The sequence below is a fragment of the Myotis myotis genome, unplaced genomic scaffold (genome assembly GCF_014108235.1).
Source record: "Myotis myotis isolate mMyoMyo1 unplaced genomic scaffold, mMyoMyo1.p scaffold_m19_p_1, whole genome shotgun sequence".
NCBI classification, from domain to species: Eukaryota; Metazoa; Chordata; class Mammalia; order Chiroptera; family Vespertilionidae; genus Myotis; species Myotis myotis.
Window position 1 is genome coordinate 86,155,802 of NW_023416313.1, and position 284,173 is coordinate 86,439,974.

The 284,173-nt window shown below is 42.6% G+C and overlaps 3 protein-coding genes and 1 long non-coding RNA gene across 15 annotated transcripts; all 4 read right to left on the minus strand.

Moving 5' to 3' along the window:
- Window positions 1-3,984: 3,984 nt before the first annotated feature.
- Window positions 3,985-61,398, minus strand: HADH (hydroxyacyl-CoA dehydrogenase). The gene is made up of 8 exons (XM_036343698.1): window positions 61,172-61,398; window positions 34,991-35,119; window positions 31,721-31,878; window positions 27,810-27,936; window positions 24,776-24,865; window positions 11,215-11,287; window positions 5,747-5,863; window positions 3,985-4,805 (listed from the first exon to the last, which is right to left on the minus strand). Exons 1-8 carry the CDS (start codon window positions 61,301-61,303, stop codon window positions 4,687-4,689), a joined length of 945 nt encoding a protein of 314 aa, XP_036199591.1. The 5' UTR covers window positions 61,304-61,398; the 3' UTR covers window positions 3,985-4,686.
- On the minus strand, window positions 55,683-57,565 carry LOC118673168. The gene is made up of 2 exons (XR_004973327.1): window positions 56,508-57,565; window positions 55,683-56,036 (listed from the first exon to the last, which is right to left on the minus strand). It is a non-coding gene; the product is annotated as an uncharacterized LOC118673168 (long non-coding RNA).
- A 15,785-nt stretch (window positions 61,399-77,183) lies between the features above and the next one.
- LOC118673153 (cytochrome P450 2U1) lies at window positions 77,184-102,374 on the minus strand. Of its 2 annotated transcripts, XR_004973321.1 has the most exons (6): window positions 101,795-102,374; window positions 84,972-85,607; window positions 82,903-83,064; window positions 80,101-80,268; window positions 79,692-79,885; window positions 79,249-79,389 (listed from the first exon to the last, which is right to left on the minus strand). XR_004973321.1 is itself a non-coding variant. In XM_036343681.1 (5 exons), the coding sequence occupies exons 1-5, from the start codon at window positions 102,279-102,281 to the stop codon at window positions 79,211-79,213; spliced, it is 1,632 nt and encodes a 543-aa protein (XP_036199574.1). In that variant the 5' UTR covers window positions 102,282-102,372; the 3' UTR covers window positions 77,184-79,210. The 2 variants fall into 2 exon arrangements, 1 of the variants encoding a protein (XP_036199574.1); XM_036343681.1 differs by lacking the exon at window positions 79,692-79,885 and having other exon boundaries at window positions 77,184-79,389; window positions 101,795-102,372.
- Window positions 102,375-123,995: 21,621 nt separating this feature from the next.
- Window positions 123,996-214,705, minus strand: SGMS2 (sphingomyelin synthase 2). 11 transcript variants are annotated; one of them, XM_036343763.1, is made up of 8 exons: window positions 214,219-214,705; window positions 182,662-182,770; window positions 180,453-180,555; window positions 141,419-142,106; window positions 137,222-137,339; window positions 131,690-131,843; window positions 130,415-130,581; window positions 123,996-128,885 (listed from the first exon to the last, which is right to left on the minus strand). In XM_036343763.1, the coding sequence occupies exons 4-8, from the start codon at window positions 141,871-141,873 to the stop codon at window positions 128,682-128,684; spliced, it is 1,098 nt and encodes a 365-aa protein (XP_036199656.1). In that variant the 5' UTR covers window positions 141,874-142,106; window positions 180,453-180,555; window positions 182,662-182,770; window positions 214,219-214,705; the 3' UTR covers window positions 123,996-128,681. The 11 variants fall into 11 exon arrangements, with proteins under 11 accessions (XP_036199656.1, XP_036199640.1, XP_036199617.1 ...); XM_036343747.1 differs by lacking the exons at window positions 180,453-180,555; window positions 214,219-214,705 and adding exons at window positions 146,273-146,412; window positions 213,832-214,150; XM_036343724.1 differs by lacking the exon at window positions 214,219-214,705 and adding an exon at window positions 213,832-214,150.
- Window positions 214,706-284,173: the final 69,468 nt, after the last annotated feature.

The window sequence follows — 284,173 nt, forward strand, 5'->3', positions numbered from 1 at the left end:
TTCAGAGAGAAAGGGAGAAATAGAAACATCAATGATAAGAGAGAATCATGGATCAGCTACTTCCTGCACACCCCACACTGGGGATGGAGCCTGCAACCCAGGCATATGCCCTGACCGGGAATCAAACTGTGACCTCCTGGTTCATAGGTGGACACTCAACCACTGAGCCACACGCTGGCTGGGCTCATGAGCTTTCAATGCCAATGCAACCCTCTTCATATGTGGCCACTCCAACTTTTACTGAAGCTTTTGGATGCCTGTCTCTATTCTACTCTTCAGTCTTTGCCCCCTCGTACCTTACGGAAGGGGAATTTCAAGTGGTGATCAGAAATCCTGGAGTGCAGAGTCCCACCAAGGCTGTGGTCCCTGGGGAGGGATGGGCTGCAAACCGCAGGTCGGGGAGTGAGATGTGCTGTCCCTGACCGCCCACCATTAGACAGAGCTGTAATTTTAGTAAAAGGATGCTATCAAGTAGTTCTCTCCTAGCAAGAGAACCCCGACACACAGGAGACTGAACAGGAAAGGCAGGACAGCAGAGAAAAATCAAAACATAAGCGTTAATAACTACCATAGGCCTAGGACGGAAGGACGTCATGCCAGCCATTGGCAGAGCCCACAAGAGAGGGGAGTGCTGAAGGGGCAGTTGGTCTCAGGCCAGGATGCGCTTGGGTAACTCAGCTCCTGACCACTTCCCTCCCTCGTGCACCACCCTCCACCTGACACCAGTCAACAAGAGCTGCTCACCTGGGAGCAGTCTGAGGGCGGCTGTCTCTTCCCCGGGGCTCGAACCGGATTGCAGACGCAGCAGAGCAAGACAGCGGTGGTCCCGCCACAAATCCACGTGATGGTTCCATCCCCCTTCCTAAACTGGAGCATTGAGGCTCAAAAGCTCTAGGAACCTACCTTCCCAGATGTGCCTCCAAACCTCCACACGGCCCCAGAAAGAGGCATTTAGGGGTCAGTCCTTCAAACCACCCCAAACGGAAACCTTAGTCCAAGCATGTCTTCCTCCCCATGCTGGTTCTGGCTCCTCAGTTCCCGCCTTCTGGGCCCTGTCGCCTGAACACTGACTGCATTTCCCTGGTGGGGTATCCCAGGTAGGAGGCTGAGGCATCTTGCTGAGGCATGGAGACCCCCATTCAGACGCCCACCGGCTCCAGCAAGGCCTGCATCATCCCACCACCATGCAGAGGGCTTTGCCTTGACCAACTACATTATGACCAGATGAAAGCCCAACTTTTCTTCTGTTCATATTCCAGCATCACTTCCCCAGCTACCACATTGGGAAAATCTTAGGAACTTCTCTCCTCCACACTTGTTCTTCCGGGGTCTTACATCATCCAGTCTACCACCCACTCACAAAATGTAACTTGCCCAATTGACAGCCACGCCTGCAGCTCCCTGGGAGCTTTCCTGCCGCGCTTCCCTCCCGAGTAGCCAACCAGCCTGACCAGCTTCCCAGGGAGCTCGGGGAAGACCTTGCGGAGGGGCTGTGGGGGGTGACGCTCCACCACTTACCTTCTTACCAGGCGGCCCTGCACTTCACTTCTAAGACTCTCCTTTATAAGACTCGTGGGCCCTTCCCAATAGTCAGCACCCCCCCCCCCCCCCGCCCCAACATGTGAAATACCCAGGCCTCGGTAAGCCTGTGGGCGGTGAAAAACTCTGGCTTCCTTCCAAATTGGGCAGAGGAGTGGGGTGGTCACAATTAGCCTACTACACAGCACCACCCTCAGCCTGGGACAGCCATCATCTTGTTTCACCAACAGCCCTGTGGACGAGGGGCCATGGTTTTGCCCATGTGCCAGGTGCCCCCAGAAGTCAATCCTTGAGGGTGCACAGGCAGAGCGGGCTGAGCACTAGAACCCAAGTCTGTTTCATTCCAAAAATCATGTATTCCGGTTAATTCTGCAGCAGCTGCAGATGGTGATTTTAGATAAAACATTGAATTCATGCCAATGACGGGATTTTTCTGTCTTTCAGGAGTTAACATTTCTGCTGTAGAAATAAAAACTGTGATTACAAAATATTAAGACAGATTTTAAAAATATACTTTACACAAACAAATGGGTTGAGAACAGCAATGCTCCCATTGCTCAAAGCACACTGTAGGTTACTATTTATGTATCACCAGTGCCTGTTTACAAGAAAATTGGTCCCACAAAATTAGCCACACTTGACTTTTGGTAGACTTAATTGGTGAGTTACTTAAGTTGAAATGTTAAAGGGGTTAAATCAAGGTGGGACAAGAAAAACACTTGTTTCAATGTGTGAAAAGTGTAACGTGAAAACCACGAGAGAAAGCAGAGTGTATTGTGTAAGCCGTGACCAACCGATGAGTTCTATCCTCTCCACCAATTAGTGGTTGAGTCTGAAATGAGCTTCTCAAAGTTGACATGTTGACGAGTCAGAAAACTTCCTCTACAACACCCAGTGGGGAATCCGTTATACCCCCAACTGTATACGTTTGCAGATCCAGGATCTGGCCACATCATGCCCCACGCTGCACCACGTAACAGGCCCCGAACTGGAAACATACCTTACCACTGATGTCCAAAGCTAGCCAACCATTTCCCCCGAGAAACTGTTACTAACAGTGAATCTTATGAACATTAAAGGGCCACAGTTTTTATTTTACAAAGACATGTTCATAAGCATTAAAACTATTCTTCAGAGGACGCCCTCGCGCTAAGCCAACTTAGACTGGGTGATGGCTCTGCTCAGAGGCTCCCGGAGAGGCCACCCAGCCCTCTGGTTCCTCCTCAGTCCAGTTTGCAGCGTAGACCTCACTCAGCAAAGGGCAGCAGCTGGTCCTGGCTGCCAGGCCGTCTTCCCCCAGGGAGCTCTTGGTGGGACTGAGATAATCAACTCCTCTTTATAAGAAAATGTTCAACATTCCTTCCTGGTCCCAAACATGATGCATGGAAAATTTTTTTGAAAATGATAAAAATGTTGAGAGGCCACCCTTTTTGACTTGCTAAAAGTGCATATAAAAATCTCAGCCAGAAAAGGATCGCTGTGGCCCTACCCTCACATCCTGGCAGGCTGATGGGTCCCATTGCCGTCCTCTCTCTTCCCTGAATTGAGGGGTCAAGAAAGAGCCCTGCCATTTTCAGGACAAAGGCCCACATCCTGTAGGCACTTGGGTCAGTGAGAAGGAAATGAAGCCCCGCCGAAGGCCAGACGCAGGCCAAAGGCCCAGAGCCAGCCTGAGAGCACAGGGCTCAGGCACGAGGGTGACCCTTAGTGATGGAAACGTGGTGGCACCGCAGGTGCTTCCTTTTTCTCGTTAGGAAATGTTTTATAAGAATAACCTAAAAGTTTCCTAAACCAGGGTCTCTGTGTGGTAGAAATGCATGTTCATATTTATGTTCCTATGATACTATAGTTAGAGTCAAGAAAAAAAATTACTAAGCCCCCTTTATCATGAAGTCGGGGTGGTAATCTCTCAACCATTAGACTTATGCCCCAGGACACCAAACAAGGGTGCCCATTTTGGGGACAGTCCTGTTTGAAAGTCTGGATTTGAAATTCCCAAATGTGCTAGTTTGTATTTATTTTATCATCAAAACTAGTTCTAATCCTGGCTCTGCTACAAAACTTCTGGTGACCTTGGGCGCATAACTCAGGGTCTTTGTTAATGAGGTCACTGGACCTCAGGGTTTCTGATGTCCTTCCAGCTTCAAAATTCTATCTTGGAAGACACTTTCTCAAGCCAATGATTAAAGAAGCTTATGTCACATTATTTCCCTTTGTTGGCAAAGAAGCAGATGTTCCTTCAAAATTGTTTTCTGTGCCCTTAGTGTGATTTTATTGGCAAGAAACCTGGAGTGACGGCTACAGTCAGGTCCCCACAAACACCTCCACATGAACACCTCCTCCTCGCCACTGCCGCTTTAAACAGCAATAGACCGAAGGCGGTGGGGCACGGCTCTCAGCTAAATCACCAACCTTTACTTTTGTAATCACTTAAGCATGTTACCATTTAAAATTATACATGTTTATTTCAATTCAAATTTTTACAGATTAAAAGATTGTATTTTAGTAGAGTCAATTTGTAGGCAGTTTGCAGTAATGATTTCTCATGAAAAAAAAAAAAAGAGAGAGAGAGAGACCAAACTCATCCAGATTTCAGATGTGAATGGAACCTCTTCCTGCAAACCAAGCGCATGGCGATGTTCCTGCCAGTCCAGCAGATGATGAGTGGGATAGAAACAGGACACTAGTTGTGCCCAGGATGTGCGGAGAGGCTCAAAGCTGCAGGTAGCAGACCTCACAAAGGTGAGATGCAACGCTGCTCCCTACAGCGCGCCACAGACACATCACGGTCTCGCCAACGCCTCCAAGTGGCAGCGATGACCCCTAAACGCTCTCAGAGGAAGTGTGTGAATTCAGGCAATGCTTTTTCAAAGTGACGAGGTTTAAAAGAAATGTTTGCTCCAAGGCACCAAGGGTGTAAAGCTTTTTAGAAAATACACAGAAATGAACAGACTAAAAAAAGGAATTCATTCTCAATAGAGAACCCTGCTACGTGTAAATAATTACTTCAGACAGATTACAATCAAATTGCACATCTCAGACTGTGCTGCATGGGAGCAGGTCCAACCCCAGGACATTCCCGCGGGCACTTGGGGCGGCTGCTGGTGGAACTTACAGGGCTCGTCCCGGAGCTGGAGCACCTGTGCATCATTTGTATTTATAAAACCCTTCTCCCGTCTTCTTGCCAAGCTTTTTCTCTGCTACCATCTTGTTCACGGACGGGCTGGGCTGAAACAGGGGGTTCTGTGTATCCATCTCATGCCACCCTATTGAGAGGAGGGAAGAGGGCTCAGATGAAGTGCTGGGCTTATTTTCACATCTCAGCATTCCCAGGGCAAGACTAAAGGTCCCACTTTGATGTGGGAGAGCCCCTTGGGTGTGGTGCCCCTCAGGCCAACATGGCAGAGAGAGGCTGAGCTGGTGCAGCCCCAGGGCCCCAAAGGAGATGAGCTGCCTGCCTTCCCCCCACCCCACGCTGCTTGAGGCCTGGCTCCTGTTTATCCAACCCTTCCTGAAATCATTGGTTTAACTGCGGTTGAACCCTTCACAGTCAAACAACTTTCAGAACATGTGAAAAATCTGAATTTGCTGCTGCTGGTATTTTACATCCTCTTAAAATTCCAAAGTGCATGCTTCAGGTAGAACCTTCCTCACTCCTCCCGAACATGTAAGTGTTCTTTGTGAAACCTGGTAGTATGAGCTACCTGCAACCTCAGCAGTCCCACTGTAATAATTATTTTTCCTGTTTCAGAGCCTTCACAGTAAAGTGGACACATTAAAGAAAATGGCTGGGTATCCTGACTGCAGTGCGGTCACACAAATCAGAATGTGTGCGAGAAGGACACAATGCGTCAGTGCCGCTTCATGGTTTCACACTGTGCTGTGGTTTTGTGATGGAACTGCGGGGTGATACTGGGAAAGGGTAAATAGGACTGTCTGTTTTATATGTGAAACTTCCTGTGAATCTATAATTATTTCAAAGTGCAAAGTTAAAAATAAAAAAGGTACCCGGTGAAGAGATGCTAGGGAGCCAGCACATTTTTCCTTCCTCTACCACCTAGTAACTTGAGTTGTTAAGCCATGTGGGCAGGACTTCGGGGAGTCTAAGACCCCTTAGAATTTCTGTTTTAAACAGGCCTGTAAGTCACAATTGAGAGAAACTACCTCAACTCAATGAAGAAAGACAACAGAGAATCCCAAGTCGTACCGTCCATGATGAACTTCGTTGTGTCCAGCCCAACGTAATCAAGAAGCTCAAACGGGCCCATGGGGTACCCAGCTCCTAGCTTCATAGCGATGTCGATGTCTTCCTTGGACGCGTCACCTAGGGAGAAGGGGAGCCTGTTACTGTCTTCCCACAGTTCTCCTTGCCAGGTCGCTAGTTCCAGAACTACTAGAGTTCTGCATATCTGCACATTCAAAAAATATCGGGAGTCGGGATTTCTGGCTTAAGTCAGAGACACATGCTAAACAGGTCACAAGACTTTCAAAGCTGTTTTGTAGGTGAGTTCTGCACATGGACAGAGAAAGCCCCCGTGACCCTGATTCCAACATTAGTTACTTTCTAACGGGTTGGAAATTTCCAAGTCTGGAATAATTTACTAAAATATCATTTAGAGATTTTAGAATCTAAAGCAGATTTCTGATTGATAAATGGACTTTTCTTTATAAAAGAACTAAGTTTTATACTTTTGTATTTATTGTATATATATTTTTCTTTTCCAGCTTTCTTGGTTTTGCAAGTAATGAGTATCACAGTCACATAAACACTTCAGTCAAAATAACGTTTGAAGAAAAGCCCAAACCTGCTTTAAAACTGCTATGAAAGCTTGAACATGTGCTGAGAAGACTAAGACAAGGGCCAATATGCTTCTTCCTAGGAGTTGCATCCTTAGCATCCTGTCCTTGGGCCACAGGAGGCCTTGACAGAGAACAGCCTGTCCCTTTCTCCGAAATCGGGAGCGGGAAGAGTCTATAGTAGGTGGCTATCTAGAATTTTGTTCCAAAGCATAAAGAAAGGGACAATTATACCAAAATGTTAAAAATGCTCAGAGAAGATTTCATACCTAAGTATTTTGGATTTTGGGGCATGAGAAACAGGAACTATTTAAAGATCTATAAAGATGATTTTTTAAAGCAAATTAAGTACTGAAGTAATGCCAAAGATTTCAAGGCAGTCCAAGGCGATTAAAATACCAGGCAATTATTTCATAAGGGTGACATTATTAGTACTCCCCTAATTAGTTAACCAGAGGGTCCTGAGGGTCATGATTTAAATTCAGGTCATAAGAAAGCAAAGAGAGCAAAATGAGCATACACACTAGCCTTATCAGGTGTCCTCATTCATTCATTCATTCATTCAACTTGCATTCATATCTGTCATGTACCAGGCACCCAGACTTAGAATGAGACAAAGAAAATCAAGAAGAGCACTTGAGTATGAGTACTCAAGATATAATGGGAGAAGTCAGATGTGTAAACCAAAAATTTCACCATTAACAAGAGCTCAAGACTCACACAGCTGTGTGGGCAAAGATGGGGTGGTTTACTCACACTACCATGACTTCACCAAAACTACCACCAGGCCCAGGTCCTAAATGTCCCAAAGAGAAACCCCAAGGGAAGAGCAGGCAGCGGAGGCGATCTCAGGCAGCAGGAACAGCATGTGCAAAGCCAGGGATGAGAAAGAACATGGCAGCTGAAAGGCGGAGTCTGCTCAAAGAATGTCATTAAACCCCATGGCTTCCATGCTGTCAGAGCCAGAATGCTGGAATGACAGCCTCGCACATTCCTCCGGCTCAGCACCTGCCACTCCCTGTGCCGGGTGCCCAATGTCCTCGGACTCCTGACATCTGTAGGCCTCTGCTCACTACCCTCCCTCTCCATGCATGTGAACTAAGCACTCGGGGCTGGGACTCCTGCCATCCTCTTACTTTATCTTTCTCAGAGGTTACTGGTCTCAACCTAACGTGCTGGTTATTTACTAGCACTAGGGGCTCTCTCATCTCATAAGAATATAGGCTACCTAGGGACAGAAATCTCCTGGCATAATGGTTCCAACTCACCTAATGCCATTTAATCAAATCTACATTCAAGGACAGGCAATGAACCCTAGAGGAAAGACTGTAATTCCAGACTCAGAGACTCACATACTTCAAAAACTAATATGATGACAGCATATCACTAAACAAAACAAAACCTAAACAGTTTTACAGCACAACTCTAAAAATTCTATTTGGAATTAAAACAGAGCCAAAGACGCAAAAAAGAGAGAAATAAAACACACACGTATAGATTGGTGTGCTCTGTGGGAGTTAAATGTGGTGGGGTGTTTTAGACCAATAATTCCTAACTTACTTTATGGTGAAGCACTTCACTGAGAAGCTGATGCCCTCTACAAAGAAAACGTTACATACATGCAAAATTTTGCATGAACCTTAGGGGGTTCTTGGAACCCTCCTCCCCAGATAAGAGCCCTTAACTCTAGACAACAAGGAAAAGCCTCCTCAGTGAACTCCCAGATCTCCTGCAGCCTGCGAACCTGGGAGCGCCCCAACAGGGTTCTTTTGCTGGCTCATCAGCACCACCTACCAGCCACGCTTGGCATTACCACCACCCAGGGTCACAGCCACAAGGAGCAGAACCTCTCTGCAAGCCACCATTCCTTTATTCAGCAATAGTGACCTCAATGCCTGTCCTGAACCGGCACACTAAGGATATGAAGATAAGACCTGGATACCGCCACAGGAAAGGAAAGGGAAGGGAAGGAGAAAGACACTTGCCCTGCCGCAGGAACTGAGTGGCAGCCAGACAACGAAGAACCAGAGCATAAAGACACTGGCAACACAGATCAGGTCCGGCCTGCAGCCCTGAGGACACATGGTGGAGTTGTGAGAAAGGTAGGGTGAGGGAAAAGGCCCTCTGGCAAGGACACTGTCCTTGATGACAACAGAACCTCTGAATATAAAGAGTGACAGTGTGAGCAGGACATCACAGTGACTGGAGGCCAGTGACTGTGGCCCCATCACCCTGCCAGAGCCTACCGTGGCCTGTCAGAGTGGCACCTGATGGGGGCAGCTGTCTGCTACCGGGCACCAGCCTGCTCAAAGGTGTGGAGAGTGAGCTCTGACCACAGGGATGAGGATGACTGGCTCCACCAATCAGGCCTTAACGACGGTGGGGATGAATGAGAGCGACAGAAAGAGGACAGAAGCTGAAGGACGCAGGGACGCTCGAAGCTCAGAGGCAGAGGGGAGAGCGGTGGAGTGCCTGGATACCATGGGGAGTTGGTGCAGCCTGTGGCTTTCTGCAAGCTGTTCAGCTGCCAGGAGGCCTGAGTGGATGATGACTGGGATGAGCCCCTGCTGTAATGCCCCAGCCCCTTCTGCTGAGCCTGCACCTCAAAGCAGCAGTGTGCCAGCCGTGTGTGGAACACTCACCCCACAGGTGTATCAGCAGTGTGTGTATGGACTGAACGTTTGTGTCCCCCAATTCCTATGTTGAAACCCTCCCCTCCCCCAATGAAATGGTATAAAAAGGCAGGGCCTTTGGGAAGTGATCAGGATCAGATGAGGTCATGAGGGTGGAGCCCCCATGAGTGGGATGAGAGCCCCTCAAAGAGCCAGTTTCCTCTCTGAAATCTCCACGTGAGGACAGTGTGAGGACACAGCGAGAAGTCAGCAGCCCGCAGCAGGCCCTCACCAGAACCCAACCTTGCCATCACCTTGACCCTGGACTTCCAGCCTCCAGATTGGTGAGATATAAACTTGTTAGTTACAGGCTACCCAGTCTGTGGTATTCTTGTGACAGCAGCTCGAGCTGCCCAAGGCAGTGTTGTACAGAGCTTTCCTCAAGAGTTCAGAAAAGGCCGGGAGAAAGAGTCAGTGTACGCCTTCGCTGTATGACTCTGCTGCTGGGCCCTGGGCCCCCCCGCCATGGGGCAGACACAGCATGCACTGTGTTCTCACCCCCCAGGACAGCACGAGACTGTCCAAACATGGCAGAGACAGTTACAGTTAGGAAGAGATGTGAGGTGGCGTGAACACCTTTGCTGCTTCAAGGAGCCCCGCTGAGGCAGGGCTAGCACAGGGGAGCTGGGATGACAGGGAGGAATCAACAGTGACAAATGAACAGATGTGACAGGCAACAGAGGATCCAGAATGGGTTCAGGTTTCAAAGTAGAATAGATGCTGGCAGGTCAGCACAGACAATGGAAATGGGTGGCGGGTGTGTATCTCAACACCTCTGTGTGGGCTGAAGGAGGGCAGAACCTTGAGGGCAGCAGCAGGGACATGGTAAGGAGCCTGAGGTTGACATGAGGAGTCCAGACCACAGTGGGCTTGCTGGGAGAAAGCCCCGCCCCTGACATGACCCCCAGCTGTTCTAGAAGAACAGGCGCTGGCTCCCAGGCCCTGAGAAGCAGTCAGTGGGGAGGCAAAGGGACAGAATGACAGGTGCTGAGGGCAACGTCAAAGGCAAACTAAGGGTCAGATTCCCCTTCCAGCTTCACCTCACCAGCCACTGGTGATGGTGAGGCTCAAAGGGAATGCATCTGTTCAGAAAGAGAACACTGCCGGGGACTGGGGACAGAAGACAAGAAAATGACTTTCAACTTACAATCTGGTAAATGGTCCATCTGCAAATATGTCAAAGTGACAATATGTTGCAGTGAGAAAAACACTATCAGGAGGGGAATCACCCACATGCTCTATTCTAACACATTACATTACAAAAACCAACCCTGCCTTGCAAGGTTGGGCAAAACATTTCCCGCTTCCTCTGAGCTGTAATTAGGCGTATTTGTTGATAGATAAACACAGAAGTGTTGGTTTGATCTTGGAGCAAAAGTGAGGCAAATGCTCTCCTGAAACACAGAGAAAAGTTTTAATATTTAAAGCAGATTTTGAGGAAGCAAATGTGCTTTCATCTCTCTGGAAGAGCTGGTAGAAACGTTTTGTTTCGAAATGAAATGCTCAGGAGCAAGCATTTGTGAAGTAATTGAAAACAATTACACTTGCTTTTTATCCATCCTATTAAGGCTCTTTGCCTTTGAAGCTGACATGATAGTTACCTTTCCAGAAATGTGGTGGGGAAGGCAGGCAGGAGGCTACATGACATTTTATAATCTGGACCGGGTCCCAGGTCTTATACGTCTATCAACAAGTACTGAGGAGACATTTTAGACTATTCTTAAGGTTAAAAACCCAATCTGCACCGTGGCATCATCAGCAAGGCCGGACAGGGCTGTCAGAAGAGGTCCTTAGCGCATGCCAGCCTTGTTACTTACTTTCTATCACAGTCACAATTTAGAGCTTTAAGGAAAACTGAAGGTTACCTAGCCCAGTAATTTTCACATTACTACTATTATTTTAAGCAATAAACCCTTTAACCAAAAGCAGAGATCCAGGATATAAAGCCGTGCTGGCCGTGCAATTGCTCTGGCCAGGACTACAGTGGAGGGTCCCAGAGCCACACCTCAGAGGCCTCCCAGGGAACCCAGGGGGCCCTGGCAACACACCAACAGAGGTACCAGGGCCCAGGGTGAGGCCAACTCACCCGGCTAGAAAATGGATGCTCCTTCCCTGCTCTGTAAGGCCCGCCCTTCCTGCAGCCCCTGCCTGAGGACATCCAGGCCTGCAGCTCCCGCCTGGCCCAGGACAGCCACCTCGTTCGTACCTCGTTCGTACAGCCGGACTGCTTCCATGAGGTAGGGCACCAGCAGGCGGTTCACAATAAACCCGGGCGTGTCCTGTTTTAGGAGACAGAGAAAGAAAAGACACGTGAGTTTTCATTGAACTCTATCTTTTGTGAAGTTACCAGGCTGCCCCTATGTTACCCATATTTATGAAGCTATACATTTTCAAAACTTGTATTATAGTAGCAGCACAGCCTTACTTCCGCTTTACATGACAATTTATCCAACAACTATAGTACTTAACAAAACGCCAGATGCCCCCACTGCCTGATCCTGAAATAAAGGCAGGTTAAGGAAGGGGGTTGTCAGAAGAGCATGGCTTTGGGGGCAGGCATATCTGGGCTCAAATTCTAACACTCTCTGACCTTGCATCATCCTGAAGTCCAGTTTTATGATTTGTGAAATGGAGTCATCATTTCTATGTGATGTGCAGACACATCAGAAAACAGTTTTGCTGTGCACATTGCCCGGCACTCAATGGCAGCCCCTCTGCTCCTCTCCTTTCCTCTCCTCTCCCACACCCCTGTCAGGGATCTAGAAAAAGCAACACTCCATCTCAAACCCCCACAGCAGCACTTCTTCTGGGCTCCTCAGAGCCATTCCTGGGCCCCTCAGGATTTTCTCCTGCTTCGGTGCACAGTGGAGGCGGTCGAGCTGGGAACAGGTTTCGGGACAATCGACGTGAGGCCAATCACTGGCCTTTCACACACGCCACTTAGGACCCACCACTCTGGGCAACTCCTTCCACTCTTTCCCTCGCATCGAAACCTTCCCCATCTCCCCTGGAGACCTAGTGTGGGATGTGGGTTCACCTACTGATCTCTTTTGGGGGCTAATAGGGCGGTAATTTTTGGTGTATTTATGTGAAGCTGATTCCATTAAGTAAATGGCCCCTCTCTTTGAAAAAAAAAAAAAAAGGCTGTGATCTCCCTGCAGGCAGAATTCTCACCCTGGCCTGGGGTTCCATTTCTCACACACTAGGCAATCCGTACACACTGAATTAAAGATGGCCCACCCTGCACTGCTCTTACAGCTAGCCTGACTGCACGGGACACACTGGGCAGCCAAGCCACAGGGCTTATACCTCCTTTCAAACATCCCCTACCCCTAGCTACCAGGAATACAGACATGCATACAAGAGCTGTATCCGTTTCACCAAGGTTGTATTAATGAAATGATGACGACTTTATAACCAGGGGGAAAATGCTTTTCAAATTTAAAAGGTTTATTAGAGAAACTCAAATGAGGCACACCATATACAAGGTTAGAAGTCAGAAAGCAGCCTGGGAAAAATATCTGCTCTACTTACAATATACAGCGTTTTAAAATAGAGTTTATATTGTCTACATAAAGAGCCTGAAAAGTGCTAAAACTCACAAAGTATTTAAACACGCTACAAAAAATTTTCATTGGAGATGAGGAAGAAGATGGCGGCGATAGGCAGACGTGTCCCAGGCCGTGTCCCGGAGCAAATGGAGTGAGCAGCTGAAACTAATAACACCCACCCCGAATTGGCGAAATTACTCAGCTGGTGAGACGGTTTGCAGCCGGGAAGGGCAGAACTCCCCTGGAAAGGTAAAAAAAACAGGGATTTGGGCAGGAAAGTTTGCCAGACCTCTGAGCCCAGAGGGTCAGAGGGAGACCGCGTGGCAGACAGCCGTGTCCCTTGGGACAGGCACGGCCCCTGACTGGGGAAAGGAGATCCGCGGGATTCCTGGCACCGCCGGGGAATTTGAGATCTGGGTTCTGTGATCACGGAGGACTGAGCCTAAAGGGGGCAGCCTGAAAAGCTGACCAGACCATGTAGTGCCGGTAAGAGAAGAGCTTACAGAGACTCAGCCTTCCCTGTTTCCGCGGCCGGCGTTTGTTTGTTTGTTTTCACTGAATCCTGTTCATAAGACATTTTGGATACAGACACCCACCTGTGCTGAAGAGAGGGAGAAGGTGCGGACGAGTGGAATCTGGGGAGAGACTGAGGAGAGAGGGGGGGCCGGGAGAGGTGGCAGTGAATTGAGTGCTGAGACACCCCTGGGCCCAGGATCCCGGCAGCCATTCTTTCCGGAGGGTGGGACTCCTCCACCTAGCCCCCAGGCAAGGAGCACAGCCACACCCAGATTCCACCCTGAACGAGATCAAGGATTAAAATAATCTGATCAGTCCCTGGGAGTTAACAGGGTCTGGCCTATAGAGGGATTTTCAATCCCAGCAACAACACAGAGCAGGTAACTATTAAGGAACCAGCTCTGGGCAGTGGACTTCCCCAAACCAGTTTTAAGTGCAATAGAGACGATAAACCCAAGCTTCTGGACAGAGAGGCCCTATAGCCTCAGAGGCCAACCCAAAAACACTGCCACCCAGAAGCTGAGCCACAAACTGACTCTTAGCTAAATACAAATTAAGGCAGTCTGGGACACAAATACGGCCTGCTTTAAAATCAGGACTGTGGTTTACAACACGGAGGAACAGTGTATCGCAGGGAAATTCAGCACTCTCCTGAATACCTGACAGACTGACGAGTAGAAGAACCGAAGGACCTTCACTACTGCAAATTTTTTTTTCTTCTTTTTTCTTTTTTCACCTTTTAACTAAGAAACCAATTTTTTTTTCTTCTTTTTCCATCACCTGATTTTACCCTTTTAATTACTACATTTTTATTTTTAACCAGTATTATTACTGCTACCATTTTACCATTTTTTAAAGTGCCATTTTATTTTCTCTTTATTTTATTTTGGGATTAGTGTTCTCCATTCTATTTTCATCGTTCCTTTAGCATCAATTTTCCCTACCTCAATTTTACCTCTATGCTAAAACCCTCTCCCTCACTTTTCCCGTTTTGTTGTCCTGTTTCTCTTACCCTATTCCTGCTTTAGATTTTCCCTATTCCTTCTGTTTACCTCCTGTCAAAATTTCACCCTACTTATATATCCTATTTCCAATCCACTGCTCTAAATCCTTATACACATATCCCTTATCTTTCTTCACTATCCAAAATATTTTTTTCTTCTTTTATCTTTCTATTGTTTTGTTGCTATTTGCTTGATTGTTGAGTATATTGTTTTTTTGTTGTTGTTGTTGTTTGTGTCTGTGTGTGCGTGTGTGTGTGTTTTAGGACTGGTTGTGAGGCTGTTTTTCTTTTTTTTTTTCTGCTGGTTTTTCCCCTCCCTCCACCCCCCCTCCCCCCCCCCCCCCCGCCTGGTTATTTTTGTGCTTCTGTTTTCCCTTGACTCTCTTAATATTATTGGTTGTTTCTAGTTTGCATTCATCTCCAGGGAGCTGTTGCTGGAATTTGTTGGGATTAGTGGAGGTTCTATCAGAGTTTTCTCCTCATTTAAATGGTCTCTTCCCCTCTTCTACTTCATTCTCTCTTTTCGCTTTTTTTTTCCGCTTTTTTTTCCTCTTTTCTTTCCCCCTCCTTTTTCCCAATTTCATTTTTGCACTCCTTTTTTTTCTTCCCTACTTTTCTTTTCTTTTCTTTTTTCTCTTTTATCTTTTTCTCTTCTTTCTTCCTTATCCCCTAATTCTCTTAATTCAGGTGGTCACCTTTATTTGGGGTTATTAATATCGTGAATATATTTGTGTTTAGTGCCTGGTACGTAGTGCCTTGTTGTGTTGTATTTTGTGCCTTTAAATCAATGCAGCAGATCCAAGCAACAGCAGCCTCCTGAGCACCACACCCTCTGTCTGAGGGACAGCAGCTGTATGTGAAGCCTCCCCCCACCAGCCAGAAGAGCCACCACAGCTGTGAACAGCACCCACCAGAGGAGCTGCTGCCAACTGAGGAGCAGCTGCTACCGCAACGGCCCGAGGAGCAACCACAGCCCAAGGAGCCACTGCCACCCAGGGAGCAGCCACTGAACGACTCAACATCTAGATATGTCAGTGAGATCAAACATGGGTAGACAAAGAAACCCCCAAAGGAAAGAGAAGGAGGACTCTCCAGAAAAGCAGCTAAGTAATACAGAGGCATGCAACATGACAGAAAAAGAATTCAGAATAAGGGACCGAGAGTGCATAAACCGGATGGAGGAAAAAATCAACAACTTCTGCAAGAAGCAAGAAGAAACAGATGAAAAAGTCAACTACCTATGCAAGAAGCAAGAAGAAACAGATGAAAAAATCAATAACATATGGAAGAAGCTAGAAGAAACAGATGAAAAAATCAACAACTTAAGTAAGACCCAAGAAGAAATGAAGAGTGATATAGCTGCAATAAAAAACACCATTGAAAGTATCAACAGTAGACTAGGAGAAGGGGAGGAGCGAATTAGTGAATTAGAAGACAAGGAAGCAAAACACACCCAAAATGTACTGCAATTGGAGAAAAAAATTAAAAGACAGGAGGAGAGCCTAAGGGAGCTTTGGGACAACATGAAACGAAACAACATACGAATAATAGGGGTGCCAGAACAACAGAAAGATGAACAAGGATTAGAAAACCTATTCGAAGAAATAATATCAGAAAACTTCCCTGAGGTGGGGAAGAAAAAAGTCACACAAGCCCAGAGAGTCCCAAACAAGCTGAACCCAAAAAGACCCACACCAAGACACATCATAATTACCATGGCAAATGTTCAGGACAAAGAGAGAATCTTACAGGCTGCAAGAGAGAGACAGAAAGTTACATACAAGGGATCTCCCATTAGATTATCAAATGATTTCTCAACAGAAACACATCAGGCCAGAAAAGAATGGACGGAAATTTACAAAGTGATGCAAAGCAAAGGACTGAATCCAAGAATACTCTATCCAGCAAGGCTATCATTCAAACTTGAAGGGGAAATAAGAAGCTTCACAGACAAAAAAAGGCTAAGGGAGTTTATCACCACCAAGCCAGCAATGCAAGAAATGCTAAAAGGACTGGTGTAAAAAGAAGAAATAAAAAGCTCAGAAAGAAAACAGCCACACACAAAAAGAAATGGCTACAAACAAGTACCTTTCAATAATAACATTAAACGTAAATGGACTAAATGCTCCAACCAAAAGACATCGAGTGGCTGAATGGATAAAAAAAAATGACCCATACATCTGCTGTCTACAAGAGACCCACCTCATTAGAAGGGACTCACACAGACTGAAAGTGAAAGGATGGAAAAATATCTTTCAGGCAAACGGAAAGGAAAAGAAAGCTGGGGTAGCAATACTTATATCGGACAAAATAGACCTCAAAGTGAAGGCCATAACAAGAGATAAGGAAGGCCACTTCATAATACTAAAGGGATCAATACAACAAGAAGATATAACCCTCGTAAACATATATGCACCCAATGCTGGAGCACCCAAATTCATAAAAAAACTCCTGGAAGATATCAAAGGAGAGATCGACAACAATACAATCATAGTAGGGGACTTTACTACACCACTGACAGCACTGGATAAGTCCTCTAGACAAACAATCAGCAAAGAAACAGCAATCCTAAATGACTCACTAGAACAGATGGACTTAATAGACATCTTCAGAACACTTCACCCCAAAGCCACGGAATATACATTCTACTCAAGTGCTCATAAGACATATCCAAAAATAGACCACATATTGGGTCACAAGCAAAGTATCCACAAATTCAAGAAGATTGAAATCATAAAAAGCATCTTCTCAGACCACGATGGCATATTACAAATAAACTACAATAAAAACAACCCAAAATACTCAAATACCTGGAAGCTGAATAGCATGTTATTAAATATTGACTGGGTTACCAATGAGATCAAAGAAGAAATTAAAAACATCCTGGAAACTAATGACAATGAAAACACAACAATCCAAAACCTATGGGACACAATGAAAGCAGTCCTGAGGGGGAAGTTTATAGCTCTACAGGCCTGTTTCAAAAAAACAAGAAAAAATGGTAGTAAATCATCTAACTCTATAACTCAAAGAATTAGAAAGAGCAACAAGAAAACCCCAGAGTGAGCAGAAGGAAGGAGATAATAAAGATTAGAGCAGAAATAAATGACATAGAGACCAAAAAAAGAATACAGAAAATCAATGAAACCAAGAGCTGGCTCTTTGAAAGGATAAACAAGATTGACAAACCTCTAGCCAGACTCACCAAGAAGCAAAGAGAGAGGACCCAAATAAACAAAATCAGAAACAATAGAGGCGAAATAACAACAGACCCCACAGAAATACAAATGATTGTTAAAAAATACTATGGACAGCTCTACTCCAACAAACTAGACAACCTGGAGGAAATGGACAAATTCCTAGAAAAATACAACATTCCAAAACTCAATCAGGAAGAATCTAAAAATCTCAACAGGCCAATAACTATGGAAGAAATTGAAGCAGTCATCAAAAGCTTCCATCAAACAAAAGCCCAGGACCAGACGGCTTCACAGGGGAGTTTTACCAAACATTCAAGGAAGAACTAAAACCTATCCTCCTCAGACTACTACAAAAAATTCAAGAGGAAGGAACACTTCCAAGCTCATTCTATGAAGCCAGCATCACCCTAATACCAAAACCAGGTAAAGACAACACAATCAAAGAGAATTACAGGCCAATATCCCTCATGAACATAGATGCCAAAATCCTCAACAAAATCTTAGCAAATCGGATCCAGCAGTACATCAGAAAGATCATACACCATGACCAAGTAGGATTTATCCCAGGGATGCAAGGATGGTACGATATCCGCAAATCAATAAACGTGATACATCACATAAACAAATTGAAAGAAAAAAACCACATGGTCATATCAATTGATGCAGAAAAAGCATTTGACAAAATTCAACACCCATTTTTGATAAAAACTCTCAGTAAGGCGGGAGTAGAAGGATCATACCTCAACATAATAAAAGCCATATATGACAGGCCCACAGCCAACATCATACTCAATGGACAAAAACTAACACCATTTCCCCTAAGAACAGGAACAAGACAGGGATGCCCACTCTCACCACTCCTGTTCAACATAGTATTGGAAGTGTTAGACATTGCAATTAGGCAAGAAGAAGAAATAAAAGGCATCCAAATAGGAAAAGAGGAAGTAAAACTGTCCTTATTTGCAGACGACATGATATTATACATACAAAACCCTAGAGACTCCATCAAAAAGCTACTAGACTTAATACATGAATTTGGCAATGTAGCAGGATTCAAAATTAACCCCAAGAAATCTGAGGCATTTCTATACACCAGTAGTGAACTTTCAGAAAGAGAGATTATAAAAACAATCCCATTTACCATCGCACCAAAAAAATTAAGCTACCTAGGAATAAATTTAACTAAAGAGGTAAAAGACCTCTACTCAGAAAACTACAGGATGTTGAAAAAAGATATAGAGGAAGACATAAACAGATGGAAGAACATACCGTGTTCATGGATTGGTAGAATCATCATCATTAAAATGTCCATACTACCCAAAGCAATCTATAAATTCAACGCACTTCCCATTAAAATACCAATGGCATACTTCACAGATCTAGAATGAACTCTCCAAAAATTCATCTGGAATAAAAAAAGACCCCGAATAGCTGCAGCAATCCTGAAAAAGAACAAAGTAGGTGGGATCTCAATACCAGATATCAAGCTGTATTACAAAGCCACTGTTCTCAAAACTGCCTGGTACTGGCATAAGAACAGACAGATAGATCAATGGAATAGAATAGAGAGCCCAGAAATCGGCCCGAACCAATATGCTCAATTAATATTTGACAAAGGAGGCAAGAACATACAATGGAGCCAAGATAGTCTCTTCAATAAATGGTGTTGGGAAAACTGGACAGATATATGCAAGAAAATGAAACTAGACCACCAACTTACACCATACTCAAAATGGATAAAGGACTTAAATGTACGACAGGAAACCATAAAAATTCTAGAAGAATCCAAAGGCAACAAAATCTCAGACATATGCCGAAGCAATTTCTTCACTGATACAGCTCCTAGGGCACTTGAAACTAAAGAGAAAATGAACAAATGGGACTACATCAAAATAAAAAGCTTCTGCACAGCAAAAGAAACCATCAACAAAACAATGAGAAAGCCCACTGTGTGGGAAAACTTATTTGCCAATGTCATATCTGATAAGGGCCTAATCTCCAAAATTTATAGGGAACTCATACAACTTAACAAAAGGAAGATAAACAATCCAATCAAAAAATGGGCAAAGGACCTAAATAGACACCTTTCAAAAGAGGACATTCAGAAAGCCAAGAGACATATGAAAACATGCTCAAAGTCACTAATCATCTAAGAAATGCAAATCAAAACAACAACGGGGTACCATCTCACACCTGTCAGACTGGCTATCATCAACAAATCAACTAACGACAAGTGCTGGAGAGGATGTGGAGAAAAAGGAACACTCGTGCACTGCTGGTGGGAATGCAGACTGGTGCAGCCACTATGGAAGACAGTATGGAGTTTCCTCAAAAAGTTAAAAATGGGAGAACCAAGATGGCGGCATAGGTTAACGCTGGAGTTTGCTGCTTTGAACAACTACTTCAAAACTGAAACTAAAAGACAGAACGGACATCACCAAGAACCACAGGAACGCTGGCTGAGTGGAAGTCCTACAACTAGGAGGAAAGAGAAACGCATACGGACACTCAGAGGAGGCGCAGTGCTGAAGTCAAATTCTGAGGTGCGGAGTGCGCGAGCGGGCTGGCGGCGGAGGGCGCGGTTGGCGTTTTCAATCGGGAGGGAGTCGCAGACTCTGAGCTCCAGATACCGGCGAGTCTCTAGGGACCCTGACTCAAACGGGAGAAACGGGACTGTCTGGCTTCGGTCAGAGTGAGTGCAGCTTTCTCTCCGAGCTTTGCAGCGGGTGCTGGGACTCAGAGAGGCAGAGCCCCTGGGGACAGGACTGAGAGCCGCCATAACTGCTCTCTCCGGCCCACCCTGTTGATCCTGTGCGACCCGCCCCGCCCAAGCCCTGCACACAGGCATTTGCCGGATAGCCTCAGGCAAACACCAGATTAGCACCTCCCTAGAGGACAGAAGTTCTCTCACTGCTGACACAGCTGATTCTCATAGCCAATTGGCCTGGAGGTCAAACCCTCCCTGGTATTAGCTACAACAAGGTTTAACTATAAGACTGCGCACAAAGACCACGAGGGGGTGCACCAAGGAAGCATAACAAAATGCGGAGACAAAGAAACAGGACAAAATTGTCAATGGAAGATATAGAGTTCAGAACCACACTTTTAAGGTCTCTCAAGAACTGTTTAGAAGCCGCCGATAAACTTAATGAGATCTACAAGCAAACGAATGAGACCCTCGATGTTATATTGGGGAACCAACTAGAAATTAAGCATACACTGACTGAAATAAAGAATATTATACAGACTCCCGACAGCAGACCAGAGGAGCGCAAGAATCAAGTCAATGATTTGAAATGCGAGGAAGCAAAAAACACCCAACCGGAAAAGCAAAATGAAAAAAGAATCCAAAAATGCGAGAATAGTGTAAGGAGCCTCTGGGACAGCTTCAAGCGAACCAACATCAGAATTATAGGGGTGCCAGAAGATGAGAGAGAGCAAGATATTGGAAACCTATTTGAAGAAATAATGACAGAAAACTTCCCCCACCTGGTGAAAGAAATGGACTTACAGGTCCAAGAAGCTCGTAGAACCCCAAACAAAAGGAATCCAAAGAGGACCACACCAAGACACATCATAATTAAAATGCCAAGAGCAAAAGATAAAGAGAGACTCTTAAAAACAGCAAGAGAAACTCAGTTACCTACAAGGGAATACCCATATGACTGTCAGCTGATTTCTCAACAGAAACTTTGCAGGCCAGAAGGGAGTGGCAAGAAATATTCAAAGTGATGAATACCAAGAACCTACAACCAAGATTACTTTATCCAGCAAAGCTATCATTCAGAATTGAAGGTCAGATAAAGAGCTTCACAGATAAGGAAAAGCTAAAGGAGTTCATCACCACCAAACCAGGATTATATGAAATGCTGAAAGGTATCCTTTAAGAAGAGGAAGAGGAAGAAAAAGGTAAAGATACAAATTATGAACAACAAATACACATCCATCAACAAGTGAATCTAAAAATCAAGTGAATAAATAATCTGATGATCAGAATAAACTGGTGATTATAATAGAATCAGGGGCATAGAACGGGAGTGGACTGACTATTCTTGGGAGGAGGGGGAAAGGGGTGTGGGGGATGCGGGAAGAGACTGGACAAAAATCGTGCACCTATGGATGAGGACAGTGGGTGGGGAGTGAGGGCGGAGGGTGGGGTGGGAACCGGGAGGAGGGGAGTTATGGGGGGGAAAAAAGAGGAACAAATGTAATAATCTGAACAATAAAGATTTAATTAAAATTAAAAAAAAAAAAAGTTAAAAATGGAACTCCCATTTGACCCTGTGATCCCACTTCTAGGAATATATCCCAAGAAACCAGAAACACCAATCAGAAAGGATATATGCACCCCTATGTTCATAGCAGCACAATTCACCATAGCTAAGATCTGGAAACAGCCTAAGTGCCCATCAATAGATGAATGGATTAGAAAACTGTGGTACATCTACAGGATGGAATACTATGCTGCTCTAAAAAGGAAGGAACTCTTACCATTTGCAACGTCATGGATGGAACTGGAGAGCATTATGCTAAGTGAAATAATCCAGTCAATGAAGGAAAAATACCACATGATCTCACTCATTCATGGATAATAGAGACCATTATACACTTTTGAACAATAATAGATACAGAGGCAGAACTGCCTCAAACAGATTGTCAAACTGCAGCGGGAAGGCCGGGGAGGGTTGGGGGGCAGGAGGGAGGGGGGTAAGAGATCAACCAAAGGACTTGTATGCATGCATATAAGCATAACCAATGGACATAAGACACTGGGGGGTAGGGGACGCCAGGGGATTGTCAAGGGCGGGGGGGGGGGGGGGGGGAAGGACACATATGTAATACCCTTTGTAATACTTTAAGCAATAAAAAGAAAAAAAAAATTTCATTGGAACAAAACTGGCATTTGCCAGTAAGATTACTGGGAACAAGTTTTTCCCCATTAAAATATTCAGTGTTTTTGAGGATGTTGAGACAGATACTCTCATAATGTTAGTGGCATGTAAAGAGACATCATCCTTGAATAAAGCAATTTAATTTTATGAAATTGTACAGCTTACATTGTCCATGCATTTTTATCAATTTATTAAATATACTTTATTGCACTTACTATGTGCCTGGTATTGTTCTAAGTACTTTACAAATATTAATTCAGGCCCTGGCCGGGTGGCTCAATTGGTTGAAGAACTGTCCCATACACCAAAAAAGGTTGTGGGTTCCATTCCTGGTCAGGGCACATACCTAGATTATGGGTTTGATCGAGGTGTGTACAGGAGGCAGCCAATTGATGTTTCTCTCTCTCTCTCTTTCCCTCCCTCACCCCCCCTCCCTAAAAATCAATAAAAACATATCCTCAGTTGAGGATTACAAATGTGTGTGTATATATATAAAATTTATTCCTCATACTAACCCTGTGAGGTAAGTACTGTTATTACCTATCTGTACAGTAAAGGACACTGAGCCACAGAAAGGCTAACTTGTCCAAGGTTACACAGCTAGTAAGTGCCAGAGCTAAGAGGTGAACCCAGTCTGGCTGGCTCCAGAGTTCATGGCCTTAACCTTTTTACCTCACACTCTCCTTCCCTGTGAATTCTCACTATGAAAAGAAACACTGCAGGCACATGAATGCCACTCTTCTATGTCAGGTGTTGGCAATTACCGATGCCATCCTGTAGTCCAAATCCAGCCCCCCCCCAGCCCGTTTTTAAATAAAGTTTATTGGCACACGGCCACATTCATCTCAGCATGTGCTGTCTCTGCTGCCTTCCCGCTACAACAGCAGGATTGAGAGGCTGCAGCAGAAACCACGTGCCCTAAAATATTCACTCTGGCCCTATCCATGAGAGCGTGCAGACCCCTGTCCTATGTGGGTGCCGTATATCGTCAGGATGCCTCTCCAAGAGCCTGAATAACTGACCCAGAAAGCCTCCCAGGAAGCACTACGGTCTAGTCTGGAGAAAGTGTTCTGGATGATACAACAGGTACTTTTGTGAGACCAAGAGTTCCCATCCCTGCGCCTGGCGTGGCTCCCCCGTGGAGGAACAGCCCTTGCTCTCAGGAAGTATTGATTGTGCTGCTGAGCTTGACCACTGGGTCGGCCCTGCATCCCCACTTTTACAGCCAGCCTCTGATTTGCTACACATTGTTCTTTCTAGCATATTACTACTACCTGCCACTCACACAGCATAAACTGGTAAGAAAGTCCAATCATAACATCTGGCTAGTAACATGATTTTTAAAAAATCCAGACAATTTAAAATCACAAAACTAAACAAATAAAAAACCAGTGTTAGGAAAGTGAGACTCCCTAAGAGCCTACACTCCTGGGCTAGGGACTGGCATGTGCTGCTCTGCTCTTTCTGGTGCCCGGGGTCCACATCCACAGGCGACTGACTCGGCTGATTCGTGAACAACCCGAGTCTTCATGGGCTAATACAATACTGTGAGTTCAAACTCAAGAATCTTAGAGCCCTGACTGGTTTGGCTCAGTGGATAGAGCGTTGGCCTGCGGACTGGGGGGGGGGGGGGGGGGGGGGTGTCCCAGGTTTGATTCCAGTCGGGGGCAGGTGCCTTGGTTGCGGGCATGTCCCCAGTTGGGGGTGTGCAGGAGGCAGCTGATCGATGTTTCTCTCTCATCGATGTTTCTGGCTCTCTATTCCTCTCCCTTCCTCTCTGTAAAAAATCAATAAAATATATATTTTTTTAAAAAAGGAATCTTTTAGAAAGCAAAAGTAGGCTATGAAAAGAACAACAATGATACAGAAAATTATGGTAAAAAAAAAAAGTTGAGATAGTTATAAAAATTTTTAATGGCATTTTGTGACACAACTGCCCCTTTAGAAAAGCTGCCAAGTCATGCAGAAGTGTGGCCCTTACATTTCGGGAGAACCAGTGAGTAACTAAACAAATGTAGAGACTGAGGTAACCAACACGAAGCAGTGGAGGGCCAGGGGTGACCTTACAGCTCATAACTGGGGACCCTAAGGGGAAAGGTCGAGGCATGCTTTCCATTTGACCGCACTTCTCACTGAAAACAAAACACACAAACAACAACGCAGCATTCCACTGAGAAGCAGCTTTCCTAGCATGACCTGGGGCAGGGCGGGCTGCTCTTCTCTCATCACCTCCCGACTATGCGTGCTGCTCCTGCCAACAGCAAAGGCCCAGTGTTCTGTTTGGGATGCACGGGTCCGTCAGGCTGTGCCGGACACACAGGGTGGTTCTGGCTCCTGAGGCCCAGAAGCTAAAGCTGATGGAGTAACAAAATCCATCTGTGGAAACACAGCCACTCTTCAACAGTCTGCTGCGCCCCTTTGGATCTCAGACTCCCCATGATGGCCCTGGCGAGCTAGAAAGGAGGCGCAGCTCACTCTTCCCAACCCATGGACAAGCCTGCAGTACAAGTGCCCTATCTCCTGCATCGTTCTCCTCACAAGAATTCCACCTGGAGCAAGTCAGGTGCCGGGAAAATCAGCCCTTCCCATGCTACTCAGACTCCACCTTGCAGGTAACAGGATGCTTTCCCAGGGCTTTGCTGAAGTCTAGCAGAGATTCAAACGTCTTCTGGCTGGTCATCGGCGTTTTAATGACCTGGAAATGCAAAGTGGAGAAGAATTATGACCCAGATCAGCACACAATTTTAACAGAACAGTTCAAGAAACATTGACCAAAAGCACCCACATGGGCAGCAAAAATAGCTTTCGTTTCAGAATAGAAGGATCTCAGCCAGAAACAAAATGTTTACCAAAACGCCCACTTTAAGACACTAAAGTACTGCAGAATACACAAAATCAAGGCCTAAAATACAAGGGTGAGGGTTCGTGTAGGAGAGTTTTACAGGCTTTGTTGTGAGACAGACCTGGGCTCAAATCCCAATTGCACCACCTCCTGGCCCACAACTCGGCATGTTTTGTGAGACTAAAATGACACTGAAATCACTCTACCTGTCTCAAGGAACTGAGGCGAGACTGTGAGGCAGGGCAGGATTGCAGCCCTAGCAGGCAGGAACTGCTCCCTAGGTGCCAGCTTTTGCTGGTGTTTTACCTGCTCCTGTTTATCACTGCAGGGAGGTAACTGGAGGAGCCTAAAGGCTCTCTTTGCTTCTGAACAGGCCAACCACAGAGGAAGGCTTTCACTTCCTGCAAACAGGGGCTCAGGGCTGGGGCTGGCCTGCCAGGCACCTTGGGAAGGTGCCCCAGTCCTCGTACCTCCTACGAGGTACAGTGCAAGGGTCTAGTGGGCCACTGGGATCCACAGGCGACGGCACAAGCACCATGCCTCGCAGCCAGCCCTCAGGAAACATTGACTTTACATGTCAAGAGTTAGATTCTGGCAAAAGGAGTGAGAGCCAGGTGAATTCATACTTTAAAAAAACCAAAGGATATATACACACACACACACACACACACACACACACACACACACACACACACACACATAATGTAAATGCCACTTAAGGACTTCACCGAAAGTCAAAACAAACAGGCGGGGCTTCTCTGTCAGACGCTGTCTATGAGCTTAGGCAGGCCAGACCAACCCTGCGTGCCTCTCTCCTGTGACATGGGATGAGGACACCCGATACGTCTGCCCTACTTGAGGGCGCCGTGCGCCTTAATGAGCCAGTACCTGTGCAAGATGAAAGGTGCAGCTAAGTGAAGAGATTCTCACTGTGTTTTAATGTGAGCACAGCCTGGGGTGTGGTGGAGTGCCAGGACACTAAGGGAAGTCAGTAAGTGGAAGCAGAAAGAAGCGCCAGGAAGATGGGGACGAGGCTGGGAAGAACCAGGCCAGACACTGCTCTGTGGCATCACCCATCGGAGAGCAACCCGAGAGCTGATTTAAGGAGGCGCCGCACATCCCATCAGAGCTACAAAGATGGAGTAGGGCACAGGCCGCGCAGTATGGAGTTTTAAAAATAATGTGTTAAAGAAGTCAATGGTAAAGGCTTTCAACGGGAGGGCTGCATATTCATTCACTTAACCAAGAGCAACATGCTACACATAATCTGCTTATAGCTCCAGCAGGGTCTGAAGAGAAGATATATATATAACCAATTCCAAGTAAAAGGCAAGAGCCACTCAGCCACATGTGAAAGCTAAAGAATAAACACTGAATAGAGAAGAGCTCTTTTTTAGAAAATATTTTCTAGAGAATGCTAACATTTGCTAATAAGTATTAGCTGTTAACAACCAATGTGCAACATTTTCAAAGACACAGATGGACCCAATCCAATAAATGCAGTTGAAAACAACATTATTAGAGTTTGAAGTAAATCTATAAAATGTGTCTTTATCTCCAAAACACATATGCACATGATATGTGGTTTACACAAGAAAGTAATTAGTTGCTAAGTACAGAAATGTTAAAAATCCCATTCCACTTCTTTTGCTCTTTTCTGCATAAAAGAGGATAAATGTGGTTTTCTCTATCCCCTCTTCATTCTTCAACTTCTTCAAAAACCGCCATAGGGAATGGGGTAAATTGGAAGAAGCTGAGGAGCAATGTTAGTAGAACAGACAGATTCCTATCGAAAGCTGGTCAGAGCTGTCACTCGACAGAAAACTATAGGAAAACAGTCCTCATTAACCTCACGTTCACGCTGCTGCGGGATGGGGTGGGGTGGGGAGGGCAGGGATAAAGGAAGGAACAAGGCCTGGAGAAGGCAGCAGTGGGGAAAACAAGTCCCGAAACACTCGGGCTCCACATCCCCCACACTTCGCACGGCAATAAATCTCCAACCTCACAACAAATGCTACTTTAATAGCGGCTGCTCCTCACACCCCGTCATTAGTCCACTGTAAAAGGCAAGTTGCCACATTTCAGGTACCAATTGTCTACTGTGACTCCATCTTCCTCATCCCCAAGTCTCCAAGCAAACCGAAGCAGCAACCAGGAAGGCTGGGGCAGCTCTCCCAGGCCACTCCCTTCCACCTGCGGGTTTGTGGTCAGGAAGTTCAAGGTTATCAGGAGCTCTTTAAATAGCTCTGATCACAACACCCAAAAGATGTGCCTCACCCTCGCACAATACTGAGGCCCTATTAAATGGGGCCAAATTCATCCCAGGAGCAGTGGACGAGGAGGTGATAGTGGCTCTTGTGTAAAACCAGGCTGTCTAATAAGAATTCCATCTACAGCCTGGAGCAAACTGGCCTCACCGAGACCAAACATGTGTGGCTCTCCCCTGGTCGCATCAAGTCAGTGATCTTTAGTGCTGCCTCCAGTCAGATGCCTCTCTCTGCACTGCCCACCAGCTTTGGAACAAACAAGTAACTAACATTCCACAAAGTTAACTGCCCTCCTGGACATCACGGGTCAGAACACAGGGCTGTGGAGAAACGAAGCACAGGGGCCTTCCTTTGGCTCTGAAAGGATAGGCTATCCCAGAAAAACACAGCACAAGGACAACCTACCCCCCCCCCCCACCCACCCACTTAGAATCCTTCCGGTGCAATGCCCCGTGGCAGGGCGGGTGCGAATCAGAGGAGCAGGACAGAGTTGCAAAGCAAGCAGACAGGCACAGCAGGGGCCCACTGACCTCCACGAGCTTCATCATGGGCACCGGGTTGAAGAAGTGCAGCCCGGCGAAGCGGTCCTGTCTGGTGGTGGCATTGGCTATGTTCGTGATCTGCAGAGAGGAAGTGTTGCTGGCAAAGATTGTGTGTCTGTGGAGAGAAAGATGGTAGGTTATCGGAATGAATCCCATCTTTGGGAACAGTCAGGACTATTCTCAGATGCAATGCATGAGGCAACACTTCCTGCCCAGATCTGCTGTCCTGACCCCCGGAGGAAGCCAGAGAAAAGACTTCTTCATATACGAAACTGAAGTCAAGGGACCTGGTTCACTTAATTTTAAAATTTTATATTAAGTAATTTAAAAGTTATTTGTTCCAAAGGCGTACTTATTAATCTTTGCCAATCGTTCCTTAATTTTAGGGAGCAAAATTTCTCCTCTCCACTTGTATTAATTTTCATGGTATGAGGGAAAAAAGGAGGCAGCTACTTAACCAACCTCAGCCACAAAATAAAACTCTAAGTGATCAAAGACCAATGAAAGAAAGGATGCATCCAGACACTCAAACAAAAATTGTAAAGAAACACCTGGATTCTCAACTAGAACCATCAGGTAAGAAACATGAATGAAGATCTTTTCCCCAGTGAAAAGCTTTACTTCTCCACTGAATGGGAATTCAAATGAAAAGAGAAGAAAACCACCTGGTCCAAAAGCAGTTTTAAGGTTCCACAAGTTGAACTGGGAAAGAAAACATACATGTTTATACATGATAAATGTAGTTCAAGGTATTGTGCTCCTAAAAAGACAGTGCCGTCTTCTTTTGTGCATATAAAATATTGTGAAATTTAAAAAAAAATACTGACTTAAACCAAATTTAATTTTTAAGGCCACAATAAAGTGGGGTGCCAAATGAACAACAGGCAAATCTTTTTTTTTTTTTTTTAAACAGGCAAATCTTTAAATAGGCAAGACTTACAAGCTTTCCTATGGCACCACCTTGTGGATGAGTAGATACAAAACACCCTAATGCTAATTAGAACCACAAAGGCCTGGTCACAATACAGCAGGAAGGAGAGCAGTCCCTTACTGAGGATTTGTGGTTCCTGCTTACCAAAACATCAGGGGCAAGTGGGAGGAGGGGCAGAAGGCTGAGAGGAGAAACACGTGGATTTGGAAAGAGGAGAGAAGACTGAGGTGAAAGGAGAAGCCAGTGTGGCTGGGTGGCTGGTCAAGCCCCCAGGAAAGATCCTCCGGATCTTCTACTCAGGAGAGCGCTCACTTTTAAGGCACCACAGCACCCAGCTTTCTCAACAACTTCCAAGTTAGCCAATTTAAAAGCCAGGTAGAGGGGCTTTTTCTTTTTTAAATTTTAAAGTTTTAAAATTCTAGTTTTCAAAGCTGCTTGCTTTTTGGTCAATGGAGGAAATAAACTACCTCCCCATACAGAAGGCAATGAGAAAAGATCCTCTGCAATAACAACGAGTGTGGTTGCCACACACCACACACCCTGAGCCATAGCAGCAGGGGCAGTTGAAGGGCATTTACCGGACATCTGAAGGGCAACCCACTTGCAAAAAGGGGAAATGAAGCACTGATTGCAGAGCATGTTTTGTGAAAGGATGAAGTCACAACAGAGCCTCGTCCCAAGTGTCCCCAGCCTAGGACACTCCCAGCACACGTTTTACCAGAAGGGGAAATGTCTCCTCCCACTGCTCCTACCAGCATCTCATGTCTTCTTCCAACACAAACACAATGTGCTGCATAATGAGTATACAGGGTTGTCTTATCTTCCACAAAAGTATGCCCTCACATTTTCCCTTTCTTGGACCATCTTTTGTTTTTCCCTTTCTGACAGTCAGTTACAAAAAAAGCTATTTTTCTCTTAAATGTACTAAGAAAAAATCGACAGTGCTAGCCTAATGATCACTGGCAATGCCTGCAGGCCTGAGTGTGGAGAAGGCAAGAGGGGGTGGTGGGGACTGCGGTGGGTCAGAGTCCAAGAGTGTCGGCAGGGGAGAGCCAGGACGCAGCTGACTAGGGGCCTTAGCCAAGCTTTCATCTGCAGTTCTTACACGAGAGAAGTCATGTCCTCCTCCATCTGGAATGCTATCACTGAAACATATTTTCATCTCCTGTTACAGGACCTAACTGTAAAGCACTGCAGTAAAGTATATCTTACTCAAGCTACTTAAAATGAAAACAAGTGTGTAGAGAAGGACAGCTGATGGCCAGAAGCACAGTCACATCTGTGGTGGGCACCACTCCCCCTATTTTACAGATTGCTAGGGAAGTTAGTCTTAGAGTTAGAATTGGGATGGTCTTTGAAATTATTTACCCCTAACCCAACTCAAATTACAGATGATACAACTCAGAGCCAGAAAGGTTTGCTGGCAGTCCACAACCAGAGGGAAGTGGTGGGGCTGGCCCCAGAACCCTCACTTTCCCTACAGTCCTCCCATTACTGGATGCTGACATAGAGGGCAGTCACACCTGTCACTGTCACCAGGGAATGACCAACATTGCAATACCAGAAGCCTGGTGCACAAGATTCGTTCACTTGGCAGTGGGGGGAAGAGGGGGTTCCCTCAGCCCAGCCTGTGCCCTCTCGCAGTCCGAGAGCCCTCGGGGGCATGTCCAACTGACGGCGTAAGAGCAGGCCTAAGTGGCAGTCAGACACCCTTAGTGCTGCCACAGAAGCGGGAGAGGTCCTGCCACCGCCGCCGCACTCGCCAGCCATGAGCCCGGCTTCTGGCTGAGCAGTGCTCCCCCTGCGGGAGCGCACTAACCACCAGGGGCAGCTCCTGAGTTGAGCTTCTGCCCCCTGGTGGTCAGTGTGCATCATAGCAACTGGTCATTCTGCCATTTGGTCAATTTGTATATTAGCCTTTTATTATATAGGACAGGCCAAACTACTCGGTTATACTCCCTTTCCCGGGGCAAGTGTCTGCTTATCTTAGAGGGCTTCCTGCCGACTTTGGAGTCAACCAAGAAAGCCCTCGGTTTCTGTTAGGTGCTTCTGCAGCCCCTACATGCCAGTGTACAGAGCATGAGCATGCAGACTGGCAGTGATAGACAGGTGACAGAAAGATAAGTCTCTTCTCTTTGCTGGGGCAGGGCCTCTCCTGAACCCAGGCCATAGAGCTCTGAGGGTTGACATTCCAGCAGGCTGGTATGCAAGGGTCTCTCTGTAGCCACTGCTCACTAGTGGCTGCCTAAGAATTACTTGTATCATATAATCTTATTCTGACCAAGAAGGGTGAGTGCAGTCAAATGAAACAGAAGGGGAGCATGAATGAGTCAGTCAGGTGTCACCGTCACCAAAAGCCAGAGTCAAGCACAACAGAAGGCTCCAGACTCTGAGAACATGAGCTGCACGTGCACAAGCGTGCTGACCGTGCACAGTCCTGAGTCCCAGGCACCTGCATGCCTAACCTTCATGGGGCTGGCTATCCTCCCCACCCTTCGCCAGAACTTAATGCTCCTTTAATGCTCATAAGACCGTTACGACTTAATACAGATAAAGCTTAGAACAGGAGAGCCCTGGGAAAACATTGTGCAGACAGAGGCACCCCTTCTCTTACACCATTCTGTTAGTTCCACCCAAATAAGGGGACATGGGAAACTGCTCTGAGGGTCCTCAGCAGACACTGAAGGACATGCCCTCCTCCACCCTCTGGCCTGCGAGGGCCCCTGACCCAGATGCTGCGAGAGGCAAAGGCCTGGCCCAGATGGACCCTCCATTTACCATGGGAAATTCCACCTTTGCTTGGGGACCAGAATCAGATCAGGGCAGCCGGATCCTCAGGAAGCAAACTGGGAATGGTGAATGGAGACCCAGGGAACTAGCTGTGGGCGACACGGGGAGTGGGCTTACAGCCAGAAGCCACATTCCGGGGAGAAAGCCCTCAGACCCAAGGACGCCAGGGTCCACGTACTCGGAGGCAAACTTGTCCAGCCTCTTGAAGAGCTCGTTCTTCACCTTCAGGTTCTCCACGATGGCCTCCACCACCAGGTCCACGCTGTGGACGACAGATGCCGCGTCTGTGTTGGTCGATACGTTGCTCAGGGTCTTCTCCACAAACTCACTGCCTGCCTGTTGCCGGGAAAGGAAGGAGACATTCACTGAGCTCACTGGAAAATGGAGTGTGATTGACTGTTAAGGGGAAGGAAAGAGGAGGGTGAGACTAGGCCCACACACCTGACACAACCTGAATGCACCTCGAGATTCTGAGAAATAAAACTCCCTATGTTCCTGCTTAGGGACAGCGGCATCTCCATGTATGTTAGATACCGAGGCAAGAATTCGGCCTGTGGACAAGCCCAGCTGCTGGTCAACTATCACTGTCAGCTATAGGTTGTAATCTTCCAGGCTTCTGGCCAGCTCTGCTCTGGTTACTAAACCGTCTGTTAACAGCGCCTGTACTGGCCTGCTGACATCTGTCCCCAGAGTGACAGGCTGCCAGGTTCTGGTCCAGGAAGCCTATAATTTGCCCTTCCGGGGAAGGGTGAAAGCTTAGCTCAGGACCATCCGTCAGTCTGGGAGGTGGTGCTGACTATTGCCCTCTCACAGGAGGTAGGGAAGAGCTGAGTAAGAGCAACAGAGAGGGTAAGAAAGACAAACTCAGCATTCCCCAGACAATACTCTCCCATCACAGGCCAGCAACTGGTGTTTCAAGAACATGCCAGGCACAGCCTCTGCTCTCACAAGCTTCAAGTCCCATCTTTCCTCATCGTGACTCCAGGTCTCCACAAACAGACCTCAGGGCAGGAACAGACAGTTCTGCCATTTGATTTCAAAATGTAATTTGCCCACGGACATCGAAATGGTCATAATCAGCCAAGGCTCCCAAATCATCACTGAACAGCCAACTCTCAGAGCTGTTCAAAAGAAACATGAAGTGAGAGGACAGGTCACTTTTAAATTTCCATTGGCTGCATTTTATAAAGTGAAAACAGGTAAAATTTTTATTGAACCCAATATATCGAAGATATCATTTCAAAATTAACCAATATTATAAAATTTTAGGTGCTTGATATTAGGTTAATACAGTACATCAACCAGACAGGCTGAAGATGACACGTCCCTCTCAGAGGATGTTTCTGGCAGAGATGAGAAATGTCAGGAGACTGGATTCCTATGGAGTGACTCTCTGGAGCTCAGCGACCTGGGCACAGGGGCGTTTATTTACACGCGGGACGGGGCTAGTCTCTGCCCACTGAGGACAGTCTGCAGGGTAAACAAGGAAGATATGCAGGTGATCGATCTTGGTTCAAACTCACTCTGAAAACTAGATCCACCCTGTCCCTCTGATTTTTAAAAGGTGATTAGATATTAAGAAAATGCAAACTCAAAAGACGAGACACCACTTTCACACCTCCTATGATGGCTTTTATGAAAAAAAGGAAGGAAGGAAGGAAGGAAGGAAGGAAGGAAGGAAGGAAGGAAGGAAGGAAGGAAGGAAGGAAGGAAGGAAGGAAGGAGGGAAGGAGGGAAGGAGGGAAGGAGGGAGGGAGGGAGGGAGGAAGGAAAGAAGGAAGGAAGGAAGGAAGGAAGGAAGGAAGGAAGGAAGGAAGGAAGGAAGGAAGGAAGGAAGGAAATAACAAGTGTTGGCCAGGATGTAGAGTATCTGAAACTTCCGTACACTGTTGGTGGGAATGTAAAACAGTGCAGCCATTATGGAAACCGGATTGGTGATTCCTCAGAAAAACAACAGGATTGCCATATAACCCAGCAATTCCATTTCTAGGTACATAACTGAAAGAACTGAAAGAGGGACTTGAACAGATAGTATACTGATGTTTAGTGTAGCGTTATTCATAATAGCCAAAAGGTAAAAAACAAACAAACAATCAAGTATCCACTCACAAGTGAATGGATAAACAAAATGTGGTATATACATAAAATGGAATATTATTCAGTCATAAAAAGGAATGAATTTCATAGATGGGCCTTGAAGAATTATACCAAATGAAAGACAAATATGGTATGATTTCACTTACTGAGTTTTCTATAATAGGTAAATTCAGACAGACAGAAAGACTGGAGGTTAAGAGAGACTGGGGAAGAAGGGAATGGGGAATTATTGTTTAATGGGTACAGTCTTTGGAGAGATGAAAAAGTTTTACAAACAGTGGTAATGGTTGTATAACAGTGTGAATTAATTAAAGTCACTGAGTTAAAATGGCAAATTTTTTCTTATATGGATTTATCACAATAAAATTTTTTTTCTTTTAATCCTCACCCAAGGATTTTTTTTTATTATTATTGATTTGAGACAGAGAAAGAGAGAGAGAAACATGGACGTGAAACATAAACGTTTATTAGTTGCCTCCCAACTAAGGATCGAGCCTGCAGCCTAGGTATGTGTCCTGACTAGAAATCGAACTCACCACCTTTTTTGGTGTATGGGATGACGCTCCAACCAACTGACCCACCTGGCCAGGGCAATAAAAAGATTTTTAAAGGGACCTAGACACATCCTTATGGATACCTCAGATGAAAAAGAACAAAATCCCCACCGGCACTCTTCTTTGCCTGTATATGGAGAATTTCCATTCAAGCCCCAAGGAAACCAACCCTACGTAACTTTAACAAGGTGACAAAGGTACGCAAAGACTCACTGGGGTGACTTTTGCAGTATTTCTAATTACTTGTGAAGGTCCATTGAAAAGGAGTCAGTGAACCAGAGTCCTGGCCTTCCAGGCCTTCCTCAAGTTCTCGTACCTCTGCTGCTGCTGGAAGTGACAATGACTCTGTATTTTCCTCTCTCACAAGTACATCAATAACAGGCATTACATGTTACCTAAGCAACCGAAAGTTTCTATCAAAACAATATTTATGGTCTCACTCTCTTTTTAACTTACAAGTATGAGAATTATCTTTCTGTTTTTCTCTCGTGCATCCTTATAACAAAATAGGTGTCATTCAATCCTAAACTCTGTGGACAGAATGAGTTCACTACCTGCAGAACTTTCTCCTCAACCTCAAATCCCACCCACAATGTGGTTATTTAATTCTCCTGTTTTTTAACCAGTCTCCTCTGTATGTTTAGTGACTATGTTATTATATTGGTCTAAAGTTTTGGAGAAATGTGTTTTACATAAACAAACTGAAAAAGTAAGCAAAGGCCAGCACCTCACCCTTCCTCCAAGAATGTGAAGTGGTCAGAGGACTGGTCTTGAGGATGCTGAGAATAAGAAATTACCTGGGGGTTTTCTGCAAACTTCTTCTTGGCTATTTTCTTAAGGCTTTCCTCAATTCCCTTTTTGGATTTTGCCAGGATGTCCTCTGCCTGGTCCACCAACACTACTGTGTGGCCAGTTGCTGCAGCAACCTAAAGCAAAAAATAATAATAATAATAATAATAATAATAATTTTGTTTAGAAAAGAAAATATAAAAGCTAAATACAGAGTTTCATATTCCACATTCTAGTCAAAATACTAAGTCAGCATAAGAAGGCCAACACTATCTAGACACAGTTTTTGCTAAAAACACAGCTCTCGCCAGGCACTGTTCTAAACCCTTTATGTGAATGACAAATGCTCAAAACCTGCCGTCTAAATCAAAGTTCCAAAGGTCACACTACAATTGCCTCCTGCACTGCCCTATACAACACCAAAGCCATGAGCGACATGTAGCTACTGAAATTAATTGAAATTAAGTAAAATTAAAGATCTAATTCTTCTGTAAAGTATATGATTGTCTAACTACTGTGTTATACATCTGAAACTAATACAAAATAATGAATGTAAACTGTAATTGAAAAAAATGTATTTTAATTTCAGTTCCTCAGCTGCACTAGCCATATCTAGCCATGTTCTAATGCTCAATGGTCCCCCACACCCGTCCTCAGAGCCGGCATGCTCTGCACAGCTCTACGCCTGGGCTCTGCTCTTCTGCAGTCCTTGCATCACCAAGAGGTAAGACTTAAACTCTAGTAATGGTGCAAAAAGACTCTTGTCCCCAAGGGTTGTTTAGTGACAAGACTCCCATTTAGGAGGGCAATCCCCCTCCCTTCCCCATGCCCACTGTAGCTGAATCCTGAGGGGACTTTAGTGAAATTGCCACAAGTTTGAAAGCAACCAGCTTAGTTCAGCCACAGTCCCTATGTCATCAGTTTGCCCATAGCTTTGGCCAAGACTGTGGAATGGTTGGTGTGGCTAAAAATAGATCTGGTCACATTAGAGGCAGGTGTTGTAAGTGAATGAGTTCAAGCCATAAGTAACAGGGCACATGTGACCTGATGCAAACATAAGAGGCCTCACACTGAGATGCCTTCTCTGGGTGTGAGAAGCCTTGCAGAGCCATTGCTTGGGAGCTTCTGAGGCATCAAGGCTGCGTAGGAGAGAGGCAGGTCAGCGAGAATGAACCTGCCCGGAGATGACAGAAAACAGAACAGCTGACCCTTGAACAACATGGGTTTAAACTTCACTGGTCCACTTACGCATGGATTTCCCCCCATAAATACTGCAAATGTATTTTCTCTTCCTTATGATTTTCTTAACATTTTCTTTTCTCTATTTATTGCAAGGTCACAGTATATAACACACATAACATACAAAATATATGTTAATCGACTGTTTATGTTATTGGTAAGGCTGCCAGTGGGCTATTAAGATTAGTTAAGATTTGGGGAGTCAAAAGTTATACATGAATCTTTGACTGCACTTCTAATCACCACATTGTACAAGGGTCAACTGTATGTAATTCTAAACTCCCGTCAGATGTGAGATTTGTGAAACCAGGCAGCTAAAACTCAAAGGAAAAAAGCAAAAAGGAAAAAAAAGAAGAAACAGAAGAACAAAACTCAAAGGCACAGAGGTGCAAATCCCAAAGACAGATTTCCAAAGAATACTTTTAAAAATGGCAAGACAGGTTTTAAATGGGCGTTAATTACAATTCTCCCCGACCCCGCTTCTCCCCAGAAAGCTGCAAGTCCGTGCCTGTGGAGCTGGGAGACAGTATCCAAGCCCACCTAGGAACCAAGAGAAGGAAGTCTACTAGGACCAAACAGTCTGATAAGCCCAGCAGGGCAAAGGGCTGAAGGGGGCATGAGTCATCTTAATAACTTGCCCTCTGAGCAGAAGCCCAGGCTGCAAGCAGGCAGGCAGCACCGTCAAAGTAAAACCAGGTCCAGAAAGCAAAACACCCCCTAACCCTGACAATAGTTCCCCCTAATCAATGATAGAACAAGGCCCATCTAGCCAACATCTCAATCACTGGACACAAATGTGAAAGTCCAATTCAATAAATTCAAGGTAAAAAGTGAGAGCAACTTTAGAAACTGTATAAAGGCCACGTAGCAGGCCTGAGACTGTTTACGCCCTTGGCTGCATCAGGAAACTCAGACTCAGGGAGGGTTCCCACCATTCCCTGATAAGAAAGGCTTGCTGCACCTGGACTCTGCAGCGTGGTTTATGCTGAACACCTGCTTTCCTTCTGAGCTAGGAATTCTAGTACTTGCTAGGTAGAGGATGCCTATGTGACCAGCCCTAATAAAAACCCAGGGCTCTGAGTCTCTAAGGCAGCGGTTCTCAACCTGTGGGTCGCGACCCCTTTGGCGGTCGAACGACCCTTTCACAGGGGTCGCCTAAGACCATCCTGCATATCAGATACTTACATTATGATTCATAACAGTAGCAACATTACAGTTATGAAGTAGCAACGAAAATAATTTTATGGTTGGGTCACAACATGAGGAACTGTATTTAAAGGGCCAGAAGGTTGAGAACCACTGCAATGAGTGTGCCTGGTAGACAGCACTTCATACGTGCTGTCACAACTTGGTGCTGGAGGAATTAAGTGTGTCCTATTGATTCCACTGGAAGAGGATTCTGGAGGCTGGGGAATGGTCACTCCAGACTTTACCCCAGTAGCCTTTCCCCTTGCTGATTTATGGCTGTAACAGATTACAGCCATAAGAGACTCTAGTCATCCCTGGGTCTCCAGTATCCATGAGAAGATTCATTCCAGGACCCGCTGTGGCTACCAAAATCCACAGATGCTCAAGTCCCTTATTAAAATGATGTAGCATTTGCATAGAACCTATGCACACCATTCAGTGTACTTTGAATCAGCGGTCGCCAACCTTTCAGACCTCACAGACCACCAGCGGTCCACGGACCACGGGTTGGCAACCGCTGCTTTAAATGATCTCTGGATTACTTATAATGCCGAATGCAATGTAAATGCTATGCAAATAGTTGTTACACTGTATTGTTTAGGGATCAACTTTCTGGAATTTTTTTTCTGAATATTTTTTATCTGAGGTTGGTTAAATCTGAGGATGCATAACCAGCAGATATGGAGGGCAGGCTGTCGGCCCTTGTAGTAAATAACCAAATCTGGGGGGGGGGGGGGGGCGGTGGGGAGGGGGAGCAAAGGGATGTTGGTGGGGAACCCTGACACAGAAACTAAGAAAATAAATCTCAAATTCCAGATGGAGCTGGTGATGAAATCAACCTGCTTTGAGACAGGCACCCCTGGGGAGCAGCTGAAGGGGGGCAGGGTGACTGCCGAATGTACATCCTCTGCAAGGCTGCAGCAAGTAGGGTGCTGGCTGGCGAACCTCCTACTTTTGTTTTGGCTCCTGTGTTCTGACAGTCCCTCTGGAATGACACAAGTGACTTTCACTTTGTTCCTTTAACCTCGAACCTAGATCATCCTAGGAAGGCCAGACATTAGTTCTCCGCTTCCCAGCTGCCTGGTCCCAGCCCATGTCCCTCACTTCCCCTGCAGCATGCATCACTCAGGCGTTTTTGCTCCTCAAGGTGTTGGGGAATAGGGGGAATTCAAGCACATCTGGCACAAGATGAAGCCAACACTGAAGGAAACAGAGGGGGGAAAATGAGGGCAGAGTCCTGTTACTTAGAGACATTGTGATTTCACTTAGAAAATCTGAAAATCAAACTATATGGTTCCAAACACGGATTGTCAAATTTAAAGAGGGAGGCGGAACAAGCAAGAGAGGTGACATCGCACCGTTTTTCTAGAAAGACACTTTCAAGGTTATCATCATCCTGTTTGACTGTGATAGTGACAGACATTTTGTTGTTGTTGTTGTTGTTATTGTTGAGAAGCCATAATACTAGCCTTATGGTTACTGGTTTTAAAGGTGTAAGCAGAACCAAACCTGGAGAGGAAGCACCCTCAAATATTCAAGTAAACCAAGAGACGTTATAGAACAATACAATTCAACCAGGAAAAATCATGGTCGAAAAACATTTCAGTCTAAATGCTGACTTTCCACTCGTATCCAAAGTCTCTCTGATAAACTGCCCCCACCTCCCCACGAGAAGACTGGGCCGTTCAGTCACTACCTGGCTTCACCCGGGGTCTGAATGAGCACACTCCAGATAACACACGTAGGTAGACACTGGCCAAAAAAACAACTATTAATTCAAGGTGACCTTCAAGAGAGCCAAGTGCAAATGTCAGATGACCATGTGAAAGTGACAGATTATGTGAAACATTTGCTAATTTCCCCCTCTCACCCAGAAGAGGTGAAAGCAGGGGCCAAACCTAACAGAGAGGAGGTGGCAGCTTTTCTTTCCCCGTTTCTGCAAAACTTCCTGGAGCCGCACGCACAGTGGAAGAAGCTGCTCTCGTGGAACTCAGCTCAATGTTTCTCCCTACCTCAAGACACTGGAGCACTTTCTACAATTCTGGACTCTCCAAAATGTCTAAACTGGTATTTCTGGTCTAGTGAGAAAGCAACACTTGTATGCTCTAAATAGTTATCCCTGGCAGGTTTTTAAATTTTTTGTAAACCTTTTCTACTTTAGCTTTTCTTTCCTTGGTTTAGGAAAATACAAAGGAAATCTTATGGTGTAGTTATTCCAAGACATAGGGAAAAAGGACATCCCAGTTTCAACCCAAAGTGGATATGGTTGGTCTGAATGATGAAAAGACAGGAGAAAAAGAGATATTGGGCGGGGCGGGGTGGTAGGGGGGTGCGTGAAGGGAGATAGAAGAAGGTATTGGGGGATAAATGGTGATGATGTAAGAAGATTTGAATTGGGGTGATGATCACACAATACAATATGCAGATGTTGTATTATAGAATTGTATACCTGAAACCTATATGATTTTACCAACCAATGTCACTCCAATAAATTCAATAAAAATTTTTTAAAAAGAGAAAATTTAACTCCATCATTTTACGGTGAAGCGCTGTTGTACAGGCCACAATTTATTACATAGCAGTCAACTACCATAATAGCATAACTCAAAGTGATTTCAAGTTAGAGCAGCATTTTCACCCCACCCACCTGCAGAGAGGAACCCAAGCTAATGCTCAAGTTCCTTGCAATCATTTCTTGCAGTCATATCCTGGGGACACAAGGTTGGCAATACCCTGAGGGCAACTTCATCCTTGCAAACCCCAGTGCCAGCCCACAGTGAACACTAAATGCACAGCTGCTGAATGAATCAGTGATGAATGAAGCATATCTAGCTCACTGCCTGGTACACATTAGATACTTAATAAAATATCCATAGGATTATGGGGGCCAATGTTGGGGTTGGTATTCCTCTCCTACTGTGTCTAAATGGCCTATCACAGGATGTACTCAGGATGCAAGCAATCTGTCCCTTCCCCCCACACAATCCATGTCAGCCCTGACAGCTGTGTGACTCTTATCTCAGACTGGCTCAAACAACTGAGGCAGCCTTAAGCATGGCTAGGCATCCACAGGCCACTTAGAGGCCATCTCATTTCTGAAATGTTAATACAGTTTTATTTCTCCCCAAGAACTGGGAGGGCTTATTCTAGTAGAGGCAACAGTCCCTACCTACCCTCCTCTAACAGAAAGAACATAGGCCTTTAAAAAGAAAAAAATCCAGCCTTGGCCGGCATTGCTCAGTGGTTAGACCAGGGATGGGCAAACTTTTTGACTCGAGGGCCACAATGGGTTCTTAAACTGGACCAGAGGGCCGGAACAAAAGCATGGATGGAGTGTTTGTGTGAATTAATATAAATTCAAAGTAAACATCATTACATAAAAGGGTACCGTCTTTTTTTTCAATAGTTTTATTCATTTCAAATGGGCCTGATCCGGCCCGAGGGCCGTAGTTTGCCCACGGCTGGGTTAGACCATCGGCCCGTGCACTGAAGGGTCACAGGTTCAAAATTCCAGGTCAAGGGCACTACCTGGATTGCAGGTTCAATCCCCAGCCTGCTGAGGCAACCAAAAGATGTCTCTCTCACACATAGATATTTCTCTCTCTCTCTTTCTCTCTCTCTCTCTTCACCCACCCCTTCTACTCTCTGAAAATCAACGGAAAAAATATCCGCAGGTGAAGACTAACAAAACAAGAACAAGAAAAAAAGCTAAATGAAACAAAAAGAAAGTGTCCTGTACTGAGGACCTACTGTGGGCTGGGCACATAGTTGTATGTTCCAAGACTATTTCTGATCAATCCAACAACCCTGTTGAAGAAGCATCATCCTCATTTTGCAAACAAAGAAAGAGAATTGGAGAGGTGGGATCACTCACCCAAGGTCACTCAGCTGTGAGGCTGAGCAGCCAGGTTCCAAGAACCTGGCTCCAGAACTTGTCTTCTTGTAACCCAGTTAGAGGAGTACAAGGAATGCTACCTGATTTGTCAAGACAACCAGATTTCAATAGACAATAATAATAAAATGCTACCTTATAGAAATGTCATGGAACTGATTTTTTTGGTGTTCTTTTTCCCCGCCTTACTTAGTAACTATGATAGACTCGGTGATAATAACAATAAAAATTCCTCCTAAATAACCGCATGTCAGTTCCTCCCCAAACTAAAGTCCTACTAATACACCTTTGCAGTCCTTATGAAACTGGCATCATGTTCCATTTTATAGATGAGGAAACTGGGCTTTGAAGAGGTTAAATAACATTTCCAAAGTCCCACGTCTGGTAACACATAAACAGCCTTCGGTTCAATCAAATCACAGTCCTATCCACAGCAAAAATGACCTGACAAATAAGAACACCTATACAGACAAATGACAGTTTCCTTGTGAGCATTAAAAACTCAAAAGAGCCCCTAAACACCCATGGCTCTAGGATAGGGGTTCCCAGTGTGGGTCCTGGACCAGCATCACCACCACCACCTGGGAACTTGTTAGACATGCACATTCTTGTCCTGCAGACGTGGCTCAGTGGTTGAGTGTCCATATAGCCTTTTGGGGAGGCATTGTCACAGCAAACTGAAAGTCTGGACCTGAAGCTAGGGCTGCCTGCTTCCAGAGCCCTCCCATGCTGGCTGTTCCTGGCCCCAAAAAGCACGGCTGGGTCTAAGGGAACAGTCTGAGGCACTTCAGCTGGTTATTTTTATTCTAGGCAGTCCCCTTCCTCCTGCGAGAACCTGAGGCCTAACACTGGATCCAGGTACAGCCTCCTAAAATAATTATTTTATTTTGTTTTTGAGCTTACACCTTTCTGATCCCAAGACTTGTTCTCTTTCTGGTTTCCACTTTCAGGTTTTCCCTCCTATGACGTTCCACTTTCACAAACAGGCTTGGATCGCTCTTCATTTAAAAAAGAAAGAAAAAAGGAGCAGGCGGGGGTGAGGGGTGGGGTGAGCACAAACATCCTTAGCCACCTGAAGCTGGCCTTGCTTTCTGACCAAAGTCCTTCAGTTCCAGAGTGGCACAGGGTGTGGAGCACACGTTCCAGAACCAGACTTCCTAGGCTTAACCCAGGGCTTAGCCACTTACTTCGTGACCTTGAGCAAATGATGCAGCCTCTCTCTATAGTTTCCTGATCCCATCTCACAGGTTTGTTGTGAGGATTGAAGTGCTCAGACCAGTCTGGGCACATGGAAGGTGCACAATGCTTGCTACCTGATGCGCTCCTCACTACATCAGGTGCTCCACTCTCTCCTGAGCCATGCAATTCACAAACTCTAGCAACATGGTTCCTCCACCACCACCGTTGGATGAGATCACAGGTACTTATCAATGATCTTCTGATTGCTAAAGCCAATGCCTGTTTTTGGCTCCACCTTGTGCAGCCTGCACACTGCCAACTAGGACCTCTTTTCTGAAAAGCTCTTCCATTTCTTATCTCTATTTCTTATCTCTGTCTATTCATTTGAGATATATTACGTGACTTTTCTTAATCCTCTCAGCCTCTAAACAGAGGTATCTTTTAAGTTTCTGCTTTCAATATTCTTTTCATCTGTCTCTATATCTTTTCCTTCTGGAATCATCCTCATAATTCCAACTATACTGAAACCAGCATCTTCTGTCCTAAGCTACAGTCATCATCTCGATCCTGAAACCAGTTCTTCTTGACTTTCATTGATGGGTACCACTTTTTTGAGGGGCATAATCTGACTGAACAAAAACGTTTCCTTTAACTTCACCCTTACTGTCCAAAGAAACTCTATTCATTATTCAAGGCCCATTTCAAACGCTACACGCCCCATTGAAGCTTCCCCCCCTCCCCCAACGAATGTACTCTTTCCTCTTTTTGAAACTTCAGAGCTAGATTTTTATTGCTCTTATTATGCTACTTTATACCAAAGTAAACTGGGTCATTTGGATCTTTGTGTAACAATATCTGCTCTTAGATTTAAAATCCTGCAATGGCAGAAATTGATTTGGTCTTTATAGCCCCTAATATGTATCACATGCCTTGCACATGATGGTTGTCTAATAAATAACTACTAACTACCTAACGCTGCAGAGTAGTAACCTGAGCCTGTACTCTTCTCCAGCCACACCAGGCTTCCCCTTCCCTGCTAGTTCATGGCTCCGGGCCCCTGCCTAAGCGACTCCCACCACCAGGAGCTGCCTGGGGACTCCAACTCATCCTTCATATGCCAACGCAGGCTATCTCTGCCTCAGTGAAACCTCTCTTAACCTCTGGGAGAAGATGTCACTTCCTCTTGTGCTTCCACTGATTTACAGATATAGCAGATCTTTCATACAGGCCTTCAAATACTGAAAGAAAATAAATAACAGGGTATGAAGCTGGTGTGAGCCACCAAAGGCCACTCAATTGTGTAATAATGGTGGCCCAACCCCTAGGATGGTAACACAAAAGCTATTTTATGAAAACTCCCAAAAATCTGCCCTGGCCGGTTTTCTCAGTGGTTAGAGCGTTGGCCCACGGACCCAAGGCACATGGGTTCGATTCCTGGCCAAGGGCAAGTGCCTCGGTTGCAGGTTCAATCACTGGCCCAGTCGGTGGGAGTAGGAGGCAACCAATCGATGTGTCTCTTTCACGTCAATGTTTCTCTCTCCCCCACCTCCCTCCCTTCACTCTCTCTAGAAAATCAGTGGAAAAAAATCCTCCGGTGAGGATTTAAAAAAAAATCACAGCAAAGAGGTCACTAACCAACCAGTATGTAGGAGAAATTCCAGGCATTAAGGAGGAAAGATGGAAAAGTTTAGCAACATCAACTTTTGATGATGAACTCAAGATAATACCTGGAGACCTTTCTAAAACAGCTGCTGCATCATCCACTTCAGAGTCTGAAGTTGCTGTTGCCACAAACACCAATGTAGTGTGGTTCTGGCACGCCACTACCTGCAGCCCACCAGAATTTCCAGTAAATATGAACGTCATATACACATATATAGTACAATATATACATACGTCTTTTTGTACATATACTTTTTAAAATATATATTTTTATTCGTTTCAGAGAGGAAGGGAGAGGGAGAGAGATAGAAACATCAATGATGAGAGAGAATCATTGGCTGGCTGTCTCCTGCATGCCCTCTACTGGGGACTGAGCCCACACCCCAGGCATGTGCCCTGACCAGGAATCAACCCATGACTGCCTGGTTCATAGGTTGATGCTCAAACTCTGAGCCACGCCGGCCAGGTTACATATACTTTTTAATCTCCCCTTTTCATTACTATATGTCATAAGTGTTTAAAAGCCTTACCTAAAGTTTTAAACCACCAAAACTTTCATCTGTACCATGTAACATCCCAGATATGACAGGTAGGCAACCTGTGCCTTTATTACAGTCGGTTGGTCATATTTATATTTCTTTCTCTGAACAGTGAGCTCCTCGGGAGCAGCAATCACATTTTACCTGTCACCCAGCCCAGTGTCTAGCACATGGGAGACACTTAATATTCATGAAAAGAATACATGAATAATAGACCTATTTTTTAAAAACTCAATGTGTAAATTATTTTAGGAGTAAGTTCTTAAGGAATCATGACTGGTTTTATTGCTCGAAACTATAACAAATTTTACATACCCTTCAAGTTATTTTAGATTTATGAAAAACCATATTATTAGTTTGAAAGGAAAGAAAAAAGTTAATAACCGAAGTCTTTAGACAATTATGAAGTGTGTGTGGGGGGGGGGGTACAAAAGTCTCTGTTATTTTGGTGAGCAGATTAACCAATTTTTGGCCCAGTTGGTTGAGATGCCAGGCAAAGAGGAAACTGGAGCCAACTACTGAGCAGTATGACCACCCCTGTGTCTTCAAAACCGGACTAATGCTTAGTTCCCTCCAGCATGAGATTATGTCCCAAACCTTTTATCAAAGGGGCTGTGGACAAGGCCAGAGGCATGCTGACCCTGTGTTTGTGTCCCTCTCTCAGGGCACATGTGTGAACCAGGTCATGGAGTAGCCACGGTCACTTAAGTTCACTCCCTCCAACACAGGTTTCTTCTCTCTCACACTGAGGACACTGAGGCACCTTTGATTCTCACCTACTGCAATGTCAGAGATGGGCAACAGCATTTATTGTTCATGTTTATTAGTTACAGATCATCAAAACCATCAACTTTTCCAGCAGGAAGATACCCTAGAGATCATTCAGTGTGGTGGCTTTCCAAACTTTTTTAGCCAGAAAATCCTCTTCATAGGAATGCAAACAGAAAACAACATGTAAAACAGAGATCAGGGAAGGGGAGTTTGGAACCACCAAGGAAATTCATGGAATCCTTAAAGTCCATTAAAACATAGTATAAAAACCTCTGATCTATTCACACCCACTAGGATGGCTATTACAAAAAAATAGGAAATAAGTGTTGGCAAGGATGTGGAAAAAACTGAAACCCTTGTGCACTGCTGATAGAAATGTAAAATGGTGCAGCCACAATGGGATACAGTATAGTAATTCCTCAAAAAATTTAAAAAATTACCATAGGATTCATAAATCCCACTTCTGGGTATATACCGAAAAGTAAGGCCTCTCTGATAGGTATTTGTACACCCATGTTCATAGCAGCATTATTCACAACACCAAAGGTAGAAGCAACCCAAGTATCCATCAGTGATGAATGGCTAAATAAAATGTGGTGTATACATGCAATGAAATATCATTGCATTAAAAACATTCCAATGGAATATTATACCCTAAAAAAGGAACAAAGAGTCCAGTCAGCACGGCTCAGTAGTTCAGCACTGACCCATGCACCAAGAGGTTCGATTCCCGGTCCGGGCACATACTGAGGTTGGGGGCTCAATTCTCATTGGGGGTGTGCAGGAGGCATCTGATCAATGATTCTCTTTCATCATTGATGTTTCTCTCTCTTCCTCTCCCTTCCTTTCTCTCTAAAATCAATATAAAAATATTTTTTTAATAAAGGGAAAAAAATATAAAATTTCAGGATACAAATCAATATACAAAAATTTCTAATCTATACTATTAAAAGGGTAGTATGCTAATTAGACCGGATGTCTTCTGAACGATCTTCTGGACGTCCTTCCTGACAAAGCCAGGCCCGGGCAAAGCCGCCTGCCCTGCGGTCATAGGCACCAGCGCCTGCGGCCTGGGAGACGGAGAAAAGCCTGCTGCCTGGGAGGCGGAGAAAAGCTGCCCACCCCGCGGTCTGGGCACCAGCGCCTTCGGCCCCGGATACAGAGAAAAGCTGCCTGCCCCATGGTCCCGGGCATCTACAGCTGGCCTGGGCAAAGCCGGCCTGGATCCTGGGTGCCTGTGGCCGGCCAGAGGGAGGGAAGCCCGGGTCCCGGGTGCCTGCAGCTGACCGGAGGAGGGAATCCTGGGTCCCGGGTGGGGGTCTGAGGCAGAGGTGGTTAGGGGCGATCAGGCAGGCAGGCGAGCAGTTAGGAGTCAGTAGTCCCAGATTGCTATAGGAATGTCCGACTGCTGGTTTAGGCCCGATCCCTGTGGACATCCCCCAAGGGGTCCCAGAATGGAGAGGGTGCAGGCCATGCTGAGGGACTGCTCCCCTCACCCCCACCCTTGGCACAAATTTCATGCACCGGAAATTAGTATTAGTATACTAATAACAAACTAGCAGGAAGAGAAACTATGAAAACAATTCTACTTATAATTACATCAAAAAGAATAAAATGCCTAGGAATAAACTTAACCAAGGAGGTAAAATTATAAAAAATTATAACTACATATGGTGACAGATATTAACTAGACTTACACTATAAAACATCTTATACGAAAACTCTAAGACATGGTGAGAGAAACTGAAGACGACACAAATAAGTGGAAAGATATTCTCATGGACTGAAAAAATTAATACTGTTAAAATATCCATACTACCCAAAGTTATCTACAGGTTCAAGCAATCCCTATAAAAATTCCAATGGAATTTTTTACAGAAATAGAACAAACAATCCTAAAATTTGGATGGAACCATGAAAGACCTCAAAGAGCCAAACCAATCCTGAGAAAGAACAAAGCTGGAGACATTATGTGCCCTGATTTCAAACTATATTACAAAACTATAGTAATCAAAACAGTATGCTACTGGCAGAAAAACAGAGACAAAGATCAATGGAACAGATATAGAGCCCAAAAATAAACCCACACATATATGGTCAAGTAATTTATGATAAAGCAGCCAAGAATATACAATGGGGAAAGAACAGTCTCTTCAACAAATGGTGTCCAGGAAGCTAGACAGTCGCATACAATAGAATGCAACTGGACCACTATATTACACCGTGCACAAAAGTTAACTCAAATTGGATCAAAAATTTGAATATAAGACCTGAAGTCACTAAACTCCTAGAAATAAACATAGGAGACAAGCTCCTGGACATAGGTCTTAGTGATGATTTTTTTGGATTTGACACCAAAAGCAAAGGCAACAAAAACTAAAATAAACAAGTGGGATTGTATCAAACTAAAACACTTCTGCACAGCCAAGGAAACCAACAAAATGAAAAGGCAACATACTGAATATTTGCAAATCATATATCTGATAAGAGGTTAATATCCAAGACATAAAAAGCACTCATACAACTCAACAGCAAAAATAAGTAAATAAATAAATCTAATTTAAAAATGGGCAGAGGAACTAAATAGTTATTTTTCCAAGTAAGACATACAGGTGGCCAAGAGGTACAAGAAAAGGTCCTCTATATCACTAATCCTTGGGGAAATGCAAATCTAAACAACGAGACAACACCTTAAAAAAAAAAAAGAGTCAAAAAATAAGTGTTGAAGAGGATGTGGAGAAAAGAGAACCCTTATGCACTGGTGAAAGGAATGCAGATTGGTGCAGCTACCATGAAAAACAGTATGACAGTTTCTCAAAAAATTAAAAATAGAACTACTACATAATCCAGCAATTCTACTTTAAAAAAAAATGAGAGCACTAACTCACAAAGATACATGTATCTCTCTGTTCATTGCAGCACCATTTACAATACCCAAGATATGGAAGCTATGGAAGCAACCTCAGTGTCCACTGATGGATGAATGGATAAATGAAATGTGGTGTATATGTATGTGTACACACACACACACAGAGGGAGGGAGAGAGAGAGAGAGAGAGAGAGAGAGAGAGAGAGAGAGAAATATTTTCAGACATAAAAGAGGAGTAAATCTTGCCATTGTAACACTGATGGACCTTGACAGCTTCATTTATACTAAATGAAATAAGTCAGATAAAGAAAGACAAATACCATAAGATCTCACTTATATGTGGAATCTAAAAACAAACAAACTGAGCTCATGGATACAGAGAACAGATTTGTGGATGCCAGAGACAACGGAGTGGGCAACGAAGGGGGTTAAAAAGTACAAACTCCCAGCTATATAGTTAATAATACTATATTGTATATTTGAAAGTTGCTAAGAAAGTAGATTTTAAAAGATTTCATCACAAGAAAAAAATTATAACTACATATGGTGACAGATATTAACTAGACATTATGATGATCACTTCTCAATTTATACAAATATGGAATCACTAGAGGCCTGGTGCACAAAAATTTGTGCACTCGGAGGGGAGAGGGGGTCCCTCAGCCCGGCCTGTGCCCTCTCGCAGTTTGGGACCCCTCGGGAGATAACGACCTGCTGGCTTAGGCCTGCTCCCGGGTGGCAGAGGGCAGGCCCAATCCCTAGGTGCAGCCCCTGGTCGGGCTCAGAGCAGGGCCGATTGGGGAGTTGGGGCGCCGCTCCCTGTCATGCACAGAGCAGGGTGGATCAGGGGGTTGGGGCGCCGCCCTCTATCACCCACAGAGCAGGGCCGATCAGGGGGTTAGGGCGCTGCCCCCTGTCACACTCATCCTGGTGCCGGGAGGCCTCACGGCTCCGCTGATCCCGGTGCTGGGAGGCATATTACCCTTTGACTATATAGGATAGAGGCCTGGTGCATGGGTGGGGCTGGCTGGTTTGCCCTGAAGGGTGTACTGGATCAGGGTGGAGGTCCCCACTGGGGTGCCTGGCCAGCCTGGGTGAGGGGATGATGGCTGTTTGCAGCTGGTCACACACCCTTCAGGGTGGGGGTCCCCACTGGGGTGCCTGGCCAGTCTGGGTGAGGAGCTGAGGGCTGTTTTCAGGCTGACGGGTGACTGAAGCTCCCAACCGCTCCTTTTTTTCTTTTTTTTCTTTTTTTATTCTGGGCCAGCTTTAGCTCTGAGGCCTCGGCTGCTGAAAACAGGTTTCTGGCCTTTGTTTACCATCTGTATTTGATACAATGTTGCGGTCCGGCTGGCTGAAGCCCGGCTGAGTAAAGCAGGTTTCTGGGGTTTTTTTAGCTTCTATATTTGCAACATAGTTGCTTAGAGTTGCAGCTGAGAGGCCGGCAAGTCAGGTGGGGAACGTTGGAGTCCTCTGTCACTGAAGCAAGCAAGCCTCCCTGTTCGCATCAGCTGCCTGGCTGCCGGCCGCCATCTTGGCTGTCAGTTAATTTGCATATCTCCCTGATTAGCCAATGGGAAGGGTAGCAGTCGTACGCCAATTACCATCTTTCTCTTTTATTAGATAGGAGGATTATGTTGAACACCTGTAACTAATATGTTATATTGACAATTATATCTAAATTTTTAAAAAGGAAGGAAATTATTGCTACATGCTACAACACAGATAAACCGTTAGGGTATTAAATTAGGTGAAACAGGTCAGTCAGAAAATACTGTATGATTCCACTTACGTGAAGTACTCAGAAGAGACAAATTCATAGAGACAGAAGGTGAAGCAGTGTTTGCCAGGGACTGGGAGAGGAGAGATAGGGAGTTGTTTAATGGGTATGGAGTTTTGGTTTTGCGAAATGAAGAGAGTTCTGGAGATGGATGATCACGATGGCTTTCCAAGAACGTGCATGTACTTAAATGCCACTGAACTGTATATTTTTAAATGGTTACAATGATAAATTTTATATTATGTATGTATTTTACCACAATCAAAAAACAAAGACCACTGATCTGATTTAACACAATACCTTCATTTTACTAAGGAAAAAAAAAACATAAACTAAGGCAGAAAATTATTAACCTAAGATCACATGCAGGCACTAGTGTGCCACCTAAATGTAATTCTGTAGAAGGTAGTTCTGTCTAGATTGCTTACTCCATCAAACTCTTCATAGGCTCCCTGTGACCACAGAATAAAACTTACGTTCCTACACCTGACGTGCAAGGCCCTCCAGGATGGGGATCCTCCTCCTTTCCAGATACAGTATTCACTGTTGCCTGGCACTCCACCACCACAAGGCCTGTAGCTCCCTGCATCTGCTACGCCTCTCACCTCCAGGCCTTTGCACTGTCTACACCTTCTCCTCAACTTCACCTCATTAAATATGCCTGAGTATCACCCCTAGATACTAAGCTTCCTTACTCCAAGGTCCTCCTAGCCCAGGCTCTGTGTGCCTCATGCTCCTATAATACCCCCACATAACCTTACCACTGCACCCATCATAATGCGTACGATCGCTTGCTTAAGTGCCATCTCCCCTACTCTTTTACTTCAGGCTCCTGACTAAATGTCATTCATCTTGGTCTGCTGAGTACCTAGACCACGCCTGGCAGTGATAGGCCCTCAGGAAATGATGACAACAAATGTATCTGGTGGAAAAGCCAACGTGAGACTAGATCTTTTGACGATCCAGGGCTGTTTTCATCAGAGTAACTGAGGGCCTCCCCTCACAATGTGAACATATTTTCTTTTTTTTTTTTTTTTTTTTTTTTTTTTTAATATATTTTTATTGATTAAGATATTACATATGTGTCCTTGTCCCCACGTTACCCTCTACCCCCCCACGCCCCCCACCCCCGCTCATGCCCTCACCCCCCCGTTGTCCATGTCCATTGGTTAGGCCTATATGCTTGCATATAAGTCCTTTGGTTGATCTTTCCCCCTTACCCCCACCCTCCCCTACCTTCCCTCCAAGTCCCGACAGTCCAATCAATGCCTCTCCGTCTCTGGATCAGTCCTTGTTCATCAGCTTATGTTGTTCATTATATTCCACAAATGAGTGAGATCCTGTGGTATTTATCCGCTCTCAAGTTCCATCCATGCTGTGGCAAATGGTAAGAGTTCCTTTTTCTTCTTCCTCTTCTTAAAGAATACCTTTCAGCATTTCATATAATGCTGGTTTGGTGGTGATGAACTCCTTTAGCTTTTTCTTATCCGTGAAGCTCTTTATCTGACCTTCTATTCTGAATGATAGCTTTGCTGGATAAAGTAATCTTGGTTGCAGGTTCTTGCTATTCATCACTTTGAATATTTCTTGCCACTCTCTTCTGGCCTGCATGGTTTCTGTTGAGAAATCAGCTGACAGTCGTATGGGTACTCCCTTGTAGGTAACTGACTGTCTTTCTCTTGCTGCTTTTAAGATTCTCTCTTTATCTTTTGCTCTTGGCATTTTAATTATGATGTGTCTTGGTGTGGTCCTCCTTGGATTCCTTTTGTTTGGGGTTCTCTGCGCTTCCTGGACTTGTAAGTCCATTTCTTTCACCAGGTAGGGGAAGTTTTCTGTCATTATTTCTTCAAATAGGTTTTCAATATCTTGCCCTCTCTCTCCTTCTGGTACCCCTATAATTCTGATGTTGGTACGCTTGAAGTTGTCCCAGAGGTTCCTTACACTATCTTCATATTTTTGGAATCTCTTTTCTTTTTTCTTTTTCGGTTGGGTATTTTTTGTTTCTTTGTATTTCAAATCTTTGACTTGATTCTTGGGATCCTCTTTTCTGCTGCTGGATCTCTGTAAATTATTCTTTATTTCAGTCAGTGTATGCTTAATTTCTAGTTGGTCCTTTTTCATGTCCTCCATGGTCTCCCTATACTTATTGAGGGATTCATTAAATTTATCGGCGGTTTCCATAAAATTCTTGAAAAACCTTATAACCGTGGCCTTAAACTCTATATCCAATCGTTTGCTTTCCTCCATTTCTGCCATTTGTGACCTGTTTCTTTGTCTCCGCATTTTGGTTGCTTCCCTGTGTTGATAGAGTGGCTTTGTGTGCTAGGTGTCCTGTAGGGCCCAGTAGCTCAGCCTCCCCAGTTACCTGGGGTGGACACTCTTGGTGCACCCCCTCGTGGGCTTTGTGCACAGTCTTGTTGTAGCTATGCCTTGGTTGTTGTAGGATCACTGGGAGGAATTGACCTCCAGGGCAATTGGCAGCGAGAATCAGCTGCCCTGATGATGCTCAGCTGTGTAGCAATGCAAGCCGCTGTGGGGCCTGGGCCTTGTCTTGGAAGCTCTGAGTCTATCTGGCCCGGCTGCGGTTAGGTAATTACAGGTTGCAAATGGCCGGGGCATTCATATGCAAAAGCCTCTGCCGCAGCCTGGGCGGGGTGGGGTCTCAAGGAATCAAAGGGCTGAGAAAGCAGCTATGGCGGAGCCTCAGCCCTGCCCTAAGGAGTCGTGAGTCCCAGTGTCCCGGCAACGGCTGCAAGCACCTCTGAGGAAAAGCTGCTCTCAAGCTCGCCCGCTGCCAGACAGTCCAGTATTTCCCCGTATGAGCCCTGGGTCCCCAGAGACTTCCCGGAACCGGATTTCAGAGCCGTCGGGAGCTTGTGTCTCCCTCCGGATTCAAAAAGACAGCCGCGTCCTCAGGTGCCAGACCCTTTCCGCGCGCGAGCCCCCGTACCTCTGCACGCCACCTCCGCAGCTCCTCCCGCTCGCAGTGTGCTTTTCTCTCCTTCTAGTTGTAGAATTTACACTCAGCCAGCCCTCCTGTAGCGCTGGATGATGTCCACCTTGTGTTTCTGATGCATTTATCGATTGTTGTGGGAAGCAGAAATTTCCCGGTGTTTATCTATGCCGCCATCTTAGTTTTTTCTCTGAACATATTTTCTTGAGGGTTCTTATTTAGGAATGAATTTCATGTGTCCTGGATGCAAGGATTCTGTACTCATTCCTGAATTACGCAACAGTGCCACCTGATTTATTCCAACTTTCCGAGAATGAGAAGGCAGTGGAAGAGAGGACCACAAAAAGTTAACAGGACTCTTTTCCTGGTCCCATAAACATGTTATTTTTACAATAAGTAAGGAAGACTCTTGCTGGCACTTTGAGTGACCATGATTTAAATCAATCCATTGAGAACTCTTGTTCTCTATGATAGTGACCTACACACTGTAAGTCCTCGAGACAAGCAATCCTGCAATGTAAACAATTTTATTTGAAGGTTATGTCCTCAGCTCCATGACTTCTCTAGCCTCGGTGGAAGACATGCTTAGCCAGAGAGAAATATTTTTAGACAAGGGTGCTTCAGAGCTGTAAAAATAGGCCCAGTGAATAGCACACTTGTCAAAGCCAGAGTACTCTAGCCCCAGGGCCAAGTAAACACGCCCAGCAGAAGCAAACATATCACCAGATTGGAAGCAGCTTCTCTGAAGCATAGCCTGAATGGTGAATTTTTAAAAATATATATTTTTATTGATTTCAGAGAGTAAGGGAGAGGGTGATAAAGACAGAAACATCAATGATGTCAGAGAATCACTGATTGGCTGTCTCCTGCATGTCCCACACTGGGGATGAAGCCTGCAACCCAGGCATGTACCCTGATTGGGAATCAAACCGTGACCTCCTGGGTCATAGGTCAACGCTGAACCACTGAGCCATGCGGGCCAGGCTGAATGGTGAATTTGTAAGAACAGTGGAGTTCCAACTGCCTCCTGATCCCCAGAATAAGTACATGTAATCAGTGCTGCCCACGCTGGCTGTGCCCGAGGCTCCTGTGCCTTGCCAACAAGGCCTGGCTTTGGGTTCTCATGATTTAATCTAGGGAGAGAAGCCATAAATCAGGTACATCTCTCAGAGCTGGCAATTCTGGGTTTATAATTATCCCTGTCTGTGTAATACCATGAACTCTGCCATCATCACGAGTTATCTTCACCAACTTGAACAATCAGAAAAAGGCATTCTGTTGAGGCTTTCAACCACCATTTACCACTAGAGCCAGCTAGCTTATTCTTAAAACAGTTGAATTCATTGGCTGGCCTATTTATAAAAACTTAGATTTTTATATTTCAAAAAGTATTTCTAAAAAGCCAAGATAATGTGCCTTGACTGACCGGGACTGGGAATCTGCAACTCAGGAACGTGTCCTTGACCAGGAATCGAACCTATGACCCTCCAGTGCACGGGCCGACACTCCAACCACTGAGCCAAACCAGCCCGGGCTAAATACATATTTTTTCAAAAAATTCAATAAGCATCTGGGTTTGATAAAGTAGAGAAAATAACTTCTCTTCCAGGACTCTCCCACAAATTCTGGAAAAAAAGGGATAATAGGACATGTTGATGGCATCAATCAAGTCTTAGTTATATTTAAGAATATCTGAAAGATGCTGCCATGATGGAAACTTTCTGGGTAGAGAAGAGAGCTGTGAATACAAACTGCTCTCTAGGACGATTAATATGCAATGTTTGTTAGGGTGAGTGGAGTTTTAGTGAAAGGACTAATTAAGAGGCTCCCACAAGAATCCAGGTAACAATGCCTGGTCCAGAAATCACAAAGGAGAGCCCAGGGGAGACCCTCCTCATGGAGGAGAGCCTCACAATCTTTTTCAGTGTGGGTCATAGGTCAACACTCAACCCTATCTGACCACGACCCTATCTTCAGAGTGCATGTGGCTGGAAGAACAACAATGGTACTGATAAGAGGAGGACACTCTCTGGAGAAGTTAGAGGGAACATGATGAACTGAGTTTTGGTAACTGACTTGGAGTCTACTGGCAGAAAGATGGCAGCAGAGCATCCCTGCATCCCCAATGGAGATGACCTAACTTCGAGTCTAGCTGGTATCTGTTGATTCCAGATAGCCACGAAGGATCCCCTTGTCCGCAGAGGCCACATCTCCCCATAAGAAAGCAGAGGCCAGAGGTGCAGGCACAGCTGTGGTTATCTCAGCCTCTGGGATCTCTAGCCCGCAGAACAGGAGTTGAGAGACCAGAGTCCCAGCCCCAGCTCTGCCTCTGACCCTTGACCCCAATACCATCTCTGCAGGAGTGATTATTATAATGGTCACATTACTTTGAATGGAATAAAGTGTTACATTTGTAGAATTTTTAAAGTTCCAGGCTCTGTTGTAAATGCTTTTATGAAGTCACTGTAATACCCAAAAATGTCTATATGGAGCACTAAGATTTTTTCTCGACAATCCACATAGTCTTAAAAACCTTTAGAATTGTTGGATCTCCCCATATCTTCTTATCAAATACCTTCCAAGATAGTTAAAAGAATCTAAAATAAGAGAAGTCAACACCAGATTAGATCTGAGGGAGCTATATAAAAGCATTTATTGAACAATTACCATTGAACACACTAGTATGACTCTGAGCACTTAGCTCATTTAACTGTCATCACATTGTGAAAGCAAGTATATGAATTCCCAGGTGAGGGATAGAGGCAGAGAGGGGTGAAATGACTTGCCCAAGGTTCCCACAGCTAGAAGAGGAAGGGCTGGGATCCACACTCCAGCAGGCACCTCACAGCCTGCTCAGTTTCAAGCACTGGACCACCACTCACCAGCAACTATCCCACCGCATCATTAGCATAACCCAGGGGAGACACAGAACAGAGAGCAGCAGCATTATCTTCCAGGAGAGCTGGGCAGTGAGGGGTGTGCCTAAGGCAGATATGGGAGAGGAGAGAAGGGGGAGGAAAGGTCATTAGAAACTCAAGGACAAGTAACAGTGAGGCTGGATCTAGCACATGGCAGAGAATACCCCAAACCTGACTGAGGTGTCATTTCTGCTCTACAATGTCCAAAGGTATTCCGCGGCATTCTTTTTATGCTTGTCAGCCCCTCCCCAAGTCCAAGAACTAAGACGCTGACAGGAGCTGGTTTACTGTCCCAGTATGTCACCAAGAGCAGAGAACAGCCCAATGAAGACGTGAGCAACAATACAGGAAGTGAGGGAAGAATGTCATGACAAACATATCCCATACCCTTGAGGAGAAGTTAACACCTGGGAATAAAAATATTCCCTCCATAAGAACATTCAAAAGAAGAGATTGTGTCCATCTCCTGTGATCCCAAAACCTCTTCCAGGCCACTGCACTGTTTTCAAGCAAATTTCAACAGAGATGAACTCACTGCAAAACAGACAAAATACAGAACAACTCTGATCCCTCTTCTATTTGGCATCAGAAAATTCAGAGCTGGGGCAGAGAAGAGAACGGTGAACAAATTCAGTGGCTGGGAGAAGCTTTTGGGTCCATCTGAGTCCTCATCAAGCATCACAAATGTCAGGAAAATGTTCCTCTGTAGCTGAGAATGTTCCCCTCTGCCTTCTTTTGTTTAACAGCCTAAGGAGCTCTCCGCAGAAGAAATGTGCACTTTTTGCTTTTTAAGAGGGAACAAAAAAAAAAGAAAGAAAGAAAGAAAAGTTTTGGGTGAGAAGAACCTAGATCCAACCCCCTTCAAGACTTTGCAAACTTTCTCACCTCCTCCAAGAAGTGTGAGCACTAAAAGGAAGTTTGTACTGAGGCCTTGAGAAATCCAGCCTCAGGAATTCCATGCCCAGGGAACTCACCGACTCCTTACCAGTGACTTAATGAAAGCTACAAGCTCTCTGGGCTCCCTATATGAAAAAAGGCAATGTACAAGAAAACCTTACAAAGAACTCATTCTATAAACTGAAGGAAAGCACAGCTAGTACCTTTCTTCCCTTTTTTTCCTCCTTTATAAAGCAAAAAACAACCTGATCCCCACTCAAGGGTCATTTGATGCTGTAAGCTTTGCCAGCCCTAGTATCCAGCTAAAGACAAATTGGCAATCAGAACTAAGTCAGAAGTGTATAATGGGCAAAAACAAGTTAGCCTGACTTAAATATTAACCTGCAGCCTAAGCAAATTTTTAAAATTTAAAACAAACAAACCAAATGACAGGCAAAGTAGACACCCTTGGAGAATACATATGTACAAATGACCTGTGCACTGATCAATTGTAATTAAGCACAGACCTCACTTGTCTTAAATTGCTTAACTGTTCAAGAAATGTGTCAGGCTCCCACAAAATCTGTTTAATTTTTTCCATGCTACTCAGCATAAACTGGAATTATAGAAAAAATGATAAATAAATAAATATTATTGACACAGACAACAGTGTGGTGATTGCTGGAGGGAAGGGTTATGGGGAGGTGGAGGAGGTTATAGAAGGGATAAATGGTGAACGGAGACTTGACTTGGGGTGGTGAACACACAATACATTGTATGATGATGTTACAGAATTGTGCACCTGAAACCTGTGTAATTTTGTTAACCAGTATCACCCCAATGAATTCAATAAAAAGGAAACAAAAAAGATTGTAAACAGAACTACACCTTGATTAAAATTAAAGCTACTTCAGAAAGAGTTCAGGAGAGTGAAGCTCAATGTGACTTAATAGCCTACCTTAAATGCTAGTTTGTGCTTGTGTTTTTTTGTTTGTTAGTTTTTTATTGATTTTAGAGAGGAAGGGAGAGGGAGAGACAGAAACATCGATGATGAGAGAGAATCATTCAACGTCATCCCCTCACACATTGGTGTCTCTCTCTCTTTCTCTCTCTCTCTCTAAGCATATTCTCAGGTGAGAATTAAAAAGAAAAAAAAAGCTGTATGAGGATTAACAATACAATAGGAGAGGACCAAAAGTGCCTTCTCTCTTTTCAGAGGTCCCTGGACAACTGGCATTTGCCATCAAGATTAAGTGAGATGCAACAGATTCACAACCAATATTCTCCATCTAAACATTACAGGCCTATCTTAGCAGCAACTACGTGAGATGGTATGAGGGGAGAAGGACAAAAGGACAAGCAATGAAGATAATAATCATAAAGGCAGCTAAGCTTTTGTGAGCTCTTACTAGGTGCCAGGCACTGTGCTAAGAGCCCAACTTGTGCTAATTCATTCAATCCTCTAGATTCTCCTATGAGGCTAGTGCTAGTATTAGTCCTAGTTTAGAGATTAGTAAGCACAGAGGTTAAGTAACTTTCCCATGTTAAGACAGCCAACGTGAGGCAGAGCCAGCATATAGGCCATCCAATTTCCCATGCTGAACTGGAGCCAATCTCCAGTCAAACACATCAACTACTTTTCTGTGGCACTTAATAAGTAGAACAGATTCACCCTCTACTAAAAGCTGTAGGTCAAGGAGCATGAAGAATGAAGCAATACTGCTTAGAACTGCAAGCCTGAAGGTGGAGTGCAAAATGGATCAGTTAAACTGCTGAAACCAACCAACCTACAGGCTGAGAGTAGCACAGAGATTTCTGCAGGAAAGCATGGTTCCCCTCCACAGGATTAGAGCCTTCATCTAAAGTGACTGAGGCTGTTGTAAACCTTGTTCTGTAAGAACGGAACTCCTTACCCTTAAGGCTGTCCACTATTTCAACTTTTGGAATGACAGTCCATTGTATTTCCAACCTGTGGGATAAACAGCTCTTCCCCCTACCCCCCTTAAATTTCAAAACGCACTCACTCCCCTGGTCCAACTATTCAAGTCTGTGTTCCCATCAATGTCAACCTCCTCCCCGCTTTCTGAGATGAAAGCTCCCATACTGTACCCATAATTTTAGGTGCTACCTCTGGGCATGATTGTGCAGCATAACACCCTTTTCTGGACAATAATGGATACAGCATTCTAAGAGCTGAGCAACCTGAAACAATGCTTTCTACTTAGTTTCTAATCCTCTTCCACTGATGTCTTCAAGTCACCATTAACAACAGTTTCTGGATGTGTTTCCTATATTGGTATTAGAGGCCCAGTGCACAAATTCGTGCACGGGTGGGGTTCCCTGGTCTGGCTGGCAATTGGGGCCAATCGGGGCCTTGTTGCCCAGTCCCCACTGGGGCCAATTGGGGCCAGCCAGCCGGGAGGGACCGAGGGAGGTTGGCTGGCTGCGGGAAGTTAGCTGTGGGAGCGCACTGACCACCAGGGGGCAGCTCCTGTGTTGAGCATCTGCCCTTGGTGGTCAGGGCGTCCTCATAGTGACCAGTTGAGAGGTCAACTGGTCGTAATGGTCACTTAGGCTTTTATAAATATAGACAGATGGTAGGCTTAAGGCCCTAATGTCTTGTTTTTTTGTTTTGTTTTGTTTTGTGTGTTTTTTTAAAATATATTTTTTATTGATTTTTTACAGAGAAGAAGGGAGAGAGATAGAGAGTTAGAAACATCGATGAGAGAGAAACATCGATCAGCTGCCTCCTGCACATCTCCTACTGGGGATGTGCCCGCAACCCAGGTACATGCCCTTGACCGGAATCGAACCTGGGACCTTTCAATCCGCATGCCGACGCTCTATCCACTGAGCCAAACCGGTTTCGGCCCTAATGTCTTGTTTTTAAACAAATACATTATTTTATATCTTCCCATTTTATATCTTCCCACAACAAATCTCACTCTCACAGCTGTGGGAGATTTTTGGTGGAGCAAGGGAATACAAGTGTGCTCAAGCCTGAATATCCTATAATATAGTATGATATTTGTAACATTTAGGTTAAAGGGACTTATTCCTCACATCTCATGTAGAACACAGATTAAGGGGACACCATAACCTAGCAGCCAAGGCATCCACACAATAAAAAGGGAAATGTATGTCCAAACACATTATCTTGGAAGAGAGAAATGGAAAACTTTAAGAAGTTAGAAGGATAAAATGTCAATGAAATACAGATTTTAGGAGACAATGCAATCAAATTAATATGTTGCAAAAACTTTGCAGGGAGAGGAAAATTAAGATACATAATAATAGTCAATGATTTTTAAAGAGCAAGCATGGAAATGTGGACTTGACTGGGAGGACACTGAAAAACAAACTCTTTCATGACTGTAACCACTGCATTTGAGTACTCCACTAAGAAAAATTAGATAATGGTCTCTGCTTCAACAATATAAGGTGCAAAGGGCTGAAATGATAAGAATATATAATCAACTAAGACATGGGAATCAAGGTTCTCCAATATGAGGAATTTACGGGGTTGGGGGGGTGGGGGGAGCAGCAGCAAATATCACAGTATCCAGGTAATCAATTGCACAACTGACCTTGAGCCACAGTTAGGCTGGAACATGGCAGTCTTGAAGATGGACATTGAGACTGGAGGCCCTCATCCCCTCTGTCTTCTCCTCCCACTTTCTCCAGGTCCCTAAAACTTGCAGTTCTCAGCACAGAGGGCACGAGGTCAAAGGTCAAAGTTGCCTTGCATGGCATTTGGTGGACTAACAGGGCCTCCCAAGCTCTTACTAGGTAACTTTACAAAGTGCTACAAAAGTGATGATTATTATTATTCTTTGTAACCCAGCAAGCAAAAGAAACACACGGGAGGTTGAAAGGAGATCCTTTAGGAGAGCAGAAAACTGCTCTTACAAAGACCGTATAATTCTACAAAGTTGCAGGTCTCTGGAAGCAATTCGGGTGTAAGCCAAGCAGCAAGCAAGCAAGTTATGTCTCAACCTTGGGCACCCACAACACTATCTTCTCTCTGCAGGAGCCAGTTCCAAGTGCATTCGCGAGCACGCTCCACCCAGCCCTCTTCGGGTGGAATTTAGAGACGAGGAAACTGAGGCTCGGCCCCAAGACACTGTATCTTTGGGGAATGACCACTCACAGGCCCAGAGGCAAGACGTTTCAACCACACCGGGGAGGAGCCTGGTGGCAATTCCCGGGTCTCCCGCGGACCCCGGCCTCTCCGCGGATCACCCAGCCGAGTCGCGGCCCGCCAGCGCTCTCAGCTCAGATGGGCAGCAAAGGAGTGGGGTGCGCTGCCTGGGGGCGGCTCACCTGGGCGATGCCGGCGCCCATCAGCCCACCGCCGATGACCGCCACGTGCTTGATGACGATCTTCTTCGCCGTGGCTGAGGCCGTGGACGAAGAGGACACACTGCGCACAAACTGCCTGGTTACGAAAGCCATGGTGCTGCGGGCAACACGGAGGCGGCCCCGGCGTCCAGACTCGCAAAGGCGCGACTGCGACGCTCCGACAGCCACCGGACCTCTGGGGGCGGAAACCAGGCGGCCCCGCCTCCCGGCGCTCCCCGGGCGTTATAGTGACGTCACCGGAGGCGGGGCGGGCCCCGCGGCCCGCTCAGCTCATTGGCGGAGGCCGTGGGGACGGTTTCCAGCGCCGGAGCGCGGCGTCCACGTGGTCTGGCGCGGGCCACCGCCTTCCTCCGCGGAGCTGGGGGCTCTCAGCCTCGGAGCCTGGGGTTGGAGCCTGGGGTTGGACCCCGGGTCGCAGCGGGGCAGGGCGGTTAGCGCGCAGGCCATTCCTCGGAAAGCCACGGACGCCTGGTAAGATGGAGGCGTAGTGTTGACTTCTTAAATCATCGCCTTGGATGCTCGTGCAAACCTCAGCGCTGAGTTTATACGGGATCTTTGGTGGTTGGTGATGAAGGGACCCAAAATGAGCAACCTTGATTCATGTCACCTAGTAACCAGCTGTAGGGATTATTTTATTCCGGTGGATAATGAGTGTTGTCTGCTAAAACGGAAAGAAACTAACTGCTCAACAATCGAAATAAATGTCTAAGGGACCATGAGTCCCAATGTAAAGATCACGCCCAGGGAGTTAGTTACCCATTTCAACGTTAGCCATCTGACGGCTTAAGGTCAAAGGGCAACCTTTGGAGAGTCATTGATACCAACTAGGCCCTCGTGTGAGTAATTTCGAGTTACTATAACTTAGTAATAGAGAACGTTATTCATTTATTTTTTTTTTCTTTATTGATTAAGGTATTACATATGTGACTTTTCCCTCACAAACTCACCATCAAATCAAAAGTAGGCCTCCTCCTGTGGGACCTAGCTATCATAAGGAATTCTGTGTTCACCATTCCTTTGCTTTGATCTCATCTAATCCTGTAAAAATATGGGAGAAGCACTTTTGCTGAGGACTGTTGGGCTTGGGGGAGATAGGGTCACATCCAAATAGTGAAGTTCATTAAATGCTAGAATGTAGCAAATGCAAAACTCCATGGGATCAGAAATGGAAAAGGAAAATTACACAGAGAAGCCCAGTAATTTAAAGAATACGTGTATTAGAAAAGAAAGGTTTCAAGCCAGAGGAAGCAGCACATGGCAAAGGTAGAAACAAGAAAATATTGCTTCAGGAGAAGGATGAGGAATTAGGTGTGATAAATTAGGAGGATGCATGGATGATTCTTTAATGGATTTTAACCTTTCACTCTCAGTTACAAGTTGTGTCTAATGCAAGGCCAAACATGTTCTAATGACAGTGTTGTCACTATATTTTTTAATTTAATTTTTTGTTAAGCCTCACCCAAGGATATTTTTTCCATTGATTTTTAGAGAGAGTGAAGTGGGGGGGAGAGAGGAACATCAATGTGAGAGAGACACATTGATTGGTTGCCTTCCCACATGCGCCCTGACCCAGGGGCCCTGGATCAAACCTGCAACCGAGGTACTCGCCCTTGACCCGGAATCAAACCTGAGACCCTCGGGTCCACGGCTGACGCTATAACCAGAGAGCCAAACCGGCCAGGGCAGTGGTCGGCAAACTGCGGCTCACAAGCCACATGCGGGTCTTTGGCCCCTTGAGTGTGGCTCTTCCACAAAATACCGACTTCTGCGCATGGGCCATGAAGTTTCAATTGCACTGTACATGCGCACCCGCACGTGGTATTTTGTGGAAGAGCCACACTCAAGGGGCCAAAGCCCCGCATGTGTCTCTCGAGCCGCAGTTTGCCAACCACTGGGCCAGGGCATCACAGTATATATTCTTTAAATGTGTGTGATGTCAAACAATGCCAAGAATGATGCATTTGCAGATCCATGATTTGTTTTCCTCAGGAAAGAAAGAATAACCAGTGATGTATTTTTTTTTAAATTCTTTTATTGTTTAAAGTATTACAAAGAGTGTTATATATGTCTCCTTTTTTTTCCTCCCCTTGACCTTCCCCTAGCCTCCCATACCCCCCAGTGTCTTGTGTCCATTGGTTATGCTTATATGCATGCATACAAGTCCTTCGGTTGATCTCTTACCCACCCCCCTAACCCTCCCTGGCCTTCCCACTGTAGTTTGACAGTCTGTTCGATGTTGCTCTGCCTCTGTATCTATTTTTGTTCATCAGGTTATAATGGTCTTAATTATCCATAAATGAGTGAGATCATGTGGTATTTTTCCTTCATTGACTATTTATTTCACTTAGCATAATGCTCTCCAGTTCCATCCCTGTTGTTGCAAATGGTAAGAATTCCTTCTTTTTTACAGCAGCGTAGTATTCCATCATGTAGATGTACCAATGTTCTCTAATCCACTTGTCTGCTCTTGAGCACTTAGGTAGTTTTCAGATCTTAGCTATTGTAAATTGTGCTGTTATGAATATAGGGGTGCATATATCCTTTCTGATTGGTGTTTCTGTTTTCCTGGAATATATTCCTAGAAGTGGGATCACAGGGTCAAATGGGAGTTCCATTTTTAACTTTTTGAGGAAACTCCATACTGTCTTCCATAGTGGCTGCACCAGTCTGCATTCCCACCAGCAGTGCACGAGTGTTCCCTTTTCACTGCATCCTCTCCAGCACTTGTCGTTAGTTGATTTGTTGATGATAGCCATTCTGACAGGTGTGAGATGGTACCTCATTGTTGTTTTGATTTGCATTTCTTAGATGATTAGTGACTTTGAGCATGTTTTCATATGTCTCTTGGCTTTCTGAATGTCCTCTTTTGAAAAGTGTCTATTTAGGTCCTCTGTCCATTTTTTTATTGGATTGTTTATCTTCCTTTTGTTAAGTTGTATGAGTTCCCTATAAATGTTGGAGATTAAACCCTTATAGGTGATAACATTGGCAAATATGTTCTCCCATGCAGTGGGCTTCCTTGTTGTTTTGTTGATGGTTTCTTTTGCTGTGCAGAAGCTTTTTTTTTTGATGTAGTCCCTTTTGTTTATTTTCTCTTTAGTTTCCAATGCCCTAGGAGCTGTATCGGTGAAGAAATTGCTTTGGCATATGTCTGAGATTTTGTTGCCTTTGGATTCCTCTAGTATTTTTATGGTTTCCCGTCATACATTTAAGTCCTTTATCCATTTTGACTTAATTTTTGTATGTGGTGTAAGTTGGTGGTCTAGTTTCATTTTTTTTGCATGTATCTGTCCAATTTTCCCAACACCATTTATTGAAGAGACTGTCTTGACTCCATTGTATGTTCTTGCCTCCTTTCTCAAATATTAATTGAGCATATTGGTTCAGGTCGATTTCTGGGCTCTCTATTCTATTCCATTGATCTATATGTCTATTCTTGTGCCAGTACCAGGCAGTTTTGAGAGCAGTGGCTTTGTAATACAGCTTGATATCTGGTATTGAGATCCCACCTACTTTGTTCTTCTTTCTCAGGATCGCTGCAGCTATTTGGGGTCTTTTTTTTATTCCAGTTGAATTTTTGGAGAGTTCGTTCTAGGTCTGTGAAATATGCCGTTGGTATTTTAATGGGAAATGCGTTGAATTTATAGATTGCTTTGGGTAGTATGGACATTTTAATGATGTTGATTCTACCAATCCAGGAACACAGTGCTGTATTTTTGAGTGACTCAAGTCTGAGGCTATCTGTATTATGTAAACATGTGATGTTGAGAAAGGACCACTGAGTGAGAGGAGCCCTGGCTCAGTCCCTGGTGGGCAGTATAGTATGACCATCGTCAGACACCTCCTGGGCTCCAGTGTCTTTGTCTATCAGAAGAAACATTTGAACAGATAACTTTGCAGCTGTTTTATACTGAGAGTCTAACTCCCATTTTCAGTCTTCTGAAGCAAGGGCCACCCTGCCGTAACTGCTGCACAATCCTGATCAGATGACAGTTACAATAGAATCATTCTCCTTTTGCCAGGACTGCTAGTCTTTTCCCAAGTGTGGCCTTGGGCTTTCGGGTGCCCAGTAACGATTTCTGTGGTCCTTGCCTTGCACAGTCACCCTGTTCTTGGGGTCATGCTTCCTTTCTGCAGAATGGAGTGCTAGGAAGTGTGACCTTGGTCATTGAGCAAAGAAAAGGGCTGGCACAGAGAATGGAGTAAGTAATGACTACTTTGTTTTGTCCTATAAATGGACAATTGTAATATTTAAAATATTGATATCAAAGAAGCATTATTTTAAAATATACATGGTGGTGGGCTCTGGGAGTGGCAGAAGCAGGGAGTGCAATTGGCCCTTTCCCTCCAACAAATTGGCGGTAAACAGAAAGTGTCAAAGCCTTTCAGTCATCCTGCTTTGTGAGGTAGTCAGGCAGAGCAGAGCTGACACTGTCTTCACACTGTCATGTGATAGACACAAGGACAGCGGGTGTTAATCAGGAACACTAATGGGCGAGGATTCACCGAGTACATTGGAATTTTCCTTCTATTTGTGGGAAATTAATGATTTCTGGCTTACGGGGGAAACAGTGTTTCATTGAGTGCTTTTTAGATTTCATATGGCAGAACACCAGATTTCATGTGACTACTCAGGATGGCCCAAGAGCAAAGCCCAGAAAGTTCAATCAAAAGCTAACCTACTGCAAAATTAGTTGACATTGCCACACTTGTCAGCAGTGTTTTCAAGGAAATTAGTCATATGATATGCATAAAATATATGGTTAGCTTGAGAAGGGCAGTCATGTATTGCTGTGTCCCACTGAAAGATATTCTCTTATAAAACATATAAGGCAAAATCTCTAATAACACTGAACTATTTTACAAATAATTTTATCTTCTTTAGCTTTTAGAAAAAAATTTATCATGGCAAACTTTAAGCTTTGATCATGTTAGCAGCTCTCTACTTTTACCTTTTCCTCTACTGAGAAAATTCATTAAATCCTCACAATTACACTATTTGATAGGTATTAAAGCTACCCCTCTTTTATAAGGAAACAGGTCCAGAGAGGTTCAGAAACTGGGTCAAGGTCACACAGCTAACCAATGGCACAGGCAGAATTCAAACCCAGAACAGTCTGTTTTCAGGGCTTGTGTTCTTAACCTTTATGCTGTTTTGCCTTTCTTCATAACAGCCCAAAGGCTCCCACTGCTATTCTCCTCTGAAAGTAAAGAAATCAAGGTTCCAAACAATTAAATCATTTATTAAATGTAACCTACCTAATAACTGGCCAGGTTCAGATTTGAACCGACTCTGACCTCAAGGCTACCACTCATTTCATACTTTTTGTACTCCTTAGAAAGTTCCCTTGCTGTTAGACGGAAAAAAAAGGGGGGGGTGGGGGGTGGTTTCTCGTAAATGTTATATGTGTCTGAGTTTGAAACTTAACTGTTTTACTAATATTATAAAGATTAAGCAGATTAATTTACTTAGACATTCGTACAAAGAAACCCCAGAATTGCAACTTTCACACAATGATTCCCAATGTTTACATATATAGACTCTACAAGAGCCATGGGTGGTTTTGTGGGGGTTTTTTAATTACAGTTGACATACAATATTAGTTTCAGGTGTACAATCCCATGATTATACATTTATATAACAAAGTAATCATGCCAATAAGTCTAGCACCATATATAGTTACTAGAGGCCCAGTGCACAAAAATTTGTGCACTCGTGGGGGGGGGGGGTCCCTCAGCCCAGCCTGTGCCCTCTTGCAGTCTGGGACCCCTCGGGGGAGGGGGATGTCCACCTGCTGGCTTAGGCCTGCTCCCTGGGAGACTGGGCCTAAGCTGGCAATCAGACATCCCTCTGGCAGCCTGGGAGCTCTCGGGGGATGTCCACTTGCCAGCGTGGAGCAGGCCTAAGCTGCAGTCGGACATCCTTAGTGCTTCTGAGGAGGCGGGAGAGGCTCCCGCCACCACCGCTGTGCTGGCAGTGGTCAGCTTGGATTGTGGCTGAGCAGAGTTCCCCCTGTGAGAGCGCACTGACCACCAGGGGGCAGCTCCTGCATTGAGCGTCTGCCCCCTGGTGGTCAGTGTGTGTCATAGTGACCAGTCATTCCCAGTCATTCTGCTGTTAGGGTCAATTTGCATATTACTCTTTTATTATATAGGACTAGGGGCCTGGTGCACGAAATTCGTGCACTGGGTGTGTGTGTGGGGGGGGAGTGTCCCTCAGCCCAGCCTGCCCCCTCTCACATACTGGGAGCCCTCAGGCGTTGACCCCCATCACCCTCCAATCGCAGGATTGGCCCCTTGCCCAGGCCTGACGCCTCTGACAGGGCCGCCTTTGCCCTGCCCCCCAGCAATTAGCTCCCCCCTGGGTTTCCGATCACTGTCAGTGGCAGGGGGCTTCTTCCTGCTTTCCCTTTCGCCTCCCTGCATTGTGCCTACATATGCAAATTAGCCGCCATCTTGTTGGCAGTTAACTGCCAATCTTAGTTGGCAGTTAATTTGCATATAGCCCTGATTAGCCCATGAAAAGGGTAGCGCCGTACACCAATTACCATTTTTCTCTTTTATTAGTGTAGATTATTATATAGGATTACAATATTATTGACCATATTCCCTATGCAGTATTTTACATTCTTATGAATATTCTGTAACTACTGATTTATATTTCAAAATGCCTTCATCTTTTTCACCCAACCTCCCAATCCCTCTCCCATCTAGCAACTGTCAAAATGTTATCTGAGTCTGTTTCTGTTCTGCTTGTTTATTTTGTTTTTTAGATTCCACATATAAGTGAAATAATCATTGGCATTTGTCTTTCTCTAATTTATTTCACTTAGCATAATACCCTCTAGGTCCATCCATGTTGTTGCAGATTTCATTCTTTTTTATGGTTGAGTGATATTCCATTGTATATATGCACAACTTCTTTATCCATTCATTTCTTGTTGGACACTTAGGTTGCTTCCATATCTTAGCCATCCTATATAATAAAAGGCTAATATGCAAATTGTCCCCACAGGCAGGTTCCACTGACCAGGAGTTAGATATGTGCTGACCACCAGGAGGTGGTGCAGGACATGGTGGGTATCGGCGACGCAGTCCTGGCAGCGGGCGGCAGTGGAGGTGCTGCCGGCCCCTAATGGGCCCCTATGAGAGCGGGTGGAGCAGGTGAGCAAGGCGGGTGCGAGTGGGGGCCCCAATTGCCCCACCGGTCACCCCACAGATCGGCCCTGATTGCTGACCAGGCCTAGGAACCCTACCTGTGCACGAATTATGTGCACTGGGTCTCTAGTTGTAAATAATGCTGCAATAAACATGTGGGTGTATATGTCTTTCTAATTTAATGTTCTGGGTTTCTTCAGATAAATACCCAAAAGTGGAGTTACTAGGTTCTTCTTTGTCTCTTACTGTAGCTTTTGTTTTAAAGTCTATTTTATCTGTTATAGGTATTGCTCCCTAGCTTTTTCACTTGTTTTAACCCATTTGCATTTAAAGTAATTGTTTATTGCCGGGAGCTGGTCCATCCTTGCTGTTTCAAAGGACCTGGCATATATGGCATACTGTTCTTAAAATGTTTGCTCACCTTCTTGGCACTATGTGTTTTAACCAAGGTCTCTTCTCTGAGAAAGGTTGTTTCCCCAGGTAGGGATTTTTCCCCTGAAGTTAGGGAGGGAAAAAAACCCCTCAACTAAGTGCCAGGCGGGTAATTAATCACTTTAACTACGAACAATCATGCTTAAGCTACATAATCTTTACTCCCTGGATTGGAGATAAGAAACGCCCTAACCTTTGGAATAGAGATTGATAGGATTGAATCAACTGGTATAAATACAGTTGTAACAAGACAACAGCAGACAGAACCGAGAAGACAGAACCAGGAGGCACAGACACTACACAGAACGTTCTCTAGAGACAGAAGAACTTCGCTGGAGAGAACATGGCAAAAGATCCTGGACTGAACCTGACTACAGAAATTGGCAAGAGAACCTGACTAAAACCTGGTGACTGAACCTGGCTGGAGAACCTGGACAGAACCTGGCTGGAGAACCTAGCGAGGGAACTTGGCTACAGAACCTGGCTGGAGAACCTGGAGAACCTGGCTGGAGATCCTAGCAAGAGAACATGGACACAGAACCTGGCTGGAGTTCCTAACCAGAACTTCGCTGGAGATCTGAAGCAGAACCTCTCTGGAGATCCAGACCAGAACTTGGCTGGAGATCCTGGCTGGAGATCCTGGCTAGGCTGCTGATCAACTGAACGCTGTCTCTGCGTCATTCCTTCTTCGCCGACTCCGTCCACACCTTTGGGGACCCCTGGACCCGCTGGGGTTGGACCCCAGCAGTTTATAGATGTGGATTTATTGCCAGTCTGTTTATTATTCATATTTTTTATCTTTTTAAAAAAATATATTTTATTGATTTCAGAAAGGAAGGGAGAGGGAGAAAGAGACTGAAACATCAATGATGAGAGAGAATCATTGATTGGCTGCCGCCTGCACACCCTTACTGGGGCTCAAGCCCACAACCCCGGCATGTGCTCTGACGTGATTTGAACCAAGACCTCCTGCTTCATAGGTTGATGCTCAACCACTGAGCCAGGCTCTTCTTCTTCTTAAAGAAGTCCCTTTAACATTTCTTGTAATATGGTTTGGTGGTAATGAACTCCTTTAGCTTTTTCTTGTCTGGGAAGCTCTTTGTAAGTCTTTCAATTCTAAATGATGGCTTTGTTGGGTAGAGTAATCATGGTTTATGTCCTTGCATTTCATCACTTAGAATATTTCTTGCCAATCCCTTCTGACCTGCAAAGTTTCTGTTGAGAAATCAGCTAACAGTCTTATGGGAGCTCCCTTGTAGATGACTATCTGATTTTCTTTTGCTGTTTTTAAGATTTGTTATCTTTAACCTTTGGCATTTTTATTATGATGTGTCTTGATGTGGGCCTTTTTGGGTTCATCTTGTTTGGGACTCTGCTTCCTGGACTTGTATGTCTATTTCCTTCACCAGGTTAGAATACTTTTCCATTGTTGTTTTTTCAAATAGGTTTTCTTTTCTTTATTTTCTTTTTTTTTTATTGCTTAAAGTATTACAAAGGGTATTACATATGTGTCCTTTCTTTCCCCCCCACCCTTGACAGTCCCCTAGCCTCCCCTATCCCCCAGTGTCTTATGTCCATTGGTTATGCTTATATGCATGCATACAAGTCCTTCGGTTGATCTCTTACCCCCTCCCTCCTGCCCCCCAACCCTCCCCAGCCTTCCCGCTGCAGTTTGACAATCTGTTTGAGGCAGCTCTGCCTCTGTATCTATTATTGTTCAAAAGTGTATAATGGTCTCTATTATCCACGAATGAGTGAGATCATGTGGTATTTTTCCTTCATTGACTGGCTTATTTCACTTAGCATAATACTCTCTAGTTCCATCCATGCCGTTGCAAATGGTAAGAGTTCCTTCCTTTTTACAGCAGCATAGTATTCCATCGTGTAGATGTACCACAGTTTTCTAATCCATTCATCTACTGATGGGCACTTAGGCTGTTTCCAGATCTTAGCTATGGTGAATTGTGCTGCTATGAACATAGGGGTGCATATATCCTTTCTGATTGGTGTTTCTGGTTTCTTGGGATATATTCCTAGAAGTGGGATCACAGGGTCAAATGGGAGTTCCATTTTTAACTTTTTTGAGGAAACTCCATACTGTCTTCATAGTGGCTGCACCAGTCTGCATTCCCACCAGCAGTGCACAAGTATTCCTTTTTCTCCACATCCTCTCCAGCACTTGTCATTTGTTGATTTGTTGATGATAGCCAGTCTGACAGGTGTGAGATAGTACCTCATTGTTGTTTTGATTTGCATCTCTCGGATGGTTAGTGCATCAAATAGGTTTTCAATTTCTTGCTCTCTCACTTCTCCTTCTGAGACCCCCATGATAGACATGTTAATATGCATGAAATTGTCCCAGAGGCTCCTTAAAACTATCCTCATTGTTTTGGATGCTTTTTTTTTTTTTTTTTTTGCTGTTCTGATTGAATATTTTCTGCTTCCTTATATTTTGAATTGCTGATTTGATTCTCAACTTCATCTACTCCACTGTTGACTCCTGTAATTTATTCTTCATTTCAGTTAGTGGATCCCTCATTTCTGTCTGGTTCTTTTTTGTGGTTTGTGTCTTTTTTTTTTTTTTAATGCTGTTGAAGTTCTAAGTTTCTTGAGCATGTTAATAACCATTGTTTTCAATTCTGTATCTGGTAATTTGCTCCATTTCATGTAGTTCTTTTTCTGGAGATTCATCTGGCTCTTTTATTTGAGACCTATTTCTTTGTCTCCTCATTTTGACTTCTTCCCTGTGCTTCCCTCTATGTATTAGTAGAGCTGCCACATCTCCCAGACTTGATAGAGTGCCCTTGTATAGTAAGTGTCCTGTAGGGCCCAGTGGCACAGCCTCCCTAATTACTTGAGCTGGGCACTCCACGTGTGCCTCTATGTGGGCTGCGTGCACTATCCTGTTGTAATTGAGCCTTGATTGCTATTGGTATCACCAGGAAGGATTGATCCCTAGGCTGATTGGCTCCAAAGACTAGCTGCAAGTAAAGTGGAGGAGCTGCTAGGGGCCAACCTGATGGAGTAGGACTTGTGTCAGCAGGGCATTGGCATCCACCAAATCTTCCCCTGAAGTTGTTCATTGGTTTCACTGGCTTTGGGGCCTCCCACAAGGTGTCAGCCACCACCTGTGCCTTGCCTAGGACCATCCAGCATGAGGTACAGAGCAGTCTGTAGATGGCTGCTTCTGTGCTGGGCTTGGAGGTGCCAGGGAGAGGCCAAGCTGTAAACCAAGGCTGGCTGCCTCTACTGTCAGTTCTATGGCCACTTAGCAAGAGGTATGGGGTACATAGAGAGCAGATGGTGCTTGTTTGAGAGATTTTAGTAAAAGTCTGAAGCATGTGCCAAGACAGGCTATTCTTATGGAAAAGCCTCTAGAAACTCCATGTTTATCTATGACCTCAAATTTGGTGGGGTGGGGATCTCAGGGAATCACCAGGGCAGAGTAAACAGTGATAGATATGGCACCCTCCTGCCAGCTCTGTTGTAGGAGGGTTCATCAAAAAAAACAATGGCCTCTGCCAGCACTTTTGTTTGGGAGAAAGCTGCCCCCCCCCCCCCCCCCCGCTTTCTCCCTGATTCCAAACAATTCAGTTCCTCCGCAAATGTCCCTGGTGCCTTTTCAGCTGCTACCCGAGTGCTGGAGCTCAGAGGGAGTGAATCAAAGTAAGTCTGTGTGCGGGCCCTTTAAGAAGAATAGCCTGGTACTCCAGCAAACTCCATCTTTCTCAGCCTCAACCCCCACTGGTTTTTATAGCCAGAAATCATGAGAACTTCTCTTCCCAGTACTGGAACCCTAGGACTGGGGGCCTGCTGTTGGGCTGATACCCCTCACTCCTCTAAAGCCAAGTTATCCCTCCTAATTTTTATCTGTCACACGTGGGTGTTCTGCATCTCTGCCCTTCCTACCAGTCTCGTTGTGGCTTCTTTAAATCCCTAGTTGTAGGACTTCCATTCAGCTAAATTTAGGCAGTTCTGAATGATGGTTGTTCTGTAGTTTTTTTGTTTTGTTTTGTTTTTTATGGTTGTAGTTTAGTTGTAATTTTGATATGGTTGTGGGAGGATGTAAGTACCATGTTTATCTATGCCACCATCTTGACTGGAAGTCTCAGCATTTCCTATAAGGCAGGTCTTGTGGTGGTAAATTCTCTCAGCTTCTGTATATCTGGAAAAGTCTTTATTTCTCCCTCATATCTAAAGCATTACTTTACTGGATATATTATTACTGGATGGTGATTTCTCTCTTTCAATAATTTGAATATTTGATTCCACGGTCTCCTAGTTTGTAGGGTTTCTGCTGGAAAATTTGATGATGATCTAATGGGGTTTCCTTCATATGTTCTCATCTTCTATTCCCTGGCCTTGAGGATTCTTTCTTTGTCATTAATTTTGACAGGTTTAATATATTATGCCTTGGAGAAGGCCTTTATGGATTTAAATAATTAGGTGTTCTATTAGCTTTTTTGATTTGAGGATCCAGTTCTTTCCATAGATTTGTGAAGTTTTTGTTGATTATTTATTTGGATAGGCTCTTTTATTCTTAGCATTTTGTTGAATTTATTTTGGGATAAGATTGGCTGATAAAATTTAATAGGCTATTAGTTCCCTTTTCACACTCTTTCTTCTGGTATATTCATTATTCCTATATTGCTCTATCTAATGGAGTCAGATAGTTCTTGTAGAGTTCTTTTTATTTATTTAATTTTTTACTCTCGATTCTCTTGTATTCCACCTGGGTCATTTCTAAATTTCTGTCTTCTATATCACTAATTCTTTCCTCCATCTGGTCTGCTCAATTTCATATGCTCGCTAGTTCATTCTTGATCTCATTTATTGAGTTCTTTAGCTCCAGAATTTCTGTTTAGTTATTTTTTATAGTTTTAGTCTCTTTGGTAAATACTTTTTTGTCCATTGATTTTATTTTAGAGCTTGTTGAATTATTTTTCTGAGTTTTCTTGTACTCATTAAGGGTTTTTTTAAAACCTCAATCTTGAATTCTTTGTCACTTAAGTCACAGTATTCAATACCTTTGTTTTCTGGAGATTTTTTTAAAATTCCTTTGTTAACTTGGTTATTCATTGTTCTTTGTGGATTACTTCTCTGCCTGAGCATTTGTGGGAATGGAAACTTAGGAAAAAAAAAATTACCACTTCAGTGTTTTGCAAGTTGATAAGTAGAGGTTTTTCTTTTGTTTTCCAGTAGGTGGTGCTAAAGCACAAATTTTTATTCTGGAATCTCTGTGGAGCAGTGTTACCTCAGCCATGAAAAATGCCCCATATTTCTTAAGGAGGTAGACATCCCCTTTACATTGGGTTGCCTCTGTCATTGTATCTGTCACTCCCATAGATTGGGAAATGGTGGGGTATGGGTCTTCTATATGTTCTTGATGCTGCCTTTCTGTAGCCAGAAGCCACCAGCCAGAGCTGCTCAGTCTGAGTGGACCCAGCTGCCTCTACCAGGCTATGCTGATGTGGGTGGGGAAAGGTGGACAGGGGCATACTGGTTCACGTATCTGGGACTCTGTTTCTCTTCAGTGGATTTAGACACAAAAGGTACAGATCATCACATCACCATGCTGTTCACAGACCACATAAGCTAAAAAGTTTTTTTCAGCTCCTTTGTGATCTGCCAAGTAAGGGTTTTACAGCCAGATTAGGCCACAGGTGGGTGGGGTGGGCTGATTCCCATTCTGCTAAATTCTCTGTCTGGTGCTGGTGGGATAAGGAATGCTGCAACCTGTTACACTGCTACTCTGCTCCTTGGCCCAGCCTCAATGTGTGCCAGCCACCTAGGCTCAATTACTGCCTCTGCTGTCGGCTGGGGCCAGAGTAGGCACCAGACTGCACACGGCTTCTGTCTCCATCTTCCCCTCACCCCCTGTCCTGCCTCTGCCATTTGCTCAGATATGCCCACATTCAGGCGTCTCAATGCCTGTTAGCAGGGAATCCTTTGTAGAATTAGAGTTGTCCAACTTGTAACTTCAAGAGGAGAGACTTGGAGGTCCTCTCACATCACCATGCTGTTCACTGTCCTACAGTGATTTTTGATTTACGAAAATATGCAGAGATGGTGTAGAGAGTTCACATATTCCCCTCACCCAGCTTCCCTTGATTGTGACATCTTACATAACCATGGTACCTTTGCCAAAAAATAATAAGAAAATAACATTGGTACAATACTATTCACTAAACTCCAGACTTTATTGTGATTCACTATTGTTGTTTTTCCCTTAATATAGTATTTTGTTCCAGGATCAAGTCTGGTATACCACTCATTTAGAAATAGATACTTTAAGAACCTTTGTGCTTATACTTAAGTGTTATCCAGAAATGTAGTTCCAGTCTATATTGCCACCAATCGTATATCAATTATTTTCCTCTGTAAAATTATCTTTAAATTCCAATGGGTAAAAAATAGTATCTTACTGTTTAGTTGCATTTTTTTAAGAATTTAAATATTATTTCACACATTGGTTATTTGTATTTTCAATTTTTTGTATCTTGTGCCTATTTTTAAAAGTAGGATATTCTACTAATCAAATTATTCACACTTTGTACATTAAGGATATTAAAATTTTGCCAAAGATGATACAATAATTTTTTATGGTTTGCCAATTGTTTTTTGGCAATAGTTTTAAATTTTATATCATTAAATCTGTTCTGCTTTATTTTTATGATTGAGTCCACTACTTTTTTATGCTTAGAAAAGTAGCTCCCCATTCTTATATCAAAAGTCTCATACATAGATATGTACAGATACATTATTATTACTTTTTAGACCTTTGGGGGTTAATTTTGATGTGTGAAAAGTGGGGAAAATGTTACTTTAATTTATAAATAATTAACCAGTTACTCTAGCTCTGTTTTTTAAATATTGTTTTCTGCTCTTTCATAGTGTAATGCCACTTTTATACACTAGAATACATAGGTCTGTGCTTTCTATTTTATTTCATTTGTTAATTATGCTGTTAGTACAAAACAGTTTTATGATTCATTATTCTAAGAGATAGTATTTATCAAGTTGCATATATGGCAGATCATTTTCAACAAGGGTACTAAGATCATTCAATGGGAAAAAGACAATCTTTTCAACAAAGGGTGCTGGGAAAACTGTGTATCCACATGTCAAGGAATGAAGTTAGATCCTTACCTCATGCCATGTGCAAAAACGAACTCAAAATGGATTAAAAACGTCACATAAAAGATAAAACTATAAATCTCTTAGAAGAAAACAGATGGAAAGCTTCATGACATCACTAATCATCAAAGAAATGCAAATTAAAACTAAAATGAGGTATCACCTTACACCTGTCAGAATGGCTATCATCAATAAATCAACAAACAGTGTTGGCGAGGATGTGGAGGAAAGGGAACTTTCATGCATTTTGGTGTTGTCATTGGTGCAGTCACTATGAAAAACAGTATGAGGTTCCTCAAAAAATTAAAAATATAACCACCATGTGACCCAGCAATTCCACTTCCGGATATTTATCTGAAGAAATCCAAAACACGAATTCAAAAAGATACATACACTCCTATGTTTATTGCAGCGTTATTTACAGTGGCCAAGATCTGGAGGCAACTTAAGTGTCCATCAATAGATGAGTAGATAAAGAAAATGTAGAACATAAATAGAATGGAGTATCACTCAACTATAAAAAAGAATGAAATCTTGCCATTTCCAACTACATGGATGGACCTAAAGGATATTATGCTGACTGAAATAGGTCAGACAAAGAAAGACTAATACCATACGATTTTACATATGAAATCTAAAAAGCAAAATAAACAAAACCGAAACTACCTCATGGATAAAGATAAATTGATAGTCACCAGATGGGAGAGGGGTTGGGGCGATGAGTGAAAAAGGTAAAAGGGTTTAAGAAGTACAAATTGTCACTTATAAAAACAGTCACAGGGATGTAAAGTACAGCTTAGGGAATAGAGTCAATACTGTAACTATATGTAGTGTCAGACGGGTACTCGACTTATCGGAGTGATCACATCATAAGATATATAAATGACTAGGCACTATGTTGTATATCTGAAACTAGTATAAAATTGTATATCAACTGTAATTGAAAAATTAATTTTAAAAAATAAATTTAAAAAAATGCTTTGCCACAAGAGCTTGTTTAGGTTCATCCTTTCCTTAAATAATGCTGGACTTCAACTTGGCAAATAAGAAACTTGGGCTGTGATACAGTTGTGAGAGTAAGTGTATTACCCAACTGTCTAAATGCTTATATAATACTGTGTCTATCGCTTTCTTTTTGGAGGTTTACTCCCTCTCCATTTCCTAACTTGACATCTGGTAAAACAGAATTTGGTTTAGCAGTTAAAATAAAACAAGAAACAAACAAAAAAAAACACATGAGACTATCAAAGCGAAACTAAAATGTTTAATAAAAGCATAAAAATTATGCTAAAGATGAAGACTAAAAATTAGATATTAGGAAAATTTATAAAACAAAGTACTACAGTTTTTACATTTCAACAAATCATAAAGTATAAAATCATAAAATGTCAACATGTGCAAGGAAAGCATTACTTGCCTTTTTGGTGACTAGCCATATAAAGCTGTTTTTAAAGTGCTACACTGTGAGATATTATATTTAAGAGTTTAATAAACATCTGATTTCAACATACTCACACATAAAACACTTTTTCCCCTCAAGTAAGCTATGAACTGTTTTGTTAGGAAAGTTGAAATTAAGCATGTATAAAATTAAGGAGTAATAAACTTGTTAATCCCAAATTACTAGTGCAATTCAAAAGCCTAAAAAATTCCAGATCAGGAACAAACTGTCCTGCTCAAGGTGCACTTTAATCCACACATGTATCTTATCTAAAATCCATACCACAGCCTCTCCATCTACTTACAGTTTGTTCCTGGGCACTTCATTTATTAGTTGTGTTTTCTTTTTTAATTAAGAAAAAATCCTCGAGGCACCTAAAGATTAGCCTGTGTTTCATTTGTCCATATTGAAAATGCAGAGGGGTAAACTGCTAGGGATCAAGTGGTGGCAGTACAGAGAAGTGGTTTAGAGAGACTGGCACAAAGACTGGTAAATTTGAAATGAACCTTTTCACTAGGTACCTAAACATCTACGCTTTGGCTTTATCGGCTACAAAATGGCATCCTCTTAATAATCTGTAAGCATTATGTATGCCTACATGTAAAGCATTGAATATGGTACCAGCAGAAGGAAAAGCTAAAAAATAGAGTTGTTTATATTATTATCATGATTACTTCTATGTAAGGAAGGAGTACTATGGATAAATAAAGGAAAAGGCTCACCATTCTTTGGACTGTGTTCTCACTGGGAGCAATACTGGCATACTGGGCAGGACAGTTCTTGTACAGAATTGCTCAGACCTTTGGCATCCAGGCCTTAAGGCAGCAAAAGGCCAGTAGCACCCCCATCGTTGTGATAACCAAAAATACACCCATACATTTCCAAACACCCCCTGAAAGAGACCGTTACCTTTCTTGAGAACTGCTCTTCTTGAGGGGCTTTCTTTATTAAGAAACAATTTAGTTATTTTAATACAAATAAGAATTTCTTACTGTCTTTGATGGTGTTTAAGGATAAGATACATTAGGCCTGGTGGCAGGGAGAATAGGAAAGAATTCACTACAACCGGAATCCTAGTATCAGAATTCCCAAGCTCACTATTTAGGACTCAAGTCAAAAGGTAGAGCTATATCTTTGCAAGTAAACTCAGCAGGAAGGAATTCTGCCATGAAGCCACATCTTCAGCTAGTCTGACTCTTATGTAGTTGAAATGGAAGGTAGACATATAAATTCAGACTATGACCTTTCCTCAGCATTACTGGACCAGGGTCCACTTCCTCCCATGTCTACAAAAAGTAAAAACTAAAATCATAAAAAGATTAACAAGAACAACCCCCACCCCACTCCACCCCTCAACTGGCATAAGATCTGTGGCACAGACTTGTTTCAGACCTTCTAGTCCTAAATTTGTTCTTCAGAACTTAACAGTGTTTTGGTGATGCTAGGAAAGATATAGGGCATTTGACCTTCGTTAGTGCTGAGAGAGAGAAGGCAAGTTTTGTTACCACATGAAATGACTAAGGCACTGAGATGAGAGGAAATGCTCACTGGTAGAAGCCACTGGGAATAAAATCCAAATCTCCTGCTTCCCAATCCAGTCCTCTAGTCCCATTCCCTAAATCACAGACAAGCGTTACTAAAATGGCTGAAGTATCCTGCTGAGGAGCCCCGAGATGAAAGCTTCCATATGTTCTACCCTCTTTTTAGTCTCCAACCTGAGCCTACCCTGGATCCACTAAATTGCTGGATCCGCTGTCAAGTGTAGAAAGAAGAATGTGTTTAGAAAGACATGTATTTACATCCTGTTCACCATCTCCTTTCAGAGATGTTCTTTATCTCTTTGAAATGATTATATTAAATGGATGCGGGGCTAAAGTTAGACCGTATTTCCCCGTCAGAAGGGGCTTCTGGGAATCCTTAGGTAAAGCGAATGTGAAACTTTGCATCAGGCTCACAAACGTCAGGAATAGTTCCATCTTTGCCAGCTGCTCTCCCATACACACCCGCTTCCCTAAAATAAAAGCAGGAAAAAATTAAGCATTATAATACCACCCCTTTTTCTGTCTCTAAAAGGACACATTTATATGCAATAACTAAATTGTCTTAAATACAGATATAGAGTTTTAAAATAAAACTGCCACATATACCACATGACCTCCCACAGTAATGCTGATTAGAATTTTTATATGTGAAGCTCACATTTTAACCCCTACTCATAAAAATCTATCTTCATCCTAGACAGGAACTAGAGACAGATCTGATTCTTGTCTCCTCCTGCTTCTGTACCTACTTGTTTCTTTCCTGTGCTCTTACCTGGATGATTAGGGAGAAAATAAATCAGATTACTACTCTCCGGAGTATTCCTTCCCTAGGAACCTAAAGGGGCGGCTGCCGAGAATAGAGAACTCCTCTCACCCACCAGCCATCAGTCAGTCAGAAGCTGCTCTGAACTCCAGCAGTTCCCTGGCACTCAAACCATCACCAGAGCAGTTCAGAGATGAAGATTCCTAGGCATATTTAAAGATTTAAAATCAAATTGCTTTCCTTTCGTTTTTAAAATCTGAAATGAACATAGCGGAGATGTATTATCTACATGATTTATCTTTTATATTAGCTTGCCCGGAAAGAAACATTTTTAAAACAGTACTATGAAATAATAAAATATTCTTTTGGTTCTACTTCATTTTTAATTATGCCATTAAGAAAATAAAGTTTAACTGACCTATCCCAAAAGGAATAAATGTTTCTCTTTTAATAAGTTGTCCTTGATCATCCAGAAATCGATTAGGGTTGAAATCATCAGGTTTCTCCCAAATGGCTGGATCTCTGTGCACTGCCCACAAGTTGGGTACTATCACTGTGCCTTTAGGAATAGTATACCCTTGGAGCACTAAAACAAACAAACAAAAACCAGTGTCATTCAGCATGCTTTTTACTAATAGTTCTGTAAACATCGCTATCTCAAAAAATACATAGTGACATATCGAGCTCTTAATTTGCTGAGAATAAACCTTGAGGTACTTGCAGGCAGGGGCAAGACCTTACTAATTGGCATCCCTTTCTCCATACCACCCCAGGATCCAGCTTAAGAGTTGTTTCAACTGATGTTGAATTAATGCATTAGATCAAACCATAACAACATTAAAATGAAAAGAAAACACATAGAAATCACAGGGCATACCAGGTAAACTTTCCCAAAGAATAGAAATTCCTAATACTTGTATAAAACTTTATATTTACAGTCTTTTATGTCCACACAATAATACGATGAGAAAGGTAACTAAGGTAAAGGGATATACAGGGAAGTCAGCATTGCCTCTTAATCGGCTAAAAAATCCATGTGCATTTTAAGTGATGCCCAAAAGATATTGCACACGCAGTGAATTTAATTTGTACCAAAGAAACTGTTAAATGATCTAATGCCGTTCATCAGTGATTGCCTCCTACAACAGTTTCATGACTAATTTAAGCCCACTACATCATGAGCTGTCTCCCAGGAGGTGAATTCCTTGTTACGAGGGAATCTGAGTGCCTATACAGGGTGGGCAAAAGCCAGGTTTACTGTTGGAGTTCGTGAAACACAATTTATTCCAATGTTATTGTTTATTAATTGTTGTATTATTTTTCATATGAACAACTGTAAACCTACTTTTTCCCCACCCTGTATATCAAGGGCATAATCAAAAGGACACATTTCACTGTGAGAGGTTGAAACAGGTATCCTTAGAATCAATAGGGCTCTTCTAACTCTTTAATATTTATGCTTCACTTGCAGAATTGTAACAACTGAAGTAGGATAATTCCAAGTTAACACCTTGCTGGCCAGCTATTTGGAGCCAGAACTTGCTCGTGTGGCCAGCTACTTTTAGTAGTTTTGGCAACCCATGGCTCTCCCTCATTGTTCCACAAACTAGTGTTTTGTTCTTCAATAATATAGTTCGGCTGTAGACATGCTATTTTAGTAATTATCTTGGTAAATTTGATGCCAAGAACCAAGGAAAGGCCATAAGACAGATAATATAATCTGTTGTATTTTTTGCCTTCACCCATATATATCTTGAAGTTGCAAATAGAGCCACTCTCACTTTCACAAAGCATCCTTACTAAAATTCCACATTTTATTATTTTTGCCGGATAATACGTCTTGAATCTGATGCATCCTCTCCGTGGAATCGTTGCTTTATTGAGTGATAACTGCTGTTTGGGTACATATAAAGATTTACATTTCGAGATAAAGTGATCCGTGAAGACGGTCTATGTTACATGTTGTTTGTGAATTATCATTCAGACGAAAGAATGTAAGTATTTACTCGAACCTCTTTCTATAAACATAGTTTTTGGAACTATGGGTGATTCAAGTAAAGGATCGGTTGAACAGTAATCTTTTCATTCTGGCTTCTTTGTTTGTCCCATCAATATAATTAAACCAAGAAACTTCTGTATATTCATATAAGTAACATCCATCTATGGTGAAGTTTTAGCAGATATTTTTGTGGTATTTTTCCATGTGCTAATGTATAAATTAGTTTGAGAAGTAATGAGATTGAAAAAATTCTTATCAAAAATAAATTGGTTACTTCACTTATACTTTATGGGTCTTCAGATTGAACAGTTATGCCTGAAATATTTGTATAATTCTCCAGGTAAAATGTCTTTTTCTGCCCATTCTTCTTCAGAATCTCTTTCACTGTTGGATACTATCACGTTTCTTTTGCCTTCATGATGGTCTAATGTTAAACTCATTACTATCTTCTGACAAGGTACTATCTTCCAGCTGACTACCAAAGTCACTCGGCCAATCAGACGCGGTGTCTGCACATCATTCACTCTAACATTCTTCTCTGCCATGACAAGTCTTTTTTAAACCTTTTGCCATAATAAAAGGTGGATGGAAAGAATTTGATGTATTTCTCATCATAACTGGTGAGTTGAGGAAAAGACACGCATAGCAAGGAGGAAAACTAGGCACGGCTGAAATAAGTGCCGAGCAGTGAATTGGCTTGTATCTCCCACCTCTTATAATCTGAGCCTAAACAAACATAACTAAGAAAACAGTCCAGAGTGCTCTTTTAAAATTCTACATTGCTTTCAGACCTTAAAATTACTTCATGTGAGTGGAAACACAAGTATACTCATAACCGGTAAAAAAGGTGGTGTTAAAACCCTTAATTCCATATTTAGACTAGCTCTTCTGACCCCTAAGAAGAGGACGGAGAGGTGGGTGCCTTTGTCAATGCTAGAGTTTATTCTGTCCAGGCAGCCACTGCATATGGCAGCTTAATTTGTTTGTGACCATTGTGGGCATCTGTGCTCTGAAGAGCAAGCCATTTACAAAACAAGCTGTGTAGAATGCCAGTACAACAAATACTGGACCACTGTCTGCTGAAGCATCCCCTGGACATTTGACTGTCCATGATGCAGTGCTAAGCCATTGGGAGGATCAAGGTAGGTGACAGTCACCATACCCTCACCTCAACTTCCCTGGGCTGGGCTTCCCATTCAAAGGTGGAAGTTCTAGACTTGCCTGTTTTCTCCGAGGTCATATGTGGAATGGAAAGCGGCACTACCATAGTCAACCTCTGCACCTCCATGATGGTGGCTTCTGTGTAGGGCATCTGGGCCTTGTCAGTGAAGGAAGGGACTCGGTCAGCACCAATGGCCCTTTCAATTTCCTCGTGGACCTTTTCTATACAAAAAGAGAATAAACCAGAAGACCAGTCACTAGTAAGTTGAGACTTCCCTCCTACGCCACTTACCATCACCTTGTACACACAGCTGGCAATGTAGCAGTACAGGCCTGATTCCGCCTGAGTGAAGTGAAGCACTGATCAGATATTCCAAGTGGAGCCAGCTAGCCCCTGTACACTCTGTGACTCTGAAGGATATCAGAACAGATAGAGGGGCGAAGGAGCAAGCACTCTGTATTCAGGAGTACTCTGAATCATTCTCTCATGTGAACACTGGACTATCTAAGCTTTTACTGGTATATGTGACAATATATGGTAGCCCATCAAAGCTCCTAGTGATCTCCGTGCCTCTTGGTTTACACATTCACTTTTTAAAAATTGATTTTTAGAGAGAGAAACATAGATGTGAGAGCGAAACATCTATTGGCTGCCTCTGGCACATCCCCTACTGAGGATGGAGCCCGCAACCTGGGCTTGTACCCTGACCTGGAATCAAACCAGCAGCCTTTTGGTGCATGGGACAATGCCCAACTAACTGAGCCACACCGGCCAAAGCTTGGTTTACACATTCTTACGCAGTCCCCTCCCACCTTGTACTAAGTTGGTCTGAGTGACCAACAGAGTAAAGGAGGGGTTGACATGTCAGTTCTGAACTTAGGTTATAAAAGACACTGTGGCTCCTGTCTTGGCCATTCACTCTCTCTAGGGTCAAGTCAAGCAGCCCTAGGGGAAGGTCCAAGTGGTAAGACCTGCAACCAATAGTCAAGTGAATGAGCCATCTTGGAAGTGGGTCCTTCATTCCCAGTCAAGTTTATAGATGACTGCAACCCCAGCCAGATTTGACTACATCATGAGAAATCTTAAGCCAGACCATCCAGGCTAAGCCACTCCTGGATTCCTGATCCTCAGAAACTTTGTGAGATATTATTTTAAGATGCTAAATTTTGGGATAATGTATTACTCAGCAATAGATTAACTAATACAGATAGGCACAATCCTGTCTGTAGTAGGCAGAAAAAAAACACAAAAAATCCTCAAAGATGTCTATAAGCTAATCCCCTGAAACCTGTGAACATTCTGCCTCGCCTGGCAAAAGAGACTGCAGATGTGATTAAACTAAGGATCCTGCAGTGGAGAGATTATCCTGGATTTTCTGGGAATGCCCAGTCTAATTACATGGGTTTTTTAATTAGAGAACTTTTCCCAGTTGAATTTGGAGTCAGAAGGAAATGGGACTACAGATGAGTGGTCAGAGAGATGCAATATTTCTGGCTTTGAAGATGGAGAAAGAGGGCCATGAGCCAAGGAACCTAGAAATGGATTCTCCACTAGAGCCTCCAAGAAGGAATGCAGCCCTGTCAGTCTCTTGATTTTAGCCCAGTGAGACATGTGTCAGACTTCTAATGTGCAGAACTAGAAGATAACAAACTCGTGTTGTTTTAAGTTGCTAAGTATATAGTTATTTGTTAAAGGAACAACAGAAAACTAATACACTCTCTTCCCCTGTGTTCTTCCACTATGAACTGCCCCTGGCATTCACTGCCTGTTGCTATTGATGTAGTGGAACTAGCTGTGTGAGCCTGTGAAAGTCACATAACTTCTCTGGGCCTCTGTTCTCCATTTTAAAAACAAGATGAATGGGTTTGGATGATCATTATGATTCCCATCAGCTCTAAATTGTTATTCCTCTCTGAAGTTCTATCTTCATCACAGTTTCCACACAGAATCCGACCTGTAGAGATTTTAAAGCAGGGGCAAGCAAGCATGACATGGTCTAGAAACATGGAGTTTCACCTCTAATACCTCTTCATCGCTTAGTGCTAGGAGCCACAGGATCACCAAAGTTGCTGATCCGAATTTACATAACCTAATTTTTCCATGAATAAAGGAAACACCTATTAATTACCTTGTATGTCAGGGTTCAGTGACATATACAGAATGCACCAAAGCAAAGAGTTACTCGTGGTATCAGTCCCCGCAATGAAGAGATCACTGATGATATAAAGTAAGTAATCTTCATTAAAACTACTATTGCTATTATTTTTCTTCTCTTCATCCACGTGGAGAAGGTACATGTCTATGTAGTCCCGAGGGTTCTCAACGTCCAGAGACTCTCGATGTTCTTTGATGATTCTTTTAAGGAAATTGAGAACATCATTTTCAATTACTCTGAATTCCTTAAATGGTCCAAAGGGAAGGTAATAAAGCCAGGAACATATGTTGACCAGTTGGAGCTGGCTGTTCAGACAGACTTCTAATCCTCGTGATACAAAATTAAGCATTTTCCTAAACTCACTATTGGTGTAATCAAAGCGCCGGCCAAAGCACATGAGGCAAATGATATTGGAGATGGCATTGTGGACAATGGGGAAAGGATCGAAGGGGTCTCCTCCATGTTTTTGCATTTCCTCCTTCACATATTTGAACTCCTCAATAATCTTGGGCTCCAAGCTAAGCTTTCCTAAGCCAAAATGACGAAGAGTTGAATGAGAGAACTTCCTCTGTTGTCTCCAGACTGGGCCATAACGTGCAAATACAACCCCTGCAAAAGGACACACGAGAAAAGACATTGAGAGATAGCAATACTTGATAATACTCACCAGGACATGCCAGGAATATATTCTGTATTTCTCAAGTCACTTGTGCAAAGTTCATATACATATAAAGATTACCAGCCAAGACAAAGGATTAGCAAAATGTAGTTATCAAGATAGTATATGTTTCTAATAACAAAAACCATATGCAATTTGATTAGGAAAAAAATTGCTATACAGCTTATCATTATAGATCCTAACTCAGCGGTGGGCAAACTACGGCCTGCAGGCCGGATCCGGCCCGTTTGAAATGAATAAAACTAAAAAAAAAAAAGACCGTACCCTTTTATGTAATAATGTTTACTTTGAATTTATATTAGTTCACACAAACACTCCATCCATGCTTTTGTTCCGACCCTCCGGTCCAGTGTAAGAACCCATTGTGGCCCTCGAGTCAAAAAGTTTGCCCACCCCTGTTCTAACTCCAGGTAAAGTGAAAAGCAGTGAATTTCAATTTCTAGAGTTAGTGTAAATTTTAAAATCTTATTTTCATAAGAGTGAATCCAGGCTTTGAAAATATTTTATGCTGGATACACCCTTTTCTAAACATTCTGAACAGAAGGATTAGCATGGTAGTAGACTGCAGATGAGGGCAGGGATGATACCTGATTGTGCTCACCATTAAAATCCCAGCTTTGGGTATAGTGCTGGGTATAAAGGAGGAGCTCATTAAATAGGAGCTGAATAAATCAATAGCACAACTGTATTAGAACACTGGCCATCATAGTTTGAATCAAGTAACTGGCAGGTAATCTAAAATATCTGTTGTTGGCAACTGCCCTAATTTAAAAACATCTGAATTCAAGGTCATCCACAACTATATTTTACTTGACTTCACCTATGTTACACATCTTCCACCACCAGAGCCAACAGAATTGCTCTCAGATATTCCTTGTTTCTTGTCACTTTTTTCATCCTCCTACCTTCCATGGTGTGTTTTGTTTCAGCCAGTTCTCTTCCTTTCCCACTTTTTTTTAAATTAAATCTTTATTGTTCAGATTATTACAGTTCTTCCTCCCCCCCCCCCCATAGCTCCCCTGCACCCGGTTCCCCTCCCACCCTCCCCCCTCACTCCCCCCAACACTGTCCTCATTCATAGGTGCACGATTTTTGTCCAGTCTCTTCCCGCATCCCCCACACCCCTTTCCCCCTCCTCCCAAGAATAGTCAGTCCACTCCCGTTCTATGCCCCTGATTCTATTATAATCACCAGATTATTCTGATCATCAGATTATTTATTCACTTGATTTTTAGATTCACTTGTTGATGGATGTGTATTTGTTGTTCATAATTTGTATCTTTACCTTTTTCTTCTTCTTCCTCTTCTTAAAAGATACCTTTCAGCATTTCATATAATACTGGTTTAATGGTGATGAACCCCTTTAGCTTTTCCTTATCTGTGAAGCTCTTTATCTGACCTTCAATTTTGAATGATAGCTTTGCTGGATAAAGTAATCTTGGTTGTAGGTTCTTGGTATTCATCACTTTGAATATTTCTTGCCACTCCCTTCTGGCCTGCAAAGTTTCTGTTGAGAAATCAGCTGACAGTCATATGGGTACTCCCTTGTAGGTAACTGAGTTTCTTTCTCTTGCTGCTTTTAAGATTCTCTCTTTGTCTTTTGCTCTTGGCATTTTAATTATGATGTGTCTTGGTGTGGTCCTCTTTGGATTCCTTTTGTTTGGGGTTCTATGCGCTTCCAGGACTTGTAAGTCTATTTCTTTCACCAGGTAGGGGAAGTTTTCTGTCATTATTTCTTCAAATAGGTTTTCAATATCTTGCTCTCTTTCTTCTTCTGGCACCCCTATAATTCGGATGTTGGTACCCTTGAAGCTGTCCCAGAGGCTCCTTACACTATGTTCGTATTTTTGGATTCTTTTTTCATTTTGCTTTTCCGGTTGGGTGTTTTTTGCTTCTTCATATTTCAAATCTTTGACTTGATTCTTGCAATCCTCTGGTCTGCTGTTGGGAGTCTGTATAATATTCTTTATTTCAGTCAGTGTATGCTTAATTTCTAGTTGGTCCTTTATCACAACATTGAGGGTCTCACTAGATTTCTTGAGGGTCTCATTAAGTTTATTGGCGGTTTCTAGAAAATTCTTGAAAAACCTTAAAAGTGTGGTTTTGAACTCTATATCCAGTAGTTTGCTTTCCTCCATTTCTGTCATTGGTGTCCTGTTTCTTTGTCTCGGCATTTTTTATGCTTCGCTGTGTCGATAGAGTGGCTTTCTGTGCTAAGTGTCCTATAGGGCCCAGTGGCTCAGCCTCCCCAATTACCTGAGGTAGACACTCTTGGTGCACCCCCTTGTGGGCTTTGTGCACAGTCTTGTTGTAGTTAAGCCTTGATTGTTGTAGGTAACACTCAGAGGAATTGACCTCCAGGCCAACTGGCTGTGAGAATCAGCTGTGTCTATGGTGGGAGAACTTCTGTGCTGAAGACACCCTTATGGGGCAAGACCTGCTTCAGTGGGGCTTTGGTGCTCACTGAGTCTGCCCCCTGAGTGTGTCCCTTGTGGAACTGAGGAGTTGTAATTGGATGGTCCCACTCTGACCACTAGGTACACTGGCTCTTGATCTAAGGAGGTGCTAATCTAGCCTCTGCCTGAGGCTACCCAGCAGAAGCCAGCTGTAAAGCAATGCAAGTTGCCCTGGGGCCTTGGGCCAGCTGCAGTTAAGTAATTTTCAGATTACAAAGGGCCGGGCCTTTCATATGCAAAAGCCTCCATGCATGGCTTGGGCGGGGCGGGGTCCCAGGGGATCAACAGGGCGGGCGGAATGATCGGTATGCCTGCTCTCAGTCCTGCCCTCAAAGGCCCTGGCAATCGCTGTGAGCGCCTCTGAGAGAAAGCTGCCCTTGAGTTCCGACCGATGCCAGACAGTCCCGCCTCTCCCACATGAGTCTGGGTCCCCAGAGACTTGCCCGGAACTGGAGCTCAGAGCCTGAGACTCCCTCCCGATTGAAAAAGACAATTGTGTCCTCAGCCGCCAGCACTCTCCACATGCACCTCCGCACCTTTGTATTTTACTTCCACACCACACCTCCTCTGAGTCTCGGTATGCTTTTCTCTTTCCTTCTAGTTGTAGAATTTCCACTCAGCCAGCCTTCCTGTGGTTCTGGATGATGTCCGTTCCGTCTTTTAGTTGTATTTTTGAAGTGGTTGTGCGAGGCAGCAATCTCTGGTGTTTACCTATGCCACCATCTTGGTTTCTCCGTTTCCCACTTTTAATCTACTTTATTTCTGCTACCTTCAAAGGCATGCTTCATTCACTTAACAGATATTTCTGAATGCCTACTATGTGCCAGGAACTGGGATGTAGCACAGTAAAAATAACGACTGTTATTTTATAATAAGGTATATAGAAATTTTATAATTAACCTAATATCTAATGGGGAGAAGTTCCCCTCTCTCCTGCCACCACCTTGTTATTTTTGAAAATTGTTTTTCATTATCCTTGACTCTTTACTCTTTCATAAAACTTTAATCATCTGGTCAAGTTTTTTTTTTTTTTTTTTAAGTGCCTTTGGGACTTTGATTGGATTTGATTTATAGATTAATTTGAACATTGACTTTTTATTCTTTATTGATTAAGGTATGACATATGTGTCCTTATCCCCCTATTGCCCCCCCACACACTCCCCCCACTCATGCCCTCACCCCCCTGTTATCTGTGTCCATTGGTTAGGCTTGTATGCATGCATACAAGTCCTTTGGTTGATCTCTTCCCCTTACCCCCACCCTCCCCTACCTTCCCTCTGAGGTTTGACTGTCTTTTTGATCATTGGACTTGCTTGCAGTCCAAGAATAAATCCAACTTCAGTTATGATGTTTTATGCTTTTTCAAAACATTGTTGGACTTGGTTTTCTTAATTTTTCTAAAAAATAATTCTTTATTGTTGAATTACATATGTCCCTTTTTTCCATTGACCCCCTCCAGCTCCCCCCCCCACACACACACAGCCCAGCCTTCAGCACCCTATTGTCTGTGTCCATAGGTTATACATATATGTATACAAGTTGGACTTGGTTTTCTAATTTTTTTAATTCATTTTCATAAATGATTATACCTATAAATTTTATTTTTTATAATGTACTTGTATGGATATACTGGCCTCCTAAAATGACCCAGAGTGTGTTCTCCCTCTTTGAAAGAATTTATTTAAAATTTGACATGTTTCTCTTTTTTTCTTTGAGTTTATTCTTTTGTTCTTTTTTGGATGTAAAAAGTTGGTCTTCTAACTCATTACATTTCAGACCTTTATCCTAAAAAATGAGTTAAGGATCTGCAATTGGCCTCTGGGTACCACATTAGCTGTAGTTCGTAAGAACTGTATGCATGGCATAAATTTTCATTACAGTTTAAGTTTAAATTTTTTTCTATTATTCTCTTTTACCACCTAGCTCAGTTTGTCTCATACTGATTTTTGACAATGATGAGCTTGCTTTTTAGCCTGGTATGTGATCAATTTTAATAAAACTTCCAGGTAGTTAAGAGGAATTTGTGTTCAAGTTATTGTTGGGGATAGGGTTCTCTATATGTCCGAAAGAGAAGGCTTGATAACTGCAGAAATCAAATCTTCTGTATACTTACCAAATTTTTATCTACCTGATTTATCAACTATTCAAATATGTATGTTAAGATATCCTGCTATAATGGTGTGTTTGTCAATTTCTTTTTGCTGTTCTATAATTTTTATTACATATATCATAGCTAGTAAATAATTATTTATATCTATAGCTCTGTGTATAAGTTATTAGGTATATATATACCTAATATATAAATAAATTATATATTTGAATGTCCCTAGAAATACGTTTCTAGGAACATTCAAATTTAGACAATATTTCTAGGAACATTCAAATTTAAAATTATTATATCTTGTTAAACCCAGCCAGCATTGCATGCCCTGTCAACGTGGCAGGGCGGTTGTCCAGGGCACTGGTTCAGGCTCGCCAGGTCATGGCATCAGGCCCGTGCTGGGGATGTCCGGTCTCAGCACTGGGGCCCTGCATGCCTGACTGGCATCAGGGTGCTGGGCCTCGGCTGTTCCCCACAGCCTCCTTCCAAGGAGAACCCCGAGGATCCTCCAAAATGTCAAGCACTCCACTCTCAATGGGAGAAAAGCGCCTGACCAATCTGCATGAGGCCTCTCAGCTCCTCCACCAGGAGCACCCGAACCGCCCGGAGGTCCTGCACTCACTGAAAGATGCCCTCCACACTCACACCCACACCATCTCTCCCTCCACACTCACACCCACACCATCTCTCCCTCCACACTCACACCCACACCATCTCTCCCTCCACACTCACACCCACACCATCTCTCCCTCCACACTCACACCCACACCATCTCTCCCTCCACACTCACACCCACACCATCTCTCCCTCCACACTCACACCCACACCATCTCTCCCTCCACACTCACACCCACACCATCTCTCCCTCCACACTCACACCCACACCATCTCTCCCTCCACACACACAACCACACCATCTCTCCCTCCACACTCACACCCACACCATCTCTCCCTCCACACTCACACCCACACCATCTCTCCCTCCACACTCACACCCACACCATCTCTCCCTCCACACTCATACCCACACCATCTCTCACATGCTCTCACACACACTCTCACCCTCTCTCAGGTCCTACATGCCCCCATGTTGGTCCTCTGCCTTCCTTATTCTTAATAATTAAGTCTGACAAGGTATATTTTTGTCAAAAATACATCAGCTTTCCCTTTTTCAGGCATTTTCTTACTATAATCTTTTCTTTTACTTTGAATTTGTCAAGACCAAGAGGAATGGAAATGTTTCAATTATTCCCCAAAACAGAACTCTACCTTTGTTTAGTAAAGTTCCATAAACTACTTCCTAGACAAACCCAGCTTAGTCACTCTTCCTGTCTTTAACCAGGGCCAAGTCTTTTGCTGCAGTCAGCATTTACTAAGTATTGTTGAGCCTCCTTTCCTTTTCTTGCAAAAATATGGTCTCACTCCACTTCAGGATTTGATACTAATTCTAACTACCATCTCATCATTTAAGATATTACATATGAGATGTCTGCTTTGTTCTCTTACTCAAGGAATTTTATTCTTCCTTTGTTAGGTCCTCAGTCTGTACTCACCATCTTTTAAATTACACACCTGTATTTCAGAAATACTTTATCCAGCAAAATACCCCTTTTCTATCAGTTTTCCCAGTATTTACTTAGAATCTCCTGAATAAATGAGGCCCCGCATGCTTGCTACTAAGAGAACAAAGATTTAGAAGATACAGTCCCTGTTCTCAAGATGCTTACAGTCCTGTGAGGAACTGGGTAAACCAACAATCCTAATACACTGTTACATGTTGGGTTGTATTGAAGTTGCATCTTGTACTGAATGTTGTCTATTTTAGGTATATCGAGGTTGTAATGTAGACAGAGGATGGAACACCATATCAGCTAAGAGAAGGCAGTGCTTCTCAGAAGAAAGCTCATCTGAGCTGATATTTCATGTGTTAATAAGGATGTGCATGAAGGCACCTCTTAGAAAAATAAATAACTTAGCAGTGTCAAAGAAGTGTTTCAAGAAGAGTTTTTGATGGTGAGCTAACAGGAATGAGGCGCAAGACAGAAGTGACCAAAGTGACAGTGCCCAAAAAATGCCAGAGATGAGAGACATTGACAGAATTAATGGCCTTGGGGTTCCAACTTTACAAAATACCCATGATGTGGAGCCAGAATAACTTAGGGTCTTAGAAGTATTTGGAAGAGATTCTGGCATATCCTATCATCTCCATTATTAGCCACGAAAAGCAATAGTGGTCATGAATCTATTGGTTGGGAATGACAAAAAAACATACCCTCAAGCTAGTTTGGCAAAAAGGTCAATTAGGATGTGGAACCAAAAAATAGGAAGGGCCGAGTGTCACCACCTCATGAAACACTAAATGTCACAGCACTTTTTCTTACTGCACCCAGTTTTCACTTCCTTCTGTCTGACTGACTTCTTTCCTACTGCAGACCAGCTTTTACAAGAATATTAGCTATCTTAAGATGTCTATTCTCCCATTTTTACCACCAGAGAGAAAAGCCCTCTATTCTCCAGCTCCAACCTCAAAAATGCTGGGAAAGGATTTAAATGCTTCAATCAAGTATGTCATAGTGATAAGCAATTTGGGACACCTTACATTCATTTTGTGGCTTGAGGTTTCCAAACTATGCCACAAGTATAAATTCTTACACCCAAACCATGTGAGGATAGATCTCTAGTTATGAATTCTTGAGTTCTGTGCCCAGCTCACAAAGTAGCCAGTGTTACAAAGAAGTGAGATATTCTGATCAGTCCATCTTTGATCAGGGGTCTACCCCTCAACTAGTCATTGTGACCAGGGAAGAGAGTTCTTATAAAGATATGGCATCATTTGGCCCAGCCAAAGTTAATGTCTACAAAAGAATGGAAGGGACAGAGTTCCTCAGACAAAGGGGGTGCTCTTGTCAAAGGAATAGATTCTATAGTTGAAACAAAAATCCACCTCAAACCAAATAAAGGCTAAACTGACTATAAAACATCTTCACAAAGGAATACTGTACCACACTTAAGAACTTCGCAGGAGGACATATTTTTTAAATTTTTCCCCTTTTATTGAATCTATTGGGGTGACACTGACAAAATTATACAGACTTCAGGTGCACAATTCCACAACACAGCTTCTATTGTGTGTTCACCACCCAAGTTAAGTTTCCGTCCATCATCATTTACTAGTACCCCTCTAAACCTCCTCCACCTCCCTGCAGCAATCACCATACTAATTGTCCATGTCCATGAGTACTTTCTCCTTTTTCCTTTTTGCTCAATCCCTCCACGACCTTCCTATCCAGCCCCGCTCCCAACAGGTGTCAGCCTGCTCTCTGTCTATGAGTCTGTCACTACTTTGCTTGTTAGTTCATTTTGTTCATTTGATTCCATATATGAGTGAAATCATATGGTACTTGTCCTTAACTGACTTATTTCACTTAGCATAATGCTCTCCAGGTCCATCCATGCTGGCATAAGGATCAGATTTCCTTTTTTACAGCTGAGAAGTATTCCATTGTGTAAATGTCCCACAGCTTTTTTATCCACTTTTATTGTCCACTGATTATAGAAGTCCACAGGGTCATAGAAGTGTTCCTCTTAGTAGGAATTCATGCTCTCTTACGTAACTATTATAATAACTATTCTACTGCATTTCCGATAAGATTCAAGTTATCTTATTTTTCTCACTCATTTTCAAATTCCCCAGATGAACTTTCATTTCTATCTTCAGTTCTTAACTTCATTTTGCATCTTCTTTCCCTTCATGGTAGTTAATACTGACAATCTATCCTGTACTTTTAAACTTCTTCATAATTTTCTTCGCCTTCCATTTGTATGGCTTTGGCATTTGCCTAGACCCGTGGTCGGCAAACTGCGGCTCGCGAGCCACATGCGGCTTTTTGGCCCCTTGAGTGTGGCTCTTCCTAAGCCTTAGGAGTACCCTAATTAAGTTAATAACAATGTACCTACCTATATAGTTTAAGTTTAAAAAATTTGGCTCTCAAAAGAAATTTCAATCGTTGTCGGCAAAATCATTAGTCAACAGAGCCAAATATCAACAGTTCTTCTTCAAAATAGACTCGCCCAGGCCGAAAACCGACTTCTGCGCATGGGCCACGAAGTTTCAATCGCACTGTACGTGCGCACCCACACGTGTTATTTTGTGGAAGAGCCACACTCAAGGGGCCAAAGAGCTGCATGTGGCTCGCGAGCCGCAGTTTGCCGACCACGGGCCTAGATTCTTGCTCCAAGTCTCTAACAGTGTCTCAAAATTAGAAATGATCTAATTTCTATCAACAGGGAAATAAGTAAATAACAAAAGCTAGAAGTAAAATACTGTAAATATATGATACATAAGTTTTAAAAATACATACCAAATAAAGTTATGTACTGTTTATGAATCTGAAGCAAATCTGAGTGGTAGATAAATGAGTATATATTGTTCTCTGAATCTTCCATTTGAAATAATTTATATTAAAAATAGAGTGCAAAAACCTTTTAGAAGAAATGGGCCACACTTAGAGTAAATCACTTCTTTGGTAGCCTTGCTTCTGAGTTTGTAATTTTATTTTCTATTCCTGCTCAGGAAAAAAATCATATGAATTAATGAGTGTGATGGGTATAGCTGATGTGGTACATCTAATGGCCTGTCTAGCTTATGGGCTTAAAAAGAGCACCAATCTAAGTATGATATTTTGAAAAACTCAAATATAATAAGAAACCTTCCCACATTCTAGATTGTTTTGGCAATGTGTTAACTATTTCCAGCCTCTCTATGCATATCACAGTTTATGAAACATTCCCTGTCTGCTAGTCTTTAGCAGCAAAAGTATTTTTAAATATCTTGTGATAAATATTTAATAATGTTATTGGCCCCTAATTAATAATATCATTTCTCTCCCCTAAAAGTCTGCACATGTTGTATCTGAACAGTTTCACATATCACAGTTTTGCCATTGGAAACCTTTAGCCAAAGTTAGCGTGGCCGCTCCTTAAGTCTGCTCAGCTGAGCCGCTCAGCCTTTTAGCTTCAGTGGCCTCGCTTTTTCATGTGGGTCATGCTGTCCATTTCCTGACCTGTGAGGTCTACTCAGAACTCATCTGCTCTTTCATTCTTTGATAAGCATCTTGAAATAAACTGACATTCTCTCCTTTAATTCTACACTCTTGAAAAAGTTCCAATAAAAAAAACCTCAACTGTCTAAATTTTCCTATCCAGATGATCTGTTCTCTATTCCAAGTTAAGTCCACAAGCATTTTCTTTGCAACATATGGTTCTTCCTCTACTTTTTATAGTCAATCACCTTCACCAGCTACAGAAATTTTTCTCAATTCTTCCACATCCACCAGAATAAGAGCAGCATTGCCTAACACATCCTGTCTCTTAGCGCAGGGGTGGGGAAGCTTTTTTCTGCCCAGGGCCATTTGGATATTTATAACATCATTCACAGGCCATATAAAATTATCAACTTAAAAATTAGCCTGCTACATTTGGTCAAACCTTTAACTAACTCACCCCTAATGCCTGGGCAGGATCAGAACAAATGATTTCCGGGGCCTTGCACAGCCCTCTGGCTGGATGTTCCCCACCCTGTCTTAGAGGAGTGGGTGCTTTAGTTGAGAGGCTGAAGCACCAAGTTTCCCGAGGCTCGCAGTGCTTCTTAAGTAAAGAGGGATCTCATAAAATCTGTGGTCCAACTACTTAGAAACTGACTCATTATAAATTCTTGACCAAACTGTATAGCCACCAAAAAGGACCTCAAAGAAGAAAATCTAATTCCTACCTTTAAAAATCTAGAGGAAAAGACAGACATGCAACACAAAAACTATGATGTGGTAAGTGCATCAACAAATGCTTGTATGCATGCATTCATTTCTTGATTACTTCCTCTGTGCCAATTAGTGGGGACACTGGTTATGAAGATGAACAAAATCTTTGCCCTCACAGAGCTCACATTCCAGTAGTAGATAGACTTGGTGATAGGCTAAATACTTTCCAAGTGTTTATCAAATGAAGTAAGCATGTGATAAAATAAGTTGTGGCACTGGATAGTGTCTAAAATAGGACTAAAAGGCAACATTTGGTCTGAGAGATGACAAGGAGTCAGTCAAGTGCAAAGTTATTCTGGGCCCAAGACAAACCCAGTGGCCTGAGGCAGTCCCAACCTTGGCAGGAATCAGCTTGGTGTGCTTAGAGCAGGTTGAAATATACAAATAAAAGGAGAGTGGGAGGAGATAAAATCAGAAAGGCAGGCAGGGGCCAGATTCTTCAGGGAACAGTGGGTCAAGTATGGAGCTGGAGGCAATTGGTTTCAGCTGGGAAGTGACATGGTTAAATACATGATTTTTAACAAGAAATCCCTTTGGCTGATATAGAGATAAAAGAGTGATGCAGAAGCAAGCAGGCTAGTTATGAGGCTTCTGAGTATCAGGGAAGAAATGATGGCAGTTTGGATGAGGATGCTAACAATGAAGATGGAAAGCAGTGGGTGGATGTAGAACACACATATGCAGTAGGAACTGACAAGAGGTCAAGTGACTGGTAGGGGGTGGGGTAGGGGTTAGAATGAAAGTGATACATACCATCATGGAGGAAAGAATAGAGCACCTCTACCTGGCAGTAGAGAAGTATCTCAGGGACCAGTTTCTCAAAGAGGTGACATTTCAGCAGGTATGGAAAAACAAAATAACAAGTGTTTTGAGGATGTGGAGAAATTGAATCTGTCATTGCTGATGGGAATATAAAATGGTGCAACCACTACGGAAAGCCATTATAGCACCTACTCAAAAAATTAAACAGATTTAAACTATGATCAGGCAATTCCACTTTTGGGTATATACCTAAAGAATTAAAAGCAGGGACGTGAACAAATATATATTTTTTCAACTGAGTAATTATTTATTGAGTGTCTGCTTAGTGGCTCATCAGCAAAAAGACACATGGGAAACACAATTTCAGTCATCAAATGCCCATTTCATGAAAGATACTGTACAAGGGTGGGGAAACAAAGACGGTTAAGAGAAATCACTAGGCGAGGATCCTGGTCTGATGAAGGAGACTGAACAAGGGGTTTGGCCGCACGGTGGGCCTGGCTGTGCGCGCAGATGCACCAAGCACTCCATTCACATTTGGTTACTTGGGAGTGGGTGTGGTATGCTCCAGGGATGGTAAAGAATGAGGCTATGAAACAAGAATGTCTGCTGAGACTCTGGATGACCTGTGACCAGTTTGGTACAGCTATAAGACTAATCACCAAGATAGTCTGAATTTGAGCTGATAATAAAGACCTTCTGCAGTTTTGAGCAGAGGAGACATAATGATTGAGGGCATATATTTTGACACCACACAATCAGGAAGTGGCATTATAATTACAATTTTGAGGGTGAAATACCATTATTCCTGGTTTACATAAAAATTTAAGAAGCTTGCCTAAGTTCATGCAGCTAAAGAGTGACAAAGGCAGGATTTGAACCCACTTCTAAATCCAAACCCAGAGATTTTGAGCATTTTACTGCGGTCTCAGAATCTCTAGGCCAGTGATGGCGAACCTATGACACGCATGTCAGAGGTGACACACGAACTCATTTTTTTGGTTGATTTTTCTTTGTTAAATGGCATTTAAATATATAAAATAAATATCAAAAATATAAGTCTTTGTTTTACTATGGTTGCAAATATCAAAAAATTGCTATATGTGACACGGCACCAGAGTTAAGTTAGGGTTTTTCAAAATGCTGACATGCCGAGCTCAAAAGGTTCGCCATCACTGCTCTAGGCAGTCCACCATCTAGGTTTGTGGTGTTTTTTGTTGTTGTTTTTTAACAGATTTGACATCCTGCACCAGCTCATTTCTATACTTTAAGCTATTTAAAAATGAAAAACTGTTAAACAATGGTGGTTTTTGCAGTGCCACTGATGAAAGAAGGCTTAAAAGGGGAGTTTTTCAATAGGTGATACATAGTAAAATTCAAAGAACACAAGCAAAGAGGCAAGTTCCCCCCAAACTCTATTCCCTTATATAAAGGCAAACACTATCAACCATTTCTTGTGTACAGTAAGGATTTTCTATCCTATCTAATAAAAGAGAAACATGGTAATTAGCCGTACGTCCGCTACCCTTCTCATTGGCTAATCAGGGCGATATGCAAATTAATCACCAGCCAAGATGGTGGTTAATTTGCATATGTAGCCGCAATGCTGGGAGGCGAAAGGGGAAGGACTGAAGAATGGTGATCGGCAACCCAGGCGGCAGGCAAGAGCTGGGGGGTGGGCAAAGGCTGCCTTCAGCCGGTGATCACCATCGGAAAGCTTGTTGGGGTTGCCGGGTGGCCTGCGTGGAGCAACTGCCATGGCGATTGGAGGGCGGGAGGGCCTGCCCCTGCGATCGGAGGGCAGAGGGCCAGGCACAGGCCAGGCCGAAACCCCAGACCCCACGGGGGCCAGGGTTGCCGTCTGGCCTGCGCCCAGCGATCACCATGGCGATCGGAGGGCGGGAGGGCCTGTGCCCGGCTATTAGAGGGCGGGAAGGCCAGGTCGCAGGCCAGGGGGCAACCCCAAACTCCAGGGGCTGGCGGCTGGCCTGCGGCCCGAGATCGCCATGGTGATCGGAGGGCGGGAGGGCCCGGGAGCAGGCCAGGCGGCAACCCCAGGCCCCCCAGAAGCCACCTGCCCGCGCCCATGTGCAGCCACAGAAACAGCCTGCCCGCGCCCGTGTGCAGCCTCTGAAGCCGCCTGCTCACAGCATGTGCAGCCAGGTTTGGTTACTAAACAATAAAGAAAGCAACATTTCTTGCACACCGACTGTGTGGTCTGAGTTTGCTGCTGCCTATAAACTGAGAAAAAGTTGTAAAATGAAGTACTAATCTCTGGAGTTTAGGTCTCTCTAGGGTTTAGGTCAGACCGAGGAGTAGTGCCACTCAGCCAGAAGCTGGCTCATGGCTGGCCAGTGCAGTGATGGTGGCAGGAGCTTCTCCCACCTCCGTGGCAGCACTAAGAATGTCCAACTAACAGTTTAGGCCCGACCCTTGGGGGCCTAAGCCTTTAGTCGGACATCCCCCGAGGGCTCCCTGGCTGCCAGAAGGATGTCTGACTGCAAGCTTAAGCCTGATCCCCCAGGGAGTGGGCCTAAGTCAACAGGTGGATATCCCCAAGGGGTACTGGACTGTGAATGGGCGCAGGCCAGTCTGAGGGACGCACCCCTCCCCCCCCAGAGTGCACAAATTTTGTGCACCGGGCCTCTAGTAAATATATAATCAGCAATGACAGGTGCTTGTGAATTAAAGATGGCCACAAACTCTTATCTCCTGTCCACTCTTCTCATGGACAGTGGAATCTCTCTCCCCTCTACCTGCATCTGGAAGAGCTTTTAACCTATAGACTGCAGAAGTGACTTTTAATATCTGCTTTCATCCACTTGAAACCCAGCTGCGAGAATCCCAACCCATATGAAAAGGCCACATTAAAAGGACCAACGTGCTTCACAACAGCCCCAGCTGAGCTCCTGGGTGACACCAGCGCCAACGGCCCCGCAGAGGAAAGCCCCAGATGGCTGTGGAACGAAAGCACAAGCTGAGCCCAGCCACCACAGCACTTTAGGACTTGTTTGAAATAAGTTTTAAGGCCGCTAGTTACACAGTGGCATGCTAAACAATGTGTTATTTAAAAAGTAAAAAAATAAAATGATTATCCATTGTTCTTATTTTACTTACTTTCTTGGATATCTTCCAGTAAGGCCATTACATGGATGGTACAAAATTCATTCAATGTTCTTTCAATGAAATTTTGGTATTTGCCTATTTTCTACTTGTCTAAGTTCACGCAGCTAAAGAGTGACAAAGGCAGGGTACAAAAAATTCATGGACATATTGCTCCATACATGTAAGAGTAGAGTGGGCCTTGACTTACGAGTGTCCCGACTAACGAGTTTTTTTGAGATACAAGCCGTCTCTCAGCCGATTTTTTGCTTTGAGTTGCAAGCTCAAAAAAATTTGGGTTACGAGCCAGCCTCAGATACCCCACCGCTAGTTGGCGCAGCGAACTGTAAGATTTAAAATTACTGAGTTGGCAAATTTTATATAATGTGTATTTCATCACAATCTAAAAAAACTAAAAGCAGGCAGCTATGAGATTGGAAGAGAATTCCAGGTAGAAGCAGTAGCCTGTGTGAAGGCATGGAGAGGGTGAGGTAGGAATTGTGACTTCAGTTTTTCAATGAGACATTTAGAATATTATGATCACCACTAGAGGCCTGGTGCACGAAATTAATGTACCGGGGGGCGGGGGCGGCGGAGAAGGGGTCTCTCAGCCCAGCCTGCGCCCTCTCGCAGTCCAGGAGCCCTCGGGGGATGTCCGACTGATGGCTTAGGCCTGCTCCTGGACATCCTTAGCACTGCCTGGAGGCAGGAGAGGCTCCCACCCCGGCTGCTGTGCTCGCCAGCCGTGAGCCCAGCTCTGTGCTGAGCATCTGCCCCTGGTGGTCAGTGCACATCATACTGACCGGTTGTTCGGCTGTTTGGTCTATTTGCATATTAGCCTTTTATTAGATAGGATTACTACTATGCATTTAGAATCCTGATGCAAAAGTCTGGCTTCCTCAGATTCTAAAATACCTGTGTCTCTTTATGCCACATTCCAGAGACAGTAAGTAGCAGTTCACTTCCTTAATAAATACTTACTGAGCATTTACTGTGTGCCAGGCACATAGGACTTACCCTGTCCTCCTGGAGGTCAGTTTAGTGGTGAGACCCACAGCCTGGCCCCAGGTCACAAAATTATATAGCCTCAGTTTTGGTAAGTGCAGTAAAGGAAAAATACTTGTACAATGAAATTGTTCTAAAAAGGGAGCTTTATTTTTGGAGAAGCAGTGAGGAAAAAAAGCCTCTTCTGAGGAAACATTTAATATCTATAAAGGAGTGACTCAGAAAAAAAAGTCTGGGACCTGTGTTAGCCAATAGGACAAAGGGAGGGGAAGACTGATGAAGGGCAATAAATAATCAGGGAAATAAATAAATAGGTGGATGGGTGGAGCTAGAGGAAAAGTAAATGTGATATTTTATTGAAACAATGTGTTTCATTTCCTACCCTGGAAAAATTGCCCAAGTTAGACTCCAATAGGCAGGAATCACAGTGCCTACAAACTCAGTGTATTAAGTTTGCCAATAGGCTCCTAAAGTGTTTTTCTGAACTTTCTATTCTTAAACTCCTGCACACAAAACTCAGAAGGTGAAAAGGATCCAAGTTTTTCCCCCAGGACAGGGCCTGAAGAGTGAGGCTTGGTTCTGGGAAGGAGAGAATTCCCCTGGAGAGATGCGGCCAGGCTTCACACTTTGTTGCCATCCCCGTCCCTCCCATTACCCTTCCTCCTGATCTTGAAATATGAACGAGTAATCCATCAGCTACAGTTGAGTGGCATCTTAAAGGCTACGGAAAAGGGAGGCACTGCCGCCCCCTACCCCGCCCGCGACTGGGATGCAGGAGTGCCGCGGCGGGGTGCGTGCGGCTGGCGGGGGCACAGGTCCGCAGCCTCCTGGCTTCACAAGTCCCCGGACACCTGAGGCTCCCGGGCCCAGCTCACCCTTCTCCTTGGTCACTCGGGAGACCAGCGGCATCCGTGGACGGTCGCTGAAGGCCTCGGCCTGCTGCACCAGCGCCTCGCGCACGCTGTGGAAGTCATTGAGGACGACCACCAGGTAGGGGCCCACGAAGAAGCTATAGATGTTGCCATAGACTCGGGCCAGATTGGTCAGCAGCACCTGCGCGGCCGGCGTGGAGGGGTCTAGGTCTGGGATACGCTTCCCGAACTTGACCCAGCTCCTCCCGCGGAGGAAGGGCGGCAGCAGCACGAAGCCGAAGTTGCCCACCACCGGCCAGGGCGTGGGCCCGGGAGGGATGCCCGGTGGCCGGCACCGCCTCACCCAGCTCCACCCGAGCAGCGCGGCCAGGCCGAGCAGCAACAGCGCGCCGCCGGTGGGGTCCAGCCTCAGCAGCCCCAGGGGCGCGGGCAGGAGACTCAGGGGCCAGGGCGAGCCCTCGGGGGGCGGTGGCGGCGCGGCGGCGGCCATGGCCAGTGCAGGGCGGCCTTGGCGTCCTCCCCGCAGCCCCAAGGAGAGCGCGCTCCTCGCCGCTGCCCGCTGGGAGCCGCGGCCTTAACCAGAGCCGGGAGGGCGGAGCGGCGGAGGGCGCCGGGATTGGCCGGCCCCTGGCTCTCTCCCGCCTCCTAAAGGGGACGCCCCGCCTCCCTGCAGGAGACGTCTGCGGACGAGGGGGGGCGCGCAGTCTGCGAGCTTGGTCTCTCATGGCCGTAGCGCCCCTCCTTTGGGCCCGGCTTGGCTGTGGCAGCTCGGGAAAACAAAGATGCTGGCTGCGCGTGCTTGCGCTCTGATTGGCTGCTGGGCCTCCTTAGGCCACCCGTTTGTAGATGGAGTGTATACATCCTGCGGGGACCATAGGCCCCTGAGGAGACTGGGCCTCCACCCGCAGCTCCACCCTGAGCTGGGAGAGGGAGTTTCCGCCCCAGGCCTGGGGGCCAAAAGACTGGGCTACTCTTTAGATCGGGATTTGCAGTCCAAAAGGACCCTTTCCTCTTCCCAGAGACCGGAGGATGACGATGACGCAAACGCAATGTGTTAAATTTGTAGGTGTAGGTGGCCAAGCTACGCGAAAGATAGGTAGTGGGGGGGGGGGGGGGGGGGGCGGGGACGGTCATGGAGTCAAGCTCTTAGAACTTGCCAGGGTCGGGGCCGCCTCTTTTTGCGGAGAGTGAACGCTCAGAGTTCGTTTTAGCCCGTGGCCTGGGTAAAGCACACAACCTCTTTTAGGAACTTGCTTTAAGAAGCTGCTGATATAAAGAGAAAACGACTAGGGTAAGGAAGGGTGACGATATTATTATTGATGTGAGGTGAAGACATTATATGAGAATTGTATAATAATTTTAAGACAAAAGTCCATCTTCTAATCTTCATAATGGCTTCTAGGTACTTTTACCTCTTCTACAGACTCCTCTGGTTTTATTTTATTTTATCTATTGAAAGATCAGTTTCATATGAATCATCTTAACTGATCATCATGAACAAATCTGTTTCCTTTTGTCTGATTGTTGTGTATCCTGCACACTCTGAAAGGCTGAACACCATGCAGCACTTACAAAAGTGCGACCACAGCGTAGTGAGCCTCCTTTATTTGCTCTGCGGCCCTTTCAGTTTTCTATACACAAGTGATGCCAGGAAGCTATGCTAACTTTCGAGTCTACTCTGTTCTAATACTATTTTTGCCATGTTCTTCAGAAGTCATTTGAAGCTTAATAAAAAAAACCAAAAAAAACCCCACTTCATATCTTCTGTAATTAACCATTAATTTTAGATTATTTTTCTCATTTTTTTTGAATTTGGAAAATTTTTAACATTTAAACTATGGTATTTGTTTGCAGATAAGAACTTCAACATGTCATCTGATTCTCTTCATGGCCTTGCTCTCTTAAATAGTAGCCAATAACATCTTTCCTTACAAGCAACTTACATTCACAAATGATTTTAAAATAGTTGAAGATGTGACTAATTTTCATCCCTAACAGACACCCTCTTGTTATAATTGCATTGATAGCATTTTCTTAAATAATCTCTTTTTTTTTTTTCGTTAGATCTGTCATGCAGTTAGGAAGTGTTATAGGCTGAATTATGTGCCCCCCAAAATTTATATGTGGAAGTCCTAAACCACCAGTACCTCAGAATGTGACTGTGTTTGGAGACAGGGTCCTTAGAGAGCTAATTAAGGTAAAATGAGGTCGCATAAGTGGACCTTAATTCAATATAACTGTTGTTCTTATAGCAAGAGATTAGGGCACGTGTTCACAAAAGGAGGGCCATCTGCCAGCCAAGAAGAGGCCTCAGAAGAGACCAACCCTGCCAGCACCTTGCTCTTAGACTTCCAGTCTCCAGACAGTGAAGACACTCATTTCTGTTGAAGCCACCACGTCTGTACTTTGTCACGGCAGCCCTAGCTAACTAATACCGAAAGCTACATTGTGCACAATGCTATTTTAAACGTGAAGCCACTGGCTCATAACAGTGCTCCTTAAGGATGGATTTCTCCAAATTGTGTTCAGGGCTTTCTTATCAGAAAAAAAAGAATACTTTCTTCTCCATTCTTCCTATTTATTTATTTATTTATTTATTTATTTATTTATTTATTGTTAATCCTCACTCGATATTTTTTCCATTGATTTCTAGAGAGAGTGGAAGGGAGGGAGAAAAGGAGGAAGATTGGGAGCGGGGAGGAAGGTTGGGAGGGAGGGAGGAAAGGAGGGGGGGAGAAACATTGATGTGAGAGAGACACATCAATGGGTTAACCTCCCAAACGTGTTCCAACAGGCCAAAGATCGAAGCTGCAACACAGGTACCTGATCTTGACCAGGAATCGAACCCGAGACCCTTCAGTGTGCAGGCTGGCACTGTAACCACTGTGCAACACCAACAGGGCCATCGTTTCTATTTTAAATAGGGCAGTAATATAATAATCAGTAGCAGTAAAGGAAGAGAATACTAAACAATCTTTGGGGTACATAGAGAGGGGAAGGAAGAAAAAAAAGCATTAGGAAAAAATTAATTTTTTATTGAATTCCCAAAGATGACTTTTAAACCACTCACTTTTCCACTGAAATTCATTCTTGCTGTACATGGATTTTGGCCAGAATTGCTGGTAACAGTATATCCACAATATCAAAGTACTTATTATTTTGTTGTGAGGAGTGGTGTTAAATTACTCCATTTGTAAAACTACAATTGTCCAGCTGGTTTATAGTTCCCTGGGAGGTAAATGTCACACGCTATACCCAGTAAGCATGAACAGAGAGGGCTTATGGCTTAAGAAGAGTTTGCAAAATGCTAATGAAAAGAGAAAGTAAAAATGCTATTTATACTATTTAGTTGCACCACTCGCTATTTAAAAACTAACCTCTCCAATTCCTTTAAGTCCCTATGATTTATGCTCCTTTGAATGTCCTCTATATATAATGTTTCTGCACTTTTTTATGTACCCTCTGAATGTCCATATGCTCTACCTCAAGTTGGGATAATAAATGTATCACATCAAGCATAAGGATTAAATGAAATCATTAGCACAATGTCTAGCATTTGTTAAAGGTCAATAAGAAGAAGCTGTAATTATAATTATCATTGGGGCCCTGATAATGCCTTAAACTCTGTAGATTAACACTATTGCTGCTCTCCACCCACGCACACCACTTTTTTTTTTTTTTTTTTTTTTTTTTTTTTTTTTTTTTTTACCCCTTGCAGCTTTACCTGCCCTTTCCAAAATTAGATTGTGAGACTGGCCAAGATATTAACTTGTTTTCTATATTTAGCCTTTATGCTTGTGTGATGAATATGAATATATAAATGTGTCCATCTTCAATATTACCCACTTAATTCCTTTGCAGTTGTATGTATATACTATGATTTTCCTGGAGAAAAGAGCAAGGGAGGGAGGCCTCTGAAAAATATCTAAATATTAGTGGAAGGCAGACTGAAAAGTAACAAAATCCAAATCCCAAAACTTTTTTTTATTTGGACAAAATGATGCCAGGATTGGAACCAACTTTTTGTTTAATGCCCAGACTGGAAACAGTCCAGGTTTCCTTCAACAAAAGGGGTTGGGGATGAAACTGCGGTGTATTTGTAAGATAGACTACTTACTGCTCAGCAATAAAAAAAAAAAAAAGGAGTGTGTTGTACTACCCACCCCGCCCCCCACACACAGCATTATCATTCTCAAAAAATATGCTGAGTGTGAAAGCCAGACACAAAAAATTATATACTGAATAACTGCAGTTATAAGTTCTAGAAAGGGATAACTAACCTATGGTGATAGAAATCAAGATCGAGGGTTAGAGTGACTGTGAAGGGACATAGACATTTTTCTGAGGTGGTGGAAATGTTCTATCTGCTGATCAGAGTGTTGGTTATCTGGGTATATACAATTGTCAGAACTGTGCATGTCAGCTAGGTAAATTAAATCTCAGTAGAACAAATTTTTTAAAATATATTTTTATTGATTTCAGAGAGGAAGGGAGAGGGTGAGGGAAATAGAGATAGAAACATCAATGATGAGAGAGAATCATTGATGGGCTGCCTATTGCATTCCCTCCACTGGGGACTGAGCCCACAACCTGGGCATGTGCCTTGACCCGGAATCAAACCGTGGACTCCTGGTTCATAGGTTGACGCTCCACCACTGAGACACTGTGGTTGGGCTCAGTAGAACAAAATTTTTTTTTTTTTAAATATATATTTTATTGATTTTTTACAGAGAGGAAGGGAGAGAGATAGAGAGTTAGAAACATCGATGAGAGAGAAACATCGATCAGCTGCCTCCTGCACATCTCCCACTGGGGATATGCCCGCAACCCAGGTACATGCCCTTGACCGGAATCGAACCTGGGACCTTTCAGTCCGCAGGCCGACGCTCTATCCACTGAGCCAAACCGGTTTCGGCAGAACAAAATTTTAAAATGAATAAAATCCAATATTTTGGAAGAAAAAGACATGATGAAGAAAGAAGACTTACCTATTATGAAGTGAATGCCCTCAGTAACAGTTACATAATATCCTATACAGACAGTCCTCGGGGTACATCGGACTCGACATATGTCATTTCGTGGTTACGTCGCCATCTCCCATTTATTTATTAAAAGAAAAAAGTTCCATCATTTTGATGTATGTACATATGTGCTTTATGTTTTTTATTATTTATTTACCACAAGTAAAGGTAAGAAATTGTTATCTTTCTTTTAACTTTTTTTTACTGTTTTACTTCATTACTGCTGTGTTTGTGCTCCATGTGAGTGGTGTAGGTGCTTACGTAGGTGGATTCTGACTTAAAGTGGAAATCACATTTAGTCATTCCATAGGAATCTCCCACGTAATCCAAGGACCTACTGTATAATAAAAGCCTAATATACTAAGTGTCCGAACATTCATTCGACCATTTGACCAGTTGCTATGACACACACTGACCACCAGGGGACAGATGCTCTAACTTGGTAGATTAGCTTGCTGCTGGAGTCCGGCCGATTGGGACTGGGCAAGATGGGCTGGGCATGCCCTGGAGCCCTCCTGCAGTCCCTCCCTGGCCCCGATCGTGCACCAGTGGGGTCCCTCAGCCTGGCCTGCTCCCTCTCACAATCCAAGACCCCTCGGGGGATGTCGAAGAGCCAGTTTTGGCCCAATCCCTGCAGGCCAGGCTGAGGGACCCCACCAGTGCACGAATCCATGCACTGGGCCTCTAGTACCCTTTATAATAAAGAGGTAATATGAAAATTGAGCCTCACGCCATAACACCGTTACAAGATGGCTGTGCCCACAGCAAAGGCGGGGTTCCCATAATGAGCCATAACAAGCGATCAGCAGGGACCTGAGGCTGCATAGCACCAGGCCAGGCGGGGGTTGGGGGTACCTGAGGTCGCGCCCCCGCCTTGGCACCAGGCTGGGGAACCTCAGGCCATGCCCCCTGCCTGGCAGGGCTTGACAGGGGACCTCAAGGCATGCCCCCTGCCCTGGCCCAGGCCAGGAGACCTCAGGCTGTGCCCTCCTCGCCCCAGCGCCAGGCCAGGGGACCTCAGGCTGCACCCCCCCCCCCCCCGCCTGGCAGGGCTTGACAGGGGTGCTGAGGCTGTGCCCTCCATCTAGTGCTGGGCTGGGGGACCTGAGGCTGCACCCCCTGCCCAGCACCAGGCCAGGGGACCTGAAGCTGTGTCTCCCGCCTGGCAGGGTCTGACGGGGGGTGGGGCCGGCCGGGTCTAGATCTTGCCCAATGGGGGTGGGGCTGGCCGGGTCTGGGTATCATGTGATTTCAAGGAGCATGTGGGTGGGCGGGGACTTGACTCTGGCTCCTACATAACGTGCCCCAGACTCTTACAGGAGGGAGATTTTCATATACATTTTACTAATTTCCTTTAATCTCTGACACTTCTATTATAGAGAAAGGGCAAATAGCAATATTAAAATATTTCCTCTAATTAATTCCCTTTTAATGTGCATGAATTTCATGCACCGGGCCACTAGTTGTTATAATAACAACAGTGACTAGTAGTCTGGTATGTAAGTAAAGAGGATCAGAAGAGAAAATGAAGAGTAGCATTCCTCTTAAAAATAAACTTACTCGTACTTCAGTTAGCCTGCCCATAATTGTTGCCAACCCCCAATCTTTGATTTTTATGTGAGCTGAAGCCTTTCTGAAATCCCTGTTCCTCTCTTCTGCCTCATTGACTCCATTTATTATGCAGAAGTCAGCATGGAAACCACGTGAAGAGCTCTGCCCAAATCTACCTGGGTTGCCTTGGGCAAGCTGTAAACCTTTCTTTTTCTAAAAAGTTTTTTAAAAAATTAATTAAAATTTTTTTCTCTTTTAAAATTAAATTTATTGGGTTGACATTGATTAATAAGATCATATAGGTTTCAAGTGTACATTATTGCATTGTGTGCCCTCCACCCAGAGTCAGATCATCTTCTATCACCATGTGTTTGGCCCCCTTCATTCTCTACTATTCCCCCACCTTCCCTCTGGTAACTACCATACTGTTTGCGCCTGAGTTTCAGTTTTATATCCTACATATGTGTGAAATCATGTGGTTCTTAGCTTTTTCTGATTGACATTTCACTTAACATAATATTCTCAAGGTCCATCCATGTCGTTGCAAATGGCAGTATTTCATCCCTTCTATGGCTGAGTAATATCCCATTTTGTATATGTACCACACCATCTTTATCCTGTCCTCTATCGCAGGGACACTTGGTGTCTCCATGTCTTGGCTGCTGTGAATAATGCTGCAATGAGCATGGGGGGGCGGGGGGGGGGGGGTGTATATCTTTGTGAGTAAATGTGTTTTTGTTTTTTTAATTTGGGGGGTAGATACCCAGGAGAGGGATTACTGGGTTATATGGTAACTTTATTCTTAATTTCTTGAGGAATCATCAGACTGCTTTCCATAGTAGTTGTACCAGTTCTACATTCCCACCAACAGTGAGTGAGGGTTCCCTTTACTCCACAGCCTAACCAGCGCTGTCATTGTCTGTCTTGTTGATAGTAGCCATTCTAACAAGTGTGAGGTGGTATCTCATGATAGTTTCCATATGCATTTCCCTAATATCTAGTGAAGTTGAATATCTTTTCATATATTTGTTAGTGTTTGTATGTCTTCTTGGGAGTGGTCCTCTGCCTGTTGTTGGTTTTTTAAAAAATGTTTTTATTGATTTTTAGAGAGAGGAAGGGAGAAGGATGGAGAGATAGAAACATTGATGAGCGGGAAACATTACCTATTAATTGCCTCCTGCACACCACGCCCCCTTCTGGGGATTGAGCCAGAAACTCTGGCATGTGCCCTGACTGGGAGTGCAACCATGACCTCTTGGTTCCTGAATTGATGCTCAAACACTAAGCCACAAAAATAAGCCTCTGCCTATTTTTTTTATTGGATTGTTTGTTTGGTGTTGAGTTGTGTGATTTCTTTATATATTTTGTATATTAAACCTTCGTTGGAGTGGTGGTTTGTAACTATCATCTCCCATTTGGTTGGGTTAACTTTTGTTTTGTTGGCCATTTCTTTTGCTGTGCAGAAGCTTTTTAGTTTGATTTAATCTCATTCATTTATTTTTGCCTTTACTTGCCTTGCCTTTTGGGTCAAATTCATAAAATTTATCTATGACCAAGGTCCATAAGTCTAGTACCTATGTTTTTTTCTATGTATGTTATTGTTTCAGATCTTATATTTAGGTCTTTGATTAATTTTGAATTAACTTTTGTACATGGGGAAAAACTGTAATCTAGTTTCATTCTTTTGCTTGTGACTTTCCAATTCTCCCAGGACCATTATTGAAGAGGGTTTCTTTTCTCCAGCGTGTGTTTTTGGCTCTTTTGTCAAAAATTATTTGCCCATATACACATGGTTTTATTTCTGGGCTCTTAATTCTGTTCCATTAGTCTGTGTGTCTGTTTTTCTGTCAGTACCATGCTGATTATTGTAGCTCTGTAGACTAACTTGAAGTCAGGTAGTGTGATATCCCCAGCTTCATTCTTTTTTCTTAGGATTGCTTTGGCTATTCGGGGTCTTTTGTGGTTCCATAGAAATCTGATTTTTTTTTAGTTCTATTTCTTTAAAATATTTCTTTTTGTGATTTTGATGGGGATTGCACTAAATCTGTATATTGCTTTGGGTAATGTGGCCATTTTAACTATGTTGATTCTTCTAATCCACAAACATGGAATATCTTTCCATTTCATTGTGACTTTTTCAATCTTTTGAAATAACACTTTGTAGTTTTCAGAACCTATAGGTGCTTCACATCCTTTGTTAAGACTATTCCTAAGTATTTTATTCTTTTTGTTGCAATTGCAAAAGGAATTGTTTTTTATATTTCTTTTTCTGAAGTTTCATTATTAGTATATAGGAAAGCAGTGTAGTTTTGCACATTGATTTTGTATCCTGCAACTTTACTGTCTTTATAATTTCTTGGTGGAGTTTTTAGGGTTTTCTATATACAGAATCATATCATTTGCAAAAAGTGATATGATTTTACTTTTACTTTTCATTCCCAATTTGGATGCCTTTTATTTCTTTTTCTTGCCTGATTGCTCTGGCTGGGACTTCCAGAACTATGTTGAATGAGGGTGGTGAGAGTGGGCGTCCTTGTCTTATTCCTGATTTTGGAGGAAAAGCTTTTAGTTTTTCACCGTTGAGTATGATGTTGGCTGAGAGCTTGTGTATATTATATATGCATATTTGGCCTTTATTTTATTGAGGTACTTTCCTTCTATACCCATTTTACTTTTTTATTAAAAAAGAATCCAAGGGTCCTTATATTCCTTTTTCTTAAATTTTTATTGATTTCAGAGAGGAAGAAAGTGGGGGAGAGAGAGAAACATCAATGATGAGAGAAACTTGGGATTGAGCCCACAACCTGGACATATTCCATGACTGGGAATCGAGCTGTGACTTCCTAGCTCGTAGGTTGATGCTCAATCACTGAGCTACACCAGCTGGGCTTATAATCATTTTATTGAGTGTTTTAATCATAAATGGATGTTGTATTTTATCAAATGCTTTTTCTGCATATATTGATATGGTCATATGATTTTTATCCTTTGTTCTGTTAATGTGGTGCTTACATTGATCTATTTGCATATGTTGAACCATCCTTTTGCCCGTGGAATAAACCCCACTTTACTGTGATTTATTATTTTTTTTCTGTATTGTCTTATTCAGTTTGTTAGTATTTTGTCTTGGATTCTTGTATCTGTATTCATCGGAGATATTGGCTTGTAGGTTTCTTTCTGTGTGTTTTATACAGCCAGTTTTGGCACCAGGGTTATATTGGCCTCATAAAATGTGTTTAGACAGTATTGCCTCTTCTTCAATTTTTTAGAAAAGTTTGAGGAGGTTGGGTACCAAATTTTCTTTGAATGCTTGGTAGAACTTACTAGTGCAGCCATCTGGTCCCAAACTTTTATTTTGGGGAGGTTTGTGACGGTTGCTTAAATTTCCTCACTGCTGATCAATCTACTTAGGTTTTCTAGTTCTTCATGACCCAGTCTAGAAAGGTTATATATTTCTAGGGACTTATTCATTTACTAGTATTCTAGGTTATTGAATTTGGTGGCATATAATCTTTCATAGTATTCTAGCATGATCCTTTGTATATCTGTGATGTCTATGGTAACTTCTCTTTAATTTCTGATTTTGCTTATATGAATCTTTTCTCTTTTTTTCTTAGTGAGTCTAGTCAGGAGTTTGTCAATTTTATTTAAAAATTTGTTTTAATTAAATCTTTATTGTTCAGACTATTACATTAGTTACTCTTTTTTCCCACCGTAACTCCCCTCCACCCAGTTCCCACCCCACCCTCCGCCCTCACTCCCCACCCACTGTCCTCATCCATAGGTGCATGATTATTGTCCAATCTCTTCCTTCACCCCACACCCCTTCCCTCCCCACCCCCAAGAATAGTCAGTCCATTCCCTTTCTATGTCCCTGATTCTATGGCAATCGCCAGTTCATACTGTTCATCAGATTATTTATTCACTTGATTTTTAGATTCACTTGTTGATGGATGTGTATTTGTTGTTCATAATTTGTATCTTTACCTTTTTCTTCTTCTTCCTCTTCTTAAAAGATACCTTTCAGCATTTCATATAATACTGGTTTAGTGGTGATGAACCCCTTTAGCTTTTCCTTATCTGTGAAGCTCTTTATCTGACCTTCAATTTTGAATGATAGCTTTGCTGGATAAAGTAATCTTGGTTGTAGGTTCTTGGTATTCATCACTTTGAATATTTCCTGCCACTCCCTTCTGGCCTGCAAAGTTTCTGTTGAGAAATCAGCTGACAGTCGTATGGGTACTCCCTTGTAGGTAACTGAGTTTCTTTCTCTTGCTGCTTTTAAGATTCTCTCTTTGTCTTTTGCTCTTGGCATTTTAATTATAATGTGTCTTGGTGTGGTCCTCTTTGGATTACTTTTGTTTGGGGTTCTATGCGCTTCCTGGACTTGGAAGTCTATTTCTTTCACCAGATAGGGGAAGTTGTCTGTCATTATTTCTTAAAATAGGTTTTCAATATCTTGCTCTCTCTCTTTTTCTGGCACCCCTATAATTCGGATGTTGGTACCCTTGAAGCTGTCCCAGAGGCTCCTTACACTATCTTCATATTTTTGGATTCTTTTTTCATTTTGCTTTTCCGGTTGGGTGTTTTTTGCTTCTTCATATTTCAAATCTTTGACTTGATTCTTGCGCTCCTCTGGTCTGCTTTTGGGAGTCTGTATAATGTTCTTTATTTCAGTCAGTGTATGGTTAAATTCTAGTTGGTCCTTTATCATAACATCGAGGGTCTCATTAGATTTCTTGAAGATCTCACTACATTTATCAGCGGTCTCACCAGTCTTTTCGAGGGCCTTATTAAATTTATCAGCGGCTTCTAGACAGTTCTTTAAAGACCTTAAAAGTGTGGTTTTGAACTCTATATCCAGCAGTTTGCTTTCCTCCCATTCTGTCGTTTGTGTCCTGTTTCTTTGTCTCGGCATTTTTTATGCTTTGCTGTGTCGATAGAGTGCCTTTCTGTGCTAAGTGTCCAAATTACCTGAGGTAGACACTCTTGGTGCACCCCCTTGAAGGCTTTGTGCACAGTCTTGTTGTAATTAAGCCTCGATTGTTGTAGTTATCACTGTGAGGAATTGACCTCCAGACCAATTGCCTGTGAGAATCAGCTGTGTCTGCAGTGGGAGAACTTCTGTGCTGGAGACACCCCTCTGGGGCTAGACTTGCTTCGATGGGGCTTTGATGCTCACTGAGTCTGCCCCCTAAGTGTGTCTTTTATGGTTCCACGGAGCTGCAAACTGGATGGTCCCACTCTGACCTCTGGGCTTCCTGGCTCCTGGATCTCTAGGGAGGTGCTAATCTAGCCTTTGCCTGAGGCTATCCAGCACAAGTCTCCCTGCAGGGCTTGGGTGGGGCAGGTCCCACAGGATCCACAGGGCGGGGTTAGCAATTATGGCTGCTCTCAGTCTTGCCCTCAGAGGCTCTGCTTCTCAGTGTCCCAGTAATCACTGCAAGCCCCACAGAGAGAAAGCTGTCCTAGGGTTCTGAGCGATGTCAGACAGTCGCGCTTCTCCCGTATAAGTCTGGGTCCCTAGAGACTCGCCCAGAACTGGAGCTCAGAGTCTGAGACTCCCTCCCGATTGAAAACAACAACCACGCCCTCAGCCACCAGCCCACTCTGCATGCACTCTGCACCTTAGTATTTTACTTCAGCACTGTGCCTCCTCTGAGTCTCGGTCTGCTTTTCTCTTTCCTCCTAGTTGTAGAACTTCCACTCAGCCAGCCTTCCTGTGGTTCTGGATGATGTCCGATCCATTTTTTAGTTGTATTTTTTTTTAATATATTTTATTGATTTTTTACAGAGAGGAAGGGAGAGAGATAGAGAGTTAGAAACATCAATGATAGAGAAACATCGATCAGCTGCCTCCTGCACACCCCCTACTGGGGATGTGCCCACAACCCAGGTACATGCCCTTGATCGGAATCGAACCTGGGACCCTTCAGTCCGCAGGCCGACGCTCTATCCACTGAGCCAAACCGGTTTCGGCATGTATTTTTGAAGTGGTTGTTCAAGGCAGCAAGCTCCAGTGTTTACCTATGCCGCCATCTTGGTTTTCTCAATTTTATTAAAAATTTTTTAAGAACCAGCTCTTTGTTGTATTAATTTTTTGGATAGTCTTTCTGTTTTTTATTTCATTCAGTTATGCTCTAACTTTTACTATTTCCTTTCTTCTGTTGACTTTGTGTTGCTTTCGTTCTTTTTCTCACTCTTTAAGCTGTAATGTTAGGTTGTTTACTTGGGATTTCTCTTGGGAAGAGCAGTCTAGACAGAGGAAACGCTTCTGCCTCCTGTTTTCTTCAGATGGTAAAATGAGGGAGCTGTAACACAAGGGCTGTAATATTCCTCCAAGCCCTTATACTCACCCTCTTAAGTGGATTGTGAGAACTTTGAACTTGGGCCCTGATTAATAACACTTAGTCAATAGAATATGGAAAAAAGTACTTTTACAAAGTAAAGCAAAAGCCAGTTACCTGAACAAAACTACCAGGGTTGTTACTTCTGGTTCAAGTAGGAATGCTTGGCCCTTCTCCTAATAAGGAAGCCTCATTTCTAAGCCTCAGGAAGAATCACATTATAGGAAGGACATTGAAAGTTAACCTACTCTTTCTTTTAAGCAAGAACAGACTCAAAGCAAACCAGGTATTAAGTCGATTTTTCACTTAGATTTTTTAAAATAGTAAGTAATACCTAGTGTTTATAGAAAATTTGAAAATGCAGGAAATTGTAAAGGAGGGAGGGAATAATCACCATTTTACTTTTTCCACTCAGAGGTAATTTGTAGCATTGATGTATGTATCCTTCCACTCTTTTTTAAAAAAACTATATAAATAATATTTTAAGCATTATATTTCCATTTATAACATTCGCATATTTATTAAATATATAATTAACATGTTCCATAATGTTCTCTACAAGTCACTTTTAATTACTTTATTCTAGTCCAAGGGTTCAACAAAGAGTAAGTATTTCAGACTTTGCAGACCACTTGGTCTTTATCACAATTACACAGCTCAGCTGTGGGAGTGGGAAAGGAGCCATAGACAATGTATGTAAATGGGCATGGCTATATTTAAATAAAACTTTATTTATGAAAAGAACACAGCAGCAATTAGACTTAGCATGCAGGCCATTATTTGCTGACTTCTGGGTTTTAAAAAATCTTGTCCATTCTTTAGGAATATTTCAGAATTCATCTAACCAATATCCTGTTGCTGACACATAGGCTAATTTCTTCCTTCCTTTCTTTTTTCCTTTCTTTCTGTCTTCCTTTCGCCTTTTCTTTTCTATTATGAGCAATGCTGTGATATATATGTTTTGATTATTCCAGCAGAATAAACTAAAACATAGAATTTTGGTATTAAGCTATTACTACATAAGACAAAGTACACAGACATACTCACCCAGTCACACAAACAGGCATGCACCTGCTTTTCTACCTCAGAAATGCCTCTATTTACAAGTATGATATAGCTCTGGCTGGTGTTGCTCAGAGGTTAGAGTGTGGCCCACATACCAAAGGGAGTGGGTACGATTCCCAGTCAAGGGCACGTACCTGGGTTGCAGATTCGTTTCCTGGCCCTGATTGGGACACATGACCGATTCAACCAATCAGTGTGTGTCTCTCACACCCATGTTTCTTTCTCTCTCTCTGTCTTCCTCTCTCACCCTCTCCCCTTCTACTCTCTCTAAAAATCAATGGGAAAATATCCTCAGGTGAGGATTAACAACAAAAAAGTATGATGTCTATCCTCTCAGATTTCTTAATGCTGACATAGCTTCCCTCCCTCCCCCACCTGGCCCTCATTCCCTCCAATAGCATGATGCTTTTAGTTCACTAACCTGCTCTTTCTACTTACCAGTGTTTTTTGAGAATCTCGTCTTGTGACTGAGTATTGATCTGCCTCCCTCATCCTGATTAAACATTTGTCTGGTTTTTCATTAAATGGAATCATTCAATAAATATTTACTGAGTGTCATGCGTTGTTCTTGGCACTGAGGATATTATGTGAACATAATAACCCTCCTTAAAATGCATAACAAAGTACTTGTACTTCAAGGAGCTTATTCTCTAGTGAGAGAAGACAGATATCAGATGAACAAATGCATACTGTACCAGTTAGTGATAAGTACTAGGGAGGAAATAAGGCACCTAAAGGGGGTGGCAGAGATTGCTCTGTGTGTGTGTGTGTGTGTGTGTGTGTGTGTGCACGCGCGTGCGCGTGTGTTGTGCTGTCTTTTTTTTTTATATATAAATATATTTTATTGATTTTTTACAGAGAGGAAGGGAGAGGGATAGAGAGTTAGAAACATCGATGAGAGAGAAACATCGATCAGCTGCCTCCTGCACACCCCTCACTGGGGATGTGCCCGCACCAAAGTACATGCCCTTGACCGGAATCGAACCTGGGACCCTTCAGTCCACAGGCCGATGCTCCATCCACTGAGCCAAACCGGTTAGGGCTGTGCTGTCTTATATAAGGTATTCAGGGAAGGCAGGCTTGTGCTGAATAGATGGGTGATCACCTGATGGGAAGCTTGCAGATACCGGGGGTCAGAGGGTGGGTGGGGGAGACCAGTTTAGACAGAGGAAACAGCGAGCGCAGAGGCCCCGAGGCTGTCATGCTGAGTTCTCCAGGAGCAAGTCTCGAGTGAAGAAGGCAAGGCGAGGGGCCGGAAGAGATGAAATCAAAGAGAGCACTGGGAAGAACATGGCTTTTACTCTGAGGAAGATGGTGAACCATAGAAGGGTTTCTGAGAAGGAATACCGACATCTGCCTTAGTTTTAATAGAATCATTGCTGCTTTGTAAAGGGGCAGAGGTGAAACCAAGATCACTAGGAAATCCATGTAAGTATGTCGCAATTTATTAGCAAAATCCTCTGTTAATAATATCTAGGTCACCACCAGTCTCTTTCTATTACAAATAGTGCTGGAATAAGGATAGGTAGGGCTGCTACATCTCAGGACCGGTAGTATGGCCTACTGTGGTAGGTGTCCTATAGGGTCCAGGGCAAGCATGTCAAACTTGCAGCCTGTGGGCTGCATGTGGCCCACAACGAATATTTTTGTGGCCCAGCCAATATAATGGTACATAAGAAACATTTTAATAAAAATGTCATAATTTAATTTTTACAGTGTCCTGTTATACATAATTATTAATAACGAACTACAATGTTCGCTAATGACTGATTATTAATCGTGTTGCATTCGTTTCCCTTACAAGCCTTACACACAGGCGCACCATTTCTCTCCACTGATACTAGCAGTGAATATTTCAGCAGCTGATTGGCACATCATTAATCTTGTACTGACGTGTTTGGTGTGCGCAACAAATATTTTGCTTTCGGAGAACAAGCAAAGTAGGTTTATTTGCATTACACTTACCAATTTGTGCAATTATTCAGTGTCTGGTAAGTCAATGTTCAAGAAAAAAATATTGATTTTTGTTGAAATGTTCTATTATTTTATGTTAATGATTACTCATTTATTTCAGCCCTTTGTATTCAGCATGTCTCTATTGCAATAAACCTACGTTTCTATGAAAATTGAAGCTTTTGTTTTTTTGTGGCCCACATAAACTTAAACCTTGTGTATTTGGCCTGTGTTAGCCTTTGAGTTTGACATGCTTGCTAGTGGCACAGCCTCCTTGGGCGCTAGAGGTGCACCCCCACCCCCATGTGAGCTGTACCCCTCCTATGTAGTTTTAAGTCTTGATTGCTATTGGCACATCAATGGGAGGGATTTACCCAGGCCGATCAGCTGTAAGGACTGGCTGTGACCTTCAGCCACCTTGGAGGGTCCGTTGTGCAGGGAACCACTGCATAGAGCAAGAATCACTTCAGTAGGGTCCTGTAGAGAGCGTCTGGGAAGGCACATTGAACATTTCTTTAATTATTGACAGCTGAGCCCAATGGTGTTGGCAGAGCCACATCCTGGAAAGGCATCATGCCAGAGGCAGGTATGTTGTTAACCTGACCCTTAGCTCAGGTGCCAGGGGGTGGGTTTCATTATCTAAGTTCAGCCAGGCGCAAGGAAGGGACGCAATTATCTGGGCTTAGCCAGGAGTGACTATTACAAAGAAGCCACAAGAAGTATGGCTTGATCTTTAACCATGACTATAGCTTGATCTTTAATCATGATTTCACATAATTTCTTTTGTTTTAAACCTTAGTAAAACTTCCTGGAATTATACTGTATAAAATAAACGTGCTGCATCGGCTCTGGGTCACTGTCTCTCCATCAGAGGGCCAGCTGTCCCACCGGGCCACAGCTTTCTCTACTGTCTCTGTGTCTGTCTCTTTCATTTTCTCAATCCCCCGTTGCCCCTCCTCCAGGACTCCTGTCCGTTCTCTAGCCGTGCTGGGCACAGTAAAGAATGAAATGCTTTATAGGGTTCTGGTACCCACTGAATGTGCCCTTGAGTATGTCACTTGAGGAGGTGCTTTGATGTGGTCTAAAGCTGTCTACTGGATGCACTGGCTCCGGGGCCTCCCAGGAGATGCCAGCCAGGGTTAGCCACTGCCTGTGTTCTGCTCCAGGGCCACCAGGCACAAACTACAAAGTGATTTGCAGATGGCTGCTTCTTGTGTTGGGCTTGTAGGTGCCCAGGTGAGACCAAGCTGTAAACCAAGATTGGCTGCGGCTAGTGTCAGGCCTGGGGCCACTTAAGTATTGGGCTCACTGAGGACAGATGCTGCATGTTTGAGAGATTTTAGGAAGATCTGAAGCATGGGTCAAGACAGGCCATTATGGTAAAGCCACTGGAAATAGCTTGGGTGGGCCAGAAAGTTAGATGGAGTGGGGATCTCAGACTTTTCAATCCACATTTTTTATCAAAACGCATATTATGTGGTAGCTACTGGAACATTGTCAAGTTATAAACATACGATGGTTTGATAAATGCTTCAATTATCTTAAAGCAAACTATTTGGTGGCCTAGTGGACAATTTCCTTTCCATTGAATCTTCATAAATTCTGCTAATAACCCAAATACACAAGGCATTTTAAAATATTCATTCAGTAAATATTTGCTGAATAACCTTTATGTGATAAGAACTTTATTAGACACTGAAATGAACACTAAGACAATCCTCTTTAAAGGAATCTTAATTTGGTATGGAAACAGGATATATTTTTTAAATCTTAAAGTAGTGATTGTAGCTCACCTTTTGGCAATTGTATGTATCTTTTAGGGAGGAATTCAGAGAAGGTAAAGCTTTCAGGAGATAAGACTTCACCTTAACTCTCATGACAGGCAAGATTTGGATGTTAATCATTTCAGGGCTAGAACCATGGTACTAAAGTTTTTGTTAACTGACCTTGGCCAACACTTATTGAATGTGTGTCTTGTAACACCTTTCATTTAGTCCTCCTAACAACTCCATGCGACACTGACTATTATTATTTCTGTCTTCCAGATAAAGAAGCCGAGGCACAGAGAGGTTAGGCAACTTTTTAAGGTCTTCTTTAAAAAGTAGGACTGGAAGAACTGAGATTCAAACCCAGAGAGCACAGGGCCACCGAGTTCTCTCTTGGGAAGACAGGTGATATTCTGAAAGCACATCACAGGGCAGGACTGATGACTGCAGGACAGAGGCAGGGACAGAGCAGCCTGAGCCGGGCAGAGGGTGCTATTGGTTGACAGCAGTGGGAAAGTGCCTTGCATAGTCAGGGCCCTGATTAGGAGGAACCATGAAACCTGCAGAGCTTGAGACTGTACTATAAGCAGTGCACTTTGCTTTAAAAAGATGTGCTTTTTAAAATTAAAAAGCCCAGGTGTTTGTGTGCCCCCAAAATCCATATGTGAAACCCTAACCCCTAATAAGATGTGACCTTTGGGATGTAATTAAGTTTAGATGAGGTTAGGAGGATAGAGGCCCATGATGAGATTTGTGTCCTTTATAAGAGCAAGAGACTAGAGATCTCTCCCCCAGGTGTGAGGAAGTCTGGAAGGGAGCCTACCCGTGCTAGCACCCTGGTCTCAGGCTCCCTTGCCGCCAGGACTGAGAGACATATATGTTCATAGTTTAAGAACATGCCGTTTCCCAAAGACTTCAGGGCATGTCTTTTTCCCAGTGTCAGATATAAACATTGTCTTCAAACCATGAACTAGGAAACTGACCAGATAAAAAATATGTTCACAAGTGCCATCTCTAAGCAAAGCTCTCATTCCTGGAGACGTTGGGTGTGTGCTCTGGGAGTTCAGTCGCCCCTGGGCCCACTACTCCTCTGCCATCGTCTGCCATGGCCTCAGGCAGCTATGTGATGAATGAAGGGAGCAACAGTTTTGCCCCACTCATCACACATCAATTACAAGGCATGAGCATATAAAGAGGAAGAGCACGTATTTATGGGTGATAGGACTAGAGTTCACGTGGAAACAGGAATTCTGCTACATGTGGGCCATGGGATCTCAGAGGGCTCAGTGCCAGCACCCCTTAGCCTTGCTCTCAACACAAAACCTGGTGGTCAAGACTTCCAGAGGAGGTACGTCTTCTCTGTATGCATTCCTGGCACGGGGGTGACTCTTCTGTCACACTGCGCCGTGAGCAAACAATGGGCCTGGGCGTTCTTGGGATCAGCATCTGTGTGCTCCTGGCCCAGCATTCACCTCTCTGTTGGAGTTCCCTCACTTGTGAATGGAGCTTAGGAGGCTCACCTGGCAGGGCTGCTGTGCCTGTCAGGTAAGGGGGAAACCTATTAGCCTCGTGTATGGCAGCTTCTTTTCCTTTTACTCAAATAAATACATAGTTTAAGGAACTTAGAAAGAAAAGGAGATTAGTGCTTGGATCTAGCAACTGAAGTGAAGTGTGCCCTGAAACTTGGCCAGAAGCAAGCACACATATGGGTTTGGACAGATTTTTAGCACAAACTCTCCAGTTCATGCCAGGATCAAACAATCCTACGGCTGCACTTTGGTCCTTTGGGGAGCTCAGAATCAATCAGGACAATACTGACTCCAATTCCATGCCATCCCTCAGAGCTGTGCTGTCCTTTGAAAGCAGGCCATCTATCTCTCCTTTTTTCCATCCCCTTGGGAATAAGTCCTGAGAGTCATCTTCTCTAATAAAGAGGGAATATGCAAATTGACTATCACGCCACAACGGTCAAGATGGCTGCGCCCACAGCGGAGGCCAAGTTCCCGTAATGAGCCTTAACGAGCAATCAGCAGGGACCTGAGGCTGCGCCCCCCGCCTGGTGGAGCTTGACAGGGGACCTCAGGCCACGCCCCCCACCCTGGCACCAGGCTGGGGGACCTCAGGCCGTGCTCCCCACCCTGGCATCAGCTGGGGGACCTCAGGCCGCGCACCTCGCCCCAGGCTGGGGGACCTGAAGTTGCACTCCCCGCCTGGTGGGGCTTGACGGGGGACCTCAGGCCACGCCCCCTGGCTGGGCCAGGGGACCTCAAGGTGTGCTTCCCAGCTCGGGCCAGGCGACCTGAGGCTGCGCCCCCCACTCGGTGGGGCTTGACGGGGGTGGGGCCGGCTGGGTCTAGATCTAGCCCAATGGGGGTGCAGCCCAGCCAGGTCTGGGTCTGGGGTGATTTCGAGACACACGTGGGTGGGCGGGGACTTGACTCTGGTTCCCATGGCACACCCCAGACTCTGACAGGAGGAAGATTTTCATATACATTTACTAATTTTCTTTCATCTCTGACACTTCTATTATAGAGAAAGGGCAAATAGCAGCATTAAAATATTTCCTCCAATTAATTCCCTTTTAATGTGCACAGATTTCATGCACCGGGTCACTAGTTTAGAGATAAAGCCTACGCACTTTTATGCTCCCCATTTAACCTGTGCCAGGCTAAGTGCACAACAGTGTCTATGCTATGAGTGATACTTGCAATTCAAACAAACTTGTGAGTCCAACACTGGGGGTCCTTTTGCCTTCAATGCTGTTTTGCACCAGAAACATTGAATTTCCTCTCCTCTGAAATGTAAACTCTATTTAAATGTAAACTGCAAGTGTAAGAAAAATCAGTAGCATTTGACAAAGAACTTGTTCCAAGGACCAGTCTCCCTCTTAAACAAACTAACTGGTTGAAAAGGGAATCAAGTCCCCTAACAAATAAACAACAGCAGCACCTTTAACAAACTGGGGTGGCAAACCCAGTAATTATGCCAGGGAGACCGCCAAACAGAGAAAACAGAACTCAGGCTCCAAGCTGTGACACTAGGAACTCTTTCATCTCACGGAATGGGGTCACCACTTCTTTGCCTGCCTTGCAGGGTTTTGTGAAGATTAAAGAATGCAGGTGGAACACAGAAACTATAAAATGCTGTGCCTCATCACACGGGCCACGCACAGAGTAACGTGCATCATGTAGACACAGTGCATAAGCTGTGCTGTTCTAACTTGTATCAGTGAATAATCTAGTGTCATGCTTCTGATATTCTCGTGTATTTTACTAGAAGAAAATTAAATGTTAGGTGTCAAGGTTTGTGCAGCAGCACATCAGCTCCTGGTTTAACGTACGCTGGGTAAGGACACTCTTTGGGCCATAGCCAGCAAAATTGGCGTGCAAACGTCTCAAACGGGAGGAGAGACCAGCTTTTCATCTGAGGCCTGGGTGCAGGTGGCAAAAGATTCTCCTGATCTCTACTCTTATCGTTCCCAGATAATCCATAGTAACTGGGACTATATCCAACAAGTTAGCCTTTGAACTCTATTTATCTTACCCTAGTCCAGCGGTTCTCAACCTGTGGGGCGCGACCCCTTTGGCAGTTAACGACCCTTTCACAGGGGTCACCTAAGACCATCCTGTATATCAGATATTTACATTACGATTCATAACAGTAGCAACATTACAGTTATGAAGTAGCAACGAAAATAATTTTATGGTTGGGTCACAACATGAGGAACTGTATTTAAAGGGCCAAAAGGTTGAGAACCACTGCTCTAGTCCCTTCATTCTACTGAACTTGTCTTTGGAAGTCACGCCTTCATCTTTCATCAGAGGGTCCAAGGACAAGTCATCAGTCCACTGTTGCAATGACTATGCTGTCAGGGTTTAGTCGAGGACATTACCCCGGTGCCCGCTCTGTGAAGGGATGAAGATGACATTTCTTTCTGACTGACAGGAAGGACTCTGCTCTCCTCGATGAAGCATGATTTTGTCTCTTTGTGAACAATGAGAATCAGAATCATGGAGCAGGGAACTGGCTTTTCTTCTCCACGAATGACCTTATGTTGTTATGAATTATTATTCTTTAATCCTCACCTGATATGTTTATTGATTTTTAAAGAAAGGACAGGGGGAGAGAAGGAGGGGGGGAGAGAGAGAGAGAGAGAGAGAGAGAGAGAGAGAGAGAGAGAGAGAGAGAGAGAGAAAGCATTGACCAGCTGCCTCCCATACACACCCTGACCAGAGATCAAACCCCACAACCTTTTGGTGCACGGACCAACACGCCAACTAACTGAGCTCTCCGGCCAGGGCTGAGTTATTTTTTTTCATCTTAAATCAAGGGCAGGAAAAATAACACTCAGTTTAAGTTATCCGCTCATTTTAAAAATAGTACTTGAAAAAAATAACCCACTAGTGGTTTTAATAAGCATATAAGACTAAACACATTTTTTAAATCTTTAAAGAAAACATTTTTTTTTAATTGAAAGAAATAGTAGTACTGATTTTGAAAATACTGTTGCTGTCATGGTGGTTTATTGGGTAAATAGGAAGTAGAGGCTCTTGCTTTTTTGTGTGTTTTTTTAAAGCAAAGCCAACGAGATTAGAAACCAAGTACACATTTGTCTTTAGAATAAAAACATAAATTAGTTTTAACTAACAATTAGGCACTTAAAATGTAAATGTAAAATGGCATTTTGAAGTACAAACTATAGTTACACTTCTAAATTCCTCCTGAAATGTTTTTACAAATATAAAAGCACAAGCATGAAAAACATACTTCTAAACAAAGATAATTTCCTCTTTAAAAAAAAGGACCTGAATTCAAACCCCATATGATAGACTAATGATTAAGGTACTGGTGGGTAGGAGAAAAGAGCTTCTGAAAATCACATATTTGATTAAAACATAAGCATTTAATAAAACTATTACAATAACATACAGTATATATCATAATGAAAAATATATATCAGGAAAATAATGCATTCTAGGCTTAAAATTTTACTTTACAACAAGGCACTTAACACATTGAAACAGTACAGTAAATTTCTGAAAGAATACAATAGGCTACACCTCTCAAACCTCATAATAATATTTCTTTTGTGACTATACCATAACATAACCATACATTTTGCAGCATTAATCATTGCATAGGAGTTAAATTAAATAATGAATCCCAACTTGGCAACTAGATCAGCTTACATTTATAGCTTCCTCTTATTCTTTTAAAGGACAATTTTAAATAATTTCAGAATAAAGAACTAGTGTCATTCATCATTCATTCAGAACACAGCATAGTTAAATTAATGAATAACAAAACAAATCCCAACTCATAAGGTGTAAATCTATATAAAAACTTATCTTTGGGCACCTTAGACACAATTTTCAGTGTTTAGGTATTGAAGTCAAGAGCACTTCTTAATAGACAAAATATTTTCAGCAAGTAAGTCAACTGAGTTAAATTATTGCAACACAATGACATTAAACAAAAATGCTAGGAATCTTTATACATACATAACAGAAAAACCTTCAACACATAGCATATTACTTTTAATATGCTTGATTTAAACATGCAAACACATTTATTATGAAATTCCTTCTTACACTTCCTGACACTACAGAAGTGTGCTAAGACCGGCTTAAATTTTTAATCGGTTTTACAGTGCAAAACAAAAATAAACATAAAAAATAATTCAAAAATGTTCAAAATATCCAAGGAACAAGATGTGATAAAAAAAAAAGAAACTGCATGAGTTCTAACATGTAAAATAAAAAAGGCAGCCAACTTGGTGTTTCAAAGTAAACAAAGTGTCGGTAGTTATAAAGGGAGACATTAATGATTGTGATGGTGAGAGGTAAAAATGGTCTGCAAATTTTCTTTGATCAAATGGATAAAAGATTAGAATTGCAACTCCCTGTGATCTAAGTACATTTTCCCTTTGGGAAAGGTTTAAAATACCTTTAACATAATTCCATTTTCATTATGCTTTCAAGATTATTCGCAAAAAATAAATAAAAAACATATGCCTTTTAAAAACTTGAAAATACACTTTAAAAAGTGGCAGGTTTGTGTTCAAAGTCATATAACATATTTCCGCAAGGGGGCGCTGGTATACAGCCAAGAACCTAATGCAAAGTCATCCATAAAGCAGACTAAAGACTCGCCCTCACTCCAGCCAGCATTCCTTCCACAGCAAAACTTGTTTTCCAAGATGCCAGTAAATTAAATTAAAAATTCCAAATTACTTCCACTGGACTTGAGGAAGAACGCTTTATTTTCAGAGCTGGTGGAGGAGCTCCAAAATTATAATGAGAGGAATTCATTCCCATTTCAAAGAATTTAGAAAAAAAGTGTTATAACTTAGAGGAATTACATGTTATAGATACTGCACAGAGGACTAAATTATAGGAAAAGCTTCCAAGAGGAGTACAAGTTCACAAAAACAGTAATCGATGTTATATATTGATTAAGCAGGAAAAGGAGCTCCAAAAGTTTACTGTTTGAGAGGCAAGATCGAAATTTTTTAAAACAGAGATATAAGTGACGTATTAGTTTCAGGTTTACAACGTAATGATTTGCGATTTCTATAGACTGTGAAGTGATCACCACCCTACGTCTAGTAATTGTTCGTGTTTCATACTCTAAAGTGGGATGTTGGGTTAGACCTCACGTTTGCTTTTCTAAATGTAAATGAGATTCACTATTCTCACCTTCCCACCTTGAAACTTGGTATTTCCCCTTCACCCTTATTCTGGTACCACATGCTCCTGCAGTGCCAATGACAGAGCTATGGCATACACCAGCCGTGGGCAAACTACGGCCCGCGGGCCGGATCCGGCCCGTTTGAAATGAATAAAACTAAAAAAAAAAAAGACCATACCCTTTTATGTAATGATGTTTACTTTGAATTTATATTAGTTCACACAAACACTCCATCCATGCTTTTGTTCCGGCCCTCCGGTCCAGTTTAAGAACCCATTGTGGCCCTCGAGTCAAAAAGTTTGCCCACCCCTGGTAGACTCTGTGAGGAGCATGGGAGCAGCAGTGTCCACAGGTGGAGTCAGAAGTCCTTTTAAAAGTTCTTGAAAAGGTGATGGCATTATTTAAAAACAAAACTAGTTACCTGACTAAAATGCAAGGTTTACTATTTCGAGGGCCTCCAGCAATCAACGCGCCAGGATTTTAAAAGCTTAAATACGTTCCCTAATTTAATTTGATGAAGAGTGGGCTATCTACAATGTAGGAATAAGGCTCTCAGATATACCAGGTTGTCTTATTTAAGTCAGAGGCTCAATGTACCAGTGTTAGGAGAGCAAAGCCCAGGCTTCCGCGTCATATGTTTTTCCTCACAATTGGACAACAGGAATTTAACACCAGTGTCTTCACACAGAACACCTTGTTTTTTCACACGTGCCCATATTTCGTAGGCGAAAATTATGTGGAATTCTAGCTAAACATCTGGTAAGGTATGGATATGTTTCTTATTGGTTTAATGATAAATACCAGAAAAACTTCCTGCATTTGAAAACCTGCCAAGAAGGTTTAGGGTTTTGTTTCTTGTTTCAAATACCAGATTAGAAAAATCTTTCTTCCTGGTGTTGAACTCAACCATGTTTCCTTTAGTGATTCTTCTATTACACAGAGCAGGAGCTACACTGGAAGCACAGAGAATTTTAGCACCAAAGGATAAAGACCCTTCCTGAACACATGTCAGTGTGTACTGTGCTTCGCTCAAGTAATTTGAAGGTCAATTTTGTATATCAACTCAGGGCTGACTGGTTCATGGCAAATTTAGGGGTGGTTTTTCATTTTTGTTTTCATTCTAAGGGGTGGGAAATTGTTGCCTTCAATATAAATGTAACTGCCTTCCCACAGAGTTGGCCTCTCTGTTCTCTGTGCTGATGACTGTGTAACTTAATAGATCTTTTCCTAAGGTCCTAGAAGTTGTAAGAAATTAAGAATTGTCCACAGCCCCAACAGCATGAAACAACGCATGAACTCTGACAGCATTAAATCTGATCAAGTCCATCTTTTTTTTCCGCATCACCTGAAAGAACTTTAGAAACGACCAGCTGTGCTGTCTACCGCCTGGATTCCAGCAGCAGGTGAGCGTGCAGCGCCGTGGTGTCCTGTCAGGGTCAGAGCAGAACGACTTCATTGTGGTCTGTCTCCTTAGTCCTTCCTTCCTATAAGCACTCTGTTTACAAGAAGCTGGGCCTCTTAAAAAGGATGCATTCATTCAGCTTTTGGACTCCGTCTTCCTTTTCCCATAAAGCAGAATGGAACTAGAAAGAAGTGGGCTTAGTGAGATGTGACCAATTGCATTTCTGAGTTCCAGTGAGCAGCTCTGAAACAGACCTCACCCGGGGGGGACCCGGGCGAGAAATGCAGGCTTGTTCCCCACGTGGCACGAGCCACAGTTCACACACGTGTTTTTCAGCCTGTGCTCAGCCAGTGTGCAAACAAGGACCACTGTGAGCGGAAACAGCCCTGCTCCCTGTGTGTGCATCTGTCAGAGAGATCTTAAAAGTAAGTATTTACGCCCAAGTAAAATCTGTGGGGTGTGTCAAATATTTCCATATTTACTTAGATCACGCTTCTTTCATGTTTTAAATAAAATTATCAGTTAAAAAAAATAAAGTAAAAGTGACACATAGTACATTGGGTGGTAGCAGCAGTACGTATTCGCAGACCTGACCCTGACCTTCCCCAGGACAGGGAGAATAAGTTCACCCGAAGTTTACTCACAACCCCTGCGTCTCCCCCTCACTAAGAGGCCCAGTGCTCAAATCCACCCTCAACATTAGGTTGTATCTGTCCAGATAGTTTATTGAAAACATTGGCAAATCCTTCTGACCCTGGAGGAAAAGAAATCCTGAAAAAATGCTTTAGTGGAGAAAGACGAAGGGCAGGCGGACGTGTTCTTTGGCACCTCTTTCCAAGCTCATCAGGGAATCCCGGTGGAGGGCTTGTCACCATGAAGGAAGAGCCTCAGGAGAAGAAGACTTTCTCAGGAGGCGTAAAAAAACAAACAGTCAAAGCGTAACACTTTGTTCATCTTTCTAATCGTTTACACAAAATTTGGTCCACTTCTTCACTTACCAGTCAGTTCTCCTAAAATAAGAAAACAAACAAAACTATCCCTTTGGTTACAGCGATACCGCTTTGGGTGTAAGAGCTGAAGCCTTTGTTTTGCCCCTCAGGTAGATTTCTCATTGTCTTCCCCGATCTTCTGAACCCGCGAGTACTTCTTGCACGAAGACTTAAAGCAGCCCGGAGGCCAGGAGAGCGGCCAGGAGAAGCAGCAAGGAATCGAGCCTTGTACGTTTTTCTCAAAAAAATAAAAGATGGGGAACCACCACGCACGAGATAAGAAATTAGTCTGTGAAGAGACCTTCAGGTTCTGTAAAAGGCAAGGGAAGAGCGAAATGAGGCGTATTTTTCACGCTTCCTGACTTTCCCCATGAATTAAACCGTCACTTGCTGTAATGGCAGAGGAGCAGTAGCCTCCAGGTCCCGAGGCATACTGTCTGCACCTCTTCCCCACCGGATGCCACCTGGCCCCACCCCTCCCAGCCCCTCCGTCTTTCCTCTCGTGGCTCATGTTGATTGCCTGCCTGCAAATCCAGTGACAATGGAGACTGAGGAATGCAGGTGGCAGTTACCCGGGTGGAACAATTTTCAGGAACTGAGTGGTCAGATCTCTATATATAAAAGCCTAAGTGACCAGGGAAGAGAGAGGAGAGCTCACAAGGTTGAGCACTTTTAAGAGGAAAGAGAAAAGCTTGGTTCTGTGGCGTCAGCTGATCACTAAACAGAAGATGGCAACAGGAGACTATAAAACAGGAAACAGAGCTACAAGACAGGTCCATAGAGAGGGCCCTCATTCGTGGGCACCACTCCATGAGAACTGAACTTAGAGCCTTTGGGAAGGACAACATTTCAATCTCTCCCAAATTCTCCACACTCTGCATGCAACAGACAAAATGGCAAGATGACCCCAGGGTAGGTCGCGGCACACAGACTAACTGTTGGATATGCACCAAGGCTAGGAAAGCACAGGGAGGGGAGGGACAATTCCATCGCGGGACTAGTGGCAGAGAACGAAGTCCGGGAAGGCTTCCCAGAAGAGGTGGCATTGGAGCTAGCTCTCTCAGAACATGTGGGAGAAGAAAAAAGTGCATCTGGAAACAGGACGCAGAAGAAATCAGAATAAGAAAGAAGCCAGAGAGCACCACATCACCAAAAGATGTACTAAATCCGGTTAGTCATAAGGCACTCAATTTGCCTGACTTCCAAAAATAGTTGCCAAGTTGTTCTCAAACTTGAGTTCTCTGAAGGCAGGGGTTTTACCTAGCTGCACCTCAGTGCTGCTACAGAGAAGGTGCCTGCATTTTAATTTAGCATATGTACTTCTTTAATTCTCATATAAATTACAGTAGTTGAATTAGTATAACACTGTGCTCTGTAATCATACATTTTTATCCTTAAACTAGAAGCCTGGTGCACGAATTCATGCATGAGTGGGGTCCCTCAGCCTGGCCGGTGATCGAGCTGATCGGGGCCGCAGGAGGTTGGCTGGCTGGGGGGAGGGACCACGGGAGGTTGGCTGTGGGAGCGCACTGACCACCAGGGGGCAGCTCCTGCATTGAGCGCCTGCTCCTGGTCGTCAGTGCACATCATAGCAACCGGTCGATCGGTCATACGGTCTTTCAGTTGCTTAGGCTTTTATATATATAGATGTTATTTACATGTGTGATGTTCTTTATTTTAAAACGCAATAATAGATATAAGGGTAAGAACTGACCTGAGCTAACCACACACTTGGGCAGCAATAGCAGTCATTCCCACAAAGCCACCCAAACCCCACTGTACGAAAAGGGCTCCCCTGCCTGTAAAGAAGTTATCCAAGAGAGAGTTCACCGCTCTCACCTTTTCATTGGCCATGGAATGGTACCACCAGAACAGCCGTGTGGTGATGTAGTAGGCAACGATGACGTCCACCGTGTAGTGCTCGTGAGCCACGAGAATGCAGATGATCCCGGCAGCGCTCAGCAGCCAGCAGACTAAGTGATACCACCAGAAGTGACGAGGTGAGTCTGCAGGGGAGAAAACGGGAGTAAGGAGGTTCCCGGAGAGGCGCTTCATGACTAGTCTGTCCTGCTGGCCTTAATCAGAATCGTCTGAGGTCAACAAGTCTCCGGAAGGAGAACACTAATAACCCAAAACGTGGGGCTGTGAACAGCCCAGGGCTCGCTCAGGTAGGAAGGAAGGGGGGAGGGGCGCCACAGGTAGCAAGTCTAAAAGTCGATGACACAATTATTAATAACCCCACTGTCTGTGGGGGCCTAGCCCGGTTGTCAATGAACAGAGACAATGGACTTTGTGTGGTAGCAAGGTTAAAACAATGTTTTCTCGACCAGCAAGACACAGAGTACCAGGAGCCAGGCTGATTTTATAGGAACCCAGGCCCAATGGTAATATCTGCACAGCTGGGTGAAGCCCTCTGTTGTTAACCTCAAAGTCATCCTGGTCCCACGTTTTCTGCTCACATGACTGAATTCAAATCCACTCATGACAATGGGACAAATGAGGAGAGAGTCCAAATTGTTCAAAAGGCGGGAAAGCAAAAAATATATAAATGATGCATCTAATTCCAGAAGCAGGCTGTTCAAAGAGACCACTGGAACCACTGCTTACTCAGGACAATAGCACATGTATAATTTAGAAACTGGCTGTTTTTCCCAATTGCACGGGAAACGGGCATACACAGGGAGTGCCTTGTTTATGTGGCGAGCTGACTTTAAAGTTGAGTTGTATTAAGATAACAGATTTGCCGTTTTACTTCCCATCAAAGATTGGAACAAGGAGAATGTAATTCTTTCCTTGCTGTATGTAAACTTACACAATTTAAAAAACCTCAAGCCAGCCCTGGCCGGGTAGCTCAGCTGGTTAGAGCGTCATCCCACCAAGGTTGTGGGTTTGATCCCCAGGCAGGGCACACACAAGAAGCAACCAATGAATGCATCAATAAGTGGAAGTGGAACAACAGACCTCTCTCTCTCTCTCTCTCTCTCTCTCTCTCTCTCTCTCTCTCACACACACACACACACACACACACACACACACCTATCAATTCCAATAGAATAAGGGCTCCCATCGGTTTCGGGGCCGAGCGAACCCATCAAGTGGGAATGAGTTACTTACATTCTTTGATGAAGAGATAAGTTAGTGTCAGCACGACCGTGTGACCACTGAAGAGGAAGTCTCCGCACAAGATGTGCGATCCTGTTATGGACAGTCCTCCACCGGAAATCAACCGCAGGATCCGCTGCACTTTTGCCTGAGAGTCTCCGTTGAGCTGCATGACACAAGGAGATCAGGAGGAAAATGTACAAGCGGATAAAACCGTGCTTCAGCCTAATTTATGTGACACTCAGAAAGGTCACCAGGTTGTGACTTTTCTTTTTGACTTAAAAAGTCAAAAAGAATCCCAGGGGGAAGTTCCCCAAACTGGGTTTTATTCATTGTATTGGCCAGTTTTTGTGACAGGTTTTGAATTATTCAATACGTTACTAATAATACATTTTGGTGACGTCGTACCCTTGAGCAAAGCTTTTAAAAATATTAATAACAATGACCTCACCACAGCTATGTGCTAAAAAAGATCAAAGCTACCTTCTTCCCTCTTTGCCGGGAGATGTCATGGTTTCGATGGTTAATATTTGATTTAGCTGAACAGCACCTTACTAATATTGAACAGTGTGTTCATACCTTGCGTTAAGTGGGCAGCCCGAGTGTGTGTATGGCTGTATTAATATTTGATCAGACACAGTTAAAAAGGGAAGCTGCAACACTTTAAATAAGTTTGGAAATAGTGGATTAGCAACGTATTGACAGCTTTAAAAATGAGTAGCCCTGATCAGGCAAAATATCCCTGAAGATATAACCTGTGTGCAACGGGCAGGAAAGGGGCCCCTTGGGCAAAGACGCAGAAGCCATCCTGCTGGTATGGGAAACAGTGATGGGCCGGGCAGGAGTTTGAGGCCACCGTCCAGCTTATAGCCATTAAAATGTAAGCCTACAAGGAGGAGTGGGCCGAGCCGCTCAGTACGGTGGGTGCAGAAAAGTGGAACACTGGCATTCGGGGAGGCCAGAGGGAGGATTTAAGATCAATCTAGAATAAAATGACTATGTTTACAAAAATAAAGGTGATATTCAGAAATAAGACTAAGCAACAGCACATCAGAAGAGAATTACAGACAGAGCATTAATGGCTATTTTGGGGACCTGGGGAATAGCTGAATGACAGGCGGCCCTTTGTACTCAACGCCGACGCTCCGGGCAGCTGTCCCCACAGCACGGCCAGCTCAGCCACGCTGGCGGTTCGGCCGTGTAGTGGTAAAGACGGGGGAGTCTAGTCCAGGTGGATGTGTGGTGGTGCAGGAGGGGAGACGTGTGCAGATGGATGGGAAGAGAGTGTAGGAGCAGGGAAATTAAGGTAGCCTCTAGCACGTGGAAACCCATCCCATCCAGTACAGCAGGAATTGGGGCAGGAGTGGCAGCCTTAAACACCCACAGTGGTTGCCTAAACCTTTCCCAATGGATAGCAACCTTATGGGTCTGGGGAGCTTTCTGGGTTTCGGTGAATCTTGTGAAAAAGCCCACACCGCAACTCGTTAACAGTTAAGAAAAAGACGTCACCCAGGGTCACAGGGCAGGCTGGAGACTGGGGCTTTGCAGAAATTTAACCTTCTTCAAAAGTTTGCTTAGGGCAAGTGCAGATGAATAAGAAACCAAGAGAACTTGTGTACTTTCCTCAAGAGTTGACAATTCTTAAAGCAAACATGCCAGAGGTGGTCCTGCCTGGAAGAGACAGGCTGGAGAAGGCGGCAAAGCGCCCAAACCGAGGAAGGCCAGGACAGCTGACAGTTCAGGGCTCAGTTCAGGTGCCGCGCCGAGGCGTGCCGCCAGCCACATGCAACTCTCTGCTGAGCTGACGTGGAGGATGCGATCCAGCCACGTGCCTCATCGGATGAACCACAGCCCTGGAGGAATTTGTCGGATGGCTGGTACAAACAACTGTCAACGCTGAGATCAAATAAGGTACATACGCTCTGCTCCCAGTTTAAAAGGACGCATTATTCTTTATTTCAAAACCATAATAATTTTTTTCTTTAATTTACTCACTCATCCCAACTCATCACTCTAGTTTTCTAAGAGCAGCAATACTTGGAGCCATCACGGCTAGACAGGCCCCCAGGCACACACAAACCAGGAGCAAAAGCAGGCAGACGCTCTCTCCTCCCTCCCTCTTTCAGCCACGCTGGTGAATGGAGCTCCAGAGCATCCGATTCAATATGCCTCCACAGATGGAGGGGCACTCTCTCCTCGCTGTCTTCTCCCAGGCCTTCATCCCTCAGTGTTGTCCCTGTTACCCTAGGTGTCAGATCACACCCAGAATAAACAGAACCGCAAAACAAAAAGTTAAAACAAGAGTGTAGAAAGAATACTGGGAAGTGGGGGGACAGATCTGGGAAAGACTGGGTTGTTTTCTAGTTCTGTTCTAGTTCACTGGAACCCCCTTCACACACCACATAAGCACCCAGTTCCTATTACTTTCCTCATTTTTCAGACACTATTCTATGCCATTACTGCAGGGGTGGGGAACCTTTTCTTTCTGCCAAGGACCATTTGGAGATTTATAACATCCTTCACGGGCCATACAACATTATCAACGTAAGCATTAGCCTGCTATATTGGGTCCAACATTTAATGAACTCCCCCCTAACACCTTGGCAGGGCCAGACCAAATGATTGCGGCCTGCTGGCCAGACGCTCTCCACCCCTGTGTCACTGAATATGGAATGAAAGATGTAGAAAGCTGAGCGGAGACGCATCAATCATAACAGCCAAAGCAGACGGGGCTCAATGATCTTAAGGGCTCCTCAAACTGTGACCACCACACCCCATTTTCCTCAAAAATAAATAAGGTTCAAGAGAGCCCAGCCTGACTACTGCCAATCCGGAAACCTTCCCGTCCACACGTCCCTTCAGTGAAGAGAAGTCCTGCAGCATCTGCAGCCAGGGTGGCCGGGAGCTTTCTAAGGGAAGGAGCTGTATCTGTGCCAGCCCAACATTCTTGTACGTGGCCAAATGGGCTTAGAGCGCTACATAATTTCATGCGCCATTTATTTAAACACACTTTTCAGAACAAAGATTTGGTGACTGCAAACAAAAGCTTGGGTTGGCGGCTTAAAGCAAATCATACACAGAGGACTTAAGGGAAACCAGAGGGTAGATATGGGGCCAGGCAGCTGGAAGACTGAGAGCACCATGGTTTCACCAGGGACCCATAGCTGTGATGGCTCCTCGGCGGGGGGGCCACATCCGGCGAGGGGCAAGCCATGTTAGGCCTCAGTGGCTAGACCTGACATCTTCCCATAGCAAGTGGTTTCAGTACACACAGCTCTGTCGTTGCCTGTAGTCATGAAGGGTGTTCCATAGAGTCCGCGACAAAGGAGGCAGGCAGGTTACCTGACAGCCCGGTAACCGCCGTCTACGGAGCACTGGGAGCCACGTTCAGAACGCCATTCTGATCCTGTTCTAACACAACCCTCGATCACGTCTATCGAACAAAGTGACCGTGTTTGCCTCACCGAGTCACACGTCGGGCACCGAGAGCCTGCTCGTGCTTCAGGAGCTGGTTAGTGAGGATGCCGCCAGAGCTCCCACTGTATCTGTACTGGGTTAGCCAGGGCCATGTTTACTAATGTGGCTTCTGAAAACTGCAGCTCCTCCACCGAGGATACCTTCTGTCCGTAATCATAGCGTTTCACCCCTGCAAACCTCACCCATTACGAGGATGCTTGCCTTTTTTCCTGTGGCCATGTCTTCATTTGACACGTTGCAATAACCCCTTAGAAATGTTTATTATGTTTCTGAACTTCTCTTGTGCCTGAATTTAGCTTCGCTAAAAGATCAGCCAGTGTTTAAATTCAATATGTACACTGTTTTAATCACAGACACTTTCTGCTTTGATGGCTTTGGAAAATTACAGCTTCTCCAAACCACACCTATATTTGGGGAGGGAGACTGTTGACTACTTCACAACAACTCTATTTTTCCTTCCACCTTGGACATCTGCTTAGTGTTCAGTGAAATATGACGTTAGACTTCATTCCCCTGTCCAGAGAGCACAGACAGGATTTGTAAGTCTCCTTTGTTAGAAACCAGGGCGCACTGGGGTCCAGGATGATGAAAAGCTCTCTCGAGAAACAACTCTCCCTAGAGAAGCTGTAAATCCTGCTTAAGACAGTGTCAGTGTCTCACACTGTCTCAGCAAAAGGCCCCTCTGCCTTTTCAATTGCTGAAAACCAGGGTCATCCTTGACTTCTTTCTCTTAAAGCCGTGACCAACTTATTAACACAACCGGTCGTCCCCACCTTCAAAATGTCCCAAAGCGAAGACTCCTCACTTCTTACTCACTTGCCACGACCGTGGTTCAAGTTCCTACAATGGCCACAAGGCCCCATGGGATCTGTGGCTGCACCACCCTGACCCACAGTTCCACCAGCCGCACTGGCCTCTTTGCTCTCTCTCTCTCTCTCTCTCTCTCTCTCTCTCTCTCTCGCTCTCTGACTCTGTGACTGAGCTATTTCCTTGGCCTGGGGCTCTCATCCCATCCATAGAGCTCCCTCCCTCATGTGATTGCTGCCTTGGTGCTTTCTCATTAAAGAAGCTTTCTGACCCCCTCTGTAAACTAATACCTACCTTCATAGTCCCTTTCACTCTGACTCAGGTTTACCACCCATCTGATAGCCCCCTGGCTTATCACCATGTGACAAGTTATATGGTTCTTTTTAAAAATATGTTTTTATTGATTTTATAGAGAGAGAAAGGGAGAAGGATAGAGAGACAGAAACACTGATGAGAGAGAATCTGCTGCCTCCTGCATACCCCCACTAGGGATCAAGCCCGAAATCCAGGCATGTACCCTGACTGGAATCAAACTGCAATCCCTTGGTGCCTAGCGTGACGCTCAATCACTGAGCCACACTGGCCGGGCACAAGTTATACATTTATCAGTTTTCATCCCTCAACAGAATGTAAGCTGTAGGGGAAGAACTGTTTTAGTCACTGCTGTTGCACAGTGCCTGCGACATAACAGGAGCAGAGCACTTGCAGAATGAATGCATAAGTGAGTAAGTAAAGGTACAACAGGGGAGTCAAATTCCCAATAGCAACTTTCAGGTAGCAGAAAATGAATTTTTTATGTACAAAGATATATATTTTATGAACACATTTCAATTTTCTTACACCTAAATCTAAAGAAAAACAGAAAATATCCCATATAATAAAAGCCTAATATGCTAAGTGCCCGGTTGTCCGTTCAACCAATCAAAGCGTAATATGCTAATGATATGCTAAGGCAGCTCAACCACTCGCTATGAAATGCACTGACCACCAGGGGGGCAGACGCTCTGACCGGTAGGTTAGCTTGCTGCTGGGGCCCAGCAGATTGGACTGAGTGAGACAGGCCAGACATGCCCTGGAGCCTTTGCCGAGGTCCCGGTTTCGGCCCGATCCCGCGGGCCAGACCAAGGGACCTCACAGGTGCACAAACTCATGCACCAGGCCTCTAGTCCTAAATAATATTTCAGTTAACACAGGAAAGTGTTTTGAAGATTATAACAGAGAGCAGATGTTTAATAAGTGTTTTCAATCAGAGGTGCTTACCTTCGGAGCACACTGGAAATGCATGCCAGGCACAGGCAGCGTAGTGACATACATGGTGACACAGCGGTACAGGTATAATGTTCCGATGATAAAAAAGAACCTGCGCCCCACTATTGACCTAAGGGAATACGAGGGATGGGGGAAAACATGGTTACTCGCTGTTTCTGTTCCTAATGTTACGTAAAAGAGTGCTTGGCAGAATAAAAAGTAACACAGAATGGCATTAACAGACCGCAGTTTCACAGCTTATTTCTAGGCTGCCCCTCCTCACAATTCCACAGAGCGGCTGCTCCGCAGTCTTCACATGCTGTAATCAGTCTAGGTGGTCTGGGCCCTAAAGGAGTTGAGTTTGTGGGGACTGAGGGTTCTAGAAAACCACCTCTCCGAAAGAAGTCACTCTTTGAGAGAAAATTCAATGAGCCTGTCTGTTTCCAGTCAACTCAGTGCATTATAGAACCCTCTCGGGAACATACCAAAGGTATAAGCAACCCACGGCCACTGAGGAATTGACAAATGAGCTCAGGTCATGCCACATAATTGGACACACAGGGAAACGGGATGACTCATTAAACCTGTTATATAAGAAACAAGGATTATTTGGGGACCATCCAACAGTATTTTGACAACCTGGGCATTAACTTTTGTCTATGACTACACTATAGATTTTCACAGAATATGCTGAAGATACTCAGAGTATCCTCGTGTATTTAAGAATATTTAATAATGAAGTTATAAACTGATTAGTCTACCCTTATTCAATCTTGACCAAAAGAGGCAAAAATAAACAAAAGCACCACAAGTCCTTTTTCACTTTATCATTTTTGGTGGAGATCGTTGTCTTGACCGACATTAGCCCGTCCTACACCATCCATGCCCTCGGTCTAAGGCGGTGGTTCCCAGCGGCTGACATTGAGCACACTATTTGTACCACTGCGCAACGGTACCAAATGGGCATAAGGGTTCTGAGTAGCCTCACTTGCAGGTGAAGACGGAAACTCCTCTTCTGTTGTGAAGTTCGGGGGTGGGTCTACAAACTCTGGGCTCTGGGGATTAAGAGGCCGGTGGGATCCCTAGAATTACTATTTGGAACTTCCCTAGTACACACACTATATTATTCCAGGTCTCCCATTTTCAGAGCTCTCAAACTTCCAAAGCTGGTAATGGTCAGACTTCTGGACAAACAGGCAGTCTGAGGCATGTGGCATATTTTTATGTATGTATGTATGTATGTGTTTAAATCCTAACCAGAGGACATGCTTATTGATGAGAGAGAGAGAGAGAGAGATATTTTAAGTTTTCTACAAGACTGCGGTCTGAAATATATCAGGTAACTGCTGGGGTTTCTCTTTTAAAGAATCATGGACAAATATATTTTTAGAACCTTATTTCCAGTAGCTATTTTAAGAATATTCCAGGGTTTCTGGGGTCAAAATAGAGAGGAACACCACCTTGAGGAGTTGATGAAAGTATGCATTTATTGCAAGGCTCTGCTTTCAAAGGCTTGCTATTCAGGCTCTGCCTTTTATAGCACTGAAAAGGGACAGGGGATAGACACAGCGGAGTCTCTCCATTTGGTTGAGTGAAAGATGATTCACGTTTTGATTCAACCCCAGGCCCTCAAAGAGGGCTGAGCTGTGCTCCATGTGCTACCAGGGGTGGGCAAACTTTTTGACTCGAGGGCCACAATGGGTTCTTAAACTGGACCGGAGGGCCGGAACAAAAGCATGGATGGAGTGTTTGTGTGAACTAATATAAATTCAAAGTAAACATCATTACATAAAAGGGTACGGTCTTTTTTTTTCAATAGTTTTATTCATTTCAAACGGGCCGAATCCGGCCCGAGGGCCGTAGTTTGCCCACGGCTGTTAGACAAAGGAAAGCGATAAGCAGGAATTACATGAGTCAATTATACTCATTCCAGTGTTCTGAATTCAGCTGTATAGAAAATTAGCTAAGAAGGGAAAGCATGCCCTCTGCAGCCTTGTTTAGGAAAAGAGCTACAACCAATGACTTTTCCCATAGCTACGAAGGTGTTTGACAGAGAGAGAGAGAGAGAGAGAGAGAGAGAGAGAGAGAGAGGGGGGGGGGGGGAGTGGGGGTGGGGGGAGAGAGATTGAGATTTCGCATTCAGCCAGGATGGCTCAAAACAGGTTATAAAAATTACTCCACTAGTTCCTAAAACATATGCTCCAATTCTACCTTAAAAATGAAAAGGAAAATTAGTGTGATTTCCCCAGCACCTTTTTGATGATGGGTTGTGACCAAAGCAGTAGATATGACTAAAAAATGTGGCTAGCTGTGTGACCACAAGTTTTGACATGGTAGCAACAATCGGGTGAAGATTCAAACAAATTAAGATCCTCAGGTTGGAAGCTAGAAGATTTCCTTTCACACATATATGAATAAAACTTGGCTCTAAATTAAAGGAGAAAGCACATCTTTGGCCCAAGCAGTCTCTCTTCTATTCAGGGTCAATTCCAGACACAGAAGAGAAAAACGCTAACGTTCAGTGTGGTGAAGGCCTATGGGGTTGGGGGGCAGCATGGGGGCCGGGTAGAAGAGGTCAGTGGGGGTAAAAAAGGGAGACATCTGCAATACTTTCAACAATAAAGATAAGTTAAAAAAACACTAAAGTTCAACAAATGTAGTTTACTTCCAGCCTAAGCATGACATAACTGACAACTTTAGCAGCAAAAAAATTCTACTAAGTAAAAGAAAACTGATAGCTATTTTACTTACACATATTAAGGAAACATATTAAGAGGGACACTTTAAGGAAAATGCTTAGGAATGACTTGTTGGTGGACTCAGTTTTTTAAACTGCAAACTTGCATGTAGGGGACTGTTCAGCAAAGACAGATTGAATTCTTCTAATCTCAAAGCAACAACCAATTGAAAGAACAATATAGCATAAATTCCCTCTTCTAAAAATGATCTTGTGGCATCAGTATTGAAATCCTACTGAACTCTGAATTTTTGAATTGTACTGATTAAATCGGCATACATTGCATTTTCAAAGGCCTCAGTTTGTGGCTAATGTTTTGATCAAACTTTTATTTTAGTGGTTTCATTACTAGCATCTTATTAGAGAACATATATCTGAATGATAAATAAAGTGAGAAGGGGAAGGGAAGGGCTTTATTTTTTATGGAATTAACAGGAAAGAAACAACCACTTGAGAGCTATGTCCTATTTTCAAGTGTCTTCAAAGCAAAAGTACCTGGCTTAGTACTTCCTGATTCTGCTATTCCCAAACAGGGAGACCGAAACCTGGAACTAAAAGCTCTTTTGTGGTGCCCTGGAAACCAGACGTTTACTTTAGAAATCTAAAACCAAAACCGCATGGCCCACTTCTAAATTCAGTTTCTGAAACGGATTCTTGGGACTGGATTGCCAACAGGCCCAAGGAAAAGAAGTGCAAAATGTGAGAACTCCTGAACAAAAGCAAACCTCAAAGCATGCTACCGTCTATATCAGTGGTTCTCAACCTTCCTAATGCCGCGACCCTTTAATACAGTTCCTCATGTTGTGGTGACCCCCAATTTCATTGTTACAAATTGAACATAATTAAAGCATAGTGATTAATCACAAAACAATATGTAATTATATATGTGTTTTCCGATGGTCTTAGACGACCCCTGTGAAAGGGTTGTTCGACCCCCAAAGGGTCGCGACCCACAGGTTGAGAACCGCTGGTTTATATAGTCTCGTGTATAGTCATTGTTGCATTGTGAGCAATGGGGAGAAAAGCTCCCAGCACTCCGCTGACCCCGCCTGTCAAGAGCCTGAAATAACTCAAGCGTGATGAAGTGAATGTTCTTACTCCCCACGACTCTTGATTTATCATGCAAGTGCCACAGTGCCAAGTTGCTTGAAATCAGAACTGCACCTTAAATTCACAAACTCTGAGTCACCCACCACAGCACCTCTGTTCTTTCCTATACAGCTGTCACTTCCAGTCACAGCTGTACCATCAATGCTTACTGAATAGTGACTGATTATCCAATGTGGCAGACCTTTCTAGTGATTCCTTTCATCAAATGCCTGGATATGACTGAATTTACGACATAAAACCAAGAAAGATAATTCCAAGCACACATCTATTCACATAAGTACAAACTAATGGCACATTCCCCCCAACATGCCCCCTTCCCGCATCCCCCCTCAAAAAATCCCAAATGTGTTAGACCTACTTACTTGTATCTCAGAAAAAGCCACTGGGTGATCCATAAGCCAACTAATATAATCCCATTTATTTCTGATACAGAAAATGCCCACTTCACCCGATCAATGTAATCAAAAAACTTGTCTGGGAGTGGAGGGCTGAGCTCCTTGGGAGGGACCCTCTCATGTACGACTGTGATCATGACGGTCGTCAGGACGAGGTTGAAAACAGCATACACAAACGCGATGCCCGTTTTCCACCACTCCAGGGGGAATTTGCTCCTGGAGTCCGTGGGCATAGAGATTTGGATATAGTCTGGGTACTTTTTGGAGCCCTTCCGCAGCCCATTGGATAAGCTCTTGGGTTTACCGTTGCCATTTTTCTCTTCTTCTTCGGCAGGTTCAGCAGGCCTTGGGTACGTGTTTGCCGGATCGTTGGTTTGATTTTCCATATGTTCTTCAAGTTTTGCTGTCTCTATGATATCCATTGTCCCCCAGTCTTCAGATCCAAAAGAGGATGGTAGTGTTCTTAGTAGAAATGTTTTTTAAACCTTCTATTTCCAAGATAAACATGGGCTCTTCATCTGATTCTGTTTCCTGGTGTAAAACGTAGAAAGTAGCCACCAGATGCCTGGTCCTCCCATGCAGCTCTCCACTGTGCATCCGCCGCTGTCAGGGAAGCAGGCCAATTCTCTTTCCCCCAGGGATTTCACTGCGGCTCCTGTGAAAACAAAACAAAACTACGATCAGATATCGTGCCCCTCCAACTGTCAACCATCCAAAAAAGAACATGATCAAAATATGGAAACAAATACCAAAGTCATTTGCTTTATAAATGTATCGTCAGAACATAGTTATAGCTGCCGAGACGAGTTTATTTATAAAATACTGAATTGTTTTATCTTGGAATTCTTCTCTTTTTGAGCTGATGTCAGTATAAATAGGAACATTTTAATAATCAATTCCTTTTAACTTTCTTTTAATAGAAGCCAGGACCCAACACTGCAACCACTTCATCAGCCACTGATGCCTGTTGCTAACCATGAAGTCACAATGAGCTAGAACCTCCCCAGATCACATCACTCCTTCCTAAGACTGCATCTTTTCCAGGAACCTTACAGGATAAAAAGTTGTGATGATTGCCCTGCCGGCATGGCCCAGTGGTAGAGCGCCGACCCTTGAACCAGGAGGTGGCCAGTTCCATTCTGAGTCAGGGCACATGCCTGGGTTGCATGCAGGAGGCAGCCGACTGATGTTTCTCTCTCATCAATGTTTCTATCTTTCTGTCCATCTCCCTTCCTCTCTCTCTAAAAAAACCAAACCTGGTTGGTGTTGCTCAGTGGTTAAGCATCAACCTATGAACCGGGAGGTCACGGTTTGATTCCCAATTAGGGCACATGTCCAGGTTGTGGGCTCAATCCCCAGTTGGGATATGCAGGAGGCAGCCAATCAATGATTCTCTCTCATCATTGATGTTTCTATCTCTCTCTCCCTCTCCCGTTCTCTCTGAAATAAATAAAAACACATATGTTTTTAAAAAACTGCGATGATTACATGCTCTGAATAATTGTTACCATCTACATTTGTCAGAAAGTCAACTTTCTATTTTCTTATTAAAACTCTGGAATCTTGTCCTGGCCGAGTGGCTCAGTTAGTTGGTTCTCTTCCTGAGAACCAACCCATGCACCAAAAGTTTGTGGGTTCGATTCCCAGTCAGGGCACATACCTAGCAGGTTTGCAGGTTCAATTCCTAGTTGGGGCTCACATGGGAGGCAACCGATCAATGTTTCTTTCTCTCTCTCTCTCTCTCTACCTCGCTCTAAAAAATCAATACACATACCCTCAGATGAGGATTTTAAAAAAATACACACACAATAACTGTAATCTTTTTAAGTGACCACTCCTCAGAATATTCGAGAACGAAATGACACTGCCTCGGTTTACCCTTTTATAGTCAGAGATGCACCCCATACACCAGGAAGGCGGACAGCCTCCGAAATAACACAAAGCCTTTGAGACACAAAGCCTGAGCTCTCTCTCATTGGGGCAACAAACTCTGCCTGTTTCCCGAAGGATGAAATAACTTACGACAGCCGGCATGGCAAATTAGTAACATTTCGATGCAGCCACTACCATTTCTGGCAAAACAACAGAAACAGGCACGGCGAGGACCGGCGCAGGCACTTACCCACCGCGACCCCCGGGAGGAAAGGGTGCCTTCAGCAGAGGCTCCGCAGGCTCCAAAGAGCAAAAACGTCCTCACAGCCCAGGGCACCGGCACCCGCTCTTTATACCCGCTGGCCACACGGCCCCAGCTGTTCTCAATTTAGGAAGCAGCATTTAGCCAGACTGCAGATCCCGGCCACCTGAAGAGGCTTCCAGGCCTTCTAATTAGTCCTGGGCTTGAGCACACTGTACAATTTACGCATAATCCTTTGCATTTGAAAGGCCTCTCTTTCAGGATAACTTCAGGGAAAAATTAAGGGGGAGGAAAAACTCAAAGTGGTGACAGCTAAGCCTTCATTTGCCGAAAGGAAAAAAAAAAGTTGTTAAAATGACACAGTTAATAAGTACAGGCCATGTTTGTTGGGAGTTGTGGATGGTACACAGAGCAACCACAGTGTTTACTGTGCACCCAAATGCCCCAGCGATGAGGGGTACGGGAAGGGGGCAATTAAAAGGAGTGAAAAGCAAAAAACCAACCAAATGACACCGACCTGAATATCCACCCAAAGGGCTCACAGTCTGACAGAGGAGGCAGAACTGACGTGAGCAGGCTCTGCGAGAAGGCTGAATGGCACGTGTACAAGGGAGGAGGTGGGCCCTCAACAAAGCAGCGTTACTTTGTCCCCGCTCCCCTGACGGGATGTGTCCACAGACAGGCACAGGCCATCTGGGAGGAAGCAGATGCAGGAGCAGCGTTAGCCTGGCAGACACAGAGGATGGCGGGAGGACGGAGACACATCCCCGCTAAGGGAGAGTACTAAGCATTTCGGACGTCTCTCTCTCTCTTGTCCCTGTGAAAACCCCAGCTGCTGACACATTAGAGTCGGATGAGAAAGCAGCAGTGTCCCTCTGTAAAATGGGGTTCCCTGGTATTCTCTGTGGCAACCTGGCACAAGGTTGCGGGAAGAGTAAACATAAGAGGTGCCTCAGTGAGGCAGTCAAAAACAAACCTTCAACACCACGGATGACTATTCTTCATGGAGGTAGCAAAGCACTAACTCAGCCATGACCTGTCTCTTTTTACCAACTCTAGGCTATCCCACTCATAGCATCTTGCCAAAGGCCATCCAGATTTCCTCCCACTTTCCTATTCCACATGCTGCGAGCCTGGCATTTGTATGTGAAAGAAGCCTGCGATTTTAAAACCCAGGTCCACCAATGGACACACAGATGGTCTTTAGAAGGTGGCTACCCAGTTCTAGAACACAGAATGTAGAACAGAAGAAAATCCAATTAGTCACCTTTTTTTTTTTTTTTAAAGAGGAAGTGCTCTGCCACTCACCTCATGGGACAACTGTGAAGATGACTGAAATAATTAACCTTGAAGAGCTCTGTGCTCCTGGGAGTAAGAGCATTAGTGGCTCGATTGCTATTTTCCTTGGGATTTCATTAAGATTCAATATATAAACCACAATCAGCAAGTGTCAGCCAATCCTGGGGCGCACTGTCTGTCATCAAGATGACGATTACAACATACTCATTCCTGTGGTAACCCTGCCCTACCAGTAAGTATCTGGGGAAGTGACAAAGGCCACAGTAGTTCCTCTCCATGGATGGCAATCCCATTAGCTCATTTGCTTAGGGAGCTGTACCTGAGCACAAGGCGGATGGAGGGCTTTCAAGGCCTCTTACATTGCAAAATACTAGAGGTTAACCTAGATCATTAAAGAGCTAAAGGTTGCTACAGCTAATCTTCCTTTGGAAGGCAAATGCAAAGCTCTGAAACTTTTAGTACACGATACTGTTTTGTTAGTTGGTTTTTTTTGTTTTGTTTTTTTTTTAAGAAATAGGTATGATTTATTCCAGAAATGCAAGGAAGGTTTCAAATGAATAAGTGATTGTAATAAAATACAAATATATGTAAAAAAGAAAAGATATGATCATCTTGAGTGAAGTCAAAAAGGCATTTGATAAAATTCAACACCCACGTGACTTTTGAAAACGTTTTCAGTAGTAGAAATAGCAGTACATATAGCTACGCTCCTTCGCTGTCCACATCACAGTTTCAGCTCTGCAGTACGTGTTCTAGTCGCTGGTGAAAGAAGGCTTCCACAGCTGCTCCTCTTTTCATCCCTAGGAGAACTTAAGTTTTTTGTGTGAAATTACAAGAAAGCACATCATTTTGCTTCTATGTTTTATTTCTGTTACCTCTATTATACCATAGAGGGCTTGATATTACCATATTAATATATACCAGTAGTCATTTTCTCTTAATAATCTCAATAGGATTGTTCCTTAATTCGACAGACTCTCAGCTTCAGCAGGAAGCAGATGGGAGAGTCGGTGGAAGGTTTGCACGGGTGGGTATTGGACTACATTACGTAAGCATATTGGGGTCGTGGCTCCGAGTTAGTGTATTTTGTGGGTTATCCAAAGGAAACAAGGACGTACAAAAAATATTTCCACAAGTAATGCTTGAAAATTGGAAATAGCATAATATCCAAAGACAGGGTATTAGCTAAATAAATTACGGTTATCTTATTATAAAATGTATGTTTTGATATAGTACCTATGAAACTGTGAGACAAGTATATAAATAGTCTATAAAAAGGGTACAGTATCGAATTAAGTAGAAATGTAGATCTGAACAGATGTAGAACCTCATTAATTCATTTCAGAGGCTATGGATCAAAACAAGGGAGTGGGCCATGTGACACATACTCAAGGCTTTAAGAAGAGGCACAAGTGTGAAACTCGAGACACGGCTCCCCGAGCAGTTCTGACCCGAGGCTCTCTGACAGCAAACACAAGTTCCGGTTGCAGGGCTTAGAAATTCTTTGCTGCTAGGTTCTTATGTCCGCCTAGTTATACATTTGAGGGGGTTAAGAAGATAATGTATTAAATGTGTAAATATTGTTTAAAAATTCAGGAAACCTCTAAGCTTATATATGGGTTTTATTGTGATCTGTTACTTCCATGTAACCTGGTGAAGATGGAAGTTAAACACTGATCAAAGAAAATGTGTTTGTATCATTTGCAAACTGGAAAATAAAAGAGATATATGCCTTGAGCTTAAAGGTTTAAAAAAAAAACAACTAGGTCTTGAAACAGAATTTATTGAATTGAATAACAATGAAAGCAACCAGTGATTTTATTAGCAGACACAAAAGCTTTCTTAGGCCTTAAAAAACTCAGTTGTCTGCCATTAAGGCATTAAAAAGTCAAGTTGTTGTGAGCATTGGTGGTTCAGTGGTAGAATTCTCGCCTGCCAAAAAGTCAAGTTGTAGAGAAAAACAGCCACAAAGTAATAGTTTTCAGTACCTTACTCATATGCCATTAGCAAATGTAACTTACTGTGCTTTGTGTATTATCTAATTAATCCTCATACCAACCCTAGGAAATATTGTAAAGAAAAGAAATTGAGATAAAGTGAGATGCTCAAGGTCAGACAGGTAGGAAGTGGCAGAGCCCAGACTTGAACCAGAAATCTGACCTGGGGGGCTCCTGTTCTAATGGCACACCACTACCTCCATGCCATTTATTACATGTCAGAGGTCTACAACAAGTCACTGGAAAAGATTGAGACAATCGATTATAAGCTTCTCCTCTCCCCCAAAGAGACATGTAAATACACAGCAAAGTCCTCTGGATAATATTGCAGGTATTTTTAAATCTTTGTAATTTTGCAAAAAGTAATATATACCATGAAAAATTTTAATATATAATTCAACCCTCTTGTGGGAGGGAGGGGAAAAGAAGATAAGTATTTCCCTGTTATGCATATGTATAACTTTTACTAGTAAATCACCATATTACATTTATAATACAGGTGTATCACTTCATGTTAACAGGATCCAGTTTAGCTAAGACATTTTATGCCCATGAAGTTTTTTCTGAGACCAAGACACCTTAGGAGCCATGGGATTCTATTGCAGAAGCACCCACAAAATTTGTTAAATATTTTTACTGGAGTGTTTTTGAAACCTGAAAAGAAGATCCATGCTTACTAAAAAATTATGTATATACTAGTATGTGTGTGAAATACTTTCCCATCAAAAGTAACATGGAAAAGAGTCCTTGAAAGACCAGTAGACCCTACACTTGTATAGGTAATTGATAGATTTAAATTAGGGAAATGGGCGGGCTTGTAAGGTAGCTTGGTGACACTATTCTGAGAATAGATTGGGGAAAACGTGTTTTTTTTTAATGTCAAAAACAGAATTGAAAAATCAGTTACTGCCTTTCTGAACTTTGGGAGAGATATGCTTGGGTAGAGAACAGACCAAAAATACCCCATAGGAAGGCAGACTGAACAATATTCGTTCTGTATCCAGTTGTTGTACGAGAAAGATATACCTATCAATAGCGGGTACCGCCCTAACCGGTTTGGCTCAGTGGATAGAGTGTCGACCTGCAGACTGAAGGGTCCCAGGTTCGATTCCGGTCAAGGGCATGTACCTTGGTTGCGGGCACATCCCCAGTAGGGGGTGTGCAGGAGGCAGCTGATCGATGGTTCTCTCTCATCGGTGTTTCCAACTGTCTATCCCTCTCCCTTCCTCTCTGTAAAAAATCAATAACATACATATTTTAAAAAAAAAATAGTGGGTACCGAGGACGACAGGTGGGAATGAAGAGCAAATAGGCTGGAAGTTTCTTTTCGGGGTGAAGGAAATGTTGTAAATTAGTGACGATGGCTGCACAATTCTGTACATTTACTAAAAATCATTTCATGGTGCCCTTTTAAAACAAATGAATTGTATAGTAAGTTATAATTCATTTAAGCTGTTAAAAGGAAGACAGAGCTCACTGAGATAAGTTGTTCCTAAAGAATTAGAAAATCAAGGACTATCCCATATTCTATTACAGTCCAGGCTCACATATCCCTTTACAGTGTTGTACTTACCAGCTGAGCATTTTCTTCAGCAGTGATTCTGAAATAACACACACTTCTACAGACCAGACAAAGGCCAATGAAAAGCAGACTGTTTAACAAGATCTGTGTAAACCGTGCTCCAAAAATAAATGTGTAACTAAATAATATAAAGTGACAAAAAAACCAGATGAGTTTTCTCTTAGAACTCATCAAAATTTACTATGAGTTGAATTGAAAGGAAAAAAAGATGATCTGTCTTATTTCTCACTAAAAAGAACTGGTCACTTTAATAGGCGCGGTAGACGATTTAATACTTGCTGAATGAATGTGTGTTTACACAGAGCAAATATTAGCTGTGCAAATTTGAAAACAATGACTCGTGAGATTGGGAGTATCTTCCAAGAAGGGGTATTTGTAGGAGCCCAACGTATTGAGGGGGCGGAGCAGTCCTCAGCCACATCAACTGTTTCTAAGTTTGAGTCAATAAAGGACCATCACCAAAATTTGACTTGAAAAATGTTCCATAGGATGTTTTAAAATGTGGCTTCTATTTTCCAGCTGTTACTTTTTATTGGTGGCTGGAGAATTCCCACAATCAGATCGGACCACATCGTATTTTCGGGGAGACAACACTGCGGCCATGGACCTGAGGGAAAGGAAGGCCTGCAGTGCAGGGGCAGGAACCTTACAGAGCGGTGGAGTCACACGGGAAGACAATTTAAGAATAAGCAAGTAAATAAATAAATGAGGGAGTAGGGAAGACAGGATAAATAGATTAGAATTGCAGAGTGGATGGATTAGGTAGGTAAGGTAGACAGACAGGCAGACTCACTGGGGCCCTGAAGACAGAAGAGGGCTGTAAAAGGAGGTCAAAGGTTAGGGAATATTTAAAATAATCCTTCCAATGTCCTTTGGGATACACTGTAAATCAGAAGTTCTCAGAGTTAAGGGTATAGTGGGGACACATCATGCTCTTTTCCCAAAAGCTGGCCTTTGCTTGCCGCTGCCCCTTTCCCCAGCCCCATTCCTGGTCTGTCTAGGAGACCTTAGAGAATGCCTGGAGGGTGGGAATGGGGGGAATGCCAGTGGTCTCTTCCTTTCAGTGTTGAGTAAAAAGAACTAGGCTGGAATTCTCTACGTCCCACCATTTCTAATGTACCTGTGGCCTCAGAGAATAAGCTGGGTTGAAAGCTTATCTTTGAGTTTAAATGCTTACCTACTTTAGCAGATGAGCAAAAGACATCCTCTATAATTTAAACAGACATTTGTACATTGAATAATCAGCAGGGTAGGTGTCACTAGAATCATTCCACACAATTGGCCTGACCACAGCTCCATGTTTCATGGTCAAACAAAGGCAGCCAGCACTTGTATAGCATAAACACCCTGGAGGCTTTATCAGAAAGGCTAAATCTGACAGTCCCACTGAGCAACAGTGATAACTACCTGCTTCTACATTCCTCTCCTTCCTTCTATGCCCCAAAGACTTATATACCTAGAAACTAGTTCCTGTAGGTTTGAATACTTATTTCTCTGGGATAGGTGTCTATGCAGATTACCTATTAAAGTGAGAAGTTTCTGATAACCATGAAAAACATTCCATTTACTATTTTTAGAAGAGATTTAAGTCTGATATTGGAGCTTATATTTTCTCCTAAGAGCAGTGGCTGGTCTAAGAAAGACAGAAGCAGAAGCTGGGTCTAACAGTTTAACATCATACTCCCCTAACCACACTTTTTCCAAATGGTGTTAGAGATCTCATTCTAAGTAAATAAACAGATCACTATCAGAGTCAACAGTATATTTCCTTGTCAACAACAACAAAAGTTTCCTCAAGTTTGGAAGCATAGTATCTTATTACAGGAAAAACATGCTAAGAAAAAAGAAGGAAAAAAATAGTTCCTTAAAAATAATTTCATAATTATCTACATTTACAGACAAAGCTCCCTTATTCCAAGCCTTTCAGATTACTTAGAAATATACCTATTGGTTTCTCTACCACATGGTGACCAAACTGTGTATATTTTATATGATTTCAAAAAAAGTTTGCATTGAATAATATAAAGGGGCTATTTAAATGGATATTTTAAAACAGCATCTTGAAACATTGCTTGCTGTTTACTAGTGCATTAGAGTGAGACTGAAGTGAAATCATCTTTAAGCAAGAATCCAGAGCAAGGAGTTAAATAGTCCTGCTCTAGTGGGGAGGCAAAAGCAGAGACTTCAGGAGAAACATTTAACCAGGTGCCTGTGGGCAGTACATGTCATGGTTACGACAGAGAGCAGCTGTCTAAGAACAGGACACTTACTCAGTCCCAGTGCTGCTATACAAATGGCACAAGCTACACAATTTCCTTGTAGTGTTTTAAAGTCTAGAATTAGACATCAACGGCTTATTGGTTATCATATTTCTGCTTAGTGCTCTGTGCCAACAACACAAATGCAAGAAGTATCTTAATGCAGCCTAAGAGATTTAGGGGAGCACTTCCTGATCCCCAGAATTAACACTGAAAAATTAAGGAGAAGGAAGGTTCTAGAATGTACACCTTCGGCAGGTTAGCCCCATCTGCTTGTGGCCATTTTGGCGTGCTTCCACAGGCCCTGGTAGAGGGCAGAGGCGAGTAGGGGGCATGAGGAAGGCTAGATGGCCCTGTGATTCTGCAAGTCCTGTGTTTCAGTCCACCTGGGTCCTCCAGGACAAGAAAAAACATGAAAGGAAAGGGACCACGGTAGATCCAGAAAGCTCTGTAAAAGCCTACATTTCTCATTCACGTACACCAACCACAAAAATGTTCTACAAATAAAGTAACAGAGAATGTATTCTACTCATAGACGGTATAGGCTATTTTCAGCTTCCATCAAAAACACAGGGCTGTGTATTTCCTAGAGTTGCTTTCGCATGACTCGCAGAATGAGCCATTGCTCTCAAATGGTATCTATATACATAAAAGCCCAGCGATCAAACAGCAGAACGACCAGAAAGACTGGTTGACCCGTTGCTATGACGCGCACTGACCACCAGGAGGCAGATGCTCAATGCAGGAGCTGCCCCCTGGCAGTCATGGGGCCCAGGGTGACCGGGATGAGCAGCCGCTCCCGCAGCAGGAGCAGCCGCTAGCAGGCCCAGGGTGAGGCTGAGTCTCTGCACCTATCAAATACCTGAGACAATCTAGACTCTGGCCTGACCCCACCAGCTGATACAGGCTCTCTAAGGTGTGTTCTAGAAAGAGTGAGGGGAGCTGGCACAGGCGGATGGCAAGAGGGGACGTGACTGTGGACCCCCCAGGGAGGCTGTCCTGATAGATGAGGATCCTGGAGCACAGCTGCCCTGGACATCCCTGATGGTGTCACCAACCTGGCATCACACATCAAGGACATACACCCAGTGGCTTTGGGGTGCAAAGCACTCGGCCAGGTTCTTCTAAGACACAGAACACATCTTTACCCAAGACATTACCCTGAAATATCAGCTCAGACTAATTTCCGCATTCAGCAGCCACTCAGAGGGCAGGTCCACAGCCATTCAGCTGACCGGGATGAGTGGCGCTCACACACGGGCCGATCCCCACAGGCCAGGCCTCCCACCAGTGCATGGATCCGTGCACCAGGCCTCTGATGAGACTATAAAAAGCAACTCCAGAATATTTGAGTGTATTTGCCTCTAGTTTCTCCCGGAATTTAAAATGCCATGTTGTATTTAAATAAATTATTTCTCTCAAAAGCACTTATTTGACCAATGCTTCCAATCTGGGCTTTGGTTTCTGCAAATAACTCAATAATGGTGAGTTGTGTTTCCTAAGTTTGGGTCTATGAATGGGGACCCCAACTCCGCAACACAATCCAACACGAGGAACAATACCCTTGGGAAAGAAGCAGCAAAATACCTTAAAAGGTTAAACTCCTGAGTCTAACAGGATGCCACTTTAGCAATATCTGCTAACAGACAGAGGGGCTTTTAGGGGAACATGACATTTTGTAGAAGTCAGTCTTGATGTCTTTAGCAAGAACAAATGATCCAGGAACCTTTGGCTGTGTCAAGGTGTTTTCATGCATTTGTCTCTTAAAACAGGAAGAACAGCTCACTCAAGACTTTTTTCTTGTCCAACTGTGCTGGTTCACAAAGTTGCAAAGCAAAGTTTCTAATCCTATATAACAAAAGTCTAATATGCTAAGTGTCCAACTGTTGGACCAGTTGCTATGATGCACACTGACCACCAGGGGGCAGACGCTGTGACCAGTAGGTTAGCTTGCTGCTGGGGTCTGGCCTGGAGCTCTCCCGTGGTCCCTCCCCGGCCCTGATCGTACATCAGTGGCGTCCCTCGCGATGAGGTCCCTCAGCCTGGCCTGCACCCTCTCACAATCCAGGACTCTTCTGGGGATGTCGGAGGGCCCGTTTCGGCCCTATCTGGGCAGGCCAGGCTGAGGGACCCCACCGGTGTACCAGGCCTCTATTAATTAAATAAATGTCTTTCGTTGCCTACTCAACTTCTCCTGCCTGGAACTTGAACACTCTATTCCAAAATATAGGCAGCTGTTGGTATAAAGATTGTGGAAGATGTTTGCACACCATTGATTATGTAGTGATTCTTAGCCAACTGCCCATTGCCCTTAAGCAAAAAAAATCCAGAACAGGATACACAGTTACTGTTTTGTATTTCTTTTAGGAATACCATACAATGAGAAATTTAGTTCCAGTATACGCAAGCCATCCCTCCAGGAGATAATTAGAAAAAGAAGAAAAAGAGTTTAGAAAAGAAAGGAGAAGAACAAGTAAGAGTTTTTACAGTGAAGCCTTGAAAGAGAAAGAAAATATAGAAAAGTAAAAACAGGCATGATTGTTGGCTCCCAGGGGCCCAAAGTAAGACACGCTGTAAAAGGCCAGCTTACAGCCTGGGAAGCGCAGAGGCAATGGAACCGAGCATCAGTCTCTGTCATCAAGACCAGGACAGCCCTGCCCTGCCGGTGTGGCTCCGTGGCTGAGCACCCACTCATGCACCAAGAGTCCTGGTCTGGGCAGGTTCAATTCCTGGTCTGGGCACACGCCGGATTATGAGCTTCATCCCCAGTAGGGGGAATGCAGGAGGCAGCCGATCTATGTTTCTCTTTCATTGCTGTTTCTCTCTCTCTCTATCCCTCTCCCTTCCTCTTTCTCTAAAGTCAATTAAAAAAAGAAAAGAAAAAGAAAACAAAAAAAGCAGGACAGCCCTGAATATTTGGACAAAAAACCAAACTGGGGTAGGAGTTAGAGGTAGGCGCAGGAACACAGTCTTGAAAATCTGGGACAACCTACACTGCCGTTTCTACCTTAGCAATTGTAAACACAACTACAATTGAAATTAAGTTTGCATGTCACAAGAGTCAGTCTATTTAGCAGAAACTGTTAGTTATCATATATAAATAACCAAATAGACATAATTAAAACATGAATATAAGTAAATTTTACACAAACAATATACAAAAATATATTACAACTATGATTATTTATTTATTCAAGACTTTCCCTTGGGGCCTTGGCTCTCATCTTTCTTGGCACATTAAGTCAGCTTTTCATTCTCACACTCTTTGCAGTAAAGGTCAGTGACTTCAGGAACCCAACCTGGAAGCCACCCTCATACACCACTGCGAGAACCTGGAAAGAGACGGCGGCAGAGAAAATGACGTTTGCTGAGATATCTGTGCAGTGAGCAGGAGATGTGTGGGCAAGAAGGCAGAAGAAGGGGATAACATTGCCGGGGCCCAGTCTCAGAGCCAGAACTCATTTCCTTGCTTTCTATTTGGGGTTGATTTCCCCTAATCCTCTGCTGACAAATCCTAGGCCACAAAGCTCCTATGACTAAGTATCTCCCAATATTTATAACAAAAACTTCCTCCAGAATGTCACACTGACAAATTAACACACAAGCTTCTACCCATAATAATCCATGAATAGGAATACTGGAAGGTGACCTTGACACAAAGCCCATTAAATGCCATTTAAGCTATAATCGGGAAACAGCCTGAAAACTGAAATGAATTGCTGGTGGGATCATAAATTGGTATAATTCTTTTGAAGATATGTCTCTCTCTCTCTTTAAACATATGTTGAGTTTTTTGTTTTTTTTTTGTGTTTTTTTTTTTTTTTTAAGCTAATGTCTCTTGACATAGTAACTTTATGGCTGAGAATTTTGGAACATGTCTTAAATACAGAAAAAAAAAATTACCGAAAAATGTACTCAGTGAAACAATCTAAATCCAAGTAGGAGACTAAAGTATCCATACAACACACTAAATTTATTGTTTTAAAAATAGCCCTGTATTCTTTTTTTATAAAAATATAAAAATATGCACTAATAAAAAAAAGACCAAGTTAATAAAATACCAGAAGAATATCAGATGTTAATGCTGGTAGTAGGGTTTAGCAGTTATTTTTATTTTCTTTTGTACTTTCCTATTTTCTCCAAATTTTCTGTGATAAAAGTATTCATTCTTGCATATGCTTATAAAAGCATTTTAAAATAGTTTCTAAAAAGTATGCTTAAGATTTAATGACAAGGAAACTGCAGTTATAATTTCAGTGATGCAAAGATGTATATTACATATATAGAAAAGAATTTGAAAAAATATACCAAATATTAACACTACTTGATGAATTTATGGGAGGTTTTATTTTTTATTTATTCTTAATTTCATTTGCTAATTTTCCACATTAAACATTCTTATAATCAGGAAAATACTAATGGCTACCTTAACTATACAAGTACTGACGAAGTTCGCAGGGAGAATGTGCTTTGGTTTTAAAAAGGTATTGTGTTTTGTACAATTTGAAGTGTGTAAAAAAATGCATGTACAGAAAAGTCAGGACAAGTACACAAAAATATTAAGAATGGCTGTCGAAGTGGTAGGAGGGTGAGATTTTTTTCCTTCCTACATTTGTGTATGGTCCCTATTTTTGAAATATTCATATAAATGTGTAATTTATAGCTAAAAGTATCAGAAACCAGGTGTAGTTGTTACTGTGCTTCCACAGATGTATTTATTAACTGAAATCTCTTTTTCATGTTTTCAACTCAGCCTCAGTTAACTACAATAAAAAAATGTATGTTTTGATTGTTGTGTTTTTGGGAAAGTCTGCATTGTTGCTGCTGCTTGAGGAAGCCTGATAAACTAATAACTATTTGGATGTATCAGCCCTAATCTGAAGTACATGTATTCAATTAAGTCTTTATTTAGTGCCAACTTTCAAGAAGAGACTTAATTGTGCAAAAGAATGATGTCTTTCCTGCAGGGTTCATGAGCAAGAAAGGAGTGAGCACTGCTTTATAGTGAATCATTTTCATATAATGGATGCCACTCAGTACGTCACAAACCAAAACCAGTCACTTATTTGGTGGTGTTCTCCTGAAGAAAACCAGCTGCCAAATAGAGAGTCAGGCTGAACTGGATTTGATGGACAAGAGGATTCAGTCAGAAACACAAATCCCTAAACTGGCTTTTATAAATATTGGTAATCTTTGTGCACCAAGGGTGTTTTAATAAGCTTGTGCATTTGAGCATTTTTAAAAACATGTTTCCTGATACTTGGTGGATTCTTGCCTTATTGTACGCATTCATTATCAGCTAACAGTTTCCTCTACTCTCTGTGATAACAAAACTTTGGATATAAGCTAAAATTACCAAATGATTAGTTAAATCAAATACAGCGTTCAAGAGTATGTACCCTATTTATAGAAATCATTTTAACAAATTTAAAGAACGACTGGAAATATTAACTTAATCCAGTTTGCAAAAATCCATTAGAATATTACTGAATTACAATCCCAAGTATTCCAAAATTCTAATTTCGTAAAAAAATTAGTATTGTTGCCCTAGCTGGTTTGGCTCAGTGAATAGAGAGTCAGCCTGTGGACTGAAGGGACCCAGGTTCGATTCAGGTCAAGGGCACATGCCCTAGTTGCGGGTTCAATCGCTAGTATGCATGAGGCAATCGATGATTCTCTCTCATCATTGATGTTTCTATCTCTCTCTCCCTCTCCATTCTTCTCTGAAATCAATAAAAAAATAAACTTAAAAACTAGCATTGTTCCCCCTAATTTCAAAAGCTATTTGTTGCCTACTTTGGATCACTTCTAGGAATGTATCTTAAAGATACTGCATAAGCATGAAAAGACTGTTTTCCAAATTCACTAATCAGAATTTTTTGGAAAAGATGCATTTAAAAATTCAGAACTTTGGATTTCAAAAAGATTGTAGGTACCATATATTAGATATAGTGGGTCACATAGCTCATACTGGATTTGGGAAACACCAGATAATCAAACATTAATATATCTGAATGAGACATACGGATATATTCACACTAAGTTGGATGAATAAAGACTATAAAGAAATTTTGGTCAGTTCAAGAAGGGTGTTGACACCAAAGGTTATCAAAGGAAGGAGAGAAGGGAGGAAGGGAAGAAGGAAGTAAGGAAGGAAGGGAGGGGGGGGGGGAAGGAGGGAGGGAGGGAAGGGAGGGAGGGAAGCAAGGGAGGAGGAGCCTTTTGTCCTTAGAGTTTAGATTTTGAAACTACAGATAAATGATTCTGGACCTATTAAGACCAAAATCATACTGTCCATCATGATGGGACTTGAGTTTCCTTTTTACTTTTACTTCTACCTGGTGTATGGTTTTACTAAACTTCAAATATTTTTTCAGGCACTTCTCTAAAAGCTGTTACAAAAGTTGTTTTCATTGCTCATTTTTTTTTGTCACATTATAAATATGTTTTATTTGTACAATAAAATAATATCACACAATGTTGGGTAAGGGAATGAAGTTGCAAAATAGCGAGGAAACATTGTGTTATGTACTGAAGAAAAAAAAAATAGCAGCACACTTTGATTTTAACTGCCTAAAAAGTCAGACAATTATTCACTCAACAATATTTAGTAAGTGTCTATTCTGTACTGGGCACTGTTGTAAGGATACAACTGTTTTTAAAAAGTCACTTCCCTCATGCTTACATTCTGTTAGCATATAACAGGAGCAATAATAATGAAAAGATTAAGTGCCATGAAGAAAAATAAAGCCGGATGGGGCAACAAAAAACAGGAGAGCTCTTCAAACTAGCTTTATGAGGTAACATTCAATACAAACATTTTAAAGGAATACTCATTATCCTGGGGAAAATCAAAGTACTATCAAGTCAAAGGACTATCGAGAACATCTGTGTTCCAACCTGCTGAGACCCAAGTACACTAAACAGCTTCTAAAACCTGTATAAATATAGCTTTCTAAAACTAAAAAGGGATTCCAATGAAAATGCTCCCATACTTACTCAATTATAGATTTTTGTCTTTCAGTTCTTTTCTATTTCTAATAGATCAAAATAATGTATGTCTGTGTATAACATTCTAATTATATTGGTCATAATGGACTTTTATTTCATTGTTCACCCCAGTGCTGTCTTCTAAGGGATGTTTAACCCACATGAGGCTTTTAAGAAAAGGTTAAAGATGCAATATTATGAAGACAGGAAGAATAAAAACAAAGACATTACTTAAGGACAGAAAAGCTGCAGCTATCAAATATCTAATGAGGTGTCAGGATTCAATTTCACTTTCAATGCAGAAATTTTATAATTTTTATCTTAAACTAGAGGCCCGGTGCACGAAATTTGTGCACCGGGGGGGGGGGTTCCCTCAGCCCAGCCTGCACCCTCTCCAATTGGGGACCCCTTGGGGGATGTCCGACTGCAATCTGGAACCTCTGGCTCCTAACTGCTCACCTGCCTGCCTGCCTGATTGCCCAAATTGCCTCTGCCTGCTAGCCTGATCACCCCTAACTGCCCTCCCCTGCCGGCCTGGTTGCCCTCAACTGCCCTCCCCTCTCAGCCTGGTTGCCCCCAATTGCCCTCCCCTGCCAGCCTGATCTCGCCTCCCAATTGCCCTCCCCTGCAGGCCTGATCTTGCCCCCCAAATGCCCTCCCCTGCAGGCCTGATCTTGCCCCCCAAATGCCCTCCCCTGCTGGCCAATTTGGTTCTGATTGGTCGGTTTCTATGCCAGCATCAAAAGCTCCACCTCCTAGGCAGGCACTGGCTCCCCACAGCACCCATATTTGGTTCTGATTGGTTGGTTCCTATGCCAGTCAGCATCTCCGGGCCTATCTCTGGGCCTGGTCAAAGAGGTGGGGCTGAACAGCAGCCCCCACTGAGGCCAGGAGAGAAAGAAAGGCCCAGCTGTGGCGAAGCTCAGAAAGAAAGAGGGAGACAAAGAGACAGCAAGTACTGATCAACAGCTGCCACTGAGGCTGAGGATCAGACCCTGCCTCTCTCTGGGTCTCAGCCCATTGGGCAGTCAGTGCTGGATCACCACAGCAACCTAGCGCTGATTGAAGGACTTCCGGGTTGCTCAGCCTCCAGTCGTGATTGGTTGTTACAACCCTGGGCTTTTATATATTAGGATAGGTGGGATAGAAGCTAGCAATATAGAAAACTTTAAAAAACCACACCGAGGTTAATGAAACGACTAAACTCAATGTAAGCAGTCCTTGAGGGCAAGTATATAGCTACTGTGCTACCCCGGGAAAGCCTGGGTGGGAAGGCAGATGTGTGCACAGCCACATGGAAGACAACCTTTTTAGGCTTCCATCCTGGGCAGAGTGGGCTTGAGTGCTAAGCAAGGAAGGGAACAGAAACAAAGGCTGGCTCCTATCCTCAAGGGATTTTCGACTAAGTAACTTTCCCATTTTCCAACCAGAAGTCACTTAAAAACAAAAAAAAATATGAGCAATGAAAACAACTTTTGTAACAACTTTTAGAGAAGTACCTGAAAAAATATTTGAAGTTTAGTAAAACCATACACCAGGTAGAAGTAAAAGTAAAAAGAAAACTCAAATAATGAATATAAAATGAGGGGGAAAAGCCTGGTTATGTATCATTTAGGAAGTTTATAAATTTAGGGTATATATTTGAAAAAAAAATTTTTTTTTTTTTTTTTTAGAGAGAGAAAGGGAGACAGAAACATTAGTGTGACAGAGAAACATGGATCAGTAGCCTCCTGTACACGCCCCAAATGGGGACCGAACCTGCAACTGAGGCCTGTGTCCTGACCAGGAATTGAACAAACCTTTTGGTGCACAGGACAATGCTCCAACCAACTTAGCCACCTGGCCAGGGATGAGAATAAAAATTTAAAACTAAGCCCTAACCGGTTTGGCTCAGTGGATAGAACATCGGCCTGCAGACTCAAGGGTCCCAGGTTCAATTCCGGTCAAGGGCATGTACCTTAGTTGCGGGCACATCCCCAGTGGGGAGTGTGCAGGAGGCAGCTGATCGATGTTTCTCTCTCATCGATGTTCCTAACTCTCTATCCCTCTCTCTTCCTCTCTGTAAAAAATCAATAAAATATATATTTTTTAAAAAATTTTAAAACTAAGAGTATTCATTTATTAAGTCTAGTAGTTTTCTGATGGAGTCTTTAGGGTTTTCTATGTACAGTATCATGTCATCTGCGAATAATGACAGTTTTACTTCTTCTTTTCCAATTTGGATGCCTTTCATTTCTTCTTGTCTGATCGCTGTGGCTAGCACTTCCAGTACTATGTCGAACAGGAGTGGTGAGAGTGGGCATTCCTTTAGCTTTTGCCCATTGAGTATGATGTTGGCTGCAGTTTGTCATATAAGGCTTTTATTATGTTGAGGTATATAAAAGAAGAAACTTTTACCATTTGCAACAGCATAGATGGACCTGGAGAGCATTATGCTAAATGAAATGAGCCAGTCGGAAAAAGATAAATATCACATGATCTCACTGATTTGTGGAATATAATGATCAACATAAACTGATGAGCCAAAATAGATCCAGAGACAAAGAAACACCGAACAGACCATCCAACCTCAGAGGGAAGGCAGGGAAGGATGTGTGTGTGTGTGTGTGTGTGTGTGTGTGTGTGTGTGTGTGTGTGTTGGGGGCGGGGGGGGGGGGCGGTTAAGGGATCAACCGAAGGACTTGTATGCATGCATATTAGCATAACCAATGGACACAGACACTGGGGAGGTGGGGGCTTGTCCTGGGGGGTGGGAATGGCCGGGGAGGAGTCAATTGGGGAAAAAGAAGATATATGTAATACTTTAAACAATTAAAAAAATAAACTAAGAGTAGCCTTTATTTTTTTAAAGAGCCTTTAAAAAACGCCAAGCTCCAAAACTCAGTAGTGAACAGAAGAGCAGTGAAGTAGTTATCTATTCAGGTTAGCACTGGTCTGTCCTTGGGAGCCAACTACAGTCGGGGCTTTTTCTATGGAGTGAAGCAGATTTAGAACAACAGCACAGGATGATTAAAAGCACTGTCAGGAGGGAGTCGGGAAACACTTGAAACTCAATGTCCAATTAGTACCAGGAAGCTAAAAGATGTAATTCCATACTTAATCTTATTTCCACTCAATCTAATTTTCATTGATGGCCCTACACAAATAAAAGTATTTGACTATAAATAATCACTTGAAATGGGTTTGTAAACATAAACATGTTATTAAAAAAACAAACCCATAGTTTAAAAAACTAAAACAAAGTAGCCTAGAAAATGAGAGGTTATTTTCTGTGTTTTTTGGGGGGGAAGGGGGGGCGCTTGTTTTTGCTTCTAAAATATCTGTATTAGTAGATTGGGGCCCAAAGCTTGTACTGAACAAGATCAAAAATCATATTCTGATTAACATGTATCTGCACTTTAGGGGCACATCTTAAGAATGTCAAGGACTATGGGTTGATGGGGGGGGGGGGCGGTGTATCTTTACAGGAAAAGAGTAAATTCCATCGCAAGCGTGTCAAACTCGCATGCGGCCCCGTCCTCCATGAGTTTATGCTTGAGAAGGACTCAAGGCCCTAAGTACAGAGAAAGCAGATGCTTATAACGCACATCCCCAACTGCAACCGTCCTTTCCCCCCACCAGGTGAGTGCCTCCTCTTTGGCTCCTTATCTCTGCAAACTGTCCCACCATCCACCCAGCTGCGCAGGGTAACTAAAATCCCAGCTATCATCCCAGCTTCACTCTCCCGTGTCTGCTCCCCGGACAATCACCCCAGGTCCTGTCCATTTTAATCGTCCATCTATGACTTCTTGCTCCCTTGAGCTTGTTCAGTTCACAAACACCTCATACCCGCAGAGGACAGGAATTCATCCGAGCACATATCAATAGCCACAACAAATCAAATCCATCCACCAAAGAAGACACATTAACATTATTTATTTAACAAAAAGAAAGCCCACGTAGTCCTAGGAATATCAGGCACTGCTAGTATGTTGCACTGCTAGAGTACAAAGAGAAAATGGATAATAACAAACAGTCTACTAAGAAGACAAAGCCATGAGCATTCATTCCTGCACAAGAGAAAATGAAGCGCCACAATCTGTGGGGAAAGGACGGACTGCTTAGGTATTTAACCAGCCCTTCCTTCTTCCCTCTCCGTGTTTGTTCCCAGTCCATTTCCTGCTTTATTGACTTACTTAAAGCCCTTAAATATCTCCCCCCCATGGTCAAAAATCCATTGCTTATTTTGACTTAAAAAAACTTATAATAGAAAACTTCAAACATATTATCTTGAAAGTAGAGAGAATAGGGCAGTGAACAACCTCTTCAGGTACAATTATCATCGAAAATCTTTTTAATTTCTCTTCTACCCTGGATTTCCTTTTGAAGCAATCCCAGAGATCATATTTCATCTGGAAATATTTCAGCATGCCTCTTTAAGATAAAGGCTCTCTTTAAAAAAAACACACACAAAAATACCCCACCTTAATGCCACTGTTACATCCAGACAAAATTACCCTAAAATGTCACAGTAACAAACACCATTTTTTCTCCAGACCGCTTCGTGGTGGTGTGTCCTCCTGGCATTACCTACAAGGACCTTCATGGTCTGGCCTCTGCCTTCCTTTCAGGCTCAGTTTTGTGCTTCCAGCCATGTTTACTTAATTTCTGTTTCCTTTTATTAGGTCTTTACATATAACTTTTTAGCAGCCTAACCTCTTTTCAGCCCTACCCTCTTGCTTCAGGTCTCAGTTTAGATGCTACTTTACCCAAGAAACCGTCCCTGCTACAACTCCTGGGCCATGAAACGAACTGTACAGCACTCACTGCCCAGTGAGGTTACAAAACCTACCGTCCCCTCTCCTCAAGTTCCATTTAAATACAAATGCCAATTTATAACTTCCAGCTTCTTAGAAACTACCCTTCCCCTCTGGGGTGCTTCATGTTTGCCGTGCTTTATATTCACGCACAATTACTATACACACCCCTTATAGATGGTGTTCTATAAGCGCAAATCAGACATCAGTTCAGAGGTTGTCAAGAGTAAGCAAATCCACCGAATTACGTAAACATTACATTTAGGAATCATAAAGCCTTTCAAATTTGCATGAGATATTTGGATAATAGGTGGGTGTGATACAGACGGGAACAACAGAGCTAACCGGAACTCTAAAGCAGGCTCTGGAATCCTGTTGTTACAGGAACAGAAAACCGCTTCATCTTATTCTGAAAGTGGCACCAACTCCTAAACATAAAAATGCACCCATCGAGGATGTTACTGTTTTTCAACAGATAACTGACTAGCTTAATAGACTTTCTCTCTGGAGATTTTCACTCAAGTACAATCAGACACCTATATTTGAAGAACAACTACCAAATAATTTTCTAGAAAATGTTGGTTGACTACTTTGTGTAACTTGCCTTATCTATAACATAAGGTCATAAATAATAACCAGGTAAAAGTAAAAATTTCTCTGGGGCCTAAGAAGTCTAATTTATATTGTGAAGCTAATTGATTATTATATTTCTGGCTTTGTAATTACTCTAAGAAAGCTTTTGTTTGAAAAAGTACTTATAAACACGTACACTTTAAATACTACGTTAGAATACTTGAGCGTTTAAAAAATGTTGACTTTGTATCCCATTAATGACTTATATTTATATGGTCTAAACTTACGAATAAGAGCTATAGTTAACACTGACACAGTGCTTATTATTGCCCAAACGCTATTCTAAATACTTTACCTTATTTAATCTTCACCACAACTCTATAAGGTAGAGATCATTATTATCCACATTAGAGAGGTTGAGTGAATTGCCCACGATCACCAGCTAATAAGTAGTAGGGCCAGCATTCAGTACTTTGGTCATTTTTGACTCTGAATGTCCTTCTACCACTTTTTAGGGAAAGCATCTACAAATAAGCACACAGCTTCAGGGCAAATTCTTCCACTAAACACAAGGAAAAGGAGTAGGGCAGCCCTCCTAAGTCAGAAGAACCAACCTCCTGTAGTTTTCCGAGTGCAGGTCTTTTACCTCCTTGGTTAAGTTTATTCCTAAGTATCTTAATTTTTTTGTTGCAATGGTAAATGGGATTGTTTTTTTAGTCTCTCTGAGAGTTCATTATTGGTGTATAAAAATGCCATACATTCTGGGTGTTAATCTTGTATCCTGCTATGTTGCCAAATTCATTTATTCAATTTAGTAGTTTTTTGGTGGAGCCTTTTAGGTTTTCTCTGTACAATAGCATGTCACCTGTGAATGATGATGACACGATATTGAAAGGAGTTTTACCTCCTCCTTTCCAATTTGGATGCCTTTTATTTTTTTCTTATCTGATCACTGAAGCTAGTACTTCCAGTATTATACTGAATAACAGTGGTGAAAGCGGACCTCTCTGTCTTGTTTCTGTGCTTAGGGGAAATGGTTTTAGTTTGTGCCCATTGAGTATGATGTTGACTGTAGGCTTGTCATCTATGGCCTTTATTATGTTGAGGTATGACCCCTCCCAGTTTGCTGAGAGTTTTCATCAAAAAAGGATGTTGGATTTTGTCAGATGCTTTTTCTGCGTCAATTGATATGCTCACTGTGATTTTTGTCTTCCAATTTGTTTATATTGCATCACATTTATTGATTTGTGAATATTGTACCAGCCTTGCATCCCTGGAATAAAGCCCACTTGCCCATGGTGTATGAGCTTTTAATGTATTGCTGGATGCAATCTGCTAAGGTTTTGTTGAGGATTTTAGCATCTATGTTCATCAGGAATATTGGCCTGTAATTGCCTTTCTCTGTAGTGCCTTTATCTGGTTTTGGAATTAGGCTAAGCTAGTCTTGTAAAAAGAGCTTGGAAGTGTTCCTTCCTTTTGGATTTTCTGGAATAGTTTGAGGAGGATAAGTGTTAGTTCTTTTCATATTTGGTAAAACTCCCCTATGATGCCATCTGGACCAGAGGCTTTTGTTTGCTGGAGTTGTTGGTGTTTTTTTTTAATTACTGTTTCAGTTTCATCAGTAGTTATGGGCCTATTCAAGTTTTCTGATCCTTCCTGATTGAGTTTTGGAAGACTGTATTTTTCTAGGAATATGTCCATTTCATCCAGATTGCCCAGCTTGTTGAAATGTAATCGTTCATAGTATTTTTATTTTATTTTATTTTTTACAATCCCTTGTATTTCTGTGGGGTCAGTGTTACTTCACCTCTTGTTTCTGATTTTGTTTATTTGGGTCCTCACTCTTTGTTTCTTAATGATTCTGGCTAAAGGTTCATCAATTTTGTTTATCTTTTACACATTTTTTTAAGTCTCTATCCCATTTATTTCTGCTCTAATCTTTGTCTCCTTACTTCTACTTACCCTGGGCTTTTCTTGTTCTCTATCTAATTCTTTAAATTGTAGGGTTAAGTTGTTTATTATTAATTTTTCTTATCTTTTGAAGTAGGCCAGTAGTGCTATGAACTTTGCTCTCAGGAGTACTTTCACTGTGTCCCACAGATTTTGGGTTGCTGTGTGTTCATTTTCTTTTGCTTCCAGGAAATTTTTTTCTTTCTTTCTTGATCTCTTTGGTAACCCATTCATTGTTTAATAACATGCTATTTATCTTCCATATATTTGAATGTTCTTAAGTGTTTTTATTATAGTTGATTTCTAATTTCATGCCAGTGTGATTCAAGAAGATGCCTGATATAATTTCAACCTTCTTGAACTTTCAGAAACTTAATTTGTATCCTAACATGTGGTCTATCTTTGAAAATATCCCATATGCACTTGAGAAGAATGTATACTCTGTATCTTTGGGATGAAATGTTCTGTAAATGTCAATTAATTCCATCTCATCTAGTGTGTCATTTAGGATTTGTTTCTTTGTTGGTTTTTTTGTCTAGAAGATCTATCCAGTGATGTTAGTGGGTGGTGAAGTCCCCTACTATGATTGCATTACTGTTCATCTCTCCTTTAAAGTCCTGCAGAAGTTTTTATATATATATATATATATATATATATATATATTTTGGATGCTCCTGTATTAGGTGCATATATGTTTACCAGAGTTATTAGCCTCTTATTGTATCGATCCCTTTAGTATTATGAAGTAAATTTCATTGTCTCTTGTTATGGACTTCACTGTGAAGTCTATTTTGTCAGATATGAGTATTGCTACCCCAGCTTTTTTTTTTTTTTTTTTTTTCATTTCCATATGCCTGGAAAATTTTTTTCATCTCTTCATTTTCATTCTGTGTGAGTCGTTTGTTCTAAGGTAAGTTTCTTGTAGACATCATATATATGGGTCATGTTTTCTAATTCATTCAACTACTCTATGCCTTTTAATTGGAGTATTTAATCCATTTACACTTAAGGTTATTATTTATAGGTACTTATTTGTTGGCATTCTTACTCTTTATGCCTGTGTACTTCTCTTTCTCTCTATTTCTTCAAAGAGATAGAGAAAGATATAAACAAGTGGAAGAAACTAATGCGTCCACAGATTGGTAGAATCAACATCATTAAAATGTCCATACTCTCCAAAGCAATCTATACATTCAATGCAATCCCAATGTCATATTTCACAGATCTAGAACAAACACTCCAAAAATTTATATGGAACCAAAAAGATACCTAATAGCTGCAGCAATCTTGAGAAAGAAGAACAAAGTTGGAGGGATCACCATACCAGATAACAAGTTATACTACAAAGCAACTGTATCAAAACAGCCTGGTACTGGCACAAGAACAAGCATATAAATCAATGGGAGAGAACAGAGACCCCAGAAATTAACACAAGCCATTATGTTCAATTAATATTGACAAAGACAAGAGCATACAATGGAGTCAAGGCAGTCTTGTCAATAAATGCTGTTGGGAAAACTGGACAGGTACATGCAAAAAAATTAAACTAGACCATAAATTTACATCATACACAAGAATAAACTCAAAATGGGTAAAAAGACCTAAATATAAGTTGTGAAACCATAAACATCTTAGAAGAAACCATCTCGGACATCTCTCATAGCAATATGTTTACTGATACATCTCCTAGGGCAGAGGAAACTAAAGAGAAAATAAACAAATGGGACTACATCAAAATAACAAGCTTATGCAGAGCAAAAGAAACCATCAACAAAGTGAAAAGAGAGCCCACTGCATGGGAGAATATATTGGCCAATGATACATCCGATAAGGGGTTAATTTTCAAAAATATATAAGGTACTCATACAATTTAACAAAAGAAAGACAAACAATCCAATTTAAAAATGGGCAAAAGACCTAAACAGACACTTCTCCAAAGTGGATATACAGAAGGCTGAGAGACATATGAAAAAATGCTCTAAGCTACTAATCACTCAAGGGATGTAAATTAAAATGACAATGAGGTATCATCTTGCACCTGTCAGAATGGCTATCATCAAAAATTCAACAAAAGACAAGTGTTGGTGCGGATGTGGAAAAAAGGGTGGGAATGCAGACTGGTGCAGCCACTGTGGAAAACAGTATGGAGTTTCCTCAAAAAATAAAAAATGGAACTCCCATGTGACCCAGTAATCCCACTTCTAGGAATATATCCCAAGAAACCTGAAACACCAAACAGAAAGAATATATGCACCCCTATGTTCACAATAGCACAATTTACAATAGCTAAGATTTGGAAACAGTCTAAGTGCCCATCAGCAGATGAGTGGATTAAAAAAACTGTGGTACATTTACACAATGGAATACTACACAGCAGTAAAAAAGAAGGAATTCTTACTATTTGCAACAGCATGGATGGACCTGGAGAGTATTACACTTAGTGAAATAAGCCAGTCAGAGAAAGGTTAAGTATCATATGATCTCACTCATATATGGAATCTACTGAACAAAATAAACTGATGAACAAAATAGATCCAGAGACGCAGAACCATGAACAGGTTGATGAATCTCAGAGAGAAGGTAGGGGTGACTACCAGGGAACTTATATGCATAGTCCATGGACACAGACAACAGTGTGGCGAAGGCTTGGGAGGGGCGGCTGCAGGGAAGAGGGGGTAAATGGGGAAAAACAACAACAACAAAACCCAAAGCAGACATCTGTAATACTTTCAACAAGAAAGATAAATTTTTTAAAAAGAACCAACCTTGGGGACCAGTAGATTCGCACAGCCAGAGTGCCCCTGCTGCTTCCTCCGGACACACAGTAAAAACATTCTGAGCCACCTAGGAACACCTGGCATTTCCTTTATAGCTGTGACTCCCCGTCTGTGTCAACTCACCTCCTCCAGCTTTTCCATTTATGTTCACTTTCAGATGGGGGGGTGGGGTGGCGGGAGGAATGCTCAAGAGAAATAGAACAAGAACAAGAGCAGGGTATGTTTGACCTGAGGGGTTTGTCTTTCCCTGTGTTGTGATAAGAAATCCATTACAGTGAAAACCAACCACGTGGACATGTCTCCAGGCCCCATCTTGCTTCAACTAGAAGAGCTCTACTTTGCTTTCTATTTTTACCCAAAATCTCAGTTGAAATCTGGGTTCCATGGCCAAAAAGTTTAAAAACAAATGATGTCAATGCAAGGCCCTGGAGCGGAAGTTAACAGGCCACCATCCTTATCTATATTTGGCCACAGAGAAGCCATGACTAACCCTGGGCGGGTCATTTAGCAACCTCAGGTTTCGGTTTTCTAATACATTTTGCCATATTCAAATATATACAGGGTAGGGCCAAGTAGGTTTACAGTTGTGAGTACATGAAACACAGAGTTTATTCTTATTTATTAATTATTGTGTTATTTTCCATATGAACAACTGTAAACCTACATGTGCCCCACCCTGTACATGCATATAATTCTATAAAAAGAAAGCAAAGATATGTTAGTGATCTCACCAAAGACAGTTAAAGAAAGCAAATAAAAATCCCATTTCTCACAGAAATAAAAGAATTAGGGTGAGGTATCTTATTGATGAGTGTACAAGAACCATCAGAAGTTATAGGTATTTCCTCTTAGTGCTCAAAATACTACCATGTGATTGGTCCTAGGATGTGAGAAATCGATTCCCTCAAAGATTTAAAAATTTGGGGTATTTTAATTTAGCCTGATGTAGATAATTGATGGGTAACAGCTCCATATGGGTTTATTAAGACACAGGCTCTAACCCTGACTTTATCACTTGATGTAAATTAAAGCAATCTGTATATTATATTGTGAGCCAATACCCAAAGTCAAACCTTCTTCCATCACCATATATTTATCATAGAATTGCACACGTGAAACCTATATAATCTTATTAACCATTGTCACCCCAATAAATTTAATTTTTTTAAAAAGGGGGAAAAAAGTAAAACAATCTCCTTTGACCTCAGTTTCTTCCGCCTTTCTCACAATTCTCAAATAAGGGACTATGTTAAATGATTGTTCATTTGCATATTACAATAAGAAAACATGGTTTATCTTATACCTTTATTTCTCATGGTCAGAAATGACTTTGTGGAATAGGTCACATGAAAAGGGAAATAAATTCATGGGAGAATCATCCATTAGGTTCCATTCACTAGTTAGGCATCTGAATGGAGTAGACTATTACATGGAATCTGATTCAGAACCTCCTTTCCACCAGGACTGAGTCAATTAAATAACATTATAATGAATAGCTCCTGATCTCAGGCTTAAAACAAAGAGAGAAAGAAAGAGATAGAGAAAGATTAAAACTAAAAAAAAAAAAATTTAATAAGGTGGAAGGTGAAAGGTCATATCTCCTAGAATAAGAGATAGCTAATTAGATGCAAGGTAACTGATGGAAAATTACTGGGTGAGCTCAGAGGCCAATACCAAAGGCTATAAAAGAATAAAGTATTATGTTTTATTATACCAATTGACCATTATATAATGCAGATTCAAAATTAGATAATAATATGATACAGATTAGTTTAAACATAAGCTATATTTAAAATACTTGGTGTTTAGAAAGGTCTTTCCTGAAATATTTAACATTGAAAAAAATTTCCCAAATGATCTGAAATTTTGTATCTTGATTTAGAGTTCATCTGTTCTGCTAGCGTTAATGTTTCAAGGCAGACAATTTACACTATCGAACAAGACTAGATGTCTCTGGTAATGGATCAGCAAGCCTACATTTAAATTTATTTATTTTTTCTGTGTAACAGGCTATTCCAGGTTTAATCCCAGACATGACACACACTCCTGAGCTAAATAACTTCTGAAAAGCAGCTGGTCATATGTTAGAACTCTGAAGCATTATTTATGGTTTCTTCCATTTGTGAACAGAATTTGTCTGTTCATTATGACTAATGATTAATACAGCTTTTCATCAAGTACAATAAAGATTTCCAATGAAAAACTGAGAATCTAAATTAATAGAAAACTCTAGGTTCTCTATAAAACAAACCAAACTTGAAAGCATTTTTCCTAAAGTGACATTCTAAACTCATAGGAAAGTTATTCAAAGTATAAGACTGCATATAAAGCACGGATTCTACCTTCAATGCCAAATTCAGTGAAGCACTATGTATTGTGGCTTCAAGGAATGTCAGAAAATTTTACAGTTCAAGTTTTTTTCTTAATTTTACAGAGATCCAAAAGTTAACCTAGGCCATGAGGCTATGATTTTGGCCATAAAGAAATCTCAATAGTTATTGAATAAGATGGTATCAGGTACTTATTTTTTACCACTGACCAGGGCTTTTAATCATTTTGAAATTAACTGTAGTACACAATGATGAAAACCTTTGGAGAGGTTTCTTAAATGATGCTATAATGATAATTTCTAAATTACAGTTCTCAAAGTCATAAAAGAATAGACAAATCATTTAAAAGTTCTTACCTATCTTTGGGTTTTCCTTCATTCCCTCACAGTTCTGCCCCCACCACTTAGGGAGTTATCTAGAGGCAAGAGGATATGAGGCCACTGCCCCGGTGCTTCTGAGAAGAGACTGGTCTTCCCAAATACTAACATGTTAATGCTAACATGTTAATACTAACATGTAAATACTAACATGTTAATACGCACAACCCCTTTATGGGGTAGGTACCCTTATCACCACCATTTGAGTTATGAGGAAGTGAAACTTAGAAATTCAAGTCCAGAGTTCACGTTCTTAGCTACTATGCTGATTGATTTTCCAAGATTCTGGTCTACTTTACAATTAGAAATGTACTAATTTTTTTCCTACTAAGAGCAATGAATTTCTCTTCCCCATGAGTCCTTCTGGGGAGAGATTCCAGCCTGCCCCCTCCCTCCAACCTTCCTCCCCACAGTTACCACGCAGGTTATAGTCTCAGTTCGCCCTTCCTTCCAAACATTAGCCAGCCCCACCTGCTAACACATGGTTACCAGTTCTGGCTCATCTGATGCCTTCAGTGGCTGAGAGGATGTTGATCCCACCTTCCAGTGACTTATAAGAGGAGCATTTCCTGGAAATATTGCAGGTGGACATTTCACTGTAATGAGATGTTCAGTGTCTGAATCAATCCTGTTGCCTAGAAACCTGTTCGTGTTTGGCAGGAGGAAGGTGACTAAGGCACAGGTACAGTCAGACCTCAAGCAGATACTTATTCAGCATGACCTGCTCCCAGCCCCTTGACGGTTGATTTCATGCTTAACCTTGACACTGTTGCTTCCCATATCACTCACTGTTAAGAGAGACTCCTTCCTTTCTTTTCAAGACGGGGAAATTCAAAAGGCACTTTAGCTGAAATATACGCTATATTGTTGTACTGACTGAATTCTGAAGAAAAGCTTTAAGACAAAAGATCATTACTTGACTCTTACATATGAAGAGAACTAAAATTATGTGGTGTCATAGAAGTAACCTGCCATCCCTATAAAACTCGGCTCTCTCTCATAAATTCAGTTAACCCTTTGCGGTCGTATTAAATTTGGACATGGGTGTTGTACTGGTCGGAATTAATTTCCATTGAAAGAGCAGTGATACATAACATGCAAGATTATGAAGGATAAACAAGATTTATTAATTCTTTTTTGAACATTAGATGTATGTTTAGACAATAATGTGTTTCAATAACATGTTTTTATGTAAAAATTGTATTTTATATTTCTCCATTGTGTGGTATCTTTGAAAGCAGTCTCCAATATGCAGTCCTGGTTTTCGACTACATGTATCGCAAAAATAATTAGTTTGGTGTCTTCCACCCCTAATCTTTCTGTTCGAACATACAGAGCAATCTTTACTTTTCACACCTTCACAGAGCCGCAATATATGCAGTTTCCCATTAAGCCTTTCATCTTTATCTGAGGCCGATGGTTTTCCTGCCAAAATAAAACTCTTCATCGTTACTTTCAGATTTGCAGTACACTTCTTTCGGTAACTTTCTTTTTGCCATTTTGGAGTATTATTTTGAAATATCTTAACAAGCGAGAATGCCTAATTACAGTTAAACATAATTTGTAAAGCTTTATTTGAAATTCTGCGAAGTATCTCAAAGCTTGTCGATTTCTTCACTCTCAAAAGGCGACTGACTCGCCACGGTGTTTTGCATGGCGAGTGTGGAACGACCGTGTTTGTTTATATTGAGTTTCGATATCTCCGATTTGTTGGGGCAATGTTTTGGTTCATGACAAGGTCGCTTAGACATTTAAGAGCTTTCAGAGAAATTATGAACTGATACATGAATGAATAGAGTTAAGATTCGTACAGTTCCTTGCTGTGGTGGCTGAGAGCAGACATACGACCGGAATGGTAAAAAAGCTTTGGTGGCTGAGAGTAGACAAACGACCCCAAAGGGTTAATATACTACATTCTCAAACAGCACTGAGTCACTACTTTTGACCTCAAGTCAAGAAAGAATGTTTTCAGGCAACTAGAGGGCTGACTCATGTGGCAGGCCACATTCAGGCCAGAAAAACTGTTATACACATACCTGCCTTTGCCGGAGTCCATTCATTGTCTTCACTAGCTGAGTTTAGACAGAGACCCCCCCAAAAGCTAGTAACCTTTGAAGTCCTAGCAAAGGTCAGGACTGTGCACCACCCAGTTAATCTAGGAACCACCCAGTTAATTTAGGTAATGGTAGTTGAAGCATCATCCCCACCTTAGTTCACTTAATTCCTTAGATACTTGTGTAGATCCTTGTTGATTATTGTTGATCAGATACTCTGCCTATTCCTGGAAATGGTCTACTGATGAGCTAATCAGATACTCTGTCTACTCCTGGAAATTGTCTGCTGATCTGTGTGTCATTGAAATCTCCTTACCTAAGGCTACTCCAAGCTCAACAAAAGACTGGAGCGGCCTGAGCATCGGTGGAAGTCCTTCTGGACTTGCCCGCCTGGTCCCCCAATATTTCCAAATTATCTCATGTCATTTTTCTCTCATTTGTGTGCGGCTCCTCTTTCAGATACCGAACCCTAATAAGGAAACACTCAACATGTCTCTCTCTTTCTCTTTTTTATTTGAGGGTGGGGAATAACAAGAAGTAATTGATGACCACATCTAAGTAGCTTCAGAATGGAGGGGTTTCACAATCAAATACCATAATATATATAAACATATTGCAGTTGGTCAAAGGTCATTTACCAACTTTTATTTTAAAACTTAAATTAGCATGCACACCTAAGTCACTCTAGAAGCCAAAAAAATCTAAAATAAAACACTCTAGAATAATAAAAAAAAAATGGCTCACATTCCATATAAATTCTCCACCAGTTATTGCTACTCCCCTAACAGTTTGGGGCTCCACTATTTTTCTTAGTCATTTCTATGCATTAAATATTCAAAGAAGGAAAAGTGGTTTAAACAAAAGCGAGCACATACACACATAGCAGATACTGGAGTTTTCTTTCTCTTTGTCCTCCTTTTCACCCATGCCTGCTAAAGACAAAATGTAAGAACTAAGGGTGTGCCTAAATGATACCTTATCTTAGTGGGAAAGTACTATATCCCAAATTTATGTAATACTTATAGACTGAAGGATACAAAGTAATTTAGAACACGTTTTTCTTCCCCTCACCAAACACTATCCATCCTAACACAAGGGTTCCAGTATGCCTGTATTAAATACTATTAAAAGTCTAATAGATGGACACTTCCAGTCAAGATGGTGGAGTAGGTCAATGCCGTACTCACCTCTTCCCATGACCACATCAAAATTATAACTAAACTATGAACAATCATCAGAGAATCACCTGAACTTCTGTTACAGAAGTTCTGTAACTAAAAATATATAGAAGCAGCAGCATTGAGACTTGTAGGAGGGGCACTGGTAGGATAGGAGGCGACATGGAACACCAGTGTGTGGTGGTTAAAAATCGGGAGGGGGGCTGCAGAGGTCCTCCTCAAAGGAGCAAGGAGTCCCAGACCCATACCAGGCTCTTCAGCCCAGGGTTTCAGTGCCAGGAAGAGAAGTCCCCAGTGGAGATTGTGGTTTAGTGCAGTGGTTGGCAAACTCATTAGTCAACAGAGCCAAATATCAACAGTACAACGATTGAAATTTCTTTTGAGAGCCAAATTTTTTAAACTTAAACTATATAGGTAGGTACATTGTTATTAACTTAATTAGGGTACTCCTAAGGCTTAGGAAGAGCCACACTCAAGGGGCCAAAGAGCCACATGTGGCTCGAGAGCCGCAGTTTGCCGACCACAGGTTTAGTGAGACAAAGGGCTGATGGAGTCCCAGGTGTTCCTCTTAAAGGGCCCATGCACGGACTAACTCGCTGAGAGACTCACTCCCTCTGAGCTCCAGCACTGGGGCAGTAGCTTGAAAAATCTCAGGGACATACGAAAAGGAGCTCAATTGTCCGACATCAGGGCAAAGGCTGGAGGGGCAGCTTTCTCCCAGACAGAAGTGCTGGCACAGGCCATTGTTCCTTTGCTCAGTCCTCTCCCCACTGAGTTAGCAGGCAACATATCTGAGTCTCTATCAACCCGACTAATACTGTTCACCCCACCATGCTGATTCCCTGGGATCCCAGGCCCATCCAAGTTGTGGGCCTACACAAAGTTTTTCCAGTGGCTTTTCCATATCAATGACCAGTCTTGGTTCATTAGGAAACATAAAAAAGAACCAACCAGAAATGAAGAATATATTAATTGAAATGAAGAACACATGACAGGGAGTCAACAGTAAAACAGCTGAAACAGAGGATCAAATCAGCAGTTTGGAAGATAAGGAAGCAGAAAACATCCAATATGAACAACAGAAAGAAAAAAATCCAAAAAAATAAGGATAGCTTAAGGAGCCTCAGGGACAACTTCAAGTGAACCAACATGTGCATCATGGAGGAAGGAGAAGACATAGAGCAAGAAATTGAAAAACAACCTGAAAAAAATAATGATGGAAAATTACCAAAGCTGGTAGAGGAAATAGACATACAAGTCCAGGAAGAACAGAGAATCCAAACTGAGAGGAATCCATAGAGGCACACATCAAGAGGCCCACATCATAATTAAAAAGCCAAAAGTTAAAGAAAAAGATAGGATCTTAAAAACAGCAAGAGAAAAGCAGTTAGTTACCTACTAGAAAGCTCCCATAAGACTGTCAGCTGATTTCTCAACAGAAACTTTGCAGGTGAGAAAGGACTGGCAAGAAACACTCAAAGTGACGAAAAGCAAGGACCTACAATCAAGATTACTCTACCCAGCAAAGCTATCATTTAGAATCAAAGGACAGAACAAGTCTTCCCAGACAAGAAAAAGCACGGCCTGAGGTCCCCTGGCCCAGCTCTGGGGTGGAGGCATGGCCTGAGGTCTCCCAGCCAGACACTGGGGCGGGGGGCGTGGCCTGAGGTCCCCTGACCCGGTGCCAGGGCAGGGGGCATGGCCTAAGGTCTCCCAGCCTGGTGCCAGGAGGGGAGTGTGACCTGAGGTCCTTTACCCAGGCCAGGTGTCATGCAGCATCAGGTCCCTGCTATTTGGTCATGGCATTACGGTGTCCTGGCTAATTTGCATATTCCTCTATTTTCTATATATAGATAGCTAAGATATGGAAGCAACCTAAGTATTCATCAATAGATGAATAGGTAAAGAAGAACTGGTACATATATACAATGGAATATGACTTAGCCTTAAAAAAGAATGAAACCTTGTCATCTGCAACAACATGAATGGACCTAGAGCATATTATGCTAAGTGAAATAAGTCAAAGACATAACATATGATTTTACTTATATGTGGAATCTAAGAAACAAAATAAATGAATGAACAAAACTGAAACAGGCTCAGAGATACAGAGAACAAACTGATGGTTGCCGGGTAGCATGTTGTTGGGAGGATGGGTGAAAAGGGGAAGGGATTATGAGGTACAAATTGGTAGTTACAAAATAGTCATGGGGATGTTATGTACAACACTGGGAAAACATTCAATGATATTTAATAACAATGTTTAGTGTCAGACGGGTACTAGATTTACCAGGGTGATCAATTTGTAAGTTATGTAAATGTTTAATCACTATGTTGTCCACCTGAAACTAATAAAATATTATATGTCAACTGTAATTGAAAAAAATAAAAATTATTTTTTATTTATTTTGTTGTCGTTAATCCTCACCTAAGGATTTTTTTCCATTGCTCTTTCAGAGAGAGTGGAAAAGAAGAAAGGAGGGAGGGAGGAAGGAAGGGAGAGGGGGAGAGAGGGAGGGAGAGAGAGGGAGAAACATCGATTTGAGAGAGACACATAGATTAGTTGCTTCCCGTACGTGCCATGACTGGGGGTGGGGAGTGAACTGGCAATCCAAATGCATGCCCTTGACCAGGAAACGAACCCATGACCCTTTGTTGTTCAGGCTAATGCTCTAATACAGGCGTCCTCAAACTTTTTAAACAGGGGGCCAGTTCACTGTCCCTCAGACTGTTGGAGGGCCGGACTATAGTTTAAAAAAAACTATGAACAAATTCCTATGCACACTGCACATATCTTATTTTGAAGTAAAAAAACAAAATGGGAACAAGTACAATATTTGTATTTGCATGTGGCCCGCGGGCCGTAGTTTGAGGACCCCTGCTCTAATAGATTATATAATTTTACTTTGTCCGTGACAGCTACAAAAAGGGTATGTATATAAGTTTACCTAGCAAAGATTTTCATCTTCAACTAATATGTTAAAGCTTTATTGTCTTCAAAATGTTTTCTTTTTGAAAGGCATGTCATGGGGGGTGGGGGAAATATTCCCATGTCTATAAAAATCCTGAAATCTAGCCTTAGCCGGCTTGGCTCAGTGAACAGAGCACCTGCCTGGGAACTGAGGGTTGCAGGTTCGATTCTGGTCAAGGGCATATGACTGGGTTGCAGGCTTGATCCCCAGTAGGGGGCATGCAGGAAGCAGCCAATCAATGATTCTCTTTCATCATTGATGTTTCTATCTCTTTCTCCCTCTCCCTTCCTCTCTGAAATCAAAAAATAAATAAAAATCCTGAAATACACCAAATTCTATAATAGCTTTAAGAAAGGGGTATTCTGATTTTTAGAACTGGCTTATTATTGGTTACCATTAGAATTGGCAAGTAATATGGGATCAATTGTTCTCCAAAATATTTTAAAGTCTTTCACCGTGTCTAAAGATGGTTCTCCCAATTTGGGGTTCATGGCTGATAAGTGCATCTGCTTCATTCAATCTTGTGAAATGTTTGGGCTTGTGCATGTAACTGGGGATAGAAAACTTTGCTTTTCAGATTTTCAAAATAGAGTTTAGCCTTGGGGAATGAAACTGCCAGCAGAAAGCTTAGTTATTAGGTTCATGAATCTGTTGCTGGCTACCTGCATAATGCAAGTGTCAATAACAAAAGAACATTTGTTCCCATGCTCTATTAAAGCTTTCTGACAATTACATAGAAGTAACGCCTCCTCTGTGGTAGCCAGCACAGTTTCCTGCATTTGTGTACTCTGAGAGCTGAATTACCAGGAATTCTGTCTCATCTTTTGAAACCTTATTTAACCTTCATTTAGATATCTGAACGTCTGCTATGGCCAGGTGAACCAGACAGACCTTGTCCTTGCCTTCGCAGAGATGGAAGTCTAGTTGGGGAAATAGTAGTAACACAAAGAAAAACCTGAGAGCATGAAGAACCAGTGTTCGGGATCACAATGAGCATTTTAAACCGCCTAAACAGAAACACTTCTCTTTAGATGCCATCTAATTTCTTTAGGGAAAGCAGCTTAAATGAATAAATCTTTATGTTTAACATGTTTGTCAGTTTTCTATTTGAGCATTTAAAAATTTAAATGAGGTATTAATACACAATTATACAAAATAAAACTGTTTCAAAATCTTTGGGCTTGTGTCCTATCTATATATATAATCTATATATATAAAAGGCTAATATGCTAAGTGTCTGTCTGGGTAATAACATCACGTAGCAACACCTGGCTTCCTCTCCTTAGTGACAACTAGCCTCCTTGCAGTTTCTTCAGCCCAGGAACATGACCTGCTTTATAGCCAGGTCAAACATTTCACACTTTAACCAAATGTCTGTGAAGCATTTTTCCCTGCCTCATCTCATTTGATCCTCACAGAAGTGCTGGAGTAGGTAGATAGGAGACTTGGTGGAATCCAATTTTCTTTTCATTAGCCGGAAAATGGAGATTAAAAAAGAAACTTGACCTGACTGAAAAGAAGAAATGGTGGACCTTGAAAATGACTTCAGGTTTTCTCACTGTGCAGAATATAGTCAAACACTGCTGCAGTTAAATATTTCACACTTTGCTCTCCCTGCGTGATCTACAATAATAATCTGCTTCGTGTTGATATTTACTGCTGTGTTGCTGACAATTACCTGAAAGAGAAGTTGGGGTGCTTCACTGGGCTGGAAAAGGTTTAGCTAAATCAGAAAGCTGGTCTAATTAAGCAAGTTTATTCTCTCTATATAAAAGGCTAAGTTGACTTTCACATGTGCGATACATATAAAGCTCTCACTGGTGCCAATTGCAAGTGTGTGTTTCAATCTGTCATTGTTGATCGTGAACTTGGTTGACACTTCTATTATAGAGAAAGGGCGAATAGCGATATTAAAGTATTTCTTCTAATTAATTTCCTTTCAATGTGCATGAATCCATGCACCGGGTCACTAATTTATACATAAAGATCTGCTGTCCTGAGTGAAGTCTCTAGGGTTATTTATTTGTAGGTAAGTTTTAGAATGACAGCAGGATTAGACATCAGACTGCCTAACTAAAATCCTGTGGCTATAAATCCAAAGGAATTTGAGTAAATGTATTTACCCAATCATCAAATTATAGAAAATTAAAGCAAGAAACTTTTAAGCCTGAATATGAACATTGGGAGGATCAAAGGACCAGTTGTGGATTGGGCACTAAACATAAAACCGTTCAATACCCGGCAGCCTTCTTGTTGCCTCCATTTGTAGATGTAAATGCTAAATCACTGCTCAGAAACCTGAGGGATTACACATTTTACAACAGAACACAGACTGCAAGTCAAGATATAATGCCAAAGGTCAGTTAATTGCATGCTTAAATTTTTTGTGTCACTCACCACTAACACTGCAGACAGAATATTAAAATCTTTGCAACACTAACTGTGTCAGGTTCCCAAGACCACTTTCAGTTCAGTGATTCACTGGGAAGACTCAGAGGACCAGCATTTGGTTGTATTCACGGCTATATGTTATAGCAAAAGGACACAAAGCAACATCAGCAAAGAAAAAAAGGCACATGGAGCAAAGTCCGGGGCAGACCAGCAGTGAACTTCCAAGGGCCTTTTCAGCGGAATCTCATAGGTCAAACTTAATTCCCCAACAGCTGTGACAACACCTGTGAAATGCTATCTGCCAGGGATGCTCATTAGTGACTCAGTGCCTGGGGTTTTTACTGGGCTGGCCACATAGGCACCTGCCAGGCATTTACCCCAATTCCTCCCAGAAGGCAAGCAGATATTCAACATAAATATTACTGTCTGCAAAAGCAGTTCAGACCCAGAGACATTATGGTGGAAACCCTACTCACATCTAAATTCCCAGAGGCTAGCCAAGGGCCAACCTTACAAGCAGCCTGTCTAACTAAGGACAGCTATCTCAGACCCACTGTGATACTTCATTTTGTCCTATTTCAGTTCTCTGTATCATATAGGACCAAACTACAGAAGAAAAGGACTTTCTCCAGCAGGTCACCTACGTACATCATGAGCCTGAGAAGCATTTTTATCCTGTGTTTTCAGAACTTAAAATGGAGCATTTTTAACATGAACAAGCATTACTTTAAATTACATAATAGAAGATTTAAGATGGCCTTTAGTAGTCCACTTGTACAATAAAAACAGCCAAATTCTATGCATTTTCTTCTTTAAAAAAAGAAGCACCACTGAAAACTCTAACAAATAATATTCCTATATTGAAACTCCTGAGACACCATTTAACCTACCAGACTGGCAAAGAACCAGACCCTGGACCATTCCCCTCACACATTCCTAGCAGTGCTGAGAAGAAGAAAAACCCCCTCTGGGAGGCAATTTGATAATATCTATCAAAAGTATACACAAACCTTATGACTTGTGATCCTACTTTGAAAATTTACACAGATATCATTGCATAAAGCCGAATAACCTATGTGCAAAGTTATTTACTGCAGCATTGTTTAAGAGCAAAGGATTGGCCACAACCCAAATGCCTATCAATAGGTCACTATTTAAATTGTGGTACATCCATACAATGGACTACTCTGTAACTGTGGAGAAAAACAAAAAAAAGAATGAGGAAGCTCTCTTAGTACTAACGTGATGAATGCTCCTACAGGCACTAGAAGACATATATTGCAGAGAGGTATAGTTTGTTATCTTTTACTTTATGAAGGGAGCCAAGATGAATTCATAGTCACATTTGCTTGTCTGTGCGTGGAGAAACAGGCAGGATGCATTAGATACTGGCAATGGAAGCTGGGAGGGGATGGTAGAGGCAGAATTTGGGCAGAATCTGCAAACCTGAAAAAAATGTATTGAAATAGTATACTTGAGAAGTAATTCCTCTTTCTTTCCTAAGCCCAACCTGGCATCTTTTTATTTGTTGTTTTAATAGGCTTCTATATTTTTGCAATGATTAATCTAGAGCAGTGTTTCTCCACCTTCCTAATGCCGCGACCCTTTAATACAGTTCCTCACGTTGTGATGACCCCCAACCATAAAATTATTTTCGTTGCTACTTCATAACTGTAATTTTGCTACTGTTATGAATCATAATGTAAATATCTGATATGCAGGATGTATTTTCATTGTTACAAACTGAACATAACTAAAGCATAGTGATTAATCACAAAAACAATATGTAGTTATATATGTGTTTTCCGGTGGTCTTAGGCGACCCCTGTGAAAGGGTCATTCCACCCCCAAAGGGGTTGCGACCTACAGGTTGGCAACCCAGGTTGAGAACCGCTGATCTAGAGCATAAGATTGCATTTATCTTGTTTTCCAAACCAGGTTCTAATAATGTTTTCACCTTGGGTCTGGCTGCCATTTTGAAGGGGGTTCCCGGAGACACCTGGGAGTGAGTCAAGTTTTCTGCACCTCCCTTCTCTCATGTGTTTGCTTAGGACATTCAGAAGCTTCTTTAAAGCTCCACGAAAGCAGGGAGTTTGCTTTGTTCACTGCCTTGTTCTCAACACTAAAAAGTGCCCAGAAATCGTTCAGTAGGTATCTGTAGGATAAATGAATTCTTTTCTTTGCCCAGCTGCAATGGGACAGACACCACCAGACAAAGGGAGAGACATCATTGGGGTCAAACATTTAGAAATGGTTGTCATTCCTAGTATCTGCCTGATATAGGGATTCAAATCCCAGCAACATTTCTAGAATTATTTTGAATTTTACGGAAGACAAATAAGCCTATAGAATGTTGTGCTGAACAGTAACTCTTAAATGTTCATAAAAATTTCTTTTTTATTAACTTGGAATTATAAGGCCCTGGAGTGCATCTTAGGACTGGTCTTTTTAGGCAAACACCACACTAATTAGTAATGATGAAAAAGAATGGCTATCGTAAGACTCAAATGAGCCCCAATCATAAGGGGCTTATATATGTAGAGGAGAGAAAATATTTTGCATTAAAAATGCAACTGATATTTTTATTTTCAAGAATAAAATTTTCATTGAAATTAAATCCAAATTGGTATAGACAGTGAATTGACTTGCAAATGTCAATCACAAAAGAGGAAACCTCCTTCCTCCTTAATGGACATAGAATGGATATAATTACCAGTCCGTTTTAACCTTGGTTTAAATAACTATAAAGCGGAATGATTTTGCTAGTAATAATTGCAGTAAAGTTGCTGAATAGGTGCAGAGCTGATTGATGCTTCTCTGAAGATCTTTAGTACCACAAACTTTTTTTTTAAAATAAATTTTTACTGATTTCAGAGAGGAAGGGAGAGGGAGAGAGAATTAGAAACATCAATGATGACAATCACTGATCGGCTGCCTCCTGCACACCTGCTACTGGGAATCAAGCCTGAAACTGGGGCATATGCCCTGACCGGGAATAGAACCATGACCTCCCTGGTTCATAGGTTGATGCTTAACCACTGAACCACATGGCCAAGCATGACTAACTTTTCTTAAGGCACAGCTGAGGCAGTTACTGAGTCAAGGGGTCTCTCTGAGGGAATGTTACTTAAGAGGATAATAAGGGGGGGGGGGGGGAATCCATGGAAGAACAGCACTCCAGGCTAAGGAGGAGCTGGTTCAAAGGCCCTGAGCAAGAATGAGCCAGGTAGGTATAAAAGAACCTCTTGGCAGTAATGGGAAGAGGTCAGAACATTTTGGTGTTACCTCTATTTCTCTTGCTGGCACTTAGGACAACAATCCAATGATAAAGGAAGCAGCCATGTACCCGATTTCAAGCACTCAAGGAAGCTTGAAATCTAAGCCTCTCCTGAGAATAAAATAGACATTCTCATTGCTAAGGCATTTATGAAAGAAATGTCTTCACTGGAAAACAGAAGCTAGCAGAGAAGTTGCAGGACAATTGGGAGGCAGCCAACCTTCCACTGATGCAAATTATATGTATGATATAGTGCCAGGAAGCCCCAAACCTACTATTTGCAGATGGTGCCAAGCGAATCCCACCCTGGTCCTCACAGCAGTTGACACTGTCTCGCAGCAGATCCTTTCTGCGAAGAGTGGTGTGGGGCAGAGGAGGGTAGCTCTACAAGGTGGAAAAAGTGAGAGGTTAAATAACGATGATGCTTTATTGTTATGTTTTGTTGGTTTCCTGGGGGTGGCGGTGAAATCAAGAGCTACCTGACACTGCCCCCAGGAAGACACTGGCGCTAACAGGTACCAGCATCTCAGAAGGAGAAAAGCAACTTGGCCGTTCATCCCATGGACATCTCCTTACTACACGACAGACCCTGTTTGGGGGTGCAGCGGGAGAGGCAGCATTCCCTTCCCTCACAGGCTCACCTTCTCACATGGAACAAACCAGCAGATAAACAAGAAGACTGTGGTAAATGTCACCTAGAGAAGTCAGTCAAATAAGACCAGGGCTGATGTGGCTGATTTAGAGCAACCAGTCAAGGGGTCTCTCTGAGGGAATGTTAAGAGGATAATTGGGGGGGGGGGGGGGGTCCATGGAAGAACAGCACTCCAGGCTAAGGAGGAGCTGGTTCAAAGGCCCTGAGCAAGAATGAGCCAGGTAGGTGCAAAAGAATAGAAAGGCCATATGATCAAGGAGTAAAGAAAGGCACAGGGCAGAGGCCAGGCCATCCAGGGCTTTGCACAGAGGCAGAGGGACCGGCTGCATACAGGGCAAACAGGAGACTACCTGTATACAATCTGTCGCCTTCAAACCAAATGGTGGAAGGTTCCCTTTGAAATACAGACAGCTGCTTGTGGCAGTGGTTCTCAACCTTCCTCATGCCGCGACCCTTTAATACAGTTCCTCATGTTGTGGTGACCCCCAACCATAAAATTATTTTCGTTGCTACTTCATAACTGTAATTTCGCTACTGTTATGAATCATAATGTAAATATCTGATATGCAGGATGTATTTTCATTGTTCGCGACCCACAGGTTGAGAACCGCTGGTTTAGTGGATTTTTAAAATAGACTTTATTTTTTAGAGCCATTTCAGATTCATAGCAACATTGAGCAGAAAGCACAGAGATTTCTCATAGTTCCCCTGCCCCCACACATGCATAGCCCCCCCCCCCCCCCCATTATCAACATCCCCCACAGAGTGGCATATTTGTTATGACTGAAGAACCTACATGGACCCAGCATTATTACCCAGTATCACAAAGTTTACTGGACATTAGGGCTCACTCTTGGTGTGTACTTTCTACAAGGTTTGGCAAATTTATAATGACGGGTACCTATCATTATGGCATCATACAGAGCAGTTTCACTGTCCTAAAATCCTACATGCTCTTGTCTATTCATCGCTCCCTCTCTCTTTTAATGGATTTTAAGTAACTAAAGTCTGGCTTGTGGGTGGAAGTAAACATATGCTGCCAAAGTCCAGGTCTACAGTTCCTAGAACCACAATATGAATATCCTAAGAGCACAGCCTGAGATCAACACACACACACACACACACACACACACACACACACACACAACCTGACAGTTGATCTATGTATCTTTTAACCACCTTACAAATTTTGTTAAAACCCATGTTTAACAGTCCCAGGATAGCTACCTATCTGCAACCAGAAACTGATTTTCTATTGAGATATCACTTTCACCAAAAATATTCAACTGCTGGCAGAGACTCAAGAATGAATGTGTCACTCTTAGGAATATACCCATGGAAAACGAAAACAGTCGTCCACACAGAAACCTGTACGAAAATGTTCACTGCAGCATAATTCCTAATAGCCAAGGAGTGGAAACAATCCAAGTGTGCACCAACTGATGAGTGGGTAAACAAAACGTGGTGCATCTTATAAATGAAAACTATTTGGCAATAAAAAGGAATGAAGCGGCGATACATGCTTCAGTGTAGGTGAACCCTGACAACATTATGCTAAATGAAAGAAGCCAGTTTCAAAAGACCACATTTAAGTGAAAGGTGCAGAATAGGTAAATCCACAGAGACAGAAAGTAGATTAGTGGTTGCCAGGGGCTGGGGGTAGCGGGAAATGGAGTGAAAGCGAATGGGTTTCTTTTTGGGGGGATGCATATGTTCTAAAACCAGTGATGGGAATGGTTACACAACTCTATAAAACCACCGAATTATCCTCTTTAAAAGGGTAGGTTTTATGGTGTGTGATTATATCTCAATAAAACTGTTATACAAATAAAAGACCAGAAGTGTACCTGAAATGCCGTGTGGAGATGAAATACACTTCTACTGATCAAAAATGCCATGTTCCAGTGAGGCCCACCATAGAGGTAAGCAGCTTGGTTTCATATTTCACACCCTGTACCACACTCTCAGTGGGACGAGTCTAACCCTCTGGAAGGACCACCCGCCCTTGGAGGGTGTTTTTCTCATTTCACGTGGAACATTACTCCAGCTATTGACTCCCCTCTCTCTCGACTTCACTCCCGTCCCCACTCACCTGACCCTGCTCCCAGCCACTGTCATGTTTCCCCTGGATTACAGCCATCTCTTCCTTACCCCATCCCCGAATTTCCACATCAGTCTTTCTAAAATTCTACTCTCCTACTTTAAACCCTTCAGAGGTCCCCATAATTGAGACATTTCTACAGCCCTGAGATTCTATTAGGGAAAAATAATGTATATTCAGTCAGGTTAGTAAACCAGCGGTTCTCAACCTGTGGGTCACGACCCCTTTGGCGGTCGAACGACCCTTTCACAGGGGTCGCCTAAGACCATCCTGCATACCAGATATTTACGTTACGATTCATAACAGTAGCAACATTACAGTTATGAAGTAGCAACGAAAATAATTTTATGGTTGGGTCACAACATGAGGAACTGTATCTAAAGGGCCAGAAGGTTGAGAACCACTATTAAACGAACCAAAAGGGTCATGTGGCCCTTAATATTGAAGGTGTTTACAAATGCAGCCTCCAGGCACCCCAAAAGGCATCTGTCCCTGCCTCCAGTGACTGCGGGAGTGTTAACATCCACCAAAGATCTCACTGGGTTTTGCTTTGTACCTGCCAACTTGAGCTGCTCTATCATAAGAATCGATTTAATTACCTATTTAGGAAGTTGAGTTAAATTAGTTCAGAAGGCATGAGTGTGGGGGGATATGGGGTAACGTGGGGATAAGGACACATATGTAATAACTTAATCAATAAAAAATAAATAAATAAAATAAATTAGTTCAGAGCAGCGATTGCAAATGGTGTGCCACATGAATTTTCAAAACATGCAATACCTGACTATTTAGTCAGGGGCACTGATCTCTTTTCCTTTGGATTGTCACATTAAAAAATGACAACAGCACAGTTCACCAGTGTTTCGTTTTATATTGAGGTGCGCAGGTTGGAATAAAGTGGTATAAAAAGCAAAAGAAAGAAAGGAAGAAAGAAAGAAAGAAAGAAAGAAAGGAAGAAAGAAAGAAAGACAGACAATAGCTGTCTGGTATGAATGAGTCAAAAATATATCTTTTTTTTGTCAGATCAGCAAAAAAGCACAATATTTTTGGTGTGCCACAAAATGCTAGTAATGTGTGCCAGGAGAAGGAAAGCTTGAAAATCAAGCTTTAGAGAAATGCCTGCTCAAGTAAGAACTGGACTAACAAAGAGATTTCTCAAGGAGACACATCCCCAAGGGCCAAGGCTTTTCGGATACCTACACACACGGCCATATATAGAAACAAGCCCAGAGCGTCAAACTGGGAGAAGCTGAAGTCAAAGTAGCTCATAAAACAGCAACATTTTGTTCCTTAGGTAGGAAGCACAAGCCAAATGAACAAGCAGATAGCAGCTCTTGGGCCACAACTTAAGTCTGTGGATGATTATAATTATTTATGACATGGTCTTAATTACACTAATAATGTTGTCAGCTCACAGATTTTATTCAATTACATGGCTACATGTGACTTTCATCCAGTCATATTCAAAATGTGTGCCCTTGCCTGGCTGCTGTGGCTCAATGGTTGAACGTTGGCGCATGAACAAAGAGGTCGCTGGTTTGAGTCCCACTCAGGGCACATGCCAGGTTGCGCGCTCGATCCCCAGTGGGGGGTGTGCAGGAGGCGGCTGATTGATTCTCTCTCATCATTGATGCTTCTATCTCTCTCTCCCTCTCCCTTCCTCTCTGAAATCAATAAACATATATTAAAAAAAATGTTTTCAAAGAAAAAAGGGGGTGTGTGGTAGAATGCAAATTTGTGCTTACTAGTCCAGAGATTCTTTTTGTAAACATTCTAATGTTGTGTCATGTTTAAAAAGGAGCCATTTTTTAAAGTGTCACAGACACTCATGATTTATATTAATTTTACGTATATGTACCATGCATAACTTCAGAATAAAGTATATAACGTATGAAATGTGACCGTGAGAAGAACAATGCAGAGTCAGAGAGCCAGAAACAGAGGCCAGAGGTCCTTGACCACAGACAAGCTGGAAGAGGGCTGGCATTTCTGTGACTGGAGGCTGTCCCACCGGCTCCTGGGAGGGAATCCCTGCCGAGGCAGCAAAGCTCAGGGGCTGGGAGCAAGGATTCTGAAACCCAGCATCACACTCAGCTCCTATGGGACTCCCGGCACAATACCCTGTGCCTCAGTTTCCTCATCTGTCAGTAGGGAAAACAACAGCACTAACCTCACAGGGTCTTTGAGAGCCCTGAAGGAGTTAGTGCTTATAAAAAGCTTAGAAACAACACCTGGCATACAGTATGCACTATCCATGTGTTAGCTGGCTAAAACAGAGACCCGACAGGGGGTACTCGAGTGTACTAGTACTAGTTAAGTCTTACGAAATGACTCTGGCTCTCAACCCCTTGTTCCAAACTCTGAGAAAGAGTGTGCATGTCTACCCCTGTGTGTGTTGGGAGGAAGCAGGGAAAACAAGCTTTTCTTCATATAGCTCTAAAATGGTCCCTTCAGGTCTGTACACAAGAGACAGTGAGCAACAGCAAGACCAGGGAGACTCCCATAAGACATTACACGATCGTAGTTCATTGTGCCCCTCAGTAAATTCCAAAGCCTAAGTTTCTAGAGTCTCTTTGGGAAGAACCACGGCAATGGGCTCACATAAGCACCTCTAATGACAGGGAAACAGCTGCTCCAGAAACCGCCCCTTATGCCCATCTCCCCAGCCCCGCTTCCAATAGGCTGAGGAGCGGCAGTTCCAAAATTGGTGGGACAAGTTCTCTAACGTCAGGAAGTGACAAAAGTACAGCCACATACCAAGTGAACCTGATGCGTTGAAAAGCGATTTCCCCCACAAGGCTGTGTTTTAAGTCTAAAGGACTTGGGAGTCACTGTCTGGCAAAGGAACAGCCATAATCATCTCAGGGGATAAAACAGCTCAGAAAAAGATTCCCATTTGTCACAGTTACCTCAGGTTCTACCTAACAGTTACAGGGGGGGCTTCCAATTACGAAAACTCTTGTGGTTAAGGCACATTCTATGGTAAGCTGGAAAACAGGTAATATTTTTTTTAAAGACTAGTTATTAGAGAACAAATCCTAGCTAAAAAGGGACCTTCGTTCCTTCGGATGTTCCCGTACTGCACGTGGAAGGCACGATGCAGCTGAGCTTCCGTGGCTAGTCCACACGGCTCCGGATGAGCTGATGTCCCAGCGATGTGGCCACCTTTTTCATCCCACTGGCCAAAGTATGCTGCACTTATGGCTAATTTTTTAAATAATTTTTCTTCAGATGAAATAGTGTTCATCTTAAAGTTGTTAATCAACTGGAGTGATGTATTTTCATTAATACTTGTGGGGTATCGCTAAAGCCACCAAAGAAAGAAGAAAGAGGTATCTCCACTTGCAGTTCACAGGCCTCAGCATTCCGCAAGGAAGGCGAGTGGGAGATGCACGTAAGATGAGCCCTATGCACCCTGGGCAAACACCACCTCCTAGACCAGTGATGGCAAACCTATGACACGCGTTTCAGAGGTGACACGCAAACTCGAGCTCAAAAGGTTCGCCATCACTGTCCTAGACTCTCGATTCTCTCTCACACTGGATTAGAGCCCCTTCATCAGCTCCACGTGGTTCCACATGTTTTCTCCACCATCGCAGTTTGCTCCTTGTAATTATTTAATCAAGTATTGGTAAAGCTTAACCTGTCTCTCTTTGGTCAGACTGCAAACTCCATGAGGGAAGCGACCACACCTGTTAGTTTCTCTGCTGTCTTCCTGGCACACAGCTGCCTGTGCACTAGCTTCCTCTTTACAAGCCAGCCAGCTGTGCTCCTGAGAAGTCCCAGGTGAGCTCCTTGCAAGGAAGAGGATGTCACTGAAGTGATCTTACAAAGGAGGGGGAAAGGCAAGGGCATGAATACTACACAGCCCATGCGATGCCTTGAAGGTTTTCAGAAGCAGGTCTGAGAGAGGAGGAGGGAGAAAACGGAGCGGGAGGAATGACCCACTAATTTAGATGGATGATTTCAGGATAAAATAGTATCATGAGAACGCAAACAGTGTTTTCTAATTATAGACTTAAATTTAAAATATCTTGAAAGTTCACTCTGTACTTTCCTCTGCCTAATGCAGGTTGCATTCAAAACATCCCAGAAATAAGATTTTTTTTTTTAAGTCCAGAGAGTAAGGTTGAACAACAGATTAAAATGCCCTGTATCTGGCAACCTCTGCTTTCTATAGTTTTTCTGTTGGGTCTTCCATGAAGAAACAACTGCCGATCTAATTCTTTCTTTCTTGACACAAAGTTGTTATTGTTACACCTGGACTCCTAAAACTCCTTAGAGTGACATGAAGGTCATGTACAGTGAAACTTAAATAATTATTTAACTTACTGAAATGCTTTCAGACCTTCTGCCACTTTACACTGAAAGTGCGAAAGTGTTTACTCTTATTGTTGAACAAAGAAACGCAAATCAAAAAAGCGAGCTACTATGTGTTGCATATTAAATCGGCGCCCCCTCCCCCCAAAATCATCAAGCTGCTCTCCAGGACTATTGTAAAATACATTTCTAATATTTTATAAGTACACTAAGAATGTGAACAAACATTAAGCTCTGAGTCTCTGACACTGTTAATAACAGTGAAAAACTGGAAATGACGAAGTGTCCTACAACAGGGGACTGCTTAAATAAATGGTGGTGGATGGAGACAATGGAATATGATATAGTCAGATGTACAATACAATATATGTATGATCCTATTTATTCTGTTTTTTTTTTAATTTCTTTAAACATATTTTTATTAATTTCAGAGAGAAAGGGAGAGGGAAAGGGAGAGAGAGATAGAAACATCAGTGATGAGAATCATTGATCAGCTGCCTCCTGCACACCCCACACTGGGGATTGAGCCCACAACCCCGGCATATGCCCTGACCAGGAATCGAACTGTGACCTCCTGGTTCATAGGTCGACCTCAACCACTGAGCCACACCAGCCAGGGGCTATTCTGTGTGGGGTTTTTTTTAAGTTGTATGTGTAAGCATAAACATGCTGGAAAGATAATGCAAAATGAAAATGTTAACAGGTGATAGATACATAGATGACTTAAGTTTTCCTTTTGCTTATCCAGGTTTAACATTTTCTGAAATGAACATGAGTTGTTATTATCACTAACAAGTAAAAGAGAAAAGATGAGTTAAGAACTCCCAACACAAATTTTTAAGTATCAACTACCATATTAACAGTCTCTTTAAAAAGTTTATTGCAATAAGTACACAGTCTATTTAATATCATTATGTACTAAGGATAAAAATAGCAAACCTCATTTTTTTCATTTTGGTCACTATGTGTGGGGCGAGCAAATAAAAATACTCTGTCCTGAAAACTTAAAAGTTTTCTTTTCAGCAAGATGCCATGTGTGGTGATGTGGCACCAGGTAGCTAAAAGGCTAGCCTCTCTGGGTAAATATAGCATAATTATATAGTTCATGAAATTAAAATGTACATGTTTACTATGATTATTACTCTTGCTCAAATAAAGTTCTCTCTTTGAAAATAAAAATGAAACTAGACATGGATAAATATGAATTAAGATAGAGACAAATTTGGGAGGTGGGGATTATTAGAAATAGGGCTTCCCAAGAGAGTTCACCTCCAGTGAGGGAGAGGGGATATTTGGGAAGAAACAGAGTAACTCCGCAGGACATACATAAGTATTAGAAAACTTCAAGGACCCTGTAGTGTACACACCAGAGTAGGTTAACAGAATGAGCAGACCAGCTTATACCTGAGTAATTGAGCTAGAGCTAAACTTATGCTAACTCTTCAGGTCTTGCTTAGAAGTCTCCTGTAGATTCCCAGCCATTCAGGTCTCTTGGTTCTGTCATCTAGTTCCTCAATTTTTTTTTTTCTCTCCTAATCTTTCGTTGTCTTAAGATTTCTAAGAGGCTGTTTACTCGAGCCTCCTCACTAGTTATCAGCAGTTTGCTTCCATTTTATGAGAAGCTTGTTTTAGAAAAGGAATAATCTGTACTTAACTATAAAAACTTTATTTGGTTTACCTTATCCGTTATTACCCACATCAGACACCCTCACCAAACAGGTTTCCAACATTCCTTCTATGCAACCTCAAACAAATTACATACTGGCTTATTTGCATAACTCTATCACAAAGCAGCATCTTTTAATTGAGGTCTTCTTTTAAGCCTTGGAGGAAGGATCATGTTTAGAGAACAAAATGAGAATGAAGAAAGTTAACTTTCAGGACTCCAAAGAGCTATTTGGTGTCCAAATAAAGGAACATTAAAGTACCAAGAACAACTGAAAAGAGGAAGAAGAAAGAAAAAAGGGAAATGAGGGGCACACTAGAAGTTTGTGCAACTGAACCTTGAGCGAAACAAAGAGAGATGAAGCAAAGCGCCCAAAGGCCTGAAATGATGGGCATCATTTCAGGGATAGGGGCCAGAGGTGAGCGGCAAGATTCAAACCAGAGCTCTGCTGCTGGTGGAGCCCAAGGCATCTTTCAGGGTCTAATGGACCATCCACAAAATGGATGATGGTGGTGACCAATGAACAGGCAGCCACGTGCTTTCATTCTGAGCTTTTAAGCCATGCGTGGTCAGAGGCTGGACCTCAGGATACGGGAATGAACAGTTTAAGGAGTAAACATTATGAATGCCATTATTAATAACCATACTACTCTCTTGCTTTCAGAGTACAACCCACAGGCCTTGGATAGCTAACATACCATGATCTCAGAATATGGCACCTTTAAGAGAAGGGTGAGCTTGAGCAGCAAATGGAAAAAGAACCCTTGAGGTCCTCCCCCAACACAGCGGTTCTCAACCTGTGGGTCGCGAACAATGAAAATACATCCTGCATATCAGATATTTACATTACGGTTCATAACAGTAGCAAAATTACAGTTATGAAGTAGCAACGAAAATAATTTTATGGTTGGGGGTCACCACAACATGAGGAACTGTATTATAGGGTCGTGGCATTAGGAAGGTTGAGAAGCACTACAAGTGTCTAAAGGTAGAATTCTGATTCATCCTTGTAGAAGGGTTTACAGATAGCAAATAATCCCAGTTTCCCATCACACTTCTGAACAGACAGACACAAATGTATAAAGGAAAGGCAAGCATGTGCACTCTCTCCAGCGAGGATATACACACTCATGTTTCACTTTTTATGGCACTTTTTTTTTATTTTATTGACTTTTTAGAGGGGGCGGGGGTGAGAGAAGGAGAGAGAGATATTGATTTGTTGCTCCACTTATGTAAGCATTCATTGGCTGATTCTTGTATGTGCCCTGACCGGAGATCAACCCCATAACTTTCGCATATCAGGACCACACTAACCAAATGAGCTCCCCAGCCAGGGCTAAACAGTCACTTTAACAGACCCAGCGAGCGAAAAGTCAGTAGGGACACAGGAGAACTCACCAACACAATCAATCAACTGGACTGAATTGACATCTATACACTACTTCATCCAAAAACAGCAGAATACACATTCTTCTCAAGCTCACAAGAAATTTCACTATAATAGACCACATTCGGAGCCACAAAACACACCTTAATAAATTTAAAAGAATGGAAATCATGCAGTGTCTCCTCTGAGACCACAGTGGAATTAAACTAGAAATCAGATAGCTGGAAAAGTCCAAAATACCTGGCGATTACACACTCCTAAGTAATACACTGGTCAATGAAGAAATCTCAAGAGAAATTTAAAAACAATTTGAACTAAATAAAAAATGAACATGCAACTTATCAAAAATTTATGGATGTAGAAAAAGCAGTGCTTGAGGGCAATTTATAGCAGTGAATGCGTATATTAAAAAAGAAAATCTAAAATCAATAATCTAAGTATATACCTTAGGAAACTAAAAAAATAAAAGCAAATTAAATGCAAAGGAAGTAGAAGAAAAATAACGAAATAATGATACAAAATTAGAGCACAAATCAATGAAATTGAAAACAGGAAACCAACAGAGAAAAATCAATGAAACCAAATGCTGGTTCTTTGAAAAGATCAATGAAATCAATAGGCAAGCTAACTAAGAAAAAAAGAAAGAACACACAAACTACTAATATCAGAAATAAAAGGGAGGACATCACTACAGATCCCATGGATGATAAAAGGCTAATAAAGGAATGCTATGAACATCTCTATGCCCACAAAACTGAAAATATAGATGAAATAGACCAGTTCCTTCAAAGACACAATCTGTCAAAACTCACACAAGAAACAAACCATCTGAATAGGCCAACAGCTACTAAAGAAATTGAATCAATAATTAATAAGCTTCCAAAACAGAAAGCACCAGGCTCTGGTGGGTTCACTGGTGAATGCTACCAAACATTTAAGGAAGAAATTATACCAGTTCTCTACAACATCTTTCAAAAGATAGAAACTTGGAGACTACTTCCTAATTCACTCAGTGAGGCCAGCCTTACCCTAATACTAAACCAGAAAAAAAAAAATTACAAGAAAACTACAGAGCAATATCTCTCATAAACAGATACAAAAATTCTCAACAAAATATCAACAAACTGAATCCAAAGGTGTATGAAAATAATTATACACCATGACTAAGTGAGATTTATACCAGATATGCAAGGATGATTCAACACTTAAAAATCCATTTTTATAATCTATCACTTCAACAGTCTAAGGGAGAAAACTCACATCATGATATCAACAGGGATGCAGAAAAAGCATTTGATAAAATTCAGCATCCACTCATGATAAAAACTACTAGTCAACTAGAAAAAAGGTGGGGATTGCCTCAACTTGATAAAAAAAAAAATATCTACAAAAAAACCTACAGCTATTATCAGACATAATGTTGAGAAGCTCACCAAAGATATACAGATGGCAAATAAGCTTATGAAAACAGGCTCGACATCATATGTCACAGGGAAATGCAAATTAAAAGAACAATGAGAAATCAGTCCACCTATTACAATGGCCAAAATCTGGAAAACTGACAACACCAAATGCTGGTGAGGCTATAGAACAACAGGAACTCTGGTGGAAATTCACTGCTGGTGGAAATGAAAAATGAGACAGCCAATGGCATAAAAAAACTGTCTGTACTTTCTGCTCAATTTTTCTATAAACCTAATACTGATCCAAAATATAAGGCCTATTAATGTACAAAAAAGTACTTCTCATAATTACCTAGAAACACATTCATATTTAAGATTGCAATCATTTTTTCAAAAATAAAAATGAGAAATACTCCAAGTATTGTGATTTAAGCTGTAAAGCAACACTCAAACATTAATGGCAAAACAGCGCTCAGTTATGTCCTTTAAGAACAAATGACAATGGCCTTGGCCAGCGTGGTAAGTGGTTAGAGCATTGGCCTGTGCACTAGAGGATTTCAGGTTCGATCCAAACCCTTACTGGCGCATGTGGGAGGCAACCAATCAATGTCTCTCTCACATTAACGTTTCTCTCTCTCTCTCTCCCTCCTCCCCCCTTCCACTCTTTCTAAAAATCAATGGAAAAATAAAAATAGCCTCACTCTATAGGTGAGGATTAAAACACACACACACACACACACAAATGACAATTTGCTCAAGCACAACCACTGATCTAAATTTGCCTTATAATTCAAAAGCACTTAAGGCTTCTAAATGTAGAGAACATTCTAAACACTGCTTAATGCTGATGAAACAACATCTGTGGTCAAGGCAACACTCCTATTTGTGCTGTGACATGTTCAGATCTGTAATTCCATTGTTGCCCCCACAGGTTTTCATATTCTATGTCCATATTCACTCCAGCAGACATGAAGGCAATGCTTTGTATATCTGATGGCAGGGCACATCCTATGCCTGCTGACATTAAAGGCTTTATTCAGCATGCAGCACAAGCACATATAGGGAGGGGCTTAGCACCAATCTATTATGTGCCATCTGCAAAACTGTACCCTGATGAAACTACACGTAAGATCTGCTTTGCTTCCAAGATGACATCTTTACAACATCCCTTCAGAGTATTCTCATAGCCAAAGGCTCCCTTTCATGGAGCTCCCTAAGTGACAGGTTCCCAAGCCTGTGCCTCAAAGAACCAACAGCCTTGCTATCAGCTAAGAAGATGAAGCTAACATGAAATGTATCTGCCAATGAGACAGAAATCTGACTACAGAAACAGTGGCTGGGTCCCGAAAGATATTTTTCTGCCATTTGCAAAGTTCCATGTGATGTTAAATGAAAACATCTCAATTTCAAACAGCCTTCTGAGGGCTCCTGCGGATTCTATCTGTAGTTCATAACTACACGGGGAAACTGACTGGTCACCCAAACACCTGTTGTAAAGTAGCACTCCACTGCACAGTAATCTTACTCTTCAGTCCCAATCCAAAGGGTATAGGGTGTTTGAGCGTTTTCCTGTGAACGCAGCCTTAGGAAGGATGCGGACCAAGGACTAGAGCTCAGAGCTCCACCTCGTTTTCCCTTGTAGTCACACCCTCAGCTTATTCTGCATCTCACTGACAACTGCGTCCATGGCGATTCACCGCTGACACTACACTACTTCCACAACTTCCATTTCCAGAAACAATATTTAGAAACTGCTAGTAATACTCATGGCTTATAAACAAATAGTTAATAATAAAGCTGGCTCATCAGAGAGCTTTATTTATTAAATTCTGGTTATGTTTAAAGAGTCAACCCAAATTCTCTTTAGAATATAATCTAATCTCATTTAAATAAATAAAAATATTTTTTGAGGGCAAGTGATTCAAAAAAAGCATTTTGTCACCTGGCCAGTGTGGTTCAGTGGTTGAGCACTGACCTATGAACAGGAGGTCACATTTTGATTCCAGGTCAGGGCACATGCTCGGGGTGTGGGCTTGATCCCAGTAGGGGCATGCAGAATGCAGCAGATCAGCGATTCTCTCTCATCATTGATGTTTCTATCTCTCTCTCCCCCTCTCCCTTTCTCTCTGAAATCAATAAAATATATATTTTTAAAAAGCATTTTGTCGCCCCAACTGGTGTGGCTCAGTGAATAGAGCATTGGCCTGTGGACTGAGGGGTCCCGGGTTTGATCTGGGTCAAGGGCACATGCCTGGGTTGTGGGCTTGATCCCCAGTAGGGGCCTTGAGGTAGGAAGCCAATCAATGATTCTGTCCCATCACTGATGTTTCTCTCTCTCCCCCATCTGAAATCAATAAAAATATGAATTTTTAAAAAAGCATTTTGTCAATCTTTCCTTCTTTTTCAGTTTTATGTCAGAAGATGTCAAAGGAGTCTTAGAATTCAAAAATACACAGTTAATTACTTATATAAAAAAGTATGTACGCAACCCTAAGTTTTACAAATAGCATTTTAGAAATGTTTCAAGTACATCATTTAAAACAAACAAACAAACAAAAACCAGCCTCATTTCCTTAATGATGATGGCAGAGTAGGGCAGGGGCTCAACTGCTTGTGCAAAATGGGGTAAAAAATGAACACAAATGAGCCCTGGCCAGCGTGGCTCAGTTGGGTGGAACACTGTCCCATGGACCAAAAGACTGTGGGTTCGATTCCTGGTCTAGTGGGGGTGAGTGTGGGAGTCAATCTCTCTCTCCCCCGCTTCTTCTGTCCCTCTTTAAAAAAAAAAAAGAACAGAAATGAAATTTAGGGACTGACATCAGATATTACCTTTATTTTGTCTTTTCTATTAAACCATTTAGAAAGGACTTTTATAAATTTTATCCTTCTGGCTGCTGTTTCATAATTTTTCTGCTCCATGCTTGCCTACTAAAGGCAATTGATTTGTTAAGAAGGAAAACAATACAACAAAAAAGAAAGATTAAAAGAAGGGGGAAACGTAGTTTACATTACACCACTGGGAATGTGACTAATGGTCGATGGAGAAACAACAAAAGGAAGCAGTCACTGTAAAATTTATTAAGTCTGTTTGACAGACTGGGCCTACCTCTAAAATTCATTGACTGCACAACTGAAAATTAAAAGACAGTTCATTAAGATAAGTACTCTTTTTTAAAAAATATAACTTATTGATTTTTTACAGAGAGGAAGGGGGAGGGATAGAGAGTTAGAAACATCGATCAGCTGCCTCCTGCACACTCCCCACTGGGGATGTGCCCGCAACCAAGGTACATGCCCTTGACTGGAATCGAACCCGGGACCCTTAAGTCCACAGGCTGATGCTCTATCCACTGAGCCAAACCAGTGGAAAAAGATCCAGAGATACAGTGGAAAAAGATACAGAGAAAAAGATCCAGAATATAGCTTCCTTCAAATATATTCCTGCATTCCTCCCAACATAAAATATATAACATGAATTATCCTTAACAAACCCATGTCTTTTAGACGTGTATAATCTCCACCTTAATGACAGAAGAATCTCAGTGATAAAGAACCATTATCATTCCCCTAATTTCCTTCTCCAAAAAGTTACTAGTACTCTATATCTTTAGTTTACTTTTCTTCTTGGTGCCTACAAAGTTATTTTTGCAAATAAATGTTATGCCGCTTCTGAAATAAAGAAACCATTATGAGTCAGGTTTTTCCTTTTTATCCCTTGTCACAATTGTCATCGCACTTCAGAAATGTATGGGATGAGTCTGCCAAATTAATCTTCCTAAGTTTGCAACTTTGTGACGTCCAATACACCCTGAACTCCTCCCCCTGACAATCACCGCCTTCCTGAATCTGGTCCTTTCCGGAGTGCCCTGGAAATGGCACCAAGCTGGATTAAAGACACTGATGAATCGCCACCTTTCCAGTAGGGGCGTGCAGAAGGCAGCAGATCAATGATTCTCTCTCATCAGTGATGTTTCTATCTCTCTGAAATCAATAAAAATATATTTAAATATAAAATTAGGCCGAAACCGGTTTGGCTCAGTGGATAGAGCGTCGGCCTGCGGACTGAAAGGTCCCAGGTTTGATTCCGGTCAGGGGCATGTACCTGGGTTGCGGGCACATCCCCGGTGGGGAGTGTGCAGGAGGCAGCTGGTCGATGTTTCTCTCTCATCGATGTTTCTAACTCTCTATCTCTCTCCTTTCCTCTCTGTAAAAACTCAATAAAATATATTTAAAAAAAAAATTATAAAATTAGGCTAACTATACTATTTAAGGATTTTTCATGCTTTACTTTTATTCTACCCCTCCCAACCTCATGGCTGATTAAAAAAAAAAAAAAAAAAAGTGCCATGTAAGTGGCATCATCTATTACTACTGCTGTCCCTACTAGAGATGATCTCCATCTCCAGGAACTTAAAATCCAGTTGAAGATCCAAGGACACTAGATTAAACCCAACAAAAGTCTATTTCTGATTGTCCCCAGACAAGCCCCACAGACAATAAGTGGTAGAGTGTGCATTCTCCATGGTGAAAATGGTGCTCTAAGGGTGAAAAAAAAAATGGTTTGTGATCTTCCAAAAGACATTATAATTTACGGGGGGCGGGGACAGAGCCGGAGGGGATAGGAAAACCTGTCTACAAAGACAACAATGAAAACAAAATGTTGAGAAACACTGACAGGGAAATCCACAGTGCACTTTATATTTGCTACTAATTGGCTAAATTACCAGGAACAAATTACCTAACCTAGTCTCACCTGATCCACGACCAACAGCATGGATTTTTTGCTTGGATTCCAACTACATCTTCTCATCCTTCTCTTCTCAAGTTTAATGTTCCTTCCTCAAAGAGGTCCTTTCCTGACCACTGTCTCACATAGGTCTCCCCCACCTTTTGCTCTCTCAGATCTGATCCACTTTCTCAAGCTGTGGTTATGGGCCTGTTTCCTTTTCTCACTGGCCGTCTCCCACCCGGGGCCGCGGGCTCCACGAAGGAGAGGACCGTGTCTGTTTGTGTACAAGAGCACACCCAGCCTGGCACAGAACAGGTGCTCGCTGGTTCTTGCCAAGCCCTTCCTCTTCACCAACTTTTATTCTCTTGATATACCAAAGGGTGGGCCGGGACCCTTTTCTAGAGATTAACCCCAAGAGATGGTCTCCAATCCCGGCAATTCATTAACTCTTACTTTCATTTAAAACCACTTCAAGGTCCCCTGGTCCCAGAGCATAACCTGTCAGAATTTTCTCCAAAATCTATGGTCAACAATAAAAATTTTAGTAGGATTTTTACAGTTTTTACAATAATAACCTTGATATTAAGGGGGATGGGATGGGCAAAGAATATTTTTTGCATGTAAGATTGAATATCAAAATGACGTTTTTTTACTCAATAAGTCCAAGAGTTTGAAAGACCTTTCCTTTCTTAATTCCAGTGGCTGCTGTTCCTCCTTTCAGGTGAGTCAAAAACTGAGCTGCTAATTGAGAGAAGAGGCCATGGAACAGTCTAGGTCAGTGATGGCGAACCTTTTGAGCTCGGCATGTCAGCATTTTGAAAAACCCTAACTTAACTCGGGTGCTGTGTCACATATAGAAATTTTTTGATATTTGCAACCATAGAAAAACAAAGACTTATATTTTTTATATTTATTTTATATATTTAAATTCCATTTAACAAAGAAAAATCAACCAAAAAAATGAGTTCACATGTCAGCTCTGACACGCGTGTCACCGGTTCGCCATCAATGGTCTAGGATTGTACACCATCCACAGGCAGGGGGAAAATGGATGTGAACGAGAGCTGAGCAAGTACACTGGGCAGAGGGAAATCAAACTAGAGACAGGGCGAGGTAATTCAAGTCAAATAGCAAACATTTGTATCTTTTTGCCTCCCTGGAAGGAAATAGCTCTGCCCGCTTAGGAGGAGCAGGCATCATTACAGTGAAACACATCTTAGTGAAAATGTAACATGAGGAGATGGGAAGATGACAATTCTTCTGACTTGCCTACAACAACAACTATGTACAGTGGGGCCTTGACTTATGAGCTCGTTAGGGAGCTCGTTAAGGAGCTCATTAACTCAAATTACTCTATCAACTCAATGCAAAAATTCCGCGAGAGATAGCTGGTATCTCAAAAAACTCGTTAGTTGAGACACTCGTAAGTCAAGGCCCCACTATATCTTTCTACAGCAGCAGTTCTCAACCTGTGGGTCACGACCGCTTTCATAGGGGTCGCCTAAATACATCCTGCATATCAGATATTTACATTATGATTCATAACAGTAGCAAAATTACAGTTATGAAGTAGCAACGAAAATAATTTTATGGTTTGGGGTCACCACAACATGAGGAACTGTATTAAAGGGTCGCAGCATTAGGAAGGTTGAGAACCACTGTTCTATAGCATCAAGATATTTGGCAAGTTCTAAACTATGTTTAGTTGGAAAAAATATACGTATACACAAAAATATACACATATGTGTGTATATGTATGCATATAAGTATATAATTCGCTAATATCCTTGTCTAGATATAAAAGTTATGTGGATTAAAACAAAAAATACTTCATTCCCTCAGTACTCTATTAAATGTGGCTTTTTTTAAAAAAAAAATGTAAGTTAGATCTTATTTTTTTATTCATTTTAGAGAGAGGGGGTAGGGGGAGAAAGAGAGGAAGGAGGAGAGGGAGAGAGAGAAACATCGATGGGAATCAAACTTGCAACCTGAGCATGTGCCCTGACCAGGAATCAAACCGGCAATTTAGGTGCACCTGATGATGCTCAACCAACTGAACCACACCAGCCAGGGCAGTAAAGCTTTTTTTTAAAAAAGGTTTTAAGAAATAAATTTTAAAAGATAAAATCTACAAAACATTTCGTCCCGATGAGGCAACATCCTATTAAACAAAGGATATTAAAAGATAGTCCATGATTAAAATATGAAATTAATCTCTAATAGGACCAGAAGCTTAAGTAAATATTTTCTTTAATTAAGAAAAGCAATCCTTTCTAAAAACATCAGTCGATCCCATATAGACATTTCGGCACCACGGTCTCTAGTATCACTTAGTTATTTTTGCTACTAGGAAACATTTGCACAAAAACAAAATTAAAGTCCTCCTCTTGCTTCTATTCTTCCACCTAAAGGAATAAGCTCCATTGTTAGCAATACACTTAATAGCTCCACAGCAACTGGTATAATTGGGGTGTTGCAACAGGAGGATAACAAAGTGGAAAACAAAACGATATTCGTGTAGAAGAAAAAAACATGTCCACACAGCCTTGCTGGGAAAACACCTACCAATGGGGGGCAAAAAAGGAGAACTTGATTAAAAGAACCCTTTTGAGGTTGCTAAGGGCAGTTGCTACCAGGCCTTTAAGACATTTAAGTATGCAATGGAGCAAATCCAGTTTTGAAAATGTTGAAATGTATGAAGTAACTGCAGTGACTTCACCAAAAGAACGCAGGGGTGGGAAGAGATGAGGTTTCTGAAGCACGAAAGTGATTTTCATAAGTTTTCACATGTGACTCCCGAGAAGGTATGGAGTCTGAGAGGAATAGAGCTAAGCCCATGGTCGGCAAACTGTGGCTCTCGAGCCACCTGTGGCTCTTTGGCCCCTTGAGTGTGGCTCTTCCTAAGCCTTAGGAGTACCCTAATTAAGTTAATAGGACTGTACCTACCTATATAGTTTAAGTTTAAAAAATTTGGCTCTCAAACGAAATTTCAGTCGTTGTACTGTTGATATTTGGCTCTGTTGACTAATGAGTTTGCCGACCACTGAGCTAAGCGAACCTTCCAAATCAAGCACTGACAACTGGTGAGGTGAAGGCGGGAGGAGGGGTGAAAGAAGGAGGGAGGGGCACGATCCTGGGCCAAAGACATCCTCAGCTACAAAAGGCAGAGGGAGCAGACTGGGAATCAGAAAAACCGGCTCTTCCTTGGCCTCTGCCTGATACAACCCAGGTGTAACTAATACAAGCCAAAAGTAGTATTTGAGAGTACTCAGCTCATTCATTCAGAAACATGTCTGCATCACGCTAGGAAATACCAAAAAAAAAATTCTAGAAGGAACATAATTTCAACAGAAAAATCATATTATAGTACAGACTCCAGTGACAGAGAAAGGCCTAAGGACTCTGGAATAAAGAGGGGACACCTCCCCACACAGGTGAAGTGGAGAAGGGAGGGAGGAAAGTTCCCCACAGGGGATGCTGGAGGTCCCTTCGTCTGTGCTTTAAATCACTCCTCTAAGTATGGCCTGACAAGATCACCATTTAGAGAAATTCTCCACATTGCAAAACCCAACGGACACTGTGTTCTCATCTTACTCAACTCCTCAAGATCTTGCAACAGAAACGATTACTCCACCTTGCTTGAAACACGTGATAATGTTGGCGTCTGTAACACGGCTCTTTTCGTCTTCCTCCTACTCACTGGTTACTCCATGGTCTCCGACTTCATCTATAACTCTGTTATTCCTCCGGGGCCTGATCTCTATCTCTCTGCTCTGCCTACAAAATCTCCCTAGGTGATTCTAGATTTCCCATAACCTTATATGCCACTTCTAGGCTGGCACAACTCTGGCCCTGATCTTGTCCCTGAATGTAGGTCTCTCAATCACCGCTGGCCATTGGACATCCACCCCCATTAAGATGACTAACAGGCAACTCAACTAACCACTGGCCAAAACAGAACTCTATTCCCTACAACCCCGTCACCCACCAAAACACAAGGAGTTCTGCTTGATTTCTCCTATTCTCTCATGTCACCCATCCAAACCTATCTCCGTAAGTCTTGTTGATTCTATCTCCAAATCTCTCAAATCCATCCACTGCTCCCCACTTCCAATATCACCCCTCTCCACCAGGCCAAACCACTTCTCGTGTAGAATGCTGCCAAGAGCTTCATAACTGGTCTCCTTACTCTTAGCCCTTCCTACTCCCCCCAGCAGCAGCTAAACTAGATGTTACAAATGTAACTCAGATCGTGTCCCTCTCCTTCTGGGATCACTTCACAATGCCAGCTCATTCCATCTGGAATGAGACTCACACTCCTTACGAGGTCTGCAAGCCCTCCCCAACCTGGTCCTGCCTGCCTCACCACCTCCTCTCTCCCCTTTCCTGCCCAGACCTTGCCGCCAGACTGGCCTCCCTCCCTCTCCCTGTGTGACCAAGCGCTTTCCCTCCTCCCCAGGCAGATACGCATGCTCTTCCCTCTACCGGGTCTACTTATCCTTCTCATCTTAGTGCAAGTCTGACCTCTTCCAACAAACCTTTCCTGACGACGCTATTACAGGTTTTCCACTCTCTATTGTTTTCACCATTTCCTATGAAGAAGTCCAAATCTGCACTTATCTTGTGTTTACTGGTTTTACTCACTTATCATCTGCTCAACCTCCCTTTTCAACACTCTTTTCTCTCTCAACACATAAACTCAATCTCCATTAAGGAAGAAACCTTGACTGAATCCCTAGAATCAAAAATAATGTCTAGCATAAAGCAAGTGCTCAAAAAACTGTGTTGGATACATTAATCAATTTCAGAAAGGATTAAGGATGGCTTGGACCCTGTTTTAGCCATCTGTGCAGTGCAGGTATTTTAAAAAGTCAATCCATTTGTGAAATCCAAGGCACTATCTTGAGAAGTTTGTGAGAACAGTGGCTTGCCCAGGGGCCAAGGACATTTTTTTTGGTATGAAATCCACTGCTATGGGTTCTTAGAGGATGGTTACACCCTGGGGGCAGGTCAGCAACTGGTCCAGGGTCGGGTCTTTGTAAGCTCAGAAACTATTTTATCAGTTCACCCAGGAGAGATAAGCTCTGGATATCTGATTTGTACTAACAAGGATGCAACAGAAAACATGAATATATTAATTTATCAAGGTTGCTGGGAGATTACTGGTGAAGGAAGTTACTTGCTTGATCATGTACATAGCCAAGACACCTTCATTCTGCTATGGAATATTGACAGGGAAAAATAAGTTATTAACCAATAATTGCTTGAGGAGGATAAAATGCAAGCAAATGAGTCAGTCATGAAGGGCATTACACCTACAAAGCCATGTGTTGAGAACTTCCTAGACGAGAGAGGTAAGGGACTAGAAACTACATCATGAGATTAGGCAGCCCTTTCCCAGGGCTGGCTTAAGGAACAAATCAAAACCTAGACCAGTGATGGCGAACCTATGACACGCGTGTCAGAGGTGACACGCGAACTCATTTTTTTGGTTGATTTTTCTTTGTTAAATGGCATTTAAATATATAAAATAAATATCAAAAATATAAGTCTTTGTTTTACTATGGTTGCAAATATCAAAAAATTTCTCTATGTGACACGGCACCAGAGTTAAGTTAGGGTTTTTCAAAATGCTGACACGCCGAGCGCAAAAGGTTCGCCATCACTGTTCTAGAGACTGTGTGCAATCCTTGGCGCGTGCCCCCTTCCATCTACAAAGCCAGCAATGGCTGTTTGAGTTTTTCTAATGATGCCAACTCTCTGGTTCTGACTCTTCTGCTTCCTTTTTCCACTTCCAAGGATCCTTGTGATTTCACTGGGTCCACCCAAAAAACCCAGGGTAGTCTCCAAGTCGTAGCATCATCTGATTAGCAACCTAATTCCATCGGCCCATCTACTTCCCCCTTGCCATGTTCTGGAGATTAAGATGTGACCATCTCTGGGGGACCATTATTCTGTCTTCTGTCTTTAATCGTAATGAGAAAACAGCCAAATAACTTCACCTGTACAAGCTACTCTCCTCAAATAAGGATATTTAAGTACTTTAATTTATAATAGGTGAAAGCCCTGAAACTAAAAACAAAATTAAATACTGCTAGAATAGTCGGTGTAATCTGCAGCTCTTCTCACTGAGCTGAGTGTGCTGAACAGGGGAAGGGGAGAATACATCGCCCCCTTCCCAGACCACCACCAGGCCTGATAGCACACTCAGAAGCTTTTAGACAGAAATGTTTGGTCATACCATATTGAAAATATCGCGTTGATATCTTTCAATAACAAGAGCGAAAAATCTATGACCTAGGTGTAATCCTCCACACAGTAAATCATAAGGAGGAGTTTGAACAGGTGTGACTTTTCCTTTGATAAAGCTACACATTGAAAGGGCCCAAACTGTGAGATACACACTAGATTCCACGGTCAGCAGTGTAGTGGTTAGTAACTCTGAAACCAAACAGTCTGCTTCAGAACCTAATTCTTCTGTGTGACCACAGGCAAGTGATTTAACCTCTGTTTCAAGTAGAGACCCTAAAATGGGCATAATATCTGCTACACAGTGATTTAGGAGGAGTAAATAAGTAAGAGCTCTAAGTGCTCAAAACAAATCCTCACATATAGTAAGCTCTGTAAGTATTTGTTCAAAGTAAACTTTTAAATGTTTCTGTTTGCTGCTCATAACTTGCCAATCAAGCTATATTCCAAGGGAATGTATTTCTCAGCACTAACTAATGTATCATAGAGCATATACGCACTGCTCCATGGGGCTAATACATACATACACACACACACACACACACACATACATATACATACATATATATATATATGTATAGATAAATAGATAGATAGATATAGATATATATATAATTTAACATAAACAATGCCCTTTGTTGGCATTAAAGTTCGGTAAGCAATAACTGGATGATTAAGCAACCCACTGAACAAATGCAAATCTCAGAAAACAGTAGCAGCTGCAGCTGTGTTACATACACTGTCTCAGAGCCTCCTAAAGAAAGACGCAGAGCACTGGGGAGGACAGTAGGGTCTGTGATTCTTAATGGCCCCGGCATTTTCTGGGACAGTGGTGTCCATGGTACAATACTCCTCAGAAGGCTGAGCTCTGCAAGGATAGTAGCATTTGTGCTACACTAACAAGCATCCGCTGAGAGGCCCAGCATATTGTGATTGCAGCTCTGAAAGCTTTTCAGCATTCACAGTGATGTCATAAACTTCTTATAAAAGTTCTTGAATTCAATGGCAGTATACAATCAACTTCAATATTTTCATTTTAACCCGGAAGGAAAGGAGGAGGGGAGCGTGGAGTAGGATCCGGACCCTACCAGTACAAGGCAAGAGGTGACAAATAGATACTCTAATCCTAAAATATGGAAGCCCCCTTAATGAGAAATACTGTAATAATCTGATTTCTTTAGGTAATAAGATTGAGCCCTTTGTTTTCAAAGTTAGAGGTGCAGCTTATTGTGCAAAAAATAAAATAACAATAGCTAAGCAACTCCATATTAATACCAATCAGGCATTATTCTCAATGTTTTAGCCATAGAAAGTCATATCACTCATACATTCATCTTATGAAGTAAGTACTATTTTATTTCCATTTTACAGCCAGGAAATGGAGATTCATCTGGGAAAGTTTCCCCCAGTCACCTAGTGGTAAGTAGTGGTGGTGTTAGGACTCAGGTCCATGCTGGCCTAAGGAAGCAGGCAGGCATTCATCTTTGTGGCATTACTTAATGATCTTTAGGCAGCACAGACCAGAGAAACATTCCAGGAAATGGGGTGGTAGACATACAATTCCGTGCAAAAAATATATCCCAACAAACCGGCCACACCTCGGAAACCAGTGGAGACCTTACCGAAAGCCATGAAGGATCTTGGGCATTAGAATCCGCTGGCTATGGCTTCAAATCCCTGCTCCACCTCCTACCGGCTCTGCAGCCTTGAGTACACTAACCTTTCTACAGGTTGCTACCTCCACAGTGGAGATAACACAATTTCTGTCTTGCAGGCTTGTCTAAAGATGAAGACAGCATTTCACTGGCTCTCCACTCGCTCCTATCTCAGGGGCCCTACACCATTATTTAACTGTCACAATTTTACTTCCCTGCCTCCAGCTCTGTGTTTGAGGAAGCTTGGAGAACCAACTTGAGTGTTTGGCCTCTCTCTGTGGCCCCTGTTTCAAAGGCTTACCTTCACTTCCAACTACTGCTGCCAGTCTTTTTCTGAAAGGTCTCCACAACTCTTTGGAGATGGGGTGCTATCTAAAGGTATCCCCCCTCCATGGCACCCCCATGAGTTAAGCAGCCCATGACCCAAAACCACTTACTCTTTGATCCTCTTCCCTACCCCTAAATAAAACAGCTCATGCCTTCACAGTGTATCCAAGTGTAGATGAGACTACCTAATGAAAACAGTTCCCAGATAAGGAGAAGTATCCTTAACCCACGTAGGCGGGGTGCATGTCAGGAGGTGGCTTCCCAGGATTGTCATGGGCAGAGCAGCCGAGAGACAGCCGACACCCCTGCCAGGCCCTCGAGCATCATACCACATGGCTCCGGTTCCAACAGGAGGAGCCAGTTCCCAGGCCTTGAGAGGACACGCACCCCTCGAGGAATGTGCATTTGGCTTCATCCCACCTTCCTCTCTGCAGTTCTTTTCCCACCTCTGGGCCACGCCTCCCTTCAGTCCCTCCCAATTTGTAGAAAAGCTTTTTAAAAGTTTATTTCTTATCATGTATTTTGCATTGCTAATCATCTTAATTCGAAGAGGTGACTTAAAGTGCAGGGATGGATGCTTATTCCTCAATTTTCCATAAATATGATACCTCCAGTTCCACAGCTTCAATTGAACAGTAATTTGCCTTTATTCAGATCATCACGGAGCACTTTCTGGGGGTGGGCAAGTATGCTGGGCAAACTTAGAGTTGAGGATGCTTAAGGTCGGTATTTCAGCTCCTGTTCAATTTTGCCTGAGGTTGGCCCTGACATCTAGGCATCTCCCTTTCCACAGCTGAAATGTATCACTACCCATCCTCAGCCCAGGCCTACCAGGCGAGAAGTGGCACATACCTGAAGGGCCCTTCCGTAGTTTCACCCAACGTGACTTTTAGTAGTTGGCTGTCTTTTCTGCCTCTTGGGCCTTGAATTTATTACCTTTCATTCCCCTCCCATTTAACAATTTCACTATGTGCTTTTATTTAAATTTTTAAAACAGTAAAAAGGGGTATAATGAAAGAAAAGATGCACAAACGCTCAGTTGGCGTGGTTGAGCATTAACCAACCTATCAACCAGGAAGTCATGGTTAGATTCCAGTCAGGGCACATGCCGAGTTGTGGACTCAATCCCCCAATAGGGGGGCATACAGGAGGCAGCCCATCGATGATTCTCTCTCATAATTGATGCTTCTATCTCTCTCCCTCTCCCTTCCTCTTTGAAATCAATAACAATATATATTTTTTAATAAAGATGCACATACAAGGGCCTCAATCCAGTTAATGCTGCTGCTTCTTTTTCAAAAAAATCTAAGAATGTGCACAAGTTGGTTTGAAAGTTTTAAGCAACTATCAAACTAAGACACAAAACTGTAAGGCTGAATTTTGAATTATAAGCAAGTAATCGAATTGGTGTTTGGCAGTAAGGAAAAACCACTCAGCAAATAAGGGATTATTCTATGTACATATAATTCTATTAGCTATTTCTCTAAATTCTACTTCCAATTTCAAGTCATTATTAGAAATTAATAAATTGAACTGATCATGGTTTCTGTATGAAGAGGCTGAACTGGACACCACTCATATTCCAGCATCCTTTATCAAAACCATCAGGATAAAGTAACTAGCACTGAAAATGGAAAAATAAACCCAAAGCACCATTAAAATTTTTGACTCGGAGTAGCAAAGAGGGCATGATATTAGAGTAAAACTTGAGAATACTTATTTTATTATTATTTTTTAATCCTCACCCGAGGACATTTTTCCATTGATTTTTTGAGAGAGTGGAAGAGAGAGGGAAAGACAGAGAGAAACAGCAATGTGACAGCAACACACTGATTGGACCGGAATTGAACCCAGGACGCTCTAGCCACAGAACAAAATGAAAATTAGCTAATGATTTCATTAAATCAACCCCAAATGTCTTACTAATGGTCTACCTTTCAAGAGATCAACCGACAAATGTGTAAAGTTTTTTCTTTTTAAAGAAAAAAGGTGACCTACTTAAAATTTATGGACTTCATTTTAAACCTGGCGATAAATCTGCTAAACGCAATATCTGAAAAATGTAACCTGTCTCCCTTACTGGGTACCGAAGGAAGCAAACGGAAGAAGTAGTCTTTATGTTAGAGAGCTGCTTGGCACGGTGAGCACTGCTCCATGGGGCTAATAACAACAACAGAAACCCAAACAGTCCTTCCAGAAAGCCTGTGTGTTCCGTTTCCATCAGATAAACCCCTTGTGTAATGAGCTACTGACCTATTGTGCAGCTCCACAGAGAATGCTGATCCTATTGCTGACATCTTATTAGAAACGCTAAAGGGACACAGAAAGCAAAACTCTTAAATTTTAAAAAGGAGAAAGCTTTCTAATTCTGAATATGGTTTTTAAAAGGGCAGCTAAATTAAACATTATAAATCACTTTTTGAAATGCAAAATGACTAAAATAATCATGGATGTGCCCAGAGATATAGGTAGGAGGATACTGAATACAGAGTTGCTAAATATAGTGAAAACTGCCCTGGCCAGGTAGCTCACTTGGTTAGACACAGGTGGATCCCAGTCAAGGCACACAAGAATGAACCAATGAATGCCTAAATAAGTGGGACAACAAATCAATGTTTCTCTCCCTCTCTGTCTCTGTCCCCCACTTTCTCTCTCTCCTTCCTTCCCTCACTCCCTCCTTTTCTCTCTCTAAAAATTAACTAAAATTTTAAAAAATGAATTAGTGAAAACTGGAAACAAAGAACTGTTGAGATTTAGCCGAAACTGGTTTGGCTCAGTGGATAGAGCGTCGGCCTGCAGACTGAAAGGTCCCAGGTTCAATTCTGGTCAAGGGCATGTACCAGGGTTGCGGGCACATCCCCAGTGGGAGATATGCAGGAGGCAGCTGATCGATGTTTCTCTCTCATCGATGCTTCTAACTCTCTATCTCTCTCCCTTCCTCTCTGTAAAAAATCAATAAAATATATTTAAAAAAAAAGAACTGTTGAGATTTAGATATATAATAGAAAACTATAAATGATGTTGTAGGAGTATTTTGGTAATATAAAGATGTCCATATTTGGGTGGGGGAAAAAAGTAAGTTATAAAGTAGTATGAACCCAGTTTTGTAGAGAATAACTTTCTAGTTGTGTAACTTCAGTAAAGTTACTTAATTTCTCTAAATCAGTTTTCTCTTCAATAAAAAGGAGATAATCATAGTATCTACCTCATAGGGCTAGAGTGAGGATTACAGGAGATTCTGGTGTATAGAGCAACTGGCACATTGGCTGGCTAATAGTAAGCTCAATACATGCTAGCTCTTTGTGTTATATGTTCATTGGGTAAAAAAAAGAATTTGAGGTTATAGTGGTAAGTGGTTTTCTGGGTGGTAGCTAATTTGTTTAACTTGTAATTTTAAACTTCTGTAAGTATCATACTACTTATAATATGGGGAAATACAAATGAATTGGAATATTCACATAGAATGATTATTCTTTTGTTATGCCCAGATTTCAAGATTCCCAAGACCCCACCAGGGAGCCAGCCAGTCCGATGCAAAAGCAAAGAGTCCTTCATTTCGAACTAGTTCGGCTCCCCAACCACACTCACCGATGCTACGGTAAGCCCAGTGGCAGAGAGCAAAGCCTGATGGGACGAGAGGTTTTATAGGGGGGTGGAGTAAGGGCAGGAGAGGGGACTGTGGGTCCTGCCAATTGGCCAGGCGCAAGTTGGTGTCTCATTACATAGGATGTGGTCATAGTGATGGCGTGCACTTCCCTTGATTATCATTGGTTGGTCCAGAGAAATCCTGGGCATGGCCAGCAGAGGCCTGGGCCTCCGGGAAGAAGCCCTGCAGAGCACATGGCTCTGCCCAAAAATGGAGGACCCAGGGCAAGATGGAGGGCGCAGTCCTCACCCCTCGACAGGCGTCCTTCCCCAAGGGCCGCTCCCCAGCACCCAGGAGCCCAGGGCGCCGTTCCCCTGTTGGAGGGGGCTCAGGGGCGGCCCGAGCCCCCAGAGCCCCGGGCCTTCCCCCTCTCCGCGGCCCTCAGCCTTCCCAGGCAGGAAACTAGACCGGGGGCGGCGGGGACGGGCTGGCGGGAGCCCGCCGGGGAACGCTGGGACCGACCGCCGGGAGCGCTGGGCATCAGGGCCTCTAGGTTGAGGTCTCACCCTTTCACTTTCAAAAATCTACCATAGTGCTTTGCTCACAATAAATAAATCTTGGTTGAATTGAATTTACCCTTCAGAATTCATTTAAACAAGTTTGCCCTAGAACATTTGAAATTATTTAACTGAAGGCTAAACTTGCTTATAATAAACTAGGTAAAGCAAGGCATAGTTACATTGTTCAGCCCCATAATTTAAGAGCCCCACTTCAAGACTCATTAGAATGCCACTAGAACTTTCATTATCAAGTGGGGAAAAGCCTAAGATAAGGTAATCACTTCTAGTTTCCTCCCAACTCCACCCCTCTCCTCCTTCTTGACACTTTCTTTTCCTTCCCATAAGCAAAGCCTAAGGGTTCTCTCTAGTAGACTGTAACCCCCAAGGACAGTAAGTGCGCTTAGCATCCATAGTACCTAGCACAGTGACTGGAATGGTAGTTGCTCACTAAATATTCACCAACTGGATGAATTGACTAAATGTCTGATTGCAGCAGTTCGGAATAGAGACTTCAATTCCCCCATATGAGAATTGGATAAAGATAGGTAGACTTGACCAGCCAGTGTGGCTCAGTGATTGAGTGTCAACCTATGAACCAGGAGGTCACAGTTTGATTCCTGGTCAGGGCACATGCCCTCCTTGTGGGTTTGATCCCCAATGTGGGGAGTACAGGAGGCAACTTATCAATGATTCTCTCTCATCATTGATGTTTCTATCTCTTTCTCCCTCTCCAAAATAAATAAAAATATATTTTTTAAAAAGGATAGGTAGACTATCTTTAGTTTGAAACTGTCTAGAATTCTTAGTAATTGTTCTTTAAAAAGACACACACACACATACACACACAGGGAAAACATCTCACTTCAAAGTATCACTTCTTTAAAAAGAAAAAGTTCTTACTTGTATTCCATTGTCTATGTTAATGGATATAAGATTATTTCCATTTTTCCCTATACCATTTTTTCAAAGTCCCCCAAGAATCCCAGAGAGCTTGAGTAGCTCATTCAAAGTAATTCAGCAAGTAAGTTACCACCTAGTTAATGTCAGGTTTCTGGATGCCACTGCTCAAGATCCCTCTACAGGGGCACCTGTGACCTTTGACCCTAAAAGTTGTAGCTATCCGAAGAACAAATGTTTTCAACAACCTGAGCCAGTGCTTGAGCTTCTTCCAAATACTTCCTAGGGCTTTTATGAGATTCTGCAAGAAGAGAAACAAAGACCAAGAGACAGCAATGCAAAGGTGCCCAAGTGTTTCCTTCCAGGTTCCTACGTCAACCAGCTTCACTTAAAAACGAAACGAAAGAAATCAAATTAAATATTAACTCATGAAAAAAACCAGAAGACTATTGGGAAGCAAGGCTATCATCAAACCAAGGGAAGGGCCGTAAAAAGGAGAGTCTGCACAGCTTATACTTTTTTAAAGGTGAAGGATAAAGTTTGAGCGTTTTCCACACATGCAGCTTTCCTCCAAATGCCAGGTGTTCACTTCCAGCCACTGCCCTGACCTTGTTTAAGCACTAAATCGCAGTTCCCTTAACACCTTTCAGGTGTTTACATTGAAGTGTTTCCCATCCTGGTATACACACTCAGAATGTAGACATCACTTCTTGCTCCTAGGAACCTGCCAAAGGATTGCACATACAAAACTTCAGACAGTGGTTCTCAACCTTCTGGCCCTTTAAATACAGTTCCTCATGTTGTGACCCAACCATCAAATTATTTTCGTTGCTACTTCATAACTGTAATGTTGCTACTGTTATGAATCATAATGTAAATATCTGATATGCAGGATGGTCTTAGGCGACCCCTGTGAAAGGGTCGTTCCACCACCCACAGGTTGAGAACCGCTGGAACAGCTTTATAAGTAGAAAGTTTTGTGGAAATTAACTGGTTATAACCTGAGCCCCTCTTATTTATACATAAACAGTAATTTGCTGAGGTCTCCTTTGTGCCAGACATTATAGGTCCTTTGCACTATCGTCCTCCAGTCCTCTGAAGTCCTTATATACAGTCCCATTTTACTAGATCGGAGTGTTCAAGTAACTGAGAACCCACGATTAACAGATGGGAGGAGGGGTGAACCAAGGATTTGAAAAGTTAAGTTTAAATTCAAAATGCACACCTAACCTATGAGATTCAGCCTAAGAGACACTAAACAGATCTCTTGGCCAATTTAAAATGCCTGTCAAAATGGTTTTAAGGTCATATCGGAGCAGGCAAGATAAAATAGAAGAATGACGAAGATTGACCAATAAAAGATTACAGGACTTGACACCAGTTATTTCAAGACGTAGCCGCGGGTTAGTAACAATTATCCATCTCTCAGAAAGACAGACAGTTCCCTCCCACCTATTTGCGCTGAGAAACCAAGTCTTTCCTTAAGGGGACGGCCAAGCGTTGAAAGGTTTCAGCGTGGGCTGCCCAGAGCCGGGTCATTACTGTCCACGTATCATCAGCAAGTGCCTCCCAAAAGGAAAAAGAGTCAGTCCCTCCTCCTTCGCCACCTGAATTCAGCCTTGACCTCTCCGGAGTGTCTCTGGACCACCTATGGTCTAAGCGTCCTTCCAACGCCAGGACCGAGTTACCCGAAATGGTTGCAAATGAATGAGCTGATGCTCAAAGCAAAGAAACCAGCCCCGCATCCATCCTCAATCTGGCAAAATCAAGAAAGGATGCCCTGGGGTGGCGCGCGTGGGGGCCGGACTGGAACCACGTCTCTGTGGTTCGTCCGCCTCCCCGCTCCTCACGCTTCGCAGGGCGCGGGGCTCCCCACCCCACCCGCCTCCCCGGCCCCTCCGGGCGCTCCTTACCTGCTCCCCGGCCACAGGCTCCGGCGCCCCGCGGAGGATCTGCTGGCGGACGGACCACACGGCCGCAGCCACCCGCAAGCCGAAGCCGCTAGAAAGTTTGCTCCGCGTCTCGCCCTCTCGCGCCGCGGTCCCGCGAGGGAAGCTGCTCTCCGGGTCCCTCCCACGGCCGCCGCCCCCAGGCCGCTCCCGGCAGCGCTGCAGCAGCGGCGGGGCTCGGGCGGCTCCGTGCGCGGAGGGCGGGGAATCCCCGCCCCGCTGGGCCCGGCGCGGCGCTGGCTGTTTACCGCGGCCGCGGCCCGCTCTCCCCGCCCGCCGCCTTGCGCGCTCCTGACATCATTCATTCTCTCACACCCGCGCCCGCCCCCTCGTTCCCCAACAGTGACTCACCGCGGCCGCGGGCGGCGGTGCCCGCTCCGGCAGAGGCGACTGGAGGCGCCGATCACAGCTCGACAAACCGGTGCGACTTCTTAAGAAGGGAACCCAGGCCGACCCGCCCCTCTCCCAGCCGGGAAAGGTGCAGGGAGGAGGGGCTTGGCTGGAGGAGCCCATTGGCTCTGCGCGCTGAGGCTGAGCGCCCCGCGCGGACCTCCTCACCAGCCGCTGAGATCCATCCGGGAAAGTTGTTTGTTTAGGTGCCACTCCCGGTAACTTTGAAGGGTGCGGCTGGGAAGGGATCCCCCACCCCCGCACCTCGCCTCATGCAGGAGCTGCTTCCTGACGCGGAGGCGAGTGGGCTCGGGGGCACCGGCGGTCATTCAAAGGGTGTTGCCGGGGCCTGAGTCTCAGAGGTGAGTGTCCAGACCTCGCAGCGTTGCCTGGCAGGATTAGTCATCAGTTCGTCCGGAGGCAACTCTAGGTGCGAGCTGGAAGGGTGCTCCGAGTTAATGAAGCTAATAATACTTTCCCTTCCGTGACTAACCGCCCTGTCATTTGTCCTGCTAATTGATTCACTTCTCGTTAAGGATAAGAAACCGTAACCAAAACAAACAGTGAAAGAGTCTTTCTTTGCTCAATGGGACACTGCACTCCCCCCCCCCCCCCCCGCAGCTTTGGGGGCACAAGGCCATCGTGTGTGGTTTCTTTGATGAGCTCAGCAATTATGATTTTTAAAAAGGCGTGTTGCCCTCTTAAGGCTCCACGTTTCTTGGTTGTTGCTCTTCATACACCTGCTGGGCAGTTTTCAAAGTAAAGGCAGCCTCAGAAATTCTAACTACGACGAATCAGAGGGCATTTTGGTCAAATCTTTATTGAATTTAATTGACAGAAATGTCTTCAGTTCATGTCTACCTGGGGACAGGGTAATTATGTTTAGGATTTACACTGGCTTATGGGTGATTCCATAGCATCCACAAAAACAATCCCGAGGCACCTCTGGATGCCTCATGCAGAAGTAATGGGGGCAATCATTTGTCGATGGCAATTGAACACAATGGTAGCAGAATAAAAACATTCTGGGCAGTCCTGAAACAGACAACCATGAGCTGTTACTAGAGCGTCTCCCCCAAATGAAAATGCTCCTGAAATTAACCAGAGATTCCACATCATTGCTGTGGAAAATGCACTCAGTGAAGAACACCAACAATTGATATGTATTTTCTGATATGTATTTTCCTTGGGTCTATTTTTTCTTTTCAATAGGAGTTCGTTTTTAATTTTACAAAGCCCAGGCATTTTGCCCAGAAGGCAATAGCAAATAGATTGGTTTGCTAGGAGGCAGTCAAAGTAAATGGAAATTTGAACCAACAATTTTTACAGACAATCATAGATGTAACCAGAAGCTTGGGTGTCCTGTCTATACCACCGAGGAACTAGATTCGAATGTGCAGCCACAGAAAATTGTGGGTGAACATCCCACATACTTCCTACTTTCTGGCCCAAAATTTGGACATTATGGAAATATGTCTGAATAAGATTTTCTACAGATCTTTAAAAATGATGTTGTGGGCTTTGGGCCTAAGTACATGCATGGAGTTAAAAAAAAAGGTCAAAGCCAAACCTGCCGTCCTGTCTGCATTATTGCATTCTGTAAATCCGGCAGCTCTCATAGGAAGGTCTCTGTTTGTTTGGAAGGCTTCGTGGGTAGTTTTGATTTTGTGGTTACTTTTGGGCCTCAGTTTACATATTGTAAAATAAATAATTAGGTCATTTTATTATACCACTTAAATATCCTCCCATAAATATCCTATCTAATAATAGAGAAACATGGTAATTAGCCGTGCCTCTGCTACCCTTCCCATGGGCTAATCAGGGCGATATGTAAATTAACTGCCAACCAAGATGGCGGCCAGCAGCCAGGCAGCTTGAAGCGAACAGGAGGCTTGCTTGCTTCAGTGACGGAGGAAGCCAGTGACGTTCCCCGCCTGCCGCTGCCAGCCTCTGAGCTTGCAGTTTAAGAAACATTGTTACAAATATAGAAGCTAAACAAAACCCCAGAAACCTGCTTTCAGCCAGCCGGGCTTCAGCCAGCAGGACCGCAACATTGTTTCAATTATAGAACAAACGCAGATCCCTGCTTTCAGCCAGCCGGGATCTCAGAGCTGGAGTGAGCAGGACTGCAACAGTGTTACAATTATAGAACCCAAACAAACCAGATACCTGCTTTCAGCAGCCAAGGCCTCAGAGCTGGAGCCAAGCCTCCGAGCTAAAGCTGGCCCAGAATAAAAAAGAAAATAAAAAAAGGACAGGTTGGGAGCTTCAGTCACCCGCCAGCCTGAAAATGGCCCTCAGCCCCTCACCCAGACTGGCCAGGCACCCCAGTGGGGACCCCCACCCTGAAGGGGGTGTGACCAGCTGCAAACAGCCATCATCCCCTCATCCAGGCTGGCCAGGAACCCCAGTGGGGACCCCCACCCTGATCCAGGACACCCTTCAGGGCAAACCAGCTGGCCCCCACCCATGCACAAGGCCTCTATCCTATATAGTAAAAGGGTGTTATGCCTCCCAGCACCGGGATCAGCGGAGCAGCAAGGTCTCCCAGCACTGGGATCAGCAGAGCCGCGAGGCCTCCTGGCACCGGGATCAGCGTGACAGGGGGCAGCGCCCCAACCCCCTGATCAGCCCTGCTCTGTGCCTGATAGGGGGGTAGCTCCCCAACCCCCTGATCGCCCTGTGGCTCTGTGTGTGACAGGGTGTGGCGCCCCAACCCCTCCCCCCCCCCCACCACGGACCCTGCTCTGTGTGTGACGGGGTAGAGCCATAACCTCCCCACTAGCCCTGCCCTGAGTGTGACAGTGGCGGCGCCCCAACCCCCTGATCTGCCCTGCTCTGTGGGTGATAGAGGGCGGTGCCCCAACCCCCTGATCCACCCTGCTCTTTGTGTGACAGGGGGCGGTGCCCCAACTCCCCTATCGGCCCTACTCTGTGAGTGACAGGGGGGAGCTCACCAACCCCCTGATGGGCCCTGCTCTGTGCGTGACAGGGGGGAGCTCCCCAACCCCCTTATTGGCTCTGCTCTGTGCGTGACAGGGTACAGAGCCCCAACCCCCATGATGGGCCCTGCTCTGTGTGTCACAGGGGGGAGCTCCTCAACCCCCTGATTGGCCCTGCTCTGTGCATGACAGGGGGTGGTGCCACAACCTCCCCATTGACCCTGCCTTGAGTGTGACAGGGGGCAGTACCCCACCCCCCTAATCAGCCCTACCCTGAGCGTGACTAGGGGTGGCATCGCAACCTCCCGATCCGCCCTGCTCTGTGCATGACAAGGGGCGGCACCCCAACTCCCCAATTGGCCCTGCTCTGAGCCTGACCAGGGGCTGCACCTAGGGATTGGGCCTGCCCTCTGCCACCCGGGAGCAGGCCTAAGCCAGCAGGTCGTTATCTCCCAAGGGGTCCCAGACTGCGAGAGGGCACAGGCCGGGCTGAGGGACCCCCCTTTCCCCCCCCGAGTGCACAAATTTTTGTGCACCAGGCCTCTAGTCTATATATATAAAAGGCTACTATGCTAAGTGTCAGATCATTCGACCGGTCTCTATGATGCACACTGACCACCAGGGGGCAGATGCTTAATGCAAGAGCTACCGAGCTTTAGTGACTTGGCAGCAGTGGGTCTCAGGTGATGCACCCTGAAACCAGAGAGGAGGGAGCCTGATTCCTTGCAGGGCCCCGTGATTCCACCTTTGGCCATGGGTTATGTTGTTGCTGGGGCACTGTCAGCCCCGAACCTGGTTTACTGCACACTTGTGTTTGCATTCCACACCCTGTAGGACAGCAACTTTGCAGAGTGCCCTCTCGCACTCCAGGACCCCTCAGGGGATGTTGGAGAGTCGGTTTTGGCCTGATCCCCGCAGGCCAGGCCAAGGGACCTCACCTGCGAGAGGGACCATGCTTACTCCACAGACACCAGGGAGGGACTGCGGGAGGTGGGCTCCAGGCATGTCCAGCCATCTCACCCAGTCCCTACCCACCAGCCACCTTCTAATTAATTTCCTCTCAATGTGCACGAATCTGTGTAGTGGGTCACTAGCAAGACTATAATTGTGATTGTGTTGTGTGAAGTTTTTCCATTTTACTCATTATCAACACATGAGAAAGTAATTTATTCATCTTAATTTCTATTTTGAAAAATAGTGACTTTTCCATTGCACAGAGAGAGTTAATTTCTTTCCTTTCCTTTTAACTGCACCTTTTTGTACTTAAATGCATCAGAGTTTACTAAGTCCCTGATTAGTCACCTTCCAAAAACAATAATGCTGAATGTTCTAAAGGAGAGAAAGGACTATCAGGTGTGTTCTTGTCATTTTTTTTCCCCAAATTATTGCATACTGTAAATCAAGTTTTATGGATATTCATTTAGTTTAATAAAACATACTAAGGTAGGAAATATATATATGTATACATATATAATAAATATACATATGTAAATATTATATATATATATATATATATATATATATATATATAGTCTCTATCTCCTTTTATAATAACTCCTATTCTGGATGTACCTAAGTCATTCACTCAACTAACAAATATTGTGCCCACGTTGTTTATCTAAGAATCGCTATGTACATATTCTAAACGTATGTCTCAGCAATGGGAAAGTTTTACTTTTTAAAAAATTTTGCATAAGGATTTTATTGCAGCATTATTTATAACTTTCCCAGGGTTCAGCATGATGCCTGGCATGTGATTACTGAGTGAAATAAACACATGATCAAGCCTTAAAGAACAAACCAATGGTGAAGTAACTCCATGTTATAGGACTCTCTGTAGGCAATTTAAAGAAAAGAATAAAATAGTTCCAGAGGCTCTGACTTAGAAAACTGTCTTTGTTAAATGAAAAATATAAGCAGAAAGAAAACACACTCACACACACCATTTTTGTGACACAAACACCACTCCCCTCTGAAAAATACATACTCAAACTATATAGTACATCTTGGCATGAAATATAGAAGGCCAGAGTGTGAGGGGGAAACCTATATTTCGTGACTATTTTTCAATGAGCCTGCACAGTAGTTAAAAACAACCACCCAAACTATAATGGAACTTAGAAGGTAGCAAAACTATGAGTACATGCCATAGGTGTGCTTACTGTGGAGAGACAACACCCAGAACAACTAGAGATTAAGGCTGCTCACCTTGTGGATTTGGGCTTCAGATATTCACCCTGTGCCAGGCCCATCTGATGAGCCAAGATATACCATTTAGTGAGTACTTAGTGTATGCCAGGGACTATGCCAATTGATTTCCACTATATTATCTCATTTAATCCTTTCAGTGACCTTCTGAGGTAGGTACTCATAATGCCCTTCTCTACACATGAGATAACCAAAGATAAGAGATTGCCAATTTCCTGAGATCACACTCAAGTAAGTGGCATCGTCAGGGCATATAATCAGGACTTTCTGGTCCCAGAGTTCATACTTTTGACCATCTTTCCCTAAATTGTATCATCTACACTGATGTAATAATAATAGTACTTTTTTAGTTTAAAAAACTTTTATTATTTATTAAAAAGATAAGGTAATAGTACCATGTTGTAGAGCAATTGGAAAATAAGGAGGGGGGGGGACCACTGTTAACATTTTATTGTCTGATCTGCATTCTTTAGATTTCTACTGGTTAACATAATTTCAATATCATACATACGATTCTTATTCTGATTTTTAAATTTTTTTTATTGATTTATTTATGGGGGAGGGGAGAGATAGAAAGAGAGAGACATTGATTTGCTGTTTCACTTATTTGTGCATGCATTGGTTGCTTCTTATGCGTGCCCTGACTGGGGATTGAACCTACAACCTTGGTATATTGGGATGACACTCTAACCAACTGAGCTACCCAGCCAGGGCTTCTAATTTTTTAAAAAATTAACAGAATATCATGTGCTCTTTCCTCACCATTATTATATCAGTGGCTCCATGGTGTGCCAAAAAAAGTATGTGCTTGTGCATCTGTGTGTAATTGAACATAATCTGAAATCTGGTAGCCCAATTATTAACTTGGGAGCAGTTTAGTATAATATTTTTACATTTTATTAATGAAAACTCTTGGACAATCTTTTTCATAGTTAGTACTACTATACTATGTATACAGATGTTCTAATTAAATAAAAACTGTTGGGGGTATTCAGGAAAGTAAACAAAAGGCACTATATGACACATTTTATTATTATTATTGCCCATACTTCTGGACTAGAGCAAGATGGGAGGGTGCGGGGAGAGTAACAGGTAGCTTTGCAGCAGTCCAAGATGGCAGTGGTCTAGGTTAGGAGAGTGGTGATGGGAATGTAAGAAGCAGAGTGGATGGATTTCAAGTATAATGGACAGCATTTGAAGATCAATTGGATATGGGGATGAAGCCGCAATAATTCCTACTTTTCTTGTTTCTTACTTGAGCACTTGGGTGGATGGTGGTGCCTTTTACCAAGCAATACAGGGAATGCCAAGATAGAAATAGGTTGTGGAGGAAGATGATGACTTTTAAACATGATGTGTTTGACACATGTGATGAATAAATGGAGATGTCAAGTGGACAGCTGATGGTATTAGTCTGGAACTCAGAAAAGAGGCATGAACTAGTGTTATACATTTGAGAATAATCAGTATGTAGGTGACAAGGAAGCCATAAAAAAAATGAGAAGGCTACAGAGAGAGAAGAGGAGAGGTCCAAGAGAGAGCCCAACATCATAGGTTTGGTAAAGAAGAATGCTGAAGATATGAAAATACATAACTAGAGAGAGAGGAAGAAAATCAGGAGAACGTAGTGTCAAGGAAACCAAGAAAAGGGAGTTAGAAAAATGGAATGGCCATTTCTATCAAATCCTCCTGAGAGAGCAAGTAAAATAATGACTGAAAAGGTCCATTGGATTTGGTGACAGGGAGGCCTTCATTGACCTTAACCAGAGGGTGTTTGGCTATGCTATGGTGGAGCAGAATCCTGATGGAATGGGCCATGGGAGAGCTCAGCAGGGGGCCAGTGAATTGGCTTCTGGAAGTGCAGACCTCTAAGGGGTGCTAAAGTAATACCAGAATAAGTTCACAAAATACAATTTGGGTTGGTGGGAAATGAGGAGTGAGTGCTAATGGGCACAGGGTACTGTAGTGATGAAAATGTTCTACAACTGATTGAACGCTGATCGGAAGGAATCACTAAAGAAGATGAAGAGAGAGACAATGGGGAGGATAATGAATAGTCAAGGTTCAGGAGAAGTCAGGAGGAGATGGTACCCAGAACACAGATGGGGGAAAAAAATGGCCAGAGAGAGGAGAAGGAACAGCTCCTCCAAAAAAACAAGAGGGAAGGAGAACAAGAAAAGCATGGCAGTGAGGCAGTTATGTTTGTAGACTGCTCGCATAATGTTGAATCATTCCTTCTGATGATTCCATTTGCCTGTGAGTTACAAGTGCATTACTTTCCTATTGCTGCTATAACAAATGATCAAAAACGTACTAATTGAAAACAACACAAATGCATTATCTCACAGTTCTGCAGGTCAGAAGCCCTACAGAATTCTTAGTTTTGGGTTTCACAAAGCTGACAATCAGGGTGTAGCCTAGTGAGGCTCTTATCAGCAGGTTCTAGCAAACTTCCAAACTCATTCAGGTTCCGCAGAATCTACTTCCCTCCAGTGGCAGATCCAAGGCCTCTATTTCCCTGCTGGCTATCAGCTGTGGGCCACCCTTAGCAGAGAGGCATCTGTCCCAGAGCCAGCAACAGTGTGTTGAATCCTCATATGAAATCTGTCTGACTTCCTCTGCCTCATATCTGCCTCAGCTGGAGAAACGTGTCTGTTTTTAAACACTCATGTGACTAAATTGGGCCCACCTGGGTAATCTGAACCACTCTTTCTATATTAAGGTTCATAATCTTAATTTCATCTGCAAAGTCCTTTTGTAATGTAACGTATTCACAGGTTCCAGGGATTAGGGTGTGGATGTCTTTGGGGGCCCATTTTGCTGACCTCAAGGGGATATTATCCACTGAGAATAAAGTGGAACAGGTGGGAGATTTTAGAAAGAATGGAAGCTGTTTGAAGTCGCCACCTGGAGAGTAAGAACATGGACTAAAGAAACTTCATAAATCTGACAGATGGCATTGAAGTCTTAATTGACTTCAGGACCACAGTGGTACCTAGAGTGTCTTTCTCCAGCAGCACTCAGCCACTTGGGCATGGCACAGGGAATGAAGGTGGTGGATGGGATACTTAGGCAAAGGAGGGAGTAAGTCTGGAATAGCGTCAATAAAGCAATGGACTTGGGAATAAAAGATGGTCAGGAAGAGAAAAAAAGAGAGAATGGTGCCAATGGATCAAAGAAGAGTAAAAAGACCAATGGCCTAGAGACTGAGGTATACTAGGTGGGAGAATTTGGAAGCATAAGAGATTGGGTGGTAAACTATGTGTCTGAACAGTCTGGGCCAATGGCAGTCTTAGAGCGTGGCTGTGAGTGGTGAGTGAAGTGGGAGGAAGGAGGAGACTAGAAAGACATCACTTCAGAGTTCAGCACATTAAAAGAGCAATTCTCAGGGATTCTGAAGTTGCCAGAATGATGGCCAGACCAGAGGGAAAGAAGACTGTAAATCAGGTGTCAAACTATAATACGTTGGGATGAGGAGAGGAAGACAATGGTATAGACGACGTGAAGGCCTTGAAGGAGTGGGCCGTTACCCTAAAGCCAGGCATCACCTCAGTTCAGAAGTCTAGAAATCAAAGGGACATAGATTTTACCTTTTACTTCCAAGGTGCAGGGTGTGAGAAGATAAGTAGACACCCTCGAGAGGCCGCAGAGAAAGTCTGTTCCCAGATTTCAGTTAAGACCAAAAAAAGGGGTGGGGATGGGGAGGATATCCCAAGAAATGACTGAACATATTGGAGAGTTTGTGATCATAAAGTAGAGATTTTAGAGGATACATGAGAAGGGTTAGGGAGCAATAGGTAGAGTCAGGGAAATCAGGGAAAATAAATCACAGAATATTATGGAAATAAATGTATAGAGATGGAATAGGCATGTGAGTGGTGGTGGTGGTGGGAGGGTTCTTCCTAACCCCACCCCTTACCACTTCTGGATCTGACAACCTGACCCTTTGCTAAAGCTGGGTAATAGAAAATGGTCTTGTGTAAGGCTGGAGTGGAGACATACATTTTTAGTGTAATAAAGTTCAGGAGATGTGTCAAGAGGAGGTTAATCTTAGAGGAAATGGTCTCATTTTTTATTAGCTGTTCCACTCAGAGTCAAACAACTATGAGGATTTCTGCTCCTCCCCCTTTCCTTCCTCAGGATCCAAAAAATACTAACCTCTACTGATCAAGAGAGGAAATCACGGCCTGATAGGATAGTACTCAGCTGTGGGGGAGCAGAGTTGGAAAGGGGGTAAACTGACTGGGCTGGAGAGAGCAGTACCAAATATCCATCACTCGGGGGAATCTGGTGGGTTGAAATATAATTGAACCAGAAGCAAGGGCTGCTTTAACCTCTGGGGTTCGGTGTATATGCTTGACTGGCTAGGATTGACATTATTTTTACTGTATGACCCTCACTTCCACCATAAAGGGTTGTGTTGGGTCCATATGAGAAATGGCAGATACAGTCCTGAGAGTCCCCTGGAGGGTAGTGGGAACAAGCAACTTGGAAAATTCATCAGCAGCAAAAAGGAGGCCTGCATGACAACACTGATATAATTTCTGTACAGAGTAGCCTGGAGCAGCATTGCCCAAACTTGCCAGTTTCGTAAGAATCATCATCATGTGAGGCTCACATGAATCTAGGGGAGGAACTCCAGATACAACTTAAATGACTGAGATTATTCTTATGTTGAGAAAATTTTGGGAAAGCCAATGATTTTCTACTTTAAAAAATATAAATATAGTTAAGCAAATTACAGCCTTCCTAAAGAAATACAGTATTAGCCATAGTTTTCAATCAAGGACCATGACATCTTGGAAGGGGCTATCAGAATTTCAAGGCTGTCTAGGGTTGGGCAGGATAGAGGGAACTTTGGTAGCTTAAAACAGCTTCCCCAGAGAGACTAAGGATCCTTCTCACTTCCAACCTCCCTTCTTCTTTGATAGTCACTGGTCTCATGTGGAATTTAGTCTAGAGAAATAGAATTCACTAGTGAGCTTAAGAGTTATACCCTAATGTTTAAAGTGTCCTGTGACTGTAATACTTGTGAGTTGGTCTCTAGGCCAGTCACCTTGCCATTCTAGCGCAGTTGAATGTTAAGCCCACCAAACAAACTAGAGGCCAGAGTTCACAGACTGGTGTCCACACCAGGAAAGTGACTCCCCGTAAGACATATCTGTTCAGTCTGCTAGTGTCCCAGGCTGTACTCACTTTCCTCATTGGCCTCCTCTCTAATTGTTTCCTCTGGTTCATTCCAATTCCAATGTGCACACACACACACATCCTCCATCACACAATGTATTAGGGCACTGTAGGTGATTATAATCACCTTACTCAAACTGGCCCTTCTTAAAAGGATGGGGCTTGAATTGAAAATTAAAACAGACTATTTTTTCTAACTTAAAATGTGAAGAAGGATGATATTGTAGCAGACATGCTCATTTTATGCAGCCCTGACTTTTTAGCCATTAGCTCAAACGAAAACATCTAACAAGAAAGGTACAAAGTCTGCCTGGTGATCCATGCTGTTTTTATGATGAAATGAAGGTAATAATTGTACAGTGTTGTGCTTTCTATATGAAAGTATCCAGTCAACAGCATCAAACATGTAATAAATATTACAGCAATCATCTCTACAGCTTCCTGGTAGTTAAATATAGTCAGGGATGAAGAGACATGGGAGATAAGTAATAATAGACAAAAACCTCTGACTTCTCAGTTTCTTTAACCCTTCTCATCTTAGGTGTGTTTTCAGACAGTGGCCATTATATAACCAATCTACAAATTCAACATAAATAACTCCTTGCTTTTATACTAATGTTGTTACTGAAAAGAATCCAGAGCACTTTCATATATCATTAACTCATTAATATTTTTACAACTTCCTCTTAAATTAAATTTAAATGACTCCTTAGTCTGCATTCAGTATTTAATATCAAATGTACTAAGATTCAGCAGAAAGTGTTTGCCTATAATAATTTTTAAATTATTTTCTATTTTCTTTTGTGCTTTTAAAATTCATTGTCTTCTACATAACTTCTTAACATCACCCCCCAAATTGCACTCACCCAACCTGACATTCTTCATTCTCTTGCCCTTGACCTTTTTTATCCAGTTATAATAAACTAGAGGCCTAATGCATGAATTCATGCATGGATGGGGTCCCTCGGCCTGGCCGGTGGTTGGGTCTGATTGGGGCTGTCTCACCGAGTCCAAGAGGAGGGACCGTGGGAGATTGGCCAGCCTTGGAACATTGGCTGTGGGAGTGCACTGACCACCAGGGGGCAGCTTCTGTGTTGAGCACCTGCCCCTTGGTGGTCAGTGGGCATCAAGTGACTGATTGTAATGGCCGCTTAGGCTTTTATATATATAGACTAGAGGCCCGATGCACAAAATTTGTGCACTCAGGGGTGTCTATGCTGGCCGTCGGACATCCTTAGTGCTGCTGCAGAGATGGGAGAGGCTCCTACCACTGCTGCTGCACTCGCCAACCATGAACCGGGCTTCTGGCTAACCAGTGCTCTCCCTGTGGGAGTGCACTGACCACCAGGGGGCAGCTCCTGCATTGAGCGTCTGCTCCCTGGTGGTCAGTGCACGTCATAGCGACCAGTCGTTCTGCTGTTTGGTCAATTTGCATACTAGCCTTTTATTATATAGGATTAGAGGCCCGGTGCATGAAATTTGTGCACTGGGGGGGGATTGTCCCTCAGCCCAGCCTGCACCCTCTCCAATCTGGGACCCCTTGGGGGATGTCCGACTGCCAGCTTAGGCCTGGGACTGCTGGTTCCCAATTGCTCACTTGCTTGCCTTCCTGATTGCCACTAAACACTTCTGCCTGCCAGCCTGATCACCCCCTAACCACTCCCCTGCCAGCCTGATTGACACCTAACTGCTCCCCTGCCAGTCCAATTGCCCCCAGCTGCCCTCTCCTGCCGGCCCGGTCCCCCCCAGCTGCCCTCCCCTGAAGGCCTGGTTCCCCCCAACTGCCTCCCTCCCTTGCAGGCCTGGTCGCCCACAACTGCCCTCCCCTGCTGGCCTGGTCACACCTAACTTCCCACCCCTGCTGGCCATCTGTAGTGGCCATCTTGTGACCACATGGAGGCAGCCATCTTTGACCACATGGGGGCAGCCATCTTGTGTGATATAGTGATGGTCAATTTGCATATTACCTCTTTATTATATAGGATGGTCTTCGTCTGATTACCTCCCACCCACAATTGGGGCCGGGGAGGGATGCAGGATGTTAGTCAGCTGGAGAAAGGCTACAGGAGGGCTCCTGGGATGTCTGGCCCATCTCGATTAGTCCCAATCACCCCGACCCCAGCAGCAAACTAACCTACTGGTCAGAGCATCTGCCCCTTGGTGGTCAGTGCATATCTTAGCGACTGGTTGACCAGTTGACTGTCTGCCCCCTGGTGATCAGTGTCTGTCATAGTGAGTGGTTGAGTAGCCTTAGCATATCATTAGCATATTACACTTTGATTGGTTGAATGGACGACCAGACAACAGGACACTAGGCATATTAGGTTTTTATTATATAGGATTAATCTTGTCCTTTTAACCATCTCTTCCTCTGGCATGGTTTCATTTGTTATATTTACTTTTCTTCTAATTACAGTTGAAGGAAAGAATTTATCTTATGTTTATTGTATACATTCTAGGTTTCTCCACTGATCAACGTGGTGCTAAATGAATTTGATTAATTGTACTTTTCAGCCATATTGAGTCCATCTATTCCTTAAACTTTCTCAAGTGCTACCTATTTTGTGCTGAATTTTATAAGGGAGACAAAGATGTAGCTTATAGTCCTGACTTCAAAGTATTCTTAGTACAGTCGAAAAATATAATAAAGGCACTATAATTACACTCTTATAATGTGATCATATTTTGCCTAGAATTAACTTAAAACATAATGTACTTATTTTACATTTATTTACAAAGGTTTTCAATCCAACTAATGGACAACATGCCAATCTGCTTAGAAGCCACTTTAATTGTGTCTATCAGTGTCAACAGGCTGGCTTCTTCCCACTGCCCCTTCTTCATCCCTAAGATAACACCCCTTGAAACATGCTAGATAATGTTAAGTTTTAGATCACTAAATAAATGGAACAAGTTAAGAGGAAAACATCTACACTAACAAAATAGAAACATGCAAATTAACCATCACTCCACCACTCTGCTACACCCACCCTCCAATCAGAGCGACTATGCAAATTAACCCAACAAAGATGGCGGTTAATTTGCATACGCAGGCGCAGAGCGAAGACTGAAGATGACTGAAGATGGCAGCGGCCACGGAGCTGGAGCAAGCAGGAGGCTTGGGTTGCTCCCGGCGACAGAGGAAGCCAAGCTTCCCACCAGCCCTGGAGTCCCTCAAGGAGGGGTTGGGGGCCTGGGCTCTGCTCAAGGAGCTGGGGGAAAAAAGAGGAGGGGCTGGGAGTAGCTGGAGCGGAGAAGCCAAGCCTCGCTGCTGTGGCCAGACCAAAGGCCTGGGGCCTGGGTGCCGGAGGAAAACCGGTGCCAGCAACCAGGGGAAGGAAGGTCTATTGCGTGAATCTTTGTGCAATGGGCCACTAGTAAAATAATAATAGTCATTCTTTTTACCAAAATGCTGAACCATAAGCATATGGCTATTCATTTACTCATATAGATAAGGTTGTAGCAAGAAAAAGATGGCAAACCCAGGGTGTGTGTGTGTGTGTGTGTATTTTGTTGTTGTTTTTAAGATCTAATTGGTTTTCTTAAGCGATTCATGAATTGGACAGCATGCCATTTACAACTAGAAGGATACTCCCTCAGAGTTTAACTAAAAAGAGTTTAATGAAGGGACTATTTATAAAGAGTCTAGACCAGGGGTGGGCAAACTTTTTGACTCGAGGGCCACAATGGGTTCTTAAACTGGACTGGAGGGACAGAACAAAAGCATGGATGGAGTGTTTGTGTGAACTAATATAAATTCAAAGTACACATCATTACATAAAAGGGTACGGTCTTTTTTTTTTTTTAGTTTTATTCATTTCAAACGGGCCGGATCTGGCCCGTGGGCCGTAGTTTGCCCACGGCTGGTCTAGACAGAGAGGCTAGTACAAAGATACAACAAGAATGGTGACTAGCATACAATGATGGGATAACTATCAAATAACACACATACACACACACACACACACACACACACACACACACACACACACGAATGGTGAAGCACCCAGGGGTACTGGGAAGTCATTTCTACCTCTAGGCCTAAAGGGGGAAGGGAAAAAAGAAAGATGTTTCCAGGGGCAGATGGGAACTAGCACTGTGGAAAAGAGGCTGCCAGAAAGGAGCTCTGGCCTTAGGTGGAGGAATGCAGCAAGAGGGGAGAGAGTGAGAAGAACAATGATTCTGGCCTCTCTCCTCCTGCCCTCAGATTTCCTGCTGACGACTGACCCTAACTCAAAGCTGATGGGGAAGGAAGCCCAGATGATAGCGGAGGTAACGATTCAGTGTCCTACAGAACAGGGATGAGTAGGGTCAGAATGGACCTAGAATGGCAAATGGAGAATAACCATCCCATCCCCGGAGTTTTGGGAGTCCATTACAGGTGGGTTTATGAAAAGGTGTTTCTAAGGCAGTGAACTCCAGCATCTGCAGCTCGATTGGAAATAATGATAAAAAGGCAAATTGAAGAGACCAGTGACCTCAAAATTTAGCTTAACCAGTCACTCTCTCAAATCCCCTCCAAACTACTACACAGCTTAAATGTAGCCATGTTGTTAACATTCATTCCCTCTTATTTGGGTGGAAAAAAAATGCTCTTTTTGTCAGGCCAAACCTCACCTTTCAGTAAGTGCCCACTAGGAGAAAAAGAGAAGCTGACATGAAGGGAAGGGAAGCAGATATGAGGTTTGCCCTGGACAGTCCCAAGTTAAACCACACACAGGACAAAAACCAGCCTAAGGTTTGTAATGCAAACACTCTCTAAATGGCCTCTCCTCAGAAAAATCAGATGATCCAAGCCTAGGATCTTATTTAGAATTAATTAATGAAAGCATTGTAGGGGATAAATACACAAAATGATCCTTGAGTATTACAATTTACCAACTGCTTAGTCAGTTAAGACTCTGGGGCCCCCTTTGCATGTAGCAAATGACCTTCTCTGGCCACCTCATCTCACCATGGATCTCAAGCATTGCCTATTGATGGCAGAGTTTCCTTAAACAACTGGGCCTTCATAAAGCAGACAGTGAAAGGAAAGTAGTCTGCTTTTCTTACTCCACCTACTTCCTGGCTGCCGAATGGCACATTACCTCGAACAAACTGTGATTATTTTAAATAAAGACGCCCCATGATCAATAAACTCTGCTATAGAACGGATGAGGACAGAGAAGTAAACACTGCATTTGTCATTGAGGTCACTGGTGTCCTTAGCCAGAGCAGTTTTGGTGGAGCAGAGCTTCCCACCTGGTGAGCCATGAGTGGTTGCAGGTGAGCTGAAGGATAAGCCCCTTAAGTTCATGACATGTCAGGAGGGGTTAGAGTGACCTTGATTGCTGTCCACAGGGTGCCAAATAAATATAATAATTTTCTCTCGTTGCCACAGCATAGAAAATTTGGAAAGCACAGCTGTAGAGTGATAGCAATGGAAGTTAAATCGAAATTCAGAAGGACTGCGTGGAGAAATGGAGGTGGAGGCTGCTAGTGTAGAGAATTATTTTAAAACAGTGGTTCTCAACCTTCCTAATGCTGCGACCCTTTAATACAGCTCCTCATGTTGTGGTGACCCCCAATTTCATTGTTACAAATTAAACATAATTAAAGCATAGTGATTAATCACAAAAACAATATGTAATTATATATATGTTTTCCGAAGGTCTTAGGCGACCCCAGTGAAAGGGTCGTTCGACCCCCAAAGGGTCGCGACCCACAGGTTGAGAACTGCTGTTTTAAGATACATGTCAGTGAAAGAAAGGAGACAGAAAATAGACAATTCTAAGCAGGTTTAGTAGGCAGATGCTTGAGCATATTTATAGAGAGTAGAAGAGGATCTCGCCATAAAGAGAAATGAAAGCTATAAGGAAGAGAATAGATATTTAATGATAAGGTGGAAAGAAGGAGTGCTAAGGTTGTTCACTACTGTGACTACTATTTTCTTTGTTAAATTAGAGGTTGAGTTATCAGCTGAGAGTGAGAGAGGCAGGATCTTGATAGAGAGTATTAAGAGAGGGAAAAACTCTGCTATCAGGAATATCTGATATCAGAAATGAGAAAGGAAGCTGGCAAAAGATAAGTAACACTGTGCCAATGATGAGAGCCAAGCTGAGAATGAAGCTCATAAATTTATAATGAAACCAATCAGCAGAGTTCTATCTAATACAGCTGTGCTAGGACCTCTGGGTGCTTGAGTAGAGACAGTGGTTAGATGGTTTCATCTAGAACAGTGGTTCTCAACCTTGGCTGCACATTAGAATCACCTGGGAATCTTTTTAAAATCCTGATTTCTGGGCCTCATCCTCCGGAAATTCTGTTTCTTCGTTACTAATGTTGTGGCCTCACCCCATAACAAAGAAACAGAATTTCTGGAGGATGAGGCCCAGAAATCAGGATTTTAAAAAGATTCCCAGGTGATTCTAATGTGCAGCCAAGGTTGAGAACCACTGATCTAGAAGCAAGACCTGGAAGAGCAAATATAGTAGAAGGATTGTCTGACAAGAGAATTGAGAAAGCTGGTAATAAGAGGAGGGATAGGATTTGCATTCATTCTAATATGAGCTCTTATTCATTTCTGTATCTTGTTCATTTCTGTATCTCCAGTGTCTGGAGCAGTCATCCTTAACCTTATCTGTGGATTAGAATCACCTGGAGAGCTTCTGAAATTCCTGATGCCTAAAGTGCACTGTAAACCAATTAAATTGGAATCTCTGTGTGGGTACCAAGCACAGTATTTCTTAAAGGTCCCTGGCCCTGGCCAGTGTGGCTCAGTTCTTTGAGCATCATCCCACGTACCCACTGAGAGGTCCACCATTTGCTTTCCAGTCAGGGCACATGCCAGGGTTGTGGGCTCCAGTAGGGGACGTGTAGGAGGCAGCTGATTCATGTTTCTCTCTCTCTCCCTCTCCTTTTCTCTATCACTCAAAAAATCAATAAAACATTAAAAAATAATAAAATTATTAAAATTATTAAAAAAAAAATAAAAAATAAAGGTCTCTGAATGATTCCTGTATATACTTCCAAGGAAGAGAAGGACTGGTCTAGAACAATAGCATAAAGTAGAAACCTAGTAAATTTAGGTTTACTCAATAAATGAGAGAATGGAATTCAGGTTAGATTAGAGAGGCCCTAAAACTAGAAATGGCTGAGATTGAGAAAAGTGGTAGAGACTGAAGTCTCTGTGAACTTGAAGTGTAGGTTTGAGATTTGGGTACTTGTATTGTTTTCCAAGACAGAGATTTATGAATTTATTATTTTGGAATTGGTGCAGTTTTAAGTGATATGATTTAATTCAATTTTGGCGAAGGGATTTTTGCATGGGGTTGAAGCTTGTTACAGTAGTGGCGTTAAAGATCTGAAGCCAGGATGTTGGAAGGTTTGTGAAGATAAATGGTAAAGTTGAACAGGGTGGAGGAGGGGAGGAGGGAAGGAAGTTAATGGCTCTCAGATTGGACATTGATCTCAACTGAACCGGTTCTGGCTTGCACTTCTTCCTGTTAACTTCATGATCCTAAATTCATGTTTTTCAGCAAGTCCCTCAGACCCTCTGAATCTGAGATCATATTTGCTTCCCTGAGACTAGGTCCACCTTGCCTTACCCTAAAACTCACGCACTGAAGTACTATTGTGAATTAGCTTATTCATTTTCCTGTGTTCAAGAGACTATCAGATGAAGGCGCTGAAGACTGGGAACACAAAGAGTAGTGTAATGTGGAAAATGTTGTCCAAATTCACTTTGTTTACTTACATTTCTGTTTGAGGCTATTCTGATCAGGGCTTCTATTGAGCAAAAACGGCAATAGAAAAATCCATAAAACTCCTTCCACCCCAAATTCCATAAGGGCTTAGGAGAGAAACAGAGGCCAATGAAATGGCATTTCTTTTTTTATTTGAATAAGACATTTATTGCTCATTTATTTTATCACAGCCCACAACCTCAATATTGGATTATGAGTCACACTGAACTCTGATGGTAATTAGGTGATGAGGGTGGGTTGGGCTCCATGAAAGAGTTTATGGACACCCTCCCCGCTGACCAACAGCCAAGTCCTTTTCCAAGGAATACTTGGGTCAAGTAAGGCCAGGTGGTAACGAGGCTTGTCACTCATTGTTTTCTTTTATGAAGAAGTACTCGTGCTCGCTCACCCAGTGAAGTAAACATTAACTTCTGGTTGGAAACTGTCATCCTTATCATCTCAGAGGCACTGGATTACAAGCATATCTGGGGGCAGCTCCAGGTGGCAGCATGTGAAACAAAGGGTACAGGCCTCAAGCAATATTTGATTAAGAATTGTGTTCTCTGTGGGAGACAGTAAGCCCTCAAACCAGCAAACAATGGTGAACTCTCCCCCAGCCACGTGGCAGGATGTTTGGGGAAGTTTCAGGAGGACAGGTAACACCCCTTGCTGCTGGAGGTGAGAGGAGGTGAGCCAACGAAATGGTCACATTGGCATCTGAATGGGAAGAAAGGAGACTCCAACATGAATACGTGAAGTCCTCACCAAAGCAGCAGAACTGAGGAAGGCCGCCAGGTCTCTCCATCGCGTTGTCATGACTCTCTCCGGTCACCGCCTTCCAGCCCTCGTTTAGAACCTCTAGAACCAGCCGCAGAGTCCTGCATCCAGCCTTGGCCCCCTCCCTTCCAGTTCAAGTTCTGCAGCCATCGGGCCCTTTCTAAAATGCCATTCTGGTTTTCTCACTCCCCTGCGTAAGTCCATTACATGGCTTCCCGGTTCTCCCATTTCTCACAATCAAGTCCAGCTCTGAGCAACCAGAGCTGGAAAGGTCTGCCTACCACTCCGTTTTTAAACTTTGCCATTCCCAGATCCCATTCTTAACTACATTAAACTTCTAGTTTGTTTAAACCAGTGAAGCTCTCTGGTTTCGCCTTCTGGGAATTCTCTCCCCCTTCTTCTTTTTCTGGCTAGCTCCTTATTTATCATGACTCAATTTAGATAGCCTAGTGGGCGCTCCTACAGCACCCTAAACTTCTCCGGTCGAAATGGTACACCCCTTATGCTGTTTCCTTACCTTCCTGTCTTTCTGGACAACATTAGCTCACAGTGAGTGTTTAATATTCACCACACCCTATTTAAGTAATTTTCTTGTCATAGCTCATGTGATTCCCGCAAGGATCCTGTGAGACAGACATTTGATTACAAATAACCAAGGCTTATGTTGAGCGATTTGCTTCAGTCCTGCAGCTAGAAGGCTCTACAGGGCAGGATGGTGTCAGTCTTGATACCCGGCAACAATTGTATGCCTAGCCCTTAGATGTAGCTAGCACTTACATTGCACTTAGAATGTGACGGGCATATCTCAATCTTATATCAATAGAATGGGGAAACTGAGAAATAAAGGTTAAGCGACCTGCTCATGCTCACACAGCTAAGAAGCAGCCAGGCTGGGATTTCAACCTAAGCAGCTGGCTTTAGAACTGCTACACTCTTAATCATTGTAACGTTCTTCCCTTGCATGAAATGTTAAGGAAGCAAGTAAAACAGTCAATAAAGTAAAGCAAATTGAAATCACCATTTAATAAGGCAATTTGTCAGATTCCTTCAGACTGCCTCCTACGAACTCTTCCACAGGACAGACGACAGAAGGATGGGTGCATAGTTCCCGCCAAATGAAAATATGTCTGAATCATTTTTTATCTGGGAGTGTTCCAACTTCAGAGTAGTAATCAGTGATTTAAAAAAAAATGCAAGGAAAATTTCCCTTTGGCACTGAAATATGTACTCGACTTACATTCTTTAGAGAATAAGGGGGGAGAAATCCAATGGGATTACAGTGAAAAGTTTAAGAAAACCAGCTATAATAGAAGAGGACTGCTGTGGTTTTGGGGGAAAAAGAATGGAAAAATCTTTGCAGTTCCAAACAAGGCCAAAAAGTTTAGTTTGGCTTTGTCAAGTACAAATAGAACTTGGGTGGCAGAAAGAAAAAAAGCAAAGGAATGCTTTCATGGTTGTGTTTTTCTCCCTTCCCCAAATGGAAAATCTTATTGCTGTTTCTTCTGATTTCGGTATTGCTCTGGTGGTTTCTCCCACGATGAATTATTTTAAAAGATCATCTCAGCATTTTTTTCTTTTTATTAAATAGAAGAAATTTGAATAACTAATGGATTTTTTTTTCTTTTTGAAGAATAGAGGGGGGGTAATGACTTGGGGGATTCAAAGAAAGAGGATCTCTATCTAAGTGAGTGAGGGATACTTCCCCAGTTGCCAGAAGACACGTGCCTGTAGCTTTGGTGGCTCCAGTGTAGGAGACCCTAATAATTGTCACAAATACCAGAAGTTTATTTGACTTGGCTGCTACCTTTTGTTGTTGATCAGAAATGATTGCTTGGAGATGGAAAGGAGCTCACAGATTAGGGATGGGATTTGTTAGTGGTTTTAGGGAGAAGCAGATGATAGAGAAGAAGGAAACTCATAGATGGCTGGCCTAAGTTTCTGGGTAGAGCCAATTATTGAAGGAAGGAAGTCTTTGGGGAAGAATAGGTGAAAGGGAGAGAATTTAAAAATTCAATTTTTCACATGTTAAGTTTGAAATTTCTGTTCTAGGGTCCCACCTGGTCTCCCTTGTTTTACCCATGCATTATAGTATCTATTCACTACGTAACATCAAAAGGATCCTTTTAAATTGAAACTCCAAGTTATCTAATGACTCCATGTTTCACTTCAAGTAGAAGCCAAAGGCACCACCTTATTTCTACATGCCTCCTTGCTCATTCTGTTCCAGCTGCCCTGGTACACTCCCACCTCAGGACCTTTTTCCTGGAGTGCTCTTCCTACAGATATCTTAGATGCCTTCCTGACCTCACCTACTTCAAACCTTTGCCCAAGTTTCAGCATCTCTGTGAGGTTGGGCTGACTGCCCTACTTAAAATCACAATTGCTCTTCCATCTCCAGCACTCTATTCTTTCTTTCTCTTTCTTTCTTTCTTTCTTTCTTTCTTTCTTTCTTTCTTTCTTTCTTTCTTTCTTTCTTTCTTCCTTCCTTCCTTCCTTCCTTCCTTCCTTCCTTCCTTCCTTCCTTCTTTCCATTATCTTCCATTATATTATGACTCTTTTATAAGGTCAATTGTTAATCTCTGTCTCCTCTCACAGAATGAGTATCATGAAGGAGAGAGATTTGATACTAATATATCCCTAGAACCTAAACTATTTCATGGCACATAGGGAATACCCAATAAATATTGGTTGAATGAATAAAAATAATGACTGACAGATATTAATAAAAATAAAGGTCCTGTCTTAATCTGCTCAGACTGCTCTAACAAAATACCACAGACAAAATACCAGACATCTATTTCTCACAATGGGCAGCAGGGAAGTGTATGATCCAGGTGCTGACAGGTACACTGTCTGATGAGAGCCCTCTCCCGACTTGCAGACAGCTATTGTTCTGCTGTGTCCTCGCATGGTGGAGATCTCTCTCTCCTCTCTCTCTCTCTCTCTCTCTCTCTCTCTCTCTCTCTCTCTCTCTCTCTCTCCCTCTCTCTCTCTCACTCTTCTTATAAAACCACCAATCCTGTTATATTAGGGCCCACCCTTATGACCTTATTTAATCTTAATTACCTTTTAAAGCCCTATCTCCTAATATAGTCACATTGAGATTAGAGCTTCGACATTTGAATGTAGAGGGACACACAATTCAATCCATAGCAGTAAGCAAGAAATAAACATCGACAGTGTGCTTTTTATACATTTGGGAATCTGTCTACAACCCAGTTATCCCACCCTGATTAACACAAGGAGATCTGACAAAGGAGAATAGTGCTGAGAGAGCCAGACACCAGACCTACCCAGAGGGCAACCAACCTCTCCCACCGGGAACAGAAGACAGCTGCTGTCTTCAAGTGGTTGGGAAAAATTATTGGTTAAGTTCCAGAGATCTACTGGAACATGTAGAAAAAAATTAGTGGTAGACACATGGGAAGCTAAGTGAAGGCAGTTTCAATTCCAGGAAAAACAAAATGTTATATGAAGAGGAAATATTCCTAACATGCAACTTGGGTTGAACAGTGAGTATTAACTGGTCATAGTCATATAAGTGACTGCTGACTTAGCCAAAAGTTAAAACAAGGCTATGAAGAAGACCAAAGTTTTTCCACCCCAAAATATGCCATTTGCTATATTGATTTCAAACTGGTTATTAAGAAACAAAAGATTTAAAAGAATCGTTGACCCTTCCTCCTAACCTGACTACAAGAATTCAGATAGAAAAACCTGCTTAGAGGAAGGGAGCATCACTCAGCATCACAGTATAACCTAAATGTGGTAGACAGGGCGAAGTCTATCAAATCTGGGTTCCCTCTGTGTTCCATTGCTTCTGGGTGGCCCAGGTGATAATTTGTTTACCACATGTTTGCTCCTTCTCATCTATCTGTAAATTGTCTTCTTTCCCTTTAAAATCCCTGACCTGTGCCCCCTCTCCTTGTCCAGGATGGCTTATAAGCATCAACTGCCCAATGCCTCCTTGGGTCTCATATTCTTACTAATGACCCAGTGCATGAAATTCGTGCACATTAAAAGGGACTTAATTAGAGGAAATATTTTAATGTTGCTATTTGCCCTTTCTCTATAATAGAAGTGTCAGAGATGAAAGAAAATTAGTAAAATGTATATGAAAATCTTACTCCTGTCAGAGTCTGGGACGCACCATGGGAACCAGAGTTAAGTCCCCACCGACACACGTGCACCTTGAAATCACATGAGACCCAGACCCGGCCGGCCCCACCCTCGTCAAGCCCCACCAGGTGGGTGTGCAGCCTCAGGTTGCCTGGCCCAACACTGGGGCAGGGGGCGGGGGGCACGGCCTGAGGTCCCCAGGCCCAGGCTGGGGGGTGCACTTTGAGGTCCCCTGGCCCGAGCCAGGGGGTGTGGCCTGAGGTCCCCTGTCAAGCCCCACCAGGTGGGGGGCACAGCCTCAGGTCCCTGCTGATTGCTTGTTAAGACTCGTTATGGGAACTCGGCCTCCTCTGTGGGCGCAGCCATCTTGACCGTTACTGTGTGACAGTCAGTTTGCATATTCCCTCTTTATTAGGTAAGATGGAACCCCTGAATATACATCTATAATACATTTGGGGCATTTACCCTTGTTGCTGTCTCTGCTAACTGGATTATTAGCTCAGCCAGAAGAACTTAGAAAGGTGAGAAGAAATATTATTTTTGGCCCCCACAGTTATATTGAGAGGATGAAGAAGGAAGGGGAAATGGAGTGTGTGTGTGTATGTGTGTGTGTGTGCATGAATCCATGTGTTTGTGTGATGATATAGTTTAAATTTTACAATAGGGGGTGCATAGAAAATGTTTAAATTTTATCAATAAATAGCGGTATAATTTTATAATTAAAACGTATGTAAATAATCACTAGTGGACAGTATTAAAGTTGAAAGTGGTTTCCCCTGGGAGTGGGGTAGGGGTGCAGGATTGTAAACTCGGTAGGGGAGTGTTAGTTTTCACTAAAGCCTTTTAGTACTAGTCAAACATTTAAACACTATATGCATATATTAGATAAAAGTCAGCTACACATTATACCTTATTTAAATTTATAGGGTGTCCCCCAAAAATGTATGCACACACTTTCAATAATTATAAAGGCAGCACTTATTAAAATACATTTCAGTTTCTAAATTGAGCTCTCAGCTGTTAAAGTGTGTGTACATTTTTGGGGGGACATCCTGTATTGTACAAGAGATGAAAAAGAGGAGACAGGAAATGTGGACAGCTCTTTCAGAAAATCTTTGCCTGCAGGGAGGGAGCAGCAGCCCAAACATTCAATGGTGAACTTCAATATTTTTAAAAATTATATTTTTAAAAGTAATAATACCTAGTTAGCAAATAAAATAGTGCTGGGTTTATAATGAAAAACAACAACAACAACAGAATTTTCTGCCCTGCCCTTTCCAAATTCATAGCTTTCCATTCACGGATAAACACTTAAAGGTATGGCTTCTCCCCCACAGTACAGGTGAGCACCGTTTCCTGCTCTGAGAGAGGAAGGCACATTCAGGGTTCTGCAAAGGGAGAGGGGTGCTGCACTGCCTTGAGAGCTGGCCATCTGATGGGCACAGTGCTCTGTCCAGGTCTTACCCCCTGCAGCTCATTCAGAGGCAGGACTGCCTAGAGGGGAAGCTAGGAAGGCACAGTTAGGGCATTTCTGTGGCCCTGCTCTGCAGAAACCTATGATCTCTCAGAATCCCGGAGTCCTCACTGTGCTTAGAAAAATGCTTGTGCAACCAGTTGTGTTGCTTGCACAGCTTAAAGCTACGAAGTCTGAATTCAACTAGGGGAGTAAAGAGAGTGATTTCCTATCTCCGCACTCCTTGAGAAGGGAAGGTGAGAAGAGAGTCACAAAAGTTTTCTGTTATCTTTGTTCAGACCCTGTGTCACCATAATTATAAAGAAGTAAGCAATAGTTCTTGTGGTCACACCTCTACTGAGTTCTGTAGGTAGGGATGCATTTTATTGTACTCAAGTGCATATAACAATAGTGATCTACACTAATAAAAGAGAAAAATGGTAATTGGCGTACGACGCTACCCTTTTCATTGGCTAATCAGGGCTATATGCAAATTAACTGCCAACTAAGATGGCAGTTAACTGCCAACAAAGATGGCGGTTAATTTGCATATGTAGGCACAATGCAGGGAGGCGAAAGGGAAAGCAGGAAAAAGCCCCCTGCCACTGACAGTGATCGGAAACCCAGGGAGGAGCTAAGAGCCGGGGGGCAGGGCAAAGGCGGCCCCGCCTTTGCCCTGCCCCCCAGCTATGATCACAGAATCAGGCACCTTTGCCGCCCTGGCCAGTGATAGCAGGAAGTAGGGGTGGAGCCAGCAATGGGAGCTGGGCACGGTCGAAGCTGGCAGTCCCAGGAGCTAGGGGTCCCTTGCCTGGGCCTAAAGTGGAGCCCACGATCGCGGAGCCGCTGCCACTGTGGGTCCCCGCTGCCCGGGCCGGATGCCTAGGCCAGAGGCGTTAGGCCTGGGCAGGGGCGGAGCGGGAGATCGCGGGGAGCTGGGAGTCCCCTGCCCAGGCCTGACACCTCTGCCGGAGGCCTCAGGCCTGGTCAAGGGGCCGATCCGGTGATTGGTGATTGGAGGGTGATGAGGGTCAACTCCTCTGGCCGAGGCATCAGGCCTGGGTGGGGGGCGGAGCCGGGGATTGGGGGGATATGATGGTCCCCTTGCCCAGGCCTGAAGCCTGGGTCAGAGGCGTCAGGCTTGGGCGGGGGGTGGAGCAAGCGATCAGAGGGAGATGGGGGTCCCCTGCCCAGGCATGATTCCTGGGCCTGAGGCCTCAGGCCTGGGCGGGGGCCAGAGCCAGTGATTGGGGAGAGATGGGGGTCCCCTGTCCAACCTGACACCTCTGGCGGAGGCGTCAGGCCTGGGCAAGGGGCCCATCAGGCGATCGGAGGGTGATGGGGGTCTACGCCTCTGGCCGAGGCATCAGGCCTGGGCAAGGGGCAGAGCCAGCAATCAGAGGGGTCTCGGGGTCCCCTGCCCAGGCCTGACACCTGGGCCAGAGGCATCAGGCCTGGGAGCAGAACCAGTGATGGGGGAAATGAGGGTCCCCTGCCCAGGCCTGACACCTCTGTCAGAGGCGTCAGGCCTGGGCAAGGGGCTGATCCTGCGATTGGAGGGTGATGGGGGTCAGCGCCTGAGGGCTCCCAGTATGTGAGAGGGGGCAGGCTGGGCTGAGGGACACTCCCCCCGCCCCACCCAGTGCATGGATTTCGTGCACCGGGCCCCTAGTATATTATAAACATACTTTGAAAGTCAGCATACAGTGTGTATTTTCTGAACATTAGTGAAACAAACATATTAGTACAGAAAAACAACTAAAACTATGAAAAATTTCAAAGCAAACATAAAAGAAACCCCTAAGGAAAATGACTTAGCTGGCTTGCAGATTATTTAATGATTTTTAAAGATTATATTTTAAATTATGTGGTAACCTACCTTCTTTTCCCAGCATATGTAAGAGAATGACAGATCTGCCAAGTTTGGTGTAATATAACCCATTATAAATACTACTGAACTCAAATGCTGTAGGCAGAGCTAGTGCACTAACTTGGGGTGAATCATCCAATCATCTCCAGAGGGATATTTCCTAAGTGTTCGCCATCAGGGACCTAACTCCTTGAAGTTTTCCAATGTTACTGTCCGCCGTGGTACTGAAATGCTGATAGGGGAGTCAGGCCACCACATCTTTTAGCTGTGTCACGTGGTTACAGCAGCCTAGAAGGGGAAACTCCTGTGCCTTCAGGGACCAGACAGGTAAGTAAAATGGGAGTGATGGTGGGACCCCAGAGTGCATGGGCTGAATTAAAGTTGCACTTACGTGTGCACATGTGCATGTACACACCAGCCACACTGTTCTGGCCAGATAAGAGTCCACTGGCACATCCTCCCTAGGGACAACCAGTTTGTGATCTCTGCTTAGCTGCAGGGATAGTATCCCTCTACAAACTCTAGGATCATAACCGACCTCTAGATTCTCTAGGGTTTCTGGCCCCATCCTGGAGCAGAATGAATTTAGGCCAAAAGTAGTTAATTCTAAACGATTTCCTGAAGTTCCATCTATCCTTCAAGGCCTGTTCCAACCCCAGCACCTCCAAAAACCATTTCTTTCTCCCTCGGAGACTGAGCCTTACCTTCTGTTGACCTTGCTCTGTTACAGCAATCCCACATTGCAAAGGGAATGTGTCAGCTTCAGCTCCTGGATCCCAGGGCCCAGCCTCACCTATGCATAGCTATATAATCCCATAAAATCTAAGTAAGAAATTTATGAGTATTTGATTGGCATATAGAAATTATAAAAAAATCCTAGAACTACATTCAAACAAAAGAGTATCTCCCACCCAAAGTATTCTCTTCATGTTTCCCAAATTAGTGTTCCTTTGAACACCAGTCCCAAGAGACGCTCAAATGCAGCACTCCATCTCCTAGAGAAGTGGTTCTCAACCTTGGCTGCACATTAGAATCACCTGGGAATCTTTTTAAAATCCTGATTTCTGGGCCTCATCCTCTGGAAATTCTGTTTCTTTGTTATGGAGTGGGGCCACAACATTAATAACAAAGAAACAATTTCCGGAGGATGAGGCCCAGAAATCAGGATTTTAAAAAGATTCCCAGGTGATTCTAATGTGCAGCCAAGGTTGACAACCACTGTCCTTGAGACACAGGGCACCTTGGAATTGTAAAGGCCCTGAAAAGATCAGGAAAGATTAAAGAAAGATTTACTTTCTTTTACCCAGAGTTCTCTTCACACATTAGACCATGGCCCTACATTAATTAAGCAATTATCACACTGTAGTGTTAAACTACCAAATACATATAACCTAGTCAAAGACTTCAATAAATACCCAAAAGTGACTTACAGGGTAGTAATGTAGTTCGAGTTGCTGGTTGGAAAAATGTCCCCACATAATCTGTACAGCATACATTCTTAAATACATTGAAGTGTCCACTGTGCTAGAGTGCTGCTGAGTTCTAACTCCGCTTTAAATGATTCATCCTAAGTGGTACGTCTCAGGGTAGAGTGTTTTTCCTCATCACTAGCTAACATCTCATTCAGCTGTGTCTCAGCCTGAGCGAAACAACTGACAGGAGAAGGACATCAGCTTTCTAGTTACCGCTGTGGAAAGAATCACATCGCATCGCACGGTTGCTGTGGGGATGTTGACACAGGTGGGTGTGTTTATATCCTTATTGATTTCTCACAGACCGTTTAAAAATAGGAGCCATAAATTATGTATGGCCAAGCCCTATTAGGAACTGCAAGGGAACCACACTTAGAGCAAATGGCCCAAGAACTGTAAAGTCAGCGGGCTTAGAGCAAGAATTTCTAACAATCATTTATTTGTAACTGCTAGTAGTCATGTTCATGGCCTAATGGTGCCTCTGGCGTGGCTACAGCACAGGTCAGATGCCAGCTGTGGAGAGGGCACACATGACCGGGTGTTTGCCTAGCACCAGGGGTTATTACACATGGCCCCAGGACTATGCCCATCTCCACGGATAATGCCCACAGAGGGCCACTGAGTTCCTCCCTGAAGCTACGTCCTTCATAACCCAGCAGCATTCTCCTTGTGTCATGCTATGGGCAGAAATTACAGAAGAGTGTGAGGGGCTGCATGTGTTCTGTATCAGGGCCAGTGACGCGACCAGTCTGAAGATGTTTCAGCAACGGTCCGCCCCACAGCTGCCTCAGGAGGGCTTGAGGCAACAGCTGTACTGCCACAAGGTCGTGGCAGGCACATTAAACTCTCCTAGTTAGAGAACTCCGTAGATAAAGGATAGGACTTAGCACTTATGTAATGTGGTCTCCTTGGAGTTCAGGCTGACCAACGTGACAATCCAACAGTTATCGGTAGGAGTGCCTTCATATCTTCTCACTGCAAGCGGAAGTTGATGTCTCGAAAAAAAACTAGGGAAAGTAGGCAATCTACGGGGAGAACAAATAGCTTCTGGCCATTGTGCACAGGGACTTTGTGGCCACCTGTACCTAGACTTCTCCTGGGAGAACCAGGCAGAGAAGGAGCTAGTTGTTCTTCTGAAGGATGGTTGAGCGACCAGGGCTGGTTAGCAATCTCTGGGCATGAGCCAGCTCGGGGACAATTAAAAGGCACATCCTGGTTCTTTTCAAAAGCTTCACCCTTGGGCAGGGACCTAGAATCTGGAAAATGGCTGGCCAGTGTTCTGAGACCTTTCCTCCTGGCAAGCAATGTGGAAGTGAAGTTTGTTTTTGCAACTAATATTTATTTACTGAGTGTGTGCTACGTGCTAGTTGTCAGGACTACCATGGTGAGAGGCCCCGACTACCTTGATGGAGTTTGTCATTAGCCTAGTGAGGGGGAAAAAACTTTAAAACCAAGTCACAAAAATAAATATGCATTTTTCAAATACTGATATAAAAAAGAAATACAGGATAATTTGAGACATTGTAAATGATATTCAGCTGAGAGCTAAAGGCTGGAGTCAGGGGGAGGGAGGGAGAGAGAGAACAGCGTGTGTGTGTATATGTGTGAGAGTGGGAGATGAGTGCTGGGGAGATGGGAAATATCCTGAGCTGAAGGAAGAGCAAAGGTCTTCTGGGGGTGGGGGTGGGGGTGCGAGATGGGGGCGGGGCGGGGGGGTCTTGACCCTTTTGAGAAACTGAAAGAAAGCCGTGGTGGTTGTCATGTGTGCCTAAGGCAAAGATGGGTCTGAGTTGAAGTTGGAGGTAGGCAGGGGTCCTCCAGCTCAGGGCCTTGTAGGCCTTGATGAGCATGTGTGATTAGATTCTGAGGACAGAGTGTGTTTGTTGCTGACCTGCAGCGAGCAGATGGAATGATGTGTATACCCTGCTGCTGACCTGAATGACAGTGTTCTCAGCAGTGGTTCTGTAAAGTGAACAGGGATTGGAGTGTGACCTTGGGTGCAATGCCAGAGAAACTGGGTCACATTTCATTACACATTTTGTAGGTTATCAATGACGGTGATAATGCTTTATCAAGGTTGTGAGAAAGACATACAGTCATGCCGGAAAATACTTCATGTTGACTGGATAACTCCGAAGCCTCTAATGCAGCGGTTCTCAACCTGTGGGTCGCGACCCCTTTGGGGGTCGAACAACCCTTTCACAGGGGTCACCTAAGACCATCGGAAAACACATATATAATTACATTTTGTTTTTGTGACTAATCACTATGCTTTAATTATGTTCAATTTGTAACAATGAAATTGGGGGGCACCACAACATGAGGAACTGTATTAAAGGGTCTCGGCATTAGGAATGTTGAGAACCACTGCTCTAATGCCATGATCACATGTGCAAACATCCATGAAGGCAGAGCCAGTGGACAGAGAGGGTCCCTGCTGAAAAGAGAATCTGGAGGCAACTATTCACCCAACCTCCTGCTCTAACAGAACATCTTGTAAGCTGCTCCCTACCATAGGTCAGCTCAAGAAATAGGAGGGGACTTCAAATACTTCACTCACTGGACCCTTATCCTAAACTTAAATATTTTTTTCTCACTGATTTTTAGAAAACAGTCACCAAAAAATATGAAGCTGCAAAATCTTTAACATTCCAAAGAATGCCTGTTGCACTGCCCACAAGTGCAAAGCCTGGGCTAGGATTTTTAAAAATTAAAATCCTAATAATAAACCCAAGGAGAATGTGCCTTATAAGGTGCTTTTTGGAAGTATGTAATCCAACATGTTTTGTGTGTTACCTGAGAAGTGATTCATTTTTCTTTTATATTTGGTGTGTGGGAAGCATATGTGCAATTATGTGTTAAAACCTACAACTCCAATGAACCAGGGGAAACCTTAGAGATTAGTAGAAGAAAGAGCTACCATTTCAAGTTATGTTTTTATGAGTTTAACCATCAAATATGAAAAAAGGTTGTTAGGTAAAAGCATTATTTATAGGCTACCAGATGGGTTATATGACCTACTGTTTACAGATGTATTAAGTCAGGAGAATAATACATTCTTGGCTTTAAGTAAATACTACAGATCACAACCATGACTGCTACGGAATGAATCTGAATGGGCTGAAGAGGCAAGGACTAATTGTTTCAGGACATTTGAGAATGAGAACAAAAAGTGCTAGAAAAGCACAATATGTATGAACTCCACATGCTGCTCAATATGATCCACAGCCTCCTGTCGTAAGGCAGTAAATCTGAAATAATACTTTGCTGTTATGTGCTTTACTTCATAGAACAATAACTCCCCTCTGTCTCATTTGCATAATCTTAAGAAAAGTGGGAAAATGATACAGCAATAACCTACCTGACAGTTAGAAGTATGTTTATGAAAAAATGATTCTAAAGTCATTGGCAGATGGGGGCTAGATCCATAGGCCTGAACGATCTGAGGGTTGAACAAATATCTCTCAATTTCTATCTGCCACAGGATTGTGAAGTTGGCCTCTGGAGAGCATAGCCAGACCGTTATCTCCGTAGTCTTGGACCATGGAGAATGGATGTAGCCAGCTAGACTAGACAGTTTAAACATAAAATGTTATCTAAACAAAACCACTATAGACTCAGTGTTACATAAATACTATTACTATTTTTGTTGTTGGTGGTGGTTGTTATCCTCACCTGCGGATATTTTTCCCATTGATTTTTAGAGAAAGTGGAGGGTGAAGAATAGAGACAGAGAGAAAAACATCAATATGAGAGAGACACATGGATCAGTTGCTTCCCACACCCGCCTTGACAGGGAATCTAACCTGTGACCCTTTGATTTTTGGGCCAATGCTCTAACCACTGAACCACCAGCCAGGGCAACACTTCATTACTATCACTATTATAGTACTAATTGAGATGACACTCTAACCAACTGAGCTACCCAGTCAGGGCTTGGGTCCCATTTAAAAAATCCAGGTGATTCCATCCTAGAGTACAAGGGAAAGGGGCACTTCACAGCTGTGAAATGGCATGCCCCTACCAGCTGCCTTTATTCAGTGGTTCTCAACCTTCTGGCCCTTAAAATACAGTTCCTCATGTTGTGACCCAACCATAAAATTATTTTCGTTGCTACTTCATAACTGTAAATTTGCTACTGTTATGAATCATAATGTAAATATCTGATATGCAGGATGGTCTTAGGCGACCCCCTGTGAAAGGGTCGTTCGACCGCCAAAAAGGTCGTGACCCACAGGTTGAGAACCGCTGCTTTATCCGAACACCCTTCAGGGGACAGACACAGTGAAAACTGGAGAAAAGGATGTTGACTTGCAATTGTTTCTTTGGATACTTTGGCAGAGGAACAAACTCACTGCCAAAAAATGTCCTAAGTTCTTCCAGTGAAACAATAACAAACCCTTTTGCTATAAACCACGATTATTTTCAGGTACTTAATACTTTTTATTTGCTGAAAGGGTAAGCTTCATTAACAAATGCTTTTTTTGTGTGTTAAGTTTATATCCTGAAGCATAAGAACATAAACTCTATCTGCTAACTGTGGGAATTAACTTTGATTTATTAATTTTACGGGACTTAAAAGGATTTAAGGTTTTTTAAAAACTTTAGCTAAAGCATAATAATGCGACTTCTAGTCCACTGATTCATTTCAGTACTTGAGATTATGTTCCATGCAAAGCTCTATGCTTGGACTTTGGATTGTAGATTTTCCATGCCCCATGCTTCTACATCATCCAGTTCTCTGCAGGTCACTGCATAGATTGCTAGACTCTATTAGAAGGAGAAAAGTTAATTCATTCTTTTATTTCAGGAGTTCTAATAATTGAGGAGATAAGAATAGAAAACTGAAAAATAGGTTTATTTTGTTTTACTATCTCAGTAGTTTTAGCCCACACTTCTTTTTCCCCTTCATTCTCAATATTATTTTTGCACAACTTTTGCAGTTTGCTCTAAGCAATAAAGTAATAAAAGTGTAAAGATATGGTCCACGTGTTCCAGGGAGTGTCATAAAGCAATTAGTAAGAACAACTGGGACTTGGCAGAGCCTTCAAATGGGATTTGCCTCAGCCATCCTTTAATGAGCAAACTGGTCTCAGTGGTTTATGTAATACTCTTGGGTTTTCACACTATTGAACAGGTCTATCTTCAGCCTGTAATTTACTTCTGGGACTCCGAAGTGGGTTGAGTTGCACTCTGGATAAAATAGCTGTGTTAATAATAGGTAAGGTGGAGACTGCTAGCTGTTTACCAAATTCGGTTTCATCTTTCTTCTAAATTATAACGTTGTAGGTGGGCCCATGGCTTACAAGCTGGGAGTGCCATTTTCAAACTCCTTACAGTTAGATACGGCTAGGTTTCTAAGCTCTCCTTAGTAGAGTATAAATGGAAGTGATGTGTGCCATTTCCAGGTTCAGACTCTGAAACACTACCTGTACACTCCTTTGTGCTCTTTCCAACTTCAGGGTGCTAAACATGGACCATCCTGAGACCAAGTCTCAACCATGCAGATAAGAAAAACACCCTAGACAGTAGAGGAGAAACAAGATTCATTCATTCTTGCAACTAATATTTACTGAGAATCCACTCCCTGCCAGCATCCTTCTAAATGCTGGGGATACACCAGTGAATAGACCAGGGGTCCTCGAACTTTTTAAACAGGGGGCCAGTTCACTGTCCCTCAGACAGTTGGAGGGCCGGACTATAGTTAAAAAAAACACACAAAAAAACCTATGAACAAATTCCTATGCACACTGCACATATCTTATTTTGAAGTAAAAAAACAAAACGGGAACAAATACAATATTTGTATTTGCATGTGGCCCGTGGGCGGTAGTTTGAGGACACCTGGTCAATAGACCAAAATCCCTGCCCCTCTTGAGCGCATATGGGTGATAACAATGGTAAATAAATATAATGTATAGTTTGTTAGAAATAATAAATGCTAAGGACAAAAATAAGGCCGGAAGGGAGATTGGAAATGTTGACTGGGTCTTATGCCATTATAGGAAACTAAATGAGACCAAATACTGGTCTAGACAAAATAATAGAATAAGGAACTGTTGCATTCTGGGTGTATGTTGGAAGTGGAGAGCCAAGAGGATTTGCTGAGACACTGGATATGGGGGGTGACAGAGAATAAAAAAGAGTCAAGAAAAACACCAAGATTTTGGCTCGAGGAACTTGAAATGGGGTTGCTGTTAATTTATATTGGGAAGTCTGTAGGGGAGTTTGAAGGGAAATATCTGTAACTCAGTTTTGGATGCAGTTGTAATAACCATTACATTTCAACTGAAGTGTTAAATGACCAGTAAAAATATGTGTCTGAAGGTCAGAAAAGGAATCCAGATTAAGAGAATTCGTTTATAAGTCATCAATGTGGATGTTATTTAACACCATAAGAATGGTTGAGATCACCTAGAGAGTGAGTGATGCAGAGAAAAGAAACAATCCAAGGACTAAACCCTGCCCCCTGTTGGAAGTGATATAGATGAGGGAGAACTAGCCCTCCCCAAACTGAGGAGCAGCAAAAAGGCAGGAGATATACCAGGTGTGATGTTTTGAAAGACAAATGAAGTAAGTTAGAAAAATGGAGAGTATGTAGATCCCTGAATATGAGAGTATGTGGAGCAGAGCAACCCATTTATTCACCCTATGGGATTGTTAAATGAGAGAAAAATAGACTTCATTATTTTTAATTCACTGAAGTGTTGTTTCTTTAAAGCAAAATTTAAACTTTTACCCTAATATCAGGTAAATAGCAAATAGTATCAGCATATAAATCTTCAACAAGAACAAAATTAACATTTATAAAACATTCTCAAATATTAACTTAGAAATGTGATGTGTGTGTGTTCTCACACACAAGTGTATATACATGCTCACATGTATGTGTTAAGAAGAGTTTGGATATTTTTTAATAAGTATGTTTATATTGATTTGAGAGAGAGAGGAATGATAGAGAGATAGAAACCAATGAGAGAGAAACATCATCCATCAACTGCCTTCTGCATGCCCTCTACTGGGGATCAAGCCCACAACCCTGCCTGGGAATCAAACTGGTGGCTTCATGGATTGATGCTCAAGCACTAAGACACACCAACTGGGTGAGTTTGAATATTTTAATAATTTAAAAACACACACACATAATTTGGAGTTGACTCTATTACCACTTTTTTGGTCATAGCCTTAAAGGACTTATTTCTGGGTAAATAGAGTCTACTTATATATACCTAATAAACACTTCCAGCTTTATTTTCTTGAGAACTATCCAAAGTGGACATTGAGATAGTAAGAAATAACTTATTTCAAGAGTCCTTTTTTGTGATCTTTGACCTTAGTCTTTCTATGGTTTTGTTATATTAATTCTCTTGACTTTTAAGGGCCAAGAGGTCTACCTCCTCAACCAAGTTCTACTAATAGTTCCGCTTGAAGGAAATGAACATGGAAAGATAAACTCATTTTGATGCTCATGAATTTGTTATGTACTAGCTTTCACATTTTGTTTCTGTGAGTAGGTATTTTAAAAGGGAATATATTCACAAACCAATGACTAAATATTACATGAGGAAACCTTTCTAAGATTTATATTTGCTGTTATGTCTTTCCTCCCACATCCTGTTAACATCCTTTAGCCTATAGACTATGAGGATCTTTGCCACTATTTTATAGCAGTGTTGATTCTGTACTCCCATAATCTTCTCTTTTGCCAAATAATTTCTAGCATGGTTCAAGTGTTGTTGTTTATTTTTATTTGTTTGTTTATTTATTTATTTATTTATTTATTTATTTATTTATTTATTGCAGGATATAAATGCTATAAAATGCTTCCTTTAAAAAATGACAGAGAACTCAACAATAAAAAGAACAAAACCAAGTAAAGTTGCAAATGCAAAGTTGATTTCATCAAGTGTATAGTGGGCAAACCTTGAGTAGGGGCCACACATTTAGATCTGGCCCAAAGGGAAAGAGCCTCACCCAGAGAAATAAAGAGGAGAGGAAACATACTCTGAGTAGTAGATTGCCAAATTTCTTTAACCTTCTGCCCAAGAACTGCAACTCTCTAGAGTTTAAATGACATCACATATATCATATATCATGACTCAGAAGACCTGGGTTCTAGTATCAGCTTAAACACACACTAGTTCTGCCTCTTAGGTTTGGGGAAACACCAATATTAAGGGACTAAGCAAAACTGAAGGCCATGGCAATGGCCCATTCAGAATTCAGAAAAGTGTATCTATTCAGGTTTCCAAGATTGAGAAGCCAAAAGCATTTCTCAGAGCTCAGCTTGTGTAACCATAAATGTGAAAGTCAGGAGAAGAGACCAAGGGCAGTAGTTGAGTGTGGTCAAGAAGGAGAGAACAGCCTAGAGAGGGGGGTGCAAGGTGGAGGGGGTCACTGGGGAAGAAGGGGGACATCTGTAATACTTTTAACAATAAAGATACATTTCTTAAAAATGGAGAGAACGTTCCAGTAGAATTGTCTAGAATAGCTTTCGCCAGTGACCCTTATGGACCAGCAGTGGGATGGTCTTTGGGTGGGTATAAGCTTTCCATGTGAGACAATAAACCTTTCCCACTTACATTGGTTCTTTGTTCACTTGTACATTTATTCCTTCACTCATTCAACAAACACTTTGATGTGAAAGACACAGAACGAGGCAGTGGACATAAAATATGGTAAGCAGGATAGACATGATTTCATCTTAGCCTCATGGAATTACAATCTAATAGAGACCACTGATTTTAATCAATGAATACACTTAAAAATGTTTTACGTTTTCCAAATCATTCTGTGTACTGGGGCTGAGAACCATTTATGCAGGTCAATTTGTTTTTTGAAATTTCTTTTAACTGGACCTGATTACATTTTTTTCCCCATTTTGCAGTCATTATATAAATATCTAATATCCTCGGCTTCCTATAAGACTTAATATAGGCATTCGCCAATCTTTTATAAGCATACTCCTGTCAAAATAAGCTTCTCTCCCTTTTCTTTCTTTCCTTATTTATTAATTTTTGGCTCTAGTTAATTTATTATTGATAATTTTCAAATTTGAAAGGTTTGATGAGAGTTCACAATCAGAATAATGCAATTGCTGATAAAATCTGGTTGTTTCTTAGGCATGCAAAACAGGATAATAAAACCATTAAAAAATTTAGACAAAATGTCTCTAAGGCTAATGATTAAGCCTATTTCCAAAGAAGTTACCAAATATTAGATCTGATTTATAAAAAGTAAGTGGACATACTTTTTATTTTTAAAATTTCTTTTCTTTTCTTTTTTTAATTCAACATGAGAGAGATAGAGATTTTGAAGGTAATGGAGTTTTGCTCTTTTAGCCTTTGTTCTACCCACTGGGTTTATTACAACCTTACACTTTGGTCAGTAGTACGGAAATCACCTCTAGCAATGGTAGTTGGCAAGTACATGTACAATGCATGGTTAGTGAGTGGCCTCTCTTACAAATGCTATTTGGAATCCAACAAATAGTGGCTTTGGGACTTGGAAAATTCAATGAAAGAGTAGAGTGAAGTTTTAAAAGCTATTTAAAGTTCAAGGAGTCTCTGCCTTCAAAGGCAAAGCAAAGTTAAATTAGGGGTTTAGAATCATAGTTCTGAGTGTGATGTTTTCAAAAAGACATACTTTTGTAACTAGTTTAGGGTATAGTTTTGCCTAAGATTATATACACTACCTTCTAATCTTTTTTCTTCCATAATCCTAGCCTGTTTTTTTCCCTTTAACTCATGGGTAAGAGCTACCATAATTAAAGACATTTTTGGTATTCTTTTGTAGTAAAACACTGTATTCGTTCCATGTAAATAAACAGCCACAAAAATTATGATCGTACTTGTTAGATAAATACATGGATAATTAGAGTGGTTTCAAAATGAACCATCCCACACAAGAATATAAACAAGAAAATGTTAATTTAGTGAATAAAAATATTCTATCAGTAGAACACAGAATTTTGAGACAATATTTGAAAAATATTTTTAGAAAATATTTGTTCCATAGGAATTTACATTACTGGAATATCATGAAAAATATCTCACTTCAAAGTATAAACAAATACCGTTGTAATAAGTTTCTCAGATAAAAAATTAAAAGAAAAATTGACTATTTAACTAAGGGAAAATCAAGTCAGCCAAACTAGATTATTTAGAACACCCAAATTTATTTTAATTGGATTTAGTTAAGTTAGCAAAATAATTACCAGTTTTAAATTTATTTTTATATTTTATTACATTATTATCATTCTTTTTTATTACTATGTATAATTATAAATTTACTATCGAGTGAATAATCTATTCCAAAATTTAAAAGTATATCTTAAATGAAATAGTCTTGTTTCTTGTTAAAATTATAAAACTTTTAAATTAACAAAGTAAACTATCTAATTATTTGGCCAATACTTATCCATGGAAATGCTTTGAGGTAAACAAATTGAGAACATAAACTTTGAATTCATTTGCGTACATGAATTTATGCTTCATTCTATGTTTTTCCTCATACTTTCAATGTTTGTGTGAACTAAATGAACTAAATGCTTTACAATTTGGGGGAAGTTAACCAGAAGCATGTCTGTAATGTATTCAAACTGTTGTGATTGTACATATATATCAAAAGTACTAAATAAGTAGATTTAGAAAAAGAACAATCACATTACCTGTGAAATTAATAGGCGAGTTCTACTGCCATGGCATATTATTATTGGTTTTCTATTTCTGACTGTAAATTTTCAGTTTTATTCCTTTCCTTTTATTTCCTTAGCTTATCCCCTTTCCCCCCTTCTTCCCTTCTTTCCCTTCCCTTCCCTTCCCTTCCCTTCCCTTCCCTTCCCTTCCCTTCCCTTCCCTTCCCTTCCCTTCCCTTCCCTTCCCTTCCCTTCCCTTCCTCCCCTCCCTCTCTTCTTTCATAAAATATGTCATGAGTCCATGCTACACACTGAAGAGTGTGCTAGGTCTGGGGACATGAGCAAGACAGACCTAATCCCTGCTTAAAGGCAAGTTTATGTTCTAAGTTGGAAGACTTAGATGGGAAATTACAATAGCATGAAATAGTAATAACAATAATTAGCAAATGTTTACTATGCAGTTTTAAACATTTTACTTGTATTTTCTAATTAATCTTACTAACAATAACCCTATGAAGTTAGTAGTATTGCTTCTCCTGTTTTATTGAAGGTATAATTGAGGCCCTGAGAAAGTTAAATAACTTGGCCTGGTGCAGAGTAGTAAGTGGTGGGAAGTGCAATTTAAATTCAGGAAGTCTGACTCCAGAACCTGTAGTCTCAACCACTAGACTGTCCCACATACTAGAGAAATTCTTTAATTGAAGAGAAGGGAGGAAATTAAACAGTTTGCTTGGTTTATTTTGACCATAAAAATAAGACAAAAAATTTTCTGTGCTCTTTATATAAATATAATTTTAACCTAGCTGAGCAGTGGTCTTTTCATCTTGATTATGTGGTTACTATGGGTTGTTTTACTAAGGTTTAGTTCACACACTTATCTTTTTATATATGGGATCCAGTTTGGGTTGAAAATATGCTCCAAATTTTGACTGCAGAACTGGAAGGTGGCTTGCCTGAAAACTAGATTGATCAACTACACCTTCTGAACAAATGGCTTTTCAAATGTGTTTGGCAAAGGATATGTGTATAGTGAAGATAAATGTCATGTCTAAGCATTGGCCGTGTGTTCCCTTAGGAAAGATAGTTAATATTGCACAACTAGCATTTCTCACTCCAACTTGAGATAAATAAGGGAATCTTTCAGTTTGGGAACTGATGTGCTATCTATAGCTATAGCCTTATCCAGTAGCTCACATTTCAGATGCTAAAGATAGATGCTTTACTGTGTGTGTGTGTGTGTGTGTGTGTGTGTGTGTGTGTGTGTTATAGACGTATCAAATGGTTTTCTAAGTTTTTTCACATATACTAGTAAGTGTACCAAAACCCTAGAGGGAAAAAAAATTATTTGTATACTATCCTTTATCAGATGTGCCTTTGGCAAACATTTTCTCCCAATATGTTGTCTTCTCATTTTCTCTTCGTTGCCTTTCACAGAGCACACATTTTTAATTTTCGTGACATCCAGCTTATCATTCACTTCTTTCATAGATGGTATCTTTGGTGTTGTGTCTAGAAAGTCATCTCCAGACCCAGGATCAATTAGGTTTTCTCCTATCTTATTTTCTAGGAGTTTCATAGTTTTGCATTTTACATTTAAGTCTATGATCTTTTTTTAGTTATTTTTGGTGAAGGGTATAAGGTCTGTGTCTGATTCATTTTTGCATGTGGATGACCAGTTGTCCAGCACTGTTTGTTAAAAATAGTACCTTTGCTCCATTGTCAAAGATCAGTTATGTTTATTAAAACAGGGTATGTTCTTATGCACGAATATGGGATATCTCTTCATTTATTTAGTTACTAGAGGCTGATGCACGAAGTTTGTGCAAGGGGCTCGGCCCCCCGCTGCCACCGTGGCTGCCTCTGCTTTTTGGCCCCCACTGTAGCTTCATCCAGAAGGTCATCCAGAGGGACATCTAGAAGGATGTCTGGTCTAATTAGCATATTATGCTTTTATTATTATAGATTCTTTGATATCTTCTATCAGAGTTATGTGTTTTTCCTTATATAGATCTTGTACATATTTTATTGATGTATATGTAGTGCATATTTTAGTTAATAAATACTAATATGTTTTTATTTAAACTTCCACTGGTTCATTGCTGTATATAGGAGAGCAACTGATTTTAGCATATTAACTTTGTATCCTACAACCTTGTTATAGCTGCTTACTAGTACAAGGATTTTTTCCCCCTGATTCTTTCAAACCTTTTACACAGATAATCATGCCATTCCATCACTTCCCTTGGAGGTGTCTGCTCTGGTAAATTGTGATTCTCTGTATCTGCCTGTCTGCCTCCCCAACTTTTGGTGCAGTGGGTTGCTATGTGACTTCACTTCTCTGAAGAATCTAAGAACTATCAACTTTTCAGTTTGTTCAGCTTCTTACTTGCTGTTAGGACAGGGGTGTGACTTCTAGGCTCCTTACATATTGGACCAGAAATCTAGGTTTTGTCCCTATTATCTTTTTTTAAATGTATTGAATTTATTGGGGTGATATCCTATATAATAAAACCCTAATATGCAAATCGACCAAACTGCGGAATGACTGGTCACTATGATGTGCACTGACCACCAGGTGGCAGATGCTCAATGCAGGAGCTTCTCCCTGGTGGTCAATGCACTCCCACAGCAGGAGCGCCGCTCAGCCAGAAGCCAGGCTCACGCCTGGCGAGTGCAGTGGTGGTGGTAGGAGCCTCCGCTGCAGACGGGCAGTAAGGAGCGAGAGGTCCTGGACTGCGAGAGAGATGTCCATCTGCCTGCTTATGCCCAATCCCCGGGGGAAGTGGCCCTAAGCCAGCAGGCGGACATTGGACATCCCCCAAGGGGTCCTGGACTGCGAGAGGGTGCAGGCCGGGCTGAGGGATGCCCCCCCAGTGCACGATTTTCGCGCACCAAGCCTCTAGTTAGTTAATAAAATTACATGGGTTTCAGGTGTACAGTTCTAGACTATATCGTTTGTATATTGTACTGTGTTCACCAAACCAGGTCAAGTCTGTTACCATCACCATTTATCGCTCCATATACCTTCTTCTCCCTCCTCTCATCCCCCTTTCCCTCTGGAAATCACCTTACTGTTGTCTGTGTCTATGCGTTTTGGGATTTTTGCTTAATCCCTTCATCTATTTCACCCAGCCTCCCAACCCTCCTCCCGTATGACAGCTGTCATTCTATTCCCTGTATCTGAGTCTATTTCTATTTTGTTTGTTAATTTATTTTGTTCATTAGATTCCACATACAAGTGAAATTATGATGCATGCCTTTCTCTGACTAGCTTATTTCACTTAGCAATATACTCTCCAGGTCCATCCATGCTCACAATGGGTAAGGTTTCCTTATTTTGTTTATAGCTGAGTAATATTCCATTGTGTAAGTGTACCACAGCTTTTTTATCCACCCATATACTGATGGACACATGGGCTGCTTCCAAATTTTGGCTCTTGTAATTAATTTTGCTATGACCATAGAGGTGCTTATATTCTTTCTGATTGGTGTTTTGGGATTCTTTGGATAAATTCCCAGAAGTGGAATTGCTGGGCCATAAGGCAGTTCCATTTTTAATTTTTTGAGGTAATTCCAGACTGCTTTCCACAGTGGCTGCACCAATCTGCATTCCCACCCTCAATGCCTATTATCTTTTAACTAGAGGCCTGGTACACAAAAATTTGTGCACTCAGGGGGGTCCCTCAGCTCGGCCTGTGCCCTCTCACAGTTTGGGACCCCTCGGGGGATGTCCACTTGCCAGCAGGGAGCAAGCCTAAGCTGTAGTTGGACATCCTTAGCACTGTTGAGGAGGCAGGAGAGGCTCCCACCACCACTGCTGTACTGGCAGCCGTCAGCCTGGCTTGTGGTTGAGCAGAGCTCCCCCTGTGGGAGCACACTGACCACCAGGGGGCAGCTCCTGCATTGAGCGTCTGCCCCCTGGTGATCAGTGTGTGTCATAGTGACCAGCCATTCCCAGTTGTTCTGCTGTTAGGGTCAATTTGCATATTACCCTTTTATTATATAGGATAGAGGCCTGGTGCATGGGTGGGGACCAGATGGTTTGCCTGAAGGATGCCCCGGATCAGGGTGGGAGTCCGGCTGGGGTGCCTGGCCAGCCTGAGTGAGGGGCTGAGGGCTGTTTTCAGACTGGCCACAGCCCCTTCAGGGTGGGGGTCCCCGTTGGAGTGCCTGGTCAGCCTGGGTGAGGGGCTGAGGGCCGTTTTCAGGCTGGCCACACCCCCAGCGACCCAAGCTCCTAGCCTCACCTTTTTTACTTTTTTTTTTTTTCCAGGGCAGCCTGGAAGCAGGTATTTGGGTTTTATTTATCTTCTGTAATTGAAATTTTGTAGCCTTGACCAGAGCCCATGGCCGGCCAGGGCAGGAGGGAAGCTTGGCTTCCTCCATCGCCGGGGGCAACCCAAGCCTCCTGTTCACTCCAGATGTCATCATCTTAGTTGGGTTAATTTGCATACCAGCTCCTGATTGGCTGGTGGGTGTAGCAGAGTGATGGTTAATTTGCATCTTTCTCTTTTATTAGTGTAGATCAGCTGTGGGCAAACTATGGCCCGCGGGCCGGATCTGGCCCGTTTGAAATGAATAAAACTAAAAAAAAAAAAAAAAGACCATACCCTTTTATGTAATGATGTTTACTTTGAATTTATATTAGTTCCCACAAACACTCCATCCATGCTTTTGTTCCGGCCCTCCGGTCCAGTTTAAGAACCCACTGTGGCCCTCGAGTCAAAAAATTTGCCCACCCCTGGTGTAGATAGTTGATTCTTTTTCATATTTCACTGTAGTGGGCTTTCAGTTATAAAATGTTTCAAATCAATGTCCTGACACTAGTATGAAGCATCCATCTTATATAAAAACTGCTGTTTTAAATTTTAACCCTGATAGTATGGCTTATATAAATGCTTGCTTGCTTAAATAATAAGGAAAATAAGACTACTCCCATTCCAGAGAGGCCGTAAAATATGCCCCAGACAGAGTTGTCAGTGCTGACACCAGGCTAGGCCTTGAGATATGTCTCATGGCCCCTTCCCAGCACGCAGACCTTCTTTCTCAGAAGGCCCGAAGTCTCATTCCAAATTTGGGAGACAAAGGACTAGAAAAAGTATAAATAAAGAGAGTTTACTCCATGTTGGGGGGCCCAGAATTTGAAAGACACATACTTCCCTGGGCCTGCACAGAATTGAATAATAAAATGTAACTCCCTTTCTCTAAGCGTGGCTTGGTTTTTTTCCGGTCTTCTGCAACAAGTAAAATGACATATTCTAATAAACTACTGCCATTACTTACTAAATTCTTGCCTCTCCATTGTAAGAGTGATTTTTTAGTACAGACATGTATGCTGGTGAGACATACTTATATTCAACTGTAAGTACAAAATCACATTGTAAGGCCACACATTACTTTGAAGAATCTGCCACTTTGCCTTCCAATTTCTGTGAACTTTGAATTTATTATAAAATAAAATGTTTAACCAATAAGGTCAGATAAAGTTGTAATTATTCTGAAGTGACTGGAAATGAATGAAGCTTCTCTGTGTTTTTTCTCCTACCCCCCAGGGATAAAACAAAGGCAGCATTTTTATATTACTTGGTTATCTAGTAACCACAGATTTGATTATTTAGCAGCAAAGGAAACATGCTACTCAGAAGTTCAGTCTTCTTTTTAATAAACATAAGGTAGGAGTTCAACACATGTTCATACAACTTTTTTAAACTAACTTATCTTTTTAAATGCTTGCATAGATAATAGTAGAAAAAATTGAAAAATTTTCAAAGAGTATCCAGTGTAAACTGTTTTCCCCAACCCCCAGCTACAACTTTGCCCAGTGGAAAATCACTTTCACCAGTTGTCTTAAATATTTTTCCAAAGATAATCTCTGAGTATTATATTTTCATAAAGGAGGTTAATGATGATTATCACAAATGACAACATTTATGCAAAATACTGTTCTAAGCATTTTACATAAATCTGCTTAATCCTCACACTAGCTACATGATATGTACTTAGCCCTATGATAGTACCTTTTAGAAATAAAGAAATGGAGGAACAGAGAGGTTAAGTAACTTTTCCAAGGTCCCCTCTTTTGATTGACCTGGTTAAGCCCTTCTGTTACTTGGAATGATAACACATAAAAATCCGAAGCTGACTTTCATTTACCTAATGAGTATGCTGGTGATCCAGAATGAGTTTAACTCTAGAGAAAATGGGGCTCTCCTCACTCCCCCTCAGGTAGAGGACTGGTCAAGTGGCTGAGTCTCCTGACCCTTCTGGAGCAGTTTTAAAAGCTGCAAAGTGGACCATCTGTGAAGATAAAGTAATAATTCCCTAGTGAGCTTTATTTAGATAATTTATATTTTTGTTTATTCAAAAATAACAAAAATAATGCATGTTTATGATAATTCAAATACTGAAGAATATAAGGAAAAAAAGTTTCTCTTACGGCCTGACATAATCCTGCTTCCCAAGGATAATCACTACTAAGAGTTTGTTATGGAGTCTGCTCGATCTGTTTCTTATGTATGTACAAACATCTATGCATATCCTATATAATAAAAGCCTAATATGCAAATTGACCAAATGGCAGAACGACCAGTTGCTATGACGCACACTGACCACCAGGAGGCAGACACTCAACACAGGAGCTGTCCACAGCCTGCAGGCTCCAGGACAGCCTAGGCGGGTGCCAGCAGGGCCCCCAATCACCCTGCCGGTTGCCCCACAGATCAGCCCTGATCATCAGCCAGGCCTAGGGACACTACCCATGCATGAATTTCATGCATTGGGCCTCTACTATTTATTATAAATACACACATATAGTATTTTCCCCACAACAATGAACTCCATCTACTTATCTAAAACTTAATTCCTACTCCCACCAGTGATTCATTGGTTTATCATGGATATCCTTCAAGTCAACCCAACCAGGTCTAACTCATTTTTTTTCTATTTGTTTTTTTCGAACTCATTATTTTTAATGACCATATAATATGTTATACTAGAGGCCCATTGCAGGAAGATTCCTGCAAGAATAGGGCTTCACTTCCGCCTCTGCCATTCCTACCCCGCCCTTCTCTGCCGCTTCTCTCCTGCCCATCTCTGCTGCTTCTCTCCTGCCCGTCTCTGCCACTTCTCTCCTGCCACTCTCTGCCGCTTCTCTCCCGCCCGTCTCCACTACCTTGGCTCCGTTGCTTGGCTTCCTTCTACGGTGTCTTCAGTCTTCACTCCCAGCGGGTATATGCAGATTAACCACCATCTTTATTGGCAGTTAATTTGCATATCACTCTGATTAGCCAATGGTGGTATAGTGAAGGTACGGTCAATTTGCATCTTTGTCTATTATTATATAGGATACAGGTATACCAAAATTTATTCAGCCACTACTACCCTGTTATTGATAATTTGGGGGAACTCCTATTTTTACTGTTAGATAATACAGCAAATAGTACATATATGTTGAAACATTTCCATAATTACCTCTCAAGGATAGATACTAAGAGATGCATGTACTAGGTCAGAGGGTATGTGCATTTTAAATTTGATAAGTATTGTTGGTGCATAAGAGTGCCGATTTGTCCATAGCCTATTAAAAAGTTGGAAAAAATAAATGATTAATAACAGAGACAAATAATTATGGTATTGTGATAGATTAATTATTATACAGATATTAATACATAGCTTATGGTATAATATGAAAATGTTAAGTATAAAGGAGGTTTTTACAACATGAAATGTTTATAGCATACTACCAAGGATAAAAAGTAGAAGGCTTTGACTGTAAAATTATGTATGTATAGAGATGAGAAACAAAAGAGTACATGGAAGAGTAAAAACAGTTTGGATGGTGGAAGTAGAAATAACTTATTTTCCCTTTTTTGTTCTCTAGTATTATTATTTATGTTGTTTGTGCAATTAAAAAATGGTAACCTTTAAATAATAAAAAAGAAAGATCAACACAAAAATAAATACTTATCAGATTTGCTAGGTGTACCAGTTAATAGGGCAGATTTTTTTCAATAGATGGAGTTACACATATGTTGATATATATGTGATTTGATATGTATGCTATTTTGTTGTATTGACAACAAGCTTCAAAACTTCATATTCAAATTTGCTGAAGGTGTTAACACCATAGATATTTTTACACTTAAAAATGTCAAATTTTGTGCCAAAAAAAGAGCACTTGTGGGAAGTTATAATTCATTACTTCATCTTGAAGAAAAGTGCTGCTGAATACTTTGGGAAGCTTATGGTGAACATGCTCCATCTCAAGTGACTGTATATTATATTGTGTTCCCCAACCCAAGTCAAGTCTCTTACCATCACCATTTATCCCTCCGTATACCCTCTTCTCCCTCCCCTCACCCCCCTTCCTTCTGGAAATCACCATACTGTTGTCTGTGTCTGTGAATTTTGGTTTTTTTTGAAGAAACTGAGGTTCAGCTTCCTCTACTTTCCTGAGTCATCAGCTTTCTATCTTCCAAAATATGTTATTTCTATCCCCTTTTCTGGTTGCTGTTGTGCTATATATATATATATATTTGAATTTATTGGGGTGAAACCTGAAAATTATACAAGTTTCAGGTATACAATTCTACAATACATCATTTGCATATTGTATTATATATTTACCCCCCCCCAAGTAAATTTTCCTTCCATAAACATTTATCCCCCCCTTTACCTTCTTCTACCTTTCCCCCACTCCCTAACCCACTTCCCTCTGGCAATCACCATAGTGTTATCTGTGTTCATGAGTCATTAGGTCTATATGTTTTAAATATAACTATTGTCATTTTAATAGGCATTCAGGAGAGAATGGAAGTTATACTTCAATTCAAATTCACCATATTGAATCAGAAATCCCTATTTATATATAAAATCTTGTGGTAGTATTGTATTTTTAAAAACTCTTTCATTATTGGATTTGTTCTTCAAAGATAGTTTGGTAGAACTATAAGTAATGAATTGAGTCATCCTTCTCCTTTGTTTTAATATGGGAATTACAAAAAGAGTAGCATGATCATTCTTTGAACTGCCTTTGAAAATGTGATTTTTAGCTTGTCACAAGTGATTGTTCATATTCTCTTGAAAATCTTTTCCTTTCACTAGTGCCTCCTCATAATCAATTGGTTATATTGATTCAAATGCAACATTCATATGTCTCTGTAAGTATCCTCTCCAAATTCTCCAATTCCTTTAAAATTGCATTTCTTAGAAAATTTAGGTTAGCTATTGTAATTCCTCTATACAACTATATTTTTGGAGAACACAGTGGCTGAGGTGAAGCTGTTAAAGTAATAAGTAAAAACAACACAAGGGTTAGGTTAGCAGTTCTTGTACATATAACCCTAAGAATTTTATAGACAATCATCATGTGTGATGGGCTTAAATGAGCTGCTGTGTGTACACTAATAAAGCTGTTAACATTGAAAAATTAAAGCTTTAATCAATCATGGGTTGGCTTATAATAACTCCTCCACTATCTCTTACAGTAGAGCTACTTTTTAAAAAATCCTCACCCAACGATATCCTTTCCATTGATTTTTAGAAAGAGTAGAAGTAGGGGAGGGAGAGAGAGAGAGAGAAACATTGATGTCAGAGAGTGCGGCCTATGCTCTACCATTGAGCAACACTTGCCAGGGCAAGGGTACGGTAGAGCTATTCTTGAGTGAAGTGTCTATCCAATACATATTTGCTTGTGGTCTTTGTTGTTGTTACTTTATTGTGTGTGGTTTTGTTTGCTTTTACAATTTGCTTAAGGCTTTAGGTATATAAAAAGTAGGTAAACTATAAGGAAATTTGCCCAAATTAAGTGTATATATATCATGTAATAATTGTTTTTTATTTGATGCAAAGGAAGGCAGGAAAGGATTGCCTTATTTACTCTGCTGGGCATGCTTTCATACTCAGTCTCTAGTCAATCTAGTAAATTATCAGCTCACTTAATATCTTTCACTTATTATCATTTTCCCCCCCAAGTCTTACTTCCTGACTGTGGAATGCAGATTGGAAACAAGAAACAAAGCTCATTGTATAGATAACTATTTGATGATTTCCAACATTAGCTCAGTTTTACTCCCTAGATAACTTCCTTACCAACTGACCCCAAAGACTATTCTGAACTTCTATCACTTTTACCAACCCTACCACTGTAGATATACTCCCCTTATCTCTCCCCTATTAGAGAAAAGCAACAGCAGCAGTTGCCACTTAATAAGCACTTACTGTCAAGCACTTTACAACAAAACTGCACAGTAGATCTTTTATTCCGTTTTTGTAGGCGAGGAAAGTAAACCTCAGAGAGGAAGATAAACATGCTCAAGGGCACACAGCTCATACATACACTCAGCTCACCGGAAACACCGGACTCGTGCCTTATCTTTTTCCTTTGTTTTTCCATTTATTATAATCTAAAATATAACATTTGATATGTACAAAAATATGCATATAATCCTATCTAATAAAAGAGAAACATGGTAATTAGCCATATGTCCGCTACCCTTCCTACTGGCTAAACAGGGCGATATGCAAATTAATTGCCAGCCAAGATGGCGGCCGGCGGCCAGGCAGTTTGAAGCTAACATGAGGCTTGCTTGCTTCAGTGACGGAGGACTCCAACGTTCCCCGCCTGCCGCTGCCGGCCTCTGAGCTTGCAGTTTGAAACATTGTTATAAATATAGAAGCTAAACAAAACCCCAGAAACCTGCTTTCAGCGAGCCGGGATCTCAGAGCTGGAGTTGATACAGTGTTTCAAGTATAGAACCTAAACAAACCAGATACCTGCTTTCAGCAGCAGAGGCCTCAGAGCTGGAGCCAGAGCTAAAGCTGGCCCAGAATAAAAAAGAAAAAGAAAAAAGGAGCAGTTGGGAGCTTCAGTCACCCGCCATCCTGAAAATGGCCATCAGCCCCTCACCCAGACTGGCCAGGCACCCCAGTGGGGGACCCCCACCCTGAAGGGTGTGTGACCAGCTGCAAACAGCCATCATCCCCTCACCCAGGCTGTCCAGGCACCCAGTGGGGACCCCCACCCTGATCCAGGACACCCTTCAGGGAAAACCAGCCGGCCCCCACCCATGCACCAGGCCTCTACCCTATATAGTAAAAGGGTAATATGCCTCCCAGCACTGGGATCAGCGGAGCCGAGAGGCCTCCCGGCACCGGGATCAGCATGACAGGGGCAGTGCCCAAACCCTCGATCACCCTGCGGCTCTGTGTGTGACAGGGGGCAGGGCCACAACCTCCCTATCTGCCCTGCTCTGTGCCTGATAGGGGGGAGCTCCCCAACCCCTGATCGCCCTGCGGCTCTGTGTGTGACAGGGTGCGGTGCCCCAACCCCCTCCCCCCCCCCCCCACACACAGGCCCTGCTCTGTGTGTGACGGAGTAGAGCCATAACCTCCCCATCGGCCCTGCCCTGAGTGTGACAGTGGTGGCGCCCTAACCCTCTGATCGGCCCTGCTCTGTGGGTGATAGAGAGCGGCGCCCCAACCGCCCCCCCCCCCACGGGCCCTGCTCTGTGTGTGACAGGGTAGAGCCATAACCTCCCCATCAGCCCTGCCCTGAGTGTGACAGGGTGCAGCGCCCCAACCCCCTGATCCACCCTGCTCTGTGTGTGACAGGGGGCGGTGCCCCAACTCCCCTATTGGCCTACTCTGTGAGTGACAAGGGGGAGCTCCCCAACCCCCTGATGGGCCCTGCTCTGTGCGTGACAGGGTAGAGCCCCAACCCCCCTATTGGCCCTACTCTGTGAGTGACGGGGGCAGCGCCCCAACCCCCTGATTGGCCCTGCTCTGTGGGTGACAGGGAGTGGCATCGCAACCTCCCCATCGACCCTGCCTTGAGTGTGACAGGGGGCGGTGCCCCAACCCCCCAATCGGCCCTACCCTGAGCGTGACTGAGGGTGGCATCGCAACCTCCCCATCCGCCCTGCTCTGTGCATGACAGGGGGCGGTGCCCCAACTCCCCAATTGGCCCTGCTCTGAGCCCAACCAGGGGCTGCACCTAGGGATTGGGCCTGCCCTCTGCCACCCAGGAGCAGGCCTAAGCCAGCAGGTCGTTATCCCCCAAGGGGTCCCAGACTGCGAGAGGGCACAGGCCGGGCTGAGGGACCCCCCCTCCCCCCTTGAGTGCACAAATTTTTGTGCACCGGCCTCTAGTGTATATATAATTGTTACAGCTAAATAATAAAATGAATGTCCACCATTCCATCGACTAATTTAGGAAGTAGAACATAACCAGTACTCTGTTTTCTTCCCTCTCCCATCCTTTGACCTCCCCTCACTCCCAGAAGTAACCACTGTTTTAAGTTTATCATTCCCTTGCCATTTCTTAATTTTTTATTTCAAAATATTTTAAAGCACAAAAATGCTTAAAGAATATTACAAACATTTTCTGTATGCCCTTCATCAGATTCAACAATTGTTATCATTTTGCCACCTGCATGCCCCCAACTGGGCATATCAAACTGTGACCTCCTGGTTTATAGGGAATGCTCAACCACGGAGTATATTTAATACTATTATAGTTTTTTCTATATCAGCCTTATACATATTTTATTATATTTAATTTTAAATATATTATTTTTGAGGTATTGAAATGAAATCTCTTTTTAAATTATGTTTTCTACATGCTTGTTGTTATAGAAATTGTTTTTGGAGTACTTAGATTTATTTTACAGAAATGCCACTAAACTCTGCATATTGCTCTTATGGCAAACTCATTATTTCTAATAACTTAGATTTTTTATAGACTATCATCATTTGTGAAATAATGAAGTCCTTTTTCTTCCTTTCCAAACTTTTGTCTCTGATTTTATTTTTCTTATCTTTCAGTATGAGATTAATAAATTGAGTAGGACAGCCTGCACAGTCATGGGGCTGTTGCTTGATTATCCAAACCCATCCGGGTCCCCACTAGAGTTTGGCACCATCTGGTGGTAATTGTCCACTCCAGCTTACACACTGATGGGAAAAATTTAGGGTCTGTAGTTTATTGGACATCAATAATTCCAGGAAATTCCTAGCTAGACAGTACCAGTTTTGTTGGCCCAGTTTGGGAATGTTGAGTTGGGTAATTATTGAGCAAGCAATATTCAAACTCCACTTCCCCTCTGGGTTTTGTGCTATTTTCTTCCCTGCTGTGTCCTATTTTTTCCCTCAACCTCAGGAGGTAAGAACTTTATCCTCTCTCCCTCTGCTCCATTCCTGGGGTTGGGTGGTGGATGGGAGTAATTCATCAATTTTTTAATCTCAGAATTCATGACATTTTATGTGATTTTATTGTATTTTTATATATTTTTTCTCTCCTTTCATTATAACATAAACTTTGAAAGCTTGAAATTTTTATGTTCCATTCACAGCCAACGAGTAGAAGAGTTCCTAGTATGAGAGCACTCAAACATATTTATTGAATAAAACTAGAAGCCTGGTGCACAAAATTCATGCGGGGGGGGGGCGGGGGGCGGGCGGTCTCTCAGCCTGACCTGCACCCTCTCCAATCTGGGAGCCCCCGGGGGATGTCCAACTGCCAGTTTAGGCCCAATTCTGCAAACTGGCAGTTAGACATCCCTCTAGCAATCTGGGACCTCTGACTCCTAACTGCTCACCTGCCTTTCTGCCTGCCCTAACCACTCTTCCTGTCTGCCTGATCCCCCTAACTGCCCTCCCCTGCCGGCCTGGTCGACCTTATTAACTTTTTTGTTAATCTTATCCCCTTCACACACAATTGTATTTGACTTCCTAATTGGCTTCTCCCTCTCACACAATTTTTCACACTTTTTCCTATTGACTCATCATTTATAAACTTTTCTTTCCTCCTTATTTCCTACTTCTGTTCATCATCCTTCTTCCCATCTTTCTCCTACCCTCCCTCCCTCCCCACAGTCCTTCTTTCCTTTATCTTTACCTCTCCCCTCCCTCCCCTTTTCCTTCCTTCCCACCTTTGTGTTTTTCTTCACTTCCTCCCTCAGACCTGCTTTGCTCCCTCCTCCATTTCTTCCTTCTTCCCATTCTCCTTTTAAGCTCTGCTGGCTCCCCTTTAAAACTTTTCTTCCCTCCTTCTTTCTCTTTCATCCACATTCCTCTCTACTTACTTCCACTGTTTTAATATCCATCTACCTGCCTAATTATTCACTATCATTTGTCTTTTTTCTTTTCTGACTCCTACTTTTAAAATCTGTCCCCAGTACAGAACTATACTTGATTTTCATTATAGCTCCTACAGTTCACTCACACATCTTCTTTCCTTCTTTAACTCTGCTCTCTACTGACTCCTTTATAAAGTTCTTCCCTCCCTCCTTCCTTTCTTAAAGCTTCCAATGTGGGGGGGGCTTTAACCCCCAGCCCAGGGCTCAGCCCCGGCCAGGTTTTTGCCGCCTCCCCTTCCCTGGCCTCCCCACCACTGTCCTGCTCCCATTTCCTGCCTGGGATGCCTGGCCCAGCAAGGGTGGCCGAGGGCCATGTAGCCCGGGTGCTGCTGCCATGAAGCAGGAGCGCCTCCACCCAGAAGGCCTCAGACCGTCCACCATTCCATCCCAGACCTGCGGGCACCTTCCCACCAATGGCCACATTGGGGGCCACTGCCCTCCTCCTGTATCTGGGTGAGGCTCCCCGCTCCACACCGCCTGCACCCTGCCCCTCGCTGGGTGCACCTGCTCCACCCCCCTGTGGTCGCCACCCCCTCCTGCATGCAGCCCCGCATTTCCTCCCTTTTCCGTTCCTGCATTTTTTTCTTTTTCCCTTTCTATATTTCTGTTTCTCCTCTTGGCCTGTCTGCATGCAGGCCTGCCTTCCTCTCCCTCTCCTTTCTTATCCCCTCCTATCATATCCTATCCTACTCTGGGCCTTGCAGCTGCCTGAGTGGAGGGCAGGGGATGCAGCCTGCTGATCCGGTCGTGACATGATGCTGTAATGGACAATTTGCATATTCCTCTATTATATATATAGATGAGTAAATTGACATCAAAATCTTCCTTTCTATGGTTGGTTTGTTAATGTGTTCCTGTAATTCTATCAATTACTGCTTTATATATTATTATTATTCGCTTTATATACTTAAGGCTCTTTTATCAGATGCATACAAAATTAAAATTGTTACAATCTCTTGATGAACTCTATCTCCCTTAACAATATTTTGGGTTTTTTGTTTTTTTGTTTGGTCATGAAATCTATTTCAATACTAACATGCCACCAAGCTTTCTTTCAGTTACTATCTGCCAAATATATTTTTTCATCTTTACTCTCAACCTTTATATGTACTTTTGTTTTATCCACCTCTCTTTTAAATAGTATTTAGTTGTATTTTTAAAATAAAAATTGTACAATTCGTCATTTAATTGGTGAGTTTAGTTCATTTATATTTATGTATCAAGTTTATTTCTATATTTCTTCAAAAATTTTTAAATCTGGTTATTGTTTTAAAAATTTTAAGGCATCTTTACATTCCTAGAAAATCCTTGTACTTCTAATACCTCTTAGTCTTGTTTTGCCTGCTGATCTTTAATTCCATTGTAATTTGAATAATTTCATTGTTTATTTCCATAAGTATTCCATTCCTAATCCTCCATTATATGATAAAGTTATAACAGTTATACTAAGTAACATTTATACAGTGCTAACATAACTGTTAAGTACATTAGATAAACACATTTGTGCGAGGCACTCTTTAAAAAATATATTTTTTATTTAAACTATCCTTTCAATGGGGAACTCTTTTAGGAAATTTACTCGTGTTAACTAATTTAACCCTCATTTCACTAATTAACCCCATTTTATAAGTTAGGAAACTACAGCAGTGAAAGGTAAAAAATTTGACCAAGGGCATATATTTAGGTAAATTTCTGAATGGGACTTGAACTCAAGCTGTTACTACACTTTCTCTAATACTCAGTACAGGAATGGGGCGTGGGGAATGAGGAAATAAACATTGTTTTTGGCAAAAGATAGTTTTATTTTTGCTTTTTTAAATGTTAGTGATTTTCAACCTTATTCACATGGCTTTTTCTTTAATTTATTATTTATAGTCATTGTCCATTTTTGCCTTGGAGAACTAAATAATCTTTTGTATTAAAAGCTCTTTGCTTCGAAGTACAATAAAGTGTATTTTTATTTAATAAAATTTTGCATTTTACCAGATGTGAAATCCCAGTTAACATTTACATTTTCTAAGGAAAATTAGGCTGAAGATTTATACAACATTTCCCGTTTCAAAGAAAATATAGCTCTGCTCTTCCTCATCCTTACTACCAGGAAATTCTCAGCTATTATTTTCTAGTTCCTAGCTCAAATGTGCATAAGGAAAACATAAAGAAGAAAAAAAATGTATGTATCTTTCTGTTATGTATATCATGTCAAATATTATTTCTGGGGTCTGTGTGAAATTAAATACAAATTTACTAGTTGCACCAAATAACTACTTCTATTTAAAATGCCACAAACATAATTTTACATAATTCCAAAATAGACACAATTTATATTTCATGTTTTTTAAGGAAGCAAACAAAATTCCAAAAATTTTGAAAAGGTTAAGATTAGCAAGCATGCAAAGTATAAAAAGGTATCCTTTATTTTCAAGAATGATTCACTATGGAGTTTCTTTATAGAGAGAACCAAAGGCTTATCTGATTTTTAATACTAAAATAAAAAAATATATTCAAGAAACTAAATAATCACACACTTTCATTTTGAAGCTCTCAGCAATTGCCATGATCAAACCAAGTCTTAGGAAAACAGCACAAATTAGGAATGTTGCCATCTAGTGGTCCCCTTTAGAACTGGCCCCATAAATTAGTATAATCTAAACAGATTACTTGAAAATGTAAACATCTTGACTTCTTGAAATTGGAACCAGAGATCATGAGAGAGTTTCCTGAGGTAACTGAGCAGTTTTTAAAATTATGGAAAGAAAGGAGGAGGCTACTAACAATACTAGTATATGCGTATGTGCATGTGGGAACAGCAGTGAATGAGGATAGACAGTAGAAAGAGAAAATGGTAAATACAGCACTCAGTATCCTTTACAGTGATTAACGACCATGAGGAAAAGGTTGATTCTTTGAAGTAGTAGGAAATGGTGCAATTGTTCATTGAAATGTATTGGATGGGAATTATTTTTTTTATGGTGGAGTATCAAAATATTTCCATTTTATTTCTGCTTCATACATTTGCAATTTTAACAACTTTGATCATTAGCTAATACAGTAATGAAAAATGAGGGAGAAAAAGATGTTAGTATTCATTTTCATAAAGTGCAGAATTAATTGTAAATTGTTTACCTTAGTAAACAAAACCTCGTTTCAGGTTCACCCTTACCCAAGGAGGAAGAGAAGGGGCTATTTTAAACTTTTTGCTTAACAAATGAAAGATCCAATAAAGACAAGATTTTTTGCAAACATGTTTTCTGGGTAAGCTTTCTAAGGACAACAGTACTGACTGTAAAATAACCTTTCATAGTTAATATGAACACAAATAATAAAATAACAAGTTCATAATTTAGACCTCCATGCATATTTTGCAATGTTTAGGTCTCTAAATATGAGAAAGGTACACAACTGAAGAGGAACAGTTACTTTTTACTGGAGTTACTTGAAGACATTCTCTGATTTTGGCCCTCGCAGGAAGTTAATTCTTACATTCCCTTACCAATTATAAAAATACCAGGGGCCCAGTGCACAAATTTGTGCACCTTGAAAGGAACTGTGGGCCACGAGGCTGCAGTGGGCACAGGGGCAGGTCTCAGCCCATCCTCCCTGCTCCCACCTGGCCGCTCCTGCTGCGGCCCCTGGTCCCCTGTCTGCCGGCAGCCCCACTCCTGCTGCCACCACTCCCACACGCTGACAGTGCCGGCCCCGTCACACCCACTGCCTGTGCGGAGCAATTGGGGCCAGCGCCAGCAGTGGGAGCAAGTGGCAGCAGCCACCCCGATCATCCCTCAGGAGCAGGGGGAGGTGGAGAAACCCTTAGTGGTGATCAGGGCCAGCAGCTGTCGCTCACACCCACTGACGGCGCAGAGCAATCTGGGCCAGCGCTGGGCGCCGGCAGCGGTGAGAGCGGTGGCTATGGCACTGGCAGCAGGTGCAAGCACCTGGCAGGACCACGGAATGCGGGAGCAAAGAATTTTCAGTAACCACCAGAGGCTTGCCCCAATGACAGCAACCAGTACCTCGCCTTGATCTGACAGCCCCACTCACCTGCTCCACCATCCCACCACGGATGATGCCCGCAATGTTCCGCACTCTGCTGCCTGCTGCCAATGCCTGCCATGTTCCGCGCACACCCCCTGGTGGTCAGCACACGTCATAGCGACTGGTTGTTCAGTTGTTTGGTTGTTCTGCCATTCGGTCTATTTGCATATTAGGGTTTTATATATATAGATAATGTATTGGGCATTTACAACTTTTGAAGGATTTTTGTTTTAGATAATAAAAACTAACATACATTGAGTGCATAATGAGTGTTGGATAATATGCTTTAGTGAGTGTTAGATAATGCTTTTCCTGTAATATCTATTTGACTTCTATAATCACTCTGTTAGGTACCTCCATTTAAAGTTGAGAAAATTGAGGTATGAAAAGACTACAAAGTTGGTAAGTAGCAAAACTAATTTGTCTAAACCAAGAGGCAGGCAGAAATATCTGTGATCTTAACCCATGTGGTATACTTCCTTCTCGATTAAGTACAGAACTTAGGTTGGATATATAATGTTAGATAGAAAGTTTAGTCAATTATCCAAATAATTTTGACCAAATATTATTTTTATTATCTGGATCTGGTGTTTGCACTGATAAACTCATCCAACAATTGTTTCATTTTCCTTTCACATCATACTATATTCTGGATAAACTCTAGTACTCAATTTGTCTTTCATATAAAAATATTATAGTGCTCAGATTTCATTTATAACGTCTTTGTTAGCAGTAATGGTAAGATTCTCTCTTCAACTCTTGGTCATCTTTCTGGATCATCAGCACAACTGTGGTCACTATTATGGGTTGACTGGTGTCCCCTACCTTTCAATTTCATATATTGTAGTCCTAACCCCCAGTACCTCAAAATGTGACTGTACTTGGAGATAAGGACCTTAAAAAGGTAATTAAGTTATTATGAAGTCATTGGGGTGTACCCTTATAAGAAGAGAAAATGTGGACACAGTTACAGAGGGAAGACTGTGTGAAGACACAGGGGAAAGACAGCCATCTATAAGTCAAGGAGAGAGGCCTCGGAAGAAACCATCCCTGTTGACACCCTCATCTCATACTTCTAGCTTCCAAACTTTGAGAAAATAAATTTCTGTTGTTCAAGTTACCCAGTCTGTATTACTTTGTTATGGCAGCCCTAGCAAATTAATTCATTAACGGTATCAACTGGGGTCTTAGTTTACCAAAAAACTAAACCAAAACAAACTGAAAACCCAAAACAAAAGAACCCCACTCTTGCTAGTTTAAGCAGAAAAAAAGACATTTCTTAAGGAATATTAGACAGCTCAGAGAATTTTTGGAGGCCCAAAGAGCCAGGTTGGGAGGCTATGCAGCCAGCAATAAAGCCCAAACCATGCGTGAGGTTGTGCTAGTGGACATAAGATGCCAGCATTTATAACTTCTGGTTATAAAAGATAACATTTCAGCTGCTACATTTTCAATAAGGAGAGAGGGGGGGGGAGAGGGAGAGAGAGAGAGAGAGAGAGAGAGAGAGAGAGAGAGAGAGAGAGAGAGAGAGGATTTTCTGTAGTTCTTGCCTTGTCAGGTTTGACATCTCACACGGTGTGATAGGGGGAGCCTAGGTTCCTTGCCTACAGAACTAGCTGTGAGCATGGGAGAGTGAGTGTTCTGGCTTCTGCTTTGGGGAGATGGATCAAAAGGCAGGAAATTGCCTAGACAGGAAAAGGGTGCTTGAAGGGTGGTATTACCACAGTAGTATGAATCTTTGACCAGTTGCTCTGATGGTACGTTTCTCTGAGACCCCGTTGTCATCTCCACAGTCCTTAAGCTTTTCTTAAATCTATTTTTATTTTCACTGGATAAAACTCTCCCTTGTCTAGAATTCAAATAACTATCAAGAAAAAATAGTTGAACCCTTCACCCCACCTTATTGTGTACCATTTTTTAAATTTCATTTTGAGAGCACTTTCATTAAATTTGGGGTTAGTGAAACTAGGAAGGACGTAGGATAGAAGAATCAACAGGAGAGAGTCTGGGCAGGGCTGCTGTCAGCTCTCTAAAGTCAGAGAGAAGGTGGCTTTGGAGGCATGTTCAGGAGGTAAGCCCAGGATGAGCTGCTGCCGCCCACTGCTCCTGGTCGCAAGTCTCAAGGGGACCCTCAGAGTTTAAGAGAGGCACGCCTAAGAGGGAAGAAAGGCAGGCATGCTGTGAGGGAGAGTGGGCTTATGGTGTAGCTTTTAAAGAAAGAAATTAAGCAGCTTACTGGGAAGATGTTGTTTGCCAAGTATTCATTCCCCCTTATGTTAGGAAAGTTCCTACATCCACCCCCCCACCCCGCCCGTCTTTCCCTGTGGTTTGTGTGGGTAACATCCTGTACTCTGTTACTCCTGTCCAAGTTCCAGACTCATGTTCCCGTCTGGCCAATTAGAACAAACAGACACTATCCCTCCTCCCCAGCCCTGTGATTAGCTCTAGAATAGATAGTCACACTGTCCCGGACACATCCTAGCACAACAGACTTGCAGCTCTCTGGCTCCTCCATTTCTGCTGTGGGTTGCTAGGCTAGGATGTAATCCTGGAGCTGCTGCCGCCTGAATTAATAATCCCTGATGAGAATTTTCCCAAGAGCAAAGCTGACACGGAGGAAAGAGATAGATAGACAGAGCATCCCACCTAATATCCCTTGAGCAGCTTTGCTTGAAGCTTGTGTTGTATCTGGATTTGTTTCCTGTCCCATAAAGTCACTTTCAGTTTAAATCCATTGATTTTAGTCACTTGCCACCAAAGACTCTTGACTAATTTAATTTAATTTTTCCATCACCATTTATCCCCCTTATATAATTTTATTGTTTAAATAAAATAAGTAAAGATTTCCCCTAATAATTTTGCTTTAACAAACATTAACTTGATGTCCAATTGAAAAAAAAAAACTTCTGGTCTCTGTCCTGATCCGGGCTGAGGCCTAAACTCTGTGACTTGCTCTAAAAACCAGGTATCAGAGCCCCCATCTCCCTCTTTTTATTTTATTATGATTACTATTACTAACATCCTTGCAATAGAATAACGTTTATACTTGGAGATAAAAAAAGAAAAAGAAAAGAAAAAATTCTTGGCCCTGGCTGGGTAGCTCAATTAGTTAGATACGCCAAGGTTGCAGGTTCCATCTTTAGTCAGGACATATATAAGAATCAACCAATGAATGCATAAACAAGTGAAACAACAAATCTATGATTCTCTCTCTCTCTCTCTCTCTCTCTCTCTCTCTCCCTCGCAAATCAATAAATTAAAAAAGGAAAAAATTTGCCTTGTTTTTATATGTGTATATACCACATACACACAGATACAAAGTAAAAATGGAGTGAATACCTCAAAGATTTTATTCATCTTGATTTCTTTCTTTTTAGATCAGCAGTTCTCAACCTGTGGGTTGCGACCCCTTTGGGGGTCAAATGACCCTTTCACAAGGGTTGCCTAAGACCATCGGAAAACACATATATAATTACATATTGTTTTTGTGATGAATCACTATGCTTTAATTATGTTCAATTTGTAACAATGAAAATACATCCTGCATATCAGATATTTACATTATGATTCATAACAGTAGCAAAATTACAGTTATGAAGTAGCAACGAAAATAATTTTATGGTTGGGGGTCACCACAACATGAGGAACTGTATTAAAGGGTCGCGGCATTAGAAAGGTTGAGAACCACTGTTTTAGATTAAATGACCTTATTAGGACCTGATGAGCAATAAAACATACTTGGATATATTTCTCCATATTTTTTGCTTTATTCAGGTTTACTCTTGAATATAACAAATAATTATTTTGCTCTTTCTTATGTCTGAGTGTTTGGAGGTCAGCATAGGGTTAACTGCTTTATTTTGTTCTTTTTAACCTGTGTGGCTTCTCTCTCTTTAGGTTTGACCTTTCGATTTCATTCTTACCTGACTGTTCCTGATTAAATGCTGAGGTGTAAACACACATTTAATAGAGGAGTATTATAATTTCAGACTGGCTTGAACCTCTCTGTCTCCTGTAAGAATTTATGAACTCTATCAAGTAACATAGTATAGTAGGTCCTTGGGTTACATCGGAGATTCGTTCCTACGGCGCGATATAAGGGGAACCCACCTACATAAGCACCTATGTCACTCACCTGGAGCGCATACACAGCAGTAATGAAGTGAAACAGTAGAAAAAAAATTAAAGATAACAATTCCTGACCTTTACTTGTGGTAAATAAATAATAAAAAACATAAAGCACATATGTACATACGTCGAAATGATGGAACTTTTTTTTTTTTTAATAAATAAATGGGGGAGATGGCGATGTAACCACGAAACGATGTACACCGAGTCCGACGTAACCAGAGGACTGCCTGTATCCTACTTCATAGTGTTTCATCTTCTAGCTTGCAGTGCCAGCTTTTTGTTTTGTTTTTTAACCTCACTGGAGGATATGTTCATTGATTTTTTTAGAAAGAGGGGAAGGGGGAGAGAGAGAGTAGGAGAAACATTGATCAGTTGCCTCCCATACACGCCCAACTAGAGATCAGCAGCAGTTTTAACTTACCTTTGTCTTCTCATCGTAAATCAGATCCTTCTACACCAATCTTTTTTTAAAAAATATATTTTTATTTATTTCAGAGAGGAAGGGAGAGGGAGAGAGAGATAGAAACATCAATGATGAGAAAGAATCATTGATTGGCTGCCTTCTGCATACCCCCCACTGGGGACTGAGCCCGAAACCCAGGCATGTGCCCTTGACTGGAATCAAACCTGGGACCTTTCGGTCCGCAGGCCAACGCTCTATCTACTGAGCCAAGCCAGCTAGGGCTCCTATACCAATCTTAAGAGCAACTGTTGTGTCGAAGGAAACAGATCACTATCACAAATTTAAATGTAAATCTATTTTGGTGAAGATATTTAATTAAATATTTGTACCTGAATATATCAAGAATCTAATTCTCAAGTTGTGTTTCTACATAAATTACGAACTGACTGAGACATAACTGAGTGCCCTGGGGACAACTATAGACATAATCACTGTCTTAGTTCATTCATGCTGCTATAACAAGATACCACAGACTGGGTAGCTTATAAACGATAGGTTTATTCTCTCAATTTGGGAGGTTGGGAAGTTTAAGATCAAGATGCCAACATGGTTGTCTTCTGCTGAGGGCCATCTTCCTGGTTCATAGATGATGTCTTCTCTTTGTGCCCTCACGTAAATGGAAGGGACTGGGAATCTCTGTGGGTTCTCTCTTATAAGGCCACTAATCCATTAATGAGGGCTCCACCCTCATAAGCCGGTCGCCTCTCAAAGACTTCACATCTAAATATCGTCAACTTTGTGGATTTTGGATTTTGGAGAGGACATAAACATTCAGAACATGGCAAGTACTATGATGCATTGGCTTGAAGAGTAGAAGTTTTGTCTCTGATGTTCCACAATGCCTTCCTTTCTTCTAGTTTTTCCTTTAACAACATTAACTTTGTGTTTTCTTGGACAGAATGTAATTTCATGTGTCTTTTCATATTATCTTGAAATGTGTTTCCATAATTTCAAAATAAAAACGTACTCTTAAAAATTTCAATTCTTATTCTACAACTCTGCTTTAGTGGATTTCATTTACTAAAGTTTCTATATGGAATAATTTCCCAGTGAATATCTGGAAGTTGTGTCCAATAAAGTTAATCAAGAATACAGCTTTTAAGTAAGGAGTGAAGAGCTGTAATTTAGGATTCTGTGCCTCTTATGTTGCTAGATTATGCAACCTAGAAATGGGGAAATACTAAAATAGGGAAGATTTCTCCCTATTACAACACAGTGATACAACAACTGGGCTTCTGACTGGCTTGGGGTTTGCAGAACCCTACCTCACAAAAACTCACACCAGAGTGACCTACTTAATTCTCTGGACATCCAGGGAGAAAAGGATTAGGGGTGAGGGGAAGGCTGGGCAGGAGGGAAGGAGAAAGCTGGAGAAGGAGAGAAAGAAAACTGTTTAACTCGTGCATTTTACCTTCAGTGGGGTAAATAATAAGTATCTCCAAGCTTGTAAATAACTGGATAATGTTCTCTGACTAAAATTAGGAACTTGTTTTTATGTTAGTAGTTTATAATTTCCTAATTGTATTGATATTTATTGTAGCCCAAATGAGCAGATGTGCTTTTAAATTAGGTTTTTCTATTATAAACAAATGGATGCCTCAAGTTCAATCCAATTTTTTTCTTAATTCCTTATTGTATGGAAATATTTTAATTTTGTTTACTGCAAGAAATATGCACAATTAAATGGGCTTTTCTGTGATTAAATATTTTATAACTTTATTTGATGTTTAATTTTCACTGATAATGTGGTTATTTTAAAAAATAAATGAAGGCAAATGATTGCAGTAAATAGTGACATTATTTAAGTATTTGTAAGGAAATACTTGTGTATGAAAAGGGGTTCTATGGGAAGTAGCCTCACAGGGTGATCTGATCATACATTCCTAACTGGACAGGTCTTGGGGTGTCCTCATGCCCCAGGCATATAACTTTTTTTTAGTAAAAGGTTTATTTTTGCCTTAACCAGTTAACTGCCACACGTCCAAAATGGAAACCATCCCCCTATGTCACAATATTTTGAATTTAATTTTAAAAATCACTGCTTGCGTCTATAGACGCTTATGGCATATAAAGGGTTAAGCAAGCCCTGTCCATTGTTTCTGGGCATCTAGTTTAACACACCTTTGAAATGTTTCTTTTCAGAAGCCTAACAACCCTCCAGAGAGCACATAGTCTTGTCAAAAGATCCATCTTCCATTTCCTGCTTGCTTTCTCCCACATCCATGAAATCTTCCTTATGCTTCCCTCTTAATTCAGAATGCATAAAAAGAAGCTGCAAACTGCCATTCTGAGAAGCATTTTTCTCAATCTGTTGCTATTTGGTTCCAGGCATATCATCAGTTTAGCTCAAATAAAATAGTATAAATATTCTTTACATCAGGGGTGGGAAACATCCGGGGCCCACGGGCCATGTTAGGCCTGCGACATCATTTAGTCTGGCCCTGCCAAGGCAACTGCAGGCAGGACTCAAAATTCAGTAAATCTAGGAGCTATTTTCATAGCAACATAAATTTATATTAAGTGAACTTTATTAAGTGAGCGATGTTATAAATATCCAAATGGTCCTTGTCAGAAATAAAGGTTCCCAACCCCTGCTCTAAAAAGATTTATTTCTGAAACAGACATATGCATTTATAAATAGAATTTATGCACAATATATTAAATTTATGCAATAATTTTTCCAAAACAGTTCATCTATTTTTTTTGTTTGTTTGTTTGCCTATTGATGCCTAACAAACTACTTGAAAACTTAGTGGCTTAAAACAACAACTACTCGTCCTGGCCATGTAGTTCTTTGACAGGGTAGCCAGGCTTCTTAAGTTGTCAGTCTTCCTTCTGCCACATTCTGTTGGCTAAAATAATCACAGTGTCAGCCTAGATTCAGTGTGAAAAGGACTACACAAGGGTGGGAATACCAAGAGGGGTGAACCTGTGGAGACTAGCTACTATAGTATGTGTCTCTTGACAACTTCACTTCCTGGATCCTAAATTGTAAAATCTGGTATTTCTCAAGATATAGCTTTTGTGTAATCTGAGGCATAAGAAATGCTTTTCAGCCTGGCTGGGGTGGTACAGTGGTTGAGGGTGGACCCATGAACCAGGAGGTCACAGTTTGATTCCCAGTCAGGGCATAGGCCCTGGTTGTAGGCTTGATCCCCAGTAGGGGGCGTATAAGAGGCAGCTGATCAATGATTCTCATCACTGATGTTCCTATCTCTCTCCCTCTCCCTTCCTCTCTCTGAAATCAATAAGAATATATATATATATATATATATATATATATATATATATATATATATGCTTTTCAGAAAAAGAGCACTGGTTTAATAAATTTGGGAGACAGCGCAAACTAGAGCCTTTCTCTTGAGTTAAAAACAGTAAGGATTTTGCAGTATAAATACCAATTTTCTTTGCTTACCCAGCATTTCCCAAACATTTAAGTGTATAGAACTGTGCCTGATACTTCCCTTATAAATATTTGTTGAGTGAAACTTATCACAGGATCATTTCCCACCCCCCTACCCCCACCCTCCCACAAAATACCCATTGACAGTACAAAGAATTGATGTTTCCAATGGAAGGAATTTGGGAAAAACAGGTTTATTCTGCAAGAGGCGAGTATGCAATTCTTGTGTCTTCCTGACCTACAAACCCCATCTTGGTGCTTCCTAGTGAATTAATTGTTGTATTTTAGATGCCGTGACCCCATTTCCTGGTCCCAGGTGATTAGACTCCAGATGGGCACGCGATCCAAAGGCAGCTACTATAGGCTAGCAAGCTACTTAAAATATATGCTAGCACTAAAGCTTTTGTGGGGAGCTTAAATTGGATTGTGACAGGCAGACCAAATTCTGACCTGTCACTTGGATAGCTGGAATGTGAGACAACCATTCCATCAGTTGCTAGGGGTAGAAATAGAAATAGAAGCAGAGAATCAATGAATTTCTGTTCTATGGAGCCCTTGGTGCTAGTTCTTCACTATCCTGTTGTGTGGCTGCTGAAACACTTCTCTTTCCCTTTCTTATACCATCTTTAGAAGAAAACCCCATTAAGTGAGGTGGCCCATCTATGTCTCTATTTCTCACTAAACGAAAGAGTCTAATTATTACATGATGTCAGGGAGAGAGGCCTATGCGCTCTTACTCAGAGTGAGGAAACCTTCTACTCACCTGTCGAGCCAGGGAAGAAGTGCCACTATGACATGTCCTTCGCAAGCATGCAAAGCCAGTGGGGGTTCAACAACAGGTAGGACAGGGTAGGGGAGGCTGGCAAACCAACTTCTCAGGCAGGGTTTTCAACTGTCGTAGGAAACTCTTTGTCAATAGATGCAGAAGAAACTGGATATAGGTGAGAATTTTTCTTAAAAAAAAATCTCGGAAATACATACTGAAAGTTCTAGTTCTGGGCATGTTATTCCCTCCCCCCTCTTCACTGACCAACAGAAAGGAATAAGTAGAAAGTTAATAGTAGACGAAAGGTGACAAGTAGAAGGAAAGAGCACATGGACAGCAGTGAAGCTGAAACTGTTGTGCACAGTTTAGCTAATTACTAAAGCAGAGCTGGTCTAGGAAATAATGGACAACCAGGAGAAGGGCGCGCAGTCACTAGTCCAGGTCTATGGAGGAGTCAAAATGGAATCATTCCCTAGGTATTTTTTAGGAGACGCTTTTGAGGAGTGGGGAATAGCACCCAGAAAATCCCACTTAAGTCCACAGACATGCCAGGTCTGGAATGTCAGTGAGAAGAGATAGAATATTGACATTGGGACACCAAGTCAATCAGTGGGTTTAGCTGCAATTTTCATGAGGTAGAAGAAATTAAATTGAGATGCCAAGAGCAACAGAACTTGCCTGTTGTTACTGTGCAGACAGCCTCACTGCAGGCCGAGCATTTGGGGAGCTATCACAAGAAGGAAACATGCCTGCTTTGGGGTGTCAGGATTCTATTTTAAAAGTAGTCTTTATTTTTTATTTTTAAAATATATTTTATTGATTTTTTACAGAGAGGAAGGGAGAGAGATAGAGAGTTAGAAACATCGATGAGAGAGAAGCATCGATCAGCAGCCTCCTGCACACCCGCTACTGGGGATGTGCCTGCAACCAAGGTACATGCCTTTGACCGGAATCGAACCTGGGACTCTTCAGTCCCGAGGCCGACGTTCTATCCAGTGAGCCAAACCAGCTAGGGCAGTCTTTATTTTTTAGAACAGTTTTATATTTACAGAAAAACTGAGCAGGTACATTAAGATGGTACAGAGAGTTCCCATATACCACCATATTCAATTTCACCTATTATTAGCAGTTTACCTTAGTATTATTACATTTAATGAATTAATACTGATACATTAATATTAATGAAAGTTCAGTTTATTCAGGTTTCCTTAGTTTTTACCTAATTTCTTTTTGTGTTCCAGGGCCCATTCAGGACACCACATTACATTTAGTCCTCATGTCTCCTTAGGCTCCTCTTGGCCCCGCCAGTTTCTCAGACTTCCCTTGTTTTTGACACCTTGACTATTTTGAGGAGTACTGGCCAGGTATTTTGTGGGTTATCCCTCTATTGGAATTTGCCTGATATTTTCATCATGATTCACCTGAGGTTATGGGTTTTTGGAGGAAGGTCCAGAGAGATAGAGTGTCATTTTCATCACAACGTCACATCAAGACTGCATGTTATCAACATGATTTATCACTATTGGTATTGATCATGATTACCTGCCTGAGACAGTGTTTGCCAAGTTTCTTTACCATGAAGTTACTCTTCTTCTCTCCATTTCCTGAATACTATTTGGAAGGAAGTGTGCGCAGTGCATATTTAAAGAGTAGAGATTTATGCTCCCTCTCCTTGAGAGTCAAGTATCTACATAAATTAGTTGTGATTCTTCTGCATGGGGGATTGTTTCTTTTCCCTGCTTATTTTTCAATCATTTATCTATATTGATATGAACTCAAACACTTATTTTATATTTGTGATAATCCAATAATCTATACTAATAAAAGAGTAATATGCTAATTAGACTGGGAGACCTTCCAGACATCCTTCTGGACAAAGCCGGGGTCTTGGCCGGCCTGCAAACCACCCCCAAACGGCCCTAAGCCCCTCGCCCGGGCCAGCCGCGCCCCCCAACCAGGACCCCCACCCTGAAGGGCATGTGGCCAGCCTGAAAATGGCCCTCAGCCCCTCACCCAGGCTGGCCATGCCCCCCAGCAGGGACCCCCCCACACTGATGGGGGTGTGGCTGGTCTGCATACCACCCCAGCCCCTCGCCCAGGCCGGTCCCACCCCCCAAGGGGACCCCCACCCTGACCCGGGCCCCCCCTTCAGGGCAGACCAGCCGGCCCCCACCCATGCATCAGGCCTCTATCTATACTAATAAAAGGGTAATATGCTAATTAGACTGGGAGACCTTCCAGACATCCTTCAGAACAAAGCCATGGTGGTGGGGCTGAGGCAGAGGCGGTTAGGGACGATCAGGCCAGGAGGGGAGGGCAGTTGGGGTCATCAGGCCGGCGGTGGGGGGGTAGTTGGGGCGAGCAGGCTGGCAGGGGGAGCAGTTGGGGGTGATCAGGCAGGCAGGCAGAGTGGTTAGGGGTGATCAGGCAGGCAGGCAGGTGAGCGGTTAGGAGCCAGCAGTCCCGGATAGCAAGAGGGATGTCCCAGATTGGAGAGGGTGCAGGCTGGGCTAAGGGACACCTCCTCCCATGCACAAATTTTGTGCACCGGGCCACTAGTGCTTTAATAATTTTGTGGCTCAAATCATTCTAGCTTTGGACATTGGGATTTTCTTCCTTTGGCTCCTGAGTTCCTTTGACAGACCCTCATGAATGTGGTGTTTTGTTGTTTTGTTTTCCTTTTTGTATTTCCTTACTTTTCTGACATTCTAAGATGTTCCAGGCTCATCTTGTATACTTCTTTGCTAATCCTGAAATCAGCCATTTCTCCAAGAAACCCTGGTTCCTTTTATTGGAAATGGTATTAAAAACCAATACCATGGGCATAAATTGTATGCATTGCTACTGGGGTGTTAGCTCTTTTGAGCTCTCTCATCTGACAAAGACATATCCTATATAATAAAAGGCCAGGGACCATAAGCATAACAACTGGAACAACTGCTCGACCAGTTGCCATGAGGTGCATTGACCATCTCTTGGTCCCTCCCCTCCCCCACCTCCTCCATCCCTCACCTCTGCCCACAGGCAAACGGGGAACCACAGGGAAGTGGGTGGGTGGCAGCAGGGCAGGATGGGGGACTGGCAAGAGGGAGGAACGGCTGATCTCTTGGTCTCTCCCCTCAGCCCGTTGGCTCCTATGGATCAGCGATGGTGAACTGGGGAACCCGGGTGGGTGGACCTGGCTGGCTGTCAGGCCATTGGGATCCCCAGTTCATCCCTGGCTGCTCGGGGGCTCAGGTCGGCGGGAAAGGGGGTGCTGGCAACTTCACCTCCACGCGTGTGCACCGGGCCGGCCGCTGATGGGACGCTCTGCCCGCTCGGGGCCACTCGCTGCTGCTGCTGCCGCTGCTGCAGCTGCTGCTGGGGCTTGTGGCGCTGTTAGAAACTGCAGGGCACGCCCACGACCCACCTGCCCCAGCAGCGGAGTCAGTGTTTGGCCTGGGGACTGGCGAACGGGCAGAAGATGGCTCTGATCGCAGGCTAGGCCTAGGGACCCTGCCTGCACAATTTCGTGTGCTGGGCCTCTCGTACATGTATATAATACACACACATCTATAAATATTCCTATATGTAGTCACTAGTATCTACATTAGACTAAACATGAGTTCTTACTAATGTCGCCAATTCAAATCCAGTACCAATTGAATTATTCTAGCCTCCTCCCAATTCATACCACTTTCTTACCTGAATCTCACTGCACTCACTTTGTGCCATCCATTTACTTACCTATTTGGCCATTATGCATGTATAGCAGCATCAGAATCATGAACTCTATCATCAATTAGAGCACAATGCTTATGTGCAGTTCCTTATGCCTTCAGTTTTACAGACTCCACACATTTCCATATTTACTCAGGTCAGCACCCCACTCCCCTTTGTTGACACTGTAAGGAAATTAAAAGATGGAGGAGTAAATTTACACATTGAAATAGTTTTAAAGACATGTCATACATTTCAATTTGTTAATACTAAATTATACTGTCTGGGGATGTATATTTAAATGGTGAAACTTAAAAAAAAAGCAAAGAACTTATTACTATAGAAGTAACCTCATAAGAAAGAAACTTGACTGTCAAACTGCAGCGGGAAGGCCGGGGAGGGTAGGAGGGCAGAAGTGGGGGGTAAGAGATCAACTGAAGGATTTATATGCATGCATATAAGCATAATCAATGGACATAAGACACTGGGGGGTAGGGGAGGCCAGGGGATTGTCAAGGGTGGGGGAAAAAAGGAGACATATGTAATACCCTTTGTAATACTTTAAGCAATAAAAAAAAAAAAAAGAAAGAAACTTCTACTTTTGGGCAGAAAAAATATCAGTGATTGGATGTACTCTCCCACTTGAAACAATGAACAGAAACTGAATAACATAATACACAAAACAGTGGTTTCAGACATTGGATAGCAGGCAATACTTGACAGTGATTCCTGAAAATGGGGAAACAAATAAGATACGCCCTAGCATTACCTTAGCTTACTATACGGAGGAAGTTGCCAGGCTCCAAAGCAGGGTTGGGAAACCCAGGCAGAGACCAGTGGTCCCCTGAGTTACGAAGTTGGAGCTTGGAGTCTGGGAGATGGGTAGAGTACAG

Excerpts from the sequence above, each read along its gene's own strand:
- HADH (XM_036343698.1), bottom strand. The coding sequence starts at position 61,303 with ATGGCTTTCGTAACCAGGCAGTTTGTGCGCAGTGTGTCCTCTTCGTCC. Across the intron at positions 31,879-34,990 it reads AGTTTGCAGAAAACCCCCAG|GCAGGCAGTGAGTTTGTGGA; the intron begins GTAATTTCTTAT and ends TCCCGGCAACAG. Across the intron at positions 4,806-5,746 it reads AACGAAGTTCATCATGGACG|GGTGGCATGAGATGGATACA; the intron begins GTACGACTTGGG and ends TCCTCTCAATAG.
- LOC118673153 (XM_036343681.1), bottom strand. The coding sequence starts at position 102,281 with ATGGCCGCCGCCGCGCCGCCACCGCCCCCCGAGGGCTCGCCCTGGCCC. Across the intron at positions 85,608-101,794 it reads CCGAGTGACCAAGGAGAAGG|GGGTTGTATTTGCACGTTAT; the intron begins GTGAGCTGGGCC and ends GTCCTTTTGCAG. Across the intron at positions 83,065-84,971 it reads ACTGAACCCTGACATACAAG|AAAAGGTCCACGAGGAAATT; the intron begins GTAATTAATAGG and ends CTTTTTGTATAG.
- SGMS2 (XM_036343783.1), bottom strand. The coding sequence starts at position 141,873 with ATGGATATCATAGAGACAGCAAAACTTGAAGAACATATGGAAAATCAA. Across the intron at positions 131,844-137,221 it reads ATTTCCAGTGTGCTCCGAAG|CTCAACGGAGACTCTCAGGC; the intron begins GTAAGCACCTCT and ends TGTGTCATGCAG. Across the intron at positions 130,582-131,689 it reads TTATCTCTTCATCAAAGAAT|ACTCACCTCGTCACTTCTGG; the intron begins GTAAGTAACTCA and ends TCTCCCCTGCAG.